The 270284-nt window shown below is 42.2% G+C and overlaps 3 protein-coding genes across 10 annotated transcripts; 2 read left to right on the top strand and 1 right to left on the bottom strand.

Moving 5' to 3' along the window:
- Positions 1–31535: 31535 nt before the first annotated feature.
- On the top strand, positions 31536–130955 carry SRPX (sushi repeat containing protein X-linked; the record flags this gene model as incomplete). Of its 4 annotated transcripts, XM_082864758.1 has the most annotated exons (10): positions 31536–31617; positions 75805–75864; positions 81434–81625; positions 83549–83725; positions 95056–95182; positions 98616–98737; positions 99465–99644; positions 101111–101244; positions 118663–118784; positions 130772–130955. In XM_082864758.1, the coding sequence occupies 10 exons, from the start codon at positions 31536–31538 to the stop codon at positions 130953–130955; spliced, it is 1380 nt and encodes a 459-aa protein (XP_082720884.1). The 4 variants fall into 4 exon arrangements, with proteins under 4 accessions (XP_082720884.1, XP_082720885.1, XP_082720886.1 ...); XM_082864759.1 differs by lacking the exon at positions 75805–75864; XM_082864760.1 differs by lacking the exon at positions 83549–83725.
- A 39496-nt stretch (positions 130956–170451) lies between these two features.
- SYTL5 (synaptotagmin like 5) lies at positions 170452–269813 on the bottom strand (the record flags this gene model as incomplete). 5 transcript variants are annotated; one of them, XM_082864467.1, is made up of 17 exons in its annotated part: positions 170452–170594; positions 171526–171734; positions 174620–174755; positions 176310–176418; positions 184966–185127; positions 186732–186831; positions 188830–189008; positions 192716–192781; positions 193626–193718; positions 195272–195378; positions 197025–197154; positions 203041–203182; positions 214934–215068; positions 218218–218326; positions 219756–219871; positions 239016–239225; positions 269695–269813. In XM_082864467.1, the coding sequence occupies 17 exons, from the start codon at positions 269811–269813 to the stop codon at positions 170452–170454; spliced, it is 2265 nt and encodes a 754-aa protein (XP_082720593.1). The 5 variants fall into 5 exon arrangements, with proteins under 5 accessions (XP_082720593.1, XP_082720595.1, XP_082720594.1 ...); XM_082864469.1 differs by having other exon boundaries at positions 195278–195378; XM_082864468.1 differs by having other exon boundaries at positions 218218–218323.
- On the top strand, positions 257437–258437 carry LOC309978811 (E2F-associated phosphoprotein-like; the record flags this gene model as incomplete). The annotated part of the gene is made up of 2 exons (XM_082865453.1): positions 257437–257508; positions 257649–258437. The coding sequence occupies 2 exons, from the start codon at positions 257437–257439 to the stop codon at positions 258435–258437; spliced, it is 861 nt and encodes a 286-aa protein (XP_082721579.1).
- Positions 269814–270284: the final 471 nt, after the last annotated feature.

Genomic DNA, 270284 nt, shown 5'->3' with positions numbered 1-270284 from the left:
ATATTATGGAGAGGGCCATGTGCCAGGGTGAGAAGCCTCTAGGATCTGAAGGCTTCTACTCTACAACTGCAAGGCACTGAATTCTGCCAACAACCAGTGAGCTTGGAAGAGGAACCCAATCCTCAGATTAGACCATAGACCTGGCTGACACCCTGATTGCAGCTTTGTGAGGCCCTGAGCAAAGGACCTAGCTAAGTAGTACCCAGGCTCCTGACCCATGAAAACTATGAGATAATAACTATATGTTGTTCTAATCCACTAACTTTATGGTAATTTGTTATGCAGCAGTAGAAACTAACATCAGTTTTATTCTGGGAAAGGGCCTCTCTCAAATCAGAAAATTGGAGTCTTCATCTCAGGAATGAGGGGATATTTTATTAAATTTAACAAAAACTACATTTAAACCAGGGATCGCATAACTGAAGTATTTTCAGAGGCTAAACAGATAAGCATAATGGAGCTGCTGCCAATCTGTTCTTCCTGGTAATTGCTGTTTCTCAATACTGGGCCCAGTGTTGCCAGACCCTCAGCCATTTTAAGAGTCTCACGCTCTACTGACTGAGCTAGCCGGGCGGCTTCCCCTCAGCCATTTTAAAAAGAAGGTGGAAATGCAGGTTTTTATATAGACAACTCATTCGTGTACATGTCCATGTGTGCATGCATGTACATAAACAGGGAGAGCCAAACCATAGCTGCAGGCCCAATTTTGCCCACAAAGGGCAAATTGTGACCTCTGTTTTAAACAAAATACATTATTTTGGCAAGAGGAGTTTGTTTACAAGGAAAACATGTTGAAATAATTAATTAGGCCCTGGATTTATCTCAATTGTAATCTTCCCTAGTTTGGCCTCAGATTTTAAGCAGGAAATGAGAGTTAAAGAATTAATTAGAAAAGTGATGATTCTACTAAGAAGGTAATTTTTTTATTGCATACAAATGCATACTAAGCCTTCTTGGGAGTGTGGAGAGTTGGGGGAGGATGATGGAGTGTAACTGTATTGAATACAATAAAGTAAGATGTTTCTGCTGGAAGAAGCTACATTGAAGTTAAGAGACAACAGACAAACGGGCTTAATAGCAGTCCCTCCAACAATTGTGACAGATGACTACTTTGGCATAATGTTAATACACAGTCCTAATCACTGAAACGTCAGGAAATGTTATCCTAACCCTAAAATTATTTACGAAAACTACAGCAGGAAATCTTATCTGACCAGGCCAAGCTGCATTCCCAACTAGTTCCATTTGCTTTCATTTTCATCTGGTATGTATAATATGTGTATTATGATAAATGAGATATCTTAAAGGTAAGGTTAGCAGTGGACTAGAGAGCTATATCTAACTTTAAATGACATTAATATGTTTTTATTTTAAGAAAAATCTTATCTGATTCGTGGTTAACATCTATCCCAAGATGAAAAAAAAATTTTTTTATATTCTAGAAAAGCTTTTGAAGTTTCTCAGAAGTAATCTTTACAAGTACTTTGTTTAGAATTTGTCTAGATAGTAGCACAGTACTTCTAAAAGTTACAGAATTTTCCCTATGAGTGTGTTTATTACAACAGAAGTTTTCTATTATAATATCTCAGTCTATTAATTGCTTAAAATCATTAAAGTTCTATACATAGGAATATTTGATTTTATATTTTTAGGTAACTTATAATTTCCAACTTAGCATCAGATTTATATTAACTCCTTAATTGGTATAATTATGTAATTTACTGCAGAGAGTAATTAAGAATTACAAAAATTATATAAAAGTGTAAACTAATTTGGGAAAACTTTTTAATTAAATTGAAACTTTCATTTTTGAATTGAATACTGATTTACATAGTGTGTTAGTTTCAGGTTTACAGCAAACTGATTCAGATATGTGTGTGTGTGTGTATTTTAGATTATTTTCCATTATAGGTTATTACAAGATATTGAATATAGTTCTCTGTGCTTATAGTAAATCCTCGTTGCTTATCTATTTTATGTATAGTAGTTTGTATCTCTTAATCCCATATTCCTAACTTATCCCTCCCCTTCTCCCTTTCTTCTTAGGTAACTGTAAGTTTGTTTTCTAGGTCTTTGAGTCTGTTTCTCTTTTGTGTATAGGTTCATTTGTATTATTTTTTAGATTCCACATATAAGTGATATATAGTATTTGTCTTTCTCTGTCTGACTTACTTCACTTAGTATGATATTCTTTAGGTTACTCCATGTTGCTGCAATGCCATTTTTTCATTCTTTTTTATGGCTGAGTAATATTTCGTGTGTGTGCGTGTGTGTGTGTGTGTGTGTGTGTGTGTGTGTGTGTGTATAAGAAGATATATATATCTTCTTAAACCAGTCATCTGTTCATGGACACTTGGCTTGTTTCCATGTCTTGGCTATTGTAAATAGTGGTGCTATGAACATTGGGATGCATGTATCTTTTCAAATTAGAGTTTTCATCTTTTCTGGATATGTGTCCAGGAATGGGATTGCTGGATCATATGGTAGTTCTATTTTAACTTTTTAAGGAACCTCCATACTGTTCTCCATAGTGGCTGCACCAATTTATATTCCCACCAACAGTGCAAGAGGGTTCCCTTTTCTCCACACCCTCTCAGCATTTATTTGTAGACTTTTTGTGTGTGATATACTTTTTTTTAATTGAAGTATAGTTGATTTACAATGTTGTGTTAATTTCTTCTGTACAGCAGAGTGATTCAGTTATATATATGTTCTTTTTATGTTCTTTTTTATGTTCTTTTCCATTATGGTTTATCTCAGGATATTGAATATAATTCCCTGTGCTGTACAGTAGGACCTTGTTGTTATTTGTAGACTTTCTGATGATAGCCACTCTGACTGGTGCAAGCTGATACCTCATTGTAGTTTTGATTTGCATTTCTCTAATAATTAGTGATGTTGAGCAGCTTTTCATATGCCTGTTGGCCATATATATGTCTTCTTTGGAGAAATGTCTATTTAGGTCTCCTGCCCATTTCTTTATTGGGTTTGGGTTTTTTTGATACTGAATTGTATGAGCTGTTTGTATATTTTGGATATAAACCTCTTGTCAGTTGCATCGTTTGCAAATATTTTCTTCCATTCCATAGATTGTCATTTCATTTTGTTGATGGTTTCCTTTGCTGTGCAAAAGCTTTTAAGTTTTATTAGGTCCCATTTGCTTATTTTTGCTTTTATTTCTTTTGCCTTGGGAGAGTGATCTAAGAAAATACTGCTATGATTTATGTCCTAGAATGTTTTGCCTATGTTGTCTTCTAGGAGTTTTATGGTGTCATGTCTTATATTTAGGTCTTTAAACCATTTTGAGTTAATGTTTTAATACGGTGTGATGGAGTGTTCTAATTTCATTGATTTACATGTAGCTGTCCAGCTTTCCCAATACCACTTGTTGAAGGGACTGTCTTTTCTCCGTTCTTTATTCTTGCCTCCTTTGTCATACATTAATTGACCATAGGTGTGTGGGTTTATTTCTGGGCTATCTATTCTGTTCCACTGATCTCTGTCTGTTTTTGTGCCAATGCCACGTGTTTTGATTGCTGTAGCTTTGTAGTATTGTCTGAAGTCTGGAAGGGTTATGCCTCCAGTTTTGTTCTTTTTCCTCAGGATTGCTTTGGCAATTCTGGGTCTTTTGTGGTTCCATATAAATTTTAGGATTTTGTGGTTCCATATAAGGATATAAATTTTGTGGTTCCATATAAATTTGTTCTAGTTCTGTCAAAAATGTCATGGGTATTTTTACAGAGATTGCATTAAATCTGTAGACTGTTTTGGGTAGTATGGCCATTTTAGCAATATTAATTATTCCAGTCCAAGAGCATGGGATATTTTTCCATTTCTCTGAATCATCTTCAATTTCCTTTATCAGAGTTTTGTAACTTTCAGCATATAGATCTTTTACCTCCTTGATTAAGTTTATTTCTAGGTATTTTTTTGATGCAGTTTTAAAGAGGATTGTTGTTTTTTTTTAACTTTCTTTTTCTGGTATTTAATTGTTAGTGTAAAGAAATGCAACAGATTTTTGTATATTAATCTTAGATTCTGCTACCTTGCTGAATTCATTTATTAGTTCTGATAGTTTTTGTTTGTTTGTTTTGGCCATGCCACACGGCTTGCAGGATCTTAGTTCCAACCAGGGATTGAACCTGGGACACTGCAGTGAAAGCACCAAGTCCTAACCACTTGACCACCAGGGAATTCCCTAGTTCTAATAGTTTTTGTGTGGAGTCTTTATGGTTCTCTATATAGAGTATCATGTCATCTGCAAATAGTGATAGTTTCACTTTTCCCTTCCAACTTGGATACCTCTTATTTCTTTTTCTTGTCTGATATCTATGGCTAGAACTTCCAATACTATGTTGAATAGAAGTAGTGAGAGTGGGCATCTTTGTCTTGTTCCTGGATTTAGTAGGAAGGCTTTCAGCTTTTCACTGTTGAGTATTATGTTGGCTGTGGGTTTGTTGTAAATGCCTTTTATTATACTGAGATATGTTCCTTCTGCCACTTTGGTGAGAGTTTTTATCATGAATGGACGTTGAATTTTATCAAATGCTTTTTCTGTGTCTATTGAGATGATCATGTGGTTCTTTTCTTTTGTTAATGTAGTGTATCACATTGATTGATTTGCATATGTTGAACCATCCTTGCGACCTTGAAATGAATCCAACTTGGTCATGGTGTATGATCCTTTTAATGTATTGTTGGATTTGGTTTGCTAATATTTTGTTTAGTATTTTTGCATCTGTATTCATCAAAGGGATTGGCCTGTGATTTTCTTTTTTTGTAGTATCTTTGTCTGGTTTTGGAATCAAGGTGATGGTGGCTTCATAGAATGAATTTGGGAGTGTTCCTTCCTCTTCGATCTTTTGGAATAGTTTGAGAAGCATAGGTATAAGTTCTTCTCTGTATGTTTGGTGGAATTCCCCAGTGTAGCCATCTGGTCCTGGACTTTTGTTTGCAGAAAGTTTTTTATTACAAATTCTGTTTCACTTCTAGTGATCAGTCTGTTCAAATCATCTGTTTCTTCTTGACTCAGTTTTGGCAGAAACTTGTTCATTTCTTCTAGATTGTTCAATTTGTTGGCATATAGTATTTGTTGGCATATAGTATATGTTCATAGTATTCTCATGATTCTTTTTATTTCTGCGGTATTGGTTGTTGTTTCTCCTCTTTTTCATTTTTTACTTTATTTGGGTCCTCTCTCTTTTCTTCTTGGTGAGCCTGGCTAGAAGTTTGTCGGTTTTGTTTATCTTTTCAAAGAAAAAAACAGCTCTCGGTTTTATTGATCTTTTCTATTGTTTCTATAGCTCTTATTTTATTTATTTCCTCTGATCTGTATTATTTCCTTCCTTCTGCTGACCTTGGGTGATTGCAGTGGGTTGGGGTAGGAGGAGAGTGTGACTATGAAGTGATAGTAGGAGGCAGTGTTTTTGGAGTGATGGAACTGTTCTGTATCTTGATTTTGGTGGTATTGCCTAAAACTATACATTGTAAAAACTGTACACCCAATAAAGGTCAGTTTTATTACATTAATTTTTACAATACCATTGAATATACTTTTTAAAAAACCCAATTCAGTCAAATAAATTATATGGACCTAAGACAATGAGACTTGAAAATCTAACTTTTGATCTAAAGGTAAAATTTGAGTTATCTTAGAGTAGTAGTTCTTAGCCAAGGGTATATGTAAAACACAGGGAAATTTTTCAAACGTAACTGCCTATGACCTACCTGGTTCTGATTCACTAGGTCAAGGCTAGGGCTGGTCATATCTTTTAAAATAGCTTCCAAGGTAATTGTGATATAACATCAAGTGGAGAATAATTTATTTGAACTGACAAATTACTACAAAACTTCAGAATGTTGTCTCTCACAAGCAAACTACTATAATAATTAGAAGAAATTTCCACATTGTTTTCTCTGAAAGATACTAGTTGTATTAGTCTAGGTAGTTTAACTTCTGTAGCAAAGACTCTCCAAATCTGAGTTAACTGAGTATTTATTTCTTGGACATGTCAAAATACACCAGTGGTATCTACGTACCACTTGTGTGACCTTCCTCCACACAGTAATTCAGGAATCTTGTCTCTTATCATTTGGTGGCTTTAGTATTCCCTTGGAGTCTTGCCATCCTCCAGGCCTGGAAGTTGTATATATCACTTATGCCCACATTCCACTGGCATTCAGTGGCATGGGCCCAACTTACTGTAAGGAAAATTGAAAAATGTAGGCTAATTGTAAGCCTAGGAAAACAAGGGCTCAACACAATTGAATATACTTACTCTGTGTGCCAGTGGAGGGCATATCCATGTACTTTCACAATTAAGAGTGAAGGAGTATGGAATACTTTATACTTTTTATAATTTAAAACTCATTTTAAGACATTGCCAACAGCACAGAAAGCCAAGTTTCCAAAGCATAGTTGTGTGTTACTAAGAATACTGGAAAATATATAAAAGCTTAATTTGGGCTTTGGAGGCCTCCCACCCTATTCTTGCTTTTGATCACAAGGACCTGCTGACATCACCCCTGATTGTTTCCCTTGTCCCCTAGTGAATGGTCTTGTCCTCTAGGTTTTGTTTCTCACCTCTGTTCTTCTCCAGAGTATTCAGTGAAGATCCACACAGGCGTGTTTCCTCCCTTCCTACTTCCCACGCAGATAGTCACATAGACTTGAGAAAAATTCACTCATTACACATTCATTATTACAGTATATAAAAATATTATCCATAGCCACAACATGTGTACCATATGTCTTAGCACATATTATAAATTGGATGTGGTCAGTGGGATGAGCATCACAGAGGTACTCCAAGAAGAATGCACACATGGAATATAACCTCATCCCATTCTTCATTCTCCACTTAAGTGCTAGAAAAGTGATTCTTTGACTTGTGTGGTCGTGATGGCAGCAGCATTTGTACATGTGGGAAGAGGTAGAAAAAGGAGAAACAGAAAAATAGAAAGTGTCAGTGATCTACTGATACAGGAATTTATCCCCTATTTTCGTAGAAGGGCCTAAACATCAAACAAATGAAATAATCAATACATTTTGTCTGTTTCCTGTGTTTGTAACAGACTGCATTTGCATTGATTTGAAAGCAAGTTTTGTTTCCAAGAAGAGATGGCTTACAAGGGATTTTATGCCTCCTCTTTCCTGAAAAGTTGAATAGAGTAACATATTGGATAGTATTTTGGCCATCTTTCACAATCATTAATAAAGGGATTACTCCAGCCACACAGGCATCAAAGTAAGTACTTTCAGGGGTCAGAAGAGAAGGTACTCCAAAAGACCACACCTCTGTCTTCAGCATGAGGTCAGTGTCAGAACTCCATTGTAGGGTTATGACTTCTTAGTAGCAGGATTGTTTTATTTAGGAAACCAGCAAATTCTTTACTTCCATCAAGAATTGAAATATAAGACACAGGGCTCAGACAGTGTGTGGGTGAAGCAATAAGAAAAGGAGTAAGAAGTATGTGTAGACTGATAAAATCAATGTCAATTAGGCAATGGGTGTTTAGTTTCCAAGCCTGTATGTCACTTGTTCCCTAAAATTCCCAATCCTGTAGATTTTGAATCCTCAAAAGGAGGCCTAGAAGCACACTTTCCTCAGGATTGGTATCTAATACTAAGGGGAATGATCATAAAAGAGAAAATTGAGAAGTTGGAAGAAATGTGACATTTCATAAACCATAAGAGACAGTAAAAAGAGGCCTTGAAGGGATTGAAGTAGCCAAGGTTGAAAGAGAAATGGAAACCCAAATAACAGAGAGAAACATGGACCCTCCCTCTGAACTGTTTGGATTTAAGCATAGCTGAAGAAGCTGAAGGAATTTGGTTTTGTAATACAAGCACAGTACATTTTCCTTTGAGCAACTACCTGCCATGTTCAAGTTTCTGAAAATAATGTAAATGATTTTATCAATGATAAAATAGCCTACCAAACCCTCTAAATCTTGGGGCAAAAATCTGACCTCCCAAAAACCACTGCCAGAAAATTTCTTCGTATATTTGTGTAAGGCTCATTGGAAGTTGGCAAATTGTTTTCATATTTCAACAATTTGTTACTAACCACCTCAAAAGTTTCCAGAGAAAAAAGGAAGTAGAAACATAAGCACCATTGGAAAATAATTTTCTCTGCCTTTTAGAAATTGTCTATGTTTTAGTAGGAAAAGACTAATAATTTATCCTCTCTAACTACCAAAAGATAGAACTTAAAGAAATTGACTAAACTGATATTTTAAACAGCTTTGTTAAATTTTTCATTTCAGTTATTGTACTTTTCAACTCTAGAATTTTCATTTGGTCCTTTTTTATGATTTTTATTTCTCTATTGAGATTCTCTATTGACTCATTATTAACATATTTTCTTTTAATTCATTAAACATAATTTCCTTTAATTACTTGAACAAATTTATAACACCTACCTTGAAGGCATTCTCGGCTAAATGCAATATCTGGGTCCACTCACAGTCAGTTTCTATTGACCACATTTTTCCTGAGTCTGGGGTACACTTTACAGTTTCTTTGTATGTCCAGTACTTTTTGGTTTAAAAGTGGACATTTTAGATAATATTTTATATAATCTAATAATTCAAGATTGTTTTATTTTTCTGGAATTGTTTTTTAGAATTTTATTTATTTTTTTATATAGCAGGTTCTTACTAGTTATCCATTTTATACATATTAGTATATGTGTGCCAATCCCAATCTTCCAATTCTGGAAGTTTTTTGTATAGTTGTTTTATTTGTTTGATGTTTAGTTACTTGTCTGAACTTAAACTGCAGAATCTGTCTTCACCCACCTCCAACCCCCATCATCCCACCTCATTCCCAGTATCCAGTTACTGATGTCTCTGTTCAGATTTTTAATTAGTTTTGCATTTTAGCCCAACTTCCTAAAGGTTGCTTCTGTTGCTCAGTTGGTTAGCCAGTTAATTTGGCTGAAGTTGTATTCAAACAGTTGTGCTCATAAGGCTTCCACCCTCTGCTGATTGAACTGTACATAGTTAAGGAATGCATTCAAACTTGCAGCCAGTTCTTATGTTTCCCTTGGCTTTCACTTTTCCCCAGGATCTTTTGGGTCTCCCTCATGTTTTTAGTTTAGCAGTCTATGAGGTTGGTATGGACTTATCTCAGCACTTCTCTGGTTCAGTGGTTTCAGGATCTCCCCATTAAATATTTGGCTATAATCAACCTCAACCTAGGACCTCAGCCTTGGACTAGCAAAGCTGGGAGGGTTTCCCCCTTCTGTTACAAACCAAATCCATCACTTCTGTCTGGCAAATCTGTGGGTTTTCATCCTCTCCCCTTTATCCCTCACAGGCGTTACCCCCCAAAAAATATCCTACACATCTAATTCACATTGGCACCTGCTTTCCAGAGGACCTAAACTGACACAATGGGTGGCATAGTTAAATGGGCCATCAACCTTGCAGTTTTCATTGAGGAGGTGTTTAAACTAGAATTGGATGATCCAGAACCATCCTCATTCATAAAACTGAGACTGCTCTGGAGCAAACAACCGGTCTCTCTCCAGGTCTGCTAGCTGAAATCAAAGATATCGCTCAGTGCTTGAAGGAACCCAGGGGTTAAATTCCTCCTGTATAAAGGAATGAGGCAGTCATATAGGAGAGGATTCAACGGCCATTGGAATTTAGTCAGTTGTCACCAACCTGAGGTGAGAAAGCTAGATTAAGAGCTGAAGGAGGATCCACTGGGGGTACCATCCTGGCAAAGACCTGAGCCAGGAAGTAAATAACCTTCTAAGGTTTCCTAACTATATCAATATTTGCATTCAAGTACTAGTAATAGAGACCTGAATATAGTAGCTAAAAACACAACAGTTTATTCTCTTGCATAGAACAAGTTCACAGGTGGACAGTCTTCAATTGTTATGACAACTCCACAAAATCATCAGGGATCTAGAATCATCTTAACTTTTGCTCAGCCATTCTCACCATGTGGCTTCTTCTGTCCTTAAGGTCACCCCATGTCCCAAGGTAGATGCTGGAATTCCAGCCATTACATATGTAGTCTAGGAAAGAGAATGGAAGAAAAGCAACCCCAACTGAGTTAGCTCTTTTAAACAACTCTTCCCAAAGTTGCTTACACCACTTCCGCTAAATCTCATTGGCTAAAACTTGATCATATTTCCACAACAAGGGGTTCAGAGGCAGAACATAGTTCTTTATTCTGGGAAGCAATGTGCCTAGATAAAAATCAGGCTTCTGTTATTAAACAAGTCTTTGCCACAGTGATCCCTCAGTTTAAAAAAATCCACAATTGATCTAGGTTAAGTTGAACAGTGTGGACAGGAAGAGACAGGAACTTGGGGAAATATTTTTCCTTACGGGCTCCACTAGAGACAAGAGGACAGAGTCAACCCCTTTTGTGAACCGTGGCATGGAATCATCCATAACCACCAGGTACTAGAGGAGAGCCCTGCTCACTACCCTGGAAAAACCCCAGACATGAGATTCATTAGGATGCAAGTCCATGATATTTTATATAGCATTAAAGACTTCTTTGGGCTAACAGAAATTGGAAAGGCTCAGCCATATCTAGGTTACAAAAAGGAGAAGGCTTTATATAAACTTTCTTAACCAGTATGGTCTTGCATAATCATGGCTCCCCAGGCCTTCCTCCCAAAAGGTACTGACTGTTTTAAAATAGTACAATAAAATCAACCAAATTGGCTGTGAAAATCTACTAAATATAAACTCTGATTTGGTAACAGCCTCACACACACACACACACACACACACACACACACACACAGACACCCCACAAGTACACACATTCTAGTGAAAATCATCCCAGGTCCAGAACTGAGTCTGGTAAACTGCAGTTGTACTTGATTGTTACTTTGACTTTACCTGAGAAGTCTTCACTGAACACACAGGGAAGATTTTAGAAGAGTTTTTTTTTTTTTAAAGTAGACAGTTTTTGCCTTCTCTCTGATTATTCATGGAATGAATATATCATTTTCCTATGTCAGAACTCCTCTGTTGATGAGATATATAAATATATAGAAGTGATAATAATTCATGTTAATGAGGTATATAATATAACAGACACTTTCTTGAATGGGAAGCATTCAGCAAGAGAGAACTGCAGAGTTGGTTTTCTCCATTCTGGACACCAGAACCTTGCCTTCAGCTGTCAGGCAGACACTGCCATTCCAAGTATCTACCTTCCATAACACATGGAGGAAGCATTTCATTGAGAACTTCATGAAGACAATGAGAATCATAAATGTATATATTTCATTAGAAAGTTAAAGCATGATTATATACAGTAATTATAACAACGTTTAATAAGCATTGATACACCACACACTGTTCTAAGTGCTTTCTCTTTATTAAGTCACTTAATCTTCACAACAAGCCTATGAGAAGAGTTATTATCCCAATTTTCAAATGTAGAAGTGAGTCACAGAGAAGATAATGAACTTGCATCAGAACACACAGCTTGGGCTTCCCTAGCGGCTCAGTGGTTAGGAATCCGACTGCCAATGCAGGGGACACAGGTTCGAGCCCTGGTCCGGGAAGATCCCACATGCCGTGGAGCAACGAAGCCCGTGCGCCACAACTACTGAGCCCTTGTGCCACAACTACTGAAGCCCATGTGCCTAGAGCCCGTGCTCTGCAACAAGAGAAGCTACCACAATGAGAAGCCCGTGCACCGCAACAAAGAGTAGCCCCCCTCGCCACAACTAGGGAAAGCCCGCACACAGCAATGAAGACCCAACGTAGCCAAAAATAAATAAATAAAATAATAAAAAATTTTTAAATAATAAAAATAAAAGATGATTTTAAAAAAAACACACAGCTTGTAAATGGATTTCTAACTTTACAAAACCCGTGTTCTTAATCACGACACTTTAAATTGTGTATAGTAATTATTTCACTTCCACATTAATTTCCTTTTTTTCTCTCTGAAGAAATGAATATCCTTAGCCAGGGGTAGCTAATAAAATGCTCTTCATTTTGATCCTGTCTTGTTTTACTTTGTTGTGTTACTCAAGTTCTGTTGATAAGTCCTCTTCTCGGTGTCACGTTGCCATATCCGCTGGGGTCTGTGTTGAGTTAGGCTACGTTTATTGGCTTTGTACTGTGTCAGCTTAGCTAACCCCGGAACTGTGTTTCTCAGAATTGCCTTCCTTGTGTGGTTCTGATTTCTGGTTGGCCACAAGAGATTGTAGAAGGTAAAGATTCAGTAGTAATTATTCTCTGAAAGTCAGTGTAAGGTACCAGGCAATACTGCAGAGTGCACACGTTGCCACTGGTATGCTGGCTTACCTTGTTAGCACAGGATAGCAGCTGGGCCCGCAGGTTCTTCAGCTCCTGCCTGACCTTCAACTTCAAGTTCTGGGCCACTTGCATATGCAGCTGCATAACAAAAGATGCCAATTTCTGCAGGTCACCCACATCACTGAAGCTGGAGATGGTAATGACAGATGGTTTCCACTTTGTGAGTTCCAGTTTGTCCTTGCTCTCTCCCACTTCACATTCAGCTTTTCTTGCTGACAGCTAGCCCTGCTACTTGCAGTGACTTCAGGCTCATCACCATAAGCAGAGACAAGTTTTTCATACAGTTCCTCACCAATTCCCACAATTGCCTAAGGTCTAATCCTTATGATAAATTTCAAATTCCATGTGGCTTACAGTGGTTCTGCTTCCCTAATTGAACCCTGATGGACAAACCAATTTATCCTATGATGATGAACTAACTTCAAAGCCAATGGCTTAACAAAGGTTTATTCTGAGCTCAGGTTACAAATCCAGTGTGAATCAACAAAGTGGGTTAGCCAACACTTGGTACATACGGTAAGCTGTTTCAACTGTAGCCGTTCTAAAAGGTATATAGTGTTCTCATTATGGTTTTAATTTGAGTTTCCCTAATGATGTTGAGCATCTTTTCTGTGCTTATTTGCCATCCATATATCTACTTTGGATTATCTTTTCCAAATTGGTGAGGTTGTTTATTTTCTTATTATGGAGTTTTGAGAGTTCTTTATGGATATGTGATTTGCAAATATTTTTTCTCCATCTGTGGCTTGCCTTTTAATTTTCCTAACACTACCTTTTAAAGAGCAGATGTTTTTAATTTTGATGAAGTCCATTTAACATTATTTTTTTACGGATTGTGCTTTTGATGTCATATCTAAGAAATCTTTGCCTACCCCAAGGTCACTAAGATTTTCTCCTATGTTTTCTTCTAGATATTTTATAGTTTTGTTTTACATTCAGGACTGTTATCCTTTTTGAATTAATGTTTGTCTTTAGTGTGAGGTATGGATCAAAGTTTTTTATTTATTGAGATATGAATGTTTAATTGTTAACAGCACTAAAGGAAAAGACTATCCTTTCTGTGCTGCATTGCTTTTGCACCTTTATCAGAAATCAATTGTCCTTATATGTGTGGACCTATTTCTGGACTTTCTGTTCTGTTTCATTGATCTATTTGTCTACCTTTATGCCAACACCACTGCCTTCATTAATGTAGCTTTTTAATAAATCTTCAAGTCAAGGAGTGTTAGTCCTCCAAATTTTTCTTTTCTTCTAGGCCCTTTCATTTTTATATTCATTTTAAAATCAGTCTGTTAATTTCTGTTTAAGAAGCCTACTGAGATTGTGATTTGAATTGAACTGAGTTTAATGTATAGGACAGTTTGGGGAGAATTGACATTTTAACAATATTGAGTCTTCTGATCCATGAACTTTAATTTCACTTAATATTGTTTTGGGTATTCAGATCTTACAAGCTTTTGTCAGATTTATACCTAAATATTTCATATTTTAATGCTATTACAAATGGTACTATATTTAAATTTCAACTTCCAATTGTTTATATAATTTACAGTATAGGGGACTCACTTATCAGTTCTGATTGTTTTTTTGAAGATTCTGATGGATTTTCTACATAGACAATCATTTCATCTTTGAATAGACAGTTTTACTTTTTCTTCCCAATCTGAATACCTTTGTTTTCTTTTTCTTGCCTGATTGCACTGGCTAGAACTTCCAGTACAATAATGAATAGGAGTGGCAAGAGTGGACGTCATGATCTTAAGGGAAAAACATTCAGTCATTCACCATAAAGTAGGATATCAGCTGCAGTTCTTTTGTAAATAAATGCTCTTTATTGGGTTGAAGAAGTTTCCTTCTAGTTTCAGTTTGCTGAAAATTTTTACCAGGAATGGATGTTGAATTTTGTCAAATACTTTTTCTGCATGTATTGAGATTATCTAGTTTTTTTATGGTCTGTTAATGTGGTGAAACATATTGATTGAATTTTGAATGTTAAAACATTTGTATTCCTGTGCTAAACTCTTTTCATGATGCATTATACTTTTTATGTTATATATTGTTTGATTCAATTCGCTAAAGAATTTTTACATCTATGTTCATGAGGGAAATTGATCTGTAGTTTTTTTGGTGTTTTTTGGTAATATCTTTGGTTTTGCTATCAGTGTAATGTTGGCCTCATAGAATGAGTTGGGACGTATTCCTCCTCTTCAGTTTTCTCTAAGAGTTTATGAGAATTGGTATTATTTCTTCCTTAAATGTAGGTAGAGTTCACCAGTGAAGTCAACAGGGCCTGGAATTTTCTTTGTAGGGAGGTTTTTGACTACACATATTGACTCTTAAATGCTAAAGCCTAGGAATGATGCATCACACTTATAGCCAGAACCAGCGGCATGGTTCTGCCTAAGTGCAAGAAGGCTGGGAAATGTAGGGGAGCACATAAATATTTAGTGGTCAGTGAATATCTGTGCCATAGGGTCTTTGGAAATTTTATAGAAAATTAACTCTACTTTGAGTAATTGTTCAAAGTTTACTTTAAAGTTGTGAGATGTAGCAACTATATTACTAGGCAGGTTTGTCCCCTTCAACACTGCAAAAAAAAACACATTGCTTTTATCATACGACTCTGGAAATAAGATCACATTCTCTGTGCTGTGGCTCTGTTCTCTTCAGTGGAAACTCAGTTTTCTCCTCCTATGGCTTCTGGTCCACATTGGTGAGGAGAGGATTTTATCCAAGTTAGGCTTTGGCAGGAAAAATAATTTCTAGATCGGATCCAAGATGAAAATGGTTCCTTGGCCTTATGGAAACACAAATACCATGACTCGTCCTGTCTTAACACTATAAATATTCCAGTGTCTGCAGAAGCTTCTCTTGGCTGCCGAACTGTTTAAATATTTCATGTGCACCAATATTTAGGATACAAAACCCCACAAAAGCTTGAATTTTATTAAAACTTTCATATTCTTAACACTAGATTCTTTGGTGTGTCAGATAAATATATTTGATCATAAATTAAGAATTTATTTGAAGTTATATCACGCAGGGCACATGTCAAGATGCTGCAACAGAGAACTACTATTCAGTGGTTTATTCATTGTATACGTTTCTCTCTCAGATCACAGTCCAGAAATGTGCAGTCCAAGGCTAGTAAAGCTGCTCTGCCATCGTCAATATAGGGCTTCCATTTGTTTCATGGTTCAAGATAGCTTGGGTCCAGTTCGCATCATCTCCCAGCCAAGATTAAAGGGAAAGGCTCAGGAGAGCACGTGAACCTTCCATTGTAGGGGAACAAGTTGAAATAGCATACATTACTTCTGCTTCGCTCCAATGACCAATACTTAGCCTCATGACCACACCAAATTGCAAACAAGGATGAAATGTCATCCTGAGCTGGGAATCCAAGTGCCTAGGTAAAGCTTGGGAATTCTGGGGGTTTTTTTCAGCTTTTTTTTTTAATTGAAGTATAGTCAATTTACAGTGTTTTATTAATTTCTGCTTTGTGTGTGTGTATATATATATATATATATATATATATGTATATATATATCCATTCTTTTTTTAAAATATTCTTTTCCGTTATGGTTGATCACAGGATATTGAATATAATTCCTTGTGCTATACAGTAGGACCTTGTTATGGGAGTTCTGTTGTTAAAGGGAGAGACTGGATATTGGTGGGAAGTGAGTAAGCTTTCAGGAGTGCACAATATGGGCCGGAAGGCAGAAGAAAACAATTTGGAAACAAGCAAAAGGACGCCAGCTTTGAGTGGGGGCAGGGTGCACAGGAAAAGGCACTATAGGAACGGTCAGGGCCCTGCTATTGGGTTAAAGAAAAAAAAACTCCAACCGTTTTGTCATTTTTCTGTCACTTGTTGTAGATTCAAGGTCCAAATGACCAAGAAAAGATACATACCTTACTCTGTATTGGGGAAATAAGGAAGAATCAGATGAACGTGACCTCCTGAAACTCCATGGGTTTCCACAATTGGAGGGGGAGCTATTTGGATTTCTCATAGTACCAAATTTTTTATAATAGGGAGTGGTAGGTCCCCAGAAAGAAATTGGGGTACCATTTGGAAAGGGTGTTGGGCTATCACAAAACGCATATCTACCATATTAATCACTTTAAATATTTGCCAGAATATTGGTACCATCTAATTTATTTGACCATCCCCAAAACAAAGTTGTGATAACTATAAAAAAAGAAGTCACCATCATATCCCATATGCTGCCAGGACCTCGGTTTTACTGGTGCTTTCTTTGTCATGTTTCTTCTACCTATCCCTTCTTTCCCATTCTTTTTGTGTTTTTCCAAACCTTATTATCTGTTGCCTGAACCTGGCACTCCTTGGCTAGGCTGCTTGGGATGCAAGTAAGAGAAAACCCTAACTCAACTGTTACAAACAGTAAGGACATGTCTTACCACTGATATCAAGCAGTCCAGAAATCCAGGTAGGCTACAGGTACCAGAGGTCTGGGCTCTGGTCCTGTTTCTCTTGTAGTTTTCTTCATTTCCAACCCTTCTCCGTTTGTGTTTGCTCCAGTCTCAAGCTGGTTGTGAAATGGGTGATGCATTCGAGGCATCACATCCATATATAACATCAGTAGAAAAGAGGGACTTCTCTTGTCTGTATAATTGTTTTAGGAGTAGAGTGGATGCTGTGATGTACTGCCTATATCCCTCTTCAGGCTTTTTTTTTTTTTTCTTTTTTTTTTTGGCCGCACCGCGCTACATGTGGGATCTTAGTTCCCCGAGCAGGGATCGAAGCCATGCCCCCTGCAGTGGAAACACAGAGTCTTAACCACTGGATCGCCAGGGAAGTCCCCCTCTTCAGGCTTAAAGGGACTTATTTTCCCAGCTGCTGAGGGTGTTTCCTTCAGAGAACCTGCAGCTGTCAGCCCGTTTGGAAATGCTCTTTGCTGACTATAACTGTCTTCCCAAGTCCATGTTCCCTTCCTGGGAGCAGCCCATATCCAATGACTGTTTGTCACAAACATATAAGGGCCCAGCCTCCTCAATCCGACTCAGAACAACTCTGCAAGACCATCTTCAAAGTTCCTTGTTGGGTTGACTGAGACCTTCACTGTGGTTACATCATAGCCCAACTTCTCCCTCTGCCACATCTTGCTGCCTTCTCTTTCATCTCACAGGTGTTGATCTCAGGTATACCTCATGACCCTTCTGTATGTTCATTGCCATCTCAGAGTCTGCTTTTTAGGGAATTTGATCTGCAACAAGAAGTGAATAAATCTTTCTCAGGTATCCCCTCAAATCTCAATGTGCTGCTGTGTCTTATGCACTCCCTTAAAACAGATTCCCGGTAGGGAGAACAGGACTGTCATGATTGGCTTAAACCAAATAGGATTTGCCTCTCGAGCAGGGGAAGGGATCAAACTCCCCTAATTCTTGTGGAGCGTGAATGAGAAATGAACAAAGCTGGGGCTCTACCGGCAGTGAAGATGCAAAGGGTGGATGTTGGGTTGGCAGCCAACAGTGTCTGAGGCATCAACTTCTGCCTCTAGATTTTCCTTCTTACTCATGGTGCCCTCTGCCATAGTCCTCTTCCTCGGAGACTGCTTTATTTCTGTCACTTTCATGCTTTTAAAAAACCCTAAATGTGTATCTACAGATCATATTACAGATACTTTCAATCTTTTCATTTTATTTTTTCTTGCTTCAACCTACCCAGAGAAACAACACATGCCCATCAGCCACAGGGGCTTGTTACTTACTGTTTCACTACAGAAGGGATTCTGGAAAAGAAGGAAAGGAAAAGAAGGGCAACCCTGGCAGGGTGGTGCAAACCAGGCTCTCCAGAAGCAGGTGTTTTTGACAACCCTAAGAGACCATATTGCATATTCCTTGAGAAGCACTTACCTGTAGGTTCTAGAATCAAGTGCATAGCTTTTAGCTGCCCTTCAAGAACCTGCATAACTTGGCTTCAGTTTTCCTTTCCAGCTGCCTCTCCCACTGTCTCCCTACATCAGCCGTCCCCAACTTTTTTGGCACCAGAGACCAGTTTCGTGGAAGACAATTTTTCCACAGACCAGGGGTGGGGGAATGGTTTGGGGATGATTCAAGTACATCACACTCATTGTGCACTTTATTTCTATTATTATTACATTGTAATATATACTGAAATAATTATACAACTCACCATAATGCACAGTCAGTGGGAGCCCTGAGCTTGTTTTTACTTGCCACTCACTGATAGGGTTTTCTTTCTTTCTTTTTTTTTTTTTTTTGCGGTATGCGGGCCTCTCACTGTTGTGGCCTCTCCCGTTGCGGAGCACAGGACGCAGTCATTTCATTCACAGGACGTATCATTTCATTTTTTTAAATTAAATTCCACATATGAGTGATATCATATGATATTGCTGACTTAACTTCACTTAGTATGATAAACTCTAGGTCCATCCATGTTGCTGCAAATGGCATTACTTCATTCTTTTTTATGGCTGAGTAATATTCCATTTTATATATATATATATATATATGTGCCACATCTTCTTTATCCATTCTTTGGTCGATGGACATTTAGGTTGCTTCCATGTCCTGGCTATTGTAAATAGTGCTGCAGTGAACATTGGGGTGCAAGTATCTTTTCGAATTATAGTTTTCTCCAGATATTTGCCCAGGAGTAGGATTGCTGGGTCGTATGGTAGCTCTGTTTTTAGTTTTTAAAAGAACCTTCATACTGTTCTCCATAGTGGTTGTACCAACTTACATTCCCACCAACAGTATAGGAGGGTTCCCTTTTCTCTGCACCCTCTCCAGCATTTATTGTTTGCAGACTTCTTGATGATGGCCATTCTGACTGGTGTGACGTGATATCTCATTGCGATTTGCATTTCTTTGATAATTAGTGATGTTGAGCATCTTTTCATGTGCTTTTTGGCCATCTATATGTCTTCTTTGGAGAAATGTCGTTTAATTTTCTATTAATTTAAAACACTTTTAATAAATGAATGACTTCCTATTGTTTGTACAAGGTTTAATACCTTTCCCACATGAGAGCTTAAATGAACGATTCAATACATCTAATTGTGTAATCTCTTAATGCTTATTTGAGGTGACATTTCTCACTATAGAATTAATTGCTCAAAGTATGATGAATGATGATTCAACACCCATTCATCAAATATTTGACTATGTGCAAAGGCACTTTAGAAATACCAAGAGTTAACACCACGGGGTTTCTGCACTGCAGTTGCTCATACATGAAATGCTTGAAGAATTTACCAGAGACTATTGGCATTCAAGGATTCCACCTTCTTTATGTTTATTTTTGTGAGAAATTACTGAGGCATTTATTTGAATCTCAAAAGTTCTGATGCTCTGCTGGTAAGTAATGGGTCTTGACTCTCCAGCATCAAGATCTTGATAGAATTTTGTTTTCTATCTGGTAACGTTCTTGAAGTGATTGAACCTCTGTGTCTCTGTGGCAGTAAATTAGTGTGTGGTCACATCTAGGAATCACTCGACTCTACTGAAATGTGATCAGAAGTAAAGCTAGGAATGCATATAGAAATATGTGTATTTGACATTTTAGTGGTTTAGAAAGCCTTTGTGAATTCTGAGTGTCTGCTGAGTGTGGTCAATGAGAGGTCACAGTAGACGGGAGGGGTCAGGAAAGCCATTATAGAGGTGAGGCTTAAGGTAGATTTTGAAGAAGAGAGATCAATGTAACCAGAAACACAGAAGTGGGCCTGTGCATTGCAACAAGCCAGGAGCAGAATGGTCATGTAGGACAGGGGTCCCCAACCCCCAGGCCATGGACTGGTAGTGATCTGTGGCCTGTTAGGAACTGGGCTGCACAGTAGGAGGTGAGCAGCGGGCAAGTGAGCGAAGCTTCATCTGTATTTACAGCCGCTCCGCATGGCTCGCATTACCACCTGAGCTCCGCCTCCTGTCAGATCAGTGGCGGCATTAGATTCTCACAGGGGCGTGAACCCTACTGGGAATTGTGCACGCAAGGGATCTAGGTTGCATGCTCCTGCTAGTGCTGTGGGGAGTGGCTGCAAACACAGATTATCATTAGCAGAGAGGTTTGACTGCACATAGACCATAATATATCAATAGCTTGCAGACTCATATCTAAACCCTATCAGTGGGCTTCCCTGGTGGCGCAGTGGTTGAGAGTCCGCCTGCCGATGCAGGGGACACGGGTTCGTGCCCCGGTCCGGGAAGATCCCGCATGCCGCGGAGCAGCTAGGCCCATGAGCCATGGCCGCTGAGCCTGCGTGTCCAGAGCTTGTGCTCCACAACGGGAGAGGCCGCAACAGTGAGAGGCCCGCATACCGCAAAAAAAAAAAAAAAAAAGATCTGAAAATAAGGAGATGTTACCTAGAATAAGCAGTAGAAAAAGTAAGCAGAAGAAAGTATGTGCAAAGACCTTGAGACAGAAAGGAACACAGCACAGACTGAAAGAAAATCAGAGTGACGGCAGTACTAAGAGTGAGGTAAGGGTCTTGAGAGTTGAGGCTGGATGAGCATAGACAGGGTCCAGATGAAAGAGAGCTTTGTATGTTACACTCAGAATCTTGCTCTCTCGTGTGCATGTACCGGTCATCCGGCAAAGGGTTTTAAGCCTGTGAGTGATGGTTTGGTCTGACTGCAGCAAACGGAGAGGATATTGAGGTTGCAGGAGATACAGGAGTGGATGCAAGGGACCACTTAGGAAGTCATTGATAGGGGTCCAGTTGAGAAGTGATGGGATGGAGCATGGGCCAAGTGGGTGGCAATGAAGACAGAGCAACATGGCTGGATTCAAGCATCATAAGGAAGAAAATACAGGACTTAGGGATGGGTTGGCTGGAGGGGAAGGAAGGCGTCAAGGATGAATAGTGGTGCCAGTCACAGACACAGAGAATGCTGGAGGACAACGAGATTTGCAGGTTAGAGGTTCTGAATCTATTCAGTATGTGTGGAGTTGGAGGTGCATTTGAACAACGAAAAGAAGTTATATAGTAAGGTCAGGCACCCATAAGAGAGTCTAAAGGTACATATTTGTGATTTCTTAATGTTTAGCTGGTAAAGCTCTGAGTGTGGATGAGATCACCTAGGGATAGAGTATAGAGATTCCATGGAATTCAACATTTAATGGTTGCCCCGAGACTGGTGGGTGGCCAGAAACACTAAGAAGCATCCAGAGATGTTGGAGGTATGATAGTGTGGTATCCTGGAAGCTAAAGATTGTTCAAGTTACTTGAAGCGATGAGTGGCCATTAGTATTGAATGCTTCTGAGAAGTGTATAGAAATGAGGACTAAAACATATCCATTGATGTGAACAACATGCAGGTCATGACAGCAAGAGTTATTTCAGAGGACCAATGTGTGCATACCCAGATTGGAGTAGGTTGATGGAAGCAGAGAGTTCAGGCAACTTTTTTGAATGGGGAAAGAAAGAGTGGAGGAAACTATATAATATGACCATCATGCAATAGCATCCATTTGAGAATAAGATATACCAACATTGCGTTTCATTGTACCAGATCATACATCCTCCTTTTAAAAAGAACGGAGCAGGGCTTCCCTGGTGGCGCAGTGGTTGGGAGTCCGCCTGCCGATGCAGGGGACACGGGTTCGTGCCCCGGTCCGGGAGGATCCCACGTGCCGCGGGACAGCTGGGCCCGTGAGCCATGGCCGCTGAGCCTGTGCTCCGCAACGGGAGGGGCCAAGGCAGTGAGAGGCCCATGTACCGCAAGAAAAAAAAAAAAAAAGAACAGACCATGAGGCAAGTGGGGAAAGTACCTATATTTTATATGTTCCAGACAAACAGAAATTGGATCCACTCTGGCAGAGGGAGAGAAGGACCAGAGCAATGTGGGAAAGCTTCAAGCAGCCACTTGAAAAATATTACTGTAGAATCCCAATGCTGATAGCTCAGAATCTTTATTTGGTTTGGGTGTGTTAAACTCTTGTGGACCTTTGTGCAAATCTTGTAACTTTCCTTGCGGCAACTTTTCTTTGGCTATTTACCAGGGTCAGAGAAAGGCTGATCCTTGAAAGGCAGATGGAACAACAAAGTCCAACAGGATTTGACTAAATGAAGCCTTTGATTAGTTATCACTAACAGCACGATGCAACCCACGAAGGACTATTAACTCATTGTTTCTAAACTTGACTTGTTTTTGTACTTGGCTGGAGCCCTCATACCTCTGGCCAACAGCAGGGTTTCTGCATGTGCTCCAGCCTCCCTGAAGACCTCACAATGAGCCAGAAACTCTCGAGATCCAAGAAAGGTCTTTAGGAACAGGAGAAAGGGCATGGGTACAGCCAAAGGGGGAGGCAGCCTACACTGTGCACACACATACAGCTAACATGTGTGTTAGCTGTTCCTCTTGCAGCTGGAAGCCCTTCTTTAGCCTCCAGGACTAATTTTCCAGCCCCAATCCTTGCTGTGATGCTGACGTCCGGGTTGATTACAAGAGAGTAAATGAAAGCTTTTCCTCTCCTCCAACACATCCTTCTGTGACTTGAAACATGTGACAAGGCTGTTACCTCCAGCAGATGCTTTCTGGATGAATCAGCATTCTAAAAGGCAGAGGCCCCGGGGATGCGCCAACATCAACAGAATCAGCAAGGATTAAGGGGAGAGTGGGGAGACGGTATGATGGATGCAACCTTCTGCAGGGGGTCAGTTGCGCCATCTCCAAAGTTGGCAGCCCTAGAATCTTGTTCGGAATAAAGGGTGAAAGGGCCCGAACTATCCCCACAGGGCCTTGAGCAGACCCCACTGGGCCAAGGACTGGGGTCTTCTTTGGGCAATCAATATATCACAGTTGGATGCAGGTACATATCTGAGGATAGTCTTTTGGCAAAAACATCCCAGTCTCACACGAGTTACACTCCTTTTCAAATGCATAGCCTCTGGAATACCAATCGATTGTTTCCTGTTGCCACATTAAAGTATTCCTGCTTCAGAAGTGCTCTGGCCCGCTCCTCTGCTCCTCTCTTAGGCTGCCACAAACCGAGTTACGACCCAAGGTGAGGGCTTTGAAATTATGGGACTCGGTCCTAACAGGATTGAGATTTAACTACAGGATCTAACTGATGTTTCCTTACTGGGTTCCATTTTCTGTCAGCCTCTAGAACTGGGTCATGTTCCCTTGTACAAGTTTTATCCTTCCTTTCTACAAGTTTTATCTGGCAAAAAAAAAAAAAAAAGGCCTTTTCCCCCTTGGGACTCAGATGTCCTTTGTCAAGATACGGAAGCTGATGTTTGCTATGGCTTCCTTCACTCTTCCCTGTTTGACTTGTATTCTCCAAGCCTCTTTTTCCTTTTCTTCCTTTTTCTCCAGTGTCCTCAAGGATCTCATCTACTGCAGTGACTTCCGCTTTCACCTCCATGCAGGCGTTTCAAATCTATACCCCTCTCCTCCTCTCTCCTACTGAATTTCAAATTATCTTAGCACTAGACAGTCCCCACGTTGTTGGTTCCCCCCATACTGCAATCTTCACATGTTCTAAACTAAACTTATTTTCACCCCACACTCGCTCCTCACCTGTATCAGTCTGAGTTCAACCAGAGAAGCAGATATAAATTGCGTAAGTCCAATATGAATTTGTTACAGGGAATCGCTCTTCTGCAGTTGTGGGCGCTTACTAAGCAGTCTCTCTATGGCTGTTGTCTCTGAGTCTAATGCTGGAGCTTGAAGTTCATGGAGCAGGCAGTAGGGAAGGAGGATGTAACGTGGAGTGGGGGAGATCAAAGGTAGGTTAGAACCAACAAGCACAAGCTAGAGCCCCATGAGGAAGAACTGGAACTCATGTTCTCATTGCCTCTGACCTTGGCTGTGAGGATCTCCAGCGGGGGCCCTTCATCACACAGCAAAACACATACACCTGGCCTCGGAATTGAAGAAGCCGAAGGAGGATCAGGGGAGGGTAGAGCCGTTGCAAGCCCAGCTGCTGCTTCACACCAACGAGGTAAGTCAGCAAATCGGCAACATGTGTGAGCTACAAAATGGCCACTGCTTCTCTTCCAGCCTCCAAATCTCCTGAGAATCTCCCCTAACTGGAAACAAGAGAGTGAATTCTGGGAAATGTAGCTCAGCCTAGCCACGTTGACGCATCACGAAGCCATTAAAATCCACCCCTAGTCAACTTGGCATCCATACACATCTCCTTAAAGTATACTTAATATCTGAATCAAGACGATGCCAAAGCTCTCCTTCTGCCTAGCGTTATACAACTATTCCACATACAACCAAAAAATGCTAACCCTTTCCCCAGAAGAGAATACAAAGGTCCTTTTTTTGTCCTTGGTGATGTTCATTCTTTTCCTTTGATATCTTTGAGATATAAAATATTATTAATATATGTCCCATTAGATGATAAGGAGATGAGAAAATAAAGAAAACAAAAATATCTAGTTAATATATATATATACAAACGTATCTGTATTAAAATTAGGAAGAAATACAACTATTGCAGTCTCTCTGCGAGGGTCAAATTGTCACAGCTGATACTTATAACTACCTTCCCATAGTCTACCATTTTGTATTCGTTTTTGCTGTCAACAAGCACCTCAGCTGCTGGTCGTGGTTCTTTGTTTGGTGAAGTGTCGCAAACTTTCATTCTTGAGGGTTCTGGGATATTAGCAGCCCTGCCTGAATTGGGTTGTAATTTTCTGTTGATGTCTATCATAGGACATGGGAGTATTAAGAGGGACTCTTAAGGATTTCCTGCTTTCCAGAAAAGCAGGAAATGGGGGTACCCATTGTGTGGCAGTAGCAACACAATTTCTTCCTGATAATCACCTCTCAGGATTCATCACCCTAGTCAGACAGGAACCCCCTTCTTTGCCTGTTCATTCAGTGGCACAAGGCACCCAGAGTGTCTGGGCAGCAATCCTAACTCCCATTTCAGTAGAATCATTGCTGGGTGCCTTGGTGGAAGCATTCCTCTCTTTGGAACTCAGACCTCTAGACCAGCAGAGCCTACGTATCACAGGGATGGGAAATAACATTTTGCTAATAAATCACTAGAGGTAATAGCGAACGGTGCCGCTCCCATTTCCACGGCTATGCTCAGGAATCTATGAATATTGGCTATGGGATCAACAGCATCATGTATTGGATGGCAACTCAAAGCATATACAGCATCCAGGACGACCTTGCCCAGCCCTGCAAGGTGTTGCCACTTAGCTGTGCGTTAACCCTGTCTTCAAAAGGCCTCTCCAATCAAGCTGCTTCAGGATGATAGGGAACGTGGTAAGACCAGTGAATTCCATGAGTCTGAGCCCATTGCCTCACTTCATTTGCTGTGAAGTGAGTTCCTTGATTGGAAGCAGTGCTGTGTGAAATACCATGATGGTGGGTAAGGTATTCCATAAGACCACAGATGAGAATTTGGGCAGAAGCATGTGGACAGAGAAGGAAAATCTGTATCCAATATGTCTATTCAAGTAACCAGGTAGACTACTCATAATCCTGCCTACTGGGAGGATTCCCCCTCACTGCTGGTCTTTAGGGCTGTGAGAGAGTAGGGCGGTAGTGCTGCCACACTCCACTTTAAGGCAGTACCTACATGCCAGGCAGAACTATCTGAGGTTTTTCTTCCTCGGTCAACTGGCCATTGGCAACGCTCCATCAGGCCAGAGATGGGGGCTGGAACACAGAAGGTAATGTAGCAGAAGTAGGGGCCATAAGTATATGGGCCACTTTCTAATGGAACCTATGCCTTCCAGGCCTGCATGAGCCTGATTACATATGTATCACTTCCATTTGATGGTGGAGTGCTGCTATGAATACCCAACTGTATGGCTTGGCTAGTTGGACAACACTAGTTCAAGATGAGTGGCTCAGGCTACATGGTAACTTGGTGGTCCACAGTTAAGCATTTCATCTCTAGGAAGGCCCAGTAACAAAAAGCCAAAAGTTGATTCTGAAAAGGGTCGTAGTTATCCACCAAGGATGGCAGGGATTTGCTGCAAAGTTTTAAGGGTCGGATCTTGCTTCACCTAGAGGGGCTTGCCAAAGACTTCAAACTGCGCACCAGTAGATCTCCTGGGTCACGTGGCCCAAGTGACAGAGCAGCTTACAAAGTGGCCCAGACATATGACAGGGTCTTCTCTTGTTCTGAGCCCCACTCAAAACTAGCATTTCTTAGGTCACATTCATACAATGTCTAACCAAAGAGGAAAATAAGAGGAATTCTTTCAACCGGGCTTTGTTTTAAAAGTCTCTGAGCGAACCTGCTGTATTTAAAAAAAAAAAAATTGTCGCTGAGCGAGCCTCTGATTGGCCAGCCTGAGACCTGTACTTACCCCTCTAATTACAGTGGCCAGGGGCTCAAGTTCTACTGACTCAGCCTGATTGATGGATCCACACCTATGACGGAGATTTGGAGTATCTGTGGTCGGCAGATCCCTCCAAAACCATATGAGCAGTTCCTCAAATGATGTTTTTCTGGAAATTCGTCACCAAGCCCTTCTCAGAGGTGAGATAAGGCTCTGGTGAAGTCGAGTAACCCTTTTCTCTGGAGAAGTCTCTGAGCATATTTCAGGAGGATTCCTCTTCCCCTCTCCCTGCCAGAGCAGGAGGGGGCTTTCTTGGACCTTCACCATGAAAACCTGGTAGGGTTCTTGGAGTTAAAGCCTACAGCAGTGTGGGAGTCTCTGCTATGACTTCAGCCCCCAGGAGTTTCTCACTCTCCCTATTAGTCCGCACTCAGCCCTCAGCAATCTTTCTAAATTGCCATTTCAGTGTTCCTACCAATGTATGGCTCCCGCACGTCTTCTGCTCCAGGTAAGCAGATCTCAGCTGTGACTGTCTGGATATGCCTGTCTTTCCAGATAGTGATGGGTGGTGATTTGCCCTGAAAACTCAGTACCTTGTTGAGTCTGAGAAAAGTCATGGATTTTTCTGTTTGCCCAGCTTTATCTTGTTGTCAGGACAGGAATGATCACTTCCAAGCCTGGCCACTGAAACTGAAAGGCATTAATTTCATTTTTGAATCTCTGCATTCTTACATTTCTCAATTCTCTGTATGACCCCCTATTGCTACTTTATAAAAGCATTCTTCTTGAATCTTTTACTGAATACACCAAAGAGATATTTTCTAAAACTGCTTTCCCTTTTCTGTAGCTGATTATTTTCACAAACAAGGTGTTTTTCCTTTGAATCTTTAGAGTCAAAGCATTCCCTTTCCCTTAATGCTGCAGAATTTTTTCATCCCTTAGAGCTTGTGTTGTTTCATTCTGAATATTTATTCTAGAAAGGGAAGAAATCTCTTTAAGCCAGGGGATTGTAAACAGATACCATTCTTGGACTGCCATTAGCTTTTTTTCATCTTGATCTTGAGCACTCTTACCTTAACCCTCTCGGATCTAGATTTTTAACAGATACCAGAGCAAAAGTACCAGCCCAATTCACCCTACCCTTCTGGCATTCATTTAGCATGATTCCAGTAGACTGAGGTCAGATCTCCTTGTCCTTTGAGTCTTGAGTTCTCGGAAACCTGGAGAGTTTAGTGTGGTCTGTAGTTTGTATAAGTACAGGATGGAAAAGACTAAATCCACTATAACTGTGCTCCTCAAAGTGCAGTCCCTAGACCCGTGCTCCTCTCTGACTTGTTCCCATTTTATTTTTCTAGTGAGTCATGTTTATTGATTTTAGAAAAGCCTTGATCAAAAATGGATTGGGAATTAAAAAAAAATTATTTTATTGAAATATAGCTGATTTACAACGTTGTGTTAATTTCAGTTGTACAACAAAGTGATTCAGTTATACATATATATATATATATATATATACATTCTTTCTCATATTCTTTTCCATCATGGTTTATCACTGGATATTGAATATAGTTCCCTGTGCTATACAGTAGGACCTTGTTGTTTATCCATCCTATATATAATAGTTTGCATCTGCTCATCCCAGGCTCGGACTGGGAAATTTTGAAAAACAGTCCTTCGCCACAGATAGCTTGAGAAGCACTGTCTTAGGTCGCATCACTCCTGAGTGTCTCCTCAACTTTTATTCTACTGCCAACCATTTCCCAAGGTACAGTGAGCCACCAATGTTCCCCTTAAACTTCCGGTCCTTTACTCTGGAGGGATGTGGGAAGAGAAGAACTGGTTTGCGAGGGTGGGGGGATGAAGAGGTGTGGGAAGATGGTAGAGGCACATGGAGGGAAGGGCCTTGACTGACGTGCTCAGGAAATCTCTCGCCTGCAGTAGGTAGGGGGCTGCCAGGTTCTCCTTCAATGGCTTCTTGGAGTCTACAAGTTCAAGGAAGAAAGTGGAGGGGCGGGGAATCCTGGGACTCCTTTTCCTTCCTTCTCCATTCTGCTCTGAGTCAGGGGCAAAGGCTGTGCTGTTTAATCCAGCCTCCTCCACACTGTACACGGTGGAAAGACACATGCCCCACACACACCTGTGCCAGACCTTGGGGGCTGTGTTCCCTTCTCACCTTCGGCGCTTTGCCCAGCGCTTGGAATGCTTCAGAGGACAGAACAGGCACTGTCAGCAGCGCCCTGAGGTGCCTGGGAAGTCTGTCGTAGCCTGTAGGCAACAAGTATGGTAGGTACTACTGAGAAGCCACGTTTCCCATACTCTGCATCTGTGTAGTTGGAGTTTGAGATCTAATGTAGGGCATCGTATTTATCCTTATTACCTTTTAATGTTCAGAGTCAATACAGCATTCCTGTCTATAGAGATGCTTGAAACCTATTTCTTGCCTATCTTTGTGTCTCATGCCAACAGCATCTTTTCCCAATTCATTGGTAGTTAGGACCAGCAGGACAGGAAGAGATCAGAGCTCTGTGGCCCTCCCTGAGTGGCTTCTCTTCCTGTTTCCATCCACTCATTACCCCATCTTCTGGGTTCAGTTGTTTGATAGATTACGAATCTACTTAACCATCCTATTGTCTACCAAGATATTGTGGGATGGATGGATAATCTCTTCTAAGCTTCCCTCTGCCCTCACCCCTTCTACCAGAGAGGCCTGGTAATAATAATTATTATAATAAATAAAAATAATAGTTATTATAACTATTATTATAATTATTATTATAAATCTGATTGGAATTTGCTCTAAAGTAGCAAAGAAAGCAACTCCTAACATCGAATGTGGTGTTGCTTGTAATTCAGCCAGATTCAGGGGCTAGGAGAGAGCCAGGTGTTCCTTGTCAGCCCAATAATAGAATGTGTGCTGCGTTTTGTGAGCAAAGCTTGCTTCAGAGGTGATATAGGAAAGGAAGGCCACTGGACAGACCAACCCGGACCTAGAATTTGGGGTGCCCATTAACTTTTACTCATGGGCCTACAGCAGTGGTCCTCGCCTGGGGCCAATTTTTCTGCCAGAGGACATCCGGCAGCTTCTGGAGACACGTTTTGGTTGTTACAACTGAGTAAAATGAGGGCTCGCCACTTGCTCTCTGGGGCATAGAGGCCAGGAATGCAGCTAAAACATCCTTCAGCGCACAGAGCAGCCACCCTCCCCAAGCACGAATCCAGCCCCAAATGTCAATAGTGCCTGGGTTGAGGAACACTGGCCTAGAATTTATCCCGTTGTAAAACCTGCACCACTGAGCATGGGGGCACAACACTAATCCATCTGTTCAAACGCCAGGCCACATCCCTAAAGATTCTAGTTTCATTGGTCTGGGGTCGAGTCCAGATAGGGTATTTCTCTAAGACTCCCCCAGGATACTCTTGTGTGTGCACAGGATTGAGAACCACTCCCTGGAGAGTCTGGTGTGATGGAGGCCACAGAAGAGCCTGACCTCCCTCATTGTCCTGTGATTAGAGGGTTATTGAGGGGTTGTTGGATCCTTGAAGAGGTAGCAGTAATGGAGAAACCCGCAGGAGATGGAGAGAAGCTCCCCAGGCACTGGAGGGGATAAGGTGGAAGTTCAAGGCAGAGGTTTTTGTGAGAACTGGGAAAAGAGCACACCATCTAGATTTAAAAAAAAAATCGAAAACCTCTGGATGGATGTTCCCAGGGCCCTTAGCCTAGCTAACAGACCAGACTGCTGAGGCGAGGAGAAAGCTGCCCTTCCACAACGAACATGGCCTCTGCCAAGGCACAGGCTTCTTGTGACCCCAGAGGCAGGTGGATTTTGGCACCCACTTGCCCCTTCCTCCGGGGCCATCGTGCAGTGCCCATACTACACGACCAAATGCAGCCGCCCTAGTTGGAATCTGCCTTAGCTAAGATCTCCTTCGGTCAGGAAAGGGGCGAGGTCCTGCCTTAGGGGTTTACAAAAAAAAAATTGAGAAAGCCTCGAAGAAGAAACCTGATCCGTCCTGCAGGCACCTAGAAACCCTATCCTGACGCCAGGCCACAGGGTGGAGGCTCCAGGCTGATCGTGGTGTCCTAGGAGTGATTGCGAACAATCCAGGAAATGGGGAAATCTGGTTGCAGTAAACTACACCAGCTGTATTCCCGAGGCTGTGGGTGAGGCGGGGAACTTTCTGGGCCTTGTGCTCGCCCATCAGCCGACCCTAGAAAGAGTACTTCAAGCCCCATCCCAAACTGCAGTGCAGCCGGCACGAACTCTTGATTCATTCCCTTGCAAAAGAGAAACCAAAAAGCCGTAGCAAGGACGTTGGCGCCGGCAGAGCCACACACCTAAGTTCAAATCCCCGCTCTGCCCGTAACCATGAACCTGGGCAAGTTTCTAAGCGTCGTTCCTTCTTGGATAGGATGGGCATAATGACGCCGAACTTGGGGCGTGGTCCGAAGGGTCAAACCCGCGAACTTGGCGATAATAACCTGCCGCGGTGGGCCATTCTTGGACCCCCTTGGTTATCCCTTCTCTTTCCGTGTGACTCACGTAGCTTTCTGCACAGATGACCTTGTGGTAGGGGCCCCGGATCTGGGAGGTGTTTGGGCCACCAGTGTGTGTATTCGTGGTGAAAGGGCGCGCAATTGGGGAACAAAAAGATATTTTAGAATAATCTGGTTTGCTAGGGCACGCCCCTGGCGCGCTCAGGCCCCCAGAGCGGGTGCGGGAGTGTCAGCCCCGCTTCCAGAAGAAGCGCTGGCACAAAAGGAGGGGGGTGGGTCGGAGCCCCAGCCGCGCCAGCGCTCCGGGGAGGCGGAGGAAGGAGGGCCGGCCCCGGGCGGGCGGGAGGGAGGGAGACAGGCGAGAGGAGGAGTTTTCCAGCTTGGCCTCCGCGAGCCGCGCGCAGCCCCTCGGTCGGGTTGGTCTCCTCCCGCCCCCGGGAAGCGCGCCGCGCAGCCGAGCCGAGCGCAGCGCCGGGCGCGCCATGGGGAGCCCCGCACTCCGGCCCGCGCTCCTGCCGCTGCTGCTGCTGCTGCTTCGAGTCCCGCCGAGCCGCGGCTTCCCAGGTAGGGTCGGCGGGCCAGCCTCCCCAGCTGGGCGCCGGGACCCTCGGCTCGGTCCGGAGGGTGGTGTGGGGGCGCCCTTTGTTTGCGCGGACTTCGTCTTTCGCCGCCCGGGGGAGCGGGGGACGCGGAACGGGGCTCGCGTCCGGGCACCAGGAGGGGAGAGCCGACTGTCATCCCGTCGCCGGGCGCCGTGAGCTGGAGGACCCTCTGCGCCTGGGGTTCCAGGGGGACCAATCAAACCCCCGTTGGCGCTGGAGGCGACCAGGAGAAGTTTGGCCGCGGGTTACTTTCTCACCCCGCCGGAGTTTTGCCTCTCACACAGTTGCCTGCGGCCAGGGACCAGGTGGCTGGCAGCTCATCCTGGAAGGAGCCCCTACCCCCTCCCACTCGAGGCCCCAGGCCACCCCTTGGGGCTGCAGGGCACAAGCCACAGTAAAAGACTCTCGTGGAAGGCCCGGGCGGGGCCTCTCGCGCATCCCCCAACCCCCCCTGCTGGGGATTCCGAGAAAGTCTGCACCTCCGGGAGAGAGGTGCCAGCTGAGAGCGGTGACATGTGGCAGGCGCTTGGTTAGCCCCAGGGAAAGAGGACTACACACGCGGGCTCTGCTAGACAGGGGGTGTGGCTTCTTGTTGCTGGGGGGCGTGGTCTGTAGCATCTAAGGGGACCCTGGTACTTATTAGGACTCTTCTGGTGTGGACAAAACCTTCTTTGGAGATGCCCTTTAAAAAGCTCCAGCTGACTCCCTCATCCAAGAGTCTTAAGATAGCAAAGAGCTTCGGGGGAGCTGGGGAACATGGATGCACCCCTGTCGCCCCAGAGAGGAAATCCATGGACACATTTTAGATTAGTGTTAATGGGGAAGTGGGTGACGTGGCGGGCAAATATCTGGCTTTACTTTCAACACTGTGGGTGGTTTAAGTCTGGGGTCTGAGAAACGAACCTACCGAGTTCTGGGTGAAGGATGGAGGGGGGAGGGTTCCCAGATAGCATGCTTGGGAGATGTAGGGATGGCTGCTGGAAATTCCTTGCACATCCCCTTATGAATGAATGAATCAAACGTGTAAAGTGATACACAGGAACATTTGCGTTTTGAACTGTTGTAAGTGTTAAGCTTTTTGGTAGGAACTGATTCAGGGCAAAGTGGAAAGGAGACTTTATCCTCTGTGCCAGGCAAGGGCCAGCCCCCTGTTCCCCGGGCAGGTTAGTGCCCCCACCCCCAAAGCAGGAGTCGGGTTAATATGAAGGTAGAGGGGAGGGGGAAGCCAGTACTGGACAGGGTGCAGGGGGAGAAGTTGAGAAGCTAGAAGCAGCCTTTCCTGCTGAACTGGGAGGCGTCTCTAAGCCGCCTGTACATCTGTCTGGCAGAGCCTTCCTCAGTCAAGGGGCCTCTTCTCTCTTTCCATTTGACCTTCCTCCCCTCCCTCACCCTGCCCTCTGCTCTCCTTCCCTCAGCTTCTACCCTTATACAGCGTAGCTTGCTGCCAGGACCCAGCCACCCACAGAATCGTGGGTTTCCAGCTTGGGCGCTCACTACTTTTGGGAACTGGCCCTGGCTGGCCCAGCTCCCTCTGGCGCCAGCCTGCAGGCTTCCCCCAAGTTGGCACATCCCAATGAGGTCTTTCAGGAAATGTGCTCTGCTGGGGCTGTTGATTCCAACGGAGGGTATTTCAGTCCAAGCCAGAGGTTTCGGAAGGCTGGGGAGGGGAGACTCTCTAGGCCTGTGGGTCCTGAGGCGAATCATGTCAGCTGAGTTCACCCTAAGTGCTGGGTGACAGAGAGATTTTGAAGATCATTTCAGAGGCAGTCTCTCAGCAAGTGGACATTGTGTCTCTGGTAAGAGGCCTGGAATCGGGAACATCTGAAAGAGGGAGATGGGGATCTAGGGCCCCATCGGCATCTCCCCTCCCCCACTTATATAAACATCTGAGATTTAATAGCAAATCTGTCAGAGAGAGAGAGTAAATCATTCCCATTCCCACTTCTAGAAGGTCTCTGGAGTTCTTCCATCTTTGAATCTGATGCAGCTTTTCTGGCTCTCTGATTTATTCTTTGCGGCCTAGCAAAGACGCAGTGTCTATAAAAACCCACATGAAATGTATGGAAAATTCATAGCAAAGTTGTCTGTGTTGGATTGCGTTTGCATGCCTATAAGATAGTATTCTTACTCTGTTCTTTGGTTTTGCTTTTATTGAGGTATAATTGACATATAACACATTAGTTTCCCGTGTATAACATAGTGATTCGATATTTGTATGCACTGCACAATGGTCACCACAATAAGTCTAGTTACTATCGATCACTGTACGTAGTTACAAAATTCTTTTTTCTTGGGATGACTTTTAAGATCTACTCTCAATACAGTATTATTAACGATAGTTACTATGCTGTACATTACATCCCATGACTTATTTATTTTAAAGCTGGAAGTTTGTACATTTTGATCCCCTTCACCCATTTCGCCCACTCCCCACTCCCCCTCCCCTCTGGCAACCACCAGTCTGTTCTCTGTATCTATGAGCTTAGGTTTTGCTTGTTTGTTTCATTTTTTAGATTCCACAATATATTAAGTGAGATCATACGGTATTTGTCTTTCTCTGACTTATTTCACGTAGCATAATACCCTCTAGGTCCATCCATGTTGTCGCAAATGGCAACGTTCCATTCTTTTTTTTATGGCTGGATAATATTCCATTGTATGTGTATACCACATCTTCTTTATCCATTCATCGGTTCATGGACACTTAGACTGTTTCCATAACTGGGCTCTCGTGAATAATGTTGCAGTAAACATGGGGATGCAGATACCTCTTTGAGATCCTGTTTTCATTTCTTTTGGATAAATACGTAGAGGAGGGATTGCTGGATCATATGGTAGCTGTATTTTTAGTTTTTTGAGGAACCTCCATACTGTTTTCCATAGTGGCTGCACCAATTTACATTCCCACCAACAGTGCACAAGGGTTGCCTTTTTTCCACATTCTTGCCAACACTTGCTGTTTCTTGTCTTTCGGATAATAGCCGTTCTGACAGGTGTGAGGCGCTGCCTCATTGTGGTTTTGCTTTGCATTTCCGTTTTATTATGTTCTTAAATGAACTCTTTTTATTTTATTTATTTTTGGCTGCCTTGCGCGCGGGCTTTCTCTAGCTGCAGCGAGCGGGGGCTACTCTTCGTTGCAGTGTGCGGATTTCTCATTGCAGGGGCTTCTCTTGTTGTGGAGCACAGGCTCTAGGCGTGCAGGCTTCAGTACTTGTGGCACGTGGGCTCAGTAGTTGTGGCTCGCGGGCTGTAGAGTGCAGGCTCAGTAGTTGTGGCACACGGGCTTAGTTGCTCCGCGGCATGTAGGATCTTCCCGGACCAGGACTTGAACCTGTGTCCCCTGCATTGGCAGGCGGATTCTTAACCACTGCACCACCAGGGAAGCCCTGAACTCTTGAAGCCTCATTTACATCTGAGATTTTGGAGGTTCACTGCACCTCCTTCTGCAAGCAAGGCTGAAGATGGAGGATGAGTGCCATGGCCAACTAAGAAAGGCTCCATGAATCTGATGCCTGGAGAAAACTGGTAAAGTAGTGTGGTTTCACCAGCCAGGAAAACCGAGTGGGGTTGGCTAAAAGCCAAACCAGAGCACACCAGCCAAAGCAGTCTTTTAAAATGCCACATTTGGAGATAAGTATTAGGAACTGAACACCTGGCTCAGGATATACAATTAAAGTCACATTAGGAGCAGGTTAGGCTAGATATTTCTATTTGGGTTTAAAACATGTAATCAGCTGACAAAATTCCTCTGCGTTAAAAAGGAAAATGCTGGGGAGAGCAGGGCATTTTCAACTGGCATTTTCTTATTGATAACACTTTCAGTACAGTATCCTGCTATTACTGTTTCTCATTTCCCAGATTTGTGAGCTGAAAGAGACACCAGAAACCATCGCTAAAGCACCGTCTTCAGACCTTCCTCACACCGTAATTGAAATATTGCCCTTTTCTTTTTGGTGATTTCTATAACATTCTCACTTTTAGTCTCTCTTATAGCAACTCATTCTACTTTTTATGGCCAGATACTGCTCTTTTAAGTACAGCTTTACTTCAGTGCTGTTTTTTTTTAACATTTTATTTCTAATTTTTAAAACTGAGGCAACGTTAGTACTGTTTTGATCGCATTGCTCTACTCAAAAACATAGAGCAGGACTTCCCTGGTGGTGCAGTGGTTAAGAATCTGCCTGCCAATGCAGGGGACACGGGGTTCGAGCCCCGGTCTGGGAAGATCCCACATGCCGCGGAGCAGCTAAGCCCGTGCACCACAGCTACTGAGCCTGCGCTCTAGAGCCCACGAGCCACAACTACTGAGCCTGCGTGCCGCAACTACTGAAGCCCGCACACCTAGAGCCCGTGCTCCGCAACAAGAGAAGCCACGGCAGTGAGAAGCCCACACACCACAACGAAGAGTAGCCCCTGCTCGCCGCAACTAGAGAAAGCCCGTGCGCAGCAACGAAGACCCAACACAGCCAAAAATAAAATAAATAAATAAATTTATAAAAAAAAAAACAGGGCAGCTGGCCACAGCCTAATTTTCCAGTCCTTCTCTCCTGGCTTCCTAAAATCTGGCTAAAGTAGACTACCTGTTTTTATGAACCTGGAGTCCCATTTTCCCTCTTTTTGGTGATTACTGCTTTCTGCACCTGGAATGCTTCCCTGCAGCCACATGTGTGTCTAAATTCTGCCCATTGTCCAGCGACACCCCCCAGTTCGATGAAACTTTTACTTGATCCTTTGATTGGGAAGCGTCTGCCTTTCTTTAAACACCCACGGTGTTTCATATCTCTCTTGTGATATTTATCATACATGCCATACCTTACAATGAGCTATGCATTCCTTTACGCTTGTAGATTCTGAGCTCATGAAGGAAGGGCACTGCTCTGTCTTACCCCTCTGTATTTCCCACGGTGCCTAGCCAAGACCCTGGAGCCAAGTGGATATTTGTACTTATCGAGTTAATAGTTCCTGCGATTCGGGTGACAGACCATTGGCCGGAGGAGCTGAGAGAAACACGCGTGCAGGTAAACAGGGCTTGTGCCACCATGAACCTACATACACAGGGACGATGCCTTGCTGGCGGTAGAGGTTTGCTTTTAAATCCGTGAACACCCTCCCTTTGAGCAATAACCTTCTCCGCTGGGGGTTGTAAGATGAGAGGCACTGCAGCCACAAGCCGGAGTTTGCATTTGTTATTTTTGTTGGCCGCTTTGCTAGAGCCCCTTCCAAAGGGGTTGAATGGTTTCCTTAGTCAACGCAAACATGTGTGCTACATCAATTCCCCTTTCAGAGAATGCAACTCAAATGGGTAATTGAAAGTGAAGATTGAGTTTCACGAGAAGAAGGTTGACTTGCCAGGTTGTAACGTAGTCTGAAATTCTAGCAGCCAAATTATGATCAATACCCAGGTTAAGGATTCATTTCCAAATAGCAGTGTGAATAATCGCCTTGCCTGGGTTCCAGTTCATAAGGAATTTCTCAAGCCAGCCCTTCAGTTCTTTTTTTTTTTTTTAACTTTTATCGGAGTATGGTTGATTTACAATGTTATATTAGTCCTCAGTTCTTGATTGTGTGATTTCTTGACTGTCGGCTTTTATTGGCCATTGTTTATGGCGTCTTTTAAGCCTGGATCTTTCTCTTGGATATATGAATTCTGCCTTCTCTCTTGGAACCTTGGCTCTATCCAGAGACTTTCTTTTTAAAGTGGACATGGAAGGATGGAGTGCATGGGATACTAGGATGAAAAAGGTAGGGAATTCCTTCTGTCAATAGCTTTCTGTCTTGTGGGGAAATAGACACCAGGTTATCCATGGGGGTAAATATTATAACACAGATGGGTCCACAAGCCCTGTGAAGCACAGAGAGGAGCCACGCAGGAACCCTGGGCCCGGAGATTGCAGAGTGATGTTGAGCGATGCTGATGCCAGTGGTAGTGACAACTACAGGCCCAAGGAAGGTTAATGCAGGGTGTCTCTGGGCTTCCTTCTCTAAGAACATTTTGAAATTGGAAACAAAAATCTGTGTGGGTGTTGTTTTTCTGGGGAGAAGGCCCTATCCCAATTCAAAATCACTCCTCACCAGATACTTTTGTGAATTCTATGAGAGAATGTGCACTTAATGGGCACAAAAGTCAACATAGAAAGTACGATGAAGTTGCCAGAGTAGGGGAACTTTGAACCAATGATCAGGTGGCCTCCGGAATTATAACCAGCGGTACAATTTCCCATTCTCCTCATTTAAAAATCGACACCAAACAAAACAGTCCTAATCATAGGTGGTAATTACCTGCAGGTCTGGGCTGGCATCTTGGCACAGCACGGCGTCACTTAGCACAGTGTCTGGGACTAGGGGCAGGATCTTTAGTGGATATTTGTGGGTTGATTGAATGATTGAGGTCATTGTGACAGGGAATCAACACATTCTATTTCAATATCCCTGCAGGATTTAACCAGAATTTCCAAGCTGCTAATCCCCAAAGAGAAAGAAAGGCGAGGTGTCAGAGGCAATTGGCAGGACTCTGAACGAAAGATCCATTTGGACAGGCAACAAGTTGGGGCATAGTTAATTGCTGAGGCTCTTGAATTTCAAATCACCCCAGGACAATCTTCTAGGAGACTTAGAAACACCAGGGACTTTGGGGGGAGGGGGCAGGATTTTTCAGATAAAAGATTTAAGGATAAAGCTTCTTTGAGAGAAAAGTCGCTGGTAGCTTTGCTGAGCTCCCAAGTTGCCCAGATGATAATTGGTTGCACGTGGGTCTTCCGGGCACACTCTAGCCTCAGAAACTTCTGGAGTCATCATTCCCGAGCTGAGTGATTCACTGCCCCGTAATCCTTAGCTCATACTGCATGCCTCTTTATACGTTGTTCTCCAGGGAGAAGATAAACGGGTTTGGACATAGTGGCTTGGATTATCCCAGAGGTTTGGTGTTGTAAATTGAGTATATTGGTTTTAAAGCTTTTTTTTTAAATGAGTAATAGATCCAATTATAGAATTTGGGGGTGGACTTTCTGCCTTGGCCTTGGAAGATCGTTGCCCTGTTTCTTCTGCCCTGCTCTTACAGTGACCTGTTGTGTGATGGGTTCCATGCTGTTCCCCCTGTTGTCACTGGCTCTTTGCAGCGTCTGCCCAGTTAGGGCTGATGAACATCTATCTCTTCCATACCGAGCGCAGCCCAGGACCCTCTGCTGAATGCCTCTGGCCTGCCGCTAGCTGTGTGGGTGGCTGAGCTGATGACCCTACCAGTCCCAGGGATTCAAGAATGTTCCAAAACACTGGTTAAATGAGGGCCACGGGGCGAGCGAGAATTGAGCCGAGCTTTGGCAGGCCCCTGGTGGAGGGGTGAGGAAGCGGTGGCCTGGCCACGTCCCCGGCCTTCTGAGACTCTGCCCCCAGTGTGGCCGTTCCCTCTAGGAACTCTGACAGACTTGTTGCCACTGACTCAGCATTTGCCACACAAAGTCTCCGGTTCCTTTAAATATCTGAGGTTGAAATCCTGTTTCCACTTCGATTCGAAGTCCGCTTTTCAAAGAGGAGGGTCATACTATTTCACCGGGAGCTACTCACGGACCCGACGGCCTCAGCCACGTGGGCAGGCACTGGGGTCTTGTTCATTCTGTGCCCTTGTGGCCGAGCAGGGAGCCTGGCCCCCGGGGGACTCTCGGTGGGTCTCCGTGAAATCTGCAAGGGAGCACACCTCTGGCCGGGACTGACCTGCTGATTGGGTGTCTCGGGCTCTATCTAGATGCCCACAGGAGCTTCTCATCCACATCCAGGCTCCCCTGCATGGGCCACCTAATTCATGTGGCATCTCAGCCTGGGAGGGCGCCCGAGACGGAACTCCCCACGTCTCAGTGATGAGTCTCTGAGGTTCAGTGAGTGGAAGGCATTTGTCTGGGGTCACACGGGGAGTTAGAAGCAGAGCTGGCCTTAGAACTCAGTCCCCCGACTCCAGGATTCCCTTTCCTCCACAGGCAGGGACAGAGTTCAGTTTCTGAGCGGCCACTACACATTAGGCATCGGGCCGGGCACCAGGGATAGGCAGGCAAGGATCAGTGGCACCTCGGGCACTCACAGAGCCGCGCCCTGGTGTATTTCCGCGTGGTTGTTCATACCAACACTTGGCTGCAATCTCAGAGTCTCACACCCGGGGCTGCTTGGGTGTTCCTCAGGGTTCTGAGAAGTTGCTGCCCCAGAGCTAGCCCTTGCCCCGTCTTGTCGAGGTCCCAAAGGATCCCTCTCTATGCCACTTGCTTTGAGCACCCCAGCTGATAGGTCATGCTGTTTTTAACAGCATTATTGTGATATTATCCACATACCATTTCCCCATTTAAACCACTTCAGTGACTTGTAGTATATTCAGAGTTGTGTATCCATCACAGGTTTAGAACATTTTCATTACCCGCCAAAGAAACTCCACACCCTTTAGCCATTGCTCCCCACGCCCTCTCCGTAGCCCTAGGCAACTGCGGAAGTACTTTCTGTCTCCAGATTTTCCTATTTTTAACGTTCCATATAAATGGAATCACACAGTATCCTTTCGTGTCTGGCTTCTTTTGCTTAGCATAATGTTTTTAAGATTGATCCATATTGTAGCAGGTATCAGTACTTGACTCCTTTTTTATGGCTGAAATATATTCCATTGTATGGACAGACCACATTTTATCTGTTCATCAGTTGATGGACATTTGAGTTGCTTCCATTTTTGGGTTATTACGAGTAATGCTGCAGTGAATATTCATATACAAGTTTCTGTGTGGACTATGTTTTCATTTCTCTTGGGTAGATCCTTAGGAGTGGAATGGCTGGGTCATATGGTAACTCTGTGTTTAGCCATTTGGGGACCGGCCAGTCTGTTTTCCAAAGTGACTGTACCCTTTTACATTCCCACCAGCAGTGTGTGATGGTTTTGATTTCTCTACATTTTTATCAGCTCTTGAGATTATCTGTCTTTTTGGTTAAGTGATGTCATGAAAGCTCAGTTCATTAACAGCATCCACTCAAGGGTTGAGTGACAAAGCAGTGTCTGTGCTGCCAGCTGTGGCAGGATATTGGCGAGAGTCATCTAAGGATGCCTGCCACCCTCTCACTGCTGGCTGCAGGGCGCGGCTAGTCCATAAGGTGCCTTTGGGTGGATTAGAAAAAGATGCCTTGTCTAGGCACGTGTAATGCGTGGGCACAGGGCTTGGTCAGGGGACAGACTTTGTGCTGAGTAGGAAAAGGATAGAGAGGCAGGCCCAGAACTCAAGACTTAAAGAGTGGAGGGCAGCACGGTGTGAGACCCCGCCTGCTCTTTGGACGGGTGTGATGGTGGGTGCTGTGGTGTAGACAACTCCCTGGACACCCATCTATGCTGCAGTCCTGGGTGTCCGTAGCTCAGCCCCAGGTGGGAAAGAGCTATGGGCGCCATGTGCTTTGACAGTTTGCTTCTATTAAAAAGAAAAACAAAACAAAAAGCTGTGCTTGTGTGTCAGCGGCATCCTCGCGAGCTTGAATCCTTGGGTCACCTGGGAGCCTAGCAAGCAAGTCAGAAGCTCAGGTCCCACCCGAGACCTAGTGAATCAGCGTATGCATTTCAACAAGATGATTCTTATACACAGTGAAATTTGAGAAGGACTGGTCCGCTGGGTGAGTTCAGCCCTTTGCCAAGACGGAGTGGCTGGCCTGTTTATAAGGGCCGCCCAATAGCTGTCCTCCCTCCTCTCTCCCTTCTTCCCTTGGCTTTGCCGTCATCATGGCATCTTCTAGACTTCCTTTCCTAAGTCCCCGACATTCCTGAGATAAGCGTGTACAGACTTTCGTTTTCTGCTCCCTCTTCTAACTCAAAAACAAAGCCAACTCTTTGGGGTGCACTCGACTTCATCTCCTTTGAAGTCCTCCTGCCTGGAGTGCGGCCAGCAGTAGCAAAGCACATCTTCGGTGATGGGTAACAGGGTCCTCACATGCCTTTGCCCAGCAGCTCAGCTGCAGCTTAGAAATAACTGCAGCTCTTTAAGAAAGGCCACACAGGGCTTCCCAGGTGGCGCAGTGGTTGAGAGTCCGCCTGCCGAGGCAGGGGACACGGGTTCGTGCCCCGGTCCGGGAAGATCCCACATGCCGCGGAGTGCCTGCGCCCGTGAGCCATGGCCGCTGAGCCTGCGCGTCCGGAGCCTGTGCTCCGCAACGGGAGAGGCCACAGCAGTGAGAGGCCCGCGTACCGCAAAAAAAAAAAAAAAAAAAAAAACGGCCACACGAGTGTGGTTAGGGCGGTCCCTGCCTCTCTAGCAAAACCCTGTCCTGGGATTGAGAATTTCTGCAACTGACCAACCCTTAAAGACACAGGGGCTACACATCTTTGTGCCAGAGACCGACGCCGCCGGGCTTAGGGAGAAGGCAGCCCCTTGGAGGATGGGTGAGATTGACACCAATGGGGAAGTCAGGACAGCACACCCCACCCCTCATGTGAAGCCCCCCAACCCCCCCCCGAACTGGGCAAGCCAGGAAGGCTGAACTGTTAGCGCTAAAAGGGGGGCCCTCCCACCGTTTCAGGGCTTTGAGTGAATAAGTAGTTCCCAGCCCAGCAGTGGTATTGGCTTGGCCCAAAAGTTTGTTCGGGTTTTTCCATAAGATGGTATGGAATAACCCAAACGAACTTTTGGGCCAACCCAATATCTGGACAGGCTTCATCGGGATTACCCAGGGAGTCTGGTGAGATGAGGTTTCCCTGATCCCCCCTCCTCTGTGTGTCTTGCTTTGGCAGACCTGGGGTGAGGAGAGCAGCAATCTGTGGTAGGGGTCTGCAAACTAAGCCCTGCCAAGCCACAGCACCCCAACTCCCGGTTTTGTATGACCAGTGAGCTAAGAATGGTGTTAAAATTTTCAAGTGGTTGAAAAAAATCAAAAGGAGACTACTTCGTAACACGTGACAGTTATCTGAAATTTAGATATCAGTGCCACTGGAACCCAGCCACACTCATTTGTTTGGGTGTTGTCTGTGGCTACTTGGTGATAAGTGGCTGAGTTGAGTAGTTGTGACAGAGAACATATGGCCTGCAAAGCTGAAAGTATCTACTCTCTGGCTCTTGACAGAAATAGTTTGCCAACCCCTTAATTAGGGCCTTGCTACTCAGAGTATAGACTGAGACCTGCTTGGCCAGGGAGCTCTACAGTCATGTAGAAACCAGACCTATGAAATCAGAGCCTCCCTTTAACAAGATCCCTAAGTGTTTGTGGCTCCTGCGCCTTCACCATGATGCTCAGCTCAGGACTCGTCTCGGCCTTAGTCAGGGGGTCTTTTAAGATGCCTAGGCCCGCATGCTATAACTAGCCCTGTACACATTTATCTGACAGATAACTGGGTGTTTCATTCTCTCTGTTTGAGGCTTGGTAACCTCCTGATAGCCTCTAGAAACTGGGACCCTGTTTATTCTCACCAATTCTTGGCCAAGGCCTAGGGTCCTGCTCCAAAGCTGTAGGCAGACTGGCCTTGGCTACCTCCTGAGACGTCCTGGATGCTGCATGGGTTTCTGGACCGCAGGCTCGGGGCTCTCCAGACCTGCTGCCCTGCCACAGTCCTGCTCTATGGTGTGGCCTGAAGCCCTTCACTGCCCCTTACCCCGATCGCTGCTGAGGCTTTGACTTGGCTATCTGTCTCTTGCTGGTGGCTGTTCCTTCAGGAGCCTGTGATCTTTCTGCTGGTCAGGACCATCCCTAGTAGAACATTTTCCCAAAGTGGCTTCCTTGAAGCGCTGCTTCCCAGAGAGATTCCTAGATGTTCTATGGGCAGCAGAATGCATGGTAAATAAGTTCCGTAGGTTTCTTTACTGCAGGATGGCTCAGGGTCATCGATATGCCAACGTAATTGTTCCCCTCTGGGAGAGAACAAATAACAAGGACCACAGAATCTGAAAGTGTGGTCCTCAGACCACCGGCAACGGCAGTACCTACAAACTTAATAGATGCATAAATTCTCACGCCCCACCCCAGAGCTGTTGAATCAGAAGCTGGGCCTGGGGGAAGGTAGGCCAGCAACCGTGTTGTAACAAACTCTCTAGGTGCTTTTGATGCCCGCTCGAGTGTGAGAACCACTGGTGTGGACATTTCCAAGTTATTTTCTCACAGCATCTGAATAGACTAGTGTTTCTTATTTGTTGTTTTTAAAGGGAACTGTGTTTTGGGTTTCAGCACAGGTCCTTTGGGAAGATGACATTGAATTGCCTGAAGCATTTACTGGTGGCAGTGAGCACTGCAGGCTATAAAGAGGGGAAAGAACGAAAAAAAAAATCTTTGGGTAACACCATCTGTCCCACTTCTGGCCTGCTAGGCAGTTCTGTGCCTACTTGGTTAAAAGAAGTTTCCTCCAGTTGAAAGCTACCAACGTTTGGTTGTTGTAAACATTGTGTTCTTTGCAACGTTTTTGTGTATTAAAATGTGAAGAGAGCTGGGAGCAGCCATTGGGATGTATTTCTCTCCTCCTCTAAACATTGTCTCCTTTCAGAATACTCTTCTTTCCTCTCCTGCAGAATTTCCTCGTGCAAATCCCAAACCCATCTTTCCGGGTCATTGTGGTCCAAGTGGCTTTTGCTGGTGCCCTTGCCCACAGTGAGTGGCCCTCTTTCTGTCCATGGAAAGTCTCAGGAAGCTTTCAGATCTGAGGAGGTGGTTTGTCCCCAGACAGAGCCTCTTAGCCCAGGGTAGCTGTGCGTTCCTTCTCAGAGCTCAGCTCCCTCCCTTTCATTCTAGAACTTTCTCCTTTGCTATCAGGGTCAGTGGTGTCACAGCCTTGGACCTGCAGGTGAACGCTTTTCATTTCTTTGCCGTCAGAGAGTTTGTCAATGCTGTACTGTCACTTAGTTTGAAAATCCCAGTGGCAGTGAGGCTCGAGCTTGAAGGTGAGAGGAATCCCCCGAGTTCTGCTGCCCAGATCTTTTCTGTGTCTTTGTTTAAATGGAGGTGAGGCAGCTTCTCGATGTGGGTTCGCCTTCTGAGCAGAATTGTAAAGAAGCAGAAGCACCACTTTGCCAGGAAACAGAGGTGATGTGATGGCCCCCCAGTGTGAATATGGAGCAAGAGAGAGCTCGAATCCAGCCTCAGAGTCTCCCTCAGCCAGTGCCTCGATCAGGAACCTTCTGCTGAAGGCCTCGCTGCAGCCTCGCTCCCTTCTTGGATTTTGACTGTATCTCAGTTGACCTCTGTGGAGGACAGTTGAGCCTTCGGAAGACCACATACGCTGTTGCTTTTGTTCCGCTGTCTGGTTTTACTTTAAAGGCTAGACCTTTTTTGGTTCTGACTGTGTTGAATGCCAACAGTCAGCCTCCAGGGCTTCGGGAATGCCCTTGGTGGGAACCGGAGTTGGCATTTGCTGAGGGCCTTTGCTTTGTGCTGATCTCCACAGAGTTAGGTGCCTTTTTCCTGTTTTGCCTCTTTTCCAGCTTTAGACAATGAGCCGAAAATTAAATAATAGAAGGAGATTAAACTGGGGAAAAAAAATTTCCCTTGGACAAGGGTAATGCCTTCATTTATAAAAGTTATCCTTTTAACTTTCTTTTTGTTAGCCGTGTAAAATATGACCAAAATTAAAATGGCACAAGCCACATGCTGTCTTAATTGTCTCTGCTAATTCAAGGCGGAGGGCCTGGGGACGGTGGGTACCATCAACTCTGCCTAAAGTTGTCCCTATGGGGTCTTGTGCAAAAGAGCTTGAATGGAGGATGGAGCATCCTCTCAGGTGAAGCAGCTGTGGAAGCAAGGACATCTCTGAGACCTCATGCCTGGCAGGGGTCACTCTCTTACCAGTCCCCCACTTTACCACTATTATTTTCTTTTCCTGGATGAAATAAAGTTAAAAGTGGAGGAGTAGCCTTAATGGGGAAAGAAATTACATAAAGCTGAGGTTTGGATGCAAAAGAGGGAGGAAGAGTCCCCAGTAGGATGCAGCCACGGTTGCCCAGCCAGCGGTTACGTTTATTGAGTTTCCTCCCTTCCCTGCCTCTCTTCCCCAGTCTGTCATTGTGAGTGTGCCTCCCGGGATGCCTCCCAAATGAACCACCCGCACCTTATCTTAGAGTCTTCTGGGGGCATTCACACAAATAATGGCTCAGCTGGAACTTAACCCAAGATTCAAAGTTCTTTCTACTGCTGAATTGATGCCTGCTGAATAGAGCTGTCTAGGTTAGGAAGCGAACTGTAAGGCAGACTTCTACGAGGAAGCTTGAGGAGTGTTTCAGTTAGCTATTGCTGTGTAAGAAACCATCCTAAAACTTAGTGGCTTATAACAGCAACCACCATTTATTTGTCCATGGTTCTGCAGTTTGGGCAAGGCTCAGTGGGGATGGTTCATCTCTGCTTAATGTGATGTTGGCCGGGCCAGCTCATATGGGGCTGGCAAATCCAAGCTGGCTCCCCTCCCGTGTCTGGCACTTCATCTGGGATGACCGGAATGGCTGGGACGGCTGGGCCTCTCTCTCTACCTCTTTACAGTCTCCTATTCTCTATGTTCTCTCTCTCTCTCTCTCTCTCTCTCTCTCTCTCTCTCCCCCCCCTCCACAGTTGCCTTTCTCCCCAGCAGAGTAAATGGACTTTTTAACATGCAGATGGCTTCCCAGGGGATGAAAGCCAAAGCTGCCAGGACACTTAAGGCCTAGGCATGTCACGCCTGTCACATTCTATTCATCAAAGCAAATTGCTAAGCACACCTGCTTTCAGGGTGGTGGTGGTAGTGGATAGATTCCACCTCTTAAGATGGGAAGAGTGGTATACATGTGCAGAGTGGGAGGAATTGTTGGTGGCCAACTTTGCAAGCAATCCACTACAGAGCTGGTTTGGAAGAGTGTATTGGAGATGTGAGCTTAATTTCCCAGGGTGTTTCCTGGGAGCATTCTGATTAATTGCTGGACCCCAGGTTAGCTATCCAAATGTATTAGGCTGTTTAGCTACAGAATGTGGCATGCCCAGATTCATTGCAGGTCCATAGAACGGAATAAATGCGGTGTCCTGGGAATATCCAAGGTTCATTTCCCAATGCTGACTGGTACTGGCATCACCTTTGTTCTTTACTCCCTAGTACTTCTCTCTCTTATTTTCATCAAAGGCACACTTTATTAAAGAAGAGGTAACTCAAAATAGATCATAGATTTAAATATAACACTACAGCTATAAAACTTCTTGATGATAATGTGGGAGAAAATCCTTACAAACTTGAGTTAGACAAGGCTTTCTTAGTTATGACACCGAAAGCATGAGCTATAAAAAGTAAAAAAAAAAAAAAGAAAGAAAAAGGGGGGCTTCCCTGGTGGCGCAGTGGTTGAGGGTCTGCCTGCCGATGCAGGGGATGCGGGTTCGTGCCCCGGTCCGGGAAGATCCCACATGCCGCGGAGCGGCTGGGCCCGTGAGCCATGGCCGCTGAGCCTGCGCGTCCGGAGCCTGTGCTCCGCAACGGGAGAGGCCACAGCAGTGAGAGGCCCGTGTACTGCAAAAAAAAAAAGTACTTCATCCAAATTTAAAACTTCTGTTCTTTGATAGACAAAGTTAAGAGAATGAAAAGACAAGCCACAGACTGGAGAAAATATTTGCAAAGACATATCTGATAAAGAATTTTTATCCAGAATATATAAAGAGCTCTCTAAACTCAATAAGAAAACAGGTAACCCAGTTTAAAGAGTGGGGGAAATATTTTAACAGACACTTCACCAAAGAAGATATATGAAAAGATGCTCAACATCATTATTCACCTACTAGCTGGATAAACTTGACCAACCCCGTTCCTGCTTTTATCTGCCAAATGTGAACAATGCCACCTGCTCTCCTAGGGGAGTGATCTGTAATGCACTGTGCAAATATAAGTTATGGTTAGAACTCCCAAAAAACAACTTGCACACATTTCTGTTCCTTGTAGAGGGCTGACTAGCCATTTTCTCTCTCTCCCTCACTGGACTTTATGTGACAGACACCCACAGATTGCTGACCATGACTGTTAGGTAACCACTGGCCACTAGCAATTTGAGGCAGGTCATTTACTGTAAGCTCAAGTGGACGTGGGTGTCTCCCACCATGCTTTTCCAAGCCAGCCTGGTTTTTAGGTCTCCCTAAAAAATCTCCCACTACCTACTTTTTTCTGCCCTCAAGTGTTCTCATGTCCTTTCATTTCAAGGAACTTGCATCATTTGTGCCCCTTAACAAAGAGCTTTAGTTGTTCCTTGGCACTATTAATATCTAAGAGATTTACTTTGACCTTAATTTTTTCTTTGAATTCATTTGTAATCTGAAATGGATTATTTTACATTTTCATATATTATTTTTTCTCCAGGACCTAATGTTAAATTCAATGCTGAATGCTTAATAAGGACACTGATTACATAAGGAGTAAGTAACAGAATATTTTTCACCTAGTTTCTAAATTTGGATAAAGAAGCTTGGATGAACAGCTGCAGTATCAAAAATAATTTTCCATTTCGATGAATCCCAAAGGCCCCCTTCATGCATTTAACATTCCTGAAATTCCTAAAATGAAAAAAAAAAACAGTGAGAGGAATACACAGGTTTTGTTTTGTTTAAATTTATTTATTTATTTATTTGGCTGCGCCGGGTCTCAGTTGCGGCACGCGGGATCTTCGTTGCCGTGTACAGGATCTTTGTGGCGTGCGGGATCTTTAGTTGCAGCATGCAGGATCTTTAGTTGCGGCATGCAGGACTGGATCTAGTTCCGAGACCAGGGATCGAACCCGGGGCCCCTGCATTGGGAGCGCAGAGTCTTAGCCACTGAACCACCAGAGAAGTCCCTACACAGGTTGTTTTTTTTTGTTTGTTTGTTTTTTAAAGCAGCTTTATTGAGGTATACTTGACATATAATAAATTCCATTGAATTCACTTTGCACATTTTTCAAAAATTAATTGGCAGGTTTTTTGCTGATTGTTCTTTATTCTGGTCCATTGATCTGTGTGCCTATTGCTTCAGCAATACCACGTTATTTTGATTACTGTAGCTTCGTAAATAGTCTGAAAATAGGGCAGTGTGCTTCTTCCAGCTTTATTCTTCTTTTTCAAAATTGTTTTGGTTAAAAATTCCATATAAACTTTAGAATAAGCTTGTCTACATCTACCCAAAAAGCCCACTGGGATTCTGATTGGAATTATGTTAAATCTATTAATCAGTTTGGGGAGATACAACATCCTTACTATTTTGAATCTTCTAATCCACCAACACGGTTATCTCTCCATTTATATAGATCATTTTTTATTTCTTTCATCAGCATTTTGAGGTTTTTTGTACACGGGTCTGGTATATGCTTTTTTAGATTTATATAGTCATCCTTTGGTATCTGCGAGGGATTAGTTTCTAGGACCTGCCGCTGATACCAAAATCTGTGGATGCTCAGGTCCCATAGTAGGCCCTCCATATCCGCAGAATCCGTATCCATGGATTCAACCAACCACAGTTCAGAAACGTAGTACATGATATGGAGTTGGTTGAATCAGCCAATGCGGAACCTACAGATATGGAGGGCTGACCATATATTTATTGAAAACAATCTGCATAAGTGGACCCACACAGTTCAAACCCGTGTTGTTTAAGAGTCAACTCTACTTAAGTATTTTGTTTTCTGGAGCTATTGGAAATGATATTTTTAAAAAATTCATTTTCTAACTATTCTTTGTTAGTATATAGAAATACAAGTGATTTTTGTGTTTTGACTTTGTATACTGCAACCTTGCTAACCTCAGGAGTTATTTCATAGATTCTTTAGGATTTTCTTTATAAATAATCATGCCACCTGTGGATAGGGACAAGTTTACTTCTTCCTTTCCAATCTATGTGCCTTTCTTCCTTCCTTCCTTCCTTCCTTCCTTCCTTCCTTCCTTCCTTCCTCTTGTTGCACTGGCTAGGACAACCAATATAATGTTAGATAAGAGTGGTGAGAGTGGATTATTATTTGCATGTATTTTTGCATTATTCCCAGTCACAGGGGGGAAGCACTCAATCTTTCACCATGAAGTATAATGTTAATTGTAGGCTTTTTGTAGATTTTCTTCATCAGGTTGAGGAAGTTCTCATCTCTTCCTGGTTTGCTGGGAGTTCTTGTCATGATGTTAAAATTTGACAGATGTTTCTTCTGTGTCAATTATATGATCATGTGAATTTTCTTCTTTAGTCTGTTAATGTGGTAGATTACATTGATTGATTTCTTTTATTGTTTGATTTGTTTTTTTTTTTTATTTTGCGGTACGCGGGCCTCTCCTGCTGTGGCCTCTCCCGTTGCGAAGCACAGGCTCCGGACGTGCAGGCTCAGCGGCCATGGCTCACCGGGCCCAGCCGCTCCGCAGCATGTGGGATCTTCCCGGACCAGGGCACGAACCCGCGTCCCCTGCATCGGCAGGCGGACTCAACCACTGCGCCACCAGGGAAGCCCATGATTGATTTTTTTAAACTATTAAGCCAGCCTTACGTTCACAGTGTATATGACACTTGATGTTGGTATATTATTCTTTTTATGTACTGCTGAGTTTTATCTGGTAATATTATATTGGGGACTTTTGTATCTATGTTGATGACAGATATTGTCCTGTAGTTTTATTTTCTTGTAATTTCTTTATCTGGTTTTGGCATCAGAGTAATGCTGGCCTTGTAAAATGAATTTGGACATGTTTTCTCCTGTTCTACTTTCTGGAAGAGATTCTGCAGAATTGGTGTTATTTCTTCTATACATGTTTGGTAGAATTCACCAGTGAAATCACCTGGACCTGGAGACTTCAACTACAAATTTAATTTCTTTAATATTTGGAGACTATTCAGGTTATTGATTTCGTCCTGGGTGATTCGTGGTAGTTGGTGATTTCCGAGGAATTGGTCCACTTCATCTAAGTTGTCAAAGTTATGTGTAGAGTTGTACATAGTATCTGGAGTGATGTCCCCTGCTTTATTCCTGATATTGGTAATTTCTTTCTTTCTTTTTCTTTGTCAGTCTTGCTAGAGTTGTATCAATTATATGAATATTTTCAAAGGACCGACTTCTGGTTTGATTGATTTTTCTCTATTGTGTTCATTGATTTCTGCTTTTACCTTTATTATTTCCTTCTTCCTTTGTATTTATTTTGTTCTTCTTTATCTAATTTGTTAAGGTGGAAGCTGCGATTATTGTTTTGAGACCTTTCCTTTTTTCTAATGAGTGTCTAGTGCTCTAAATTTCCCTCTAAGTACCGCTTTAGCTGCATCCTGCTGCACTCTTTCTTCTCTCCTTCTTGAACTCTGATGCCTTGAATGTTAGACCTTTTGATCTTGTCCTACAGTCCCCTGAACAATAGAGAAAAAAGCTTGAGAAAAATAAACCAAGCAAGGGGAAGTCAGAGAAGGGCAAAAAGCCATGGGTGATCTCCCCACTCTCTTGAGACCACAGCTTCTCCAATAAGAAAAGTTCCCCTTACCCAGAGTCTTAGGTGCCTGCAGGCCTATGTTGCTATTGCTATAGCTGCCCATTGCCACCACAAGATTACCTGGGGACTGGGACACAAGAAAACAAAGACAGCAAACAAGCAAAAACTGGAGAATTTTCCCCACTTTCTCTCAGCATTAGGAATCCTCTTTCCCACTCTTTGAACCAGAGCTAGAGAGATTCTTCTGGAACCCTCTCAGCATCCAGTGTCTACTTCTGTATTTGGGCTGACTTGAGTTCTTCCCAGGGGAACGTCACCACCAATTCAGTGGTACTTCAAATTCTGCCTTCTTCTCCATGTTTACTTTTCAGAGTCCTCAGATAGCTGTTCAATGCACTTTGTTCAGGTTTTTTAGTTGCATTTGGTAGGAAGGACGAGTTGGAGTGTGATTACTCCATCTTACCCGAAATTGGAATCTTGTGACCTGTTTTTCTAAAGTTACATGATCATTTTCATGGTGATCAAATAGATGATTTCCTTCCTTCTTTCTCTCTCTCTTTTGTTTCTTCTTTTCTTTCTTTCCTACATTTTCTTGACTGTGGTACCAAGTAGATTATTAGACCGTGATAAATAACTTTTGATTCGACTTTGTTGCAGATGGTGAAAATTCTTTTGCATGAGGTTTTATAAATATTACGATTTAGAGAAATGATTGGAATGCTTATCACTGGAAAACACTTTCTGCTTTCCAAAGATATATCTACCAGGATGAGAGAATAAAAGAATCATAATTTAAAAAGTGGAGAATACTGCTCTTATGGAGTCACACTGAAAGTGCAAAAGGATCATGTATCTGTATCTGACACAGGTATAAGTTACTTTTTTTCCTTTAAGCAAACCCAGTTCCATCCAAAGCTTTTTTCTCATGAGGTAATGCCAACAAATATATGTTAATAATTAAAGGAACATAACCATGCAGAATGGTTATGCATCCAATGCTATGTGTCCTATAGTAGCGATTGAACAATCCTGCCTTCAGTCTGAGAAATGGAAATTGTGGAACTGGGAGAGAGTCAGTAAAACATAATCTTTCGTGCAGATGAGGCTTTTGGTAAACTTTTCAATTAATTGCTTTTCTTTGGGCACTAGTATTGGTAAGCAGCTTTAAAACACAACTGAAAGTATAGACACTTATCTATAAGAGTGAAGTATGAGGAAGTGTGTGGCTTCTCTGCGCAGGTCATGTACGAGGTGGCCCTAGCACAGTAATTAGCTCAGCTTCCTCCACCACCCAAGCTATTTCTAATCACAGATGCACCAGTCACACATCCTTATTTTGAGCAGATGTCTGAAAATGACTGTAGCATAATTCCTCAGTGATAGCTGAGGTTCAGAAAACAACATTAGTGTTAACATCCAAGTTCTGTTGGAAACATCCACAAAGCCAAATCCCCCAATTTAATAGGCTCTTTTGAAGTCTTGTCTTGTGAACCAACAATGTTGACATGTAATTCATCATTAGCTTAGAAAAACACTTTCGGAATATAAATCAGGCTTGAAGTCTAAGATGGAACGATGCTCCTTTCAACTAGAGCATCCAACTCTGTTATCTGAGACCCTCTCTCCTTTTCTCCAGCAACTGTCATTTATCTGTCCCATCTCCCTCTTCATCTGTATCCTTTTGCTCACACTCTTTTTTTGTTTCCTTTTTAAAAATTTATTTATTTTTGGCTGCATTGGGTCTTCGTTGCTGCGCACGGGCTTTCTCTAGTTGCGGCGAGCGGGGTCTCCTCTTCGTTGCAATGCGCGGCCTTCTCACTGTGGTGGCTTCTCTTGTTGCAGAGCACGGGCTCTAGGCGTGCAGGCTTCAGTAGTTGTGGCACGCGGGCTCAGTAGTTGTGGTACATGGGCTCAGTAGTTGTGGCTCGCGGGCTCTAGAGCGCAGGCTCCGTAGCTGTGGCGCACGGGCTTAGTGGCTCCGTGGCATGTGGGATCTTCCCGGACCAGGACTCAAACCCATGTCCCCTGCATTGGCAGGCGGATTCTTAACCACTGTGCCACCAGGGAAATCATGCCCACACTCTTGAAATCAAGTCTTTCCCTTTGATACAATGCCTGTGTCTTACTTTGAAAATCTTCAATAGAACGCACCGACCCCACGTTTAAACAGGAAGAACCCAAAGCTCTGAGGGGTGGTGGGGCTGGCCACAGGCACACAACTGGGTGGTCGCAGAGGTGGATGAGGCTTCCTAACATCCCACTCCATTGTTTTACTCCAAGTCTTCTAGAAAGGCACTGTGCTGTTCGCAGAACCTCACCTCTCAGGACACCACATTGGATTTTTAATCCACTCACAACCAAAGATACCACACTGAGTTTTTCATCTGCTCTCAACTTTCTTTCCACACTTTTCTTTTTTTTTCTTTTTCTTTGTTGGCCACGCCACATGGCTTGCAGGATCTTTTTTTTTTTTAATTAATTAATTAATTTATATTTGGCTGCGTTGGGTCTTTGTTGCTGCACGCAGGCTTTCTCTAGTTGTGGTGAGTGGGGGCTACTCTTCGTTGCGGTGCATGGGCTTCTCATTGCGGTGGCTTCTCTTGTTGTGGAGCACGGGCTCTAGGGGTGCGGGGTTCAGTAGTTGTGGCTCGCGGGCTCTAGAGCGCAGGCTCAGTAGTTGTGGCGCATGGGCATAGTTGCTCCGCGGCCTGTGGGATCTTCCCGGACCAGGGCTCGAACCTGTGTCCCCTGCATTGGCGGGCGGATTCTTAACCACTGCGCCACCAGGGAAGTCAGGCTTGCAGAATCTTAGTTGCCCAACCAGGGATCGAACCCCTGCCCTCTGCAGTGGAAGTGTGGAGTCCTAACCACTGGACCACCAAGGAAGTCCCTCTTTTCTGCACTTTTTAAGTATATGAAAGGAAGTCACCTTGTAATGGTGTCAGAAGTTAGGACAGTGGCGTGATCCATTCCTTGATCTGAGCGCTTTGACCTGGGTGTGTTCAGTTTGGGACAAGTCATTGAACTATGCACTTTTCTTTGAATAAAACATTTATAAAAAGTCTACAGAATAGGGATGACTGGTGGTGGACAGGTTGGGAAAAGCATAAGAGGAGACCAGTAGCATAGGGCATGAGCCCTGATTTCGTGCCTGGGCTTCCAAACTTAATATTCTACTAATACCCTTTATTGTGCAACAAGTCACCTCTCTCATCCATCTTAAAAATTCATTTCCCTGGGCTTCCCTGGTGGCGCAGTGGTTGAGAGTCCGCCTGTTAATGCAGGGGACATGAGTTCGTGCCCCGGTCCGGGAAGAGCCCACATGCCGCGGAGCAGCTGGGCCCGTGAGCCATGGCCGCTGAGCCTGCGCGTCCGGAGCCTGTGCTCCGCAACGGGAGAGGCCACAACAGTGAGAGGCCCGCGTACCGCAAAAAAAAAAAAAAAAAAAAAAAAAAAAAAAAAAAAAATTCATTTCCCTCTTAAAGCCCTTTTATCCTGTTCTCCAGGGTACTTTTGCTTCCTCGCACCTGCATAATCTTTGTACCATCAGCGCTGCTGAATCCTGCTTAAAAAGAGGCATTTGCTGTAGCCAAAAATCAGACCGATAATCATGCAGGGATCTTAGCCCCACCCTGGGGTTCTTGCTTGTTTAATATTTGCTGTGCACGCTGCTAACAAGCCAGGGCACATCTGGATTTATAGTTTTCCTGCACATCCGTGCTCTGAGGCTCCAACAATATAATATGTGTGAGAGGCTGTAGCTTATTTTTAAAATGGCAGCGCTGACACCTCTTGTTTCTCTGCTTTTACTTTGAATCTGAGGTATAGGAAATGCTTACTTGTTGAGGCTTCTGTCTCCCCCCCTTCCCCACCTTTCTTTTACAGGAGCAGGAGCCCAAGCGTGTAACCAACGGTGGATTGAAAGCCATAGATCTATCCCTCCTCCCCAGAGCTGATGGAATGATCTTTTGTAGGTGTTCAGCACTCTGCCTTTTAGTATTCCTCTCTCTTATGTTTAGAGTCTTTTTTTGTCCCTTCCTCCATCTTTCTGCCCATCCCTCCCTCCCCAAAGGTTGTTCTTTAGTGACATAGGTTGATCCGGGGATCTGTGTGGGAGACATCATTGCTGCGCGTGGGCTTTCTCTAGTTGCGGCGAGCGGGGGCTACTCTTCGTTGCGGTGCTCGGGCTTCTCAATGCGGTGGCTTCTCTTGTTGCAGAGCACAGGCTCTAGGCGCGCGGGCTTCAGTAGTTGTGGCACGTGGGCTCAGTAGTTGTGGCACGTGGGCTCAGTAGTTGTGGCTCATGGGCTCTAGAGCGCAGGCTCAGTAGTTGTGGCGCACGGGCTTAGTTGCTCTGCGGCATGTGCGATCCTCCCGGACCGGGGCTCGAAACCGTGTCCCCTGCATTGGCAGGCGGATTCTTAACCACTGCGCCACCCGGGAAGCCCACAGAACCATAGACTTTAACCTTGGAAAGGGCCTTAGACCTCCAGCCTAATCCCCAGAGTGGGAACCCCCATCTCACTTGCCCCACCAGCATCCTCCAGCCTTGTGGGAACATGTCCAGGCTCAGTGAGCTTTGACGGTGTCCCAAGATGGTCTCGAAGCCTTAGAAAGTCCTGCCTCAAATGGAGGTGAAACCAGCCTCTGGATAACTTCCAGACACTGTCCCTGGTTTTCACTTTTGGAATTATACAGAGTGAGTCTCCTTGTCTCTATTTTTATCCAGGAGAAATCAAATCAAAACACAAGGATTCTATTTCCCTTAAGTCTAATTTTCTTCAGGCTATAAATCTAAAGTTTCCTCACCATTCAACAAACTTTATTCCTTTTTTTTTCTTCTTTTTTTACTTATTTACTTGCTATGAAAGGTAGCCCACCTTGGTCATTTTTTCGGTTCTTCTTTCTAGCATCTTCCAGCACATCTGTGTCATTCTCAAGTGGCCCCAAGAGTGAACCTAATTGGTATTCCCAGTGCAGTTGGTTCAGTGTAGGATAAACTAGTCTTCTGTGGTTTAGTGTCTGTCTTCTTCCTGGTCACTGTTGCTTTCTCTTTTGTTTTAGAAGCGGCTTCACCTGCTAGCTCACAATCTGGGCAACTAGCTGACCATTCTCTCCCAAGTCTGCCAGTTCCCCCCATACTGGGTATGTAGAGCTTAAAGTGGGAAGAGGAATACAAGACTTCATGTTTATAATCTCCTTGTAGGTGTCCAACCGGCTACTGCCTCTGATGATGTCTTCATCTGTCCTTTTTGCCCACCCGTATCCAATGCACTACCACCCCCGCCCCGCTCAGCCCACCTGTCTGTCTTCCTGCAGCCCAGGTGGACGGTTCCCACTCTTGGGGACGGCTCTTCGCCTCAGATGTCCTTGTGTCTGAGAGGCTCTGCCTGCATGCTTTCTCCAGTGTTGTGGGAACTGGCTCAGCAGGAGGTTCTGGAAGAGTAGGAGGTTTAACAGCCCTGGGGCCAGCCCTCAGTCAAGGCAGGGCAGGAGTCAGTGGATAAGTGCCCGAGCTGCCAAGTCCCATTGGTTGCAGTTCCCCAGAGGGTCCCCCATGGGAATGCATCCCGGTTGTCCCCGGAAACAGCCTGCTCTGTAACGCGTCATCATGGACTTTTCTCTTTTTTTCTCCTTTGTCAGTTTCCCTGCTTCTGCATCGGGCTTCCTGGGATCACCTCCCCAGTGACCTACCCACGTCCTTGTCTCAGGGCCTGTTTTGGGGGGAACACAACTAAGATCCTGTCCTCTGCAACTTTGTATCTTCTCCAAACTGTTGACTGAAAAAAAATGCACAACCTAAAAGTTGAGAATTATGTTTTATTTGGCCGATTTTTTTGAGGAGTTAAGCCCCTAAGACAGCCTATTAGATCGCTCTGAGGGACTGTTCCCAAGAGGTAAGGGAGCAACAAGGATATACAGGAGTTTTGCAACAAAAACCAGGTAGTTTGAACATCAACATTAACATTACTGTTAATGAAGGAAAACGAGACATCAAGTTACTGAATTTAGCGCTTTTCTATGTATGGGAAGATGCAAGGGTCTGGGCTCATGGAAATCATTCCTTAGATATACACCTTAACTATCTAGGGCCAGTATCCTGCTTTTCTCCATCCTGAGTACCCTCAGGGTGCACCACTGGGGGCGGCTGCACCATCCTTTGTTTACTAATATGGCAGGTGACATTTTTCATCCACAAAATCTATTCTTCTTAATTCTTCTTTCCCTCGTGGTCTACACAGAGCCCTACAGCACATCTCCTGAGTGTTACGCATTTGTGGCTTATGAAGTCCATTTAGTGGGTCATGCCAGCACTTTTGCAAAACTTAAATGGAATAGAGTAGAAAATACAAGAGGGCATCACACCTTAAGCATTGCTCTGAAGAACTTATTTTTCAGTCATACGAATGTATGTGTGTACTGACATAACATTTATTTCTTACTGTGGGTTGTGGTCAAAAAAGCTGAAAAGTCCCTGCTTTTACAAACACAATTTATAAATCAATATTTCTTTAGGGTATTTACAACCACTGAACATATTACCATCCAGTCACAGGGATGTAAAATGAGGGTGTATGTGTCTTGATGCAAGCGAGATGCCTTGTATCAGAGGAGACATTCTCTTGAGTAAATGAAGGAAATGAGGCTAACCAAACCTGATTCCAAAGTATCACCATTTAAAAGAATTTAAGAAGATACATGCACCCCAGTGTTCATAGCAGCACTATTTACAGTAGCCAAGACATGGAAGCTACGTAAGTGTCCATCAACAGAGGAGTGGTTAAAGAAGATGTGGTATGTATATACAGTGGAATATTACTCAGCCATAAAAAAGAAGGAAATAATGCCATTTGCAGCAAGATGGATGGACCTAGAGATTATCATACTAAGTGAAGTAAGACAGAGAAAGACAAATATCATATGATATCATTTATATGTGGAATCTAAAAGAAAGATACAAATGTACTTACTTACAAAACAGAAATAGACCCACAGGCATAGAAAACAAGCATATGGTTACCAAAGAGGAAAGGGGAGGGGAGGGGTGAATTAGGAGTTTGGGATTAGCAGATACAAACTATTATATATAAAATAGATAAACAACAAGGACCTACTGTATAGCACTCAATCTTTTGTAATAACCTATAAGGGAAAAGAATCAAAAAGAAAAAAAAATGTATGTGTGTGTGTATATATATATATATATATACACACACACATATATATATATTATATAACTGAACCACCGTGCTGTACATCTGAAACTAACACAACGTTGTAAATCAAGTATACTTCAATAAAAAAAACAAAAACAAAAACCCCCAAAAATTCTTCCTATTTTTCTGTTTAGTAATATGTTCTAAAATAAAGCCTAGAGTGGAATTGAAATTTTTCATGCCTATAGTTTCCACACTCCATATTTTTACCTGTTTGAAAATTGCCCATCCTTAGTTTTTGATACTTCTTTGGTTTTCTTTATTATTTCCGTGATTGTGAGGGATAATTCCAGTCTGTCCACTACATTCTTTCAGGCCCTGAGATGTAGTTTCCCTGGATCGGGACATTTGAGTTCAGGTAAAGCACCAGTTGGGGTCTCACTGCTCTTGTTTCAAGACCCTCGTCCTAATGTGTGGCTTTTCCTAGTCTGGTGATGGTTCATCTGCATAGAGGTGACATGCACAGCAGGAGTTGAGAATATCTGGTTTTAGTCTGCTAATCAGTTCATGTTTCCACCGCTTCTCAAGTAGTGTCAAATTCATCTTGATATTCTCATCACTTTAAAACTCCTCATTTGCACGAAAATATATGGAATCTGGGCAGTTTGCGTCCTAACAGGATGAACAAGATACTGCCCTGGTCTCGTGACTCATTCAGCAATTCTGTCACATGGCTGTGGGAATCGCAGGAGAGGTGGGAAGCTGCCAGATTCCTTGGAGGCGTGACTGCGTTTAGGACTGGGGTCCTGAGAGCGCCTCAGCATCAGCAGAGGGTCCGGACCACCCACCTGGGCTCTGGGCTTGCTTGCTCTCTGCCTCACTCCCAAACTAATCCCCTTCCTGCCTTCCATTCTTGATACTCTCTAGTTCTTTTCTCTATTGTTTTTTTTGGAAATAACTTTATGAAATAATTGTAAAAGTAATACTGGGCCATAGAAAAACATCTGAAAAGACTGAAAAGCATAAAATACAAAAAGAAAAGCTGATCGCCTTAATCTACCACGTGAAGATAACCACTTTTGTTTGTTTTGTTTTTGTTTGTTTTTTTGGCCGCCTGGCCTGTGGGATCTTAGCTCCCTGACCAGGGATTGAACCCACACCCCCTGCAGTGGAAGTGGGGAGTCTTAACCCCTGGACCACCAGTGAAGTCCCAGAAGATAACCACTTTGAATATAGTTGTTTATAGGCTCTTCCACATACACGTTCACACAATTAAAATGATGTTATTTATCCATCTATTTTGGAGTCTTTTTGTAAACTTAAAATTCATGGTGGACATCTTTTCATTCCAATTAATAGTGTCAACAAAATTTATTGACAGAAATTTCAAACACACTGAGAAGTTGAAAGCATTTTTATGGTGAACCATCATATGGTATCAACTAGATTCTACAAAGAACATTTTACTGTACATGCTGCGTTGCCTATGTATCTATCCCTCCACCCATCTAGTCTTTTTTTTTTTTTTGCTTTTCTTTTTTTTTTGCTTTTCTTTTTTTTGGCCACACCGCATGGCTTTCAGGATCTTAGTTCCCTGACCAGGGATCGAACCTATACCCCCGGCAGTGAAAGCACCGAGTCCTAACCACTGGACCACCAGGGAATTCCCTCAATACAACTAGTTTTTAAATACACTTCAAACTTATAGACATTAGCACCCCCATGCTTTAGTCTGCAGACCAGTATCATCTCAATTACTATTTGTGTCATTGCTTTTAATAGCTATATCACAATTTATTTAACTAGTCCCCTTTTAATGGACTAGTACAGTATTTTCAACATTTTGTTAGTATTAAACACCATCACAACAAGCATCCTTGTTTATGCACACTCACCTGATTGTTTCCTTAGGATGAATTCTGGAAGTGGCTGCCTTAAGGTACATGTGTATTTTTAAGGATTTTCACGTGTATTGCCAGTTTGCTTTCCGGAAAGACCGTTCCCAATTGTCCATCTGTAAGCAATATATAAGACTATGTCCCCATACTCTAACGGACACTAGATATTACGAATCTTTTAAAGTTTTCCTAATCTCTTTGGGAAAATATAGTTTCTGGATTTAATTTGTTCTTTCCCGGACTTCAAATCCCTTCTCATCCGGCTGTGGCGGTCAGTGCTTTTTGGTCCTCCTCCCTTGGTCAGTCTAGACTCAGAGGCCCGTCTTCCCATTGCAGAGTTGGGAAGTTCCATTGTCTGCTTGGGTGACTTTATGGATTAGGCCCTGCCTCCATCTGACCCAGTTTTGTTGCCTGAGCCCCAAGAGGGCTGTTCTTTCCACTCTGATATAGTGTCATCCCCCCTTTCCCAGGTTTATCTGACCCACACAGAAAGCTTCTCCTGAGCTCTGATCGTGGCAATGGTAGGATATTGGCATACGTAGCAAAGCAAGAAAAATTTTAAGTGGACTTTAAGGAAGAACTTTAGACCATCATAGAGATAAAAGTTGAGAGCTTCTTGATACTAGGCTGGGATGTCTGCGTCTCTAAACTTTGAGTTTTCATTGGGACGCTATCAGTCCTTGAGGCTGCTCTCAGCATCAGATTGTCTTCCGAGGGCATTTCCAGATCTAAGGTTCTCTAATTTTATTGGCAAAGCATGCCTTTTAGTTGAGGCCGAAACAGTCATTCTTAACTTCAAGGACAAACAAGTTCTTATCATTACAAACAAATGAGAAGCCAATGTAATAGAACAAACATTTTACATCATAGACATTATAATTGCTCTGGTTTAAAAAATGTTTTAAAAATTAAACATTGAGTAGAACAAAAGAATATTTATATAATATAGATAAAGTAATAAAAAACCAAATACTTCTGTGCTTACCAGCCAGTTAAATAAGAACATTACCAAAAAAGAATATAAGGGGACTTCCCTGGTGGCCCAGTGGTTAAGACTCTAGGCTCCCAATGCAGGGGGCCCGGGTTCCATCCCTGGTCAGGGAACTAAATCCTGTATGCCGCAACTAAGAGTCCACATGCCGCAACTAAAAGATCCCACATGCGGCAACGAAGATCCCATGTGTTGCAACTAAGACCTGGCACAGCCAAACAAACAAACAAATTAATTAATTATAAAAAACGAAAAAACATAAGTGTTACCTTGAAGTCCTTGTTATGCTACTCCTGGATTCTAACCCTCCTATCTCTTCAAAGTAACCAATATCCTAACTTTGGGTTTATCATTCCTCTGGTGTTCTTTATAGTATTACTGGAACATGTTTATATCTATAAAATATATTATTTACATTTGCATGGTTTTGACCTTTGTACAAATGGACTCATACTGAATGTATTCTTCTGTAACTTGCTTTTTTCACTCAATATTAGATTCTTGAGATTTTTTCATATTGTTGCATGTAGTTATAGTTTGTTTAGTCGCATTACTATATGAAATCCCATTATATAAATATGCCATAGTTTATTGATGCTACTTTTTTTTTTTTTGCGTGCTACGCGGGCCTCTCACTGTTGTGGCCTCTCCCGCCGCGGAGCACAGGCTCTGGACGCACAGGCCCAGCGGCCATGGCCCACGGGCCCAGCCGCTCCGCGGCACGTGGGATCCCCCCGGACCGGGGCACGAACCCACGTCCCCTGCATCGGCAGGCGGACTCTCAACCACTGCGCCACCAGGGAAGCCCTGATGCTACTCTTGATGTGCATTTGGGTTATTGCTAGTTTTATGTTATAAGAAACAGTGCTGTTGGGACGATCCTTGTTCATTTCTCTGGAGCGATGTGCAGGAATTTCTCTAGGATAAATACTTAGGAGTGGAATGGCTGGATCATAGTACATATATAACTTTGACTTTCTTCAGTAATACCAAATGATTTACTAAAGAGATTGTACCCATTTAAAGCACCAATGTGTGTTTCTACTGCTCAACACCCTTGTCAGCACTTGATCTTGTCAGATTTTCAAATGTTTGCCAACTTGGTTTGGTGTGAAATGGTTATCACTGTGGTTTTCACCATTATTATTGAGATTTTAGTAATAATATAATAGTCATAATAATGTGGCTATGAATTCTCATGGGAAAGTTTTTTCTTCCTCCACTCAGTGCCCATGTACAAGACAAGAACTTATCTTTGTAGCCCTGGTACACAGGATGGATTTATTTCTAGTTCATTCTTTACACTGAGTGTGTAGACATTTGGAATATCAGCTTTGTGTAGGGAGATGGTGAGGGGAGTTGGGACATCTTTTTTTTTTTTTTTTAAGAAGACAATCATAGCCGCCATTTATTGAGAACTCTTTAAGAGGAGGTCTTGGCAGTCTCTCTATATAAGTAAGTTTAGTTTTCATAGTTTTTATTTCTTTCAATTTTTTCTTTTATTTATTTCTTTTATACAGCAGGTTCTTATTTGTTATCTATTTTATACATATTAGTGTATACATGTCAATCCCAATCTCCCAATTCATCACACCACCACCCCACCCCCCGACCCCTGCTTTCCCTCCTTGGTGTCCATACGTTTGTTCTCTACATCTGTGTCTCTACTTCTGCCCTGAAAACTGGTTCATCTGTACCATTTGTCTCGGTTCCACATATATGCGTTAATATACGATATTTGTTTGTCTCTTTCTGACTTACTTCACTCTGTATGACAGTCTCTAGGTCTATCCACGTCTCTACAAATGACCCAGTTTCGTTCCTTTTTATGGCTGAGTAATATTCCATTGTATATATGTACCACATCTTCTTTACCCATTCATCTGTCGATGGGCATTTAGGTTGCTTCCATGACCTGGCTATTGTAAATAGTGCTGCAATGAACATTGGGGTGCATGTGTCTTTTTGAATTATGGTTTTCTCTGGGAATATACCCAGGAGTGGGATTGCTGGGTCATATGGTAATTCTATTTTTAGTTTTTTAAGGAACCTCCATACTGTTCTCCACAGTGGCTGTATCAATTTACATTCCCACCAACAGTGCAAGAGGGTTCCCTTTTCTCCACACCCTCTCCAGCATTTATTGTTTGTAGATTTTTTGATGATGGCCATTCTGACCAGTGTGAGGTGATACCTTATTGTAGTTTTGATTTGCATTTCTCTAATTATTAGTGATGTTGAGCTAACGACTCTCTGCGGCCTGGGGGTTGGGGACCCCTGTGTTAAGGCATTATGTAAGTATGAGCGTGGATAAATGCCTTAGTTGATATGTATTACTTTATCAAAGATTCCTTTAGCAAAGATTACTTTATCAATTTTTTAAAAAATTCCTTTATTAAATCAAAGTTGATTATCAATTTGGAATCCCTAGGTAAGTCATGTAATGCACTTATTTTCAAATTCTTTCTATTGCTACCAGCAGTAAGAAATGTATTTTACACCACAGTCCAGAGCACACAGACGCATGCGCACACACACTAACACACACACACAGTATGTCATCACATCTAAGACTCCAGTGGTTGTCAAAGGCATCGTTATTTTAAATACTACTAAGAAAGAAAGAAGTGATGCCAATTAAATTACGCCATTCCATCGATTATAAAGGTCATCGTGAGTTCAGAGAAATTAAAATGTAAAAAAATGGTTTTTTAGAATCAATGAAATATTATACATATAATATACATAATTATATTACTGAGCCAGAAGTTTCATAAACCTTTAGTATATACAGTGACTGTTTTTTCTCATTCTGATCTAATGTATTTTATTAAAAATAAAGCTGATCTCCCATAAAAAGGAATGAAATAATGTCATTTGCAGCAACATGGTTGGATCTAGAGATTGTCATACTGAGTGAAGTAAGTCAGACAGAGAAAGACAAGTATCATATGATGTCACTTATATGTGGAATCTAAAAAAAAAAAGGATACAGGGACTTCCCTGGTGGTCCAGTGGTTAAGAATCCTCCTTCCAATGCAGGGGACACGGGTTTGATCCCTGGTCGGGGAACTAAGATCCCACATGCCGCGGGGCAACTAAGCCTGTGCACCACAGCTACTGAGCCCGTGTGCTGCAAACTACAGAGCCCGTGTGCCACAAAACACAGAGCCCACAGGCTCTGGAGCCCACCCGCAGCAACTAGAGAGAAGCCCGCACGCCGCAACGAAAGAGCCCACATGCTGCAACGAAGATCCCGCAGCTAAGACCTGATGCAGCCAAAAATGAAATGAAAAATTTTTTTTTTAAAAAAGGATACAAATGAACTTATCTACAAAAGAGAAATGAGAGTTACAGATGTAGAAAACAAACTTATGGTTACCAGGGGGTAAGGGGGGGAAGGGATAAATTAGGAGATTGGGAGTGACACATACACACTACTATATATAAAATAGATAATTAGTAAGGACCTACTGTTATAGCACAGGGAACTTTACTCAGTACTCTGTAATGGCCTATGTGGGAAAAGAACCTAAAAAAGAGGGGATATATGTATACGTATAACTGATTCACTTTGCTGTACACCTGAAACTAACACAACATTATAAATCAACTATACGCCAATAAAAATTTAAAAAAAAAGCTGATCCCACTAAATTTGTTGAACAGCACACGAAGCTGTTTTAAATCTGAGCTACACTATTGTTTTGAAATAAGGAATTGGAGGTTATGTTCTGAGACTGATTTCTTATCCCAAATCAGAGGTCATACCATATCCTTTGGTCATTCATTTCATTCAAATGTGAACCGATGGCCTGCTATTTAAGTCAGACCTCTTGACGGTAAGTGACAGAAACCCATCTTGAACCAGCTTTGGCCAAAGGGAGGTTTTGTTTTCTGTAAGGGCAGGGGTATGCTGGTGGGCCCAAGGCATAATGGAACCAAGGGCTCAAATACCGTGAGATCGCTTTCTCTCCCTCTATCTCTGTTTTGTCCCTGCTTTTCTGCGATGATTTCATTCTCTCGGATTCGCATTCTCTACGAGACTTAACCTTTGTCATTGGCATATACAGGGATCATAGCTTCTTTTTACCACCGTATTTTCCTTTTACCATATTTTACGACCAGAGAAAAATCCTCTGAAGGATCTGATCGTTCCAGCTTGATTCCCGTGATTGTCCCTGTGGTCAGGGGTTAGGAAAAAGCCATCTCCGCTAGAAGCGTGTGGGTAGCATGGGGGAATGGTACAGTTCTCGAAAAGGAGGGGTCCTGTTTCCCGCAGAAGAACACAGTGGATGGCCAGCACACCTAGAAAGGGGTAGCACCAGGCATTGTGCATTGGAGTTTAGCCACTCCCACGAGGTAGTACACAAGGCTTGCTGATTAGCATGTTGAAACCCAGAATTGCCATCAGTTCAGGTCCACCTTCTTTTTTCCCCAGAGCTTGACCTCCCAGTGAAGGTAATAATAACTGACAGCAGCCAGTGTGTGACTGTCAGTTCAAGGACACTGGGTGGAAAACCATGCTTTCAAAATCCAAGAGAGAAACTACCCGGAAAAGAAACCATTCTACTTCTCATCACAGCAGAGCACGAAAGGCTTCAAGTGAAGTCCAGGTTTTCATCCTTGGGTGATGGTGTTCCATCCTCTGTCAGGGAGCCAGAGAATGTTCCAGAAGGATGAAGCCTCAGGTTTCAGCTGAACAGGCTGCAGCCTGTCACAGACAATCCTATGATGTTTATTTAAGGGATGTTTTCTGGCAGTGTCTTTCCTCACTTCTCTCTTTCTTTCTCTCTCTCTCCCTACCCCCGTCCAGTCTGTCTGCCTGTCTCTCTCCCTTTAATCTACATTTTATCATTCTACAGCTATGCAGTTAGACGCTTGCCCTACTATCCTCAGTACACACTGCTGCAGTTTTATTTTATTTTCTTAGTATCTCTCTTTCCTGAATCCTGTTCTTCTCAGTTTTGCTACAATGTGCCAGAATTTTGTAAATTATACCACTGGTTTACTGCCAAGAACGATGTGCCAATTGCAGCTTTATTTGGGCAGCTTTTTTGAATCTTAAATACAGTATCTGTTTCTGTAAGTATAGCCTTCACTCAGGGAGATGGTGTCTCGCTTTGATGCTGGTGGAACAGCTCCAGCAGATCAGGGGTATGTAGACGAAAGTCTCGAGGGGAAGAAGCCTTTTGAGGAACTCTGGGTGGAGCGGTGCTTTGTTCACTGAAGCTCTAAGAGAGCAAGGATGTGTCTCCCAGATCCTCTCAATCAAACAACAGACAAGAGTTTATGAGATTTGTGGATGTGGCTTTTGTCTAATGGAGTGAACTCCAAGAGATTCACAGGAGACCCACAAAGTTCTTAATGAGTTATATATTCAGAAATATTATCAACATAACTTCCCTGAGAAGTTTTCTGTCTACCTGGGAAGACAGAACCTACACACATCTGAAACAACTTCTGAAAAATCCAAACCCGTATAAGATCAGTGCTAATCCAAAAATAGGACAGAGCATGTGAATGTGAATAGACTTTAAAGTGAAGATTAGAAAAGACCAACTTAGAGGAGCTAGGCTTTGAAATAGCTTTTAAATCAGGAAAGGGGCTGAGAGGAGGGGAAGGGCTTTTCAGGTGGGTTGTGTAAAGGCAGAGAGACAGAAACAAGAAGTTGTGAAACAGCACAGGATTTATGATCAGAAGAGTTCAATCCTTGTTTGCCTTGTACTTGATATTCATTTCATTCTCTGAGCTGACATCAGAGCATGAACAAGGTTGCAAAGGGTTGCTGCCCTCCCCACCTATACATGCTAGTCCCTGAATGATACCTCCCTCATGGGATTGCCCTAGGACTTACTTAAAGAGGCAATGAAAATGAAGGAATCCGGTGAAGGTGTCATGCACCATGCTCATGGTTTATTACCAGTTGGAGGAGAACTACCATGATCCCAACTAGAGGTTGACTATAGGAATGTTCAGAGGGGACATAATTTGAAAACATGTACTGCACTCTTCTCCCCGTTACTGTCACTCCCTTTTACAGATGAGCAAACTGAGGCTCAGGAAAGGAAAGTGGCTTCCTCAGTCAATACCATAGAATTAGTGGAGGAGCTGGAACTTAATCCCAGGGCTCTTTCAATTGCATCCTACCAGAGAGGATGGCCAAGCGCAATTGAGGAAGCTCAGTCCCTGCTTGGCGTCTCATGGGCTATAGAACATCCAGGTCCTGAACAAATCAGGGCGAAGCAAAGGCTTCCCTTACTGCCCCCAGAAGCCTTTCTCGGATAGTCAGGTATCTTCCTTTGGAGGGAAGAAACAGAATTAACTAGACAAGGCTCTTATTACCTATGGGTGTTTCAAAATATTCTAAATCACTGTTTTTCCAATTATTTTGACTAAGACCCATAAGGAGAAATATATACTGTGACCTATTATTTGGGTTAATATAGTATTTATTGTCCAATCAGAACACTTTTGAGTGTGAGGGAGTGCTAGTGATAATAATGCCGGGACAAAAGACACAAAATCAGACTGTCCCATGCAAACTGGGGACGCTCTACTGCACGTACACCTATATAATTAAAACATAAGTCGCACAAAGTAGTATTTATCTTTAATATGTGCAATGAACCCTGACATTTTCAATTCTGTTCTATTTCACTCTGAAAATACTAGTTATGACATTAAATTGGGTCAGAAGTTTGAAACGCTACTCTAGTTGATTGTTGGTACATGTGAGGGCTTTGGGATGGTGATGGGGAGGGGAAAAGAGGAGGGTGTATAGTGAAGTGAATGTCTGAGATGTACTGTAAACTTGTCCCATCCGAATATTTTCGTGGATGTTCTCCTCCAAGAAAAATACTGGTAATAAACATTGCCTTCAGTCTACTCCCCACGATTAGCAAAAGGTTTATTTAGATCCATCTTTCTGGATCCCCTTGTTCCACTTGGGACGGGCATCGTCTCTGTGTACTTCCGCCATTCCCTTTTCTTACCCTTGGCCTTTTATCTGTTAGTCTGCCCCTGATTTAGAGGTGTAAAGCTTCCAAGGAAGAGGTTCTCATTTACAGTATCTGGCCCTCTGTGTACTCGCTCCTATATCTTGGAGTTGAAGCGGATGCTCTTGAAAAGCTAAATTGTCTTCTCTGCTCCACTCCTTCAAACACACACATTTATACACAACTCCTGGACATCTCTCCTCTGTCTCAAAACTTTGCCAAGACATAACAGAGCAAGTCTTGCCTGCCAGTCGGGCATGTGAGACTCACACCTGGGCTTCTTCAATCAATGGTCCCCCGTATATTAGGACTAGCTAAGAAGCCCTTGCAAATTTACCCACGGAGGAGAGAAGGGTTACCACTCTACCCTCTGTCCACCCTTCCTCAGGCTCTCCCAAAATGTTGGAACACTTGTAAGTGTTAGCAAAAGCCACAGAATGCGAGAGACTGAGGAGTAATGCTTCACAGCAGTAAAATAAGGCTCCCATTTTGTAAAGATCTTTAGGACATGAAGACATATAGAGAAACACAGGGGTTTTCCTGCCTCAAAGGATAAACTATGTAATATCTTGAGACTGAAAGTCACTTATTCCTAAAGCAGATTTTATCACCCAGTCATACGAATTCACGGACTAAACTTGACAACAGTTTATTTTACTAGAGAGGATTGAGTATGTGGCTTTTCCTGGTGGTTATTAAATTGAATGTATATATATATATTTTTTCCTAAATCATAACTCATACAAGATGGTTTAGACAGAGGAATTTAAAAACACACAGAGAAAAATTTGGTGGCACTAAGATTCCTGACTATGCTTAAGGGTTTAAAAGATTCTTGAAAAACATATTAGCCCAGATATAAGTTTGTCTTATTTTAATATTTTTACCAGAAGCTCATTTACATGCATAGCAGGTCAAGGTAGTAGAAGCCTAAAATATATACATACTAAATTAAATAGAAAATGTGATTAGGAACTATCAAATGAGAAGTTTGTAAAACAAACCAAGAATAATAGTAATTATTTTAATATAGTATTTTAGAAACATATACCTATGCCATTTAACCTTTATTTTTTTATTTTTATTTTATTTTATTTTATTTTATTTTATTTTTGTGGTACGCAGGACCCCCACCGCTGCGGCCTCTCCAGCTGCGGAGCACAGGCTCCGGACGCGCAGGCCCAGCGGCCATGGCTCACGGGCCCAGCCGCTCCACGGCACGCGGGATCCTCCCGGACCGGGGCACGAACCCGCGTCCCCTGCATCGGCAGGCGGGCTCCCAACCACTGCGCCACCAGGGAAGCCCTAACCTTTATTTTAATATAGTATTTTAGAAACATACCTATGCCATTTAACCTGTGAGGCATGGCCAATTGGGGTATTTGAGTTTTAGGGAGATTCAGTTGCTGTCTTACCTTGGTTCCCTAGAAGCAGAGTCTGTGACTTGCAGGGGGACTGCTCTCAGGGAAAAGATGTCAGTCTCAGGTAAAATCTAGCACCGTAAGGTCCTCAGCCACATAAATCCTGCAGGCTTGTACTTCCACCCACACCCCCTTTTTTGTTTTTAAAACAAATGCTGCTTCTTATATCAGAATTTGTGTACATTACAATCTGGTCATGGCTTAGCTGGCTCAGGGTTTCTCATGAGGTTGCAATCAAGTTGTTGCCTTGGCCTGAGGTTTAATCTGAAGGCTCGACGTGTGTGTATGTGTGTGTGTGTAGATCTTCTTCCAACCTTATTCACATGATTATTGGCAGGCTTTGGTTCCTCACCACATGCGCTTCTCCATATGGGACTCCATCAAGACTAGGCAGTTGGCATGCCCCAGGATGCGTGATCCAAGAAAGACAGTGTGAGAATGTCCAAGATGGAAACCACAGTCCTTTTATATCTCAGAAGAGATATAACATCCCTTCTGCTATATTCTTTTCATTAGAAGCAAAGTCAATAATCCATCCCAATACGGGAGAGTTATACAAAGGTATGAATTCTGGGAGAAAGGGATCACGGGGGGCTGCATATCACAGTCTACCCTCTGGCACCCAGTGATCCATGTCCTTCCCACATGCAACATACACTCATGCCCTCCCAAGGTCCCTAAAAGTCTTATCCCATTGTAGCATCAGCTGGAAGTCCAGAATCTCATCATCTCAATCAGGGCCAGGTGGGGATGAGGCGCCTTCTATGTACTTCCTTAACTGTAACTGCTTGAATACAGTTCTCCTCTATCTGTAGACCTGTAAAACCAAAGAGGTATCTTCTCCCCACATACCCAACCTACAATGGTTGAATAGCCGTAATATAATTGCTATAGAGGTTCCTGTTAAAAATGGGGTTAAATGGGAGGCATAAAGGAGTCACTGTTCCATAGAAGTCCTGAAATCTAGCTGGCCAAGTTTTGGTAGTTCTTTCTTCAGGCCTCACAGTCTGGAAAGAATTCTTTATGGTTCTCTGCTCTATTCTCTACGCTCTTGATTCCACCCTCTAAGCCATCTTTCCTTTTCCAGGAAGGGTAACACCTATTTACAGCTAAGCAGCTCTATGAGCCTGTTTCCTGACAGTAGAATTCTGGGAGTTCAAAGGGCTCTCCTCACTCTATAATGTCTCTGTCCCCCTCAGTCATGTTGGTAATATTTCTGAATATATACCTCATTAAGCACTTTGTGGGTCTCCTGTCCATTAGACATTCTGTCCATCAGACAGAAGCCACATCCACAAATCTCACAGACATAAACTCTTCTCTGTTGTTTCTTTGAGAGGATCTGGGAGACACACCTTTACTCTCTAAAGGGACTCTTGTATGACTGAAAGTACTCTGAAGCACCACCTTGACTTAACAAAGGATTTGACGGTCATATCCTTGGCTTTATCTGTAGGCTGTGTTTTCCTGGCAGTGCCCTGGATTTGATCTTTGTTCAGAAGCCATTCAAATGTCCTTTTGACTTTACTACAGCTGCAGTGTAGCCCCTTTGGCAAATCATTTGCTAGCACTAAATCATCTGGTTCCTGTAAATGAATACCCTGTGGCTTCCAACAGTGCAAAATTCCTTTTTCTTAAAATTTATTTATTTTAATTTATTTATTTTTGGCTGTGTTGGGTCTTCATTGCTGCGTGCAGGCTTTCTCTAGTTGCGGCCAGCTGAGCTGGGGCTACTCTTCATTGCAGTGCGTGGCCTTCTCATTGCGGTGGCTTCTCTTGTTGCGGAGCACAGGTTCTAGGCACGTGGGCTTCAGTAGTTGTGGCACGCAGGCTCAGTAGTTGTGGCTCGCGGGCTTAGTTGCTCCGCAGCATGTGGGATCTTCCCGGACCAGGGACCGAACCCGTGTCCCCTGCATCGGCAGGCGGATTCTTAACCACTGTGCTGCCAGGGAAGTGCCCAAAATACCTTTTTCTAAACATCCAAATCTCCAGTATTGTCACCGTTCAAATTTATATCCTGAAGCTATACTGCGTGGGATAAAACCATTCCAGACATACGAGCATAATGACACATGATTTATGTGTCATAAGAAACATGAGGCAAATTTTTCTCTTTTCTTCCAACATTTGTCAGCTACCAATTCTGAATCATATGCTAGGTATACAAGGCAAATTAGACATGGTTCTCACCATTGAGCAATTTAGAGACATGATTTATCTCCACAAAATATATATTTTTAAATTAAGTCTAGACCTATGCTGTCTAGTATGGTAACCACTAGCCACATGGCTGTAAAAATTTAAATTAATTAAAGTTCAATGAAATAAAAAATGTATCCCCCCAGTTGTACTAGCCATATTTCAAGTGCTTAATGATCACACGTGGCTAGTGGCTATCCTATTGTACGGCATAGATATAGAGCATGTCCATCATTGCAGAAAGTTCCATTGGATAACAATAATCTAGAGAAGAAAGCAGTAAGATCTAATAAAGATAAGCACTTATCCTTGTTTTAAATATATTTGTCTCTCCTCTCCCATACTAAAAAGTTTCAAATATCAAGGAGATACTGCATACTTCTTTAGTAAATACTCTAACATGCTTCATAATAAAGAATGCTGTAAAACCATGATTCTTAATAATTTTTTGGATCACAGACCCTTATTAAAATCTACTAAAAGTTAGCAAGTTTTTCCCCAGGAAAGTATATTCATGTACCAAAAAGCATGTCCAATTGCAAGGGGTTCAAGGACTCCCCCAAAGTGCTTGCATTGTTCCTCTAGGAGGCCAGGGACTCAAGTTAAGAATCTTTACTGCGAAGCGAGTTTGATTTTCCCATTGACTTTCAGTATAAAATTGATGATGCAGTTTACTATTAAATATGATGACTCCTGATAGTAATAAAATTATTATTAGAATAAGGATGATGAGGGGGAAAAACAAAAATTTCTGACAAAAGTTAAGAATGTATAGCTATCTTCAGAATAATTAAAAAATAAACCCAACCCTTTGAGCTAAAACTTTAACACAGAACCAGCAAATCTGTCAACTTGCATCGTGTATCACAGTCAATACAGGAATGTAGTTTAGCAGATTGGCTACATCTTCCATTAGTTTCAAATGCTCCCTCTACCCACCACCGTCACAATGAAAAAACTTTTAGGGTGATGAAAAGAGCAGTCTAGCCTTCTAAATCTAAATCCCTGGTGTAATTCTAATACATTTAATAGATATTTCTTAAGAGTGTGTTGGTTGCCTCAATGGTGTTAACTACCTGGACATACTGGATGAAAGGGTGGGATTCAGTGGACCAGGAAGACCCTTCTTTGAACTTTGGAAAAAAAGGAGTGACTATTTCTTTGCAAATCTGTTGATTTAGATGAAGTTTCTGCAAGGAGAGCAGAATTATAAATGGAATTGGCTCCAGGTGTGGCTGAGGGACAGAATCCTACATGGCACTGAGTTTCTGATTTCTGAGCCAATGTAGAATTTGTATTTGTGTAGAAGAAGCACTGAAGCATTCTTTCCAAAGAGTGGTAATCTGAACCACATGAGGACTGATTAATGGTTTTCATGATAAAACCTCAATTAACCAGAATTCTAAAGGGACAGCCTTTTGTAAATAAAGAAGAGTTTGTTAGGAAACCTCCCTCTCTCCTTCCCTGCCAACTTCTCTCTCTCTTTTTATTCCTTTCTTTCTATTTTAACCCTGTGGAAAATCTTTCTCTAATATGTGTGAATTTCCTTTGCTGCTGTAGTGAGCTTTAATACGTACAGTCTGCTGAACATAAGTTAGTCAGTGGTCTTTGATCTTATTGTATCCTTCATGATGTCCATTTTGTAGACTAGTCATCATTTTTTATAGAAGTTGATATATGAGTTTAGGCTGAATATAAACTGGGATTCTGGGGGAAGGGGTAGCTAATATCCGTTTATTTTGTATTCTCTTATCTCCTGTCAATAATAGGCAGTAAATTTCCTGTTCATTTGTGAATCAGTTTGAATGCATTAAGCTGCAAGTGACAGTGCTATTCACAATGGCTTAAATTGAAAGGACATTTATTATTGACCTAGCAAGAAGTATGGAGGTAGGATGTCTAGGGTTGATTTAGTAGCCCAATAAAGTCATCACAGACCCCAGGTTCTTTTAATAGTTTCACTCTACCATCCTCAGCCAAAAACCTTTTGTCCTGAGACATCTTACCTCATGGTTGCAAAATGGCTGCTGTAGCTTCAGGCATTTATCCTTACACCATAGCTTCCAAAGCAGGAAGGGAGAAAAGAGGGCAAAAGAGTTTTCTTGTGCACTTTTCTCTTTTATCAGGGGGAAAGTCTTTTCCATAAGCCCTGTTCCCCCAAAGCAGACATATTTTTCCTTGTCACTGGCCAATACTGGGTTTCATGCCTACCCCTGGAACAATCATTGGCAAAGGGGAATTTATGACTTAGAGTCATCACAGTGCAAGATAGGCAGAGAGAGATAATGAGTGGTTGTGATCTAAGTGGAGGTGGATGGACCAATATAAGTGTGCTACTAATCAAGTTGCTAATCAAGGTAACCTCTTGAGATCATCTCAACTGTCTGCCCTGCAGGCTCTAATTTAAGTAAAGGCAGTAGTGAGAATGCCTGGTTTGGGGTTTCAGTGGGCTTTCCAAAGAAACAACTGAGGGCTTCCCTGGTGGCACAGTGGTTGAGAATCCGCCTGCCAATGCAGGGGACACGGGTTCGAGCCCTGGTCCGGGAAGGTCCCACCTGCCGCGGAGCAACTAAGCCCGTGCTCCACAACTACTGAGCCTGTGCTCTAGAGCCCGTGAGCCACAACTACTGAGCCCATGTGCCACAACTACTGAAGCCCGCACGCCTAGAGCCCATGCTCCGCAACAAGAGAAGCCACCGCAGTGAGAAGCCCGCGCACCACAACAAAGAGTAGCTCCCGCTCGCCTCAACTAGAGAAACCCACGCGCAGCAACAAAGACCCAACACAGCCAAAAATAAAAAAAACAAAGAACTGAGCAAGCCAAAACAAGATGGAGCAATAGTTAAAAAAAAAAAAAAAAAAGAAACAAATGAACAGAAGAGCTGCTTTACTCTGCCAGGGACGCTGCTACCTTGGGGGTGGTGATGCGAACCATCTTTATATCTCCTTTTGACTCATTATAAAGACTTGTCTCATGGTGTAACCAGGAGGGTTCCTCTCTTTAGGCAAACATTTACCACTCTTCAAATGACACCAGAGTTGAGCTTGTGGTCTTGAATCTGTGGTTTAACAATGCATGTAGTTTATTCCTGACGTGCCTGGTGAAGGCAAATGGAGAAAACTCAGAACCCAGAGTATAGAAATCCAGTTTCTGACAGTCGGCCCTGAACTTGTTTGTGTAACAATCCTCTTAGATGTGTAACAGGGCTTTGGCATGTGAGGACTTGCAATAACCTCGTAAAAGAGAATGTTCTTATCTGTGATGGTTGCGGTCCCTGCTGGTAAATGTGTGATCAAGATGGTGTTAACTCAACAGTCAGTGATCAGACTAGGAAGGCTAGGAGGAAAGAGCTCTAAATGTAAGATTATCGCTTTGAAGTTTGGGGCCTGGTACTGCTTTAAAGATTTAAGTATCTACCATTTACTGGAATTCAATATTTAACAGGTTAAAAATGAGTCAGTTCCAACTTCCAAATGAGTTTAAATTTTGAAATTAAGCACAGACTTTCTCTATGAGGCTGTTGTTTTCAAGGGTAGCAAGACTCATCACGAAATTTGACTTTAGCCATGCCTCGGTGAGAGGTTTTGAATAAACAGCCACATCACCAGTTTCAACACTCATTTCCTACAGATATACCAAGACAGCTTTATATTTCTTTGTCATTAAGATAAGACATTTGATTTTCCTCCTTATCCTCCACCCAAGTTCATTTCATACCATGGACTGATTCTCAGGTAACATAAACACCCACTTCTACCAGGTTTTCTTTGATTGCTGGAGAAAGTCTGGGCCGTATCTGAGTTATACACATTTTACTGCGTCTCCTCTGGCATGAGATTCATAGCCATCGGCCTCTTCTCAGAGTGAAGTTGACTTTCTTTCAATTCCGAGTCGAGAATTTCAGTTGGCACGTGGTAATTCCAAAACCATTTGAGGCTCATCTTGATTGGCTCTGGTCATCTCAGCCCAGCCAGGTTCACTCTGAGAGGTCCCCTGTCCCTTCACGAATGGCCACAAAAGCTTTTACTCTTGGCTGTGCGTTCTAATAGCCCCTCTTGCATGGACTGTGCCAAAGCAGTGCTTCAAAAATATTCGTCCGTATCATGTGGCTTTTCTTGCTGCAGTTTCTGTTCTTTTTTATTGTAGGATCTGGAGACTCACCACTAGAAGACGATGAAGTCGCGTATTCACACGCTAGATATAAAGGTGAATGCTTTGCTTATGTGCTAATGAAGACCTGCTGATGCCAGGAGGACTTTCCTTTTTGCCCTGCAGAGCAGACTATAATAAAGTGACCAGACAACACATTTTAAGTTCTAATTACCTGTCGAGAAAACAAAATGTTTTAAAATTAATATGCATACGCTCCCATTTGAAAGAAAATACAGAAAAACAAATGAAAGAAAACAAAAAGCATTTGGAAATCTCTGAAGTGCTGTCCTTCAGCACCCCAGTGGTCATTTTATTCTCATCAGTTTCTTTACTGTCCTTACTTCTGCAAAGCCAAGCTCTAGCTGATTAAAGTGAAAATCAAGCCATGAGTTCTACCTGATTCATACATTACAGCCAGAATCGTCCAGAGTAAACCATCCAAGGTCAAATCTGGACCCAGTGCTGCTAATGTACTGAGATGAATGAGGAATGAGAAAACTTGATTTTCATAAGCTCATTTCATTGTGCTCTTTCTGAGTCTGGCTTGGCTCCTGAAATGATGAGTAAAGTGTGTTGCCCAATGAAACTTTAATGATAAAGAACTCCACCTCTACACATTTCCAGCAATCCACCCCCTCCAGCAGGTATAAAAAGCCTAAACAAGAAGCTTCTATGCAGGCTCAGGTAAGTATGTCCATAAATATTTTCTAATGGTGAGTCGTTTCTCTGAAGCTTTGGGAGCCCTGAGAAAAGTGAGGGTAAATTTAGATGATTTCTCTCTGAATTCAGTTCCTTTTACAGTTGAGAAATAATTTGAAGACAATTGATTAATAAAGTTCTATTGTGGCATTTTGCCCAGGAAATGTATCTGCGTTCCGGCAGGAGGACACTCCCCTGCTCTGTCGTGATATGTCTGAGTTATAAGAGAATCAGGGTAGTACTGGTCAGCCTTTGGTTGGAGAGAGTCCTTCAGTTGTTTTCCACACAAGTGAACAACCTTGCTAATATAATGACTGGTGTCTATGTCCAGGTGTTTCCCACCATGTTCCACGCTTGCTTATGACCTGTGAATACAGATACTCATTCCTATCCACAGCTCCTATATTACTGCCTCAGGAATTAACCAATCCAGCAAAGCACAAACTTGTTAATTAGATGTTTTGGGTAAGGTGGTATTTTGATTCCTAACACTTTTTTTTTTAACATCTTTATTGGAGTATAATTGCTTTACAACGGCGTGTTAGTTTCTGCTTTATAACAAAGTGAATCAGCTATACGTATACATACCTAACACTTCTTAATTGAGAGTTTTGAAAAATCTTTTTTTTTCGAGTCCCTTATTGAAAAATCTTCCTAAAACACACGCGTGAACGTGTGACCCTTCACATGTCCAAGAGGGGTTATATAGTGCCCTCAGATTATTGTTCTCAATGTTCATCCTCGCTTCGCAGCACTGCAAGTGTGGAAGGTAAACCAGACGTAGGAAAATATGTGCCTGGCCTAGAGCTTACCCGGAATGTTTAAGAATAAATACTTCTTAGGAAATTGTTTTCATTGTCATTTTTTTTTAGTTTTAAAACTTAGAGGCAAACCATTGTCCGTTGGGAGATTAGTTCTAGATCCTTAGGCCCCTATACAGTGTCTGGCACATACTCAGTAAATGTTTTTTTGAATTAAATTGATAATTTATAAAATTTATCAAAGAAAAAAGAAAGTGAAGTGTAACCAACATTTAATGTGGCAAGCATTGCTTTTGATTCTTTTACTTGGAATGCCATCCTGTCTTCACACTAATTGAGGGAAGGAGGAAGGAGCGTAGAGATATGTTGTTATTATTATTATTTATATGAAGGAACCGCAGAGAAGAGAGGGGAGGTGACCTGCGCAGACTCACACAGCTAGCAAACGTTATGTTTGAGTCTGAAATCCAGATGTTTTAGCTCAACATTCAGAGTTCACTAGTAGCTCCTTGGTCTGCTACGTGACACTGCTTACCCCAGGAGCTCCACAATGGCCCAGGGAGATGAAAAATTTTTCCTGAATAATCGATTTAGATGTCTCCCTAAATAAACCCTGTCTTAATTAAAGCAGCATAAGAGCTTCCTTTCTCTAAACCTCTATGTTAAATGTTTCGCTAATTCACTTTTAACTCATGCTATTTGCATGCACTTCAAATTCAAGTCACTCACTGAATTTTTAATTATTATCACTGCAGGGCTGTTAAAATGTCAAAATATCTTCCAAAGGTTTGTCTTGGAAAGTAATCCAAAAGAAATTCCTTTTGCAAATAAATAAAAACAAGTTTTTTTCCCCCCACATGTTGACAACAGCACAGCTCTTGGATGCGTAGGCAGCTCTGCTGGAAGGATTTGAAGACTCAAAATAGCTGAGTAAAAAAAGTCTGCTAATTGCATGGTTGTACTGAAATATGCGAATTTGTAATATATGTATATGCAGGTCATTCTCTAATGGACCTGCTGCCTTAAATATTTGTCCTGGGCACATTTGTGGAAAAGACAACCATAATGGGTGTGTGCTAAGAATTGCAGGTCTGCCGCCTCATATTAGTTTACTCTAAAATCGTGCCCCTCGGGCTTCCCTGCTGGCACAGTGGTTAAGAATCCGCCTGCCAATGCTGGGGACACAGGTTCGAGCCCTGGTCCAGGAAGATCCCACATGCCGCAGAGCAACTAAGCCCGTGCACCACAACTACTGAGCCTGTGCTCTAGAGCCCGCAAGCCACAACTGCTGAGCCCATGTGCCACAACTACTGAAGCCCGCGCACCTAGAGCCCGTGCTCCGCAACAAGAGAAGCCACCGCACTGAGAAGCCTGCGCACCCCAACGAAGACCCAACGCAGCCAAAAATAAATACATTTAAAAATGAGAAAATAAAATCGTGCCCCTCCTAAACTCACGCCAAAGTCCAGAAGCTGGAGGATGTGTTTTCAACATTTGAGCGAAAAACAAGTAGAGAATTAGACGCTCTTCCAGTTTGTACATCTGTGGAATTGTGATCAGGACCCAGAATGTAAAGAGGATTTGCCTTTAGCTGAAAGGTTTACAAGAGACTATCCAAAGTTATCAGTCAGAAGAAGGATTAAGGAAGTAGGCATGGGTGTGAGAGGGGTAGGAGATCAGAGACGAATAAGAATTTGAATCATACAACTTCAAAGCTAGATGGGACCTTTTTTATTTTGACATTTTAGCACCTATATAAATATAAAATTTAATCAGAATAAAATAACCATTGTAGATGGGACTTTGAAAATAATCTCATCCATTCCTCTCTTGTATACACTATGAATGTGGGTCCCTGAAAATTTTTTTGAATTGTCCAGGTTACTAGGAGATGATAGATAATATCTGCCCAGGCCTCTTGACTCTGCCCAGTATCCACCATACTCCGCTAGCTCACTGTTTTCATTGTCTCCCTCTGGGTCTCCCATATTCATTCTCACCTCATCACCCTTCTGCCCTCTCCAATGGGGATTTCATTTTCTCTCTCTGGAGCCCAGTTCTCAATCAAGGATTTCACAGTTTGGCCTGTGAGATGGTGACAAAAGGGTAATGAAGGGGACCAGTTGGCAAGAGAAGAAGAGGCTAGAGCTGGGGAAGCACAGAAGCCTTGCAGTCCAGCAGGGGAATAGGACAGACAGGGAAACTAAGAGGAAGTGAGGCAGTGGGGAAGTTAGGAGGAAGGGGAGGGGGAGAGGACAAAGACAAAGAGGTCAGGCGACAGATGACTTTTAAGATTTAACACCGTGAGGGCTTCCCTGGTGGCGCAGTGGTTGAGAGTCCGCCTGCCGATGCAGGGGACACAGGTTCGAGCCCTGGTCCGGGAAGATCCCACATGCCCGGAGCAACTAAGCCCGTGCGCCACAACTACTGAGCCTGTGCTCTAGAGCCCACGAGCCACAACTACTGAAACCTGCAAGCCACAACTACTGAAGCCCGTGCGCCTAGAGCCCATGCTCCGCAACAAGAGAAACCACCGCAATGAGAAGCCCGCGCACCGCAACGAAGAGTAGCCCCCGCTTGCCACAACTAGAGAAAGCCCGCGTGTAGCAACGAAGACCCAACGCAGCCAAAAATAAATAAATAAAATTTAAAAAATTCTTTTATACTTAGAGGAAAATAATGGAGAGATGTATGCTGTTTTGTACTTTACTTCAGGGTCCAGATTTTTTCTCATTTAAAAATGTTAGCATATACAGACTAGATGTACAAACCCAAGAGGAAGGAAACTCTGTTCAAGGAAGGCCTGGAGGCCTAGCGTAAGCTCTTGCAAGACTGCATCCAAGAGATCAAACTTAATCAGCTGTAGGCTAAGCGTGGGGCATCACTTCTCCCCAGAAAGTCCAGGAAATACTGCTTGAGTCCCGACGGTAGCACCCACTTGAAGCTGTCTGCAAAACATTATATGATGAAAATATTAGGCAAAGGAGATGTCAAAGCACATAAGTAAAAAAAAAAAACACAAAAAACAGTCCATGCACGAGACCTGGACAGAACTGTTGGTTTTCATGGCTGAGAAGCAGCCAGAAACACATCATCGGAAGAGAATTCCTGGCAAAGTCAAACGGGATTTCCTCCTTCTTGGCCACATGATGGCGCACGAACTTCACTCACTGTCAGCTCAGGTGCTGGGGTGGAGGGAGAAGCTGGCAGCCCTAGGGATGGGGCTCCTGTTCAAGGCGTGGAGAGCCTGACGGGCTTGAGGGAGCCAGTCTCTGGTCCCCATTGACTGTACGGTGGCCACTGTGGGAGCTTTCGAGGAGCTAGTCTTGCCCTACTAATTTTATGGCCCTCAGCGACACCTTCCAAAGGCCCAGGGGAGAGGTTCTGCTTTAATAGTGTCATCCTAAGCTGTGCTCTGGGCAACTAGGAGACCAAAATCAAAACACCCTGGAACTTTGCCATTGGAGAAGGGTGTCATCTCTTACCTAAATGGGGCTTAACTGGGGACATCTGAAAAAGGTCGCTTCCCAATGGGGAGAAATTGTTCTGTGACGTTAAGCCCAAATTATATCCTGTGGCAAAACCCTGGAAATCGTTGCTTCGTTCACGTTGATTAGGATCGTATTAAATGCTTTTACAGTGAATATGATACAGACTTGGAAAAAAATCTAAATTAACCAATTATTGACTCCCCCGCCACTCTGTATGGATGGCTGGGGTTAAGGTTCACAATGGTAGCAGTTGCTCTCAAGGGAATGACGTATTAGTTAAGGGAAATATTCAAAAGAACAAGCATTCATTGAACGTTCACTATGTGCTAGGCACTGTGCTAGACGCTTGATGTGCATTGTTTTTTCAGTCCTTGTAAGAGGACTTGTAAGAGTCCTATGACATAGGTAGAGGTATTGACTCAGAGAGGTTAAGTAACTTGTCCAAGATCACACAGCTACTAATGGAGGAACCTGGACCCATATTCGTATATGTCTGACGCCTACTCCCATGATCATAACCTCCTCACCCAGAGACAACTTAAAAGACATGGGGCACTATTTGGAGGTCCAAAATCTGGAATGCAGCCAGCCAGGGGCTTCGAGAGTGAAGAGACACATTTTCTGAAGATGTCACTTGCTAGTTCTCCTCTCCTTTGTTTCTGCTACCTGTAGATACCCCGTGGTGCTCCCCCATCAAGGTGAAGTACGGGGATGTGTACTGCAGGGCCCCTCAGGGAGGATACTACAAAACAGCCCTGGGAACCAGGTGTGACATTCGCTGCCAGAAGGGCTACGAGCTGCATGGCTCTTCCCAGCTGATCTGCCAGTCAAACAGACGGTGGTCGGACAAGGTCATCTGCAAACGTGAGTAGCCCGGCCCCATGTTGGGGCCTCGGGGCCATTCGGGGCCAAAGTTCTTTTGCTCTGAGATCAGGGATTTTTACTGAATGCTTTGTGGTCTTTGATGAGAAAAACTCCCTTTGTGAGCAGAAGCCATGCGTTAGTTCCTAAGATATGGCGGAAGTAAGATGACACATTTCAGACAGAGGGGTGCGATCAGCTGTTTGGAAAGGGGGAGAGAACAGAGGTCTGTTTAGCAAAGTGCTGGCCCCAGCAAAGGGTTTGGGGATTGAAAAACAAACAAGACACACAGGTAAAGACACACTCTGCCATCAGGGGTCCCACAGAATAGCATTAGAGACAGACGTGTAAAACCGACCATAAGAATGGTGCTCTGCCATGGACTCCTGGTAGTAGACACAAGCGTCCTCCCAAGGAGTGGAACTTAGGGAGGCAAGGAGAGAATTACCGCGGAAGGATGCTGATTCCATGAAAGGCGCTGTGCCTCGGGGGAGAAGGTTGGAAGCACATTTCAGGGGCTGACTTTTAGCTTCCTGGAAAGTCATCTCATTTGGGAAACTGCAAGTGACACAGCATCGTTGAAGTGCATTTTAGAGGCCATTGCCGTTCAAAAAAGCTATCATGATGGAGCGCCTGCTGTGTGCCAAGCATTTCACATATATGCAATTTTTGCAACAATGCTATTGATATGGGTGCCATTACTTTATTGTTGGGAAACTGAAGTTGGGGTCTGCAGCCGTGTGATCCAGTCTAGGCAGACTACGCCTCTGGGTGACTCTAGTGAACACTTTCAGTGCTTCCCCCATATGTCCCTGGATGCCCTGCTGCCAGTTCTGTGTGTCCATCCCCCAGCTTCTGGGCGCTTTGCTCTTAATGACTTGCACCTTCGGTTGATCTCCTACCAAGGAAGAAGAGGCTCTGCGCCTTCAGAGGACTGCTTTCTTCGTTCTGACAGGGAGAGCATTCCCCATGGGCAGCCTGTAGCTGTCCAGTACTGACTGGTAACCGATTAGGAAAGCCCAGCTGCCCTGCCTGGAGGCAGGAAAGACTCAGGCATCACTCACGCTCCAGATCTTCCCTGCGGAATCAGGCTGAGGCTGACTTTGCCTGAGTTGCTACCTTGCCCGGCTACCTCCCCTCCCCCGTCCTGCCTCCCCCACCCTTCACTGGTCTCCCCTGGGAGCACTTTCTTAATCACTTGCACACAAATCCTGGTCTCAGCGTCTCTTTCTGAGGAGCCCAGCATAAGACCGTGGTTTAGCTGGGATGCCAACCCAAGCCAGTCTGGTGTAAAACTTTGTGTCCCTTCTGTGTGACATGCAACCATTGTTACCAAATGCAAGTTCATGTGCCTGTTGCACAGTGAGGCCAAACAAATCGGAACATCGGAGTTTGGAGCAGAGAAAGGTTATTGCAGGACCAAGCAAGGAGAACGAGTGGCTCGAGCCCAAACCCACCGCCCCACCAACTCCTTGAAAGGGTTCAGCACAGCATTTTTAAAGGCCAGGTGAGGGAGGGGTGTTGCAGGGTCCACAATTCAGCTTGTACACAATTCTCTGATTGGCTGACGGTGAGGAAACGGAGGTTAACATTCTAGGCGCCAGAAGGTCTGGGGGCTACGTGCTCGTGATCATCAAGTAGTTAATTTCTTCCATTTGGTGGTGGTTTTAGCATCTGAAAAACTCAGGGAATATGCATCAGATGCTATTATCTGGGTCTTCAGAGAGGAGCTACAGCAGAGGGTATGGGGGAGGGGTCTGCCCCGGGAAGGGCCCATAGGGTCCCGCTCGGTTACACTATCTATCATTTCTCTACTTCTATCAGTTATATTTCAATTAACTTCACCCTATGCTTTCAGAGCTTCCGGACTCTGAAACTCCATGAACAAAATCTAAGTAATACTGAATCTCTGGTTTTCTTTCTCAGAAAAGCGATGTCCTGCCCTTGCCATGCCAGCAAATGGAGGGTTTAAGTGCGTCGACGGTGCCTACTTTAACTCCCGGTGTGAGTACTATTGCTCGCCAGGATACACATTGAAAGGGGAGCAGACAGTCACGTGTATGGACAACAAGGCGTGGAGTGGCCGACCAGCCTCCTGTGTTGGTAAGAGAATATCGCCAGCCCTCAGGAGGCGCCTGCTTTGGGAGGAGCAGGGGGTGTCCGTACAGTGGATTTTTAAGGAAGCGTCCGTGTCCCGAATGTAAAGCATAAGCACCCCATTTTGCTTTCAGTGGTTCTCTTCATCCCTATTTCTCTGGCTCAGCGCAGACCTAGCCTCAGTCTCTACGCTAGAGTTGACTTCACGGCTCATGGCTTTCCTCTGACTTTTGTCTCTCTCTTGGATTGCCATTGAGGCAGCTGGAGGCTGGCAGAGATACGGGGTAATCCCACTGCTTTAGGTCAGGGACCTGCCCTGTAGCACTGAGCAGAGTTTTTGACATTGGCCGGACATTCCTGCAGAGAGCATCTCTGTGTCTTTCAGCGGGCAGACGTAGTTCCATTGTCATCGACTCCGGTAGTCAGCAAACACTCAGTTTGTAAACTGGAAGGGATTTGGCTATTTTACCTTAGTCTGGATTTGTTGGGCAAATAGTAGTTCTTAGTTCTTTTTTTTTAACATCTTTATTGGGGTACAATTGCTTTACAATGGTGTGTCAGTTTCTGCTCTACAACAAAGTGAATCAGTTAAACATATACATATGTTCCCATATCTCTTCCCTCTTGCGTCTCCCTCCCTCCCACCCTCCCTATCCCACCCTCCAGGCGGTCCCAAAGCACCGAGCTGATCTCCCTGTGCTATGCGGCTGCTTCCCACTAGCTATCTACCTTACGTTTCGTAGTGTATATATGTTCTTAGTTCTTAGTTGTGGTTTGGGGAGCTGGAAATCTTTACAAATGCAGATTCATGGCTCCACCCCAGACCTGCTGAATCAGAAACTCTGGGGATGGGCCCCAGCACTTGGTGCTCTCATGAGCCTCGCAGGGCATTTCAAAGTGCTTTAAGAGAGAGCCGCTGGTCTGAGGCAGTGCTTCTCCAACTTGGGAATCACCTGGGAAACTTGGTAAAAATGCAGCTTCTGATTCAGTAGATCTGGGGTGTAGCCTGGGATTCTCTAGGGCAAGGTTTCTGAATCTTGGAACAACGGACATTTGGGGTCAGATAATTATTCGTCCTGGGGTCCCGTCTTTTGTACTCCAGGATGCTTAGCAGAGCCGTGGCTTTTACCCACTAGATGCCAGTAACATCTCCCCCCAACTCCCACTTGTGACAACCAAAAATGTCTTCAGACGTTGTCAAATGTCCCCTGGAGAGAGGAGAGGAAGGAGAAAAATCACTCCCCCCAACTCCTTGAGAATCACCCATCTAGGGGCAGTGGGTTCCTTCTCCCCACCCCCGCCCCTGCTACTTATTAGAATCACCTGAGTATCTTTTCGACCCTAGCCATGCCTTGGTCCAACCCTAGAGATTCTGATTCAATTAGTCTGATGTGGGACAGCTGGAGGAGATGAGTGGCATTCTAAAAGCTTCCCAGGTGGTTTTCATATGCAGCCAGGCTCCAGGACCATTGTCTGAGAGCAGTGGATCTCAGAGTATGGTCCCCTGATCAGAAACATCAACATCAGAAATGCAGATTTCCGGACATGCAGGATTGCTGGATTCTGATGCTCTAAAGGTTGAGAACCTGCCTTAGAAGATCAAATTTGGGAAGAACTTTAGTACCTTTTTACTCAAAATAGTGCCCAGCAGTTTCAGCACCAGCAGGAAGCCTGTTGGAAATGGAGAATCTTGGGACCCATCCGAAGCTGGCAGGTCAAAATCCATATTTTAAGAAGATCCCCAGGGGATTCCTATGTCCTTTAAACGTTGGGGCAGACTGCTCTGCGACAGTGGTTTTCAACTTTGGCTGCCATTTAAATCTGAATACCTGGGGCCCTGGTATTTTTCCAAAACTCCCCCAAGTAGTTGAAAACCGCTGTCCCAGGAGACTGTTTCCTCATAAAGCGTTAGAGCTGCCAGGACCCACCGCAGCAGAACATTCTAGTCCAATCCCCCATCTACGGATGAGGCCTGAGAGGTCACCTGACTGGCTTGATGTTGTGTAGAGCCAGGCCTATGTCTCCAGGCTTTCAGGCTCAAAGTCCCTGGATCCGGAGACGGCTCTGGCACTGAGGTGCCGAGGCAGCTGGCCGCAGGAGCCTGGCTCCTACCCTGCTTGGGTCTGCCCATCCTCCAGAGAGTCCTTCAGCTCAGTCTGCCCGTGTGCTTTACCCCAAGGACTCCTTCCTGACTGCTCAGAGCCTGGAGCAGATACTTCAGGAATGAGACTGAAACTGGATGCTACCCTCTGGGGGCAGTTGTACAACAACTCCTCTGGCCTTGGTCCCCACGGTGTGTTCATGATGGTACCACTGTCCACTGTATCCCCTGGCAGCATCAGCCGTTCTTACTCTGCAGTTATGTGGTTAATGAGCTATAGCCAGGGGACCTGGCCAAGATATTCTTGCAGGAAGGGGGACCCCTTCCAGGGCCCGAGCGTGGGCTCTTGTCTAACACCCGGAAATGAGTTGTCCGAGGAGATACACGTGCTGACAAAGCAAAAGACTTTATTGGGAAGGGGCGCCTGGGAGGAGAGCAGGAGGGTAAAGGAACCCAGGAGAACGGCTCTGCCACGTGGCTCGCAGTCTCAGGTTTCATGGTGGTGATGTTAGCTTTCTGGGTTGTCTCTGGCCAATCATCTTGCTCGTGCCCATATTTGGTCTGACTCAGGGTCCTGCCTGGTGGCGCACGCATCTCTCAGCCAAGATGGATTCCAGCGTGAGGGTTTCTGGGAGGTTAGGGCAGGACATATCGTCTCCTCCCTCCTCCTTTCAGCCCCTCCCGAATTCTTCCAGGTTAGTTTTTTTTTTTTTTTGGCTGCGTTTGGGTCTTTGTTGCTGCGCGTGGGCTTTCTCTAGTTGTGGCAAGCGGGGCTACTCTTCGTTGTGGTGTGCAGGCTTCTCATTGTGGTGGCTTCTCTTGTTGTGGAGCACGGGCTCTAGGCTCGAGGGCTTCAGTAGTTGTGGCACGTGGGCTCAGTAGTTGTGGCTCCTGAGCTCTAGAGCACAGGCTCAGTAGTTGTGGTGCACGGGCTTCATTGCTCGGCGGCATGCGGGATCTTCCCGGACCAGGGCTCGAACCCACGTCCCCTACATTGGCAGATGGATTCCTAACCACTGTGCCACCAGGGAAGTCCCCAGTTTAGTTTTACAAACATACTATGGGCTGGCATGTCTTGTCCTCCCTCCTTTTGGCCCCTCCCGAATTCGCCCGGTTAGTTTTCAGCAGCAGCGCTGCGTTCTTTGTCGGGACCTCCTGCTGTGAGACAACCCAGGCAAGCGGTTGTCATCGTGCCTGGCCAAGGCAGGCAGTTTTGGTCAATGGTTCCCTACCAATGCGAGCAAAAACCTTCTACATCAGAGTCACAGCCTGGACCTTACCTTGTATCCATCTGACAAGAGCACCAGGTCCAAATAATTACTCAGATAACCGACTCAGATTTATTCCGAGCTTCTCTTTTTCTAGGATTTAGGTAGGAGTTTGAATTGATCGGTAACTGGGAAGACAGAAACCATTCTAGGTATTTCCAGCAGAAGAGAATTTAATAAGGGGCATTGGTTACAAAAACATAGGAAGAGCTGGAGGAGCAAAAGAGGAGAAACATTGTTACGAGGGATTAGTTACAGCAGAAACCCATAGCAACCGAGGGCTAGGGGAGCAAAAGTGGCCTGGTAGTGTTACCCCAAATCCAGAAGCTCACGCTGATGTTGACATGTCTGTACCTGACACCATCATGGATGAGAATGAAGCCAGGGGCCCAGGAAGCCCTCACTGAAGCCCCTACCAGAGCATAGTGGCTTCCATCTTCTTCCTGCCTTCTATTCTCATGAAAGTGCCTCCCATTGGCAAACCTAGCTGGTACCCAGCCGGCAGAAGGAGTCCAAGAAATGTCATTTCGTGACTTTTAGCACAGGCAGTAAAAGGGAGATGATAGAAAAACTGAGCACCAACAGAATCTTTGGCACAGCAACCATTTTCTGAGGTCTTAGACGTCTCCCCGTGAATCGCTGTACTTCTGGGCAAGGAGAAGAACGCAGAGCAGCCCCGCTCAGCCAGTGCAGGTAGGATAGCGCCCAGGCTGTGAGCTCTGGACACGCTCCTTCGGAAGGACATGACTTCAGGCTAGATGTTCAGGTCAGAAGAGCCCGTCACAGATGTTGCTTTCACTCTCTCTCCTATGACTTGGTATGTGCAAGCTAGCTCTTCGAAACAAGCCCTCCCCCCCATTTTGGACTCTCTCTTTCCTCACATTGGAAGGGCCAGAGGAGATGGGATGGGAGGAGATACACATCTTCATGCTGAGCAAGCTTTGGCAGAATCTTCTGGGATCACACTGTTCAGATGTCCAGATTGTGTGCAACAGTGGAAGGAAAATGCCGATTATTCGCAAAAAGCAACAAGCATGTCTTAAGCCAGACCAGATGGGCCTGGAACCTTCCCAGAGGGAGAGAGAAAGAACTAAGAAATGAACCCCAGTTTCAGGGCATTTATCTTAGAGCGGGCCAGGGCAAGGTTCAGGCATCTTTGGGGGAAGGGGAATTTGTGCGCGCAGTGAGGGGGGGGCGGGTAATGGTGAAAAGGGGACCCGTGAGCCACAAGAGAGCAATGCGCTCCCAGGAAAAGGAGAGAAACAGACAAAGCAAGCAGGCAATTCTTTCTTCGATTTTGTGACAGATAAGCTGGAGCTTGTCCCCGGTGAATTTTACTGCAGGGCTGTCATGGATACTTTTGGCTTTCAATGTATTATTAAATTCGTTTAATGACTTTGTTTGTGTGTTGGCAAGGCTCAGGGGTCCTTGAGCACAGCTCAGAGCCTCAGCCTAGTTTAGGAGCTGACACATGGTGGCCGAGCATTTCCCAGATTTCCACACAGCCTTGAACAGTGCCTCTGGGCCAGAGCTGTACCGAGTGCTGAGGAAATCGTCTCAGTTCTCCTCCAGATCTGGAGGGAAGAGAGAACACTGGGCTTCCTTTTCACTCTGAGGTGGTGGTCTTTTCACTTTTCACTCTGTGGTCTGGCTAATTTGAAAGGACCGCAAGTTAAAACTCATTCTCTTAGGCAGCGCACACTCTGGCAGTGGGCTCAAATGCATGGTTATTTCAGAAACAGATATAGATAGAAATCAGTCAGTGTGGGAGAAACAACATACTGCAAATTGCAGGAGGGTAAGATATTTAGAGAGCCGCAACTTCCATTGATATAAAAAAAAGTAAACCATAGAATGTAATAACTATTGTTTGGGGGGATTTTTTTTTCTTTTTTCCATTTTTAGTTCATTTCGGTTACATTGGCATTTAGATAGAACAATGGACAGTTAGAATTACAAGGCCCCATCTAGAGACCAGATTTTGAGTAGACACACGATTTCTCCTTTAGACCAACAGTTTTTCCTAGGCCAAAAGAGAAAGAGACCAAAATTCAAGTAAGTTTAAAATCCATGGGCAATGAAAACCGAGCAGGTATCTTTGGACATGCAGGGCGCCCCATTTCGTTTTTTTAACAGAGGTCCACATACAGACCAACTTGGTTTTTGGAATTACTCTTTGCTTGTTTTATATTTCCTACAGAATAGAATAGTTGGAGAGTTAACACAAATGGAAGTCTGGAATAAAAAAGAATCTGTGATTTTAGATATGAAAATTGATGGAATAGGTTTCTGGCCTCCCAATCATCTGACAGCTGGGTTGACCCAATGACCCACAAGGAAGTTTGCTGGGCTGAATGGTATTATTTCCCGAGATTCAGTTGAGGATACAGATATCACGGGGCTAAGAATAAATGTGTCAGTGCGTTGTTGTAGATGCTCTTAACTCATATTGAATTTTTCCTGGGTTGACAGATACACATTTTCTTGCAAACTTTCAGGAAGCTAGTTTCAGCTTTGCAACAAGTTGCAATTTTTAGTTTGGTATCTTGCTTCTGGTGATAGTGACTTCTAATTGTGGAGTCCTTTGCTTCTCTTCTAGACTCTTCTGTCCATTGGGGAAAGTTTTCTAATACCTCATGGTGCCAAAGAAATGGAACCACATTCCAGAGACATCCGCAAGGATTACACTCTAGCTGGGGGAGGCAAGCAATGGGGCAAGTTTTCCGTGTCCAGGTTTCTTCTGCCTCTGCCCTTTCTTCCTGTGCCCCAGGAAATGACCGCCTCCTTCCTCCATCACCAACCTGCCAAAATTCCCCATCCAAACAACCGTGAAGAATACCATGGTTGTTTGAAACCACTAAGTTTTGTGTGGTCAGTTGTTTGGTTGGGGAATTTCGGCAGGGCTCGGCGGCTCACCTCTGTTCCACATAGTAATGGCTGAAGTGCCTGATTGGGGCTGGAGGATCCAAGCTGGCTTCACTCCCATGTCTGGCATCTCACTCAGAGGCGGCTGGACTGGCTGGCATTTGACTGAGTCTCCTTCTCTCTCCCTTCACAATTTCTCAATTTCTCCACATGGCCTCTCCAGTCAGATAGTTGGACTTCCTTAGATGGCAGCTGGCTTCTGAGATAGTGAACAGCCGAAGGTGCCAGACTCTTTAAGGGCCTACACCTGGGACTGGCGTAGGGTCACTTTCCCTGCATTCTGTTAGTCAAAGCAAGTCACAAGCCTGGCACAGATTCAGAGGGAGGGGAAACAGACTCCACCTCTTGCTAGGAGGAGCTGCATGTATATAAGGGGATTATGGGTGGCCATCTTTGCAGGAAATTCACCAGAGTATCCTTTGTTAGAAATCAGAGCTTAGAAATCATTAGTGAAATACATCTTGGAAGATGCCGTACCAAATTTGAAAAAAAAAAGGTGTGATTGCTTATATCCCAGTTCACGTACTGTTAACAAGGCCAAAGTCATAATGCCTTAAACAAGATAGAAGTTCTGTTCTCGTATAAATGTTTGTCCGGGGCAGTGTCCTAGACCCAAACTCCTTCTCATTTGTCCTTCCATCCTCAACTTGCAGCTTTCATCCTACAGTCGAAGATGCTGTTCCGGCTCCCCACCCCATGGACATTCAAACCAGGGTGGAAGCGGGGGTAGCCACACATACTTTTTGAAAAGCACATCACTTCTTCTGACAACCCACTGGTGGAAGCCATCCCATGGCCACACCTAACTTCAGACAAGCCTGGGAAATATAGTCTTTATTCTGGAGGGCCACAGGCCCAGGGAAACTTCTTTTGTGCTAAAAAAAGAAGGGGGATGGGAGAGCAGGTGAACACATCGACTGTACAGATTGAGAAGAAGTTGGTGTAAAAGATCAAGGGAGAAAAGAAGGGAGAAAAAGATTAGTTAAAAAGCCAGTTGGTGTAAATCAACTATACTTCAATAAAATAAAATTTAAAATTCAACAAAAAATCATATTATATACCGTATAGGTAAAAGTATTTATAGAAACAATTTGCATAAAAATTGAGGTTCTCATTGCAATAATCAGTTGTATTTAATAAAGAAAATGTATAAGATAGTTCCCAAACGTAAATCCAGTTGGAATGAGTTATGGAGGACATCAGAGAGGAAAGGAGCATTAAATGGAGTCTGCTTGCTGTGAGCAGCTGTGATGATCCTTTACATTCTTGAGATAAGAATATCACCTTGGGCTTCCCTGGTGGCGCAGTGGTTGAGAGTCCGCCTGCCGATGCAGGGGACACGGGTTCGTGCCCCAGTCCGGGAAGATCCCATGTGCCGCGGAGCGGCTGGGCCCGTGAGCCATGGCCGCTGAGCCTGCGCGTCCGGAGCCTGTGCTCCGCAGTGGGAGAGGCCACAACAGTGAGAAAAAAAAAAAAAAAAAAAGAGTATCACCTTGCCTTAGAATGAGGTGGAGGGAGTGAAGAACGCGCATCCCCACCCCAGGTCAGGCAGTCCCAGACACAAGTTACTGTTATGTTCTGAAGCACCTATTCTTCATACCTCTAACAGTCATGTTCAAACACAGGTCTCCACTGGAAAACATTATTTAAGCAAACATTTTAGGATGCAGTTAATTTATAACCTTAGTTTAAAGGAGTTTTTTCCCTTGTTATCTGTTGGCCAGAACATTGCCCTTTTCACCCTCTTTCTTATTTCCACTACCTACCACCTACCACCTACCTGGTTAGACGTGTTCAATATTCCCAGGTATATAGTTTAGCTTCTCAGATAAACAGTAGTTGATAGAGTGCAGTATATTTGTTTCTGATATTTTTGTACGCAGAGAAGAAACTAGAGCACAGAGGAGGGAGACAGTTTGTCAAATGTCTCCAGTGAGTGGGGCAGAGGCCAGGCTTTTCTGTGCAGAGTTGCACAGTTGCCACACAATAACTGGCTCTGTGGGCATCCTGACTCAACAAGGAATCATGATTATGTTTCTATAGTAACTTCGTTTATTTCATTCATGGAAATTTATAATAACTTAGAAAAAGCAATGATGGCCATGGCTGTATAATAATAGGCTTCAGTCCTGGAGCATCTGGGGAAGGGCAGGCCAGCTGGTCTCTTGAGCTGAAAGAGAGGCCATGACGCTGGAGGATGCAACAGAGTTCAGTCCTGCTGCCGCTCTTAAAGGATGTAAGGGGAAGCTGGAGCCGGCGACCATGGAAGAATGTGTGTGCAGAGGATGGAGGAAACCGCTAGGTCAGCAGCAGGCAGACATACAGAAGTGTTCGGCTGATTAAAATAATTGAAAAAGATGCGATCATGGCTTAGAATCTCAGACCACAAAGAAATTCCAGAAGAGAGGAGATGCTTCCCAGTCTATAAATGGGGATGATAATAACAGTACTTAGTCTAGTAGGTGGTGGTGAGAATTCAATGAAATAATGCAGGGATAGTACTCCGCCTGGGGTGGACAGGTAGGAGGGTTCAGTAAATATTAGCTATTATTTTTAGTGCTTTATTTCTTCTATGTTTCTGGCTTGGAGGAACACCACTTCTGAAAAATTAGGCCAGTTTCAGCAGATCATTGTTAGCTGTCAGAAGCTGGCTTTCAGAAGCTCTGAGACTCTTCACCCAGATAACCTAATTTGGAGTGCTGTTTGCTCAGTGACAATGTCAAGTTCATAGGGAAAACAACCCAGCCTATCCTCCAGCTGTTTAGTTTACATGACACAGAGGGTAAGAGTATCTCTTCACTCTGACAATGTCACTCCAAGAAAATCTGGTAACACTAAGTAATTTTACAGTGAAATCTATCTCCTCTCCTCAGGCCCTCCCTTTCGGCTTTAAATTTTTAAAAAATAAATATGCCTTCTATTATGAGGTTGCCAACTGTATTTGGCCAGCAGGGGGCAGGTATTGTACACTTGTCTTCCTGATTCACCCAAAGCTGTGAAATGTTCATCTGAATTGTAAAGTATGTCTTCTATTACCTATCATAGTAAAACCAGAAAAAGGGGGATTATTTTTAAAAACGTATCAACTGAAAATAGACACCTCTAATGTATTTAAAGCAGCTTCCATTGCACCATCACATTTATAAACTTTATCAATTCTAAGAAGCATATTTCTTTTTCACATTTTACTATCCCTGAAATTAGGATGCATCTCACAATCGATAGTGACTTAGATTCAGTAAAATATGGCAGTTATTCAATTTAGGATTAGTGTATTAGGGCTGTAAATTCACACTCCATTGAAGCATGCCACAGAATGAAAATGAATTTGGATAGCTGAAGACAAAATAGTTTAACAAATTATTCATAATTTCTTACCCTAAATTAAATGAGAAGTTATTGGACAAGACACAGGAGAAAGTATATGAAGACTTTACTTGGTGCATTTAGTCTCTCAAAGATGTTTGTAATTCAGAATCGAATGACATTTCATTTTCATTCAGGCTGTAGTAGCATGTAAATAATTACTAGCTGACATGTAAAGCAATGCAAATCTACATGTCGTTAATTTACTCTGCCCTCTTTAAATACATTCTCTACCTATTCAGAGTCATCCAGTAGAATTTGCCAAAGTTTGAATTCCCCCTTCTTCTGATTTCACTTTAGCTATAATAAGATGAAATCTAAGGGAGTAAGAAATTGACATCTCATTTATTACTAGCCCTCATTATCAACCCAGCCTTGATAGTGAGGGGGCAGAAATTCTATTACCAGGTAGGGAAACTATTTGGGGAACTTTGGGAGGTCTTTGGAGGGTCAGAACCAAGGTAGAACTGCTGTCCCGAAATAGAAAACCATAGGTGGGGTCCAGTGGCCGTTGGAGGGGAGAGTGGAGCCAGACAGATCATTGTTTAAGATATCGAGGAGTATGTTGGGGATAGACATAGCCAGGAGAGAGAGAGCTGGTTCCAGGGGTAAGTGCTCTAATTTGGGCTATAATTCACATTATCATTATTTACATGCCTGGCCTTAAATAATCACTCTGAGCCTCAGTTTCCATATCTGTAAAATGAGAGCATTGGGTAATTCTTTTACGCCTCCATAGCATTTACTTTTTTTAAAATAAGTAAATAAATAAATTTATTTATTTTTTGGCTGCGTTGGGTCTTCGTTGCTGTGCACAGGCTTTCTCTAGTTGCGGTGAGCGGGGGCTACTCTTCATTGTGGTGCGTGGGCTTCTCATTGCGGTGGCTTCTCTTGTTGTGGAGCACGGGCTCTAGGCGCGCGGGCTTCAGTAGTTGTGGCGCATGGGCTTAGTTGCTCTGCAGCATGTGGGATCTTCCCCGACCAGGGCTCGAACCCATGTCTCCTGCATTGGCAGGTGGATTCTTAACCACTGCGCCACCAGGGAAGTCCCTATCGCATTTACTTTTATGTAGCCTGGGGCAGTGTCATTTTATACCTCGTGTCATATTTCACATATGGTAACATAATCCCCCAACAGACTGTAGACTCTGAGAAGTACATGGTTCTCTTGCCTTTGTGCCTGCCCAAACCCAGCAGTTAGAATGATGCCTTGGGGAAGGCAGGTACTCACTAAAGATTTGTTGCCTTGAATTGAATGGAACTAGACGATACCTAAGGCACCTTTCTCTAGTCTCCTATGACGCTGTCTTTAAAGCGGGAGGGACTCACAATGGCTGAATGACTTCTAGTTGAGTAACTGCCATATTGCCAAGTCAGCAGGCAGAGTTTGGAAGTCTGGGGAAGAAGTTGCTGTAGCTAATAAATTACCCCACGAGACACCTAGCAAGGCCAGCTGATTGCAGGTTTAGCAATGCGCAGGTGAGTACTCAATCTTTAAAACTCAGCAGGCAAGAAGGGGCAAGATGAAGGGAGGGAAGAGAAATACAGAGGGGTGAAGAAACCCTTCAAAAGTGGGGAGCACCTAGACCTTTGGGCATGTCAAATGCTGGGTGTTGAACCCCAGGTTGATGAGATATTCCCTGCTGATGGCGAGAATATTCTGGTTCTGTTTGCAGATATAGAACCTCCTAGAATCAAGTGCCCAAGTGTGAAGGAGCGCATTGCGGAACCCAATAAATTGACAGTCCGGGTGTCCTGGGAGACCCCTGAGGGAAGAGACACAGCAGATGGCATTCTCACTGAGTAAGTGCAACTTGGCAGCTGGAATGATGCTGCCTCTTTTATGTGAGACATTCACTACCCAGAGTCAGGAAGTGTATCTATGCTGGTCAATTTATGCTTTCAGACTCAGTACAGCACTCTTTCAGCCATTCCTCATTCATTTCTTTATTTTTCTTCACCGTCCGACATACTATATTTTTCACTTTCGTATTTGTTTATTGCCTGTCTCCACTACAGTATGTTCGCTGCCATATCCCTAATGCCCAGAACCATGCCTAGCACCTAGTTGGTACTCAGTAAATATCTGTTAAAGGAAAGAAAGGAAGTAAGACAACGGGGTGGTGGGAAGAAGGGAGGAGAAGAGACGGAAGGAGGAAGAGGAAGCCAACTGGTAAATTCAGGGATAGACTCACCCCCATTGCCTGCCAGGGGCCCCTCCCCAGACCTTCCTAAGCCACCACCTCGCTGGGAACCTCTGTGTCTCCCAGGTGGAGCCCGATGTTGCCCCCCTTGTGCTCTGTGAGTCTATCCCTTGTGTTTTGGCACCTGCTTCTTTCAAAACATTTGATTTTTATTTTTTAAAACTTGCAACCACATTAAACACTTAAAGAAGCAGCTTAAAAAAAAAGAGAGAGACGGGGGCTTCCCTGGTGGCGCAGTGGTTGAGAGTCCACCTGCCGATGCAGGGGACACGGGTTCGTGTCCCGGTCCGGGAGGATCCCACATGCCGCGGAGCGGCTGGGCCCGTGAGCCATGGCCGCTGAGCCTGCGCGACTGGAGCCTGTGCTCCGCAGCGGGAGAGGCCACAACAGTGAGAGGCCCGCGTACCGCAAAAAAAAAAAAAAAGAAAGAAAGAAAAAAGAGACGGGGTCTTCTGCCTTCTTCCTTTCCCCCATTCTCCAGGACCAACTGCATGAGTAGTTTGAAATACATCCCAAATGTTTTTAAAAATGGGTGGTTCCCTTCGGTGAAGTTCAGCCACATGTTGTTCTAATCTAGCATATGGGCCTGTGCCCCTGCGGCTATTTGCTGGGCCCCCACCTTCCCTGAAGGCCACTACTTCATGTCAGCACGTTCACATCCAGGCCTTAAAGCTCACCGTCCTGCTAGACCTCCTTACCGAGTTTCCATCTGTGGGCAAAGAATACCTCTGACTTACCCCCTGGTGAGCCATCCAGCAGGGAAAGACTTTCTAGAATCCTGTCAACCCAGGCTGGGCAAGAGGAAATGTTTTAAAGCAATTATTAGCCATAATAGAACATCTTCTACTAGCAAGAGCCTGAGTCTCTCACCCGTAGCAGGACATTTTGTTCCTGCAGCCTGATAATGATCTCCCTGTGCACCATCTAGCTTAGATCATAATTGTTATGTTTCCCCTTGTAACTCCTCAAAGATAAACTTTGAGTATTAAGAAAAGTATTTATTTGTTGTTGTATACACATGTCACAAACCCCTAAGGAGAAACTTTAGGCAATTGGGATGAAAAAATAAATCACAGTTGATAGAATCAGGGATTGGGTTTTAACTATCGTTGAATCTTTTGGGACCCAGCACAATGCCTGGCTAACCCCTAGCCCATAATAGTTTCTTACATTTTTTTCACAACTGTGATTGCTATTGAAATCTGGTATAATAAACACACAATATCAGGTCATCAGATGACTATCAAACAAGGATATTCACCTTGGCATGTCTGTGGGTAACCTGTGTGTTATGGTTAGAAATGTGACTTTTTTTTTTTTTTTTTGCGGTACGCGGGCCTCTCACTGTTGTGGCCTCTCCCGTCGCGGAGCACAGGCTCCGGCTGCGCAGGCTCAGCGGCCATGGCTCACGGGCCCAGCCGCTCCGCGGCATGTGGGATCTTCCCGGACCGGGGCACGAACCCGTGTCCCCTGCATCAGCAGGCGGACTCTCAACCACTGCACCACCAGGGAAGCCCAGAAATGTGACATTTTGAAGGCGCATCTTAGTAGCCCCGACGCCTCTGTTCAGAGCAGCTGTCGGCTTCCTGAGCTCTACAGCTCAGAGCCGGCGGAGGCGTGGAGCAGGACGCTTCCTTGGGCAGAAGGAGGGGTTCAGAGAAGGCCGTCTTGTCCCCTTTTCAGCTCTTGCTTGGCCTCCTTGCTTCTCTGACATTCCTCTTCCCCGTGTGTTTTGGAAGCTCCTGTTATATAGTCCCCTTCTAGGAGGGAAGGTTCTAGTGTCAGGCACTGAGACAAGTGCTTCCTATGAGCTCCCTTAGTTACTCCTTATGACTGTTATTTGCATGTCAGATGAAAGAGTGTCTCCAAGAGGTGAGCAGCCGCTCACATTGGAAGTCTGATTCCTTTCAGGTTTATCTGCTTTTAAATTGTGCTTCTTGAGGACCTTAAAGCATCTAAGGTTCAAAGTGACGTGTCTCTAATGGTGGGATTTCTGGCACTTTCCTAACACCCCTCACTTCACCCTTTTACAAGTAAACAGGTACCTTGTCCACCTATGTGGAAGGTTCTCCTCAATGGTGACAGTGATAATTTCACATGCCTGTTATTAGCCAATATTTCTCATTATTTCTAAGAAGTATAGAGAGAAGGGAAATTATCTATTGAAAAACAAACAAAACCTGGCATTTGATCATGTTGTACCTACTGATGTTCTTATCAGACAACCAAGAAGAAAGATGCAGGAGTCACCCATGCTGTGTGACCTTGGGCAAGTTCCTTGATCTTTTGGTGCCTCAATTTCCTCATCTGTGAAATGGGGATAATAATGCCTACCTCATGGGGTTGTTGTGAGGATTAAATAAACTAATATATGTAAAATGCCTAGAACCATGCCTGACATGTATAAGGTTTATGTATGTGCAAAGAACAATAATAATAATAACTTATTATTAATAATAATAACTTAAGTTATTATTATTATTAGGATCACCAAGGAATCACAGTGAACTTGCCTTTTGCTCAGGAAAGGTCTCCACCCAGATAGAAAAAGCAGAGAAAGTTCTAGCGCCCCCTGCAGGCCCAAGTTGCCAATGAGTGCTTGGACTTCCCTCTCAAATGATTTTCCTCACAGGAAATTCCTTCATTCTCCCAACAGGGAGGCAATGCAGGTCCCCCTTGGAACAAAGGAAGGAAGAGTTGGGCCCTGTGTTCTGAGCATCCCCCATCCTCTGTTCTACATTCCAACGAGAAAAATAAATCTGAACTTCCCAGGAATTGGGGACTTCCATTTTTCTGGTCTCAAACCGCTCTTCCAAAACAGCGTAAAGCTCAGGAAATTCTATTCTTTGAGAATTCAAGTAGTAAAACTGGTCTAATGGCTGTCCCTTGGAGTCTCTGTATCTTGGGCAGAATGGGTACTCAACAAATGCCCGTGATGCCCCCTCTTTGATCATTACACCCATCACGGCCCAGTTGTTGCTAGGCCTACAATGATCATCTTTGCTGTTTCTGATTTTTTTTCCCCCTTTAAGTGTTATCCTAAAAGGCCTACCCCCAGGCTCACATTTTCCAGAAGGAGACCACAAGATCCAATACACAGTGTATGACAGAGCTGAGAACAAGGGCATTTGCAAATTTCGAGTTAAAGTAAGAGGTAAGATGACTGGTTCTTGGCTTTTTTCTCTCTTTATAAGAACAAAGGGAAACAGAGCCTTAAGCAAGAACCCTCTGTGAGTGGCCACTGCCAGAGGGAGACTAGCCAGCTCTGGATTCGCCTCTGATCATGAGGCTAGGGGAAGGGTGCTATCTTAATGCCTGAATTTCACAATTCCGATCCGGATGAGGTCCAGTGCTGGCAGATTGAAGGAGTCCGAGAGAGCAGTGAGTTTGTCTCACGTGAGCCCACAGCTGGCTGTCCCAGAAGAGTATTATTCAATAACTTTTCCACCCCTGGGTTTCGGTGACCAGCTAAAGCCTGTAAGTCCTTCTACTGATATGAAGGAGGTTAGGAGAACCCCCCCCCGCCCCAGCTGGGGTCACCAGGAGACCATGTTCTTGGTGTTCTAGAACTCTTGGTCTACCTGAAAAAAAAGGTTTATTTTATGCCTCAATGGGCAGTTACTTAACTAACCATCCTTCCTCCTTATTCTTCTCCTTATTCTTCTCATCTAGAACACAGGGGGCTAAATCAGTTCATCTCAGTGGTCTTGTTAGTATGAACAATGACCATCCCAAGGCCCACCCACTGGCCAGAGAGCTATGCCTGCCCCCATGCCTGCCCCCTCGCTCGTTTTCTGGTGCTTCTGAACCCTCCCCTTCCCTGGTTACTTCGTGGCGGGGAGCTCAGCACTGAGCCCCCTCTGGGCTTGTGTCCCACACAGTCAGACGCTGCGGCAAACTCAACGCCCCAGAGAATGGCTACATGAAGTGCTCCAGCGACGGCGATAATTACGGGGCCACCTGTGAATTCTCCTGCATCGGAGGCTACGAGCTCCAGGGGAGCCCTGCCCGAGTGTGTCAGTCCAACCTGGCCTGGTCTGGCACAGAGCCCACCTGTGCAGGTACGAGGGCAGCCCTCTCTCCAGCCAGCAGCAGACCCTGAAGACCCTTTGGCCCAGATTTCCAGTACAGGGAGGAGGGAGGGCTTCGCTCTGTATACCGTGAAAGGTTCGGTGCCAGCCCTCTTCATCGGATGGGTGAAAACAGTCCTCGGATCCCCGGGCAGCCCACCTCACCTGCCCTCCTCCTGTGCCTCTGCCTATCTTCTGATTTCTCGCTCATGTCCTGTAAGGAGGAAGCTGGAGGTGGGAGCCCAGAGCCCATTATGAATCAGCGGCACTATGAATCAGCACAGTCTGTACCCTTGTTCCTCCCTTCTACAAATGTAAGGATCTTTTTTACAAAGCCAGTACACTGCTGCGCACAGATGATAGAATGCCTGCTTTGCAGCACTGGCTGGAAAGTCCCGCAGACCTTGGGCATTTGGAATCTTTCCTCCTAATGTCAAAGGAGGAGGATAATACTTTGCCCACTCCTGGAGTGGTTGTAAGTATTAAATGAGGTCATCTATTCAACAGTGGAATTGAGCGGGGCCCGGCACAGGGTCAACTCTCAATACCTGTCAGTTATTACTGAGGAACACAGATTGGGCTGGGTAGTGATCATACTGTGAAATTTGGGCTGGCCAGAAAATTCCAGACATGTCTTTTATTTCTATACTTCACTGTTTTCTCGTTTCCTGGTACGTTCTCATCTTTATGCTTTCCCTTTAATCCCAGCCACTCAGAGTTAGCTGAGAGACAGAGACAGAGAGACACAGACACGTCCTCAGCTAAATGCCTGAGGCTCTTCAATTTCATACATCAAAGTACAAAGAACATCCCTCTTTCCTTCCCTGTCTCATTTCCTGAGGCAGGAGAGGAATGCCCACCCCCCAGGCCTAGCAAACATACCCACATCCTCATCCCCAGAACCTGTGAATATATTAGGTTACGTAGCAGAAGGCACTTTGAAGATGTAATTAAGTTAAGGATTTTGAGATGGGGAGAAGAGCGTGGATTATCCAGGTGGGCTCAATGCAATCACAAGCGTCCTTATAAGAGGGAGGCAGACGGGCTCTCAGAGTCAGAGAAAACGACGAGGGGAGCAGAGGTCGGAGAGGAGAGAGGCTGGAAGATGCTGTGCTGCTGGCTTTGAAGGTGGGGGAAAGGCTACGAGCCAACAACCTCGCCTTTACCCCAGTGAAACCCGTCCCAAACTTCGGACCGCCAGGATTGTAAGAGAATGTGTGTTTGTTAAGCCACGGGGTTTGTGGTGACCAGTGATAGCAGCGAGAGGAAACTAACACGCTTCCCCACTCCCCAACCCAGTGCTCCTTGGGGCCACCTCCCGAATAAACTAATATTTCTAGTTGAATCTTTATCTCAGGGTTTACTTCTTACACATATGGTTCTGTGTCTCATCACAGGCCGTGTTGAGCCAGAACCAGTAGAGAGTTTCTGACCTGTCTGGCCATTTCTGATTACAGCCATGAACGTCAATGTCGGCGTCAGAACAGCCGCTGCGCTTCTGGATCAGTTTTATGAGAAAAGAAGACTGCTCATCGTGTCCACGCCCACAGCCCGAAACCTCCTCTACCGGCTGCAGCTGGGAATGCTGCAGGTGAGTCCTTGCAGCAGGGCCAAGGCGGGAGGGAGACCTCTGCACAGGAAGGGCCCAGTCATTTCATTAAAAGCAAAGGCCAGATTCAGTGCCTCATCCATTTCCTGGGAGCTTCAGGAACCGGCACTGCAGAACTCCCCCCCCCCGCCCCCCCCCCCGTTCATTTCTGGCTCTGGGGCATAACCTAATTAACATTGACTCCCCAGAGCTAACTCAATCATTTTCCAACTAATGAGGTTTGGTGGTCTTCACTAATAAGCCTAATTGACATGCTGTCCAGGTTCAGCCAAAGAGCAAATTGTCTTTGCTGAACCCGCCCAGGATATGCCTGCGAGGGAGGCTGAACCCGTCCAGGATATGCCTGCGAGGGAGGCGATCAAGCAGTTGTTGGCCCTAAAGGCTGGCTCCAGGGAGGAGAGGGGGTCTGTCTAGGAGCCCTCAGGCCCCACATCCTGCTGCAGGGAGCTTCCCCAGCTCTCGCAGAGCTCCTCAGAGAGGGGTAACCATCCTTTAGAGAAGCGGTTCTCCAGGTGTGCTCTGTGAACCAGCAGCGTCAGTATGACCTGGGAGCTTGTTAGAAATGCAAATTCTCGATCCCCATCCCAGACCTGCTGGATCAGAAACTACATTTTAACAAGACCTTCAGGTGATTCCTAAGAACTTCAAAGTTTGATGGGGGGCGCTTTGCTAGGGAATGTGCCCTTTTTAGCTGTGTAAGTTTTGTAGCTACAGAATGAGGCAACCAGTGTCTTTTGGGGAAAAAACCAAACAAGCTAGAAACTGAAAGGATTGAATTAGAACTTGTTTGATTTCTGTCCTGAAGCGTGTTGTCAATAAGAGTGGCCAGTCTGATTGAATGCTAAAGAGGTAGGATGTTATGCTGGGTCATGGACACGGTGCTGCACATTTGGGGAGGAATGTTTCATTCATGTATTACAGTGAATAGAACTAGGTTTTTAGAACAATCTTGGTTTAATCAAAGGCTACAATTTAACTTCTCGTTTCAGCATTAAGACAATGCATAATGATAAAACTTTGTTTATTCTCCCCACGTACTTGGACTTCCCATGAACTCTGAAGAGCCATATAAAACATTTTGGGCTCCTTTGATAGGAACCCAATTCATCTCGTCTTTAACCCCAATCCCTGCCACCTGACCTCCACCTTGTGTCGCCTCATCCCGGCTAGGGAGTTGCTCTTTGGTTAGCACAAGCCCGCACCACTCCATTGTGTGGGAAATTGGCCTTGCAGGCTCTATTTCACAACCATACGTTTCCTGACCTTTTCTTTCCCTCTCTCCTTTTTTTTTTTCTTTTGGCTGCATTGGAAATTCGTTGCTGCATGCGGGCTTTTCTCTAGTTGTGGTGAGGAGGGGCTACTCTTTGTTGCAGTGCGCAGGCTTCTCACTGTGGTAGCTTCTCTTCTTGCGGAACACAGGCTTTAGGCACGCAGGCTTCAGTAGTTGCAGCATGCAGGCTCAGTAGTTGCGGCACGCGGGCCCTAGAGCATGTGGGCTTCAGTAGTTGCAGTGCGTGGGCTCAGTAGTTGTGGTGCGTGGGCTCTAGGGCACACGGGCTTCAGCAGTTGTGGCTCGAGGGCTCTAGAGTGCAGGCTTACTAGTTGTGGTGCACAGGCTTAGTTGCTCTGCGGCATGTGGGATCTTCCTGGCCCAGGGATCTAACCTGTGTCGCCTGCAATGGCAGGCGGATTCCCAACCACTCTGCCACCAGGGAAGTCCCCTGACCTCTTCTTAGTTCCATGGAAAAATGAAAAAGCCAGACAACTTGCTTTTCCTCTGTTTGGCAAACTATGGCTTTTGTAAGTAAAATTTTATTGAAGCACAGCCGAGGCTCATGCGTTTATGCATTCTGTATGGCTGCTTTAGCACCACAAAGGCACTGCTGAGTAGTTAGGACAGAGACCATCCAGCCCCATGAAACCTAAAACCTTTACTATCTGGCCCTTTACAGAAAATGTTGGCTTACCCCTGCCCTAGTCTGTCCTATTCCTTCAGGTACTTGCTAAATTACTAATCAACTAGTTGGATAAGATATTTGCTACCAAGGTGTTTATATATGACCCCCTCAACATATTTACATTGGCATTTTAAGCAGAGCCTTCAAGGAAAGGTTTGATTGGCTTATGTGATTCAGTTAGAATAATAAAAATGTATATTTCTACCTTTTCTAACTTGTCTACCAATTCTGTCACCCCAGAGATATTTCAGTGGAACTGTAATAAAAACTTGGTGTTCTAATAATTCAGCAGTTTAAATTTTCTTTTCCCATTTAGTCATATTCATCTTAAATTACTTTTTTGTTCCCTTACTGCCATTGGCATTCCCGATGAGATTTTCTGGCATATGGTTGAGTGGGTCACGTTCCCGAGGCTCTTGCGAAGAGCCAGCTCTGGGGGCTGGAACTTTTTTTTTTTTTTTTTTTTTTTGCGGTACGCGGGCCTATCACTGTTGCGGCCTCTCCCGTTGCGGAGCACAGGCTCCGGACGCACAGGCCCAGCGGCCATGGCTCACGGGCCCAGCCGCTCCGCGGCATGTGGGATCTTCCCGGACCGGGGCACGAACCCATGTCCCCTGCATCGGCAGGCGGACTCTCAACCACTGCACCACCAGGGAAGCCCCATTTTCTTTCTTTTAAAATTGAGGTATGATGGACATATAACATTAGTTTCAGATGTACAACATAACGATTCAATACTTGTATATATTGCAAAACGATCACCACAGTAGTCCATTTAACACCCATCACCATACCTAGTGGCGAAAATTTTTTTTCTCATGATGAGAACTTTCAGGATCCACTCCCCTAGCTACTTTCAAACATACAGTACAGTATTATTAACTAGAGTCACCAAGCTGTATATTGCGTCCCCATAATTTTTTCATTTTATCACTGTAAATTGTACCTTTTGACCCTCTTCACCCATTTTTGCCCAACCCCCAGCCCCCACCTCAGGAGAACACCAATCTGTTCTCTGTATCCATGAGCTCAGTGTTTTTCTTTTTTTATTTTAAGATTCTACACGTAAGAGAGATCATATGATATTTACCTTTTCCTCTTTTACTTCACTTAACATAATGCCCTCAAGGTCCATCCATGTTGCAGATGGCAAGATTTCACTCTTCTGTGGCTAAATAATGTTCCATTCTACCTATCACATGTTCCTCGTCCATTCATCCATCAGTGGACATTGAGGTTGTTTGCATAGCTTGGCTATTGTAAATAATGCTGCAGAGAACATGGGGATGCTCATATCTTTTCAAGTTAGTGTTTTTCTTTGGATAAATACCCAGCAGTGGAATTGCTGGATCATATGGTAGTTGTATTTTTAATTTTCTGAGCACCCTCCATACTGTTCTCCATAGTGTCTGCACCAATTTACATTCCCACCAACAGCACACAAGCTCCATCCATGTAGAGCAGCAGTGCTGTTATGTGTCTTTTTGACGATGGCCATCCTAATAGGCATGAGGTGATAACTCATGATTTTGATTTGCATTTTTCTAATGACTAGTGATATTGAGCATCTTTTCATGTATCTGTTGGCCTTTCATATATCTTCTTTGGAGAAATGTCTATTAAGGTCTTTTGCCCATTTTTAAATTAGAGTATGTATTTATTTGCTATTGAGTTGTATGAGTTCTTTAGATATTTTGGATATTAACCCCTTATCAGATACATGGTTTGCAGGTTTTTTTCCCCATTTTGTAGGTTGTCTTTTCACGTGTTGATAGTTTCTTTTACTGTGCAGAAGCTTCTTAGTTTGATGTAATCCCACTTGTTTTCTTCATTTTGTTGCTAGTGCTTAAGGTGTCATTTCCAAAAATCATTGCCAAGACCTATATCAAGGAGCTCTTTTTCCTGTTTTTTCATCTAGGAATTTCATGGTTTCAGATCTTACATTTAAGTCTCTAATCCACTTCAAGTTCCTTTTTATAAGTAGTATAAGATAGGGGCTTTTTTTCATTTTTTTACATGTAAATATCCAGTTTTTTCAGCACCAATTATTAAAGAGACTGTCTTTTCTCCATTGAATATTCCTGGCTCTTTTGTCAAATATTAGTTGACTGTGTATGCTTGGGTTTATTTCTTGGCTCTCAGTTCTGTTCCATTTGATTTTTTTGTTTGTTTTTAGGCCAGTACCATACTGTTTGAATTACCATAGCTTTATAGTATAGCTTGAAATTAGAAAGTGTGAGGCCTCCTGCTTTGTTCTATTCTCTAAGGATGGCTAGGTTATTTAGGGGTCTTTTGTGGTTCTCTACAAACTTTAGGATTGTTCTTTTTTTCCCTACTTATGTAAAAATGCCATTAGAATCTTTTGGCTTTTCACCACTGAGTATGATGTAAACTGTGGGAGGTACCTTCTTTGTCTACCAGAGTTTTTTTTAGTCATGAACAGAAGTTCTATTTTGTCAAATACTTTTTCTCCATATATTGAGATGATTTTTTTCATTCTATTAATCTGATGTATCACATTGATTTGTGTATGTTGAGCCATCATTGCATCCTAAGTATAATTCCGCTTGGTCATGCTGAATTATCCTTTTAATATGCTGTTGAATTCAGTTTGCTAGTATTTTGAGAGTTTTTGCTTCTATATTAATCAGGGTTATGGATCTGTATTTTTCTGATAGTGTCCTTTTCTGACATTGGTGTCAAGGTAATGCTGACCTCATAAAATGGGTTTGGAAGTGTTTCCTCCTTTTCTATTTTTTTGGCAGAGTTTGAGGATTAGTGTTAATTCTTCTTTAAATGTTTGGCAAAATTCACTAGTGAAGCTATCTGGTCCTGGGCTTTTCTTCACTGGGAGATTTTTGATTACTTATTTAATCACTTTACTAGTAATTGGTCTATTTAGACTTTCTATTCCTTCATGATTCACTCTTGATAGTTTGTATGTTTCTAAGAATTTTTCCACTTCTTCTAGGTTGTCCAGTTTACTGGTGTAGAGCTCTTCACAATAGCTTCTTATAAACTTTGTGTTTCTGTTGTATCAGTTGTAATGTCTTCTTTGTCATGTATAATTTTGTTGATTTGAGTTCTTTTTTCCTTGGTTAGTCTAGCTAAAGGATTGTCAAATTTGTTTATCTTTTCAAAGAACCAACTCTTAGTTTGGTTAACGTTTTCTATTGTTTTTCTGTTCTCAATTTCATTTATTTCTTCTCTAATCATTATTTCCTTCCTCTTGCTAATAACTTTGGGCTCAGTTTCTTTTTCTAGCTCCTTAAGGCATAGTTAGGTTGTTTATTTGGGAAATTTCTTGCTTTTTAATGTTTTTATTGTTGTGCACTTCCCTCTTATAATTACTTTTGCTGCATCCCATAAGTTTTGGTATGTTGTTTCTCCACTTTTTGTCTCAAGATACTTTATTGCCCCTTTAATTTCTTTGATCCATATGTTATTCAGGAGAATGTTGTTTAATTTCCATGTATTCGTGAATTTCCAGTTTCCTCTTGTTACTGATTTCTAGTTTCATACCAATGTGGTCAGAGAAGATACTTGGTATGATTTCAGTCTTCTTGAATTTTCTAAGAATTATTTTGTGACCTAACATATGGTCTATCCTAGAAAATGTTTTGTGTGCACTTGAGAAGAATGTGTTTACTGCTGATGTTGGATAGGATATTCTGTGATTATATTTGGTCTATAGTGTTGTTCAAATTTGCTCTTACCTTATTGATTTCTCTGTCTGGATGATCTATCCATCGTTGAAAGTAGGGTGTTAAAGTCCCCAACTATTACTGTATTGCTGTTTACTTCTCCTTTTATTTAGCTCTGTTAGTTTTTGCTTCATGTATTGATATTTCAGTTTTCCAATGTTGGGCACATCAATAATTATAATCTTTATAACTTCGTGATATATTGATCCCTTTATCATTATAAAATCACCTTCTTTGTCTTCTTTTACCGTTTTAAAAATTAAAGCCTATTTTGTCTGATTTAACTACCCCTGACTTTTTAGTTATTTGCTTAAAATATTTTTCCATCCATTTACTCTGCCTCTGTGTGTCTTGAAGGCTAAAGTCATTCCTGTAGGCAGCATATCATTGAATCTTTTTTTAAAAAAATCCATTTAGCTATTCTGTTTCTCGTTTGGAGAACTGAATCTGTTTACATTTAAAGTAATTATTGGTAAATAAGGATTTAGGCCATTTTGTTAATTGTTTTCTGATTGTTTTCTAGATCCATTTTTCCTTCTTACCCTGCTTTCTTTTATTGTGTTTTGATGTTGTGAGGTACTAGTATGCTTGGCTTTATCATATTCTTTGTAATTCAGATGTATCACTTGTTACCATGAGGCTTACATTCTAGAAAATCTTAAAATTAAAACACACTATTTTAAAGTAATACCACCTTAACTTCAATAAAGTCTTAAGCTTTATACTTTAACTTCTCCTCCCTTCACATTTTAGGTTATTGATGTTACAATTTTTAATATTGTGTACCTAATAAATTACTGTAGTTTTAGTTATTTTTACCATTTTTTTTTTTACTAAGTTACCTTTTAAAAATTTTTTTATTTTATATTGGAATAAAGTTGATTAAAAATGTTGTCCTAGTTTCAGGTGTACAGCAAAGTAATTCAGTTATACATGTTTCTATTCATTTGCAAATTCTTTTCCCATTTATGTTATTATAGAATATTGAGCAGAGTTTCCTGTGCTATACAGTAGGTCCTTGTTGGTTATCTACTTTAAATATATCAGTGTGTACCTGTCAATCCCAAACTTCTACTCTATCCCTCCCCCCTACTGTTCCTCCCTGGTAACCATAAGTTCATTCTCTAAGTCTGTGAGTCTATATCTGTTTGGTAAATAAGTTCATTTGTATCATTTTTTTTTAGATCCCGTATGTTAGCAATATCATATGATATGTCTTTCTCTGACTTACTTTACTTAGTATGATAATCTCCAGGTCCCTCCATGTTAGTGCAAATGGCATTATTTCTTTCTTTTTAATGGCTGAGTAATATTACATTGTATATATGTACCTCATCTTCTTAATCCATTCATCTGTCGATGGACATTTAGGTTCCTTCCATGTCTTGGCTATTGTAAACAGAGCTGCAATGAACATTGGGGTGCATGTATCCTTTTGAACCATGTTTTTCTCCAGTTATATGCCCAGGAGTGGGATTGCGGGATCATATGGTAGCTCTGTTTTTAGGGGTTTTTTGCCTTATAAATTTATTTATTTATTTATTTATTTATGGCTGTGTTGGGTCTTCGTTGCTCTGTGCGGGCTTTCTCTAGTTGTGGTGAGCGGGGGCTATTCTTTGTTGCGGTGCACGGGCTTCTCATTGTTGTGGCTTCTCTTGTTGCAGAGCACAGGCTCTGGGCATGAGGGCTTCAGTAGTTGTGGCATGTAGGCTCACTATTTGTGGCTCGCAGGCTCTAGAGTGCAGGCTCAGTAGTTGTGGTGCACAGGCTTAGTTGCTCCGCAGCATGTGGGATCTTCCTGGGCCAGGGCTCAAACCCGTGTCCCCTGCATTGACAGGCGGATTCTTAACCACTGTGCCACCAGGGAAGCCCCTACTTTTAGTTTTCTAAGGAACCTCCATACTTTAATTTCTCCATAGTGGCTGTACCAATTTTACATTCCCACCCACAGTGTAGGAGGGTTTCCTTTTCTCCACACCCTCTCCAGCATTTATTGTTTGTAAACTTTTTGATAATGGCTATTCTGACTGGTGTGAGGTGATATCTCATTGTAGTTTTGATTTGCATTTCTCTAATAGTTAGTGATGTTGAGCATCTTTTCATATGCTTCTTGGCCATCTGTATGGCTTCTTTGGGGAAATGTCTATTTAGGTCTGTCTTCTGCCCATTTTTTGATTGGGTTGTTTGTTTAATATTGAGCCGCACGAACTGTTCATAAATTTTGGAGATTAATCCCTTGCAGGTTGCATTGCTTGCAAATGTTTTCTCCAATTCTGTGGGTTGTCTTTTTGTTTATTGTTTCCTTTGCTGTGCAAAAGCTTTTGAATTTAACTAGGTTCCATTTGTTTATTTTTATTTCTATTACTGTGGGAGACAGATAGAAAAAAATATTGCTGCAATTTATGTCAGAGTGTTCTTCCTGTTTTCCTGTAAGAGTTTTATGGTATCTGGTCTTACATTTAGGTCTTTAGTCCTTTTTAATTTTATTTTTGTGTATGGTATTAGATAATGTTCTAATTTCATTTTTTTTTACATGTACCTGTCCAGTTTTCCCAGCACCATTTATTGAACAGACTATCTTTTCTCCATTGTATACTCTTGCCTCCTTTGTCATCTATTAATTGACCATAGGTGCATGGGTTTATTTCTGGGCTTTCTATACTGTTCGATTTATCTATATGTCTGTTTTTGTGCCAGTACCATACTATTTTGATGACTGTAGCCTTGTAGTATATAGTCTGAAATTAGGGAGCCTGATTCCTCCAGCTCCATTTTTCTTTCTCAAGATTGCTTTCGCTATTCAGGGTCTTTTGTGTCTCCACACAAATTTTAAGATTTTTTTTGGTTCTAATTCTGTGAAAAATGCCATTGGTAATTTGATAGGGATTGCACTGAATCTGTAGATTGCTTTCGTTAGTATAGTAAAATTTTTTTGAATTATTGCTTTCTTTATTTTTGGCTGCATTGGGCTTTCATTGCTGCCCGCGGGCTTTCTCTAGTTGCGGTGAGCTGAGGCTACTCTTCATTGCGGTGCATGGGCTTCTCATTGCGGTGGCTTCTCTTGTTGCGGAGCACAGGCTCTAGGCACGCGGGCTTCAGTAGTTGTGGCACACAACTCGAACCCATTGTGGTTAGTTGCTCTGTGGCATGTGGGATCTTCCTGGACCAGGGCTCGAACCCGTGTCCCCTGCACTGGCAGGTGGATTCTTAACCAGTGCGCCACCAGGGAAGCCCTAGTATAGTAATTTTGACAATATTATTTTTTCCAATCCAAGTACATGGTACATCTTTCCAACTGTTTGTGTCATCTTTAATTTCTTCCATCAGCATCTTATAGTTTCCAGAGTACAGGTCTTCTGCCTCCTTAGGTAGGTTTATTCCTAGGTATTTTATTCTTCTTGATGTAATGATAAGTGGGATTGTTGCTTTAATTTCTCTTTCTGATATTTCATTGTTAGTGTATAGAAATGCAACAGACTTCTGTGTATTAATTTTGTATCCTGCAACTTTACTGAATTCATTGATGAGCTCTAGTAGTTTTCTGGTAGAATCTTTAGGATTCTCTCTCTATATATATCATGTCATCTACAAACAGTGACAGTCTTCTTTTCCAGTTTGGATTGTTTTTATTTTTCTTCTCTTATTGCTGTGACTAGGACTTCCAAGTCTTTTTTTTCTTTTTTTTTTTTTTTTTTTGCGGTACGTGGGCCTCTCACTGTTGTGGCCTCTCCCGTTGCGGAGCACAGGCTCCGGATGCGCAGGCTCAGTGGCCATGGCTCACAGGCCCAGCAGCTCTGCGGCATGTGGGATCTTCCCGGACCGGGGCACAAACCCTTGTCCCCTGCATCGGCAGGCGGACTCCCAACCACTGCGCCACCAGGGAAGCCCCCAAGTCTATTTCGAATAAAAGTGGCAAGAGTGTGGGCATCCTTGTCTTGTTCCTGATCTTAGAGGAAATGCTTTCAGCTTTTCATCATTGAGTATGATGTTAGCTATAGGTTTGTCATATATGGCCTTTATTATGTTGAGGTAGTTTCCCTCTATGGCCCACTTTCTGGAGAGTTTTTATCATAAATGGTGTTGAATTTTGTCAGAAGCTTTTCCTGCATCTATTGAGATGATCTTATGATTTTTAATTCTTCAAATTGTTGATGTGGTGTATCACACTGATTGATTTGCAGATATTGAAAAATCCTTGCATACCTGGGATAAATCCCACTTGATCATTGTGCATGATCCTTTTAATGTATTGCTGGATTTGGTTTGCTAGTATTTTATTGAGGATTTTTGTGTCTATGTTCATCAGTGATATTGGTCTGTTATTTTGTGTGTGTGTGTGTTATCTTTGTCTATTTTTGTCTAGTTTTGGTATCAGTGTGATGGTGGCCTCATAGAATGAGTTTGGGAGTGTTCCTACTTCTGCAGTTTTTTGGGAATAGTTTCAGAAGGATAGGTGTTAACTCTGCTCTAAATGTTTGATAAATTCTTCTGTGAAGCCAGCTGGTCCTACACTTTGGTTGTTGGGAGTTTTTAAATCACAGTTAAAATTTCATTACTTGTGGTTGGTCTCTTCATATTTTCTGTTTCTTCCTGATTCAGTCTTGGGAGGTTGTACCTTTCTAAATATTTGTCCGTTTCTTCCAGGTTGTCCATTTTATTGGCATATAGTTGCTTGTAGTAGTCTCTTAGGATCCTTTGTATTTCTGTGGGGTCCATTGTAACTTCTTTTTCATTTCTGATTGTATTGATTTGGGCCCTCTCCCTTTTTTACATGATGAGTCTGGCTAAAGGCTTATCAATTTTGTTTGTCTTTTCAAAGAACCAGTTTTTAGTTTCATTGAACTTTTCTTCATCTCTGTTTCATTTATTTCTGCTCTGATTTTTTCTTTCCTTCTGCTAACTTTGGGTTTTGTTTGTTCTTTCTCTGTAGTGGCTTTAGATGTAAGCTTAGGTTGTTTATTTGAGATGTTTCTTCTTTCCTGAGGTAAGATTGTATTGCTATAAACTTCCCTCTTAGAACTGCTTTTGCTGAGTCCTATAGGTTTTGGATCATGGTGCTTTCGTGTGTCTCTAGGTGTTTTTTCATTTCCTCTTTGATTTCTTCAGTGATCCATTGGTTGTTTAGTAGCATATTGTTTAGCCTCCATGTGTTTGTTTTTTTATAGTATTTCCTCACATTGTGGTTAGAAAATATGCTTGTTGTCCATTGTTGTCAGTATGTTGTCAATTTTCTTTAAATTTACCGAGGCTTGCTTTGTGGCCCAGCATGTGATCAATCCTGGAGATTGTTCCATGTGCACTTGAGAAGAACATGTATTCTGCTGCTTTTGTATGGAATGCTCTATAAATATCAATAAAGTCCATCTGGTCTAATATGTCATTTAAGGCCTGTGTACCTTATTGGTTTTCTGTCTGGATGATCTGTCCATTGGTGAAAATGGTATGTTAAAGTCCCCCATGATTATTGTTACTGTCAATTTCTCCTTTTATGACTGTTAGTATTTGCCTTATATATGAGGTGCTCCTATGTTGGGTGCATATATATTTATAATTCTTGTATCTTTTTCTTGGATTGATCCCTTGATCATTATGTAGTGTCCTTCTTTGTCTCTTGTAACAGTCTTTATTTTAAAGTGTATTTTGTTTGATATGAGTATTGCTACTCCAGCTTTCTTTTGATTTGCATTTGCATGGAATACCTTTTTCCATCCTCTCACTTTCAGTCTGTATGTGTCCCTAGATCTGAAGGGGGTCTCTTGTAGACAGCATATATGCGGGTCTTGGTTTTGGATCCATTCAACTAGTCTGTCTTTTGGTTGGAGCATTTAATCTCTTTATGTATAAGGTAATTATTGATATGTATGTTCCTTATTGCCATTTTCTTAATTGTTTTGGATTTGTTTTTGTGGGTCTTTTTTCTTCTCTTCTTCTTTTGTTCTATTCTCTTGTGATCTGTAGATTTTCAGTTTGTGGTTCCCACGAAGTTTTGATACAGCAGTCTATATATAAACAAGGTTGTTTTAAGTTGCTCCTCTTAATTTCAAATGCATTTCCAGTATCCTGCATTTGTGCTCTCCTCTTCTCACAATTGCTGGTTTTGATATATTTGTGTGTATGATTTCCTACCTTTACTGTATGCTTGCCTTTACCAGTGAGCTTTTCCATTTGTAGTTTTCTTGTTTCTAATTGTGGGCTTCTCTTTTCTGCCTAGAGAAGTTCCTTTAGCATTTGTTGCAAACCTGGTCTGGTGGTGCTGAATTCTCGTAGCTTTTGCTTGTTTGTAAAGCTTTTGATTTCTCCAAATCTGAATGAGATCCATGCTGGGTAGAGTAATCTTGGTTGTAGGTTCTTCCCTTTCAGCACTTTAAATATATCACGCCACTCCCTTCTGGCCTGCAGAGTTTCTGTTGAAAAATCAGCTGATAACCTTATGGGGATTCCCTTGTATGTTATTTGTTGCTCTTCCCTTGTTGCTTTTAATGTTCTTTCTTTGTCTTTACTTTTTGTCAATTTGATTACTGTGTGTCTTGGCATGTTCCTCCTTGGGTTTATCCTGCCTGGGACTCTCTTCACTTCCTGGACTTGGGTGACTGTTTCCTTTCCCATGTTAGGGAAGTTTTCAGCTATTATCTCCTTTCTTTTTTTTTTAAGAGGATGTTGGGGGTAGGAGTTTATTAATTAATTTATTTTTGCTGTGTTGGGTCTTCGTTTCTGTGCGAGGGCTTTCTCTAGTTGTGGCAAGCGGGGGCCACTCTTCATCGTGGTGCACAGGCCTCACTATCGCGGCCTCTTGTTGCAGAGCACAGGATCCAGACGCACAGGCTCAGTAGTTGTGGCTCACGGGTCTAGTTGCTCCGCGGCATGTGGGATCCTCCCAGACCAGGGCTTGAACCCGTGTCCCCTGCATTAGCAGGCAGATTGTCAACCACTGCACCACCAGGGAAGCCCCAGCTATTATCTCTTTAAATATTTTTCTCAGGTCCTTTCTCTCTCTCTTCTCCTTCGGGGACTTCAATGATGCTAATGTTGGAGGATTTAATGTTGTTTGGCCTGAGGTGTCCCAGCACTGGAGCCTACAGCCTCTTGTGTGGGGCCAGGTCTTGATGAGAAAATGGCGTCCTCCATGAGGGCTCACGCCAATGAGTACATCCCAGAACTACTGCTACCAGTGTCTTTGTCCTCGCAGTGAGCCACAGCCGCCCCCTCCCGCCCCCGCCTCTGCAGGAGACCCTGCAATACTAGCAGGTACATCTGGCCCAGTCTCTTATGAGGTCACTGCTTTTTCCCCTGTGTCCTGGTGAGCATGAGACCTCATGTGTGCCCTCCAAGAGTGGAGTTTGTTTCCCCCCAGTCCTGTGGAATCCCTGTGATCAAACCCCACTGGCCTTCAAATCTAGATTCTCTGGGGGCTCCTCCTCCCATTGTCAGACCCCCCAGCTGGGAGCCTGACGTGGGACTCAGAACTTTCACTCCTGTGGGAGAACTTCTGTTGTATAATTATTTTCCAGTTTGTGGTTCACCCATCCAGTGGGTATAGGATTTCATTGTGCCCCTCCTACCATCTTGTGGCTTTTTCTTTGTCTTTGGATGTAGGGTATCTTTTTGGGTAGGTTCCAGTGTTTGTTTGTTTTTTTAATTTATTTTTGCTGCGTTTGGTCTTCGTTGCTGCGTGTGGGCTTTCTCTAGTTGCAGGCGGGGGTTACTCTTCCCTGCGGTGCGCAGGCTTCTCATTGTGGTGGCTTCTCGTTGTGGAGCACAGGCTTTAGTAGTTGCGGCATGTGGGCTCAGTAGTTGCAGCTCATGGGCTCTAGAGCACAGGCTCAGTAGTTGTGGCACACGGTCTTAGTTGCTCTGTGGCATGTGGGATCTTCCCGGACCAGGGCTTGAACCCCTGTCCCCTGCATTGGCAGGCAGATTCTTAACCACTGCGCCACCAGCGAAGTCCCTCCAGCATATTTTTTGTTGATGGTTGTTCAGTAGTTAGTTAGTTGAGAATTTGGTGTTTTTGTAAGAAGGGGTGAGCTCATGTTCCCCTACTCTGCCATCTTGTCTCCATTGACCATGTTTGTTTTATAACTTTTAAACTAGAACTGTAAGTGAATTACATACCACTATTACCATATTACAGAATCCGAGTTTCACTATATTTTCCATAGCAGTGAGTTTTACACTGCCTTATGTTTTTATGATGTTAATTATCATCCTTTTATATTTAGCCCTCAGTATCTGCAGGGAACTGGTTGCAAGACTTGCTGGGGACACCAAAATCTGTGGATGCTCATGTCCCATTGTCAGCCCTCTGTATCTGTGGGTTCCACATCCAAGGATCCTCCAGTTGTACACATAGTACATGGTCCACGGTTGGTTGAATTTGTGGATGCAGAACCCGTGGATATGGAGGGCTGACTGTACTTCCACTCCAAGAACTTCCTATAATGTTTCTCGTAAAGCATGTCTAGTGATGATGAATTTTCTCAGCTTTCGTTATTTAGGGAAAGTATTTATCCCTCCTTTATTTCTGAAGGGGAGCTTCACTGGGTGTAGAATTTCTCGGTTGACAGTTTTCCCCCCAATATTTTTTTTTAAGATTTTTTTTTCATGTGCACCATTTTTAAAGTCTTTATTGAATTTGTTACAATATTGCTTCTGTTTTATGTTTTGGTTTTATGGCTGTGAGGTATGCAGAATCTTAGCTCCCCAACCAGGGATCGAACCCACACCCCCTGCATTGGAAGGCAAAGTCTTAACCACTGGACTGCCAGGGAAGTCCCCCTCCCCCCGCCCCGAGTATTTTGAATATGTCCTACCATTCTCCTCTAGTCTGAAAAATTTCCATTACGAAATCCACTGATAGTCTTATGGAGATTCCCTTGTATGTAACTTCTCTCTTTTCTCTTGCTGCTTTTAGAATTCTTTGACTTTGACTTTTGAAAATTTAATTATAATACGTCCTGGTGTAGCCTTATTTGGGTTCACCCTATTTGGGATCCTTTGGGCCTTTTGAATCTGGATGTCTAGTTCTCTCCCCAGGTTTGGGAAGTTTTCAGCCATTATTGACTTAAATACACTTTTTGTCCCTTTTCTCCTTCTGGAATTCCAAAAATTCGAATATTTTTCTTTGTGTACCATAAGTCCCTTAGGCTCCCTTCCATCTTTTTTCATTATTTTTCCTTTTTGTTCCTCTGACTGGATAATTTCAAATGGCCTGTTTTCCAGGATTTGATTCTTCTGCATGGTTGAGTCTGCTTTTGAAGCTCTTTTTTTCTTCTTAATTTATTTCAGGCTGCGTTGGGTCTTTGTTGCTGTGCGCAGACTTTCTCTAGCTGTGGCGAGTGGGGGCTACTCTTTGATGTGGTGCGTGGGCTTCTCATCGCGGTGGCTTCTTTGTTGGGGAGCACGGGCTGTAGGTGCGCGGGCTTCAGTAGTTGTGGCACATGGGCTTCAGTAGTTGTGGCTCGTGGGCTCTAGAGCACAGGCTCAGTAGTTGTGGCTCATGGGCTTAGTTGCTCCATGGCATGTGGGATCTTTCCGGACCAGGGCTCGAACCTGTGTCCTCTGCATTGGCAGGCGGATTCTCAACCACTGCACCACCAGGGAAGTCCGAAGCGCTCTATTGAATTCTTTGGTTCAGTTATTCTATTCTTCAGCTCTATGATTTTTTCATGGTTTATATTTCTTTGTTGAACTCATTTTGTTTACTTCTCTAATTTCATTTAGTTGTCTGTTCTTGTAGCTCACGAAACCTCTTGAAGATGATTATTCTGAATTCTTTGAAACTTCATAGCTCTCCATTTCCTTAGGGTCAGTTATTGGCCCTTTATTACTTACCTTTGGTGGTATCATACATACTTGCTTTTTCACGATCCTTGATTCTTTATACCAGTGTCTGTTCATTTGAATAAGTGATCTCTTTTTCCAGACTTTCAGGTTTACTTTGGCAGAGACAATTCTTCACCAGTCAGCTCTGTTTAGGTTTCTGGACATGTCTGCTGGTAACATCCTTGGGCAGGTGGAGCCCGTTATTAGGGTCAGTTTGGTCAAGGCATCTGTTGGAGCTCTGAGGTTAGCGGTGGGGGCGTGCCACTGGCTGAGAGCAGCTGGATAGGACTGCTATCTTGGTTGCCTGCCCAAATGCAGCTGTAGGATGGGCTTCATGACTGTGTGGATTCTGGTCAGGCTTACTAAATGCTTTGTACTGGGTACTACTATACCCAGCAGTAGGTGGGGCTATGAACTAGCTTCCCTCCCCTGGCAAAGCAGCAGGACAGGACCCAGGGCCTGCGTGGCTCATTGTCTGGGGACTCAAATCAGGCAAGAGTGTGCACTGAATATTTGGTTAGGTGAGGCCACCAGTTTTCCTTTGCAGACAGAGAAAGCCATGGGCTGTACTCTATTCAAGCGCCACCGTAAGCATGGCTGTTAGATGGGCGATGCAGCTTCCTGTGTGTTAGGGTTAGGTTCCTTGGTCAGGTGGTCTGAAGGTATAGTATTCAGTAATAAGTGAGGTTGTGAATCAGTTTCCCTTCCTGGGCACAGCAGGAAAAACACCTCAAATGCCACTAATGCTCTTTGTTGGCGGCCTTGAGTCAAGCCAACTCGTGCCGCAAGTTCCCTGGCCGAACGGGGCCAGTTTGTTTGCCCTGGCAGCCATCAGCTCTGCCCACCCTCCTCTCAGCTTAAGAGTTGCTGGGTTACACAGCTTCCAGGTGTTCTCACAAACCCTTCCTATCAGATGCGGGCCACACTCCACAGTGCCTAGGGCTATAACTGGGGCTCGTGCCTGGGTGGCACTGGGAGGGCCCACTTCAGGTAGCTCTCAAATTTTCCCAAACAGGCTTTCTGGTCTGGAAGGGCCAGGAGCCTCAGTCTGTAGTGGATGGGACCATGTATCACCTCCCCTGCCTGGGTGTAACAGGGAAAATCTCTAGAGGGAGAACACAAAGATGGCATCCCTGGCCTACGTTCCCCGAGGGCCTCTCTATAGGCCTCTAGATGTACGCCAAGCCTGAAGCCTGCCCTTAAGGTTGATGATCCAGGACAAAAAAATGAGGCCTCTTGCACAGACACTGGGGGTGTGTTTCAGTCTGCTGTCTGCAATGCCCCAGGGGTGGTAGCCCACCAAGAACTGTTAGAGTCGCATGGGACCCAGGAATTCCAGCCCCTCTGGTCACCAGAGCCAGACCATCAAGGGCTCTCCCTGGATGGCAACCGCCAAGGCCAGGTCACCAGATGTAAAAATCCAGGGCATCAGATGAGCGTTGGAATCGCTTATCCTTATTTCTTCACCATGCTCATGTTGCGGGGGGCTTCGGGAAGGCAGGTGTGAGGGGTGAAAACAAGGGCAGATAGTGGGACACTGGAAATATTCTTTTGTCCTTGCAAAGACAAATTAGAATCCTCTGGGGGTGGTCTTGGACACTTTTTAGGAAATTTGCCTCATGCAAAGTCTCAGCCCATCTGGAAATACATACATTGCCATTTTGCTTAGGTTTTCAAAATCTCATTGCCAAGCCGTTTCTGAATGATTCCTCTAGGAAGGTATTTAGGTTTTATAGCCGCTAGTTGAACTCGAATTTCTCAGCTATCTTCAGGACAGTTGGGAGTGGGCAAATGAACTTCCCCAAACAGAACAGTGCTGCTCCTGTGGGTCTGTAGTTTGACATGGAATTTTCTTTAGCCATGCTCACACCTCCCTGCTTAGGTTTTTTTTGTTTGTTTATTTTGTTTTTTTTTTCCAGCAAGCACAGTGTGGCCTGGATCTTCGACACATCACCGTAGTGGAGCTGGTAGGCGTGTTCCCGACCCTCATCGGCAGGATAGGAGCAAAGATTATGCCTCCAGCCCTAGCTCTGCAGCTCAGGTAGGGGGAAGTTCTGTTCTTAAGTGTTATTACCTATAAAAGTGCTTTTCTCTGATCAGGTTCCCTGATTTCTCTCTATTCATTCTTGATTCCAGGCAACCTTCAACCTTTAATTACTTTTATTCTGGGAGTATTATAACTATTAATTGGCATGTGGCTCTTTGTCCGAATACATGATGCAGTGGGTAATTACCAGGGTTCCTTCCCCTTCCAGGTGTTTTTGCTTTGTTTTTTTCCCTTGGTGGGAGTGGGACGGGAAGGGGACAGAATGCAAAAAGGACTTAAGCAATCCTTGGTCTTCTTAAGAGGGTAGGCCTCCAATTTCGCCTTTCCAGGCTTGGCCTCTTTTTCCCCCATGCTTCCAGGGCACTGGTACATAGTCCCATTTTAACAACTTTTGGTAACACTTAAAAAGCCAGAATCACGGTGTTCAGACTCTGAGTAATGGTGCATTAAAAAAGCAGAATTCAACAGCCAAAAGGTAATTTCAGAGCAACCCCAATTTTTTTTTTTTTTTTTTGCGCGGTACGCGGGCCTCTCACTGTTGTGGCCTCTCCCGTTGCGGAGCACAGGCTCCGGACGCGCAGGCTCAGTGGCCATGGCTCACGGGCGCAGCTGCTCCGCGGCATGTGGGATCTTCCCAGACTGGGGCACGAACCCGTGTCCCCTGCATCGGCAGGCGGACTCTCAACCACTGCACCACCAGGGAAGCCCATAGTCTTTGTTTTAAAGTCTATTTTGTCTGATATAAGAACAGTGATCCAGCTTACTTTTGGTTTCCATTTGCATAGAATATATTTTTCCATTCCTTCACTTTGTGTGTGTCTTTACATCTGACGTGAGTCCCTTGTAGGCAGCATATAGATAGGTGTTTGTTTTTTTCTTATCCATTCAGCTACTCTTTCTTTTGATTAGAGGATTTTAGTCCACTTAAATTATTGATAGGTAGATACTTACAGCCATCTTGTTAATTGTTTTTTAGCTGTTTTATAGGTCCTCTGTTACATTCTTCTCTATTCTCTTCCTGTGTGATTTGATGAATATAGTGGTATGCTTAGATTCCTTTCTCATTATCTTTTGTGTATCTATTATAGGTTTCTGGTTTGTGGTCACCATGAAGCTTACATTTAACTTATCAACTTAAAATGGACCATTATAAATATAACAACTTAAGTTTGAAGGCATTCTAAAGCTCCACACACGTTTTGTTTTTGATGTCACATTTTATATCTTTTAATCCTGTGTATCCCTTAAGCAGTTATTGTAGTTATCTTACCACTTTTGTCTCTTAACCTTTATATTAGCTTTATAAATCCACTACTTTTACTAATATATCTACCTTTAAAATTAAAAATCTTTTTATTTTAACCATTTTTAAATTGAAGTAGTTAATTGACAATTTTGTTAGTTTGAGGTGTACAACAAAGTCATACAGTTATACACATATATATGTATTCTTTTTCAGATTCTTTTCCATTATAGGTTATTATGAGATATTGAATATGGTACCCTGTGCTGTACAGTAGGTCCTTGTTGTTTCTATCTGTTTTATATATAGTAGTGTGTATGTGTTGATCCAAAACTCCTAATTTTCCCCCCTCCTTTCCACCCCCTACTATCCCCTTTGGTAACCATAAGTTTGTTTTCTATGTCTGTGAGTCTATTTCTGTTTTGTAAAAATAAGTTCATTTATATCATTTTTTAAGATTCTACATATAAGTGATGTCATATGATATTTGTCCACCTTTGTCTTTCTTCACTTAATATGATAATTTCTAAGTCCATCCATGTTGCTGCAAATGGCATTATTTCATTCTTTTTTATGGCTGAGTAATATTTCATTGTATACGTGTACCACATCTTCTTTATCCATTTATCTGTCAATGGACACTTAGGGTGCTTCCATGTCTTGGCTATTGTAAATAGTGCTGCTTTGTACACTGGGATGCATGCATGTTTTCTTTTTTTTTGTTTTATTGGAATATAGTTGATTTACAATGTCATGTTAGTTTCAGGTGTAAAGTAAACTGATTCACTTATACATATCCATATATTCATTCTTTTTAAGATTCTTTTCTCATAGAGGTTATCTCAGAATATTGAGTAGAGTTCCCTGTGTTATACAGTAGGTCCTTGTTGATTATATATCTTATATATAGGAGTGTGTATATATTGATCCCAAGCTCCTGATTTATCCCTCCCCCCACACTTCGCCTTTGGTAACAATAAGTTTGTTTTCAATATCTGTAAGTCTGTTTCACTTGTAAATAAGTTCATTTGTATCATTTTTTAAAAAATTAGATTCCACATGAGTGATATCATATGATATTAGTCTTTCTCTGTCTTACTTCACTTAGTATAATAATCTGTAGGTCCATCCATGTTGCTGCAAATGGCATTATTTCATTCTTTTTTATGGCTGAGTAATATTCCATTGCATATATGTACCGCATCTTCTTTATCCATTCCTCTGTTCACGGACACTTAGGTTGCTTCCATGTCTTGGCTATTGTAAATAGTGCTGCAGTGAACATTGGGGCGCATGTATCTTTTTGAATTATGGTTTCCTCTGGGTATATGCCCAGGAGTGGGATTGCAGGGTCATATGGTAGTTCTATTTTTAGTTTTTTAAGGAACCTCCATACTGTTCTCCATAGCGGCTGTATCAATTTACATTCCCACCAACAGTGCGAGAGGGTTCCCTTTTCTCCACACCCTCTCCAGCGTTTATTGTTTGTAGATTTTTTGATGATGGCCATTCTGACCGGTGTGAGGTGATATCTCATTGTAGTTTTGATTTGCATTTCTCTAATGATTAGTGATGTTGGGCATCCTTTCATGTGTTTGTTGGCCATCTGTATATCTTCTTTGGAGGAATGTCTATTTAGGTCTTCTGCCCATTTTTTGATTGAGCTGTTTGGGTTTTTTTGATATAGAGCTTCATGAGATATTTGTATATTTTGGAAGTTAAGCCCTTGTTGGTCACTTCTTTTGCAAATATTTTCTCCCATTCTGTGGGTTGTCTTTTCATTTTGTTTATGGTTTCCTTTGCTGTGCAGAAACTTTTAAGTTTAATTAGGTCCCATTCGTTTGTTTTTGTTTTTATTCTCATTACTCTAGGAGGTGGATCATAAAAGATATTGCTGTGATTTATGTCAAAGAGTGAGTGTTCTACCTATATGTTAGTCTAAGAGTTTTAAAGTGTCTGGCCTTACATTTAGGTCTTTGATCCATTTTGAGTTTATTTCTGTGTATGGTGTTACACAGTGTTCTAATTCCATTCTCTTGCATGTGGCTGACCAGTTTTCCCACCACCACTGTTGAAGAGACTGTATTTTCTCCATTGTATATTCTTGCCTCCTCTGTCATATATTAACTGACACATAGGTGCATGGGTTTATCTCTGGGCTCTCTATCCTGTTCCATTGATCTATATTTTTGTTTTTGCGCCAGTACCATACTGTTTTGATGACCATAGCTTTATATTGTAGTCTGAAGTCAGGGAGCCTGACTCCTCCAGCTCCGTTTTTCTTTCTCAAGATTGCTTTGGCTATTTGGAGTCTTTTGTGTCTCCATACAAATTTTAAGATTTTTTTTGGTTCTAATTCTGTGAAAAATGCCACTGGTAATTTGATAGGGATTGCATTGAATCTGTAGATTGCCTTGGGTCGTATAGTCATTTTGACAATATCGATTCTTCTAATCCAAGAACATGGTATATCCTTCCATCCATTTGTGTCATCTTCGGTTTCTTTCATCAGCGTCTTAAGTTTTCGGAGTACAGGTCTATTTATTCCTAGGTATTTTATTCTTCTTGATGTGATGGTAAACGGGATTGTTTCCTTAATTTCTCTTTCTGATCTTTCATTGTTAGTGTATAGGGATGTAAGAGATTTCTGTGTATTCAGTATCCTGCAACTTTACTGAATTCATTGATGAGCTGTAGTAGTTTTCTGGTAGAATCTTTAGGATTCTCTCTCTCTATATATATATCATGTCGTCTGCAAACAGTGACAGTTTTACTTCTTCTTTTCCAGTTTGGACTCCTTGTATTTCTTCTCTGATTGCTGTGGCTAGGACCTCCAAAACTGTTGAATAAAAGTGGTGACATTGCACATCCTTGTCTTGTTCCTGATCTTAGAGGAAATGTTTTCAGCTTTTCACTGTTGAGAATGATGTTAACTGTACGTTTATCAAATATGGCCTTTTATAATGTTGAAGTGTGTTTCCTCTGTGCCCCCTTTCTGGAGAGATTTTATCATAAATGGGTGTTGAATTTTGCCAAAAGCTTTTTCTGCATCTATTGAGATGATCATATGGTTTTTATTTTTGAGTTTGTCAGTGTGGTGTATCACACTGATTTGCAGATGTGAAAGAATCCTTGCATCCCTGAGATAAACCCCACTTGGTCATGGTGTATGATCATTTTAATGTATTGTTGGATTCAGTTTGCTAGTATTTTGTTGATGATTTTTCCGTCCATGTTCATCAGTGATACTGGCTTGTAACTTTCTTTTTTTGTGGTATCTTTGTCTAGTTTTAGTATCAGGGTGATGGTGGCCTCATAGAATGGGCTTGGGAGTGTTCCTTCCTCTGCAATCTTTGGAATAGTTTCAGAAGAATAGGTGACAGAATTCGCCTGTGAAGCCATCTGGTCCTGGACTTCTGTTTGGAAGTTTTTAAATCACTGTTTCGATTTCAGTACTTGTGATTGCTCTATTCATATTTTCTATTTCTTCTTGGTTCAGTCTTGGAAGGTTGTACCTTTCTAAGAAATTGTCCGTTTCTTCTAGGTTGTCCATTTTATTGGCATATAGTTGCTTGTAGTAGTCTCCTATGATCCTTTGTATTTCTGTGGTGTCCACTGTAACTTCTCCATTTTCATTTCTAATTTTATTGATTCCAGTCCTCTCGCTTTTGTCCTTCATGAGTTTTGCTAAAGGTTTATCAATTTTGTTTATGTTATCAAAGAGTCAGCTTTTTAGTTTTATCTTTTCTATTGTTTTCTTCATCTCTATTTCATTGATTTCTGCTGATCTTTCTTTCCTTCTACTAATTTTGCGTTTTGTTTGTTCTTCTTCTAGTTGCTTTAGTCTCTTAGACTGTCCTCATTTCTTTTCATTTTTTATTCTGTTCCATGACAGTGATTTCCACCATTCTGTCTTCCATCTCACTTATTCGTTCTTCTGCCTCAATTATTCTGCTGTTGATTTCTTCTAGTATATTTTTCATTCCACTTATTGTATTGTTCATCTGTTTGTTCTTTAAATCTTCTAGTTCTTTGTTAAAACATCTCTTGTATCTTCTTGATCTGTGCCTCCATTCTTTTTCCGAGATCTTGGATCATCTTTACTATCATTTTCTTTTTCAGGTAGGTTGCCAATCTACAGTTATTTACTTGTTCTTGTGGGTTTTTATCTTGTTCCTTCATCTGGAACATTTCTCTGCCATCTCATTTTTTATAACTTTCTGTGTTTGTGGTCTCCTTTCCACTGGCTGCAGGATCGTAGCTCCGTTTTGCTTCTGGTGCCTGCTCCCTTTGCTTCTGGTGGGTGAGTTTGGTCCTGGGGCTTATACAGGCTTCCTGCTGTGAGGGACTGATGCCTGCACACTGGGGGGGGGGGGCGGGGAGCCGGGTCTTGTCCCTCTGGGGGGCAGAGCCATGTCAAGGGGTGTGTTTATTGGTGGCTGTTGGCTGAGGACTTTAGGCAGCCTCTCTGCTGATGGGTAGCACTGTATTCCCCCTCTGCTGGTTTGTTTGGCCTGAGGCGTCCCAGCACTGGAGCCTGAAGGCTGTTGAGAGGGGCCAGGTCCTTATGCCAAAATTGCAACCTCTAGGAGAGCTCATTCTGACAGTATTCTCTGGAGCCTCTGCCACCAGTATCCTTGGTCCCCCCGCCCCCGCAGTGAGCCACAGCCGATTCCTGCCTCCCCAGGAGACCCTCCAAGACTTGCAGGTAGGTACAGCCCAGGCTTATATGGAGTTCCTGCTTTCTGCTGGGTCGCAGTGTACGTGAAACACTGTGTGTGCCCTCCAAGGGTGGAATCTGTTTTCCCCAGTCCTGTGGAGCTACTGCACTCAAGCCCCACTAGCCTTCAAAGCCAAATGCACTGGGGCTTCTTCCTCCTGATGTCAGACCCTCAAGCTGGGGAGCCTGATGTAGGGCTTGGGACTCGCGTTTTTTTGGAGAAACTCTGCAATATAATTATTTTCCAGTTTGTGGGTCACCCACCTGGCGGGTATGGGATTTGATTATGTCGCAAAACCACCCCTGTTACTGTTCAGTTGTCATTTCTTCATTGTCTCTGAATGTAAAATATCTTTTTTGGTAGGTTCCAGTGTTTCTTTGTTGATGGTTGTTCAGCAGTTGTGATTTTGGTGTTTTCATGAGATGAGGTGAGCTTAAAGTTTTCTCCAGAGTTATGCCCAGGAGTGGGATTGTAAGATCATATGGTAACTCTATTTTTAGCTTTTTACGGAACCTCTGTACTCTTTTACATAGTGGCTGCACCAATTTACATTCCCACCAACAGCGTAGCAGGGTTCCTTTTTCTCCATACCCTCTCCAGCATTTATTATTTGTAGACTTTTTTTTGAGAAAATAATATTCATATTTATTTTAGTATAACTGGAGAATACCGGCCATTATCATTTGCATTTCTTCATACTGTTCATCTTCAATACATTTGATATTTTAAGAACTTTGCTAAGTCATGGCCTAAGAGTTTTATAGATCATAAGGTACAATTGACATACAATGAACTGTACATACTTAAAGCATAGTGTGATAAGATTTGACATTTGTAAACACCCACAAAGCCATCGCCACAATTAGAGAATGAATGTGTCTACACTTTCCCCAAAATCTGTAGACTTTTTTTAATATGAATTTATTTATTTATGTATTTATTTTTGGCTGCGTTGGGTCTTCGTTTCTGTGCGAGGGCTTTCTCTAGTTGCGGCGAGCGGGGGCCACTCTTCATCGCGGTGCGCGGGCCTCTCACTATCGCGGCCTCTCTTGTTGCGGAGCACAGGCTCCAGACACACAGGCTCAGTAGTTATGGCTCACGGGCCCAGCTGCTCCGCGGCATGTGGGATCTTCCCGGACCAGGGCTCGAACCCGTGTCCCCTGCATCGGCAGGCGGACTCTCAACCACTGCGCCACCAGGGAAGCCCTGTAGACTTTTCGATGATGGCTATTCTGACTGGTGTGAGAACTCCTTTGTAGATTTGATTTGCATTTCTCTAATAATTAGCTATCCTGATCATCTCTTCATGTGTCTGTTGGCCATCTGTATGTCTTCTTTGGAGAATTGTCTATTTAGGTATCCTGCCCATTGGGTAGGGATATTGGGTTGTCTTTTTTGATAATGTGTTGTATGAGGTGTTTGTATCTTTTGGGTATTAACCTTTCGTCACATTGTTTGTAAATATTTTCTCCCAGTCCATAAGTTGTCTTTTCATTTCGTTTGCAGTTTTCATTGCTGTGCAAAAGGTTTTAAGTTTAATTAGGTCCTATTTGGTTATGTTTATTTCCATTACTCTAGGAGCCAAATCCAAAAATGTATTGCTGTGATTTATGTCACAGTGTTTTCCCTAGGAGTGTTCTCCCTAGTGTTCTCCTCTAGGAGGTTTATAGGATTTGTTCTATACCTTTCAGTCTTTAATCCATTTTATTTTTGTAGATGGTGTTAGAAAATGTTCTAATTTTCCTGTCTTACGTGTAGCAGTACAGTTTTCCCAGCCCCATTTATTGAAGAGCCTGTCTTTGCTCCATTGTATATTCTTGCCTCCTTTATCATAGTATACCTACCTTCTAACAGTGAGATTTATACTGTGATATTTTTTCTTATTACTAATGAGTGCCCTTTTCAGCTTAAAGAAGTCCCTTTAACATTTCTTACAAGGCTGGTTCATTGGTGGCCTTCCCCTTAGCTTTTGCTTCTCTAGAAAACTGTTCATCTCTCCAATTCTGAATGATTTTGTTGGGTAGTATAATATATTCTTGGTTATAAGCTTTTATCTTTCAGGAGAATGAACGGTTTCACTCCCTCTGGCCTGCTACGTTTCTGCTGAAAAATCTGATATTTTTATGGGATTCTCTTGTGTGTTAACATGCTGTTTTTTCTCATTAGATTCTCTCCATGACTTTAAGCTTTTTATATTTTAATTAGAATGGGTCTTGGTATGGGTTTGTTTAGGTTCCTCTTTTTTGGAACTCTCTTGGCTTCCTGGACCTGTGTTTTTCTCCCCAGGTTAGGGAAGGTTTCAGCTGTTCCTTATTAAAATAAGTTTTCTGCTGCTTTGTCTGTTCTCCTGCTAGGATCCCTATACTGTGAATGTTAGTGTGCTTGGTAGTGTCCCATAAATCTCTTAAGTTATCTTAATGAAAACAACAAATTTTTTCTTTTAGTTCTCTGGGTGAGTTCCACTGCCTTGTCTTTGAGTTTGCCAGTACTTTGCACTGCTTCACCTGCCCTTGAACCCCCTCTAGTGTATTTTTCACTATAGTTACTGTGCTCTTCAGCTCTGTGACTTCTCTTTGGTACTTTTTTATATTTTCTATCTTCTGAGTTTGGTGAGCATCTTTATAACCGTTACTTTTAACTCTTTATCAGGTAAATTACCTATCTTTGTTTCGTTAAGTTCTTTTCCTGAGGTTTTTCTGTTCTTTCATCTCCTTTTCCATTATAGGTCACTACAAGATATTCAATATAGTCCCTTGTGCTATACAGTAGGTCCCTTTTTATCTGTTTTACTTGATATGTATTCATTTTGCTGAGAGTGAACTGGTAATAGAAAGACATCTCATAGCATTAGGAATTGTAATTAGCTAGTCCTTGACTGTCATATCCTGGAACTTGAGGTTGGCTTAGCATGGTTGCATTGTTTGGAAAGATTTGGTGGACTTGTAGACCCAGGGCCAGTTTCATGGGTGTGTGACCTGTGCAAGCACACAGGTCCCACACTGAAAAGGGTCTTGTGTCTGGTTTAGTGGTGTGCTGTCACCATCTTGACCTTCTTAATTTTTTTTGGGGGGGGGGGGGCTTGAATTTTGGCCTGAGTTTTTATTTAGCTTAAGTTTTGACAATCGCCTTACCTTTTTACATTTTAATTTTACTGGAGTATAGTTGATTTACAATGTTATGTTTCAGGTGTACAGCAAAGTGATTCAGTTATATATATGTGTGTGTGTGTGTGTGTGTGTGTGTGTGTGTATATATATATATATATATATATACATACACATTCTTTTTTAGATTCTTCTCTCATAGAGGTTATCAGAGAATACTGAGTAGAGTTCCCTGTGCTATATACAATAGGTCCTTGTTGGTTATCTTACCTGTTTATCTGTTTTATATATGGAAGAACATATTCATCTGTTTCTTCATTTTACTTGGCTCTCTGTTGGTTTCTATGCATTAGAATACGCAACAGCCGCTTCTGGTCTTGAAGGAGTGGCCTCAGGTAGGAGATAAAACTTATTATCCAACCCTGCCCCTAACTCTTGTCTCTCAGACCTTTGTGATTGTCTATATAGCTTATTTTATTTGTAATAGCTCCCAGAGTTTCAGGGTGCGCCAAGACCTGTTAGTGCTCCAACGGAGAGGATCAGTCAGCACCTAGATTCAGGCTGATTGGAAGGCAGACCCTCAGGCAGCAGCTTAGCAAGTAGATGCAGTCCTGAGGGTCTGCAAGCATAAGGCCTGTTGGCCACTGGAGCCAGGCAAGAGAGAGAGATGTAAGGTGCTGCTGGATTTAGCAAGGCAGGAGGAATGCAAGAAGATGTCTCTGCTCGATGGAACGTAAAGGTGGCAACCTGCTGGAAAAGAAGAGATTACAGATGGTTTCTGCTGGCTTTCAGCAAGGTGGAGGGAGAGTTTGAAAACTGCTTCCACTGGCACATCCCTGCCCCACTCTGATGCTTTAAGGTTATTAAATGAGCCTGTTCACGTAAAGTGTGGGTACTTTTCAAACAGATACTTCCGCACTGTGTCTTGGGGTGTTTCTGAGTTTGCGACAGCCCAGCAGATCTTGTGGGTGTGAGCCCTGGTGGTTTTCAAAGAGATATTTTGGGGTTTGTCTCTCAGGCGTGGGTCTTAAAAGCTGGAGTGCCTGACGTGGGATTGGAACCCTTTGCTCCTCAGGGAGAAACTCCAGGTTTCCAGTTCCCTCCACATGGGTGGGGGCAGTGACTGGGGCTGGGTGTATTGCTAGGTTTTTGGACAAGATTGTGTCTCAGCCTCTTCTACCCACTTCGGTGTGATTTCTTTCTCACTTGCCTGATATGCAAGAGTCCTAGTTTTTCGCTTTCTGGCAGAGAATATTGTTCCATATGTAGTTGTAGATTTGGTGTGTCCATGGGAGGAGGAGTTTTGTCTAGTTCTCTAGAAGATTCTCCAGGAGTTCATTTCAGTCTGACATTTGTGTAACTCTGAACTGTGGCTGGTACCACCCCTCATCCATCGGGTGTCTATCCATCCTCCGAATTTCTGTGGTCTCTTAGCCATGGTGGATGCATTTCTGTACCTGTTGGTAGCCTGCTGCCCTGACCACTCATCTCCTCTCATGGCAGTTTTCCCTCATAATATTCTGTTAGTCAGGGCACAAAGCTCACAGGAGGAATGCGTGTGGTAGATGGTAGCACCATCGGCGGGGGGGGGGCTGTTTCTATCCTGACTTAAGTACTGGACCACCCCATGCTCCAGGTCCTTTCCCACAGGTTCCAGCCACCACAAAGTTGCGTAGCCTTTTTTTCCCTCCAGACTTTCCTATTTCTCTGTTTTCCTGGGTCACCCCTGCCCTAGGACTTCCCCCTTCTCCCCCTGCCTCCAAACTCTAAATATTCCTCTTCTTAACATTCTCACCTCACTTTCATGCTTTACGTTCACATGTTCAAAAACTCATTAATGCACTTCTTGAGGTCCCCTCTTCTTACCACAAGAAACCAGTGCAGACACTGTAACGCTTTTATCTCTACTCACTAGAAGTGGATTAGCAATTTAGTTTCCCACAGGGATAAGACAGAAAGGATTCCCATCTTCCTTGAAAGTCCCTCATAAAAGGCATAAGAAAGTGTCTTCTCCAGATTTTGTTGTTCAGTTTACTGAGTGTGCTCTTTTTTCTCTTGGGCTCAGCTTATCTGTTTGCTTTCTCTGGCTTTTTTCATCTAAACATGGTACTGAAATACATTCTTTTTCACAGTTTCAATTCTAATGGGGGTAGAATGGAAAAAAACAGGCCATTGAAATCACTTCAAATGCTTTTTGAAATTGAGGTATAAAAAAATTCTAATTAACCAAGTCCTTCAGCCCAGGGTGAAGAGCCAGCTCGATTCCCTCTATGCAGTTGGGAGCTCCATGGGCCAGAGCTACAAGGTCTGGAACGTCATTTCAATCAGCTTCACCTAGGCCAGGGTTTCTCAACCTTGGCACTATTGACATTTGGGGCCCGATCATTCTTTGGTGGGGAGAGGGCTGGTCTGTGCATTGTAGGATGTTAGGCAGCAGCCCTGGCCTCCAACCACTAGAGGGCAGTAGCACGCCCCCCCTGCCATTGTGAACACCAAAACTTGTGTTGATAACCAGTGATAACCAATGGCTCTAGTGGGTATGTGGTTGTGCAAACCTAGTCTGCGAATGGGGGTTGACTCCAGTTTAATACAGAAAAATTCTGTTAGCATTGTCATACATGCCTTGGAGCACCTATTGGTACACAGCACCACTGCAGGGCTGAAGTCTTCCTGGCCACTAGACTCTAAAGCCATGCTACTCAACCTGTCACGTGCACACCAGTCTGCGGTGGATCTTACTCATCCTATAGATTCTAATCCAGTAGGTTTGAGTAGCAAGGGGCTAAAGGGTAACTCAGTCCTTTGTGGTATTAAGCCTTTCTCTGCACACAGTGTCATTCTAGGACTCCAGTGGGTCCACCAGAGCCCTCGGGGAGCCAATTTTGACCTAGGCTTCTCTTTTCTTTGCCCTAGGCTGTTGCTGAGAATCCCACTCTACTCCTTCAGTATGGTGCTAGTGGATAAGCACGGCATGGACAGGGAGCGCTATGTCTCCCTGGTGACGCCTGTGGCCCTCTTCACCTTGATCGACACTTTCCCCTTGAGAAAAGAGGAGATGGTCCTGCAAGCCGAAATGGGCCAGACCTGCAACACCTGATGTGACGACGGGTCCTCTCTCGGCAGTTCCCCTTCTCTTTCTATATCCGTGCTATGCACACAGGAAGGCCTGGAAAATATCCTTGATGTACAGATTTTTATTTGTAATTTTTAAAGTCTATTTTATTATAAACTTTCTTTGCACTTAAAATATTAACACTGCTTTTTGTACTTTGAAGTATTCCAAAAAATATGAATGATACTCATACTCTTAACTCCATCATGGCTGGTTAATTTGGCAGAGAAAATAGAACCTACAACCATACACATGCTTTCAATGCCTTTTCTACAGTGTGACACATCTCTATCTTTTTTATATAAAACTTATTAATAAAATATTTGGGAGCAAATTTACTCAAACTCATTTTCTTTTTCAAGCACTTGCTCACTGTGGTCACAGGTTTTAGGACTGTGATTCTTGGCGTTTGTTTTAGGAATGGAAAAATGAGTCTTGTCAGGAGGAGCTCAGTTGAGCTGGGAGAGCTGAACATGGAAGGGTCAGAGAAGCCAGTTAAAGCAACAAGCCAAAAATGAAAGCGGTAAGAATTTAATCACTTACTGCGATGGTGTAACCAAGAAGCTAAAACTGGAAGTTCCGTTGTATATTCCTCCATCTTCTGTTTTCTCCAGTGGACCAGTGCACCAGTTGAAGGTCACGTGGCTCACCAAAGACATGGGGTTGTTACACTGTTGAGGGAGACCCGGCTGTGGCAGTTTGATGCACCCTGGGGTCATGGAAGGGCGAGGGTCTAGGAGTGGAAAAGTACTGGATACTGAATCAGTGGGGAAAAGTGTCTTCAGATTCCCCTCTTCCTCCTATAAGGTCCCGGCACAGGAGCGTGAAGACCTCTGCCCAAGGCCTCAGAGACCTAAGAATAAACATCACGTGGGCTAGGAATGCAAATATGGGAAAGGACATGAACAGTCCTTGGCTACAGTTGCAGCCACTGACTGTGATTCATGGACTGTATACCAGTCTGTGCTAGGAGAGCAGCTTTTCCTTATGAGACCTTCCAGGCGAAGCCTTTGTAACTGCCTAAGGTTGGGCCTGGAAAATCATAGATTTATAACCAGGAGTTGGACTCTTTCAGCTTTGCCAGCCAAACATGGAGGGGAAATTTCCATCTATTCCTGAACAAATAAAATCAATGATGGAAAGTCCAAACTCCAACAGGAAGGTTTAAAACTAGAAGCCGATTTGATACTTCTGAACCTTAGGCAGTGAATGCTATCCTGTGAATAGGGTTATATTTCATTTACAAATATGTTTTTTCCCCCACGAAGCACACTAGTAGGTGCTTTGACCTCTGTCTCCCTCAGATGTATCAGATAAAAGGTCACTGACATGGTTGGGAGAGGAATGTTAACCAATGACTAGTTTGTTTCAAAAGATCATTTGTCACACAATTAAGTAAACATATCAGCCCACATTAAAGCCTCCTGTCTGTGAAAAGCCAGCTTGTGCCCTTTGGCCCATAACCTGAAAGCTTCAAGCCTTGAGGATGAGCTTATGTTTAAGGACCTGCCCTGATTTCTTCAAACAAGTCTTCCTGATGAGCTTAGAATATTACAGACACTTTGCCTAATGAGATACAGACTATTTGAAGAATAAGTGTACTGTGGTATTTAAAAAAATTACATATCCAGAGTCACGTCAGCATCATGGTAACATGAGCCTTTCCTTTTTTTCCTCCCCTCTAACGTGTTAATTGGACATCTGTAAACAAAAGCGCCCCTGCACAGCACACCAGGACACCCGAGAACTCCATCTATCTGTGCATACGAAAGTGGGTGGATAGGACCTCAGAAGAGGCTACAGAGCTAAGGGAACTGCAGAAGCAGTAGTGGGAGCGCCAGCGGTGACCTCTCTAGCAAACGAGGTGAAAAGTAAAAGGGGGTGAGTGAAAGGCTGTCAGTCCCTGTGGGCTGCAGCTGGAGGGTCCCGTTGCTCTTGAGCAACACCCTGCATATCTGAAGAGAGATATCAATGACTGTGGTGAGGGAAAGGGAACTGAAGGAATATATCTCCTGCTATCTGCCCTGAGATGCCAGCAAGAGGTCTGCCCATGGACCTCTGGGATCCACCCCCCCCCCCTCGAAGAACCCCCTACCAGGCCATGGGCACACCCAAAGCCCCAAATTTTAAGCACACATCCCCTCACACTCTGCTGCCACCTTTTAAAAAAAATCCCCCCCCCCCGTTTTTTTCCCCCATATTGTACACATTCCCAACCTTAGTAGGGAGTCAGCGCCCATTAAGAGAAACCAAAACGTTTGCTATAGTGCCACCTTCTGGAAAACAAAAGGAAGGGTCTTAACTACCAACCTCCTGAATTGAAGTAAACAAAACCTTACCTAAATAAGACAGGTGCTCCCTATTCCAAACGCAGCAGTAGAGGCACATTTTATCAAAAACTATGGAAAAAAACATAGTTAACAGGGTATCACAAAAAGAAAATGACAATTCTTCAAGAACTGAATCCAAAGATACAGAATACTGCAATCGAACTGACAAAGAATTCAAAATAGCTGTTAAGAACAAATTCGGTGAGCTGCAAGAAAACTCAGAAAGGCAATTCAGTGAACTCAGGAATAAAATTAATGAACAGAAGTAGTATTTCACCACAGAGATTGGTTATTTTTTAAAGAATTTCAAACAAAGATTCTGGAGCTGAAGAACTCAATAAATGAGAAAAAGAATGCATTAGAAAGCACTGGAAACAGAGCAGATCAGATGGAAGGGAGAATAAGTGAGCTTGAGGATAGGAATTTAGAAATGATTCAGGTATAAGAGGAGAGAGAATTAAGATGAATGGGTATACCAGAGGGAGAAGAGAGGGAGAAGGGGGCAGAGATCTTATTTAAAGTAATAACAGGTGAGAACTACCCAAATCTGGGGAAGGAACTGGATTTACAAGTCCACGAACCTAACAGAACACCTTATCATCTCAATGCAAAAACACCTTCTCCAAGACATATTATATAATAAAACTGTCAAAAGCCAATGATAAGAATGTTAAAGGCAGCCAGAGGAAACCCCCATTAGGCTATCAGGAGAAACAATGGAGAGACAAAATAACCAGAAGTCAAAAGATAAAACTGGCGGTAGTAAATCCTTACATATCAATCATCACCTTAAATGTAAATGGATTGAACTCACCAATCAAAAGGCACAGAGAGGCTGGATAAATTTAAAAAAATAAGACCTCACTATATGCTGCCTACAGGAGAGTCTTTTTAGCTCTCAAGACACACATAGGCTCCAAGTGAAGGGATGGAAGATGATACTGCAAGCAAGTGGAACCCAAAGGAAAGCAGGCTTAGCCATACTTAGACAAAATAGACTTCAAGCAAAACAAAATGGTAATAAGGGACAAATAAGGTCATTATATGATAACGAGGTCAATACATCAAGAAGATAAAAGAATTGTAAATCTATATACTCCCAACACCTAAGTTCTGAAATATATTAAGCAAATACTATTATGTCTTAAGGGATAAATAAGAGTAAAGTAATAGTGGAGGGCTTCAATACCCTGCAATCAGTAAAGAATAGATCTTCCAGACAGAAAATCAATAAGAAAACATTGGAAATGAACCATAGTTTATAGAACAAATGGACTGAAGAGACATATACAGGATATTCCATCCAAAAAGAGCAGAGTGCTGATTCTTCTCAGGTGCACATGGAACATTCTCCAGAATACATATATGACAGGACACAAATCTTAGCAAATTTAAGAAGACTGAAGTCATACTAAATATTTTTCCTAACCACAACGGTATGAAACTAGAAATCAACAAGAGGAAAGTGAAGAGCTCTACAGATATGTGGAAACTAAACACCCTTGTAAATAACCAATGGGTCAAAGAAATCAAAAGAGGAATAAAATTGTCTCGAAACAAATGAAAATGGAAATACAACATATCAAATCCTGTGAGATGCAGCAAGAGCATTTCTGAGAGGAAATTTTATAGCAACAACTGCATAATGCACTCAATCCCTTGGTATCTGCAGGGGATTGGTTCCTGGACCCCACTTGGATACCAAAATCCAGGGATGCTCAAGTCCGTTACATAAACTGTCATACTATTTGCATATAACCTCTGCATATCCTCCCATATGCTCTGTCATATCTACATTACCTATGATACCTAATACGATGTAAATGGTATGTAAATAGTTGTAAATGCAATGTAAATGCTATATAAATAGTTGCTGGCATGTAGAAAATTCAAGTTTTGCTTTTTAGAACTTCGTGGAATTTTTCAAATAGTTTTGATTTATGGTTGGTTGAATCCCCAGATACAGAACCCATGGATACAGAGAGCTGACTATGTTAAGAAATCAGAAAGATCTCAACCTAACTTTACACCTCAGGGAACTAGAAGAAGAACAAATTAAACCCAAAGTTAGCAGAAGGGAGGAAATAATAAATATCAGAGTGGAAATAAATGAAATAGAGACCAGAAAAACAATAGAAAGGATCAACAAAGCTAATAGCTGTTCTATAAAAAGATAAACAAAATTAACAAAACTTTAGCTAGACTTAACTATGAAAAAAGAGAGTAGACTCAAATTAGAAATGAAAGAGGAGATATTATTGCAAAGGATACCACAGAAATACATACAATCATAAGAGATTACTGTGAACAATTATATGCCCATAAATTACATAAACTAGAAGAAATACATTTTTAGAAATACACAACCTACCAACACTAAATCAGGAAGAAACAGAAAAACTGTGCAGACCAATAACAAGAGATTGATTCAGTAATCCAAAACTCCCGAAACAGAAGACTCCAGGACAAGATAGCTTACCAGTGAATTCAACTAAACATTTAAAGAAGAATTAACACCTTTCCTCCTCAAACTCTTAAATACTGAGGAGAAATGAACACTAACAAAGTTATTCTACAAAGGCAGCATTACCTTGATGTCAAACTAGATAATGATACCACAAGAAAACTACAGACCTGATGAATAGAGATGCAAAAATTCTCAACAAAATATCAAACTGAATTCCAGAACACATTAAAAAGATGATATACCATGATCAAGTGGGATTTATCCCTAGGATTCAAGGATGGTTCAACATATGCAAATCAAACAATGTAATATAGCACATCAATAAAATGAAAGATAGGGGACTTCCCTGGTGGTGCAGTGGTTAAGAATCCACCTGCCAATGCAGGGGACATGGGTTCAAGCCCTGGTCCAGGAAGCAACTAAGCCTGTGCGCCACCAGGGAAGTGGTGCGGAGCAACTAAGCCTGTGTGCCACAACTACCGAGCCTGTGCTCTAGAACCCGTGTGCCACAACTACCGAAGCCCACGTGCCCAGAGCCCATGCTCCGCAGCAAGAGAAGCCATTGCAATGAGAAGCCCACGCACGGCAATGAAGAGTAGCCCCCACTCACCGCAACTAGAGAAAGCCCGCACGCAGCAGTGGAGACCCAACACAGCCAATATAACATTTATTATAAAGAAATAATAAATAAGAAGAATAAATAAAATGAAAGATAAAAATCACATGATCACTTCAACAGATGCAGCAAAAGCATGTGACAAAATATAACATCCTTTCATGATAAAAAACCTTTAACAGACCGGGTATAGAAGGAACATACCTCAACATAATAAAGGCCACATATAACAAACTCACTGTGTGGAAGAGTGAATCTGAAGTGGTTCAGTAAAAACATAAAAAAGATGTTTTTGCTGAAGAAGAAGAAGAAAGGAAAAAGGCCACTCCAAAAGAAAGCTAGTAAAGAAAAAAAAAATCCTGTCCTGATAATGTAGTTTCCCTGGCTTGCTCATAGTGGACTGTGGAGCAGGAATGGCTCTGGAGATGTTTCAATTAAAAAAATATTCATAGCCCCAAAAAAATTATACTCAATGGAGAAAAACTGAAAGCTTTTCCTCTAAGATCGGGAGTAAGACCAAGATGTCAACTCTGAACACTTCTATTCAACATAGTAGTGGAAGTCCTAGCTAGAGCAATTAAGCAAGACAAAGAAATAAAATTCATCCAAATCAGAGAGGAAGAGGTAAGTGTCACTATTTGCTGTTGATATGATCTTATATGGAGAAAATCCCAAGGAGTCAGTTTAAACTGTTGGAACTAATCAACGATTTTAGTACAGTTGCAGGATACAAAATCAACATACAGAAATCAATCACATTCCTTTCCACTAATGAAGCAGCATCTAACAAAGAAATAAAACCATCCCATTCACAATAGCATCAAAAGCAATAAAATACTTAGGAATAAATTTAACCAAGGAAGGGAAAGTTCTATATAATGAAAACTACAAGACTTTGCTGAAAGAAACTGATGAAGACGCCAACAAATGGAAAGACATCCTGTGTTCACGGATTGGAAGAATTAATATTGTTAAAATCCCCACACTACCCTGAGCCATCTACAGATTCAGTACAATCCTCATCAAAATACCAAAGACATTCTTCACAGAAATAGAATAAACAACCCTAAAATTGGTGTGGAACCATGAAGACCCCAAATAGCCAAAGCAATCCTGGAAAAAAGAACGAAGCTGGAGGTATCAGACGTCCTGATTTCAAACTATACTACAAAGCCATATTAGTAAAAACAGTACAGCGTTGGCACAAAAATGGACACATAGACCAACGGAACAGAGAGCCCAGAAATAAATTCCAGCATATACGGTCAACTAATATTCAATAAGGGAGCCAAGAAGACCCAATGGGGAAAGTATAGTCTCTTAAAAAAATGGTGCTGGGAAAATTGGAGAAACACAAGCAGAAAAATGAAACTGGACCCCTGTCTTACACCACTTGCAAAAATTAACTTGAAAAGGATCAAAGACTTAAATATAAGCCCTGATAACATGAAACTCCTAGAAGAAGATGTAGGGAAGAAGCTTCTTGATATTGGACTTGGCAATGATTTTTTTTCAACATGGTGCCAAAAGGACAAACAACGCAAGCAAAAATCATCAAACTCAAAAACTTTTTCACAGCAAACGAAATCATCAGCACATTGAAAAGGCAACCTACTGAATGGGAGAAAATAATTGCAAATCATATAGTTGATACGGGGTTAACATCCAAAATATATAAAGAAGTTACTCAATAGCAAACAAACAATCCAATTAAAAAACGGGCAGAAAATTGGAACAGACAGTTTTCCAAAGAGGACATCAAGATGGCCAACAGGCACACAAAAAGATGCCCAATGTCACTATTCAGCAGGGAAATGCAGGTCAAAACCACAAACAGGTATCTCACACCTGTTAGAATGCCAATCCTCAAGAAGACAGAGACAACAGGTGCTGGTGAGGAGGTGGAGAAAAAGGAACCCTTGTACACTGCTGGTCCGAATGTAAGTTGGTCCAACCCTATGGAAAACAATATGGAGGTTCCTCAAAAAATTAAAAATAGATCTATCATACAATCCAGTAATTCCCCTTCTAGGTATGTACCCAAAGGAAATGAAAATGGGATTTTGAAGAGATATAGGCACTCCTGTGTTGACTGCAGCATTATTAACCATAGCCAAGATATGAAAATAACCCAAATGCCCATCAACAGATGAATGGAAATAAAGATATGGCATATATACATAATGGAACATTATTCAGCCGAGAGAAAGGAAGATACCCTGCTATTTGTGGCAACATGGATAGACCTTGAGCACATTATGCCAAGGAAGATAAGTCAGAAAGACAAGTACTGCATGATATCACTTACATGTGGAAACTTAAAAAGTCAAACCTGTAAAAAACCGAGTGAAATGGCGGTTACCAGCGGGTAGGGGATAAGACTGATGTTGTTCAAGGGTACAAACTTGCAATGAGTAGTAAATAAGCCACAGACATCTAATTCACAGTATAATGAATACAGACAAAAATATATACTAAAATTATGTAAAGTCATAACTACTGCTACAATTGCAATCATGTTGCAATACATATCATAGTAGCACATAATACATCTTAAATCCACAAAATGTTACGTGTCAAATTTATTCAATAAAAAATACATATATACGCATGCATGCATACATACATAACCTACACCAAAATTTGGGGCCTTTTTAAAGATTAATAGGCTCTCTTCTAGAGGACTGGTTTTTCACTGCAAATCTTACAGGACTTTTCTATGTGCCTTTTGGACCCCATAAAAACAAACAATCCTCAGTTCTGCTTGGTCCCGCAGCACTTTTACATGTGCGTGCGTGCGTGCGTGCGTGCGTGCGTGCGTGTGTGTGTGTGTGTGTGTGTGCGTGTAATGAAGCAGCAGGCAATTAAATTGGCGGAACTCAAGCTCTGTTTTGTTAGACAGCAGCTGGAATCTCAGTTCAGTTCTTTTAAACTTCCCTGGGCTACTTGGAACCTGCCCCTTACTCCCGGCCTGCACATGAGTGGTACAGTGACCAGTGAGAAATTTAGGTAGTTTATATGCAGAATCTGGAGCTCCCCTTCTCTGCTGCCCACTTCTGGTTATCTCCTTTCTGGGATTTCCCTTCTGACTTTTCAGTTGCTATGGTTGCTCCTACCCTTTCCTCTGGTTCTTCAAACCACTAAGACTATCTTCATTTAAGCCTCCTCCCCAACCCCAGCATGGTGCATATAGCAACCTGCCCTTACACAAAACCCAGCAAACCCTGATGATTCACCTAGCGTACGTACCCCCTTCCAAGTGATGACCGCCCTCTGGTAGCTGCCTGTTTTTTTGGTCGCTCTTCAGTACCTTCAGGTAGTTGTTTTCTTTTATATTTTGTCCACATACAGTTGTCTGTGGGAGGTTGGTCTAAGAGGAACTGCTTGACCATTATCAGAAGGCTTAGTGAAGGCTAAGCCAGAAGGTGGAAGAGTCCAGGCCATTCCCAGAGAACTGCAGATTTCACCTCTACAAGCCGTCAGCTCTTGGGCTTGAACTTAGATGAATGGGGTGGGGAATAAAAAAAGGCAATGAGATCATCCAAAGCACACTGAAGAAAAGATGAATGTCCAACATGCTGGTAACTATATTATGCATCTACTTATGCATTAAAAATTACCCCAAAGCTTAGTAACAACATAACAATAAACATTTATTATCTCTCACAATGTCTCTGGGTCATGGATTTGGGAGCAGCTTAGCTAAATAATCCTGGCTTGTAGTCTCTCATGGGGTTGCAGTCAGATGTTGTCCAGGGCTGTAGTCATCTGAAGGTTTGATTGGGGCTGGAGGATCCACTTCCATGGCAGCTCACTCACATGACTGGCAAGTTGGCAGTGGTTGTTGGAGGAGATCTCTGTTATTCCCCAAGTGGGCCTCTTCACAGAGTTGCATGAGTGTTCTCATAACAAGGTGGTTGGCTTCTTCCAATGGAAGTGATCCAAGACAGAACAAAGTAGAAATGACAATATCTTTTATGACCTAGCCTCAAAAGAAGGCGGTTACTTCCATAGAATCCTACTCATCACATAGGTCAGCCCTACTCAGTGAGGGAGGGGAGTATACAAGGGTATGGATACCAAGAGGTGAGGATCACTGTGGTGGGGGGCAGTTTGAAGACTACCTTCTACAGCATCTAAAATCTTTTATATTAGAGACTCATTCAGTGATCTTTAGGACAGGGGCAGTATGGTCGATAATGTATATAGGTTTGCTTAATATGTATTCAACCCTTTTTAGCATGTAGATGATGAAAGACATACAAACTATTATATTCCCCAGAGTCCTTTGCAGCTACAGTCTGAGAAGTGATTAAGATTCCATCAGTCAAGGGGAGGTTGGGGGAGGGATGGATTGGGAGTTTGGGGTTAGCAGACGAAAGCTATTATATACAGGATGGATAAACAACAAGGCCCTATTGTATAGTACAGAGAACTATATTCAATATACTGTGATAAACCATAATGGAAAAGAATATGAAAAAGAATGTCTCTAAATATGTATAACTGAATCACTTTGCTGTATAGCAGAAATTAACACAACACTGTAAATCAACTATACTTCAATAAAAAATTTAAAAAGAAACAAAAAAAGATTCCATCAGTCAGAGGCACTCAAGTGTGACTTGGCTGTGAAACTAAATCAATGCGTGGAAAGAGAAGATAAATGCAGAGCATGCACATTATTGGAGGTTGTGCTTTATAATGTTGTGTTAGTTTCTTCTGTATAACAAAATGAATCAGCTATACGTATACATGTATCCCCATATCTCCTACCTCTTGCATCTCCCTCCCACCCTCCCTATCCCACCCCTCTAGGTGGACACAAAGCACCGAGCTGATCTCCCTGTGCTGTGCAGCTGCTTCCCACTAGCTATCTATTTTACATTTGGTAGTGTATATATTGTCAATGCTACTTTCACTTCCTCCCAGCTTACCCTCTCCGCTCCCCTTGGGACCATGGCTTCTTGATGGTAGCAATAATGGAGCAGTTCTACAACAAGCAAATCAAATGGTAGCTTCCCAATTTGGTCGGCAAATTCCTGATCTTATAGCTTCTTGGCAGCTCCCTTGGCAGTCCCAGCTGGTTTAGGGAGGTGTTCTCCGAGTTCAGCATAAAGTATATTTCTTCAGTCTTTCACCTCTAGATAAGGAGGAAATCCTTTCTGTTTAACTCTAGCCGTAGTAGATTCTATTTTCTGAAATTAGATCTTGAGTGATACAGCAAAATAAAAAGTGTAGTTTCCAGGGACTTCGCTGGCAGTCCAGTGGTTAAGACTCCACACTTCCAATGCAGGGGGTGCAGGTGTGATCCCTGGTCAGTGAACTAATATTCCGCATGCTGCTGTGCAGTGTGGCAAATAAAAAAAAAACCTGTAGTCTTCAAACACTAGATTTGTTGGACTTTTCTTCCTTGAAATTCTATAGTTAATGGAGATATTCAAGTACCTCTTGGAGAAATATCACACAAGCCATCATGAAACCAATCAGCACAAATGACCATTTTTCTTCAGCAATGCTAATCATCCAGGTGGAGGAAGACAGAAGGCATGTTGGAGAACTGATCTAGGGATGGAAGGTTGTGCTAAAGGTGGCAGGACAAGGTTGAGGGAGTTGATTGTAGGACTGAGAAAATGTGATGACCCAACGAGGTCCAGGATCAGTCTAAAAAGAAATAAGGACAGTAATGGGACTAACATATTGAAAGAATACAGGGAAGGGCTAGTGATCCCCAGGTGGTGGAACATTGAGTGTAATGGGTATAAAGATAGGAGGCATTTAGAAAATAGGTGGTGACAGCCAAAGAATGGAGGAAAACATCCTTGGAATTGGGATGTTAGAGACTTGGATGGGTTGTCCACAGGGATGATAAGACCTCTTGGCAAGAGTTAAGGCACAGAAGATAAATGAGATTCAAGTTCCAAAGGCTTATATAAGGGTGGAGGAGAGAACAGAATGTAGTTTGGAGGCTGTAAGGGGAGGTTGGTGGAAAGTCATATGCTGGGGGCAGGAATCTCAGACAAAGTCTTTTGCTTAGGTTAGGTTAAAAATGAACAATAATTGGAAAGGGCGGTGGAGAACTGGGAAGATATCGGCAGTACCCTTCAACCAAGAAATATTGGAGTATGAAAGAAAGAACAAAGGAAACCATAAACAAGACCAAAAGACAACCCTCAGAATGGGAGAAAATATTTGCAAATGAAGCAACTGACAAAAGATTAATCTCCAAAATCTACAAGCAGCTCAATATCAAAAAAAACAAACAACCCAGTCCAAAAATGGGCAGAAGACCTAAACAGACATTTCTCCAAAGAAGATATACAGACTGCCAACAAACACATGAAAGGATGCTCAACATCATTAATCATTAGAGAAATGCAAATCAAAACTACAATGAGACATCATCTCACACCGGTCAGAATGGCCATCATCAAAAAATCTAGAAACAGTAAATGCTGCAGAGGGTGTGGAGAAAAGGGAACCCTCTTGCACTGCTGTTGAGAATGTGAACTGGTACAGCCACTATGGAGAACAGTATGGAGGTTCCTTAAAAAACTACAAATAGAACTACCATATGACCCAGCAATCCCACTACTGGGCGTATACCCTGAGAAAACCATAATTCAAAAAGAGTCATGTACCACAATGTTCATTGCAGCTCTATTTACAATAGCCTGGAGATGGAAGCAACCTAAGTGCCCATCATCAGATGAATGGATAAAGAAGATGTGGCACATATATCCAATGGAATATTACTCAGCCATAAAAAGAAACGAAATTGAATTATTTGTAGTGAGGTGGATGGACCTAGAGTCTGTCATACAGAGTGAAGTAAGTCAGAAAGAGAAAGACAAATACCATATGCTAACACATATATGGAATCTAAGAAAAAAAATGTCATGAAGAACCTAGGGGTAAAGCAGGAATAAAGACGCAGACCTACTAGAGAACGGACTTGAGGTTATGGGGAGGGGGAAGGGTGAGCTGTGACAGGGCGAGAGAGAGTCATGGGCATATACACACTAACAAACGTAGTAAGGTAGATAGCTAGTGGGAAGCAGCCGCATGGCACAGGGATATTGACTCGGTGCTTTGTGACAGCCTGGAGGGGTGGGATAGGGAGGGTGGGAGGGAGGGAGACGCAACAGGGAAGACATATGGGAACATATGTTTATGTATGACTGATTCACTTTGTTATAAAGCAGAAACTAACACACCATTGTAAAGCAATTATACCCCAATAAAGATGTTAAAAAAAAAAAAAAACGTCATGAAGAACCTAGGGGTAAGACAGGAGTAAAGACACAGACCTACTAGAGAATGGACTTGAGGATACGGGGAGGGGGAAGGGTAAGCTGTGACAAAGTGAGAGAGAGGCATGGACATATATACACTACCAAACGTAAAATAGATAGCTAGCGGGAAGCAGCCGCATAGCACAGGGAGATTAGCTTGTTTAGATGTTTAAAAAAAATGTCATGAAGAGCCTAAGAATAGGACGGGAATAAAGACACAGACCTACTAGGGCATGGACTTGAGGATATGTGGGGGGGGGGGGGGGGGGAGGGAAAGCTGTGACAAAGAGAGAGTGGCATGGACATATATACACTACCAAATATAAAATAGATAGCTAGTGGGAAGCAGCCGCATAGCACAGGGAGATCAGCTCAGTGCTTTGTGACCACCTAGAGGGGTGGGATAGGGAGTGTGGGAGGGAGGGAGCTGTAAGAGGGAGGAGATATGGGAACATATGTATATGTATAACTGATTCACTTTGTTATAAAGCAGAAACTAACACACCATTGTAAAGCAATTATACCCCAATAAAGATGTAAAAAAAAAAGAAAGAAAGAACAATATCCTCTTTGAAAAGTGATGCAGGAGAAAGTCAGGATTTACTTAGGATTGTTCTGAAAAGATACCAAAGATATAGGAAGGTTAGCTTACTATGAAATGTGTGTGTGTGTGTGTGTGTGTGTGTGTGTGTGTGCGCGCGTGTGCGCGTGTGTGTGTGCGCGTGTGTGCGCGTGTGTGGCAGTGGTGCAGAAGGCATCAATCACAGAAAGGTCCGGGAGAGAGTTCAGCTGGGGCCTACTCAGAGCAGTATGAGAATGACAGGACAACAGAAGACTAGTGAGAGGACCAGCAAGACGTCTCATGCTTATAACTGGAGGATTATAGAAATCAGCATGGATGAACTGGACAGGCTTTGAGGTTCCCATGCTAGGGTACAATGTTTTGGGGCCAGAACTGACTCCCTTGGTGATTTCTAAGTATCCTGTCCTAGACTTCAAGGCAGGAAGATCTAGGTCCAGCCCCCCACCCTGGTCAGAACTGGCTCTATGGTGAGGGCTGGGCCCGGCTCTTCTTGTTTCAGGGTCTAAGAGAGGTTACACAGATTATCATCATGAGTTCCACAAGAAGGTGACAGGATTCCCTAGAGAGTACAGCCGACTCTTGAACAATGTGGGAGTAAGGGGTGCTGAGCCCCCCTCCACAGTTGAAAATCTGCATATAACTTCAAAGTGGGCCCTCTGTATCTGTGGTTCTGCATCCAGGGATTCAACCAACCTCAGATCATGGAGTTCTGTAGTATTTACTATTGAAAAACAATCCGCATATAAGCAGACCCACACAGTTCAAATCTGTGTTGGTCAAGGGTCAACTGTAGTTGGTTCCATGCCTGGGGCAGGAAAACTCAAAAGGGAGCCTGAGACATCTTGTTGTTTTCAGAAGGTCAGAATACTTTCAGAGGTAACTGAGGTAATATTTTTTTAAAGTGAAGATAAGGAGCCCCTGCAAGTGAATAATAAAATACAAGTTAAAAAGTTAGCAAAACAGGGCTTCCCTGGTGACACAGTGGTTGAGAGTCCGCCTGCCAATGCAGGGGACACGGGTTCGTGCCCCGGTCCGGGAAGATCCCACATGCCGCGGAGCGGCTGGGCCCGTGAGCCATGGCCGCTGAGCCTGCGCGTCCGGAGCCTGTGCTCCGCCACGGGAGAGGCCGCAGCAGTGAGAGGCCCGCGTACACCAAAAAAAACGTAGCAAAAGATTTAATCAGACAGTTCAAAAAGAAGACATATGAATGCCCGAAAGCTCATGAAAAGATGTTCAACATCTTTAGTCATCAGGGAAATAAAAAATGAAAACCACAATAAAATACCTTTGGAAAACCCAGTAATTTCTTATAAAGTTAAACATACTTCCCTAAGACCCAACAATTCCACTCCTTGGTATTTACTTAAGAGAACAGAAAATAAAGCTTCAAAAAGGCTTGAAGCTTTATTCATCATAATCCCCACTGGAAACGGCCCAAGAGAATATATAAACTGGCTAGATGGAACACTGCTCAGCCATAAAAATGAACAAACTACTGATATGTGCAACATAGAGATGAAATTCAAAATCATCTTGAGTGAAAGAAGCTTGACCCAAATGAGTACATATTGTATAATTCCCTTTATATGAAACTTGCAAACAGACAAAAGTAGTCTGTAGTGACAGAAATCAGCACAACGGTGGTGTCATCTACCAGGGGAGAAACTGATTGCAACGAAGCATAAGAGAAACATCATGGGGTGTTAGAATTGTTCTATCTTGATAGGGATGCGGGTTGCACGGCTGTATACATTTTTCAAAACACATCCAACTGTACACTTTAAATAGGTACATTTCATTGTAGGTAAATTATACTTCAACAAAAAAGTAAAAAATGAAGGAATAAATAAGTCTGAAGAAAGAGCTAATAAAGGCCAACTGCTTACAGTATGAATACCAAATATATGACAACGATCAATGTCAACTGGAACTATAAGTCCACAATGATGTAAAATGGTCAAAAACCAGAAAGCATGTTTTAAAAAGACATATAATGATGTGAATCAATAACAAAACACAAGTACAAGCAAAGGATGTTAGACAGAACAACACCAGAAGCACATAGATAGGACAATCTAAAATTAGAATCAGTATGTGGATTGTGGGAAAATAGAGTTTCTAGAACACGGCACAGCTGGAGGAGGACATATTTTTCAAGGACATGGTATTGACTGCTCTCTCCCCACAGATGAGGACATGGCCTTGCTGATCTTGGTTCAAATATGAGAAAAGACAGTAATTCCATTTCATTTAACAGCAGTGTAGCTCATACCATACGAACTCTCCTGCTGATAATTATAAATCTGGAAAAACAACAACAACAAAAGAAGTCGCCTGAGTTCACTGGAATTCAACTAAAAGCAGGCAAAGACTACAGAAGATACGACCCTCAAAGAACGGAAGCACACTGGATGAGATCCACATTTAGTGGGCTTTTCCTCAGAAGCCTCCTCCATTTGCTTGGTGAATTGGACATGGAGCTCAAGCAGAAGGATGCAGTCTTACTGAGCTAAGGATTCGCAAGACAGAGATAGAGTGGCTAGAGAGGCTAGAAATTGAGGAGGAGACATGAGAGAGGAGAAAGCCACAGGGAGGGAGGCTCCACATATGCCTATAAATTCAGCTCAAATCCTTAACTGACCCCTGAAGTGTGCATGTGCAGAGCAAAGCTCCAAGGAGTCCAGGGGCAAAACAACAGCTGAAAGAACAGCTGAACAGACATCCCAGTAGCTGGTCAGTGCCGGAGACTGAATCAAGCAAGGTAAAGGGGCTCTTTGAACAAGTTGGGCTTCCACTGAAAACCCAGAAGTAAAGACTAAGCCTCTGGTCTAAGGTAAACTGAAATAGAGCTGCTCAACAAAGCCTAAAACCAAACCTCCACAAGATCAAACTGATGAATTAGTAATTTAACTGTGCAATAACGAAAATGAGGCCAGCCTATGTGTGTAAACATTTCCTTAAACCAGCAGCTCTCAAACCTTTGGAGGACTCCGAAGCACTTTCATTTATGTTAGTTACATCTACCAATATTTACTGTGCTAGAAATTAAAACTGAGAAGAAATCAATCCCATTCACAATTGCACCAAAAAGAATAAAATACCTAGGAATAAATTTTTTTTTCATTCATGTGTCATATTTATTGAGCACGGCACCTTTTTTTTTTTTACTTGTTTAAAATTAATTTTTATTGGAGTATAGTTGCTTTACAATGTTGTGTTGGTTTCTACTGTACAGCAAGCAGACGGAGGGGCAAGGTAAAATCCCCCAAGACCAAATAAATGAAGAGGAAATAGGCAATCTACCTGAAAAAGAATTCAGAGTAATGATAGTGAAGATGATCCAAGATTTTGGAAAGAGAATGGAGGCACGGATCGAGAAGATACAAGAAATACTTAACAAGGACCTAGAAGAACAAACAATCAGTGATGAACAACACAATAACTGAAATGAAGAATACACTAGAAGGAAACAAAAAGATCCTAGGAATAAATTTATCCAAGGAGGTGAAAGACCTGTACACTGAAAACTATAAGATATTGATAAAAGAAACTGAAGGCACAAGTAAACAAAAAGATATTCCATGCCCATTGACTGTAAGAATATTGTTAAAATTTCCATATTACCCAATGAAATATACAGATTCAATGCAATCTCTATCAAAATTTCAATGTAATTTTTCACAGAAACAGAGTAAACAATTCTGAAATTCATATGGAACTACAAAAGACCCTGAATAGCTAGAGCAATCTTGAGAAAAAGGAACAAAGCTGGAGGCATCACACTCCACTCCCTGATTTCAAACTACATTACAAAGCTATAGTAATTGAAACAGTACGGTATTGGCCTAAAAACAGACACACAGACCAATGGAACAGAAAGGGGAGTCCAGAAATAAATCGATGCATGTATGGTCAATTAATTTACTATAAAGGAGCCACAAATATACAATGGGGAAAGGACGGTCTCTTCAATAAATGGTGTTGGGAAAACCGAACAGCCACATGCAAAAGTATGAAACTAGATCACTGTCTTACACTGTACACAAAAATCAACTCAAAATGGATTAAAGACTTGAATGTGAGACCTGAAACCATGAAACTCCTAGAAGAAAACATAGGCAGTAAGCTTCTTGACATCATCTTGGCAATGATTTTTTGGGATCTGACTTCAAAAGTGAAATCAACAAAAGCAAAAAAAGAGTCAAACTAAAAAGCTTCTGTACAGCAAAGGATATCATCAACAAAATGAAAAGGCAACCTATCAAATGGGAGAATATATTTGCAAATCATATATCTGATAAAGGGTTAATATCTAAAATATATTAAATCATACAACTCAATAGCAAAACAACAAGCAATCCAATTAAAAACAGAGAGAAGATCTGAATAGACATTTTTCCAAGGAAGACATACAGACGGCCAATGGTACATGAAAAGATGCTCAACATTACTAATCATCGGGGAAACGCAAAGCAAAAGCACAGAAATATCACCTCACACCTGTTAGAATGGCTATTATCAAAAAGACGAGACAGATAACAAGTGTGAGTGAGGATGTGGAGAAAAGGGAACTCTGTGCACTATTGGTGGGAATGTAAATTGGTGCAGTCACTATGAAAAACAGTATAAAGGTTCCTCAAAAACTTAAAAATAGAACCACCATATGATCCAGCAATTCCCGTTCTGGTTATTTATCTGAAGAAAATGAAAACACTAATTCAAAAAAATATATATTCACCCCCATGTTCATTGCTGCATTATTTACAATAGCCAAGCTATGGAAACAACCTAAGTGTCCACTGATGGATGAATAAAGAAGCTGTGGTATATATAATACAATGGAATATTATTCAACCATAAAAAAGAATAAAATAATGCCATCTGCAGCAACATGGATGGACCTAGAGATTATCATACTAAGGGAATTAAGAAAGCCCGAGAAAGACAAATATTATATGATCCCTCTTATACTTGAAGTCTAAAAAACAAACACACCCCAAGCTCAAGAACAGACTGGTGGTCACCAGAGAGATGGAGGTAGCTGGTGAAATGCGTAAAGGGGGTCAAAAGGCACAAACTTCCAGCTGTAAAGTGAGTAAGTCATGGAAATGTAATAACAGCAAGGTAACTATTGTTAATAACATTGTATTTCACATTTGAAAGTTGCTAAGAGAGTGGATCTTAAAAGTCCTCATTGCAAGAAAAAAAAATTTTGGTAAATACGTATGGTGACAGATGTTAACTACACATATGGTGATCACTTCACAATATATACAAATATTGAATCATGTTTTACACCTGAAACTAATATGTCAGTTGTACCTCAATTAAGACTCAAAAAGTTTTAAATAATTTATATTTCAATTCATTTAGGAAAAAAATAAACTCACGTTAATGTAGATAGCACATTTTTTAGAAAAACTACATACGCTTCTCAAACTTTTTAAAAAAGCGAGATGTGTGGCATCATTTTGCATGATTGCAAGTCTCTTCAAAGTGCGCCATAAAAGCAGACTTCTAGATTTTCATATATGCTTTTCCATTCAGTCTGTTGCAATATCAATGTTGTTTTGATCGAAGTATATGAAGAAAATCTGATTTCACAGAATCATACATTTGGAAAAGAGAAATAGTTTAATAGCCTTATTTAGATAACCATGGATGGTTTTCTCTTACATTTCGCCAGAACTCAGCAAGTGGTAGTTCCTTAAAGATTAATGTCACTCTGGAAAACCTCGTATACTGTGTTGCGTTCAAATCCATTGGTCTACCTTGCACTTTGAATGGATCTGTTACTCATGCACGATTTTGTATTCGATAACTGATGCACTGGTCATTTAGAACATATTGGTTCACTGAGTCAGGCAGATCTTCCAAAGGCCGATAAAATTTGTTATACAGTGTCAAAAATTCACCTTGGTTAATATCATCACCGATCCCCCTACCAGAAATGTCTCTTAAGTATTGGGAAGCTGTTTTGCTTCAAAGCTGAAATTTTATCATTGGCAGCACACACTGTTCCTTGAAGTGACAGGCTCACTTTGTTCGTTTTTGAGAAAATGTGTGCCCAGTCCTCAAGCCTGAATAACTATAGTTTATCTGTCATTCATTCTTTAAAATAAAAATAGTTGCAAAATGCAGCCGGTTCAATATGCAACTCCAATGCACTAGTGCTTTTCCTTGAGACAACCCTCAAACTTGGGCACGCATAAAAAATCTTAAAAATCACATGTACTTAAAGGTCAAGATTTAAAGCCATTAATAATTTTTACTGCTTCATCAGGACTTGTAAAAATGAAAGTGGAGTTTTATTTTCTTACTGTGTGTGTATTTAGGCGAAGAATCTGAAGTGCTTGCGTTTTACTCACGATTGCTTCTGGACCATCGAAGCAAATGTCAACCCGGTGGGAAAAAGTAAATAAGGAAAATACTCTTGCCGACCCCTCGAAAAGATTTTAGGACGCCCAAGGGTCTGCAGACCACACTGTGAACTGCTGCCTTCAACTAAAGTGCACTGAGTGTGAATCTAATTCTGGAATGGTGACGGAGGCTTGAGTGGGAAGGCGTGTAAGAATAACAAAAATTGGGCTTTTTTCTCAACTCTGGCAGGAGTCATGGACAGTGTGCCTTGTAGAGACCCAGAGCGCAAGGGAAAATCCCTTCAAATTTGTTGCATCTGTCCCTGTGGTCTGCAGCTGTCTTTCTTTCTTTCCTTTTTTTTTTTGGCCGCGCCATGTGGCTTGTGGGATCTCAGTTCCCCGACCAGGGATTGAATTTGCACCCTCGGCAGTGAAAGCACAGAGTCCTAACCACTGGACCGCCGGGAAATTCCCTGCAGCTATCTTTCTATCAATAAATTCTATAATCCTTCATTAATTTAATCAGAAATGAATAGCAGGGATGAACGGACTCTTTTGGCCCATCGAGAATCCAAACACTGCATACACATTATCTCATTTAATCTTCACAAGAAATCATGACTATTTCCTCTCCTTCCTGCTTTACTTGCTTTTTAACAATATTAAATTTGGAACCTGGAGTCACAGAAGAGATACTGGAAGGTTCCCCTTACCTTAGTGCCCTAAGGGGTGTGTCTTTTTCAGCAAACATCATACTTAGCCTACCAGTTCTCTCAACACCATTTGTGTCAGTCTTTCTTAACCTCGGATGCACAATGGAATTACTTGGGGAGTTTTAAAAAAGACTGATGCCTTGGTGCCATCCCCAGAGATTACGATTCAAGTTCCCTGGGTGCAGACAGGACCTGGAGAGACTTTACAAGGGGATTCTCATGTGCAGCCAAAAGTGTAAATCACTATTGGGGATGAGGTGTGGAGGATGCCGGTATAACCACTGACATAAACACTTACCAAAGTCATTGCTTCTCTGCCTATGGTCAATGTTTAGAGTTTGCATTACAAAGTTAGAAGCATGCTTATCTCATCTAAAATATAGCACTTGTTTCTCCTTAGGAGAAAGATACAGAAATGATGCAAGGCAACTATCTCTGTTAATCAGAATCAATTTTACTGGTGAATGTGCAGCGTGAAGATGGATTTCTCGTATTTAAAAAAATTTTTTATTGAAGTATATTTGATTTACAATGTTGTATTAGCTTCTAGTGTACAACAAAGTGATCAGATACACACATACACACACACACACACACACGCACATTCTTCATGTTCTTTTCCATTATAGTTTATTACCGGTTATTGAATATAGTTCCCTGTGCTATACAGTAGGACCTTGTTGTTTATCTACTTACATATAATAGTTCATATCTGCTAACCCCAAACTCCTAATTTATCCCTCCCCCACCCCCTCTCCCCTTTGGTAATCATAAATTTATTTTCTATGTCTGTCTTTCTATTTTGTAAATAAGTTCAATTGTATCATATTTTAGGTTCCACATATAAGTGATATCATATGGTATTTGTCTTTCTCTTTCTTAGTACACTTAGTATGATAATCTCTAGGTCCATCCATGTTGCTGTAAATGGCAAGGTTCCATTCTTTTTTTTATGGCTGAGTAGTATTCCATTCCATTCCACAGCAAAGGAAACCACAAACAAAATGAAAAGACAACCCAAGGACTGGGAGAGAATATTTGCAAGTGATGCAACCAACAAGGGCCTAACTTTCAAAATATACAAATAGCTCATACAACTGAATATCAAAAAAACCAAACAACCCAAGCAAAATATGGGCAAGAGATCTAAATAGGCATTTCTCCAAAGAAGACATACAGATGGTCAACAGGCACATGCAAAGATGCTCAACATCACTAACGGTTAGAGAAATGCAAACCAAAACTATAATGAGGTACCACCTCACACCAGTCAGAACAGCCATCATTAAAAAGTCTACAAATCACAAATGTTGGAGAGGGTGTGGAGAAAGGGAACCTTCCTACACTGTTGGTGGGAGTGTAAAGTGGTGCAGCCACTATGGAAAACAGTATGGAGGTTCCTTAGAAAACTAAAAATAGAGTTGCCATGTGATCCAGCAATCCCACTCCTAGGCATATATCCAGAGAAAACCATAATTCGAAAAGATACATGCACCCAATGTTCAGAGCAACCCTATTTACAATAGCCAAGACATGGAAGCAACCTAAATGTCCACTGACCGATGAACAGATAAAGAAGATGTGGTGTACATACATCGACACACACGCGCGCGTGCACACACAATGGAATACACTTCTACTATTATCACGTCATTTCTGAAGATGGTCAGCCTAAGGCTTTGTTTTCCTGTTTGCTCTATGGCTGTGTCGAAGCTCGGGGGAAATTTAATTTCTGTGCACAGAGCTTGGAATTTTGTTTTGTTTGTCCGTCTCTCTCTCCATCAGAAGTGACAAGTTTCCCTGTAGGATGAGGTTGTACTTAGGTAGCAGTACCCTGGGACTAACAAACTGATTTCAAATGGAACTGAAACACTGTCATCTGTCTGACCACAGATCAAATCTGAATCCTTCCCTTTGAGTATCTTTCGATGCGTCTGTGAGTCTCATGGAATTCCATTTGACTCCTGGGCAGGCTATTAAGTGGGTTTCTGATGCCCTCTGAGAGTAAGCATGGATTCAAAGGCTTGGAGAAGAGTCACCTCTTTCTTGGAAAATTGGAATAGGAAGAAACACTCTCATTTCTCAGTAAGTGGCAGCAATTCAGAAGACCATCCTGTGAAGGGACTGATTTCCAAGGCCCTCTAGAGGAATGCTTCTTGGAGTATAGTAATGTCAATACATGCATTATTCAGTTTGATATTTTTTGATAGCAAAGCTTTCTCAGCAAAGGAAGCAGAGCATTGATTTACATTCTGATGTAAGCTCCTTATTTTATCATGGACCAGTGCTCTGAGTTGCTTTGCTCCAGAGGACGGCCAGAGGAGACACACTTGTATCTTTCTCTCTATGGGAACAATGAGGAAATTAAGAATTAGAAAAAGGAAACACAGCAGACTTTTCCAAAGGCACAATAGCTCTTGTACTAGTCTGAGTAGCCTCAATTATTGCTAGATTTCTGTAATCAGATAGCCTATGCAGATCGGGTCACTAGTTTTGCTCAAGAGTTGGTAAGTTCTAGACAGGCAGCCTAGACTAAGTAATGTCTTAGGCCATAAAGAAGGCCCATGGCTGTTAAAATAGGCTTGGCCAGAACATATGTCAGTTGTCACGGAGGGCAGTGAATGTGAGTTAACTGCAACTTGTGAGGACTCCGATGTGTTCCCGGACCATTCTCTTCTGTAGAAAGCTCTGAACTCAGTTCATGAAGAGTCACAGGCAACAGTCAGTTGGCCTGCTTCACCAAAAACCAAATTGTACCCAGGTCGGTAGCTGTTTCTTTGGAGTCATCTCATTTCAAGAGAAATGGAATGACTCAAGAGCATTCTCATGTTTTAGCTCTGGTGTAACAGTTAGAAGCCCCGGGCAAGGACATGACCTTGCCATTGATTACCCGCCTCAAGACTAAGAAAGAACATCTAAGTACTTAGGAAGAATCAATGTTGATTCTGATTTTTGAAGTTCATTCTGAATAACACGCAATCTGTCACAGCACCCCACTGTATCTGTCCTTTGAGGTGAGCTGCACTGTGAATATTAATCATTCATTGATTCATTCATTCACCAGGAGGATGTTACAATTAGCATACTTCATTGATCCTGAGATGCACTTTTTTCCCCCACATTTTAACATCTCTGAAGTGGAGAGTGTCTTACAATCAATGACATTTTTTGAGTCTAAGTCCTGGTGGGAAATGGATGGCAGATTCTAGTGGGAATTGAAGATGACATAATGAGAGGATTACTTATAATGGGTGAGCATGGTAAAAGGAACCATTAAGGGATACTGAAGCACTCCAAAGCTAGTAGCCTCCAAGGACATTTACCACCCTAGGCCAGAAGGGCAAGCGGAGGGAGTGATTACTGGAACTCAGAGAGAACTCTACGTAGAGTTTTAGGACAGACCACCTAAGCAGAGCTGTGACAGAAGAACACAGCCTTTAACAATCCTCAGCTCAGCAGGGAAGGAGCATGGGGAGTAAATACCCCGAACTTTCTCTCCTCCTGTTCCCTGATCTCCCACTATTGGCTCCAGTTGGCCAAACCCAACTGAAAACGAGGGTGAAGGAGCAAAGCACAGTTTCGAAAATTGCAGAGAGGGACCCTGCAGAGAGGGAAAACTGCAGAGAGGGACTCTGGTCGGGCAGACAGAGATCACCCAGCACAGTTCATCCCTTCTACCCTCAGCATCTACTCTTTTGTCTGAATAAAAATCTCATGTCCCCAGCACCTACTGGAGTCAGCAAACTAGAGCCAACAGCCTGGCCGTTTGTTTTTGTCAATAGCCTTATTGGAACACAGGCACACACATTTTTTTTTTGAAAAGGAATTTTGCCTTTTTTAAAAAAAATTATTTATTTATTTATGGCTGTGTTGGCTCTTCACTTCTGTGCGAGGGCTTTCTCTAGTTGCGGCAAGTGGGGGCCACTCCTCAACGCAGTGCGTGGGCCTCTCAGTATCGCGGCCTCTCTTGTTGCGGAGCACAGGCTCCAGACGCGCAGGCTCAGCAGTTGTGGCTCACGGGGCTCGTTGCTCCGCGGCATGTGGGATCTTCCCAGACCAGGGCTCGAACCCGTGTCCGCTGCGTTGGCAGGCGGATTCTCAACCACTGCGCCACCAGGGAAGCCCAGGCACACACATTTTTAACATATTGTTTATGGCTGTTTTTGCTCCACAATGGCAGAGATGAGTAGTCGCAACAAAGACTGGACGGCCCATAAAGCCTGAACTATTTACTATCGGTCAGATACTATCAGAACACTTCCTGACTGTCGACGACTGGATCAGTTCTCTCATACGCCCACCTGAAACTTAAAATCTTAGCTACCACCAGTGCTCTTCCCAGAAGCTAGCTGGAGGAAAAGGGTGGAAGAAACAGTTAATCAAGACCAAACAAAGATGCTTCAATCCCACTTACGTAGCTGGTCATGAGATCTGCGCTAATGATCATTTCAGATTCTCCTGACTCTGCCAGCCCTTCAGCTGAATTGCTTTACCTGGAGGATTGACCCAAACCTTCATTCGGGAAGGATCTGACTCCTCAGTGGCCATGTTTATTGGGTTGCTGCAGTTTTCCCCTGGCCAGGATGACTGAGCAATGGAGTACTGAGAGATGCCTCAATAAATCCCCTGAGCTCTGGCCATAGTTCTCCTTGTAACCATTGTGAATGAGCAACACAATTTCCTCTTGATAATCACCTGAGCTAGTACAGGTAACCTCTTCTCTACCTGTAGGTTTACTGGTGTGAGGAGTGCCATATATTTAAGAGGCATTCTCAGCTTCCAATATAATAGAACCATGACAGCTTCCTATGTAAAAATGCTAGTGCCTTCCTTGGACACCACAGCCCTTAGGCTCACTGAACCCAAGTTCATGCAGACATATAGGAAAAACTACTTAAGTAGGCTATTAGGTATAACAACGATAAGGGCCATCCGCATTTGCACATCTTTGTCCCTTAACCCATGGGTTTTGGCTACAAGAGCTACAGCACCATATTTCGGCTGCTGACTTAAAGCATATACTCTATCACGTAAGATTCTCTCCAGCCTCAGTAAGCATTGTATATCAGCTCATTCTATAACTGAGCTTTGAGTAAACCATTCCATTCTTCTATCAAACCAGCTATTTTCAGGTGCTGAGACACATGGTAAGACCAATGAATTCCATAGCATGAACTCCCAGATGCACTTTCTTCACTGTAAATTGAGTTTCTAGGTCAGAGGAGAGACCATGTAACGTCTTCTGTGAGTCTAAGTATAATGGTGCATTCACATGACAGAGAACAGTTTATCTTTACTTTCTTATCTAAGGAAAGCTCACCATCTCTCTGGCTCTCTGTTATAATGGGCTCCAGAGGAATCCTGATTGTCCTTACATATGGAATAGCACACTCATCCACCATATTGATGACATTCTTGCTATTCCAGATGTGCTGTCTGTACCAGAGCAAAGCAATAAAGTCTCTACTACCTGGTACCCAAATATTGACTGGGAAAATTTCTCTTCTTTCCTATCAGCAAAGATAATCAGAAGCAGGGGTGTCTATTGTAGAGACCAAAGGGAATCTTTTTAAGGGAACATATTTCTTTCAATGACCATCTTTGCACATTCTGAGAAACTTAAAAGACAAATTCCTCTTAATTTCTCGCTACCTGGTTTTTTTCTGGGTATTAGGGGCACAAAGATCGGAAGAGCATTTTTTTCCCATTCATTCCAACAGACTAACTAAGCATCTATTACTTTGCCACATGCCTGTAATGCTCCTCAAACACAGAGCTAAAATTCTATTTTGAGAGCCTACTTCTTAAGAACACCCCAATACCAATTACTATATCAGTTAGGGTCCCAGCCAGAAACAAAGGGAACACTGAAACTGTGACTGTGACACTGAGGAAAAATGAATAGAAAACTATTTATAAAGGTGTGGTCAAGGTTAAGGGAAAGTAATGAGGGATGGTGAAACTGGCCACAGTCGAGGACTTTACCACTCATAGGCCTGAAGGGGTGAAGGGAGGGAGTGGTGACCGTAGGTCCAGCTGGAGGAGAAGGCCACCTGCCAGGAGCTATAATCCTGAGCAGAGGAATGTAACGCCCAGCACTTTGTGACCCAGCAGGAAAGAGCCCAGGGAAGAACTGTATCAATCTCACTTTCTTCCCACCATTCAATCTCCTACTGGTTCCTTCCTTTGGCCAATCCCAACCCAGATCCACAGGGCAAGACAGCCCCAATGAAGCAGTTCATTAAGGTTGGCCTCTTGGGGCATAGAGCAGTGTGAAGAAGGGCAAAGAGAAAAAAAAGCAGAGACAGAGGGAGAACGTCCAGTACAACATCTTACTGTTATAATTGGCTGCATTTTCCCCCTGTTTTAGTGGTATCTGAAGCCCTGCTGCACCTTACAATCAATGGCTTCTTAAAGTCAATGAATTTCAGCATGTACAAGGTATCAGAGAACTTTAGAACTTGAGGGAATGTTGGATTGCACTTAGTCCAAGCCCCACAGTTTATAGATGAGAAAACTGAGGCTCAGGGAGTGGAAACGTCTTACTCAAAATCCACAAGAAGTAGCAGAGCTATTACCCTCTTTCATCCTTCTGCAGGATGGACAAAAATGTATTCCTGACTCAGGCCTCACGTTTTTCACTGGCCTAAGCCCAGCTGGTCTCCAAATGCTTTTCTCCATACCTGATTACCATCAGCCACACAAGTGCTAAATATTGACTGACAGTGGAAGAGACATCATCTAGAAGATGTCTGTCTGACTGGTATTATGGAATAGAGAATTTAGGGGCTCTACTTCCTCAGGCTTAGAGGAGACTGTATCTAGGTTCAGTCGGTCCTCATTGGATTCAGCAGGTTGGAAGACTCATCCATAATTTAAAAAATAGGCAGGTTTTCATTGCACGTACTCTGAAATGAGGTCAGCTACACACTGGGGAATGTCTTCAGGATAGTAACAGGAGAACACAAGAAAAAAAAGGAGGCTAGTAAGCAGCCATGTGTTTATGGGGAGAAATCAAAATTGAGGAAGAGAAAGGACTCAAAGAAAAGACTGACTGCAGATCAAAACTACAATGAGGGAAAAAAAAAAAAACTACAATGAGGTATCACCTCACACCTGTCAGAATGGCCAACATCAATAAGTCTACAAATGATAAATGCTGGAGAGGGTGTGGAGAAAAGGGAACCCTCCTACACTGTTGGTGGGAATGTAAGTTGGTACAACCACAATGGAAAACAGTATGGAGGTTCCTTAAAAAACTAAAAATAGAACTGCCATAGGACCCAGCAATCCCACTACGGGGCATATAGTGCTCAGTGTGCCACACACACACACACACACACACACACACACACAGGAATATTACTCAGCCATAAAAAAGAATGAAATAATGCCATTTGCAGCAACATGGATGGACCTGGAGATCATCATACTAAGGGATGTAAGTCAGACAAAGATGAATATCATATGATATCATTTATATGTGGCATCTAAAAAAATGATACAAATGAACTTATTTACAAAACAGAAATAGACTCACAGACATAGACAACAAACTTATGGTTACCAAAGGGGAAAGCTGGGGGAGGGATGTTAGGAGCTCGAGATTAAAATATACACACTACTATATAAAAATAGATAACCAACAAGGACCTACTGTATAGCACAGGGAACTACACTCAATATCTTATAATAACCTATAATGGCAGAGAATATGAAAAAGAATACACACACACACACACACACACAACTGAATCACTTTGCTGTACACCTGAAACTAACACAACATTGTAAATCAATCGTATTTCAATAAAAATTTTTAAAAAAGACAAGACTGATAAATGGGGCGTGTCTTAGGCCAATGTTCACATCAACTACAACTAACAGTCTTTTAAGTATCAAGTACCTTAAATATCAAGGTCCCGTCTGCCATATTCTCTACACCAGTGCTTCTTAAAGTTTACTGTGCTTGCAGATCAACTAAGGACCTTGTTCTAGTGAATACTGTGATTCATTCTGCCTTGGGACCCAACATTCTTCATTTCCAACAAGCTCCGAGGTAAAGCTAATGCTGCTGGTTCATGAATCACACTTTGAGAAGCAAGTCTCCAGCTCATAACAAGCGCAGAATTTCTCTCTGGGGTACAGTTTGGTGAAGAACAAAGAGCACGGGCTTTGGGATCTGAAATGGGGAGCCTGATGTAGGGTGAGGCTCTATTATACACTAGTTGGGTTATTTAACCTCTCTGAGACTCATGTCTCTTTTTTTTGGTCCTCTGTCTTTTTAAAACACAGATAATAAATTAGGTAACAATTTGTAAAGCCCCTGAAGTACACTAGGTGCTCAATAAATGTCACTTCTGATCCCTTCCCGTGTCACTACCCATGATTCACTGAGGGGAGGGCAAAGGGAGTGAGGGTGTCAGGGTTCAGCTTTACAGGAAAATAAGGGAGTAAGAACCAAAATGAGGGTTAGATTCAACAGCTAAGCACCATGAAGAGCTGTTCGACGTCATCTAGCCTTAGAAACAGACACCAGATAGTCATCCAATCTGTGTGTCTCAATTCAGCAAATGAGCTTCGCTCCAAAGCCAAATAAGTATAAAATCTAGAAACAATAAATGCTGGAGAGGGTGTGGAGAAAAGGGAACCCTCTTGCACTGCTGGTGGGAATGTAAATTGACACAGCCACTGTGGAGAACAGTATGGAGGTTCCTTAAAAAACTACAAATGGAACCACCATATGACCCAGCAATGCCACTACTGGGCATAGACCCTGAGAAAGCCGTAATTCAAAAAGAGTCATGTACCACAATGTTCATTGCAGCTCTATTTACAATAGCCAGGAGATGGAAACAACCTAAGTGTCCATCATCGGATGAATGGATAAAGAAGATGTGGCACATATATGCAATGGAATATTACTCAGCCATAAAAAGAAACGAAATTGAGCTATTTGTAATGAGGTGGATAGACCTAGAGTCTGTCATACAGAGTGAAGTAAGTCAGAAAGAGAAAGACAAATACCATATGCTAACACATATATATGGAATTTAAGAAAAAAAATGTCATGAAGAACCTAGGGGTAAGACGGGAATAAAGACACAGGCCTACTAGAGAATGGACTTGAGGATATGGGGAGGGGGAAGGGTGAGCTGTGACAAAGCGAGAGAGCGGCATGGACATACATACACTACCAAACGTAAGGTAGATAGCTAGCGGGAAGCAGCCGCATGGCACAGGGAGATCAGCTCGGTGCTTTGTGACCGCCTGGACGGGTGGGATAGGGAGGGTGGGAGGGAGGGAGACGCAAGAGGGAAGAGATATGGGAACATATGTATATGTGTAACTGACTCACTCTGTTATAAAGCAGAAACTAACACACCATTGTAAAGCAATTATACTCCAATAAAGACGTAAAAAAAAAAAAGAAAGTACTAGACATAAAAAAAAAAAAAGCAGGAGGAATAGGTGACACACAACGCATCTTCAAGGATATGCATCCTCAGGTACCCAGGAATAACTTGTAATAGAACACAGGAGAGATCTTAGGAAAGTGAATTTAATGAAAAAGACATTACACTTTGCACTAAGTACAGAGTGGCACAAAGCTTTGGTCTGGGGTGCATATTCCATACAGAAGCTTAGAAGTAGGCATGTTAAGTGTTTAAGCATTGCTACTAATTTTGTACTAAATGTGGCAAAACAAGTAAAGAGGAACAGTCATTTGTAGCCAACAACAGAACCAAGAAAACTAGCAAAATGAACGTAGACCTCCCATTATCTCCAGGGAATTTTCTTTTTTTTTTTAATTTTGGCCGTGAGGCTTGTGGGATCTTAGTTCCCTGACCAGGGATCGAACCCGGGACCTTGACAGTGAGAGCACGGAGTCCTAACCACTGGACCGCCAGGGAATTCCCGAGGGAAGTTTTAAAATATTATTGTTTCTTAGATCTTTCAACCTTCTCTCCATCTCCCTCCCTCCCCCTCTCCCTCTCTCTCCCTCTCCCTCTCCCCGACTAAAAACAGTGATACTGTATCGTGCACTTAAAAATTTGTTAAGAGGGTAGATCTCACGTTAAGTGCTCTTACCACAATGAAAAAAAGACATAAATGAGTTACCAAGCCACAAAAAGGCATGGAGGAACCTTAAATGCATATCGGTAAGTGAAAGAAGCAAGTCGGAAGAGGCTATATCCTGTATGATTCCAACTACATGACATCCTGAAAAATATATAGACATAGTAAAAAAAAAAAAAAAAGAGACAGTAAAAAAGACCAGTGGTTGCAAGAGGTTGGAGCACAGGGGATTTTTAGGGCAGCAAAATGATTCTGTATGATAATGTAATTGTGGATACATGATATTAGGCACTTGCTAAAACCCATACAACTGTAAAACACCAAGAATGAACCCTAATATAAACTATGGACTTTAATTAATAATAATGTACCAATATTGGTTAATCAATTATAATAAACATACCGCACCAACGAAAGATGTTAATTACAGGAGACACTTGCAGGGGGAGGGGAGTGGTAGTATATGGGAACTCTTACTTTCTGCCTAATTTTTCTGTAAACCTAACACTGCTCTAACTTCTCAGTCTAAAGTCGATTAATTTAAAAACAAACAAAGAGATCAACTTCGTATCAGAGCAGGAGCTTAGGAGAGTAAATTGGCAGCCAAAGCAGGCGGGTGCCAGTGACAAGGCAGATACAGGTGACCTGGTCACTGGCAGAGTTTGGAAAATTACCGCTCATACTTCTTCCCAAGGAGAGCTGCCATTCCAATGTCCCAGGAACCCAGTGATCCTCATCTGTTCTTAGGGTACTGAAAGTGTGTCTTCCCTCTCCAGTCCACTAAACCCTTGGACTCATCTTCAGGCCCAGAGCAAAACAGCCTGCCTGTGACAGCTACACTCAATCCAGGAACGGGGACCTAGCACATTCAGAGTTGGGCCAGTTCTTGCCCCGATGATGTGGTGCCCATCTCAGCGGTTTATTTACACTGTTTATTTTGAGGAATCCTGCCTGGTGGAAGGGATAAAGGATATCTCCAATGGAGGGGAATCTCCAGTGGAGGCAAACCCCCTTCTCCCTATGTCCTTAGCAATTCATGCCTGGCCCAAGTTATATCCCCCATTCAGCAAAACAGAAACCCTGTCTCTAATCAGACCTGTCTTTCATCAACCATGAATTGCTCTTCAGCTATGGGGTCCCCTCCTCACTTATCTACTCAAGCAGACATTATTTCTTCCTGCTAATACCATACTTTTCTTGAGAGGAGTTCCCTGCCTCATTACCTTTTCAGGGATGTTTAGTACCCCTTAAAATTTGACACCCTGGGAAGCAGCCAGGGCAACCCCCCTCACCCCAACCCGGCTTTGCGAATTCAGATGCTTTGCAAAAAAATGACTCTAACAGAGCTGGGTTCGGAGGTGATAGGAAAGAGCTGAAAATTAATAATAACATTTCCATTAATCCAAGTGGCATAAAGCATTGAGGGCATCTCCTAAGGTTCTGGGCTGCACCCATCCGTCAGAGGCACAATGTAAGACGATATTTAGGAATCAAGAAGGACTAATTAATTGTGGGTAGTGAAGAAGGTCAAAAGCAAGAAGATTCAGGAAAGTCTAGACATTTCTTTCTTCATATCAACTGAAAGCCAATGATCTCTCTTCAAAAATGTCAATTTATGAAAAATGAATATTGGAAAGGATGGAAAAGAAAATATATTCCCAACACTCAATCACTCTAACTACAGTTCAAACATAAAAGATTGACATAAACTGTTTTGTGGTGGAGTGGCTCCCTTCCTTCCTTGTTTCCAAATGTGAAAGATTTAAAAAATTTTTACTGTTAGGACTCATCAATTCCCATGGATCTGCACAAACAAGTTTCAACTTTCTGAAGACAAAATGAACCTCTGGCTAAGTAGAAAAACATGCTTAGAAAGAAGAGTCAGATTCCTTTCCCAAAGTAAGCAGATCTAACAACAAAGGGATAAAAAGAAAATATTTTGATTCAAATCCGTATCTAGTTCTCTGCTCTTCTATGGACTTTTTTCCCTCAGCAAACACCCATGATTTAAACTTTTGCCATAACTATTATAATAAATAAATAATATTTTACTTGTTTTATTAGTGTCTGCCTCAATCAGAGAAAAAGGAAAACGATTAGAGACAATTATCCTCTTGTGCTGAAATACTGGAAAGAAAACTGCGATCTATTTTGTCACTTATAGGCAATACTAACTATATACTCCACCTCCCTTCTCCAAGTATGAAAGGAACCCTCTGCCAGAATAGTTTAATAAATTCTAATGTGGTAAATGAGGTACAATTGCTAATCTGTGAAACACTACGCATTCCTCATAATGACAACAGCAGTTTGTATTTCTATAGAATTTCTTTTGAGAGGATGGTAAATTTCCTTCTGTAGATAAAAAGTGTGATTCTGAACAACATCCCTGTGAAGAAGGTAGGTGTGATCTCCCTGACATAGGGGATAAGCAATGGGCCATAGAAAGAGACGGTCATTACACTGAAAGAACGTTGAGGAAAAGGGTGGAAAGATAGTTGGCTTATGGGTTCCACAACATCTTAACAAAAAACTGACCAGTTTTTCTCTCCCTCAAATTAAACACTTTTGCAAGACTTACTATCTAATCAGATGCAGTAGGAAATTCCACAATGCGTGACATAACAAAGTAAGGGTTTTTTTTTTTTTTTTTTTGTATTGTTGCTGTACACTGGAGACCACTTCACTGTACATAGAATGATTAAGACCTAGCCAAGCACCCAGGAAAAGAAGGGCCTAAGAGATCATGAACTACAGATTGCTATCTCTAGATCACTAATAATGACCTTTTTGTTTTTCACAGTGGGTTAAAATTTACAAAGCATATTCACATATATTACCTCATTTGATATCTTCAATTACTACAAGGCAGCCCAATTATCCCTATTTTACAGGCAACTAGATCAAGGCCTATAATAATTAATTAACTTGACTGAGGTCACATGCCTGGTAAGTAGTCAAGACTTGAGTTTATGTCAATCTGAGTTCACGTTTGGGCTCCTTCCACCTCACCATGGTTGCCTTGCAATTAATAATGTCCAAGTTAGCCAAAGCCAATCTGTCATCATGATGTAGAGTGGGTCCAAATAATACAGTCAAGATAATTTGTCCTCTAATGCGGTCTTTCTCAAACTGTGATCCACTTTATTAGAATCACCTAAGAAGCTTGTTAAAAATGATGAAGTTTTCTGGAGATTTTGTTCAGTACGTTTGGAGCAATGCTCTGGAATCAATGTATTAAATTCATACCCCAGATGATTCAGATAATCTTTTGGAATCCTTGATGTGGCCCAGTTTCCACGGCTCTTTGCTCAAACCTTGCAAGATCTGATTTTTGTTATAGTTTTGCCTATATAAACTTCCTCGTCCTATTTATTTTCTTTAATTTCAGAGGCCATAAATATACCACTGTGGGAGGAAAGCCCTTCTGCCGACTTCTAAAAGCAATGCTCAGTTTAGGGTGAAATATCTACGTGGAAGAAAAAACAAACACTGATCACAGCCCAAAATGCCACAGTATTTCTTTCTGTGATGCTTCTGGGACTTGATATCTTCATCCACTTTGCTTCTAAAAGTGGGTTTGCCCTTATTTTTTCCACAGGTTTCTCCTCCCCCGCACAATACAAACGTTGGGGTAGCAGGTGATGCTGCTGCTGTTATTACTGTGAATCGGGGGGGCTCAATTCACACATGAGTTATGTATCAATACTTAATGATGACTGGTCATATACTTGTTTAAATTGCTTAAGGAAAAGGACGCCAAAATAAAAAGTCCCATCAAAATATCTTTGCTGTTGGTGCTTTTGTGACCTGGAAAATCTACCTCCTGATAATTCCAATGACAGTAACAACATAAGCAAAATGAGAGCCGATTCACTGGATCTTCCACATACCCTGCGGGTGCTATTTACAAACTGCATGGATCAGGTCAGGCCTGTAAGGTTGCCCATGTCCCTTTACAACTTGTCTGATTCAACTGAGGGAAAATTGAGGGCGCTCCAAATAAGGAGTAGGATCCTCCAGGCAAGGCCATGGTCTCTTCTTCTGAGAAGCTGAGATGCTGGGCTGGAGAGCTCACTCTGTGCTTTTATCTATGCCAAGAGAAGCTGGAATGAGCTGTTTAGGGTTGTAACTAAAGTACTTACAGAAACGTTGCTTTTAAAAGATCAATCGGCAATCACAGTCGGAGATTTTTCTTGATCTATGTGGGTCCCAGTTTCCTTATCTGGTCTCACATTCTCTGATGTTACTTTTTTTTTTCATTTTCACTTAATCCACAAATATTTTCAAATTACCTACTCTGAACTAAGCACAGGGGATATAGCTGTGAAACAATTTAAATATAAATATTGTCTCGGCCCTTCTGAATCTTACATTCTAGGGATGTGGTGGGGAGTGAACTGACACAGGCGTTAAGGGACTCATTACGTGAATCATTTATGAAAATGGCGATGTATGTAATGAAGGGGAAAGAGAGGCAGGCTGTTGTGACCTAGTCAGGCAGAAGGGGGTCAGGAGAGGTCTCCCTGAGCAGGTAATGTTCAAGACCTGGATGATGAATGGAAATCAGGCCAATGAGGAGAACAAGCAAGCAGATTCCTTTGCAAAGGCCATGAGATGCAGTAAAGGCTGGCACGACTGAGAAGCAGAAAAATGCATTGCGTGGCTGAAGAGCAGGGGAGAGAGAGAGAGGCATGGCCCGGGGTGAGCTGGAGAGGAGGAAGCAACTCTCTCAGACAGGGCTTGGCAGGCCCCGAGCAAGAATCTGGATTTTATTCTCAGGGCAATGGAAAGCCACGGAGGGTTTTAAGGCATGATCAGATGTGCATTTTTTAAAAGAGCACTTTGAGGATGTACAGATAGACAATGATGAGAAAGTACAGCTAGCGGTAGAAGTCGAATTTAGGTGGTAGGTATAAGGGCTCACTGTAAAATCATTTCAACTTTTCTGCATGTTTGAACATTTAAAAATAACATGCTGGGAAAATCTGGCCACCGTATGGAGAGTGGATTGAGGGAGGGCAAGAGTGGTTGCAAAGATAGCAGCTAGGAGACCCGTCATAATCGTAGAGAGGCATAACGGTGGCTTGTACTCGGGTGGTGGCATGGAGATGGCGAGAACTGGACAGGCTTTTGAGATATTCAGGAGGTAGAATCAATATGATGCCCTGATTGATTTTGCCTCGGGGTAAGGAAGAGGCATAAAGCAAAGATCACTAATTTGAAAAGACATATGCACCCAATGTTCACAGCAGCACTATTCACAATAGCCAAGGTGTGAAAGCAACGTAAGTGCCCATCAACAGATGAATGGATAAAGCAGCTGCGGTAGATATATACAATGGAGAAAGAACAAAATTTTGCCATTTGCAGCAACATGGATGGACTTGGAGGGCATTATGCTTAGTGAAATAAGTCAGAGAAAGACAGATACTGTGTTTTCACTTATATGTAGGATCTGCAAAATAAAACGCATGAACAAATATAACAAAACAGAAACAGGGGACTTTCCTGGTGGTGCAGTGGTTAAGAATCTGAATGCAGGGGACACGGGTTCGAGCCCTGGTCCGGGAAGATCCCACATGCCATGGAGCAACTAAGCCTGTGTGCCACAACTACTGAGCCTGCACTCTAGAGCCCACAAGCCACAACTACTGAGCCCACATGCCACAACTACTGAAGCCCGCGTGCCTAGAGCCCATGCTCTGCAACAAGAGAAGCCACCGCAATGAGAAGCCCACGCACCACAATGAAGAGTAGCCCCCGCTCGCCACAAGTAGAGAAAGCCTGCGCACCGCAACGAAGACCCAACGCAGCCAAAAATAAATAAATAAATAAAATTAAAAAAAAAAAAACCAGAAACAGTTCACAGATACAGAGAACAAAGTAGTGGTTACCAGAGGGGAGAGGGATGGGGGGAGGGGCAAAACAGATGAAGGGAGTTAAGAGGTACAAACCACTAGGTATCAAATAAATAAGTTACAAGGATGTAATGTACAGCACATAGAATATTCTCAACGTTTTAGAATAACTGTAGTATAGAAATATCAAATTACTATGTTGTACAGCTGAAACTAACATAATATTGTTAAGTCAGCTATATGTCAATAAAAAAAAAAAGATCACTACCCAGTGTCTAGTTAGCATAACCTGGTGGATGATGGTACCAGGTACTGAGACAGGATGTACTGGAGTAGAAAGACATGGGTGTAAGAGAGAAGGTAGAATAAAGAGTTCATTTTTGAGTATGTCAAGAGCATGAGCTATCTTGGTGGAGATATCATATAGGCGGTTGGATCCGGGGCTGAGAGGAAGGATCTGGGTTCGGGATGTGAATCTGCAGTTATAAGCATATAAATAATCATAAAACCATGAGCATACAAACATGATAATGCCGGAGAGGATGGATAAAGTGAGGAGAAAAGAAAGAACAAGCATCAAAGAATCCAATGTTAGCAATCTTTAACAGAGAAGGAAAGGGAACAATTAATGAAACAGAAAAATTAGGCATGTATGATATTGCCAGAGGCCTCTATTGAAGGGCTTTTGGGTTGTTTCCAATCTTCTGCAAGCAATGCCCTTGTATGTACTCATTTCTCACATATGTATCTATCTCTGTAAGATAAATACCCAGAAGTAGAATTGCTGTGCAATATACACATCTCATTTTGAATTTCAAAGCATTTAGTTTTGAAAAAAAGATTGCTTAGAAAAGCCACCAAACATAGATAGCTTAGTTAACCATATTTAATGTGGCATTTGATAGGACTGGTTAAATAAATTTAATATATCCCATAATGTAATACCCTGTTGCCATAAAAAAGAATGAAGCTGCCAATATATTCTGATATGGAAGACGAAGGGGTAGGACTTAATTTTCACAATTTTGAACCATTTGAGTTTTATGCCATTCACATGTATCACTTAGATTAAAAATATTTTTTGTACTTCTACACTATACTTAAAAAAGAGTAACCTAAAGATCAATTTGCCTTTTATTTTTAAGAGCCACACCAACAGGTTTCTGATGGACTTAGGCACGCCTGGGTCTTGCATTATGGAAATACCCAGTTAGATGTTGGATTTTATGAAGTCACGACATAGAACTGCTCTGACCGTGGCAAAGGTCTGAATACATAAAGTTCATGCTCATCTTGAGTTCGAGTTATAAATTTTGGAATTGATTAATTTTGCCACTTTTATTATTAGTGAATAAATCTACCTCATTCTGTCTACTTTAGAGATGTCTCCAGGCTTCACCATTGCCACCCTCTCTCACCTCCCCTAAAATGTCTCTGAAGACATACTCAGTCATATCAAGTCTGAAGACAATTTATATTTCCAATATAGGAAGTAGTGATGATCGTACACTTTTTGTTTTCTGTTCTTAAGAAGGGCAACATAGAGATATGGGTGTGAGTTTAAAAAAATGTACCATATGCACTAAGCTACACTAGACTAATAACTTCAATTTTCTAGAATTAGAGAGCCTGTTTTTTTAATAATAATGAATATGGATTGCTTATTCCCCTTTCTAAGAATAATGCTAAATATATTCTCTTTTTTTGCTAAATATATTCTTAAACCTGTTTTCAAAATTCAAGAAGAAATTCAGAATATGGAACAATTAGCTAGAATAAGCCTGAAGACGATTCTAGCTTTCCTACTAGTAAAATTCAGTATCTATCCTTTTAAGGATTTTATCAATACATGAATTCAAGTGAAAAAATGAGCTGAGGGGTTAGAACATGACTCCAGAAGAAGATTGGGTCAGTTACGTTCATACACAAATAATCAGACTCTGCTCCACCTCCCTTGGTCTAGGTCCTCCTGTCCATCACGATAAGCATCGGATCACGCCAAAGACCACAGTGAAAAGAACACTGGCCTAGGGGTCACACCCTGGATTTAAGTCTGGATACACTCACAGCTTCTATAACATCTTGGGCAAGTCATTTCTGCTTTCTGGGCTGCAGATTTGGAATCTTCAAAATGAGGAACCAGGTCTGAGGTCCCTTTCAGCTTTAACTCCCTTCATATCTAAGTTTGGTGGCTAAAGTCTCTGGAATCCCAGGTGACAGAAGGTAAGGTAGATTGAACTCCTGGCCACATTCCTTCATTCCTTCCTGCATCCTCGCTCTTGCCCTGGCTTCAGTGTGAGTAGAGTATATTCCCCTGCCTCTTGATTTGGGGCTTGGCCACATGACTTCCTTTGAGCAATGGGATATCGTAGACATAACACAAGTAGGGGCCGAAAAATGTGCATTGCTTCTTATTCCCTCTTAGTTAATAGCTTAGAACATTTTATACAATAAATGTCTACAATAGCTAGGTCATAATTAGGGTGACTCTACCTCCCAATTTTGCTGGGTCAATCCTGGTTTACATCTGTTGTTCTGGTGTAATGATTTAGCTCTCTTCACTCCCCAAAGTGGGATGATTTACAGTATCAATTACATGGTCACCACAGAAAAACCTCAGTTCACCTTGAAAACCTACCCGGTTAATCCACAAGTTGGCCACAATAAGAGGGCCATGCCCTTGCCCCAGCGTCCATACCCACAATGCCTTCTTTGGATCATGGGGATTCCCACTATCCCCTCTTCTTACTCTTCAAGTGGTCTACATTCCAAGCGGCCCCCTTTTCCCTCAAACCTTGAGAAAACCTAAAGTCACTCACAATTAGAAAAACTCTGGGGACTCCCAATCTCAACTGCAGCTTCAAATAAGCACGTACCATTTCCCCTACGGTATAAAGCCTGCGAATCATTGCACAATTTGCTTGTTGACACGACAGCGTGGTATACTTTCTATCATCCAATCAAAAAAGCCCCGGCCCACGCACATAGAGAGGTACATGCTTTTTCACACACCCGGCAAGACCCTAGGCGTTCATAACACTGATATCTCTCCTCTCATGTCCCAATACCCTCAGGTAAGATATGGCAGGGAAGCAGACTCCAGGTCCCAAGCCTGCTACTGGTAGGAAATAACACCCAGACAGTCCCAAGAGGCCTCATTTTGGAGAACGGGTGCCTTCAGAGCTTACTCTTCCCCATGCTGGCACGGAGCATGAGCACGCCCTCTACCAGAGTCCCAGGATTGTCCACCATCTTCTGCCAGAGGCGTTGCTCTTCCCCCTGAGAGTCCATCCAATCCACGGTCTTCCCATGGCTCACACCTAAAGAAGGGAAAGGGAAGCAGTACACTTTACAAATGAAACGTTTTGATCTTCTGGAAGACACCTATCAACCTCTGAGGCGGACCCGCTGACCAGAGAGCCCTTCAGTGGCTTGTTCTCACCGTATCTAGTGAGTGGAGTTAGCATGGACTACATCCTTTGTAGCCTGCGTTACTCTCCTCTGCCTAGATGATGTGGAACAAACCAGGATGGCCCTAGGGGCTCATGTCTCCCTCACTTTGGTAGTTTAAGTAGAAAGCTGGCTCATCTAGACCGAGTTAACACAACAGAAGAACAGGCTGGCCGGGAGTTTTCGTTTTAGTGGCAGAGCTAGTCCTGGCTCTCCCGAATCTATGCGCGTGCTCTACTGCTGTAATTCCCCCCGCCCTCCCCAATTCGCCCTGTTAAAGCTGTGTCTTGTGGAATCAGTGGTGTGTTTCCATGACCTGTTTGAACAACATGAGACATTATTTTTTTAGGGGAAAAACGGATTGCCTTTCGATTCAAGCAGTGTAATGGCTGCAAGCATGGACAAAACTGAGAAGAGGCTGAAGTCAAGCTCGTCTTGGAAGTCCTTCTCTCCCCGGTCAGAAGCATGTGCTGTCTTAGTGATCCTCTCCCGAGAAAATCCTGAAGTAAGGCTCAGGAAAGTAATTGAAATTCACTTAGACTAAAGTGTAAATGGTATTTTATGAAAGGACTGAATATAAGCATTATACACCCCACACTTCTAGCTGAAGGATACAAAGGTACATAGTAGTAATTTTAACAATGAACCAATCCTTGGCTAAAGTAATAGAGCATCTGTGGAAATTTCGAGAGTCGGCTAAGAGGAAACTACATGTACACTTAGGACACATCAAACCTGCAGGAACCACTCCCCTGCCCCATGCCAAGTCACAGACTATCTCAGGTTTACCAAGTCCCTCACCGCTTCCAGAATTCAAACGAACTCCTCCCAGAAAGATGTTGCTGGAAAAGGCCTCCTTGTCCCAGACGGTAAGTTCTAGGCAAACATTCTTTATATCCCGGGGATGCAGGCCAGTGAACATGAAAGTATGATTCCACTGAGGGTTGACACTCTTTTTTATTACCGGAGTTTTGTGCTTGGTGGCTTTGCTATCATCAGGGAGCAGGTAGCTGCAGGAGAAAACACAATCAAGCCATCAGTGAGACAGTAAAGCAGAAAAAGGCACCCTTGCGTAGTCATGTCAATTTCCCATAATTCCTCGTGTGTGTGTATGCGTGCGTGCGTATGTGTGTGTGTGTGTGTGTTTATCTGTGTGTGTCTATTTGATTTTCTTTCCCAGCATCACATATGCTTAAATCTGGGTTTATTTAGTGGAATGGTTTATTATTTCTTTTAGCATCACATATGCTTAAATCTGGGTTTATTTAGTGGAATGGTTTATTATTTCTTTCAAGTGGGGCAACAGTAAAATGCCCACACTCTTTTTTTTAAAAAATATTTATTTATTTGGTTGCACTGGGTCTTAGTTGCGGCACGTGGGCTCCTTAGTTGTGGCAGGCGGGCTCCAGGCGGCTCCTTAGTTGTGGCAATGTGAACTCTTAGTTGTGGCATGCATGTGGGATCTAGTTCCCTGACTAGGGATGGAACCCGGGCCCCCTGCATTGGGAGCGCAGTCTTATCCACTGTGCCACGAGGGAAGTCCCCCGTCCTCTACTTTCTAATCCTGTATTGGTCCTTCCCTCCTACTGAAACGAAAATACCTCCTGTGGGAGACACTATGTAATAATGTTCTGCCTCCTATTACCTTTGGCCCACCTCTGAGGTGACATGAAGCCACGATGAGCACTTCCTGGCATGTGGACAGCTTCCTACTTCAAGTGCCTGTGTCTCTTTGCTTCTCTAACTAAGGACTTCGGTGCTCTGTGAGCTGACTCAGCTTCTGTGCAGGAAACCCTGGAATTACTGGGAATTTAATGTCCCCAGGAGCAACCCTCAACCAATGAGTTTTAGAAATTGGTGGATGAGTCTCCCAGCTTCCCTGTCCCTTGAAGGGATGATCCTAAGGTACATTCCACAGGGTTCCTTCCTAAGTGGAACTGAGCCCCAGTTGCTCACAGTGGTAACCTGCCTAGTAACATATTTTTATCAGTTTCCCTCCCTTCACTGTCTCATTTTCTCTACTCTGTTTTTGATCACAGTACCTGACGAGTCAGGGAGCAGACTTTAGGGAAGGAGACTTATGGGTATGAAATTAGTACATCAAACCTGAAAAAGACCACAAATGACCTTACAATAAAGAAGATACATTATGACACTTGAGATTTCATTTCATGTACCAAACAGAGACTGCTTACCTCCCAATTCATTCTCTCCCTATTTTTCTAAAGAAAAAAAAACAAAACAAAAACAAAAAAAACACACAAAAATCCTCATTTTTTTAAAGTTAGGCACAAGATTGTCCAGAATAAAGACTACATCCCCCAGCCTCCCTTGTGGCTCGCAGAGCCACGTGACTAAGCTCTGGCCAATGGGATACTTACCTTTAGTCTTTGTTTACATATGAGAGAAAAAACTTTTGTCTTGTTTAAGCCACAGTTATGTTGGCTCACGGACAGACCTAATATTTGCTGATACATAAGATTAAATTTTACACAAAGGTCTATTCTTGCTCTCTCATGCTCTTTTTCAAAAAATCTGAGGTCCCTTTAAAATCAGCTCAATGTTTAAGTGTAACTAGGGAGAGAATTCACTAGAAAGTTACTGGCCTTTAAAAAGGAAAAAAAAAAAAAAAATATATATATATATATATATAAAACAAAGATACTGTCCTTTATTGTCTCTGCTTCATAAATGTTCAACATGATAAAGTAAAAACTATTCCAGAAGATGTTAAGTCATCCGTGCAAGCCCACAGTGAGTTCATGGGCGAGAAGCCATACCCTTATCCCACCAGTGAGCAGGAAGCGGCCAGAGCTAGATGGTAGGGCTGGGGAAGCAAATTTCAACGGCAGAATCCACAGAAAGCATTTCTTCTGTGCTTAAACCTCCTGGGAGAAAGAGTCAAGGACAGATGGACCAGGATTCAGGCACACACGCTCACCAGTGGGGAAGCCCCAGACACCTGCTTCTCCTTATTACCGCCCTTACCAAAGTTAGACTGTGTGAGCATAAAGGCTTGACTCATTTCCTTGTAGGAAAAATTACACTTTTCTAAGAAGGATTGAGGAGAGGAATGACACTGTCATCTGACTCAAAGAATTAACCTCACAGCTGGCATCACGGGACTTTGTTTTACCTTATGCATTTTGTGATGCTCTGTGAGAGCAGGGACCGTGTCTTATTTTTGGAACTGCGGGACTTAGTGCTTGGAACGTGTGCATGTATGTGTTTGTTGCAATGAATGAAAAACATCCCGCTGGTTCTAGTTCTTCTAATTATAGGAGAAAAATCTCAAACAGAAATCAGGAGGGATTTGTTGTTTGGGTTGCCTTGAACGGGTAAGAATGTCCATTAAAAGGGCTGCATTCCCTCAAGAAACTGCCCAGGGCTCCACAAAGTGGGCACAAATGCCCAAGAGGCAGTCTTGGAGTTTCCCCAAGGCACTCTCCAGTGGATATCTCTAGGGATGATGCTCTGACATCTCCACTTTTTACAATTTCCCCCAAGATAGCAAAATACCAAGGATCCAGTATTTTTGTTGACGTTGCATACAGTTAGCACCACATGATAAAAGAGCACAATACAAGTATATTACATGTAGAAAACCATACTTTCTCCTCCTGTGAGTAACTAATCTCACAGGAAAAGTTGCCAGTCTTGAGGGCGAGGGTCACAGGACATCCTGAAATATGCTAGAAGCAGGCTGAGAGCTAGAAGAAGCAGATCTCTCTTGCACTGTTTTCAATGTAAGCGCCAGCAGTGAAGGGGAGTTCTTTCCTAGCACACATTTAGGATAAGAACAACACAGAAGCCCCACAGCCACCACTGTCTCATGGATCACAGACCTTTTCATCTCCCATTAAGTACCATCGAAAATGAGCTCAAACAAAATTACCCCTTCACAAAGCTATCAGAAGTGCCTCCTGATTTCACGGCTGTCAAATTCTTCGCCTCTTTGATGAACACTTCTAGGATTCCTCCAGAGTTGACAGGAGAATCCTTCTTCTTTCCTCGTTTAAAGGGCTTCTTTCCTGCATCAACCATCAGAGAAAAAGAGAGAAAGAGAGCCACAGAGAGAGCCAGAGAGAGAGAGAGAGAGAGAGAGAGAGAGAGAGAGAGAGAGAGAGAGAGAATGAGGGAGGAAGAGAGAGAATGAAAGAGAAAGAGAGAATGAGAATGGGGGGAGGGGAAGAGAAAGAGAAAAGAAGGGAAGAGATAGATCATGGGTTCCATTTCAAAATTTACAAATAAAATCCACAAAGATTTATTTCATTTCCAGAGTGAATGAGATCTTTACATTATTGTGTACTTTTCCATGTAATCACTTAAATGCTTTTACACCACTGCATTCCTTCTGGATATATCTTTCAGTTTCGTTGAAAAAAAATAAGCAAATAAATTAAAAAAAAATTAAATACTCCCCAATAACATATAGAGGGATAAAATAGAAAACACCCCGAGAGCTGCCTGGGCCACATCCCTGCTCTCTGTGAGGAACAGCTACAATGAAAGCCACACACATGTGCCAAGACCCCCAAAGAGAAAATTCCTAACTCCCGTCTTGGACATTTTAGTCACGTACATTTTCAACTCCATGCTGGGCCAGCTCTAAAGGCTATAGCTCAGACACAATTACATTTGGGGGTGAGAGGAAACTCTTCCCGCATCACATTTTTATTCTGATGACATACGCTCAACATGAATAACGACCGCCTCCACCACCACCTTTATTTAACACTGTTCTTAGTGCTTTGTATGAATGAACCTATTTAATTCTTGCAATATCCCTAAGAAGTGAGGCAACTGAGGCTGAGAGAGAGTAATTTAGTTGCACAGGGTCACAATGACAAGGGTGATAGGAAAAGAAAGATAAAGGAAGCTGCCTGTAGGAGTTGAAGAAAGAAGAAGGGCAAAAGGGATTTAAAAGTTGACTCCAGGCTTCCGTGGTGGCGCAGTGGTTGAGAGTCCACCTGCCGATGCAGGGGACACGGGTTCGTGTCCCGGTCCGGGAAGATCCCGCATGCCTCGGAGCGGCTGGGCCCGTGAGCCACGGCCGCTGAGCCTGCGCGTCCGGAGCCTGTGCTCCGCAATGGGAGAGGCCACAACAGTGAGAGGACCGCGTACCGCAAAAAAAAAAAAAAAAAAGTTGACTCCATCTGGATTTTTCCTTTGTATTCTGTGTTCTAGGTTAATTTCTTTCTCAAGATGCCCTGAGCAGCTGTGAATATCATAAATCCAGACAGCATCTTTCTGCACCTCCCCTCTCAGCAGGCCATCCCCCATCTCCCACTACCCCCCCCACTCCACCCGGCAGGGGGGAAGATCCTATATGTCCTGGACTTCCAGGAAACAAATCTCAACATTAAGGTTGGTCTCTAAGTATGAACTCTGTCCTTTCCTTGTAAGAATCTGACACCCTTCCCCATACACAGTGTATACTTTTCGACTCTCCTTAAACGACAGTGACACCTAAACCTTTCCATTTCATCTGTGTAATGTAAAAGTAACACAGTCCCCTGATCCCTATTTCCACACTGCTAGAAATGGAATGTCCCTGATCAAAGTCATTGATTGGTTTTCTCTACCTTGAAGCTGTCCTAGTGGAGGTGTCAGGTTCTCCTCTGGGGGTATGTAACGTAAAATGACTGTCAGCTCTCCTTTGTACTGAAGGCCGATATCCTCAGCAAATTCCACCTGGCCAAGAGGAGACAGGTGAAAAGAAAAAGTGAGAATGCTTGGTTTGTAATTTTGTAGCCCATATTTGAATGTACAATATTTACTTGGTAGCGTAAATGTGACAATTTATTCCCATTCAACTATGTTGGCACTTATTGGTTCAAGAGATGCCTCAGGCATGAGAAAAGAGAGGCTGGAAAACTCTATGAAGCTATTTGAGTATAACATTCAACGCTAAAGGGCTTCCCTGGTGGCGCAGTGGTTGAGAGTCCACCTGCCGATGCAGGGGACGCGGGTTCGTGCCCCCGGTCCGGGAAGATCCCACATGCCGCGGAGCGGCTGGGCCCGTGAGCCATGGCCGCTGAGCCTGCGCGTCCGGAGCCTGTGCTCCGCAACGGGAGAGGCCACAACAGCGAGAGGCCCGCGTACGGCAAACAAACAAACAAACAACCCCCCAAAAAACATTTAACGCTAAAGTAAAAGGAATTTGAGAGGAGATATATAACACACGTTCGGTGAATCAATGGACACTGAGTGCCTGTGATGGATTGAGAACTGGACCCATCATTGAACATACCCAAATAATTTGGGGTATGAGGCAGGAATAAAGATGTCACTGAAAACAGCCCCAGAAGATTCTTCTCTCTGTCTGTCCTTGATGTCTCAAGGCCTTCCTAAGTGTCCAAGAAGGGACAAGTAGGCAGTAATGTCTGGTTCACACTGGGCTGCCAGCCACCAACTATGAAAAGCTATACTGGTAATTCACATCATTAAAACTCAATGAGGAAAAACTGGTTCACTCCAACATTGCTGGTGGGACTGTAAAATGGTTCAGCCACTCTGGAGATCAGTTTGGCATTTTCTTAAAAGACTAAACATACAACTACCATACACCCTAGCAATTCGCACTCTTGGGCGTTTATCCCAGAGAAGTAAAAGACTCTGCACACTGAAAAAAAATCCGTACATACATATTTGTATCATCTTTATTTGTTACAGTACAAAACTGGAAACAACCTAGATGTCCTTCAATAGGTAACTGGTTAAATAAACTGTGGTACAGCCATACCATGGAGTACTACTCAGCAAGAAAAAGGAATGGCTATTGAAACACACAACAACTTGGGTGAATCTCTAGAGAATTATGCTGAGTGAAAAGAGGTCAGCTTAATTGGATACATACTATATGATTCCATTTACATGACATTTTTGAAATGACAAAATAATAGATATGGAGGATAGAGTCATGGTTGCTAGGGGTTAGGAATGCGGGTGGCAGGGGGGAGGTGGGTGTGGTTATATAAGAGCATGAAGGATCCTTGTGGGGATGGACCCATTCTGTATCTTGGCTGTAGTGGTGAATATACAAAGCTACACATGTGACAAAACTGCACAGAAATAAATACACGAACACACAAACGAAAACCGAGGAAATCTGTATAAGATGAGTGGATTGTATCAACGTCACCACCTTGGTTGTGGCACTGCACTATAGCTTTGTAAGATGTGACCATTGGGGGAAACTGGGTAAAGGGTATATAGCATCTCTCTGTATTATTTCTTACAATAGCATGGGGACCTACAGTCTTCTCAAAATCAAACTTAACATTTAAAAATGCAGCGTGAGCACATACCCACAGCCTCTGTTCTATAGGTCTCCCGTTTGCCACTGAGTCAACGGAACTTTGAGTTTTCATAAATAGGGTAAGAAAAGTAGTGTACTTTCCTCAGACTCTTCCTGCAGGAACTTGACTGCTGAGCAATGAGTCAAGGGCTGAGAAGTGCTCTCTTCTGAGAGAATTCAGAAACCCCAAAACCCACAAGAAAGCCCAAGGCTGTTCAAGCCTCAGCGAAAAAGACTGATACCGTTACAAAAGGAATCCTTGCCTTACTTTGCTTCCTCTTGGTGGTGGTAAAACTTATTAGTAAAGGTGGGGAAGTCATTTGGAGTATTCTATTCAGCCATCTTGCCAGGGGCACAAATGATATTAGATGGTGGAATAGACTATCCATCTAATATTTAATTATTTTAAATTGGGTGCCTTGTAAGAGGACTTTTCTAATTGTTTTGATGGTTTCAGTAAATTTTAGTTTATGTGAAAGTCACAAATGGAAAATTAGAATGGATATTATGACAGATAAAAGAGATCAACTGCTTTTTTGGTACCATGGCTAATGAGAGGTGAGGTATTTGTCCTCTCTGGATCTGAGTGGGCTCTGCGATTGCTTTGACTAGTAGAACATGGCAGAAGTGATAACGTACCAGTTTCTGGGCCCTGGCCTTAAAATGAACAGCTTCTACTTCTTCTCTTGGAATGAATATTCTTGGGATTCTCCCTCTGGGAACCCATGATGTGAGGTCCAGGTCACATGGAGAAGCCACACGTCAGTGCTCTAGTCGGCAGGCCTAGCTGAGTTCCTACCTAGCTGGCAGCCAACATCAAGTATGAGACGGCCAGCTGGAGCACCCAGCCCAGTCAAGCCCTCAGATGACTTCAGCCTCAGTCTACCATCTAGCCTCAACCGTATGAGAGACCTTAAATAAGAACCACCTAGCTGAGTCCAGTCACCCCACGGAATCAAGAACAATAGTAATAAATTGTTGTTTTAAGCCACTAAGATTTAAGGTAGCTTTCTATACAACAACAGTTAACCAGTGCAAGCTCTGTTTGCTTTCAGCTGAGATCTTTGGGTAGGAAAATATACTGGCAGAAAAAATTATATGTGCAGGTGTCACATACTAACGTGTATTTGTAGAGGTCAAAACATGCATTATTGGGATTTATTAATGTTGCATTACTTTCTAGCTGAAATTCAAATACACTGGTGACTTGGTATAAACACAGTCCTCAAATCTTGTGGGAGCAGAAAATAATAAAGGTGAAGTCTTATGGCATTATAGTCACACACAAAAGAAATCCAAAGGAGGGAGTCATCTTACAGTCTGCACATAGCTAATATCTTGGGGGTATTTTTGGTACACTTGCAAGGAAATTCCAAGGCGACATCCTGTCCTGGCATACCACCATTTTACATTATTCAACCAACTCCTACTCAGAAAAAGCTTGCAGAATTCAATACAGTTTATCCAATTCTACCAACACATACGGAATGGCTTCTTGTAGTAATGATTTTAAGGCATTTTGCTAAGTGCTACGGGGACACGGAGAGAGACCCGGCTTTCAATGAATTTTCATTCTATCCAGGAGATATATATTCAACGGAAGCTCTGTTCATCTGCCCGAATGCTCTCCATTCCCAGCGAAGAGCAGAATCCTCTACAAAGACCGTGCGTGCCCGCTCCCATCAGCTGAAGTGCATGCTTAAGTCAGCTGCATTAGTCCCCGAAGCTCTATGCCAGGCCTATTTGTGGCTGTAATTATATAACTGAATGTCACAAATTGAAGAGTCCCAAAAGACAGCTGCTACTACAAAAATTAGGTTGACCGACTTATCAGAACACTAAAGATTTGAAAATAAATTTGCTATTGGATTATATTTGGGCTCCAAGCTGTAAAAGATTAGGAACAAGATGGTGAATATGTAGAAAGGTTTTTGCACTTGGTTGACTTTGAAAGTACTCTTAAGTTTTTGTTTCACTTTAGAGAAACGCAAACTAGCAACTGTTGATTAGGATACATTAGGGTCAGAATTTATGCCAGGAGGATGTGACAGAATTGCAATCACTGACACCATACTCAAACAAAACAAAGTGCCCCTATATTAGAAGACCTGAAAATGAATGCACATGTATTTAAGTTAAAATACATGATTAAGAAATGCACTGGGGGAGCGGGTATGTGTTTGACTTCTGTGACTTAGTCTATGAACTGACCTACTATTATTGGTCCTGATTGCTGGGAGAAGAGGGCTTCTACCACACAGCAAGCTCAATGCCAGACAAATGATGACAGTGGCTCGCAATACAAGTACAAAGAAACTACTGTGGGAAGAGAATAATCCAGAATGGGGTGAAGAGGGGGCCCGTGTCTGGTCCTTAAAGGATGGGAGAGATGATGACATACGAAGGGGGGTGGGGGGAGATGATTAGTCTGGGTTAAGAAAGCAGGATGAGCAGAGTACAGTGGGGCTTGTGCAGAATGTGTCTAAGGACTGGTAGGGAGTCAGGTGTGATCAGAACCGTGTGTGCAGGGAAGAAGCAGCAAGGAAGACGTAAACAAGCTGTCTACTCTGGGGTCCTGAGGAGACCTGAAGACACGAGTTCCTGTTATCGTGTTTTATTAGGGTGGGTAGTAGGGTAGTGGGACCACAAAGTGAAGAGAGGTTTACCAAGGTTGTGATATGAGGCAAAGTGTCATGGAGAGTAACTTTTGCTCAGTCCCACAGGGGAGCTCTGAGGATAAGACAGGTCACACCTCAGAGCTGTCTCAATCAGAGGCAAGGGAGTCACCCATCAGTTATTGATCAAGGGCTCTGCCCTCAAGCCCCAGAAGCCTTAAATACCTAGGCTCTTCTGGCTTTCCATGCCCACATTCCAAGCCCACTGCAGCAGCCTGAGGACGCCTCTCCTACACAGATTGGTAGGTGTTGGCTGGCAGGAGGGACAGCCATGGGGAGCCATGTACGCATGAAAATGGGGATATAGGTAAAGCACTGACATCTTCCTCTGCTCCAGAAGGCTTTTTGAAGAGCTAGAGATCCACTTTCCATCAGAGTAGGAAGCAGAGTTTCCACTCAGACACTTACAGGTCTAAGGTGGGGTCATATATCATGGACATAAGTCTGCTCAAACTGCCACATAAAGAGAGAGCCCTTTAGCTAGGCAATCATTTCACGGGAACTTATATTACACTGACTCTGCCTGAAGGTGGGATGGCGAAGATTTCCTTGGAAAACCACTTAAGCTTGCTGTTGACTTTCAAAGGTCCTTTATATAATCACACCTTCTGGGAACACTCGAAAGGCAATTTGTACTGACAAACTCTTCTTATCTAACTACCTAACATGCCTTCCAGTAAGATAGCGAGTTATAGCTAATAAACAGTCCCACGTCATGCAGTAAATGGGAGTTATACTGTGAAACTACTTTATAGTAAGTACATCTGGCATCTTGAGTTCTTTCTCCATCTGCGTTGGCCTCCATATGGGTTGTAAGACCCAGCAAAAACAAAGGAAGGGGCTTCCCTGGTGGCACAGTGGTTGGGAGTCCGCCTGCCGATGCAGGGGACGCGGGTTCGTGCCCCGGTCCGTGAAGATCCCACATGCCGCGGAGCGGCTGCGCCCGTGAGCCATGGCCGCTGAGCCTGCGCGTCTGGAGCCTGTGCTCCGCAACGGCAGAGGCCACAGCAGTGGGAGGCCCGCTTACCGCAAAAACAAAAAACAAAAAAAACCAAAGGGAGGTGTCCAGGGACTTGTCACCAACACAGAGTCGATAAGCAATAAGGCACTGTGTCTTTCCAGCCTTCCCACTGCCAAAGGATGTCAGTATTTCTGAATGTTTAAAGACTATTAATTCCGATCGTCTATTACTAAGGAAATTGGTCCCTGTAGCTCACACTTCAGCTCCTCAGCTGGATAATCTACAAGAAGCATCGAGTCTCCAAGGCTGCCCATGCTCTAGCTGCAGCTGCACTGAAATGACTGAGGGGCAGACGGAGAATGAAATGACAGTTCTCAGAGTCGGCTGGTAATCAACCAGAGGGAGCCCAGCTCAGCCCGAGGACGAGCCACTCACGAAGCACGAGGCGGCGTACAGAGCATGTCTTGGTATCCTGCCTCCCTGGTTTCGGAAGGCATGGTATCTAAGCAAGTCTGAATAATCTGCAGCCTTTCCTCTGTATGTGTCCGAGGGAGCTTGGCGGAAAAAGATGACAGGGATTAGAGACACCAGTTCCGGTTGCGCTCCCCAGAAGCCAACCCTGAGGGGAGGATTCTTATGCAAGTGACTTATTAAGCAAGTGCTCCCAGGACAGGCCAGTGAAGGGGTTGGGGAAATAGGCTGGGGAAGAGGAGGAAGCCAGGCAAAGGTGCAGCTAGATCCAGCAGGAGAGCTCTGGAGTGTAACGCCTCAGAGCTTTTCCCACTCAGTAATGGAACGGAGCTTTCAAACTCCCCCATCTATCAGTTATTGGCTAAGGGTTGCCTTGTGGCAGGGGGTACAGACGCTCCCAGGAATTTCTGGCTCTCTGCCTACGTGGGGAAAATTTACAATAGCCTGAGGACAGACTTGTAAAGAGACCCTCTGGCAGAGGACCAAAGGAGTTCCAGTGCCATTAAACACCATCGGGATGTTTCCACCTTGAGCAGCCTGAGAGAGATGCTTCTCCCTTATGATAGAAAGTCAAACCACTCAGTGTCAATGTGAAGGTGATTACCATGGAAAGCTGTTGACCCCTAAGCACAGAGGATGCCTGGGAGAGGCCTGGGAGAGCTTTGATATCATCTCAGTGCAAATTCTCCAACCATTTCCAAGAAACTGACTGGAAACCCTCCAAGCTGGTTTCCAAAGAGCCCCTCTGTGCTTTCATGTTTTATTTCTGACAGACAAATTAACTTCATGGACTAAGATACATGTTACTTGTCCTTCATCAGTGTCACGCATCATATGATATGTCGGACATTTTCTATGATTCTTTGATGCTCACCCATTACACAAAAGGAAGCACGTGATAGGAGACTGTTAAGTCAGATTAATTGCTATCCTTTACGTTGAGGCTTTTCATTGAATTCCAAGAAACTTAGTACTGTAATGACCAAATATTTCTCATATTTAATGTCAGAGAAATGTTATGCTACCATGGACTTGTTAACACTGCACTTCCTATCTCTACCACATTTACGTTAGTCATGGGAATGAGGTTATTTCCTGTTTGAGGATTTCTATTTCATTGTCCATTTTCCCCACAGCCCAATTAAACCTCCTAAAGATTTTCCATGAGTTATTTACACCAAGTTTAAGGTCAACACTTACAAAATCCACTAGAATATTGTATTTAATTTCTGAGTCTCAGTCTCCTTATATAAAATGGGGATAACTATGCTAACCCCACACTGATGGTTGTAACCATGAGACGTGAACGACGCTGCTACTGATGATGATCAACAAGTGTTACTGACGATGGTCACTTGTTTTCTGCTGTCTAGCATCCACTCACCATTTTTTTTTTTTTTACTACTACTGTGCCAGGATTTCTTTGGGGGCAATACCACCTTCAAGACCAGAGTTATGTCCTGATTGTCTTAAGCCACTCAATGTATCTCACCTCCCTAGCCAGAATGATTGGCTCAGGATGGGCAAATAATGTGATGAGAATTAGGAACCAGAGCCAGGGCATTGGCTGGACTACTGGGAGGAGGAGGAACTCTCTCCTCTCCTGGACAGTGTGAGGCAAGGATGAGAGGTTTGCAGCTGTCGTGGTGTCCAAGAGAAGCAGACCTGGAGCTAGTGAGGGAGGCCCACACTGCATGAAGTCTGCAAGTGAAGCTAACACAGAGAAGAGAGACCAAGAGACTCCAGGGCCTTGCTAAGATCTGAGTGTCTGGATTAAGCCACGCTTGATAATCACTGGCCCATGATTTCCTTTTATTTTTTTGAGTAGCATGAGCTGGGGTTTCTGTTAATTGCAATATAAGGACTCCAATGTAACATAAACACTACCTAGCATTTAGTGAGAAGTTTACAATGTGCCTGACACAATACTGCAAGCATCACATAGCAGGCTTCTTCAAGCCTCACAGCATCCCTATAACTGATGTCCAACTCTTTTATCACCAGTGAGAATACCAAGGCCTGGGAAGTTAAGTAACTTGCCCAAGGTTACACAGAGTCGGCGAAGCCGGGATTGAACCCAGGAAGTCTGAGCTGCATCCACTATCTTTACCATCATGTTCTTTTTGCCCTTCTCTCTATAAAGAACAATCTTTCGTTACGTAAATGTGACCTTTTTTCCACCTCACGTTTGACTTCAAAAATTACTGTAAATGTAGAGATACCAATTGCATAGAGTGAATCTCAGGTACTGTTGGTTTAGTTTAGAACATACTATAGTAGCATTTAATTTCTAGAACCAGCTTTGAGATTTCTTCTTCTGACTATAACTCAAGACCTGGGTTCTGAATCTCAAAAGTAGGAATGTAGGAAACCAGATACTTTAGCTGCTGGTCACTTCCTCATGTGAGCTAAGGCAAGAGCACACCTGCTCATGTCTGAATTGTGGAGAATGAGGAAGAGAGAGAACGTTTTGAGACTGATCGTGCTCTATGGAGCTGTTTTTGTCTATGTGAAAATGAACGCTTTCTCTTTCTAATAGGATCATAGAATGTATTCTTTTGTTTATCTATGGCAACCTTCGAATGATGACTACATTTTTAGTAGATCAAATTAATAAGATATATTATTATGGGGCTTGATTTTACAGACAGTCTGTATCGAAGAAGAAGGATTTCCAAAAGAATGCATTTGCATTTATTATATTATTCCCAAATTAGCTGCACTAACCTTTTCAGTTTATCGCTTGACAACTGGAAGTCTTCAGATTCTTTAGGCCTGTGACATCAGTTTTGCTCATTACTTGTATAACTGACTCATCTGGAAGCATTTCCTACCTTGGGCTGAAGCACAAACCACTCATCACTTGGATTTTCGAAGTTCCATGAGTCAAAAGGAATCTCCACCTCCCCAAGGAAGCTGTTTCGTCCGAATCGATCGTAATGCCAGACTGAGAGCTGCAGAGTTCTCGTTTCCAGCTGGGCATGGCTGATGGTATACTGCAAAATCAGATTTACAACATCACACTCCATAAGGAGGGCTCTGCCCACTTCTAGGACGGGTTGAAATTTACTACCAGCAGCTTTCAGATCAAATACATGAGTAATATGAACAAAACAAACCCAAGAGAAAAAAAAATCTTCATTTTTCTTCGTTTCTGCTACACCCGAGGTTCTATTCCATAAAATCATTTTGTGTGAGCCTTAGCACTGAACCATATACCAACAGACTGTTTCGGGGGGGAGAGTCGATACATTTCAGATATTGTGTAAAAAGTGTCAGGTGATGAAGCTTGTCCCCTTTTCAGTTTTACCTGCTTTTCATTTGCCTAATTATTTTGTCAACAACTACTTTGTAAGCACAATGTTTACTATATCAATTCTCTAATTTATCTGTCTTATTTTATTTATAACAAGAAGCCCCCAGTCCAGGACAGTATTGACAGTGAGAAACTTGCAAATGCCAAACTTCATAAAGTTCAGCCTAAGTGCAGGGATGAATCGATATATACGTAGGTTGAGCAGAAAGGAAATACTGTTGGCGTGGTTTTGCCTTTTCCAGCAGAACATTATCCAGGGCCACAAGCCCATACACCCTCAAAACCTCCTGATTATCCTAAGCAAATGACCACCTGGGACATACTTCAGACTGACTGACTCCTGATCTCGGATTTGTGTCTACACCCATCCCTGCTGTTCCCGGCATGATTAACCTGGGCTCCCTGCTTCCTGGATCTGCCATGTCACTCTGTTTTTCTCTTCTGCTTGGGCTCATCTTTGCTATCTTGTCATGGCTGTTGGATTCACCCTCTGCCTATATTCATTCATTTTCACTTTGATCTGTTTTGATATTGGTTCCTTCTTTCACATATGACCCCGCTGACACATGCCCCAACTTACCAACTTCCTCCTATGGTGGTGGACTCTGACGCCATCATTCTGGGCACAAGATCCATAAATTACTCTGCGACTGGCAATAACGTCTACATCCCCATCTCCCTGGATCTTTCTTACCAGGCTAGATTGGTCCAGGGTGAGAGAAGAGGTTACATGGAAGCCTATAGGGAACAGTCATTTCTCTAGAATCGGGGCCTGGGTCATCTCTTATCTGGGCCACCGTCTCTGAGAGTTCTGGAATCCAGCCCTGCATCTCTACTGTTCACTAACCACATGCTTAAATTTAGCCAAATTCCAAAACCCTTACAAGAAACAGCACATCTTCACGCTGTGTTAGCAGAACGGTGAGTGGGTACAGACCTGCTATGTTACTGTCAAAACTGTGACAAACTTCTTTTAGGCGAAACTAGAAAAAACACAGTTTTCCCAAGGGTGAAACATACTTTTTGACAGGATGTATCAGGTCCGATGTTAATTTTCCTGGATTGTCTCTACTTAAGGTGCAATTTCAGGAGCACCAGAGAAAAACAGATTAAGAGTGGTTTACATTTTTCTTTTCCAGAAACAGAAAGCCGAGGGTATCACACTAATTGATTCAAATTCTACTTTGCTAAAATACATATAAGCCTTGACATGCAAATCCTCTGTAGTTTCAATGAGGCCGTAAACTGTATCACTAAAGTTACTCTGAGAGAATATTTCCTTACCTTTAGTGTTTCATTGAATTCTGGATTGGTGCCTGTTCTGATTCTGGTCTTGCGCTTATTATTTCTAGACTTGTCAGGAAGAAGGTATGACTTGACATAACTGTAGATGGTTAAAAAAAATAAAGAAGTGAAAATAATTCTTGGGAAACATCTACTTTGCAAGAAATGCTCGGGGACATCAGCGAATAGAAGAGGCGAAGGGAATAGGCTAGTGAGTATAAGAGACAGAACCAAAGGGAATGTTGTCTACATAACAGGACACCTTGAAATATAACTCTGGACCTTCAATAAGAGAGAAGCAGTAAAGTCGAGTGGTAAAGGGTGTGGGCTCTGGAGTCAAGCCAGCTGGGTTTGAATCACTCCAGGCCTCACTGGTTTCGGTGAACTCAAGAGCTTACGTATGGCATTGTGAAGATAAAGGTAGCTGAGACATACAAGAAGCTGACATATTATACTACTCAATAAATGCAATCTATTATTATGATCAATGGTCTCACAAAATACGGGGTTATTTTCCTCTCCACTCAGATGTCAGGACTTCTGATGGGTGGAGTCAATGGCCATGGATGGAGGAAGAAAAATGGTGCAAAGAGGAAATGAAAAATAACAACCTGAAATCACAACAGCAATTCTACCCAATACCTTGCCTTGAGCGGTCCCAGGAGTCTCTTGGAGCGAAGCATCATGGCAGACTCAGAAATGTACAAGATTGAAACGGAAAGGATGCTACCAGAGTCCTGAAGCACATCTTCAGGATGGGCTTTAGATGATCCCTTTCCATCTAGTCTAAATGACGGTATTGGTCCTGAAGCTCTCTGAGATTTAGCTGAGGAGGTAAGTGGACCACTCTGTACTCAGAATCCATCTGTTTGTCTAATTTGGAAACAGCTCTGCTGAGTTGTTTACTGAACCTAGGTCATCTTTATGTAGAGAAAAGGTGAACAGCAGGTCTGAGACTGCTCTCCTTAGAAATGCCTGCTTATAAGTTCGGCTCTTGGCTGGCATGTGGGAACCTGGATTTCAGGATTCTCCTCATTCCCAGAACAGCTATAAGTGGCTCACTGTGACTAAAATATTTGTGGAAATAATATGGCTTCTGCTGAACCCCTGCTTTCCTTCTGGGAGACTGGGAATTTGTTGTTATATGCCCAGTTGAGTCTCTCAATGAGCTTCCCTGGTAGACAACACTTCACACGTGTTGGCACAATTCGTTGCTGGAGGACTTAAGCACCTTAAGCACATCCCATGTGACTCCACTGAGAAAGGATACTTGGAAGCTTAAGCCTGGATTCCTTAGAACTTTGCCACATATGCCTTTTCCCTTTGCTGATTATGTGTGGAGACCTGTGAGTCCTCCTAGTGAATCATCAAACCTGGCAGTGGTCCTGGGAAGGCATGGCATATCTCTGTACCTAGCTTCTTTCCAATGTGCTATACTCATCCTTGCCCTCCTGGGCTCGTCCCTGAAATCCTGAGAGCTTCAAAATTGCCCTCTCAAGTTGTTCAATTGGGTGAACAGCTTGGTAATTTTCTCTGGAGTGTTTCCCAGAACAAAAATTAACAGGATGCTCTTATACATCCTGGGGTGTGCCAGTGTGTCAGCCTTCTATCTCAAAGAGCTGCCTCTGTGTGAACTACAAATCTGTCAGTCCTGAGTCACACTGAGTAATAGCTTTTTAAAAATCTGGGAGTTCCCTGGTCATCTAGTGGTTAGGACTTGGTGTTTTTCACTGCCGTGGCCCAGGTTCAATCCCAGGTCGGGGAACTGAGATCCCACAAGCCGTGCAGTGCTGGAATGGAATGGAATGGAATAGAATGGAATGGAATGGAATGGAATAGAATACAATACAATACAATACAATAAAGTAAAATAGAATAGAATAGAAATAAAATAAAATAAAAAAGTAAAAATCAGGTAACCATTATACATGCACATCAAAGAATATTTAGAAGTTTGGCACAGGAAGAAAGTGACGATCAACCTTCTGAATCTAGGGGAATGCTAAGATGCTTCTGAAAAAGAAACACACATGTGACAAACACACATACTCACATATGCAGTGACCGAAATAGTCTGAGGAATATGGTATATGCTTACGCATCTGTCCTCTGTTTCTTTTCGTCTCCTATGGCCAGATTTCTGCAATTCTTGACAAAAATGTAGAGCCCGCCAGTTTTGTAGCAGTAGCTGATGTGGAGAAGGATTTCCCCGCTGACCTTCACGTTGCCATAGTCTCCTGTTTCACTGTAAACACTCATCATGCTGTTCAGGCTGGTCTGAAATCAACAAGATGAAGAGAGGCATCTAGTGTTATGCTAGTGATCTCTTCACAGAGGTTACCTCCCTTCATTCAGTTACAGTTCCCATTGTCTATAACGAGCAGGGAAGTCTAGGGTGAAAGGAAGAAAGCAAAAATCGCTTGTCTTTCTGGTATTGTATAAAATCCAAGCCTGAAAAAGGACAAGAGCTAGGACCATTAGTAAGGAAGTCAGGAAACTTGCTGAGAGGGGAAGCATTATTGTCTTCTCGGGTTAGTGAATACCCTGTGTTTATTCACTGCTTCTAATGAATACAGGGTCACTGAGGCATTTCCCATCATAGCTCTTTTCCTCATCCCTGCAGCATTCTCCTTTTTCACTGGTAGACTCAAGGTCAGTCTACTTCAAGGTCTAGAATGCATTGACCAGGACAAAGAAAAACTCATTTCCTATTTCTGTGCTAGCATAAGCCACAAGCCTCTGTCTCTGACATCTACCTAGAGTACCCCATCAGTCTCCGGGAAGCCAGAACTCTAACGGAGCAAGACCCTATGGGGCCTTCCCAGGACAGACCCGCCCCCATATCCTCTGCTATAGCTCCTCTCCGAAGCACCCAGATAAGAGCATCAGATGCGCACTTCCTGAGTTGTTTTACAGATGCTAAAACTCCCACCAAATTGGAAGACATTAACTACTTGATGACCATGAACACGTAGCCCCCAGCCCTTCTGGAGCCTAAAGACTGCACACCATCAACCAGTCAGAGAACTGTGCACAAGCTGATCACATACCCTGCAACCCCCGTCCCTCACCTGGCCTTAAAAATGCTTTGCTGAAACCCCTTGGGGAGTTCTGGGGTTTACAGAGCACCAACCACCTGCCCTCCTTATATTGGTGCTCTTACAATCTACACTGTACTTTCCTTCACCACAATCTGGTGTCAGCAGATTGCCTTTACCGTGCCCAGGCGAGCAGACCCAAGTGTGGTTCAGTAACAAAACTGCATCTTTAACAAGGGCATGCCAGGAGAACGTCACATGCCCATAGCTGTCAGGCTCCCCCCTGAGCAGCCGTACAGCCACATGGGTAGTAATAAGACCATGGCTTTGTACACATCTATAAAATAGCAACCCACAAAACAGAACACTGAAGAAGAAAATAACACAGCAACCAATAAATAAAATTAAAATGTAAAAAGAAACTCTATCCAAATGTACCAGAATGAATGAAGTTTCTGATGACACACTAATAGCAAGAGACATGTTTTAAATTAAATGTATCAAAATTATCCTGTAGTACCAGCAGCACAAACTCTATGTCTTAGCAACACGACTGTCACAAAAGGCCACCTGGAAGGCTTTCAGGAGTGACCCAGGAGTTTCAAAAGCCTGTCTGTGAACCACTGGGAAGGACTATGGTGAGTGCAAAGAGAGTTTAGACTTCCTACTTTTTATACTTTTTTGTTTATACGTAAAACAAAAGTCATTACCTTCCTCCAATTGCTCAGAGTAGAGACTGATCAAAAAACAGGAAGTGGGTGATGTGGCTAGTATCTATTCCAAGCTTAAGTCAAGGGCAAGGGCAAACCAAGGATTCCATAATTATGTGGAGATTAAAACTTAAAGAAAGCCAGTGAGTGACCTACTTCATCTTTTTTATTCATAAAACAAAACATCAAAATTTTCATGATAGCAAGCGTCTTTGAGCAGTGCTTTGCAAACTTCCATTGCATATAGGTCGGGACTTCCCTGGTGGTCCAGTGGGTAAGACTCCACGCTCCCAATGCAGGGGGCCTGGGTTCGATCCCTAGTCAGGGATCTAGATCCCGCATGCGTGCCGCAACTAAGAGTCCACATGCTGCAGCTAAAGATCCCACTTGCCACAACTAAGACCCGGTGCAGCCAAAATGAATAAATATATATATTTTTAATTGCATACAGGTCACCTGGGGATCTCATTAAAATGACGATTCTGATCTATTCAGCCCCGGGGGGGGTCTGAGATTCTGCTTTTCTAACAAACTCCTAGGTCCACAGTTCCCAAACTGTGTGTCTCGGTATCCCAAAGCAGCAGAGCCAACTCACAGGGGCAAAGCAGGATATTTTAAAATTTCAAGGGAAACACAGCGACAACTACCGGACACCATGCAAACTACGAACAGTGGTTCACAGTATTAACATTAAATTCCACCTTATTCTTTTCAATGAAGTCCTATCTACGTGAAGCTGAGTTTGGGGCAGTTGCTATGACAAAAAGCAAGTATTGCACAAAAATCAACGGGGAACAGGAAATGAAAATGATGCTACCCAATCAGATTCCAAGATCTGACAAGTCATGTAGTGCCCATCAGGCACGCACATCCCATCAGGGGCTATTTAAGACTGGAATAAAAATATTATTTTTCTTTCAAGTTATGTATATTATTTTTTCAAACGGCTACTAAGTTGTTAGGACCCCAGTACTTATTAAATTTGTTTTGCAAGCTAACTACTTAATAAATGGGCTAGTCAGGTATTACTTTGGGCCTAGGAGTGCTAGGAAATTATCACTGAGACACTAGGGGCTCTGTGAGCTGACAGCGTTTTCTAGTCTCTGTCCCAGGTGATACAATACTGCTGGTCCACGGACCATGCATTGAGCTTCAAGGGCTTCAAGAATAAGCCTCAACCCCCTCATGTTACATATAAGTAAAGTCTCGCTCACAGAAATTGTTGGCAGTGCCAAGAGACTGTGACATAAAATTCATATTTTATGGCCAGATAAGAAAAATTTAAACATAAAAAATCTTCTTTACCCTTTGGCCTCCTCTCTCCCCACAGTGCACATTGTGTATCTGTATTATGCATCGACCAGACCTCCCCCACTGGCAGAAATAACTGCTCAACCATAGAAAGCAACGTTCTCCTAGCATCAATAAGAAACTCAGTAAAAGATAACATTCCTTCTTGCTCTTGTAAGGGGGCATGATGACACTTAGATCTGAACTGTATAAACTGTCAATAATACATCATTTAATGTACAGCCCTCTGTCTCAAAAAACTTATGTAACTGTGCCTTGAGTTCACAAGGGTGGAACAGTTTTTGGAGCTTTTGGAGATGCTGTTTCTGGGTTATAATCCCCAATTGGGCTCCAATAAAATTTCCCATTTCTTTCTTAGACAGACTGATTAATTTTTTTGTTGACAACATAAAGCCAAGATTTCGAGATTATTAGTCTGAGGACCTCTCCACCATACCTCACTGCCTCCTTGTATCACTGACTTGTATCTACAGCACATTCCTCTGTCGCCACTTCTTCAAAGAGGGTCCTCTGTAAGCATGACATCCATATATGGAAAAGACAGTTTAAGAACCCACAACTGCTGAAGCTTGGGAGAAACTGAAGAAGTTACAGAAATTTTACTACTAACCAAACTTTACGCTCAACCAAGCCAATGCTGTGCGTTAAACAGAGATGTTTACTCTAAAGGTGGCTTGTTCGTGGTAAATCATTTTAGACCATGTATCTTTTCACTGTTGCTCAGATTCTAATGTTTAACAAATGTTCTTTCTTTGGAATACCTGGATCCTGATCATGTTATTTACCTTTTAAAAGAGAACCTCTGGTTAACTGTATACAAGCCAGAAAGAGATAAATGCTGGAAAAATTGCCTACCTAATTAGAGTCCCTGTACCATGAACTTTGTGAAGTGTGGCTGGAAAAAAGGAAAAGCTTGAACACTCACAGTGTCTGAGTCAGCGTCAGGCACACTTAGGTAGGTCCACTTCCTGTCAGAGCCTGCTTGAGAATTCTTTAAGGAAGCCACCCAAAGGTCAAAAGAAAAAAGGGTATTAGAGCAACAGACAGAAATCAGAGAAGCAAAGACAAGACTTGTAGGCATATAGATGGGTATAAGGCCACGGGAGCTCCTAAAGCTCTCTCAAAGAAGGGTTCAAACACCAAAGTAAGAAGGGATTTTATTCCGCAGGCAGTGGAAAGCTATGGACTTGATGTGTGAGTAGGAGAGAAACCTACTTGGGTACATGTTTTAGGAAAGTGACTGGCGGTAGAGTGGAGGATAGTTGGGGAGTTGAGAGAATGGTGGCAGGGAAATCTAACAGCTGAGAACGGAGATAATTCATAGGCTTCCGCTGATGAGACCCTGAACTAGGGAGTGATAGGTTTTAAAACATGGGTGAGGGGCTTCCCTGGTGGCGCAGTGGTTGAGGGTCCGCCTGCCGATGCAGGGGACGCGGGTTCGTGCCCCGGTCCGGGTAGATCCCACATGCCGCGGAGCGGCTGGGCCCGACAGCCATGGCCGCTGAGCCTGTGCGTCCGGAGCCTGTGCTCTGCAATGGGAGAGGCCACAGCAGTGAGAGGCCCGCGTACGGCAAAAAAAAAAAAAAAAAAAAAAAAAAAAAAAACCTGGGTGAGGAGAGGTTTTTAAAGTAGGAGAGGGAAGGAATCAGAAGCCTTAGGAAAAGCCACCACAAAATTTGAGTGAAAACTACTCTGTGGACAAAGAGCAAGCAGGAGACTATAATGACTTTTAAATCACTATCACGCGCTTTTGAAGAACATTATTCTCTCCTTTGGAAATGCACAGAAAATCACCGGAGGAAGACTCTTCCAGTGCATGCTAGAGAATTGCTTACGGCTGACAGGCCGCTTGCTAGACTGTGGGTGTTTGCAGAAAACCGAGAGGACGCTAAGTCATCAATGCCTTCTTCTGTCTCTTCCAAGTAGTCCTAAGGAAGGATGGGAAAAAATATCAGTGGTTTGGTTTATTTCTTTCCTAGAAAGTCTTTTCACTTAAAAAACCACTTTCTTAAATACTTGAAAAATCAGATACAAATATCTAGAAATCACCCCATTCCTAGGTTTTTCTCTTTTGCCTTCCACTCTGATGGTACCTGAACTGCACCATCAGAGGATTGGGGTCTCCTTCCTAGGGATGCTTGCCTTATGGAAAGGATACGAAATTTGGAATCACACAGACCTCGGCGTTCAATTCCTACCTCCCTGCTCACTAAAATGATTCACTTTGAGCAATGTACTTAAAGTTATTTCTTAATTTAAAAAATTGGGGCACATTTGTGTGTGTGTATATATACCGTCAAAATGGGGAAATGTATCTTGAAAATCTCTCCAATAGAATAAACTATTTTAGATACTAGATTCCTGTCCAATATCCCAGATTCTACTTTTCTTCCCCCACTGTTTTTTTCCTGGTTATTTAAGTAATACATTTTTATAGCAAAAAGTTTAAGCAATGTAGATAAATTTCAAGTAATATAAAAAACTTATATCTCCACTAACATTAATGATCAAACTTCAAAAATTTTTATGGTATGGATAGGATACACACACACACACACACACACACACACACAAATGAATTATATTATGCATACTTTTTTTTTAAAATCATGGACACCTTTCTTTTTTGCTTCTCCTCTCTTCCCTGGCACTCCTCTCACCCCCACATGTGAAACTAATATTTTGCATCCTGTTGGAATTACATTCTCTTTTATTTGATGCTCCATATAAGTGAGGTCACACGGTATTCGTCTTTCTGACTTATTTCACTTAGCATAACGCCCTAGAGGTTCATCCATGTTGTTGCGAATGGCAGGATTTTATTCTTTTTTGTAGCTGAATAGTATTCCACTGTATACATATACCACCACTTCTTTACTCATTCATCTATTTACTGATGGACACTTAGGTTGTTTCCATATTTTGGCTATTGTAAATAATACTGCAATGAACATGGGGGTGCAGATATCTTTACAAGTTAGTGTTTTCATTTTCTTCAGATAAATACTCAGAGGTAGAATTACTGGAGCATACGGTAGTTCAAAATTTTGCAAATGTTTTTGAGGAAACTCCATACTGATTTCCATAGTGGCTGCACCAATTTACATTCCCACCAACAGTGCACAAGGGTTCCCTTTCCTCCACATCCACACTAACACTTGTTATCGCCAATCTTTCTTTTTTGAATTTTATCTTATTTGTATTTTTTATACAGCAGGTTAATAGTTATCTATTTTATACATATTAGTGTATATATGTCAATCTCCATCTCCCAACTCATCCCACCACCACCCCACCCACCTGTTACCTTTTCTAAATTATTCTTTGGCTGTTTTTGTATGTTAGTTGTGAAGACTAATAGGAAGAAATTATTGTATATCCTCACTTCACTCTCAACTCATCCTCACCTCAAAGTGGACAGGTTTGGAACAAGATTGTGCCCTTTCTTCATGATCATTAGACTCTTCCGCACCCAACTTACCAAGTCTTTGTCTGAAGCCCCAGGGACAGACTTGCTTCTTAGGCTTACAGTATCCTCTAAGTCTTCTGTAAATGACCCATTCAAATCTAACTCAGATCGACTCCGGTCTGGAGGAAGGAAAAGGAAAGATGTGAATCATCTTGTTTTGTTAGAAGGGTTCGCTTTTCATTGCGAACGTTTCATCGTTATTCCAATTCTTTCTCGGCATAGGGCATAGACAGTGTCATGAAAGCAACAGAGTCAGTAACTTCGTGCTGTTTATGCTAACATACTTCCATTTTTTTTTTTTCATACTTCCATTTTTTAACAGTATTTTGAAATTTCCTTGGACTGACTTACCAACACTGATGTGTTCATTTCTCCTTTGAGCATAGGAGGGCAAATGCTCTACTATAAAATACTAACGTTTTAAGCTGTTTAAGGTTTCTGCTTTGCTCACACACTTTGGAAAACTCTCACAGGATGGGCCCTTAAGCTTACCAAAAAAATAAAACATTAACCATTCTTTATTTAAGTATTTAGAGAATCTACTGTGTTTTCATATTTGACATAAAATGCAATGAAATGATACAGCAAGTTCCTTTCACACAAAAAGGGAGTGGCTGTAGGGAAACTGAGAGGAAGTTCTATTTCTTTAGGCACCAGAACATTCTTTCATGAGCAGAATTTCTTGCTTTTAAAAATATAAAGAACAATGCAAAACTCAGTAATGCTGTGGATAGCTTACCAAGACACAGTTTATTTCCATAAAACAGTTCTATGTCAAAGCACTGCTGAGATAGAATAGTGGCTTATAAATGAGAAAGACTGAAGACAGCAAGAGAGCAATTAAGTTTGAAATGATAAATGACACAGAACTGCTTAGCGTAGCACCTGACACAGAGTATGTACTCCAAACACAGGAGCTATTGAGTAGAAGTAGTAGAAATGCACTCTATGAGGTTGGCTACTTTAAAATTTTTCATTTAACGGGTGAACCGATTTTCTAGTCCTGAACAAAGTGCAACAATAGGCACGTACATTTAGACAACCCTTCAGAGCTACCTAGCTGGGAGAGGCTCTCCAGCTCAGCACAGAGAATCCAGCCTTGGGCTTTAGGTAAATATCATCAAGTAAGTGGCAATTTCTTTCTGTTGAGGATTTTGTCATGATTTCAAATCTACACGTGGGACACAAACTTCCTAATTATGACATGTTTCTCTAAAGAGTTTCCTTATTCGTAGGTAATAAGATTGCAACATAAATAATCTCTGCTTCACAGGGTTGTTGTGATACTGAAGTGAAATGATACTTTTGAAGGTGTCATACAAATGGAAAGGGTTATTAATAATCCCTTAACGTTGCTTGCAAAGAACTCTTCATTTAAACCATGGAATAATGATTAATCTGTCAAGATACAGGGCACTTCTGACGCCCATATCAATGGAACTATCATTTTCTTGAACTCTGGGCATGTGTCTTTATCTTTTGTATCAAATGGGTCAGCTGTATTTCCTGCACTCCTCTACTGACATTTGGTATAGCTCGGACACCTGGCAGTGATGACCGTATACCGTATACTCCTGCCAAACCCAAGATTCATGGATTTTGCATGGAATGCGAGAGGCTTTTCAGCAGTTCTTATGGAGTGGGCCTCCCTCCATGGATGATTATTTTCTAAGGCATGAAACATCCATTTAATGCCACACAAGGGAGTCAACTCCACCCGATTTATTCATGTTTACGACACAGAAGTCATGTGGCAAATACCCACCTGAGGAGAGGGAGGCCGTGGACACTGCTATGGAAGGTGCGCCGGAAGTTTTTCGGTGATGACTCTTCGTGTGATCTTCAGAGGTGCTTTCAGTGGCAGCCAAATCCATGGAATTTTCAAAACCGTGTTCCTTCTCACAAAGTAGAAATGAAAAAAAAAAAAAAACCCAAACCCGTTAGATTGACTGTAACTGACTTCCAAATCCTTCCATATAAATATATACCAGTATAACCGCATCTATGTCTATTACTCTTCAGGAGGAGCAAGCTGATATCTGGAGTCCATATAACTCTAAAACTTACTAGCAATAATTACTCTCTAAAATATATACTAAGAGGTTTGCTAACTAGCACAAAAGGTGTTTGAAACAATTATTCATTGACAAAATGAGTGAGTGTTCTAACATATGGTTAGCAGGAAAGTTGGTATTAGTACAAGTACCTCCAAACTTAAACGAACTATGTGTAAGAATCTGGCAAGCTTCATAGCCTCAGAGTAGCGCTCGGGGTTAGAACTCTGTTTGGTCCCACATTTGTCCTCACGGTCAACACGTTCTCTCCTCAACCACCCCTTCCTTCCAGCACCCCTCACTTAACAGAAGACCATGCCACCTTTCTCATCTAGTAAGCTGGATGATCAGAACATGGTCGCTTACGTCATTATGGGAATGAAATTTCATGCAAGGCACTTACTAAAGTTCATAAAAGGATAAAGAATGGGGACTTCCCCAGCTTCCAGGACTAGGTGATTTATTTTTTTTTTTTTGGAATCTGCTTGCTAATACACGCTTGTGCACGTGACAGAATTCAGACACTTACTTTCGTTATAAAGGAAAATTCTGTCCCGACTTTGCCTGTGCCCATAGGGGCTTCACCACTGCATCATTCCAAATTTGCTTGAGTTTTGAAAAACTAATTTTGGGCTTCTGAGAACTGGGCTGAGGTTAAGTTTCCATGAAAATGATACCACGGTGTGATAATGATCGAACCTAAGAGAGACTCTTTCGTTCCCCCTTCCGTAAACAATCAAAAAGAGCTTCAAAAGTCCTACAGAAAGGCATTCCCTTCTTGTTGCCCTAACTTTACCCCATACCTTAGACACTGAGGAGATGTTAATGAGCTCATTCGGGAAAGATGGAACTCTCACTTCCTCAGCATGCAAATCAATGCAGCTTCGATAGAGACTGGTTTTGATCTTTGAGTATCCTCCAACACATACTACCTGTAGCAGGAGGAATCTGGCTCCTAACTTTTCTAATTGCTACAGACCACTAAGGTTTATCAAAAGACTGTGATGGAGGTCAAAAGGATAGGTCCGTTTTCAACACCTCTTCAAAAAGTTGGTCACACATGGATTTCTCCAAAGAAGCGAGACCAACTTGCAATTACGTTGACAGCAAATTTTCGAACTGGCACCCTGCAGTATCATTAATATTGAGCACTAACGGGCCAATTAATATTGTACAGTGATGAACATGTAACACATACCCTGAAGAGTCAGGATGTGAAGCCTAAAATTAATAAGTTACATCACAGCAGAGGACAGGTTAGAGACTTTCATGTTCTAAGAGTTTTCCATTTTAAAAAGGTACTTCTCACATACTAAGGCAGACAAGAACACTGAAACAAAGAGATGCTGAGAAATGGGAGAAATTGAGAAGCTGTGACCTCGATCGTCATCTAATTCTACATAGGTCTTCCCTTCATCATGAAAGAGCAAACCTGTTTCATAAAGTACTGTGCTGTATTAAGTCTATTCAACAGAAAATATTTCTCTTTGTGTCTCTTTTTGTCTTAGAAAAGACCACCTGGATCAGCTGGAATGCAAAAGTGAGATCAATATAGACACTGCCTATATATATGTATGTATACACGGTTGTAGGGAATTTCTGTTAGGGAAATCTAGGTGTTGCTTAATAAAGTATTCTTGTATTTGCAGCAACATGGATACAACTAGAGACTATCATACTAAGTGAAGTCAGAAAGATAAATACCATATGATATCACTTACATATGAAATCTAAAATATGACACAAATGAACCTACCTATGAAACAGAAACAGACTTACAGACATAGAGAACAGACTTATAGTTGCCAAGGGGGAGGGGGTTGGGGGAGGGATGGACTAGGAGTTTGGAGTTAGCAGATGTAAGCTCTTACATATAGAATGGATAAACAACAAGGTCCTACTGTACAGCACAGAGAACTATAGTCAGTATCCTACAACAAAGCATAATGGCTATTCGGGGTCTTCTGTGTTTCCATACAAATTGTGAAATTTTTTGTTCTAGTTCTGTGAAAAATGCCATTGGTAGTTTGATAGGGATTGCACTGAATCTGTAGATTGCTTTGGGTAGTGTAGTCATTTTCACAATGTTGATTCTTCCAATCCAAGAACATGGTATATCCGTTTTTCTTTCTCAAGACAGCCAAAGCAATCTTGAGAAAGAAAAACGGAGCTGGAGGAATCAGACTCCATGACTTCAGACTATACTACAAAGCTACAGTCATCAAGACAGTATGGTACTGGCACAAAAACAGAAATATAGATCAATGGAACAGGAAAGAAAGCCCAGAGATAAACCCATGCACATATGGTCACCTTATTTTTGATAAAGGAGGCAAGAATACACAATGGAGAAAAGACAGCCTCTTCAATAAGTGGTGCTGGGAAAACTGGACAGCTACATGTAAAAGAATGAAATTAGAACACTTCCTAACACCATACACAAAAATAAACTCAAAATGGATTAAAGACCTAAATGTAAGGCCAGACACTATCAAACTCTTAGAGGAAAACATAGGCACAACACTCTATGACATAAATCACAGCAAGATCCTTTTTGACCCACCTCCTAGAGAAATGGAAATAAAAATAAACAAATGGGACCTAATGAAACTTCAAAGCTTTTGCACAGCAAAGGAAAGCATAAACAAGAGCAAAAGACAACCCTCAGAATGGGAGAAAATATTTGCAAATGAAGCAACTGACAAAGGATTAATCTCCAAAATTTACAAGCAGCTCACGCAGCTAAGTATCAAAAAAACAAACAACGCAAGCCAAAAATGGGCAGAAGACCTAGACATTTCTCCAAAGAAGATATACAGATTGCCAACAAACACATGAAACGATGCTCAATATCACTAATCATTAGAGAAATGCAAATCAAAACTACAACGAGGTATCACTTCACACCAGTCAGAATGGCCATCATCAAAAAATCTAGAAACAATAAATGCTGGAGAGGGTGTGGAGAAAAGGGAATCCTCTCGCACTGTTGGTGGGAATGTAAATTGATACAGTCGCTATGGAAAACAGTATGGAGGTTCCTTAAAAAACTAAAAATAGAACTACCATACGATCCAGCAATCCCACTACTGGGCATATACCCTGAGAAAACCATAATTCAAAAAGAGTCATGTACCACAATGTTCATAGCAGCTGTATTTACAATAGCCAGGACGTGGAAGCAACCTAAGTGTCCATCAACAGATAAATGGGTAAAGAAGATGTGGCACATATATACAATGGGATATTATTCAGCCATAAAAAGAAACGAAATTGAGTTATTTGTAGTGAGGTGGATGGACCTAGAGTCTGGCATATAGAGCGAAGTAAGTCTGAAAGAGAAAAACAAATACCGTATGCTAACACATATATATGGAATCTAAAAAAAAAAAAAGATTCTGAAGAACGTAGGGGCAGGACAGGAATAGAGACGCAGATGTAGAGAATGGACTTGAGGACACGGGGAGGGGGAAGGGTAAGCTGGGATAAAGTGAGAGAGTGGCACGGGCGTATATACACTACCAAATGTAAAATAGATAGCTAGTGGGAAGCAGCTACATGGCACAGGGAGATCAGCTCGGTGCTTTGTGACCACCTAGAGGGGTGGGATAGGGAGGGTGGGAGGGAGACGCACGAGGGAGGAGATATGGGGATGTATGTATATGTATAGCTGATTCACTTTGTTATACACTAGAAACTAACACACATTGTAAAGCAATTATACTCCAATAAAGATGTTAAAAAAAACGTATAATGGGAAAGAATAAAAAAAAGTATATATGTATAACTAAATCACTGTGCTGTCCAGCAGAAATTAACACAACGTTGTAAATCAACCATACTTCAATAAAATAAAAAAATAAAGAAATATTCATGTAAAGGCTGTTAGTTTTGAGGGTACTAGCACATGACAAGGGTGATTCCCTCCCACCCCCATCCTGCCAATGATGGTACTTAGGAAGGTTAGCCTTGTTTTGAGAATGAACTTGACTAACTTACTAGTTACTGGACTGATAGTCTGCTGCTACCCATGGGTACAGCTGTACCAGCTGTTCAATTTTTTTAAATACTTCTATATTAGTTGGTAAACAGAGCTACTCCCAGTCCATCTCCCCTTCCCTGTGCTCCCCTCCTCCACAACCGTAGTTCTCCCCGCAATCCAGGATACTGCACGGCATGGAAGGGCCCCCAGGATGCTGCCCAACCTTGCGCCAGGGTCTGTTCTGATGGCTCAGTGCCCTCGCCATACCAGCTGCTAAATATTTTGAATACCATTCCTTGTTAGGTTGCCAAAGCAGTGAGTGCAATCACCAACTGTGCGCGCCCTTTTCTGGACAGTGCTGCTTGCTAAGCTTAGTATAAATATTGATAAAAGTTTAAATATGCCTTTTATCTTATCAGCAAATTTGGACTGTAAGTATTTAAAGACACTTATTAATTCTTATTCAATCTGTCTGAATGCCTTTTGGCTCTTCCTTAAAAATATCTGTATTTGGATGCTCACAACCTCCATGTCTATCTCCCTGTTCCAAAGCTCAGTTTCTTGCCTGCGGTAACGCGATGGCCTCCTTCTTAACTGGCCTTCTGGCTTCCACCCTTATTTCCCTACAGCTGCTTCTCAGAAAAGCGCCCAGTTCCTGTATAAACAGAAGCCAGATGATCTCACTGGTCTGCTGAAAACCCTTCAACTGCCCCCGTCTTATCCAGAGTAAATGCCGAAGTGTGTACGGTGGTCTCCAAGACCCTACCTGGCCCTACTACCCCTCTGAACTCATTTCCTAGTACTCCTCCCTTCGTTCACTCACAACAGCCACGCTGGCCTCCTTGTTTGTCCTTGAACACACCAGGTATGCTCTCACCTCAGGATCTTTGCACTGGCTGCTCCTCCAGGGGCATTAGAGATCTTTCAGACACTGATGAAGTAAGGGCACTGACTATGCAAGATGGAGGTCAGCCATAAAGTGACTGGAACAACCTTCCTGTAATGTACTTGCTGAATATCAGTGCTGTCCCAGCATGGATGAAAACCTTGCCCCAGACTCCTGCATGGCTAATTCTTCCACTTCCTTCAAGTCTTTGCTTGACCAGGGCTTGGCATATAGTAGGCCCTCATTAAATACTGGCTGAATCAAAGAATTGTAGTTTGTATATAAAGATTTCTTAAATATAGATGTCAGCTATATATGTGGAGTTTCCTGCTTAATCAAAAAATCTAGATGTTCATTCATTCAAAAGAACAGCTTATACACACACACACACACACACACACACACACACACACACGCACACACACTATGCGATTTAAGTCTCCATTATGTGTTTATTTTAATGGATGTATAGAAAAGAAAACGAAAAAAATATTTCAAGAGTCTAGGTTTCCTAATTTTAATTGGTTTGGAAAATTTTTAGAACAGTCAAGATCTTGACAAGCAACGTGGAAGATCAAAATCAGAGACTGCTGAACATTATTTGTATTTTATTGAAACCACATAGCCGTCGATACCCCCATCAAATTCCACCTTTGAACCTGCTCTTTCCCTTTCCTTCTCACTTGAGGCCTCCTGCCAGGAGCTAAGGATGCAGGAGGTTCAGTCCTGATAAAGAAGCGTCTGTGTTAAACAAGATAAACAACATGGTCTCAGGTACAGAGAGCTGAAGCCCAGCCATGCCATGGTGGTGAGGCTTAGTCCCAGAAGGGGGAGAGTCCCTTCACATCCGTGTACTTACTCGACTGCTGACTGAGGTCACGCTGCGTGTGCTTGGCGCCGGTGACCTCTGAGTGACTGGGGTCACACCACTGCTCCGGATGCTCTTTGGAGTTCCAGGACCAGCTTCCTGCTCGTTGGAACCTGATGAACCAGTGCTTCCCCTAAGTGCGAAAGAATATTCTGACTTTAAAATGGAAGCAGAGCAGCGACGAAAGACACAGTCAGGGAAAAGCTTCCAAGAAAACAACGGCAACATGCGAACACCTTCAGGGGCTCATGTGGTTCAATGTCATTTGTCTGACTCCAAGGTCTTCGTAATTGAACTTACCTCTCCACCCTTTTTTCTTCCCACTGCTCACCAGCACACTCCCAGCCAGCCCAGTTCCCTACAATTTTTTCAGCTTACCATGCTCGTGCTCATGCTTCCACTTCTAAGGCTTTTGCTCACGTTCTCCCCACCTGATACGCCCTATTTGCCATTCTCTGTTTATCCGAATCTTCCCCATCCTTCAAGGGCCAAATGAAGTCCAGCTTCCCCAGTCATGCCTTCCCTGTCTATCACAGGCCTTGTCAACCTCTGCTCTACTCAATTTCTGGTAATTTACAGTCTTTGCCAAACTATGTAGAAGTTGCCTACACAATGTCTTGTTTGGTCTTTAACAGATACGTGGGCGTTGGCGCCTCTTTCAACTGTGACCTCCTTGGGGACAGAGTTGATGATATATTTACCATGGTATCTCTAGCAGCTTCACAATATCTTGGTGCACAGGAAGCACTCGGTACCTATGTAATCAAAGATTGGCAATTATATTTTCTCAGTGTTGTTTTTAGTGACTGACTCATGGCGCACATTTAATGAATGTAGGATAAAAATAATGACATTTTGTAAATGGGTTTGATTCACTTTCATGTTTGCTAAACCTGATTCAATGCCATTCAATAATGATTAATGAAAAAACAGTTCCTGCCTGGAGGTGATCACAATTTTCTTATTAAATGGAGCTTCGTAAGTAAATAAGTTTTGACAAATTAGTTTAAGAGAAGTGTTTGTTCTTCTTTTATTCTTTGTTCTCAGTGAGTACAAAATATGCTAAATGGGAAAATATAAGCCCTTATGAATTTCACTCTTTCAGTTACTATTTTAATAAGTTATAAGTGCACCTATAATAATAAACATCTTCTTGTTAAAGCACAATAGTGATTAGCGCTCACAGTTGAGCCCGTAAGAGGAGAGACTTATAGGAATAAAGGAAGGGGACTTTTTAAAAAGAATGATGGCGCGCGGGTCATTACTAGAAGATAAATCTGGCAGAAGAAAGAATCAGCAATGACCAGCGGAGCTGTCAACCACAGCTTGTAAGTGTTTTCAAGGCTCTGCACCAGAGAAGCCACCAAAACCAAATATGTCCCAATTGATACGAGCAGCCACCAACACTCTCGATAATTATGCAAATAGCAGCTGCATTTACTGAGTATTTTCTAGGTGGTTGACACTCCCCATTCCGCAACATCCGTGTTAAAAAAACAAAAAGGGATTAACATCCCTATTTTGAAGATAAAGAAACTGAGTCTTGGAGAGGTTAAGCAATTACTCCATACATGCATGCGCGTGTGTGTGCATACACGACAGAGTTAGTATATGACAAAGTCAGGATAAAAACAGAACTGTCTGCTTATCCAAAGCCTACACTCATGCTCATGCTAGTTTCTCACATTGCTTATTCATCATTTCACCAAGATCAAACTGTCACAACCAGGCAGGTTCTACATGGACGGAATGTAGAAGGAGGATGCTATCAAGAAGAAGATAACGAAAGGATCAGAGACCTGAGAGTTTGTTTCTTACAATTCGATTAAGAGAGCAAGGAAAGTTTTCTGGGTAGGAGTCCTTCGATACCACACAGAAACAGAGCCTGCTGCTTCTTTCTAGAAGCAGTACTTTGAATAAATTATAGCACTGCGGACTCTGCTCAGGAGGGGTCTATGACTGTGTCTTTTGAGTCTAACAACAAGAAAATAAAATTTTGTGATTAAGTACATTGATACAATTTGAAATTCTCAGTTCCTTGGTGATTTACCTGAGTCCTCCTATCTCGGGTGCTACAGTTCTACATTTGACAACAGTTAAATATATTCATACCTTTCCCAAGTGATGCTACCTATTCTCAGAAGTCCAACTTCGAAGGGTCTTGAGACCTACGCAGTGATCCTGCCCTGTGTCCATATGTTCTCTACTCTTATAACAATACTACCACAAAAATGTCTCTCCCTCCTGTTTTAGGTAAAATCTCCTTAAAAAATAAAGGCTAGGACTGAATCTTGCAGAAAGGAGCCCAGACGTTATGATCCAAGGGGATTTATGTGGGTGTTTCTGCTTGTGTCTGTGCTGAAGGTCCTCTCAGACCCAGGTAGTTTTGGAAAAGTCCCCATCATGCATTAGCCCTGCTAGGACCCAAAGTCCTACTTATGTGGAAGCTCTGGCAGAAGTTGATTAATTGTGGTGATGACATTCAAGAGGCTATCCTGTAATAAGGAAAAAAGTCTTGGGATCATAAGCCAGCTACTGGAAATTACTGTTGCCAGAAGCATTATCTCAAAAATGGCATATACTTTCACATTTAACCCTGACATTCACTGTGAGCTTCTTAAAAATATTTTCTTCTCAGTTGAATGTTTCAGTTGATTGAACTAGAAAAGACTTAGCCTAATGAGGCGGAATATCATAAATATTTGGGTGCCAACTCTTTTAGACATTATGTAAAATCTGACATAAAATACATGAATCTTCACCCCTTAAATAGAAAGAGGATAAAAGCTTCCTCAAGCCTAAATTAGAGAAATTTAAAGTTCAATTAAGAAAGAGCTATTTCTGATCCCGATATCTTGTTACTGATATTTAAATTAGAAGTATTAGAAATCAGTGCTACCAAACCTTGAAGCTGAACTCGGCTTAGGGGGAAACCGACAAGAAAAAGATACATTTATCTCGTTCTAATAGGGCCCGAAGTATGGGGAATATGACACTGTCTGGGGAGCTTGGAAATTCTGAGTTACTTGAAAAACACATTCCCTGGGGTAAAAAAGAGTGTCATTTACTTTAGCTTATGAGATGCTTTTTAAAAGCCTTCTGTTTTGTTATCTCTAATTTCATGCTGGCCCCAAACCTGGAAAATGGCTTCCTGGATATATCCATTTCTAGATAAAGAATCCAAGGATAGGGGACAGAGACTCTAATTTAACGAGTCGCCTTTCTGGTTTACAGAGAAGTCTCCCAGGAGTTGGAGCCTGGAAAGAATTTCCCAGGATTCAACCTTCCCAGAGCAGGCTGACAAGGTTGAGCCTGTGCCTACCTGGGTAAATGAATGCTCCCCTAACGACCAGCCGAAGGCAGCATTAACCTGAGAGATACGACACTCGCTGGGACAATGAGGCTAGGGCGTAACATGACACAGAGGTGGCATGACATTCGTTCTGCAGTTTACGCGCTGTCCTAACTTCTTTTGGCTATTTCAGATCTGAAATAAATATGGAAGGGACAGGCAAGGGAGGTTGTACTTAGAAAGTGACGCGAGCCTGTTAAATGGGAAAGAGGTGTTAAAAAGGAGAAACAAAAGGGAAAAAAGCTGTACGTGGCTCGACCTTCCAGTTTTTGGTGATCCCCAAATGCAATGTCTTTGTCAACACCGTCTTATGTGAGCTGGGTGGCCCTCACCCTTGGTTGCACATCGCAAACATCCGGGGAGGTTTGAAACATCCCGATGCCCAGGCCACACCCAAGACTAACCACATCAGAGCCTCTGGGCACGGGATCTAGGCATCCACGTGCTTTACTGCGGCTCCCGCATCCCCTACCACCAGCCAAAGCTGACAAACACTGGCCTAAACTGTGGATGAGTTTAAATTCATTGATCTCAGGCATCTCTCCAACCGCCTTGTCGTTTCCTCTCATAGCACGACTTTCTTTATTCAGCACGGTGCTCGCATCAAGAGAGCGGAGCTGTCCTCACAGCTTAGATTGTGAGCAAGGGAAGGACGCTTTCTGTGTCAGTGAGTGAATGTACGGCATCAGGGGTCAGCAAGCTATGGCCCCTGTATCGAATTGGCCCACCACCTGTTCTTGTAGAGCCCACGAGCTAAGAGTGGTTTTATATTTTCAAGTGGTTGGGGGGAAAAAAAAACCCCAAAACTCAAAAGAAGAATATTTTGTTATGTGAAAATTACGTGAAGCTCACGTTTCAGTGCCCATAAATAAACTTTTATTGTAATGCAGGCATGCACAGTCACTTTTTGTTTTGTGTTCAGCTGCTTTCACGCGCCTGCCAACTACAAATTGGCGCTTGCCATCTGCCTCTACAAGGATGACGTCACTAACCACTGCAGGCACTGATCTCCAACACCCCCTGAAAGGAATTCAAGGTGGAGATCAGGAATGAGGCCCTCCGTGCTCTGGGAAAAACTGGCAGAACAGCTCTTCAGAGAGTTAGATATTTTCAGGAGATTTGATAAGCCCAATTCTTGCATCTCTTTGTATCTAGGAAAGCACTAGAATCCTTCATGGTGACGTCTGCTCCTCGTGACTAGCAGCCAGCCTCTGCCAACATGTGTGCTTCACTGCACGTCCCCCTTCCCTAAAGTCACATAGTGCCCTGACCTTCCGCCTGCCTCTCTGGAGCACTTCCTCAGAGCTCTCTGAAATGCCGTCTCCAAGACGACTAGACCTCATTTTGCCCCCAGTAAAACTTAACTCACAACTCTCAGGTTGTGCACTTTTTTTCAGTCGACACTACAACAGCACAGTGAGTAGTTGAGACAGAGACCATCTGGCTCACAAAGCCAAAAAATATTAACTATCTGTACCTTTACAGAAAAGTTTGTCGGCCCCTGTGTGTGTGTGTGCCTGACTACACAGGCACACACACACACAGGTGTGTGTGTCTCCATTTAAAAACCAAACTCTTTGGAGAGGTCAACACACCCCAAAGGAATGAATTTCTGGTACTGTGTGTGTGTGTGTGTGTGTGTGTGTGTGTGTGTGTGTGTGTGTGTGTGTGTGATACTTAGGCACAAATGAACCATCCTAAGAGCTCTTGAACTCTGAATTAGAGAAGCAGATGAAAATGGAAGAAGTGGAAATTCATTAAGCAGTTTCTCTAGCTGCAGTTTCCTCTGAAGCCACTAGCTTTCTGTGGCTGAATTACACGTATTTTCCTTCCTTTTCCTTCTTGGAGAAAGGACACTTATAATACAATGTGGTAGGTGCTCAGGGAAATCCCGTTCGATGAATCTTAGTGTTAAGTATATAAAGAGGCTTTATCGTTTGATTTACTAGAACAAAAGCTGATTTGTTTGATGGTTTTTAAATGTTTACGGTTTCCTCAATGAATCTGTTTCCTTTAAAAAGACTCTCTAAAATGGAGCAGACAGTCATCATGAGGGAAGGACTCTGGGTATGAGGGAAAAGAAAATTAAGAACAGGTAGAACTCTCAGTCTGATAACATTTTGGTCGTTTACAATCACAACAAAATTCTGTTCCCACGTCTAGTTGCTAAAGAATGGCTGGGGCTTCCCTGGTGGCACAGTGGTTGAGAGTCCGCCTACCGATGCAGGGGACACGGGTTCGTGTCCCGGTCCGGGAAGATCCCACATGCTGCGGAGCGGCTGGGCCCGTGAGCCATGGTCGCTGAGCCTGCGCGCCCGGAGCCTGTGCTCCGCAATGGGAGAGGCCATGACAGTGAGAGGCCCGCGTACCGAAACAAAAAAAAAAAAAACAAAAAAAAAAAAAACGCAGAACAAGGTCATCATTAATAATTAGAAGCTTCCTATCAGTCCTCTTTCTTCTTTAAATCATATTTCCAGTCCACTTCCCCAAAGAGCTGTATCCTAATGTAATACATATTTATGCTATAAAATCTTTTATTAATCATTCTGTCATACTTCTATATGACAAATACACCCATATGGTTTTAAATTCAATTTTTAAAACAATTTTCTGTGACTATAAGGTTGTCAGTATTTTCTTAAATCCTTTAGATTGAGTTATAGCTACAATCATTAATAATAAAGATACCTAGTAATAACCAAATTGCTTAAATATATGTAACTTTTGGTAAATAATTATTAAACATACCCAGTAGATTTTTGGAAATGAATCTATGAATGAGATGGCTGAGTAAGTGTATGATGGTACCTTGACTAAAGGAGGATTTCAGTCATTAATATTTTGAATTCTGTTTCGATTTGGCATAAATGTGTCTTAGAGGAAAACAGAGGCAGAACACTCTATGACATAAATCACAGCAAGATCCTTTTTGACCCACCTCCTAGAGAAATGGAACGAGAAACAAAAATAAACAAATGGGACCTAATGAAACTTCAAAGCTTTTGCACAGCAAAGGAAACCATAAACAAGACCAAAAGACAACCCTCAGAATGGGAGCAAATATTTGCAAATGAAGCAACTGACAAAGGATTAATCTCCAAAATTTACAAGGAGCTCATGCAGCTCAATATCAAAAAAACAAACAACCCAATCCAAAAATGGGCAGAAGACCTAAACAGACATTTCTCCAAAGAAGCTATACAGATTGCCAACAAACACATGAAAGAATGCTCAACATCATTAATCATTAGAGAAATGCAAATCAAAACTACAATGAGATATCATCTCACACTGGTCAGAACGGCCATCATCAAAAAATCTAGAAACAATAAATGCTGGAGAGGGTGTGGAGAAAAGGGAACCCTCTTGCACTGCTGGTGGGAATGTGAGTTGGTACAGCCACTATGGAGAACAGTATGGAGGTTCCTTAAAAAACTACAAATAGAACTACCATACGACCCAGCAATCCCACTACGGGGCATATACCCTGAGAACACCATACTTCAAAAAGAGTCATGTACCACAATGTTCATTGCAGCTCTATTTACAATATCCAGGAGATGGAAACAACCTAAGTGTCCATCATCGGATGAATGGATAAAGAAGATGTGGCACATATATCCAATGGAATATTACTCAGCCATAAAAAGAAACGAAATTGAGTTATTTGTACTGAGGTGGATGGATCTAGAGTCTGTCATACAGAGTGAAGTAAGTCAGAAAGAGAAATACAAATACCGTATGCTAACACATATATATGGAATCTAAGAAAAAAAATGTCATGAAGGACCTAGGGGTAAGACAGGAATAAAGACACAAACCTACTAGAAAATGGACTTGAGGATATGGGGAGGGGAACAGTAAGCTGTGACAAAGTGAGAGAGTGCCATGGACACATATACACTACCAAACGTAAGGTAGATAGCTAGTGGGAAGCAGCCGCATAGCACAGGGATATCAGCCTGGTGCTTTGTGACCACCTAGAGGGGTGGGACAGGGAGGGTGGGAGGGAGACGCAAGAGAGAGAAGATATGGGGATGTGTGTATATGTATAGCTGATTCACTTTGTTATAAAGCAGAAAGTAACACACCATTGTAAAGCAATTATACTCCAATGAAGATGTAAAAAAAAAAAAAGAACACGTGGAGAAAACTGGAATGTGCTTGGGCAGGGGGTGCTGGGGGGGATGTGAGAAATTGGTTGGTTATCAGAAGGTACAGGTTCCCATGGTTAAATGCTTGCCATATCCCCCAGTGTCACGATAGAAATGCTGCTGAGAAGCACAGCAGCATCCTTTATCCATTTGTTACTGAACAGAATAAATGTTCACTTCCAAGTTCCACTTTTCCTTTCTGTCTTTTAGGGGACACTACTGATGTCGCACCCAGATCCCCTCAGATCCGTTGTACCAGGCTCCACACACGCATCCCTAGCTTCTGGGTGCTTTTCTGCTAATGGCTTGCACCTATGACCTTCAGAGATTTGCCTTTAGCACTGGAGGCCAAGACATGCCGTAAGGTGTGCCTCGCCTGACCCTCAGTTAAATCTGAATTTCAGATAAACAATCAAGAAGTTTTTAGTATAAAAATATACTACTATTTACGTAGTATATGAAAATAAGATTTCACGAAACATGCTTTTTAAAGAGTTCTTTATCTGGAACTAAAACTTACCTGGGCATCCTGTGTCCTTATTTGCTAAATATGGAAACCCTGTCTAAGGGAACCTACAGACAATGACTGATTGGGACAGAAGTGCAATGGTTCAGCTGCTCAGAATGGGAAAACCTGGAGACACTTTATGTTCCAGAATCCCTTGCAGGATCAGGCTGAGTTCTCAAACTCAGACCTCACCTGAGATAGCGCATTGCTTATCTTCCTCCGCTTCTTTATTCTGTCTTTCTTATTCCCTTACTCGTTCCTCCTGGAATCATTTCAATTAACAAATTCCTCACTTAGGAATCCTTGCCTGAGGGTTCGTTTCTAGGAGAGCAAGATTTAAGACAGATATCTCACAAATCACACCATATCGACAAGTCATCACAGCGTGAAAGGAATTAGGAATCACTGCCCTGAAGAGCATTCTGTTTATTAATTATAGTTCACATTTACATTCTTTTTAAAAAATCTCATCTGCCTCATGTGTCAAGTCCCTAGCAACCAGTGAAGAGCCATTTGCCATGTTCCTCTGAGAGGCTGCTGAGGCTTGACTAAGCCATTCACACATTTCCCTGCTTTGAAACTACTGAAAAGAAATAAACTCTAACCAGGCATCTACTAAAACATCATTTCTACTCTGATATGTTATGAGTTTTAAAAAAGGATGCCCGAGCCCAACTGCTTCAGGAAAAGAGCAACAAACTATGAAGAAACATGCACTGAGGAAGAGAAAGGGGAATTAATTGCTAAGCTAGGTCAGGTAATAGACCAAAGAGACCAGAATCTTGCAGTTCTCTTTTGGGGAACGTACTGTTCCATATTAAAAAGGATTTACAGGGAGGCTGCAATTCTGCTTGCAGAACCTAAGGAGAAACGAGTCTGCCAGCTTTACCACTTGGCTTTGCAGAATTATTGCAGCTCCAAGCAAACAAAAAGAAGCTAACATCTTTACGTGACGGGAGTGAAGAAAAGATGGGCCACCTCCTGCCCCAACTTTTCTAAGGAATAATTTGGGGACAAGGTAATTCATCTTGCTATGGCAGTCCATTAATGAGTCATCACTGTGATAAATACATGTTCTAGGAAAAGGACATGTTGTTCTACTGATCTCCCAAACATCCTCACTCTCTTCCTTCATGCAAAAACGTTGTTCTTGGCATGCTTCAGCCAAAGCATCCTGACTGCTATATTCTATCTATAAACCATCTCGGGTATTTACAATTTAAAATATAAAATCTACTTAGGGACGACCTTCCAGTTTACAACAAGAAAACCCCTGGGTCAATGCACCAGTCCTTGGTGAAACAAGTCCATATGGCTTTATAGCTTTAACTGCATGGGTCCGTTTATACACGGACTTTTCTCCCACAGTAAATACTGTAGTACTACACGATACACAGTTGGGTGAAGCCTTGGATACAGAGGAACCGTGGATAGAGAGGGCTGACTGTCAAGTTATACTCGGAGTTTTTACTGGGCAAAGTGTGTGTGTTGGGGGGTGGTCGGCCCCCTAACCCCTGTGTTATTCCAGAGTCAACTGTATTTATACCCAGCAGTAGTTAAGACACAAGGAATAAACCTAGGCAGGTAGATTCTGAAAGAATGGCATAAGCAATGTGATACTGGAGAGCATGCCCCTTGTTGAGTAACTGTAAGACAAATTAATTTAAAATGCAATAATTTAATGTTTGTTGGGCCAGGAGGCTTTAAGTGTTTTTAAGGGGGGACTCCATCTTTCCTCGTTATGTATATATATTTTCCCTTTTGAATGCCAGCCTGAAATATGAACCAAGAGGGCTCCTCCACTGAGTCCCCACGAGGCTGAACAAAAATAGCAACACTGGGCTTCCCTGGTGGCGCAGTGGTTGAGAGTCCGCCTGCCGATGCAGGGGACGCGGGTTCGTGCCCCGGTCCGGGAAGATCCCACATGCCGCGGAGCGGCTGGGCCCGTGAGCCATGGCCGCTGAGCCTGCGCGTCCGGAGCCTGTTGCTCCGCAACGGGAGAGGCCACAACAGTGAGAGGCCCGCGTACCGCAAAAAAAAAAAAAAAAAAAAAAAAAAAAAAAAAAAATAGCAACACTAAGCGAGATGCTTATCATCTCTAAATAATCTTGATCACTGTCTGAGAGTCAGGAATTCAGCAATCAAAACCCAAAATGAGCTTTTTTCTTTATATAAAGTTTTCGTGGGACACGACAGGGGTCTACCCCAAGGGAAGTCAAAGGAAATGACTTCAAGGACAAACGCAACCAGGGTTTAAAGTATTTTTTTTTATCATAAAGGAAATAAATCTACATTCTTAAAAATCTGGAAAAGAGTGAATACAGTGATAATCTTTTGATAGTGGATGAGAAGTGATTTATTTTATGCTTATTTTTTTCTGTGCAGTTTTCCATAAAGTGACACTAGTTTAGAGGAATGCTACAGGGCAGGGGTCCCGTAGCGGTCCGCAGCCTGTTAGGAACCGGGCCACACAGCAGGGCGTGAGCAGCCGGCAAGCGACTGAAGCTTCATCTGCCGCTCCCCATCGCCTGCGTTGCTGTCGGAACCCCCGGGGAAAAACTGTCTTCCACAAAGCCGGCCCCTCGTGCCAAAAAGGCTGGGGACCGCTGCTATAGGGAGAAAGGTATCAGTATAAGAGTACCTGTGCTCTTAATGAAACGTGAGGGTAGATCTTTTTTCTCATCGTTGCCTTTGATAATACACCGGTCGTGAAAATAAGCCTTGACTTATGCCCCAACAGGATAAAGAACATCAAGCCTGATATGAAATGACTACGCTCTTGGCTATCCTTTCTCTCTTTACTTTTCTTGACAAGGTGGTAGCTCTATGCATAGGAGATTTGAGGAGCTGGCCCACTGACAACAAGTTAGAGGTGGTGGAACTAGAAAGAAGTGGAATTTATGGAAATTCTCTGAGGCAATTCAAATGAAATTATTTTTAATTTTTTAAAAGCTGCAGGAGGGAACTTCCCTGGTGGCGCAGTGGCTGAGAGTCCGCCTGCCGACGCAGGGGACACGGGTTCGTGCCCCGGTCCCGGAAGATCCCACATGCCGCAGAGCGGCTGGGCCCATGAGCCATGGCCGCTGAGCCTGCGCATCCGGAGCCTGTGCTCCGCAACTGGAGAGGCCACAGCAGTGACAGGCCCGCGTACCACAAAAGAAAAAAAAAAAAAAAAAGCTGCAGGGGACTTCCCTGGTGGCGCAGTGGTTAAGAATCCACCTGCCAATGCAGAGGACAGGGGTTCGAGCCTTGGTCTGGGAAGATCCCACATGCTGCAGAGCAACTAAGCCCGTGTGCCACAACTAATGAGCCTGCGCTCTACAGCCCGCGAGCCACAACTACTGAAGCCCGCGTGCCTAGAGCCTGTGCTCCATAACAAGAGAAGCCACTGCAATGAGAAGCCCGCGCACCGCAACGAAGGGTAGCCCCTGCTTGCCACAACTAGAGAAAGCCCGCGTGCAGCATCGATGACCCAACACAGCCATAAATTAATTAATTAATTAATTTTTTTAAAAAAGCTGCAAGGAATGTATGACACTTAGAGGTTTCTTTTTCAGAAGCTTAAACAGAAAAATATCAAGAAATCAATGAAAATAATTTATTTTCCTGGATCTCTCCATCTGAACTGCAGCCCTGAGTCCCAAAACATCAAGTCTCAGCCGTGCAGGTAACACAGATGATTTCAATAGCTGTAATTCCAGAAGTGTAGGTGCTTTCCATTTCAACTAAAATATATCCTCCTGGCTTTTCACATTATGCGTTAGATCTCCGAGAGGGAATACTTTACAGGTGTCCAGAAGCACTGTTTGGATGGAAATTCATCAACCTTATCCTCAGGCTATCCCATTGGCCAATCTGTATGTGTCTTACCTGTCTGAACCAGGGGCTGACTTTAAACTCCGAAAATTTTGGCTGTCTAAGTCCAAGCTGTAGCTCCGCCCACTTTCAGTTTTTGAAGTTACAATTTCTCCTCTGGTTGCTGATCTGAACTTGCTAAGAAGAAATCTGAAATTATACATATATATATATATATATATATATATATATATATATATATATATATATATATATATATTTAAAAGCAAGACAAGAAAGCATTTAAACATATCATTTCAAAAATACCATTTCTTGTACTTTCAACAGTAAATAATTCTTCTTTCAAGCAGACTTGGGGCTGAGAAATTCTGGACAGTCCCCAGGGCTTCTGTAGTAGAGTGTCAAAGGTTCTGGTAGGCTCCCAAGGCTATACCAGTTGCTGGTAAGCCAGGCCTCTGTCCCTCCTAAGAGGAAGACCATTGACTTTGGGGACTCGCCACTGTCACCTGAGAATGGAGAAGCAACGAACGCCTGGGCAGAGCCTGTTTATAGGATACTGAGAAAAGGGAGCTTGAACTCACCTTGCTCAGAGAGGAGAGCTAGGGTGATCCTCTGAGACCAACTGAGGTAGCAACTTATTAGACTGCAGCTCCCTGAGAGCAGCAACTCTGTTCTTCTTGTTCCCTGCTAGGTCCCCTGAGTTTAGAGAGATGCCTGGCACGTACTAGAACCCAGACAATTCTTGTGGAATAAGTGACGGCACCCATGTCCCTGGGGTAGTAAGTTTGAACAACGGAATGGCTCATACCAGATGAAATTTGATCGCATGCCCACTGCACTAAATTACTAGGAACTTAAAAAGAGCTTTTCAGAAAACAAGATTCAAGTCACAATCCAGGCTACCAAAGGCCTCAAACATGGATCTTTCCAAATGCACTTGGATTAAAAAACCAAAGCTATATTCTTTTTGTGATGGTATCTGGAGAGACCAGTTCGTTGACTTTACAGGCTCCAGTTTTCTCAGGGGGAAAAAGTATTCCAGAGGTACTGGGACAATCTTAATAGAATCTGCCGAGTTGTTTCTGTTTCAAAGACCACTAGAAGAACGTCTTGTCAAAGTGTCAGAAGCTTTCATCTAACTGGAGAATTACATTTTTGGTGAGAACAGCAGTTAATATAATGTCAATTTATGCTGCTCTGAGAACCACCTTGTGCATGTCCTTACCTCTGCAGTGCTGCTTATGGTGTCTCCTCCACCTGGAATCACTGTTCCTCCTCTTTTGTTATCCTGGCCCCATCCATCTTTCAAAGTCCTCATCAAGTCCCACTTAGAATTTCATGTCTTTCCCAATGGCCCCTGTGCCCTCCCGACACCAATGATCTAAGCCACTTATTTAATATTTAATTAATTTATTGGGACTTCCCTGGTAGTCCAGTGGTTAAGAATCTGCCTTCCAATGCAGGGGACGTGGGTTCAATCCCTAGTTAGGGAACTAAGATCCCACATGCTGTGGGGCAACTAAGCCCGCATGCTGCAACTACTGAACATGTGAGCCACAACTAGAGAGCTCGTGTGCCACAACTACAGAGCCCACGCGTGCTGGAGCCCATATGCCACCACTAGAGAGACGCCCGGAAGAGCCCGCATGCCGCAACTAAGACCCAGACCCGATGCAGCCAAAAAATAAATTAATTAATTAATTAATTTAAAATTTAAATTATTTATTTCCGTATTCTACCTCTTGTAGTTAACTCCTTGTCTTGTTTTAGAAAGGCTTTCAGGCAGCTCATACTGTCATCTTATGTTTTTCTAAAATCCTTCTGTACAAATTAACTTTTCAGGTGTGGACCTTTGAACCTTTTCTTCCCGACTAGGTGTTCTATTCCTTGAAGACAGAAGCATCAGATGCCAGTTTTGAGTTCTAGCAGGGCTCACTGTTGTCTCCTAGCTCCAAGCCCACCATTCTGTAACCCACACAGTGAGGCCTGGCCTGGGGTCTGTGCACTACAGCTCCTAGAAGCACTTGTGGGCTCTGAGTTTAATTCAATCAGACCACTGATTCTTTTCAATGGGCCAGGCACCATGCTGGATACTGTAGCACAAAAGCAAAAAAGACACTGGGCCAGCACTAAAGGAGCTTACGATTAAACGGGGGTGGTATTGAGCGAGACCAGTTCATTTACTTTACATTCTTGTGCAGGGAGGGGCTTTGTGTCAGAGCGCACCAAGTAACGAGTGACGAGTGACGCACGGGCACAAGGCACCGAGTGACGAGTGACGCATGGGCACAAGGCACCGTGGGAGCCTCGAGGAGTGACAAATGGGTTTAACGTGGTAGGAAGACTCAACACATAGGATGTATGGTCCCTCTAGGCTATCTTTCCCGTTCATCTCTGCTAATTAACAAAGACATGGTTAGTCATGAGTCTTTGAGTCAAATGACATTTAGGTTTCATGTCTACTCACAGTTCCAGATTCTTTAAAAAACAAAACAGAACAGAACAAAATGGACTTTCTGTAGCGACAGATGAAGGCTCAGGCACTGGCAGCCCCTCACATTGGCTTCTGCTGAGAACGAAGCCACACTACCCAGAAAGAACCATAAAGCCACTTGGTGTAGATTAGGATTCTCACTCCCTCGGCCACAAAACTGGCCACCAGTTGCCTGAGAAATGGAGACTACAACAGGCAGGGCTGTAAGGCAACAGTTTGCTTTTTGGGTCCTTATGACCTGCATTTCGGGGGCCACTTGACTCTCCCTGATGGAACCTTCTCACTCCGAGTTTCCCAGCGCCTCCCTGAATCCTGTGTCCCTGTGTGCCTCCCATTCCTATTCTCAGCACTTGACACATATTTGCTTTCTGAATGAAGTCAGTGAGGTGGGCAAATGATTTCTTCCTTACGGAGGCCCGCATTTCGAAGAGGGGAGACAATGTTTTAAGCCCTATTCATAAATCTCTGATTTGGAGGTTTCAGTTTGCGTCAGCACTCAGGTTGGGTGCGGGGGAGGTATGTTGACCCTACAACAAAGGCAGCTGTCACCTCCTTACAGACAAGACTGGCCCTAGCATGAAACCTTCTACCCAGAAGTAAAGGACCAGATATGTCAAGTGAAAGAAAAACTCTTACAGGTTCAGGTCAGAAGGGACCTTTATCTAAAACTGAAAGTAATTAAAACTGCATTTCCTGAGGAGAATGATAGGAGAAGGTTACCTCGGATGAGTCTGTGACCTTCTCTGGGTCACTTAGGTGACATTAGACTTGAGAAACTAAGGCATCTATTTCACAAGTGACTGGAACAAAGGTCAAAGATTCCCTTGAAGAGGCTGGGTCTTACCCCTTTTTCCTGGGCCCATCGTGGCTGGCCTTCCGCCCAGCAGAAAGCGAAGCGTCTGACTTTTCTGCGTTCTGGTGGGTTTGTTCTTGGCTTTGTATTTCTTCAGCTCCTCAGGAAAGACAACCAGAAGACAAATTTACATATGAAGTGGCCAGAAATGAGAGCAATTTTCTATTCTTCATTCACTTTCCTACATTAGCACAGGACACAGAAGTCTAAAAAATTGGCAGTGATGTGCCCATCCATGTTTCCCGGTCACGCACTTATTTCTAATCTGTTGAGTGTTCCACAGTTAAGTGAGGACTAAGATTGGGGCTCATCTGTGGGAGTTTTGCTGAGATACGCTTTCTAGGGGTGACTGCAATGGAGCAACTATACATGATCCCTCTGCAAATATTTTTAGGGAAGGGGAGCCTGGTTCATGAGAACTCCAAATCCCTAGAGACTGAATTCTAGCATGGGATACTAGAAACGATACCCTGATTTTTGAGCACATAAGCCAGACTTCCCGGGAGGGCCAAGCCCTGTGGACACACCTCGTGACTTGAGAAGACAGTCTACACTCCGGAAGGTGCTGAGGTTTGAGCGGAGGAAGCAGCCAGAGCTAACTGCTTACTTCTAACTCCACTCTGTCCCACTGTGGCATCAGACCTGACGTTACCCACCTGGGAAAGCCCTTCCTTGCTACTGTGACACCCAGGAGTGGCACTGGAATCAGGTCCAAGCCTCCCAGCCCTACCCGCCAGACTTAAAAATAAGGGCATTTGTCTCCAGTGTCTGAAAGGGGAGATACCCTAGAAACAGACCAAAAGACACCTGCTCCACCTTTACTACAGCATACCTGAGAAACATGATCCTAAACACAGGTTCACTCAATATTTAACCAATTAAATTGTAGTCTCAATGCACAGAGTAATGTTCTCAAGGTGGGGTGTTATTTGCATTTGGTGACAGTATAATTCCTCATTGAGTGAAACCGTCTTGCGCAATTTCAGGCCATTTAGCATCTCTAAATGCCATTAATTCCCCCATAGTCACTGGGACAATCAAAAATGCCCCCTTGCATATCTCAACACTCGCCTAGCTTGATGGAGGGGGGCACAGTACAAAATATCAGCCCCTGGTTGAGAATCACTGGATGAGAAAAAACAACATTTAAATGAAATCTGAAACACATCCCTGTTGAAAAACCAAGGATTGCTTTCACAATGTGAATCATGTAATTCACCTGTTTTATGTTACTTTCTTAAATGTTTAGTAAAATATTGGAAGTGCATTCAGGAAAAGACCCGGCTGTGATGAAGATAAATGCCTCCCCTGAAAATCTCAGTGTGTCACATATATGAAAAATCACTGTGGGTTTTATTTTCTACCGACTTCCTCTTCCCTTGTATGAACTGCAGATTTAGATTTCATGCCACTGAGTTTTGAAATGACCCAAGGGATTCAGGAAATTCAACTGTTCTCATTTGCTACATAATATAGGGAAGGTATTTAGCCTGCCAAAATGAAGGTTAAAACAGTTTTGCTTTAGTTACCTGGACTTCTTCTTAAGATGGACTGTCGGACAACATCAGTGCCCAGAACACTGACGTGCTTGAAACGCTTTGCCTTTTCTTCAAAAAACCATTCACCAGTTACAATCCTTAGCTGCCTACTCAAAAGAAAAGAGGACAGCATTGAAATTCAATTCTTTAGCCAAATAAACTCTCAAAAATCCTTAATTAAGTAAAAAATAGCCTATAGTTATTTATAGCCTATAGGCTAAAAAATAGCCTATAGTTATTTATAGAGTCCATCTCAATCTTTGGAGTATATTATGGTGATTTTAATGGCCACTATTAGTTGCATACGTACTATGTACCAGGTATCTGCTAATTGCTCTTCATACTAAGTATACTTTTATCCACATAACAACCCTCTGTAAACATTATTATCCCCATTTTATAGAGGAGGAAACTGAGACTTAGAGCAACAAAATGATGTGTCTCACACGTAAAGCCAGGATCCCATCCCAAGCAGTCTGGCCTATAACTCAAGTTCTTTTTTTTACATTTATTTTATCCAAGTATAGTTGATTTAAAATGTTGTATTAATTTCTGCTATACAGTAAAGTGATTCAGTTATACATATATATATATATATATATATATACATTCTTTCTCATATTCTTTTCCACTGTGGCTTATCACAGGGTATTGAATATAGTTCCCTGTCCTACACAGTAGGACCTTGTTGTTTATCCATTCTATTTATAACAGTTTGCATCTGCTAATCCCAAACTCCCAACCCATCCCTCCCCCCTCCCTTGGCAACCACAAGTCTGTTCTCTATGTCTGTGAGTCTGTTTCTGTTTTGTAAATAAGTTCATCTGTGCCATATTTTAGATTCCACATATAAGTGATATCATATGATATTTGTCTTTCTCTGTCTGGCTTACTTCACTTAGTATGATAATCTCTAGATCCATCCATGTTGCTGCAAATGGCACTATTTCATTTTTTTATGCTATAGCTCAAATTCTTAACCACTGCATCAGTGGGTAAATAATCTTTAATGACAACAGTGGGCAACAAATGAAGGTTTTGAATTATAAAGGGGCCATGATCAGACTCTGTTTTCTTTCTTTCTTTCTTTCTTTCTTTCTTTTTTTTTTTTTTGGCCATGATGCACGGCATGCAGGATCTTAGTTCCCTGGCCAGGGATAGAACCTGTGCCCCCTTAGTGGAAGCACGGAGTCTTAACCACTGGACCACCAAGGGTGTCCCAATCAGACTCTGTTTTAGCACGATACCTTGATGTAATATAATGACTGAGTTAGAGTAAAGAGAGAATGGGACAAAGAGACAGGTTGGCCATGGCAACAGTCCAGGAGAGAGATGGCAAAACCCGAGCTAGGGCAATGGCAAGACTAATAGAGGAGGAGACAAATTAAAAATGTAGGTGGCAGAAGGACCTGTCTGGGTTTCACAATCAATTGAACGTTGAATGTGGAAAAGAAGGACCTTTGAATAATCACACTCATCTGCAACGGTTACACAAACCCTTTACCCCAGTTACACAGACCTATTTACCATTCTCAGAACATGGCCCATGTTCACTTACTACTTGTCCCAACACCTCTATGGAGGACTGTAATGGAAAATGATGAGGTTGAAAGGTAGGATTGGGTCACATAATGGGAATCTCTGAATGTCAAGTGAAGGAGTTGGAATGCCGTTTTGGAGATGCTAGGGAACTCCGGCAGTTTTTCTAAATTTCAGATTGAATCACAGCATCTCTGGAGCATTGTAAGGGGGAGAAACAAGAAGCAGGAAGGCCAATGAAGAAGTTATTGCAACAGATAGGATAGGAAATGATGAAGATGTGAACCAGGGTACCATGGGGGCAAGAAGTGAAAAGAAAGATAAAGATACTTGGGCCACTATGAAGCAGATAGGTTAGGGGGTCCCTGGAGAAAGGGAAGCAGGAATGGCTTTCTTGACGTAGAACCCATTTTGGCCTAAGCCATTTTGTGATCTGGCTAAAATACTTGCCCTGGAACAGGTCTCAGTAATTAATGATCTTAAGGGAGGGAATGCAGAAACTGGGGAGGAGCAGTCAAGAAACAAAAGTGCAGCCTTGGGGCAGGGTCCTGGTTCCTTAAGAGATAAACATAATATCTTTGAGTTCTGCAGGAACTAAGGCCCCCACCCAGGTGGAGGATGGAATGATAATGTCGCCCCTCCTGACTTCAATCAACTGAAGCTTGGACTCTGTCGACTTGCTCCAATTCTGTGCTGAAGCTCCCTCGTGAGTATGCATGTACTCTTAGCTTAAAGCTTCCCCAGTTTTGCTGTTGGGGAGACACTCTTTTGAGAACGATCCCTGGTGTCCTCCTTACTTGCTTCAAGTAATAATAAATACTTCCTTCTTCTCCCCATCTTTGGCTTGGCTGTGTCTATTGGCTCAACACCCACCAAGAGGCAAACCCAGTTTTCAGGTAACAACTGAGGATGAAAATCAGCAAGATCGGTGACAAGTCTGACATGGTGGCTGAAGCAAAGCAGCTAGGAGTCAAAGAGAGATTTCTAGCCCTAGAGTATTATATCCATGAGATTCAGTACCTGGTTGGACTTAGAAATTGACAATTGGATCTTAAATATTAAAAAAAAAAAATCACTCCAGAAAAATATGTCAATTTGTTCTCCACAGCAATTATCCTGAACTAGTACTGAATGTAGGAAACAAAGGTAAGTTATCTATGAAACCCAGTTCTACTACTGGGAAAAAAGTGAAAATGTCATCCTTGGAGCAAATTATTCATTGAATGACCATAGCATGTACATCTCAAATTTCCTCTCAAGTGGCTAGATCATCTACTGAGAAGCAAGGGTTATTGGATTAGCTCCAAAACTGTATAAAATACACCCAAACTGAATACTTGAATGGGTTAAATTATTTCTGGATACATCTTAAGTGATCTAGACTTATACATCAGTACTTATGTTGGAAATCTACGTGGTAATTGTTCAATTCTAAATTCTAAAGATGTTGCCTCTAGATTCCTGTCCCTTAATTATTCAATCAAATGCTAATCTAGGTACTGCTGTGATTGAACTTTGCAGAGGGAACTGAAGTTACCTATCAGCTGACCTTAAAATAGGGAGCTTGTCCTGGATTATCTAGGCGGGCCCACTGTAATCACTGAGCCCTTAAAAACAGAGGAAGAAGAGGAGGAAGTTGGATACTGAGATGCTGCCGAATGGGAAGTCAGACAGATTGCAAACGTGAGAAGAGGGCTCTGAGATGTAGAGGTCCATATGCAAGGATCAGAGAGACAGGCCTCTCGGAGCAAAGGCTGGCTCTTAGCTAACAGCCAGTGGGGAAACAGAAGCCTCGTTCCTACAGCCACAAGGAATCAGAATCTGCCCATGAAAATGAGCTTGGAAGTGGAATCTTCCCAGAGCCTCCTGATAGGAGCTCAGCCAGCGGACACCTTGATTTCAGCCTAGTGAACCGAGAGTAGAGAAACAGGCCAAGCCAAACTAGACTCCTGAGCTACGGAACTGTGAGACTGAAACCGAGCAGGAACCTGTGGGGCTCCTGGGCGCGGAAGCCTTTCTGTTGTTTCTTGTTTGTAGGGAACAGACTACAGCCTCTGTGACCTTCTCTGTGTTCCAAAGGGCAGATTCGAACAGTTGCTAATCAGCGGAGGGAGGAGATGCAGAGACAAGGGAGGAGCAGTCAAGAAACAACAGTGCAGCCTTGGGGCAGGGTCCTGGTGCCCCCTCAAGGGATACACATAACAGTATCTTTGAGCTCTTTACAGAACTAAAACCCCCAACAAATGGAAGATGTCAGCATTGTTCATTCCAGAGAAGACCACCTGAGGCCAGATTAAAGGAGTGCAGGCCCTGCACACACCCTAATCCTAACAGCAACCCCCTCCTTGAACCACTGCTATAAAACTCCTCACCAAATCCTCTCAGGTTGGGACAACAGTTCTTCAGGGGCACGAGCCTGCCGTGTCCCCCTTTTCCTGGTAAAGCAGTAAAGCTATCCTTTTCTACTTCACCCAAAACTCTGTCTCCAAGATTCAATTCGGCACTGGTGCACAGAGGCCGAGTTTTCGGCATCGAGATCACATATTTACATTGTTCTAAGCTGCTAAATTGTGGCAATTTGTGATGGTGGCCACAGAAAACTAACAGAATCATTAAACATAAAAACCTATTTAAGTATTCAACTCAGGAAATGATTTGCATGGGTTCTAAGAAGATACCTATGAAAAATTCAGAGGAAGAATAGGGCAGACAGAGGTAGGCAAACTATGGCTTGTGGGCCAAATTCACTTCACTACCTGTTTTGTACAGCCTACGAGCTAGAGATGGTTTTTACAATTTAAATGGTTGGGGAAAATCAAAAGCAGAAGATTTCATGACATGTGAAAATTAATATGAATTATACTCAAAAGGCAGTGTCTATTAATAAAGTTTTATTGGAACACAGCCATGCTCATTTGTTTATGTGTTGTCTCTGGCTGCTTTTCTGCTACAACTGCAAACTTGAGTAGTTACAGCAGAGACCACAGTGGCCACAAAGTCTAAAATACTTACTGTCTGGCATCTTATTTTTTAAAAAGTTTGCCAACCTCTGCAATAGAACAAAGAATTGACACAAAAAGAAACAAGAGCAAGGGGAATAATACAGATCAGTGATAGAGAACCACCTAAGAGAGGCATGCCAAAGCCTCAGCTTGTATTTTTTGTTTGTTTGAGTTGGTTTTTTTGTCTTTGTTTTTTGGTATGTTCTTGAGATATAGGGTGAAATGGCCACATCGATGGCCATTTCATGTGTGACAGGGGAAAGAGGGCCACACCAGGTCTACATGCCCCAGGAAATGGGCCTCCATATCATCTTTACCATATATGCCTAGAGCTGCCAACACCTAACACAAATAAGATCTTCCCGGAATTGTCAGTCATTACTTCTTGCTATCCTTATAAGAACAATAACTATAATCCTTATATTTGCTCGACTCAGATATGGACTTGAGTCATTTGTCGTTTCAGAACTCTGCAACATCAGAACAATCTCTTGGGATCATGCCTTTGCCACCTTCTCAAGTCCTGGAGGTAGATGGAAGGCTTAGCAGAAGAACAGGGAGCTAATGCTGAGTCAGTGTCTACCACGCACCAAGTCATGCATTAGCCACTTTACACATGACACCTAGAACCCTCACTATAAGCCATAAAGTAGCTATGTTATTCTCAATTTGCAGATGAGGAAATCAAAGCTCACAGAGGTTAAATAACTTGTCCAAAGTTAGATAGTATTATGACAAAAACAGGATTTATACCGAAAGCCCTTTATATTTGGCAAAATTGTCAGTAAAGAACTTGTAGCTGTCAGGTATGACAAGGCTTTGAGCAAGGGTGAAAACGTACAGAAGCCAAGGAATAACATGTAGCATTTCATATGATGGGCTATGATTGTGTGCGTGTGCATGTACACGTGCCTGCAAGTGTGCCTCTGTGTTGGGGGCAGAGTGACAGGAATAAAGGAGGGGTAAAAGAGGAAAGAAAATAAACATGACACCCACTATAAAAGTTATATTCTTCTCTGCCACATCAACCTAATATTTCAGAAATACAAGGCTCAGAATAGACGACGTGTTTCCTATAGGTCATACTCTAAAGAGTGAGTTTGACTGAAATTGAGTTACTCATTACTTCTGATTAATGATTACTGAGTATTCAGAATTTGCTAGGCCCTAATTTTAACATTAAACTCATGGGAGTTCAAACTTTCACTTGGAAGCTTATTTAAATGTAAAGTCAAGTTGTCCTTAGATTTACAGGGGAAAGATAGGTCATCTTATCCTAAAAAAGAACAGTGACCAAAAGATTCATTTTCTTCCTTTATCTCCTACTAGTGACCAGAGACATCTGAGATAAGACACGCTTATTAGATATGCTGAAATAAGATGAGTTTCTTTCTTACTATTCATAAGGAAACTAGAATTATTTATAAATTTATGCATTACACATCAAATATTTATTGCATTCCTACATGTGTTAAGCCCTGTGCTAAGGCTAAGAGTACAGATGTGAAAAAGACAAACAAGGACCCTGGCCTCATGGAGGTGATGGTATATATTTATTCCTTTCTTCCCTTCCAACAGGAAAAGTAAAAAGAAACCCCTAGGCATATTATGGTGAAACTGTAGAACACTACAGATAAAGAGAACATCTTAAACGTAGCTAGAGAGGGGGAAAAAAACAGATTACATACAGAGGAATGATGATTAGGATGACAGTTGACTTTCAGTAGAAATAATGAAATCCAGAAGCCAGTGAAATGATATCTGCAAAGCTCTGAGAGAAAATAACTATCAATCTAGAACTGTATATCCAGAGAAAACACTGTTTACGAATAAGAGTAAAACAAAAAAATTTTCAGTAAAATAAAAAGTGAGACAATTTACCATCAATGGAGTTTCACTAAAGGAACTTCTAGAGACTTTACTTCAAGAAGAGTTAATTAAAGCAGATCTGAGATATAAAAAGGAATGGTGAAAAGTGAAATTGGTAAAACACGTGGATAAATCTAAACAAATGTTGATGTGAAACAAAAATGATAATATCTAAATTGTTGAATTGAAAATAAGGTAGGTCTAAAACATAGGACAAAAAGTATATACAAGCCAGGCTGATGATATTTGGAGTTTAAGAATACCAAGTTCCTTTTACTGATTAGAAGAAGGCTATAACTAATGATTTATAAAATTAAATATGAATGTTGTGATTTCCAGGGTAACCACTAAAAATAAAAATTCATATAATATCTACACTAGTAGAGAGGATAAAATGGAATGAGAAAAATATAGTACTTCAATCAATCTACAAATATAAATAAAAGCAAATATTACAGTAATTGCAATAGAAACAAATGCAAATATTGCAATTACAATGAATATAAGTAGACTAAACTCTATAGTTTAAGAAAAAATATTGTCAAATTAAACTTTAACAATTATATATCATATATGCATAGCAGGTATATGTAGCACATTATACCTACAGCATATATGTATAGCAAATAGTTAAATACATATAACATATAATTTAAAATAGCAGATATGCTATATAGTCTCATCTTAAGCATATGGACACAGGAAGGTTGAAAGGCAAATGGTAAAAAAAAATATACCATGTAAGTATTAATCAAAAGAAACTTGATATCGTTGTATGAATAGCAGACAAAATAGACCTTAAGGCAAAAGCATTTCTAGAGATGAAGGGGGTCATAAAAAAACACTTTCAAATCAGTAAAGACTAACAGCCTAATAGAAAATTTGGCAACATATAAATAGTCATATCACAGAAGAGGAACCCAAGACAGCCAATAAACCTATGAAAAGATGATCAACCTCATTAGTAATCAGAAAAATTCAAATTAAAATCATAATAAGATATCCATTTATATCTACCAGTTGGACAACAATTAAAATTCTTCATGATGCCAAGTGTTGGTAAGATTGTAAAGGAAACTTTTATACAATGTTTGTGGAGTTTAAATTGGTACAACAATTATAAAAAACAACTTATCATCTTATAAGGCTGAAAATGCTCATACCATTTGCTGTTCAGTTTCATTCCTAGGTGCACACCTTACCGGAGCCTTCTCAAACATTTTTGGCAGAGGTCACAGTAAGAAACACAGCTGGTTGCCAGAGGGGAGGGGGGCGAGGGGATGAGTGAATTAGGTGAGGGAGATTTAGAGGGTACAAACTTCCAACTACAAAATAAATGACTCAAGGGATGAAATGTACAGCATGGGGAATATAGTCAATAATAATGTAATATCTTCATATGGTGACAGATGTAAACTAGACTTATGCTGTGCACCAGGAACTAACATAGTGTTGGAGGTCAATTATACTTCAAAATAAACCCCAAACACATAGAAAAAGAGAACAGAATTATGGCTATCGGAGGCAGGGGATGGGGGAAAGGGGAATTGGAAAGAAAAAAGTATGTTTTATACCACAATCCAGAAAAAAACTACACACACACACACACACACACACGTATATATATACTTACATACATATAATTTTATATATGCTGACATTTTCTCTTTCCTTTTTTCCTTAAATGCTGGTCATGACCCGCCAATAGGTCATAACTCACAGTTTAAAAACCTTCCCCAAGGAAACTCTTGTACATGTTTGTTAGGCCATATGTACAAGAATGTCATAGCAGCATTTTTTGTAACATTATTAACTAAAACAACAAAAATCTGCATCAACAAGAAAACAGGTACATTATAGAATGATACAACAGTGAAGATGAACGGAATGGTATTCACATAAACATGGATAGATTTCACAAAAACACGTTGAGCCAAGAGTCACAAAGCTTTTACACAGCAAAGGAAACCATAAACAAGACCAAAAGACAACCCTCAGAATGGGAGAAAATATTTGCAAATGAAGCAACTGACAAAGGATTAATCTCCAAAATTTACAAGCAGCTCATACAGCTCAATAACAAAAAAACAAACAACCCAATCCAAAAATGGGCAGAAGACCTAAACAGACATTTCTCCAAAGAAGACATACAAATGGCCAACAAACACATGAAAGAATGCTCAACATCATTAATCATTAGAGAAATGCAAATCAAAGCTACAATGAGATATCATCTCACACTGGTCAGAATGGCCATCATCAAAAAATCTAGAAACAATAAATGCTGGAGAGGGTGTGGAGAAAAGGGAACCCTCTTGCACTGCTGGTGGAAATGTAAATTGATACAGCCACTATGGAGAACAGTATGGAGGTTCCTTAAAAAACTACAAATGGAACCACCATACGACCCAGCAATGCCACTACTGGGCATAGACCCTGAGAAAGCCGTAATTCAAAAAGAGTCATGTACCACAATGTTCATTGCAGCTCTATTTACAATAGCCCAGAGATGGAAACAACCTAAGTGTCCATCAACAGATGAATGGATAAAGAAGGTGTGGCACATATATAAAATGGAATATTACTCAGCCATAAAAAGAAACGAAATTGAGTTATTTGTAGTGAGGTGGATGGACCTAGAGTCTGTCATACAGAGTGAAGTAAGTCAGAAAGAGAAAAACAAATACTGTATGCTAACACATATATATGGAATCTAAAAAAAAAAAAATGGTCATGCAGAACCTAGGGGCAAGATAGCAGTAAAGATGCAAACCTACTAGAGAATGGACTTGAGGATATGGGGAGGGGGAAGGGTAAGCTGTGACAAAGCGAGAGAGTGGCATGGACATATACACACTACCAAACGTAAAATAGATAGCTAGGGGGAAGCAGCCACATAGCACAGGGAGATCAGCTCGGTGCTTTGTGACCACCTAGAAGGGTGGGATAGGGAGGGTGGGAGGGAGGGAGATGCAAGAGGGAAGAGATATGGTAACATATGTATAACTGATTCACTTTGTTATAAAGCAGAAACTAACACACCATTGTAAAGCAATTATACTCCAATAAGGATGTTAAAAAAAAAAAAAGAATACACACAGTATGATTTCCATTTCTGTAGAATTCAAAAATGAAAAATGAGAAAATATATTACTAGGGATATATCCAAGTAGACAGTAAAACCATAAAGTAAAGCAAGGGAATAAAAAATGCAAAACAAGAATGCTCTCATTCTTAAACTGGGTACTGAATACAGACACTCTTTTATTATTGTCTAAACAGTACAGGCAGAGTGTCTTGATATGTATGACACTTCCATATTAAAAAAAAGTCCCTCTAGTTTATGTAGGTATTAAGATACTAAACCACAGTGAACAGAGCATTCTAAAAACAGGGGAGGGCTCTTGTATATGATTAATAAGTGACTGAAAATAGCATGTCAAGGCACTCAAAACAGCTTCTTACCACCCCCAAAATCTGTGGGTCAGTGTGGGGTTACTCTGATGTGAATCTTTCCCTTGTAACTAGATTATAGAAATTTGTTAAACTAGGATTGATTTTGAAATGACTATGTGGCAACTGCCAATACCCATGAGACCAAAAGATCGCCAAGAACAAGTTGAGGTTTTTGTTCATTGCAATGAAGGAAAACACATGCCATGAAGAACCACAGGAAGTCTCAGTAAGAGGGCGTTTGAAAGGATTTAATATAGAATTTTGGGTTATGTTAGGTAATTTTGGGGAGATTTCAAGGCAACAGGGATTTGCTCTAGATTAGGTGATGTCAGGAAGTGGGGACAACGCTATGACTGGTATCTTAAGTTTTATCAAGAAGATGGGCCAACTAAAAGGCTAAAGCTGTAATTGGTAAGGAGGTAGCAGGAGATTCACACTGGCCAAGAGAGGGGGATGTCTGATACTTTGTGGCTTGACCAGTCACCTTGTTTTGGTCTATGCTTAGACAAGATCATGAAGTATTCTTATTTTCTCTCACTTCATCCTGGTTGCAGAGTGATCGTGTGGGAGGCTGGTGCTCTGAGGTCGTTTATGTCCACCAGGAGAGCCACAGCCTGCCTGTGAGCGCCAGATCAGCTCCCAACAACATCAAGGCCCACATGTAAATGTCACATCAGTTTCCGGATGTCAGGAGCTGTATTTCTCTTCCTCATAACAAAGCACTATATACTTCCTCCTGCACTCTCTGTGTGTATCTTCCAACCATTGGTACTATCCTCTTTTAAGTTACTGAGACTAATATTTTGTCTATTTCAGTTATATTTCATCTGTTTGCAGTAATCACTACAAATTCATCAAAACCACAACCACCAGGTTCCTCCTTTAAAATTACAAAGACTTTCACAAGGACACACAGCAGCATGAAATGTCACCACATGGCACGAATATATATAAGATCAGCTCATCAATATCATATTAGAACTATTTCATTTGGGGGATCTCGGTCATGTCACTTTTATCTTAGGTGTCTTTCTGAGTTCAACTGAGGTGCTAATTAGGAAAAATGATGATTATGACGGTCTTTGTGTTGCATGGCAACTGCCTCAGCTAACATAATCATGTGGAATTTTGTAGGTCTCGTTAAGATAGCAACATGAACTAACTGGCTGTGTCGGGGATCCCTTTCATTCTATTTCTATAGAGTTACTTTTAAAACTAGACCAACAGCAACCAACTTGTTAAAACCAGAAGGGGTTGGAGAAAATGTCAAGGGTTGCTCAGCCCACTGTAAGAGGGAGCCTCCCTCTATCCGTCCTTGCTGTAATCGTTTTCAGTGCTACAGCAATAAAATCTCTTTACTTTTATCCAATCCAAGGTAAATGACAATAAAGGTTGTGTTTCCAACTGATTAGAGAATGAGTCACTTTCTGACTCATTTCATCTCTTAGAGGTCACGGTGGGAATTTCAATTTTATGGTCTATTGAACATGGAGACAGCCCACTGGCACTGCAGCATTCTCTCACAACAAATAAAGGACAGTCACTGCCAATAAAATATCATTCACACTTCCTTTTTGAAAACCACTCCATGAACAGCAAATAAGATACTTCCAGCACTGACAGATACTCTCTGAGACCTCGTAGACTCATAGCTGGAATATTGAAGAAATAATGGTCTCTGTTTTCAGCTTTAAAAAATGAGGAGGGATTTTGTTTATATCAAGTTAAACACTCATCATGTAAATTTCCAGCTGTCACAGATGCTAACAACTATTAATTGTTGTTGTCAATGAGGTGTAAGAACCAATGAGAGCTCTGTTTCTTCCTCTACTTTGAGACAATAATGTAATAAACTCATCTTCCTCCTTAGACTCTGAAACCACTGAGTGTAGTCCATGTTTTATTCATCTTTGTCTCCTTATCCCCTAGTATACCAATAGGTTATCAATAAATGTTGTAGGACGGATGGATGGATGGGTCAAAGGATAGATCAATTGGATAAGTGGATAGTTGGGTTTATTAAGTTATTGTTATACCAATAAAAGAAGTACAAGTGATTCAGAAGTTCTGTATTGATGCATTAACATCTCCTAAGGAGGACATAGAACCTTCCATTTGTTATTATTTATTCTTACACCCTTCTGACAACAACTTGTCTTATACCTTTCAGTGACAGCTGGAAATTTGCTCTGTTCAGAAGGCAAATGTATTTGGCATGTCTCGTGTGTGTGTGTGTGTGTGTGTGTGTGTGTGTGTGTGTGTGTACGTGTATTTTAATTCCATTCTCCTGACAGAAGAAAACCACATTTGTTCCATAACTTGCTTAAGCCTGACATGCTTTAAGTGGGACCCTGCCATTTATTCATTCATTCATTTATCCATTCATTTGCTTATTCATCCATCCATCTAATCATTTAACAAATATTCATTGAGTACCTGCTATAGGGATTCTTTTAGGCACTAGAACTACTTCATTGAACATTATAGATAAAAAACCCGGCCCTCATGGTTATGAAGCTTATATTCTAGTGGAGGAAGAAAGATAATAAATAAGATAAGTAAAGTATATAGCATATAAATATTAAGAGGAAAAAACACAGGAAGGGGTTATGTTAGTTTGGGTAGGCTAACTTCCATAATGAACAACTTGCAAATTCCACTGACTTAACACATTAAAAGTTTCTCTCTATATATATAACCTAATGTTGATCTGACAAGATTTAGGGGAAATTTTGTGTGAATTAGACCCGCAGTTACCATCCATACTGACTAGCAGATGAGTTGATGGCAAAACTTTCCATTAGCAATGCACGAATACACAAGCCCCTTGGGTCTTGTACTGAAAAGAATGTTTCAGTAATTACAACTGGCATTTAGAAATTAAAGACAAAATTACTCTCCCCATACAGAAGCTTGAGGCAACTCCTGATTGATTGAAAGACCCATGAGTCACAGTCCCTAGTTACTGTTGTCTGAGCAAATGAGGGTCCAGGGTGTAGGGAAGAGGTAAACAGTAAGAGAATAAAAAATGGAAATGATTAAATACTAGGGATCAAATAAAAGAATACTGTATAAGAATTGAAGAAATAGTTATTGAGAAATTCCTTAAGTCCTTAGACCCTGCAACTGGAAGGTCAGTCATTTGTTAAAATCCCATTTCCTTTCTTCACTGCCCTGAAATGGCAAACCACACCTTGGCAGAGTCTGGTGGGAAAAGAGCTGGGTGGAAAAAACAAACAGACAAACTTTGATACTTATTCAATCCAACTCTACTAACACACATTCTATCCTCTTAGTGTTCTTATTTCCACTATTCATAATATATAAAATCAATCACCTCTCTTATCTAATAGGTATATTTTGAGACCTTGTAGGACTCTTCCCTAGGAATAAATGTGATCTGAAAACAGATCCGCTTTCTCAGGGACTAAGCCTCCAAGATGGATAAATACAAAGAAAATCACACCTAGGTGTGGTATTAACTGTTAAAAATCCAATGGAAAAGGGGAAAATATTAAAAGTAATTGAAGAAAAATATCATTACCTTCAAAGGAGCAACAGTATATTGACATCTGATTTTTTTAACAGAAACACTGGAAACCAGAAGCCAACGGAATAATATCTTCAAATTACTGAAAGTTAACAACTTCTAACCAAGAATTGAATAAGCTGGCAAAAACATGTTTGGAACTGAGTGAAATAAAGCCATGCTAAGAAAAACAAAACTTGAGAGTATTTATCACTAGGAGAACTTACACTAAAGGAAATGCTAAAGGCTACCCTTTAGGCAGAGGGAAAATTATTCCAGATAGAAATACAGAGATGTAGTAATAAAGAATATAGAGCAACAAGAAGGGTAACTATGTAGTAAATTTAAGTGAATATTGACTACAAAATAATAAGACCTTCTGGGATTAAGTATGTTATAGACTGAATGTAACCCCCCCACAATTCAAATGTTGAAACATAACTCCCAATGTGATGGTATTTGGAGGTGGAGCCTTTGGGAGGTGATTGATCCCCTTATAAAAGAGACCCCAGAGAGCTCCCTTGCCCTTTCTGCCATGTGAGGACACAGTAAGACTATAGCTATGAACCAGAAAGCAGACCCTCACCACACAACAAATCTTCAAGAACCCTGATCTTAGACTTCCCAGTCTCCAGGACTATGAAAAATAAATGGCTGCTGTTTAAAAGCCACCCAGTCTATGGCGTTCTGTTACAGCTGCCTGAATGGACTAGGACAAGCTATATATATCTGTAAGTATAAATACATATGTGTGTATATGTGTGTGCACAGATATAGATAGACATACAGCTATTTAAAATATACAATAGCACTAGGAGGGGAGTAAAGGGAATTAAAGAGTCTCAAGGTCCTGCTATTGTCTTGGAAGTACCAAAAGTACTAATTAATATTAGATTTTAACAAGTCAAGAATGTATGTTGTAATCTCTAGAGTAATCTTTAGATGAGTGATAAAAAATGTATAGATATTAGAGGAGATAAATAGAAAAATACTTAGACAACCTAAATGAAGGCAAATAAGTAGAGATAAAAGAACAGAATAGATGGGACAAAGAGAGAATGAGTAAATGAGAGGCAGATTTTAAGTAAAATATGTGAGTTATTTCATTACTACAAATGGAACATATATACTAATTAAATGACAATTGTCAGACTAGATTTAAAACATGTGCATGCAATTATATGCTGCTTACAAGAGACACACGTTAAACATAAGGAAACAGAGAGGTTGAAAGTAAAGAATAAGGAGGATTTACCAAACATACACTAACCAAAGAAAGCTATTGCAGTCATACTAATTGCAAAGTAAACAAGGAAAAAATCATAACTAGAGATAAGGAAAGATTTTTCATAATTATAAAGGTTTCTGTACATGTGTAAAATCTCATAGTTCTAAATATTTAAGCACTCAAGACTCTAACTTGAACATATATAAAGCAAATAGTATCAAACTAAAAGGAAAAATAGAAAATCCACAATCATTATTGAGAGAGGTTAGTATATATTTCTCTCAATATCAGACAGAATATGTAGATTAAAAAATCAGTAGGGATATGGAAGATTTGGACAAGACAATTAACAAACATCATTAAAACACATAACTAGGATACTCAAATCAATCCTGCAGAATTCATTTTCTTTCAAGGAAACAGGAAATATTTAACAAAACTGACCCTATTCTGGGCCAAATTTCAAATACTGAAACCACACAGAGTATGTTCTCTGACCACAGTGGAATTAAGCTAGAATTCAGTATCAAAAAGGGATATAGAAAATCTCTAGGAAATTATAAATTAAGAAAGACAATCATAAATAATTCATAGTTAAAGAAAAAGATGATGATGGAAATTAGCAAATAGAAAGAATGAAATGAATATCATAAAAATAATTGATATGTGTGGGATGCAGCTAAAGCAGTGAAAACAGGGAAATTCATATCCTTAGATGTATATGTCATAAAAGAACAAAGGCTGGAAAATCAAGTATCTAAATACCTGAATCAAAAAATTGTTAATCAAAAATAAATTCAAAGAAAGTAAAAGAAAAGAAAGAGCAAGGAAGAAACCAATAAAATTGAAAATATACAATATGGCAAGAAAAAAAGATATAAGTATTAGAAAAGATAGTATAATTGTGCAGAAATAAAATCTGAAAGGCACCACAGAAACTGTTATAATTAAGAAGTGATTTAACAAGATTTCTGGATACAGATTAGACTACCCAAATCAATTCGTATTTCTACATGTCAACAACAATTAGAAAACAAAAATTTTAAAAGCATACTATTTATAATAACATAAAAATCAAATACTTGGAATAAATATAATAATGTATAAGACCAGGAAAACTATAAAATATTACTGAGAGAAATTAAAGGCAAATAAATGAAGGGGCACATAGTGTTTGTCGACTGAGAGACTAAATACTGAAAGATATCAAATCTGTCCAAAAGTATCTACTGATGTAATGCAGCCCCTATAAAAATGCCAGTAGGACTTGTTTTCTGGAAAGCTGATTCTAAAACATAGTTGAAAATACCAGAGGCCAATAATACTCAGGGCGTTTTGAACAAAAACAAAAAAGTAGGAAGTCTAGTGGATATAAAATTTTATTATAAAGCTACAATAATGAAAATAATGTGTCATTGGCACAATGTTAGGCATAATAGAGTGTTCAGAAATGATACTTGATTTGCGAAGGTTAACACTGTACAGCAGTGAAAAAATAATCTTCAGTGAATGGTGCTGGTCAAGTAGATACCCATATTAAAATATGAAAATGAAGCCCTAACTAACAGCATCTACAATCTAGTTGGAACTCATTTTTGTAAGTGTAAAGATAAAAGCTAAAATAATAACAATTACAGAAGATCACATGGGAGAATATTTTCATCATTTGGGAGTTAGAAAAAGTTTTGTTTTGTTTTTTTAAACAGAACACAGAAAAAAAAATCCCACTTATCTCATATAGGAAAAGATGAACAAATTGAGTTATGAAAACTTAGAGATTTCTATTAATCAATGGCACCAGTAAGAGAAGAAAAAGGCAAATCAGAAGTTGGGGAAAAATATCTCCAACACAAGGAACCAACACTGTTTGTATGCAGGATATATAAAGAACTCCTTCACACTAGTCAATAAAAGACTGACAATCTAATAGAAAAAAGAGATCTGAACTAGTACTTCACAAAAAAGGATGTTCAGATGGTCAATAAACATATGAAAATACCTTCATTCTCAATAGTAATAAAGAAAAATGCAAAGTAATCTACTGCACACCCAACAAAATTATGAAAATAGAAAAACAAAAAACAGGGTAGGTAAAAATATAAAGTAATCAACTTCCAGGCATTGCTAGTGAGAGGATAACCTGGAACAACCTATAAGTTATAAAACAGTGAAAATAAGTAGACAAGTGCAACAAAAATGGATGTCTCACAAACATACTGTTGACCAAAAGTACTTAGAAACAAACAAACACACCCTGTATGAGTCAATTTATATAAAATATAAAAAAGTCAAAGTTAATCTATGGTGTTAGCAGGAGAGTATTTATACCTGGGGAATAAGAAGGGACTAGTGTTTGCGAGGAGGAAGAAGAAAGGTTTCTGGGGTGTTACTAATGTTCTATTTCTTCATCTGAATGATAGTTACACAGAAATTGTGATGATTTGCAAAGCTGCACGCCACTGCTTCTCAACCCCAAGTGACTTTTGCTCTTCAGGGGACATTTGGCAATGTCTGGGGGAACTTTTCATTGTTACCACTAGAAAAGGGCGGAGTGCTACTGGCGTCTAACGGGTAGAGGCCAGGGATGCTGCTAAACATCTTATAGTCCACAGGACAGCCCCTCCCCCTCCCTCCTCCACAAAGAATCATATTGTCCACAATATCAGTGACGTTGAAACTGAGAAATCCTGTTGTACACTTGTCATTTGTGCCCTTTTGTGTAAGTTAACTCTAGTTTTTAAAGAAAAGCCATGTGCATGTTTTTTATTCATAAACAGAAAGGATGCTAGCCTCTTTCCAAGTTTTCCTCTTTCTATTCATTTGCTTCTTGTTAATTTGATTTGTTGTCCTCTAGTGGTCACTAAGGGTGGAGAGGGACAAATGCTCCCGCAAAATTGTATACAAGCAAAACTATAATTGAGGAAATTCTGTCCATTAATTGTTTCCTCTATAACTCATTATTTGACTATACTGGAAGAACCTTTATATCCAACTCTGAAATGCCAAGTAAACGAAAGCAGAATTGGAGAAAGCATTATCCCACACAGAAACAAATTTTCTAGGAAGAGTCCAGGGTCTAAAAGAGCAACTTCTGCATTACTTACATGAGTCACAGATGTATCATGTTTCTTTTAAGTAGAAAGCAAAGTGCATCATTGATGCTGTTCTGTATATGTATATGGAGAAATATCCAAAGTAAATACTTTGATTTCATGGGAAAAACAGGAAAGTACCCAGGATTATTTCTGCGTCTTGATTTGCAGATGACTAAACTCAGTTTAGAAAAAGAACACCAATATCAACAAAAGCTACGTTGCAACACATTATGTCAATGATTCCATCAGTGCTCATTCCCCCAGATCTGGTAAATGATGTTTGCCAATGACTAAGAGGCAAGTATGAAGAGGAATTTATGCGAGACAAAGAACTGAAGATGGTTGCTTAGGTAAATCAAAGTAATGTATCCAAAGAAAGAAACGAGATAACTTAAATGGTTCATTTCTTTAGAGCTGCTTATCTCAATGTAGTGTGGAAACATAGTATGAACTGCTCAATTTATGATCAATTTTATGAAAAAGTACAGGAGAAATAACATTGGTTAGATAATGCAATCAGTGAACACAGGAGACCTCAACAGAACACAGTCGTCCTCATTCAGAGAAGTTGGAAATGAAGGTCACTCACTCTTACTACTAAACTATTCACTTTTCCTCCCAAGATAGCCTCTTAACTCCTATAAGAGAATGAGTTAGTGAGGATAAAAGATAAACCAAACCCAACCAAACCAGGTAAACCTGATGTGATGCCAGCATCCCCGACCTCAACCACAGGAAAGAGAGGTCAACATGGAGTTGCCTGGAGATGAGATTATTACGTGCCATCCAGAGCAGAAGAGATGAAGGGACCTTGGGAGGGAGAAAACGTACCAGTTGATCCAGGGTCAGATTTCTTAAAAGGATGGAGCTTGGCATGCCCAAGGAGTAGTAGAGACCTTATCGTGCTTGGACTCCAGTTCAACTGAACTTAGAAAACAATGACTCTTGATGTGCACCCTGGCTGGCAGACTGAAACCCACAGCCATGACATTCCCGCAGGCTAAACACGGAGGCGAATGATAAAGCTGTCTCCCTTCACCCTTTCTCAACAACTAGGTTGGGAGGAAATTCAGGGGCTACTTCAGCTGATGTGAAGAGCAGGCTGGATATTTGATACTCATCTTGCCAGTCACCCCAAATGTCTAAGAATGTCTCAAGGGCAACTGTCTGTGCCTTCTGAGAAGCCACGTGGAGCCAGGTATGGCTCTAAGAAAGCCAGAGGGTGGTTTTCAGATGCAGCAAGAGACCATGTTCTGTGAGGCTTCCAGTTGTACTGTGTTTTATAGTTTAAAAAAATAAGCATATTGTTCCGTTTTTGTCTGTCTGTCCCTTCCTCTCTCTCTCTCTGTCTCTCTCTCTCTCTCACACACACACCACACCCTGCCAAGGCAGTGCTGAGCCTGTGGCTGGGCTACACTTTTAGTTCTACTCTCTATCCCTAGCTTTTAAATACTCTTCTTCCTTCTTGCTTTCCCCCACTCCAAACCCTTCAGTCATCAAAACTGACTTTCCACACAAAGGCAAGAAACTCACGCGACTTTGGCACAGACGGTGCAGCGCCAGCTTCCATCAAGGCCTGAGACCCGGCACTGGCTGCACACTCTGAGTGAGCAGGCCTGGCACGGGTCTCCGCGGTCGAATATCAAGCCCAGGTTTCTCTGACAGTGAGCACAGACCCTGCTGGTCTCTTGCTGAGTCTTCCCACTTCTACGTTTTGCTTCCAAAAGTTCACTTTTCAGCTTCCTGGAGGAAGAGAAAAAAAATCACTTACAAAATTCCCCGAAAACAAACCAGAGGAGCAGAGCTATCTTCATTTAAGGGGTGCTTTCATTTGCAAGAATATTTGAAAGAATCAAGGAGTTAGAGTCAAATGACTCAAAAAACACAATTTCTCCCTCCAGGATCAATAATCCTTTGATCTCAGTAGTGGAAAAACATAATGTTTCTGTTTTAATTTGACATCTTCCACTAGCACTACTATTTTGCTATTAGTATTTATTTACATTCTACTCTATCTTCTCCAGGGTATCCTTGATACCATAACATGGGAATACAACCCCAGTCTACAGGCATGCACAATACCATGTTCTCTCCTTGCCTAGATATATTACGTGAGGCGAGAGTGTGAAATCAAGCTTGGCAACATGGGTACTTTCCTTAAGAGAGCCAATGAAGAGTTTGCTGCAAAGACACTGTCCATCATTTCAGGTCAAAATGCTTCCGCTTAACATATGAGGGTTTCCAACAACTTCCACTGACCTGGGGGCTCTGCTATTAGATATGCCTTTCTTTGAATAGAGGTTCCATCATGAATTAGTTGTTCAACCTTAAACAATGATTTACCCACTCAACTTCAGTCTCTTCAGTTCTAAACTGGGAGTATTAACATTCTACTGGGACTGTTTTTTTTATGTTTTGTTTTTTGTTTTTTTGCAGTACGCAGGCCTCTCACTGCTGCGGCCTCTCCCGTTGCGGAGCACAGGCTCCAGACGCGCAGGCTCAGCGGCCATGGCTCACGGGCCCAGCCGCTCCGCGGCATGTGGGATCTTCCCGGACCGGGGCACGAACCCGTGTCCCCTGCATCTGCAGGCGGACTCTCAACCACTGCGCCACCAGGGAAGCCCAACATTCTACTGGGACTGTTTTTAAGATTAAATGAGAAGATGCTGGACTAGGAGGATGCGGAATTCACATCTCCGCACAACTAGGGCACCTCACAGGCACCAGTTGGGGACCACGGACACCTAAGGGGACAGGAGGAACCCCCTAGCAACCAGGTAGGACGTGGGGAGTGGGGGGTAGTGAGGGGGAGTGAAGGGGGAGGAGAAGTGGAGGCAGGACAAGACCAGCGCCCCTGAGGGGTGGCTGTGGGAGGGGAAGGGATCCCACACCCGAAGGGGGAAATTGGGGGACCACTGGAAGGGCAGAGGATCAAAAGGGGGCGTGGCCAGGTTTCCACTGCCCACTTGGGCCCCCGGGAGCCTGCTGAGATCCTCTGCCCACCAAGGCCGCCTCTAGCCACGCAGGTCCTGAGGGAGTGGGAGGGAGGGAAGGGGGAGCAAAAGTAAAGGCCGGACCAACAGGACCAACACACCGGAGGGGCGGCTGGGGGAGGGGAGGAGTTCCTACACCCAGCGGGATCCACTCACAGGTTAGGGGTCCAGCGGGGAAGGAGGAGAACAGAAGGGTGCGTGGGGGGGGGGGGGTAGTGGAGGAACGGAAGGGAATGCAGCCAGCGCTTTCCCTATCCACTTAGGCACCAGGGAGCCTGTTGGGCTCCGGGGCCTAATCCTCTGCCCTCTGGAGCCTCCCCCGTGCCGTGCAGAGCCCAAGCCCACCCCTACACGCCCACCCAGGGCCCTACTGCTGCACTCAGAGACCCCATCCAACACTATGCCTAAACCCCACCCACACACCCTCACTCAGGGCCCTACCTCCCAACTCCGGAACTCCACACTCCAGAAGCCCTCCTCTCCACGTGCTGCCTCTCCCCTTCCCTGCAGGTCCTAAGCAGAGGCCCCGCCCCACGCTTGAACTTTGCCCTGCCTAGGCTCCGCCCCCAAGGCCTTTTCCGGCTGTGGTCCTGAGCCTGGGCCCTGACCCAGGCTCAAACGTCACCCCAGCCACCCCCATGCAGGTCCCGCCCCACCCTAGACCCCACCCCTGCCTAAGTTCCACCTCCCACCTAAACTCCTCCCGCCACAGCCAAGGCTTCCCCCCCGCCCCCCCCCCCCCCCCCCGTTTTTCCTCTTTTAGATTAGGGCTCTGTTTTACCTTGCTGATTTCTTTATATTTTTACTTTTTCTAATAAATCTTTTATTTTTCTAATTTTATTTTATTCTTTATACTTTGTTATTGTTCTGCTCCTTTTGGCTTGTTCGCCTTTGTTTTTTCCTCTTTCTGTTGTGGTTTTATTTTACCTTGTTGCAGTTGTTTCAATTATATTTTAATTTTTCCTGATATATGTTTTATCTTTCTAATTTTATTTTATTTTTTATTCTTTGTTATTGTATTGCTCCTTTTTTCTTTTTATTTTTTTGGCATGCCACATGACTTGCAGGATCTTGGTTCCCAGGCCGGAGGTCGGGCCTGAGCTCCTGTGGTAGGAGCTCCGAGTCCAAACCACTGGACTAACAGAGAACCTCAGACCCCAGGGAATATTAATCGGAGTGAGGTCTCCCAGAGGTCCTCATCTCAGCACCAAGACCAGGCTCTATCCAACTGCCTGCAAACGCCAGTGCTGGACGCCTCAGGCCAAACAACCACTAAGACAGGAGAACAGCCCCACCCATTAAGAAACAAAAAAGAAACGACAAAAAAATACGTTACAGATGAAGGAGCAAGGTAAAAACCTACAAGACCAGATAAATGAAGATGAAATAGGCAACCCACTTGAAAAAGAATTCAGAGTAATGAGAATAAAGATGATCCAAAATCTCAGAAACAGAATGGAGAAAATACAAGAAATGTTTAACAAGGATCTACAAGAACTAAAGAGCAAACAAACAGTGACGAACAACACAATAATTGAAATTAAAAATACTCTAGGAGGAAACAATCGCAGAATAACTGAGGCAGAAGAATGGATAAGTGAACTGGGAGAAAAAATGGTAGAAATAACTGCCGGGAGCAGAATAAATAAGAAAGAATGAAAAGAATTGAGGACAGTCTCAGAGATCACTGGGACAACATTAAACCCACCAACATGCAAATTACAGGGTTCCTAGAAGAAGAAGAGAAAAAGACAGAGTCTGACAAAATATTTGAAGAGATTATAGTTGAAAACGTCCCTAACATGGGAAAGGAAATAGTCAATCAAGTCCAGGAAGCACAGAGAGTCCCATAAAGGTTAATCCAAAGAGAAACACGCCAAGACACACTTTAAACAAGCTATCAAAAATTAAATACAAAGAAAAAATATTAAAAGCAGCAAGGGAAAAGTAACAAATAACATACAAGGGAATCCCCATTAGCTTAACAGCTGATCTTTCAGCAGAAACTCTGCAAGCCAGAAGGGAGTGGCAGGACATATTTAAAGTGATGAAAGGGAAAAACCTACAACCAAGATTACTCTACCCAGCAAGGATCTCATTCAGATTCGATGGAGAAATCAAAAGCTTTACAGACAAGTAAAAGCTACAATAATTCGGCACCACCAAACCAGCTTTACAACAAATGCTAAAGGAACTTCTCTAAGCGGGATACACAAGAGAAGAAAAAACCAACAAAAACAAAAGCAAATCAATTAAGAAAATGATAATAGGAACATACATATTGATAATCACCTTGAATGTAAATGGATTAAATGCTCCAACCAAAGGACACAGGTTGAATGGATACAAAAACAAGACCCTTATATATGCTGTCTACAAGAAACCCACTTCAGACCTAGGGACACATACAGACTGAAAGTGAGGGGATGGGAAAAGGTATTCCATGCAAATGGAAATAACAAGAAAGCTGGAGTAGCAATACTTACATCACATAAAATAGACTTTAAAATAAAGATAGTTACAAGAGATAAGGAAGGACACTAGGACACTACATAATGATCAAGGGATCAACCCAAGAAGAAAACATAACGATTATAAATATTTATGCACCCAACATAGGAGCACCACAATACATAAGGCAAATGCTAACAGCCATAAAAGGAGAAATCGACAGTAACACAATAGAGGGGTACTTTAACACCCCACTTACACCAACAGACAGATCATCCAGACAGAAAATAAATCAGGAAACACAAGTTTTAAATGACACAACAGACCAGATAGACTTAACTGATATTTTTAGGACATTCCCCCCTGAAAGCAGAAGAATATACTTTCTTCTCAAGTGCACACAGAACATTCCCCAGAATAGATCACATCTTGGGTCACAAATCAAGCCTTGGAAAATTTAAGAAAATTGAAATAGTATTGAGCATCTTTTCCGACCACAACGCTATGAGATTAGAAATCAATTACAGGGGAGAAAAACAGAAAAAAAACACAAATACATGGAGAGAAACAGTGCCCTGCTAAATAACCAAGAGATCACTGAAGAAATCAGAGATAATCAAAAAATACCTAGAAACAGGGCTTCCCTGGTGGCGCAGTGGTTGAGAGTCCGCCTGCCGATGCAGGGGGTGTCCCGGTCTGGGAAGATCCCACATGCCGCGGAGCGGCTAGGCCCGTGAGCCATGGCCGCTGAGCCTGCGCGTCTGGAGCCTGTGCTCCGCAACGGGAGAGGCCGCAGCAGTGAGAGGCCTGCGTACCACAAAAAAAGAAAAACAAAAAAGAAACCGAGAAACAAATGACAACAAAAACACGACAATCCAAAACCTATGGGACGGAGCAAAAGAAGTTCTAAGAGGGAAGTTCATAGCAATTCAAGTTCTCCTCAAGAAACAACAAAAATCTCAAATAAACAATCTAATCTTATACCTAAAGGAACTAGAGAAAGAAGAACAAACAAAACCCAAAGTTAGTTGAAGAAAAGATATCATAAAGATCAGAGCAGAAATAAATGAATTAAAAACAAAGAAACAACAGCAAGATCAATAAAACTAAAAGCGGGTTCTTTGAGAAGATAAACAAAATTGGTAAACCGTTAGCCAGACTTATCAAGAAAAAAAAGGAGAGGACTCAAATCAATAAAATTAGAAATGAAAAAGAAGAGATTACAACTGACACTGGAGAAATACAAAAGATCGTAAGAGACTACTACAAGCAACTGTATGCCAATAAAATGGACAACCTGGAAGAAATGGACAAATTCTTGGAAAAGTACAACCTTCCAAGACTGAACCAGGAAGAATTCGAAAATATAAACAGACCAACCACAGGTAATGAAATTGAAACTGTAATTAAAAATCTTCCAACAAACAGAAGTCCAGGACCAGATGGCTTCACAGGCAAATTCTATCAAACATTTAGAGAAAAGGTAACACCTATCCTTCCCAAACTCCTGCAAAAAATTGCAGAGGGAGGAACACTCCCAAACTCATTCTACAAGGCCACCACCACCTGGATACCAAAACCAGACAAAGGTATTAAAAACAAAGAAAATTATAGACCAATATCATTGAAGAACATAGGCACAAAATTCCTCAACAAAGTACTAAGAAACAGAATCCAACAATACATTAAAAGGATCATACACCATGATCAAGTGGGATTTATCCCAGGGATGCAAGGATTCTTCATTATACACAGAACAATCAATGTGATACACCATATTAACAAATTAAAGAATAAAAACCATGTGATCATCTCAATAGATACAGAAAAAGCTTTTGACAAAATTCAACACCCATTTATAATAAAAACTCTCCAGAAAGGAGGTGTAGAGGGAACCTACCTCAACATAATGAAAGCCATATATGACAAATCCACAGAAAACATCATTCTCAATGGTAAAAAACTGAAAGCATTGCTTCTAAGATCAGGAACAAGACAAGGATGTCCACTCTCACCAGTATTATTCAACATAGTATTGGAAGTCCTAGCCACAGCAATCAGAGAAGAAAAAGAAATAAAAGGAAAACAAATTGGAAAAGAAGAAGTAAAACTGTCACTGTTTGCCGATGACATGACACTATACACAGAAAATCCTAAAGATGCCACCAGAAAACTACTAGAACTAATCAATGAATTTGGTAAGGGTGCAGGATACAAAATTAATACACAGAAATCTCTTGCATTCCGATACACTAACAATGCAAGATCAAAATGAGAAATCAAGGAAACAATCCCATTTACCATCACAACAAAAAGATTAAAACACCTAGGAATAGACCTACCTAAAGAGGCAAAAGACCTGTACTCAGAAAACTATAAAACACTGATGAAAGAAATCAAAGATAACATAAACAGATGGAGAGATATACAGTGCTCCTGGATTAGAAGAATCAATATTGTGAAAATGACTGTACTACCCAAAGCAATCTACAGGTTCAGTGCAATCCATATCAATTACCAATGGCATATTTCACAGAAGAAGAAATTTTACACTTTGTATACAAACACAAAAGACCCTGAATAGCCAAAGCAATCTTGAGAAAGAAAAATGGAGCTGGAGGAATCAGGCTCCATGACTTCAGACTATACTACAAATCTACAGTAATCAAGACAGTATGGTACTGGCGCAAAAACAGAAATATAGATCAATGGAACAGGATAGAAAGCCCAGAGATAAACCCACACACATATGGTCACCTTATCTTTGATAAAGGAGGCAGGAATGTACAGTGGAGAAAGGACAGCCTCTTCAATAAGTGGTGCTGGGAAAACTGGACAGGTACATGTAAAAGTATGAGATTAGATCACTCCCTAACACCATATACAAAAATAAGCTCAAAATGGATTAAAGACCTAAATGTAAGGCCAGAAACTATCAAACTCTTAGAGGAAAACAGAGGCAGAACACTCTATGACATAAATCACAACAAGATCCTTTTTGACCCACCTCCTAGAGTAAGGGAAATAAAAACAAAAATAAACAAATGGGACCTAATGAAAGATAAAAGCTTTTGCACAGCAAAGGAAACCATAAACAAGAGCAAAAGACAACCCTCAGAATGGGAGAAAATATTTGCAAACGAAGCAACTGACAAAGGATTAATCTCCAAAATCTATAAGCAGCTCATGCGGCTCAATATCACAAAAACAAACCACCCAATCCAAAAATGGGCAGAAGACCTAAATAGACATTTCTCCAAAGAAGATATACAGCTGGCCAACAAATACATGAAAAGATGTTCAACACCACTAATCATTAGAAAAATGCAAATCAAAACTACAATGAGGTATCACCTCACACCAGAGAATGGCCATCACCAAAAAATCTAGAAACAATAAATGCTGGAAAGGGTGTGGAGAAAAGGGAACCTCCTGCACTGCTGGTGGAAATGTGAATTGGTACAGCCACTATGGAGAACAGTATGGAGGTTCCATAAGCAACTAACAATAGAACTACCAAATGACCAAGCAATCCCACTACTGGGCATATACCCTTAGAAAACCATAATTCAAAAAGAGTCATGTACCACAATGTTCATTGCAGCTCTATTTACAATAGCCAGGACATGGAAGCAACCTAAGTGTCCCTTGACATATGAATGGATAAAGAAGATGTGGCACATATATACAATGGAATATTACTCAGCCATAAAAAGGAACAAAATTGAGTTATTTGTAGTGAGGTAGATGGACCTAGAATCTGTCATACAGACTGAAGTAAGTCAGAAGGAGAAAAACAAATACCGTATGCTAAAACATATAAAAAGCGGTACTGATGAACCTAGTGGCAGGGCAGGAATAAAGACGCAGATGTAGAGAATGGACTTGAGGGCAAGGGGAAGCTGGGATGAAGTGAGAGAGTGGCATGGACATGTATACACTACCAAATGTAAAATAGATAGCTAGTGGGAAGCAGCCGCATAGCACAGGGAGATCAGCTCGGTGCTCTGTGTCCACCTAGAGGGGTGGCACAGGGAGGGTGGGAGGGAGATTCAAGAGGGAGGGGACATGGAGATATATGTATACATATAGCTGATTCACTCTGTTATACAGCAGAAACGAACACAACAATGTAAAGCAAATATACTCCAGTAAAGATGTATTTTTAAAAAAAAGTACTGTTTCCCAACTCTCATCCCCACAGATTCTGGTATAATCGGTTTGAGATGTGGCCCATGCAATGATTTTTTTTAAAGCTTCCCTATGTATTCTAATGCACTGCCAGATTTGGAAAACACTCCTCTAGGAGAAAGGTTCACTCCCACTTAAATGCTTCACAGACATGCCATTCTTTTGTTATCCAGCTCCATTCCCTCCTTCAATACATTTCCAGAACAAACCAAAAACAGACAAACAAAAATACCCCCAGACATCCCAGGATCATCACACACATCTCATATCACCTCCTTCTACACTTGTGGTTCTCTGCTTTGTTATACCCAACTAGATTAGCATCTCCCCAAAGGCGGGAGCGATGGCTTTAGTTTCTTATATATACTGCTCAGGACTCAATTGTGCGGTAGATCATAAGATCCTTAAATGTTTAAAACTATTACCTCTTTTGGGCCTTCAAAGTAGTTTATGAGATGTTATAAGCCTCATGTTAAAGATAGTAAGCAGTAGAGATAAAATCAGAAAGCAAGTCTTTGAACTCCTAGCCTAATGAGAGATTCATAAATGGAGAATTTTAAAAGTGAGGTTTCCAAAAACCTATGGTTCTTTGTCTCACTCATTCATCCAGTGAGCATTTATTGAGTGCCTGTTGTGTGCTAGGCATTCTGTACTTCACATACGAAAATGAGTCAAAACAGGACACCTACTAAGGACTCCCAGTATCCTTGATGTCAGTCAAGAAGAGGACAAATGATGCAAGATGATTCATCTGCTGCAACAGGCAGCCATACAGGGCACTCTTAAGTCCTCACTCTAGGATAAACAACAAGGTCCTACTGTACAGCACAGGGAACTATATTCCACATCCTGTGATAAACCATAATGGAAAAGACTATAAAAAAGAATATATATATATATATATATATATATGTATATATGTATAACTTAATCACTTTGCTGTACAGTAGAAACTAACACAACATTGTAAATCAGCTGTACTTCAATTTTTAAAAGAAACTAAAAATATAGTGGCCATATGATCCGGCGTTCCCATTCCTGGGCATATATCTGGAAAAGATGAAAACTCTAATTTGAAAAGACACATGCACCCCAGTGTCTACAGCAGCACTATTTACAATACACAAGACATGGAAGCAACCTAAATATCCCTTGACAGATTAATGGATAAAGAAGATGTGATACACACACACACACACACACACACACACACACACACACACACACACACAATGGAATACTACTCAGCCATAAAAAAGAATAATGCCATTGGCAGCACCTAGAGATTACCATACTGAGTGAAGTAAGTCAGAAAGACAAATACCATTTGATATCACTTATACATGGAATCTAAAATATGACACAAATGAACTTATTTATGAAACAGAAACAGACTCACAAACATAGAAAACAAACTTATGGTCACCAGAAGGAAAAGAGCCTGGGGGAGGGATAAATTAGGAGTTTGATGTTAGCATATAGAAACTATGGTACTATATATAAAATAGATAAACAATAAGGTCCTACTGTATAGCACAGGGAACTATATTCAATATCCTGTAATAAACCATAATAGAAAAGAAAAAAAGAGTCCTCACTCTCTTGTCCAACTGAACACAAATGACCAGAACCCACAACACATGCTTTTCTAATCCCTTATTTAGAGCTTACAAAGCATCTTTATGTCCTTTTTTCATGAGCAGCTGGCTCCTGAAATTGAGTGTAAGAAAAGTTCCACACAATTTACTTTTGAAAACCTGTAAAGGCTACAAGTTTTAAAATAACAGGATGAGTTCTCATTTGAAGATTGCAGTTGTATTATTTGGAAGAGCATAACAGACCTTTAAACACCTCAGGGCACAGGAGAAATAAAACACTGCCTGTAACAATTCCTGCAACAATGATAACGAAACACCTGATCAAAATGAGGAAAACAAAGAACGCTCCTAGACTGAGTCCTATCCCAGTAGGCTGGTGGGCCAAAGAATAAGGAACTGAGAACAGGAGGTATTGCAGGGCACTCCAAGAGGCTAATTCTCTTCCGGAAATAAATTCTACGATCAGGTGCCTGAAGTTTAACCACTTAGCAGCTCCTTACCTACAGTGGGCGAGACCACTTGGAGAAATTATGGCCATAAAGTCAAACATTTATATTGCATCTTTCTTTGTGTTCTATTCACAGGACTTTATTTAGCAATTGGGTTTCACCGAGCTCCCAGTTCTAGAGTCTGAAAAGACTTGGGACTCTGTATAAATCAGGCCACAGGGAAGCAAGAACTTCAAGGTCCAAACACACCAACTGGGAATTCCTAAGGCAATTGGTGTTAATTGTCCCACATATCCTGAGAGCTAACTCTGAGACTATGGAAAAAGCTGGGGAGAATTCCATAGGCCGGCATCAAATATTAAGCACATCGACTCAAGAAAATGCATAACCTAAAAGTTGAGAATTGTTTTATTTGGCAGATTTTCTGAGGATTTAAGCCCAGGAGGCAGCCTCTCAGATAGCTCTGAGGGGCTGCTCAGAAGAGGGAAAGGAGGACTCAGGAAATATAGAAGTTTTGCAAAACACAAAAAAACAAACACACAAACAAAAAACAGGTAGTCGGAACATCAAAAGATTACCGTTAAGTAAAGTAAACCAACCACACATCTCAAGTTAATGAATTTAGCGGTGTTCTATGTATGGGAAGATGCAAGAGTCCGGGCTCCTTGAAATCATTCCTTTGATATGCACCTTAGCTACGTAGGGCCAGTATCCAGTTCCTTCCCATCCTGAGTCCCAGCTTACTGGTTTTTCAAATCTCTGAGAAATTGACCTAATTCAATCATATCTAGGATAATTTCACCTTAAATGGACACAACGATTTTCAGACGCTCAAGAAGAAGAGGAAGGATAATGGGAGGGTAACGCAGCCAGGAAAAGAAAGTGTGCAATTGGAGAATAAGTACCAAGGAGAAAGGGAAGTACAGGGAGCTAGGAGAGAGGAACAGGATGGAAGATGTCTCTTTCCTCTGCTTTACTAGCCCCCACTCACAAAGCAAGGTGGACCTCATTTGGTTCCTGCATTGCTGGTCCAGTCTCAGGAAGGTATCTGAGAAAGGTGAGTTTCTGGGCTGTAAGTATTAGGGGAAACACTGACTGAAACTGCCCACCCTGGCCAGGCACCACAGTAACCATCTGCATGAGTTATTTTACAACAGGAGATCCTGGTAAGGAATACAGAACAAGCCACCACCAACCGGAAGAATTCGGGAAAGGTCAAAAGGAGATGAAAGGAGACACCAGTCCATATGTCCTACCAACCTCCCAGAATCCTCCTTGCTGGAATTCATCTTGGCTGAGGGATGTGTGCACCACCAGCAAGGACCCTGAGTCCGAATGACTGGCCAAAGACAACCCGGAAACTAACCCCATCACCATAAAACCCGAGACTGTGAGCCACGTGGCAGAGCAGTTCTCCTGGGTTCCCTTACCCTGCTGCTCTCCGCCCAGGCGCCCCTTCCCAATAAAGTCTCTTGCTTTGTCAGCACGTGTGTCTCCTCGGACAATTCTTTTCCAAATGTTAGACAAGAGCCTACTCTCGGGCCCTGGAAGGGGTCCCCCTTCCTGCAACATAAGCACAGTATCTGTTCATCTCTCTCATCCACATAAGCTAGAAATGCTTCTGGTTCCAAGTAACAGGCTTAAAAAATTGGTTTCATTTCTTCCCCCCACATACGAGAAATCCAGAATTAGGTAGTTGCTTGTATTAGCTCAGCTGCAAAATCAGGTCATTAAGAATTCATTTCATTCTGATGGTCCCCTATCTTCAAGGTATGGCTCATCATTCTTATGTAAAATGGCCAGGCATCTTCAGCAGAGCATCCAACTTTAAGGCAGGAAGAATAGGGAGGGCGTGTCAGTTACACCTGTATCTTAATAGAAAAGGAAAAATCGATTCAGAATTCCTTCCATCAAGAAGGACTTCCCTAATGAAGTCCTCCTTAGGTTCCCTTGACCAGACACTGTCACAGCATCACCATTAGCATGGTTTATCACAAACCCTCTTCTTTGCATGAAGAATGGCAATGTCCCAAATAGTGTGTACTCTGTAAGTTTGAGTCCTGGTCTGAGGATGCCATGAAATAGAGTCCCTAGCCATCTTGTTATGGACATGTAGCATGAGATACAAATAAAGCTTCATTGTTATAAGGCGCTAAGAATTTGGGGCTGTTCTTACAGCATCATTTCGCGTGCCCTGACTCATCAATGTATAGCCTAGTTCTTCATCTAGCTGGCTTCGATGTATTCTTTTCTTTCAGCTTTACTGCTGTTCCCCCAGAGTGGCTTTCTCTGGTTACCAAATCTACCACAGATTCCCATCTTATTCTAACTCAGAGAACTGTGCTCTTTTTCTTTACAGCACTTACCATAATTTTTAATTGTACATTTATTTGGCTGTTTTTACTGGTTTAATGTCTTGCCAACTCCTCTGTAATCTCCACAAGGGTAAGACTGTATCTGTTTTGTTCAGCTTTGCATTTTATAGCACATAAGCAGTGCTGGGAACATAACAGCTATCATTTAATTGAATGAGTAAAAGAGAGCATAAGCAAAAGCTGGTGAGTGACAGAGAAGGAGAAAGGAGGAGGGAAGAAGGGAGAAAGAAAGGGAGTGGGTGGGGGGAGAAAATCTCAGCCATACTAGGTATCACTGGGCATTCCAGTTAATCTCTCTGGGTCTCAGTACTTCAACTTCAAAATGAAGATGGTAATTCCTTTCCTATCTTCCTCCGAGGGTGTTTGTGAGAGCCAGAGGCAATTAAGCATGGTGGTGTGCTTCATGAATTATAGAGTCCTTTACAATATGATGCCATTATTATTAAAAAAGAGAATGAGAAGAGAAAAATGTACAATGCTAGATCGGCTAAGAATTCAAATTAAAATTTGCTAAAACTGAAATCAAACACATTTCGAAAAAGTAATATGAGCCTGAGAAAACTACAGAATGTTCTTAATTACTTGGTAAGGATTTTTAGAACTTTTCCCATCTTCCTCAACCTCATTCCTACACTTTTGTTGACAAAGCAAAACTATTGTGATTCTTGAAAACGTTTAAAGTCTAACCATTTCCTCTCTTTGTTCTTACCTGAAAAGAAACAAAGAATACTGGAGATGGATGAAAACGTGTAGTAGAGGTAAATATGGCCCCAAATCAACTGTTAAAAAGTAATGAAGAATACAAAGAGAAAGAATATTATGAAAAAGATATTACTCAGCCATAAAAAAGAATGAAATAATGCCATCTGCAGCAACATGGATGGACCTAGAGATGATCATACTAAGTGAAGTAAGTCAGACAGAGAAAGACAAATGCAATATATCACTTAGATGTGAAATCTTAAAAAATGATACCAATCAACTTATTTACAAAACAGAAATAAACTGACCGACACAGAAAACAAACTTATGGCTACCAAAGGGTAAAGGGGGGTAGGGATAAATTAGGAGTTTGGGATTAACAGATACACACTATTATATATAAAATAAACAACAAGGATGTACTGTATAGCATAGGAAACTATATTCATATCTTGTAATAACCTATACTGGAAAAGAATCTGAAAAAGAATAGATACACATATACATGTATAACTGAAGCACTCTGCTGTTAATAAATGGAATACTGCCTGCCGTATCAGTAAACAAAGGATGTCACAGTCATCAGCAATTGCAGCCATCAGCCAACGGTGAGCTGTACACTGTGCACCCAAAACTAACACATTAAAAATCAACTATACTTCAATTTTAAAAAATACAAAGAAAAAGAAAAAGGAAAAAAGTTGTTGAAGACATTTACTTCCAGCTAACACCAATTCTTTATTTGAGATAAACTCAGGATGCCCTTGTATTTTAAAATATCAGTTTATTCTTTATGTTTCCTTGTTGCTACACAGATACATGTGTATTAACATGCGAACTGATGACCGATATAGAGTTGAAATCCTAAAGACTGAAGAGATGAACGATCTCAACTGTAGTTGAGTGATAGAATATTTTCATTTCTATATTCCAGTGATATACTGAGATCATTTTCTTTCTATCCCATCATCAAAAATGTTCAATGCATTACAAAGACTGCTTGCTTTATCACTGCACAGACACATTCCTTTCAAATCAGGAATTGCTTTCATTAAAATTCCCGTCACTTGTGTGTGGCGTTACTTTTCTTCTATTACCCTGTCTAGACCTAATCATCCTGAACACTATTTTGCATCAAATACGCTAGGAATTTTAGAAGAGAAGCAATTAGCTGCCTGGAAGAGGAAGCCACAGAAGCTTCACGAAGCTTCTTTGATTCCTTGACATCTTTACACAATCCTCAATCTCATCTAGCAGAGCACAGCAAGGCTCAGGAGCGGACTGTACAGCGGCCCAGAGCACAAGGCTCTGAAGTCAGACTCCCTGGGTTCAAATCCTGGCCTTGCCCCTTACTTCCTTGGAGACTTTAAGAAAATTACTTAGCCTCTCTGTCTCAAGACTTAAAGAGACTTAACCTATGTCTCGAAATATTCCCTGCGTAAAAAAAAAAATCATAGTAGTTACAACCTCACAGGTTTCTTGGGACCATTAAGTAAGCTGATGCTGTCGTGAGCATAAGTAAAGTGTGAAGCACAGCTTGGCACACAGTAGTTGTGGAATAGACCATTCTAGCATGCGTCTCCAAATCTGTCTCCTCCATTTCTCTATTAGTGGAATGTTTAGCTAGGCTCATGGCCACTCAGAGTAAAGACTATATTTCCCAGCATGACCTGCAGTTAGTTTTGCCATGAGACTAAATGTTGGCCAATGTGACGTGATCAGAAATGATACAGGCAACCTCTAGGTCATGGCCCTAATGGAAAAGCGGTATCCCTGTCCCTTGAACCCTTCTTCCTTCCCAGAGGCTGGGATGAGAACATAGGGGTGAGCCACCTTGGATGAAGCGCCAAACTCTCAAGATGGTAGAACTACAGAAGACAAGGCACCCAGACCCATGTTATAATGGAGCCACCATTAACAACGTCACAAATCCGCCAAACAGCCCAGACTTTTCCATTAGAGAGCAATGTATTACGTTTCCATCTTGTTTAAGCCGTAATTAAAACGTGTCTCTGTCACCCACAGCCAAACTTATTTCCCAAACAAATACAATAAGAACTCTGTAAATATTAGCTCTTTTTATTATTGTACACTTGCAAAGATGCTGCTATCAGGTTTTGCTTCAGCCTCTGCTGCAGTGCCTGCCGGCTAAATCCCTGTCTAAAGCTAGAGTTTCATATTCCTTTAAGAGAGCAAAACCATGGTGACTAACGAAAAGTATTGCCCGAACCAGAAACAATGAGACAAAAATCACTTGAAATAACATATGCGGGCAGAATAATGTCACAGCAGCCTGATGCCAACGGTTGCATGCCTCCTACCACTCCTGTCTTTTGTTCACATCCAGAGGCAATGCCGTCAACACTGGGGCTATTTCATATTTGCCTAAGGAAAATCCAGATGTGACCAGACCTCCTATCGTACTCCGAATACAAAAATGTGACTTTTTCATTTTGATTGTAGATTGTGTGTGTAGAACCTATTATTAAAAGCTAACCATCACAAGGCTTAGCCACAATAATGACGGGCACCCTGTTTTAAGTATCATGCTCTTAAATGTTGACAGTAACCCATGAGAAAGACATTATGATTCTGATTTTATAGATAAGAAAGTCGAATCTCAGAAAGGAAACTTCACAGGGCTATTAAGTGGTGCAGTCGATTCAGATCCAGAGTTTTATTTTCCCAAATCTGTTCTTTTTCCTACACCAGGCTCCCCTCATTGCCTCTCAATGTATTAAAATATTGTTGCTCAGAAAGAACACTGTATTTATATTAAGGACTGCTAGTGCTTTCCTAGTCGTGCAAAGCCAGGCTGAACACAAAGTTCAGCCTCAGTAAACATGAAGGGCTTCTTCTGCCTGCCCTGCTTCTCCCACTAAACGCCACGTGCCCAAGTCGCCTCTTATCACAAAGTCTTTCATGACAAATAATCCCCAACAGAACTGTTCCTCAACAAACACCACTATAAACTTTATAAAGCTTTTGATTAGTTTTCAAGTCAAAGGCTATTAAAAACAATCAAGACCATCCAAGAATTGGGGAAAAATTTCACTCAGATAGAAAGCTACTTCACAGAACGTAAATAAGGAACAGAATTGAAAGAACGCTTGACTAAATAAAGAAATCTTTGGACTTCCCTGGTGGTACACTGGTAAAGAATCCGCCCTACAGTGTAGGGGATGCAGGCTCGATCCCTGGTTGGGGAACTAAGATCCCACATGCCTCGGGGCAACTAAGCCCGCACACCACAACTACTAAGCTCATGTGCCTCAACTAGAGAGCTGCGTGCTGCAAACTCAGAGCCCACGTGCCCTGGAGCCTGCGCGCCGCAACTAGAGAACAGAAAACCTGCACGCCACAACTGGAGTAGCCTGCGTGCCGCAACAAAGAGCCTGCATGCTGCAATGAAAGATCCCACATGCCTCGATGAAGATCCTGCATGCCACAACTAAGACCCGACACAGCCAAAAACTAAAAAATAGAAATAAATAATAAATCTTTTTTAAAAAGAAAGAAAGAAAACTTGTGATTTGTGTCGATTTAATTGTGTTTAGAAATCGTCTTGGGAATTCCCTGGTGGTCCAGTGGTTAGGACTCTGCGCTTTCACTGTCCTGGGCCCGGGTTGAATCCCTGGCCAAGGAACTAAGTTCCTGCAAGCTGCACAGTGCGGCCAAAGAAAGAAAAAAGAAAAGAAAGTGTCTCAAGGAGAGGGGGCACTGTGAAATAGTCATGTCTGCAGATGATACCAAGCACTTTCCGGTAGTAAAACACTTGGCTCATAGGAACATACCAGGAGATCTCTCAAAGCCATGTGAACAGACAGGCAACTGTTTATTATCTATAGTCTTAAAATCATAGCAGAAATTGATCTCATATGTAACTATCAAACCAAGTCTTCCACCTGGGAACACCTTGCAATAAATATCATCTCAATTTCCTGGCCTGACAAGGAACAAGGACGTATTCTACTAATCTGAAACCCAAAGGATACCTTTCTTGAGTATCAAGAACAGTAGAAAGATGCTCATCATGGCTAATTATTAGAGAAATGCAAATCCAAACTGCAGTGAGGCACTAGCTCACACCAGTCAGAAGGACCATCATTAAAAAGTCTACAAATAATAAATGCTGGAGAGGGTGTGGAGAAAGGGGACCCTCTTACAGTGTTGGTGGGAATGTAAGTTGGTGCAGCCACTGTGGAAAACTGTATGGAGGTTCCTCAAGAAACTAAAAATAGAGTTGCCATATGATCCAGCAATCCCACTCCTGGGCATATACCCAGACAAAACTCTAATTCAAAAAGATACATGCACCCCTATGTTCATAGCAGCACTGTTTACAATAGCCAAGACATGGAAACGACCTAAATGTCCATCGACAGACGAATGGATAAAGATGTGGTACATATATACAATGGAATACTACACAGCCATAAAAAAGAATGAAATGATGCCATTTGCAGCAACATGGATGGACCTAGAGACTATCATACTGATCAAAGTAAGCCAGAAAGAGAAAGACAAATATCATTCGACATCACTTATATGTGGAATCTAAAATATGACACAAATGGACATATCTATGAAACAAAAACAGACTCACAAATGTAGAGAGCAGACTTGTGGTTGCCAAGGGGGAGGAGGATGGGAGAGGGAAGTATGGGGAGTTTGGGGTTAGCAGATGCAAACTATTATATATAGATGGATAAATAACAAGGTCCTACTGTATAGCACAGGGAAGCATATCCTGTGATAAACCATAATGGAAAATACGAAAAAGAATATATATACATGTAGAACTGAGTCACTGTGCTATACGGTGGAAATTAAACACAACACTGTAAATCAACTATACTCCAATAAATTTTTAAAAACCAGGAGAGGGCTTCCCTGGTGGCGCAGTGGTTGAGAGTCCACCTGCCGATGCGGGGGCCGTGGGTTCCTTCCCCGGTCCGGGAGGATCCCACGTGCCGCGGAGCGGCTGGGCCCGTGAGCCACGGCCGCTGAGCCTGCGCGTCCGGAGCCTGTGCTCCGTAACGGGAGAGGCCACAACAGTGAGAGGCCCGCGTACCGCAAAAAAAAAAAAAAAAAACCAGGAGAGAGTAGTGCTGGAGCGCTTTAGGAAAGGGACTTGCGGAGAAAGCAGGTACTCTGCCGACGCCTGTGGACGGTATCGGAGGGGGCAGACCGCCATGAACCGCCTCCAAGATGACTATGACCCCTACGCAGTGGAAGAGCCTAGTGACGAGGAGCCGGCTTTGAGCAGGATCTTAGTTCCCCGACCAGGGATCAAACCCGGGCCCCCCGCAGTGGAAGCACGGAGTCCTAACTACTGGACCACCAGGGAATTCCCATGTAGTTAAATGTCTTTAAAGAGGCTTTCTATTCCTGTGACAGTTGCCACTGTTCTGAAGATGAGGTGGATGTGCTTCTACATGGAACTCCTGACCAGAAACGAAAACTTCTTAGAGAATGTCTTACTGGAGAAAGTGAATCCTCTAGTGAAGATGAATTTGAAAAAGAAATGGAAGCTGAATTAAATTCCACCATAAAAACAATGGAGGACAAGTTATCCTCTCTAGAAACAGGGTCTTCCTCAGGAAATGGGAAAGTTGGAACAGCTCCGACAAAGTACTATGACGATATATATTTTGATTCTGATTCTGAGGATGAAGACAAAGCAGCACAGGTGACCGAGAAAAAGAAGAAGAAACAACACAGAATTCCAACAAATGATGAACTGCTATATGATCCTGAAAAAGATGACAGAGATCAGGCCTGGGTTGATACACAGAGAAGCGGCTACCATGGTTTTGGAATACAGCGGCCACGTCAACAACAACAGCCTTTTCCAAATAGTGATGCTGTCTTGAATTGCCCGGCCTGCATGACCACCCTGTGTCTTGATTGCCAAAGGCATGAATCATACAAAACACAGTATAGAGCAATGTTTGTAATGAATTGTTCTATCAACAAAGAAGAGATTCTAAGATACAAAACCCCAGAGAACAGGAAGAAAAGGCGAGGCCATAAGAAGATGAGGTCTAACCAAGAAGACGCTGTGGAGCAGGCAGAGACAGATGTGGAAGAAATCTATCACCCAGCCATGTGCACTGAATGTTCCACCGAAGTGGCGGTCTATGACAAGGATGAAGTCTTTCATTTTTTCAACATTTTAGCAAGCCATTCCTAAATAGCTAAGTTGGCATTTAGTTGCCCAGTACTGTATACAAGGCAAATACGGACAGTTATATTCCTCCTGCCTACTCATCTCAAGTGACATTCTCAGTGGTTATTTGAGGAAGCAGTGTTTTATCTTTATCTTTTTGAAAAAAAAATGGTTATCTACCTTCATCCCTCCCCTTCCTTTTTAAAAAACATTTTTTCCCCAGCTCTGATGGGAGTCGTTATTCATTCTCTTTTTGATAGATATTTGGAAACTGGGGCTTTTTATTTATTAAAGCTCTTTAGAATTAAAATGTTCTGGAGTTACAGGTAAAAAAAAAAAAAAAAACCAGGAGAAAGTCCTGTTATCCACATGGTAAATTACTCAGAGAGAGAGGATGTGGAGACAGAATCAGTACAATAAGAAGTAGGAAACCTGCATTTGTTTTAAAAAACAAAAAAAAAGGATAAAATACTGGGCTTTTAAAGATTATTGCTATGACAATGAAAGGACAGAATTGACTTGATGGGAGGAAATTGGGCATTCATACACAAAAAAGATAATTTAAAGAGAATACGTTGCCCTTGAAAAATTCTTTAAAACTACTTCTGCTGCTGAATACAGGTACATGCTAGTTTTAACTTTTATAAAGAGATAGCTGAAGTTTACTTCTCAACTGTCTCTAAATTGAATTTGTATAAACTAAATAATTTTAAACGCAGCAAAAAAGGAGTTACATGCACAGCAAAGGCAGTTATCAGTACTTAATTTTTCCCATTTACCTCTTTAGGTGATGCTTATGGGGACTTATATTTCCATAGATAAAGATTATTTCAAAAAACACTTAAGCAGTTTTCCTAGTTATCAGTACATGGTACAAGAAATGTCAAATCACCGTTTCTTTGAAATTCATTGAGGATGAATATAAATGTTGTTTTACGTGCTATGATTTTTTTGTTAAATGCTTCACTGAAAATCACCACTGACATTTAATTGCTCTCAGAGTCCATAAAGAGGAAGATGAGATTTGTGCTGAGGAGTAAACCAATCTGATCCGTAAGACGCATGATCTTGATTGCACCCATTTTCTCAAACTGCTGGTTGTCTCTCAACATTCCTTTTACCCTTTTAGAGCCATAAAACTTCCAAAGGTGAGTTGTTCCCATGGCCACGCAGAGTAAAAACTCCATTTAAATATGCAAGCTCCCTTGCTGCTAAGTATGGCCATGTGACTACACTCTGGCCAACAGGATGTAAGCAAGGGCATCGTGAAACTTCTCAGAAATGGCCTTAAGGAAAGGGAAACTGTCTTTTTCTCTGCCCTTGTCCCTTCTCCCTGCTGCCTGGAATTAGGGCATATGATGGGAGCTGGAGCAGCCATCTTGGACCATGAAGTGTGACTCAGACTCTTCCCTTGACCAAACTTTAGACAGGCTCCTCTGAGGTCTCTTTTCGACTAGACCTCGTCCTGGGGCCCTGTCTTCAACCTGCAGAGCCCAGATTCAGTAAGAGTCCTACTAAATCAGTTTAGCGAGAATCCCGTGCCCCCCTACCCCTTGATATCTGACATCACTCTGGCCTGCCTTCAGTAAGAATTCTGTTAAGTCAATTTAGTAAGAATTCCCTTACCATCAATGTCTCCGCTTAAGTAATTTTCCATTAATTGACCCCCTCACCCTACTTACTGGCTATATGTCCGCATCTGCTTTTGCTGTATTTGGAGTTGAACCTGATCTCCCTCTCCTACTACCACAGTCTTTGTTTTTACTTTTATTTTGTCATGATAGTCTTGAAATCTATGGCAATAGTCCTGAATAGAGTCTTCCTTACCATTTTAATAAGTGTCAGAATAATTTTTTACTTTAACAGGTGTGTTAGCCCATGTTGAAGAGGGCAGAACAGCCAATTAGAAGGACCCTGGGCCTCGGATGAGCATGAAGCCACCACTACCAGCCCTGGGTTGCTTTCCTCATGACTTCATCAAGGTAAAAAAAGAGAAAAAATCTTCTCTCTCACTTAAGCCACTGTTGTTTTGATTTTCTGACGCTCAGAGCTGAACTTACCCTAATTTCCATACCAATAAATAGCATGTATACTGTTACAGAAGTAGAGAAGAATGCAAATCCTGCCTTTAAAATACGAACTGTAGAGAGTCTGGCAAAGATGTAAGTTATTTGTATTTTAAATCAAATTGACATATTCTTTGTGTAAGTTATTGTGAAAGTGGAGACTTTGAAAAATCCAATAAAATATAACTTTGCTTCTGTTAAACTAGAAATTACTTCATCTCCGTCTCCTATGCCTTGCACATAATAAGTACTCAATGAATTTTTGCTGAATCTTGGAAATTATTTCCCAAATGTAAATTCATACAAATAAATGTTAAAACAACACTAACATCCAATAATAATAGACAATGCGAATAAAAAAATCCACTTAAGAGGGAATACAAATGGCTAACAATCATGTAAAAACACTAATAATCACATAAATGCAAATTAACATAGGACACTATCAAATTAGTAAAGATTTATAACAATAATTCTGATGTTGGCAGTGATATAATGTAACGGTCTGGTGAAGAGGAAATGGACGCATTTCTGGAAAACAATTTTTCAATTTAAAGGAAGTATTAAGTCAAAATATGAATCATAATATAATAAAAAATTAAGACAGAAGATTTAAGAATAAGGATGTCCATGGAAATTAGAAGTTAAAATATTGCACATCTGTGTTATGAAATCTTATCCAGCTAATAAAAATGATGCTTCAAAAGAATTTTGAATGACATCAAAAATGTTCATTAAATAACGTTAAGCAAAGATAGAGGATCCAAACTTACATATATAATGTGGTTCCAATTATGTGAAAATTACATGTACACAAAGAAAAGCAACAGAAAGCAAATTCAACAAAAGTGGAAAATATCTCTGGGAAGAGGGATCTCATGTGAGTTTATAAAGTTCATATTATATGTATTTTCTAATTTTCTATAATAATCATAACTACTTCCATAATGAAAAATGTATCAGAAGATATTAAATATTTCTTTAATTGTGAATTAAGAACTTATAATACAAAAATATTGTAGATATTGATGCCCTTTATAGATCCTAGTGCATTATTGAGTTTAAAAACTTAAAAAATCTCTTGCCATTAGAAGTTTTATCAATTTTAGATATGTGCATGAAATCTTTACCAGTTATGCTTAATTACTCTGCAATGAAATAATGATTAGAAAAATTATTAAATGCATGTCAGCCTAATCTTATTACACAGTTAAATCAATTAAACCTAACTCCTATTACTATAGGAACCTTCAGATAAACTGTTGATATACAACGGTCATATTCCTGAAATCTAAAATGTTAGAGGTGGGCTTCCCTGGTGGTGCAGCGGTTGAGAGTCCGCCTGCCGATGCAGAGGACACGGGATCGTGCCCCGGTCGGGGAGAATCCCACATGCCACGGAGCGGCTGGGCCCGTGAGCCGTGGCCGCTGAGCCTCCGCGTCCGGAGCCTGCGCTCCGCAACGGTAGAGGCCGCGACAGTGAGAGGCCCGTGTACCGCAAAAAAGTAATAACAAGAAGAAATTACCAAACTAGAAGTTCACTCTAATAGTTCTCCTGGTGTTTTATGGGGACAGTGAGTCTACGCTCTTGAGAAGGTCAAACCAATTCTGTTCTTGGTGGTAGTGATAAGATTTGAAAAACCAGCCCCACAGATCAAACAACTGTAGGGTATTAAGATATTGTTTTTGGCACTTGTTGGTCGCCCTTATTTGCCGGGTGAATGGATGATTCTTGAAATCGCTTCAAATCCATTTGAACCAAATACTTAGCTTATCTGCAGGATTCCAAAGAGCCAATTTAAATGCACTTCCCCCTTTTGTTTCTCCCTCCTCCTCTTTCTTCCCCCATCCTGCTGTAAAATGATGGAATCGAACCCAAAGACAAAGCCATAAGGTGGATGGCAGTTCCCAGGCTGATCTCTGTGGTCTCTTGATGATACTAACCTCTGGTTTGCTTGGTGGCCCGTCTCAGCTGGGCTAGCTGTGTGGAACGAATCATTATACGCTTGCACTTTGGTTCTCAGTCAGCATAAAGGGTAGAACAACATAAGGAACTCTTGTCAGTTTTTATTGTGTGAGAGTAACGCTTCAGTAAAAGTCGTAATAACTTTGGATAGCGTTATACAGCTTACAGGTCAGAGCTTTCAGTAAATACCAGGCTAAAGAAATGCTTTCTCTTTTGTTCCATTTCTCTGACAGCTATTAGTAAAGCTGTGGGCTTTCAACAGGGTCGGAATGGGTGCAGTTACCGCAGAAGCATCCCAGCACAGAGGAAAAGGAAGCAAAATGGAATGACAGAATCTCGGCTCTCATCTTTACCAGTTGGGCAGATTATTTAATCTAAGGTTCAGTTGCCACAGCTATACTACATTATAATAGTACATACACCTCAGGGATGACATGAGGATTAAATGAGTATCCATTTGTGAATTGAGTAATCCATTCTCCGGCGTGAGGAAGGCACTGGAGAGTTTGACAGCTCTTTTATTCTAGCCCCCCTGAGAGATCAGATATATCACTCAGAAGTTAAAAGTGACCTAAGAGTGGAGTGTGAGCTCTAGAGCCAGACTGTGGGGAATGCAAACCACAGTTCTGCTACTTACTTACTGGCTGTGCGATCTCGGATGAGTTATTTAACTTTGCACTTCAGTTCCCCCACCTATAAATAGGGAAATTAATACTTCTTACATCATTGGGAAAATGGAGTTGTAATCTGTCCCTTGCAATTGTGCAGAGCCTCCTGCTATTTCTTGCTATTTTCTATACCTCCAGATCATTTTGTTGTTCTTCTACAGAGGCAATGAAATACATTGAAGCTGTCCCGCACGTGAGCCGCTACAAATTGGGTGAGAGGCATCGAAATCTCCTAGAGGTGGAAGGACCCTGTGAAATCATCTAACCTCCCAGACAGAAGCCCATGTTCTACCTCTATTAGCTGACGGCTTCTAGTCCAACTCCATCTTCTCTCTTAGGCTATAAATGTCCTGCTTATCAAGCTTTCAGGTGTATGCAGCTATTCCCAAGGCTAGAACTTACCAAGGTGTTGTTTTCAACACCAAAGGTCAGCAAACCACAGCCCTTGGGCCAAATCCACCCACTGCCTGTTTTTATAAATAAAGCTTTATTGGAACACAGCCACATCCACTGGTTTACATATTGCTTCTTTCACCCTGCAAAGGCCGAGTGAAATAGTCACACCAGAGAGCATATGCCCTGTAGAGCCTGAAACATTCTCTATCTGGCCCCTTACAGAAAGTTTGCTGACCCTTGGTTTATACCATAGATAAAGCCTGATCCATGACTGCGAACTGTTTTATGTTTATGGACCCAACAAGCATTAAGATTGTGTCTCTGCTCACCTCCATTATTCTAACAATGAATACAGAGTGCTTGGCTCATAGAACACGCTCAACAAATGTTGATTACTCCTGAGTTCTGGGGACTGTAGGATGCTTTTGGCTGCACGTAACAGAAAATCTGATCCAAACTGCTATAAATAACACTGAAATATATTATATTGCTTAAAGAATAAGGCCAGAAGTGTGGCAGGTTCTAGCATATCAGGATGCTGACAATAATTTTCTGCCAACCTATTGGCTCCGCTTCATCATTGTGCTGGCTTTTATACTCAGCAGCAACCAGGATGACATGGTTCATTGAACCCATCCAGTGAGAAAGAGAACCTTCCATAAATTCAGGCCATATATGTCTGAGTGGGTCATCTTCGGTCTCATGTCCACCACCAGACCAATAATAATTGGCAGAGGAATCCCAGTCAAGGGACTGTCCTAAAAAAGTCAAGGGACTGTCCTAAAAAATCCATTGCTGGAGCTGAGCAAAACTGAGTTTTGGGTAGGGATGAAGAAAAGAGAAATGTACGCAGTAAGACAACCAACAGAGTTCACCACTGACACAAGCCCAAGAAGAGGTGCCAAACAGAACATAAGGCCAGATACGTTTTCCTGCATTGCGGCTAAATGGAAATGACAGCCTCTAAGTGACAATACAGCCCACAGATGAACTGCTGAAATGAACAGCTGTAACAGGGAAGAACAAAATCTGACTCCGGGCTGGATCTGTTTCTTCTACTTTAACCTTTGCTCTCTGCTGCTTTTTGTTACTATAATCACCAAAAGGACGTTGTCTATAGCTATTAGCATACATAATGGCCTCCCTTGGGGAACCGTGCCCCTCTGCCTGAATGTTAAACTAAAGTAAAGTGCCTTTGTTCAGCTCACAGGGAAACATTCTGACCCTGCCCACCTGTGAATGGCTCCAAGAAAGAAGAAATAAACACATCCCCTCTCTGAGGCTGGCCAAATCAGGAGATGTTTTGCAAGACTTATGGCCTTTTTACGTTACTTCCTCACCTCCTCCCCCTCTCTGTTCTATAAAAGAAACTGGCATCCAGACCCCGATAAGATGGTACTCTGGGACATTAGGCCACCATCTTCTCAGATGCCCAGCTTTCCAAATAAAGTCGTCTTCCTTGCCTCAACACCTCGTCTCCCGATTTATTGGCCTGTTGTGCGGCGAGCAGAGTGAGCTTGGACTCGGTAACATAGTCACTTATAAGTTGAAGATTTCTTATATATAGGCCAATACCACAAAGTAGACATTGAACAGTATTTGTTTTTAGGTGTGAAAAATCAAGTAGGGTAAGAATTTTTTAATGAGATACTATGTGGCATAGATACTATGTGGCATGTATTCATATTTGTTAGGCCGAGTTCTTCCAAAGTTAGAAAAACCTAAGGAACAAAATGATCAATAAAGATTTTAATTTTGTGGTTCCAAATGGTCGGTATTTTTTTCCATTTGCAATTACTGTTGATAGCTCAATTTTCTTTGCATCAGCTCCTCCCTCTTTCTTGATTGTATTAAAGCCATCATCAATACATCTAAGTGATTTGTTCTTCACAGAGAATATCTTAAAAACTTACTTTCTAATAGTTGAAACCTGTGTCTAGATATCTCCTACCTCTTTTTCCTTCTTAGTCGGAAGGAGAAGAATAAATATATCTGAGCCTCTTGGATCAACCTAGAATGCTCTGGTAGTTGGCAAATGTCTCTTCCCAGCCTACAATTCATGCCTGGAGGTAATTATCAGACTTTTCATGTGCCTTTGGGTGCGGTGCAGAGCACCTTCAGAAGCACCTAGAGGTCAGTCCCACTGAAACCGAGCAGGACTCTGTGGGGCTCCTGGGCACGGAAAGCCTTTCAAACGGTTGCTAATCAGGGAAGGGAGGGGATGCAGAGACAGTTCAAAGACACAATAGTGCAGCCTTGGGGCAGGGTCCTGGTTCCCCCTAAAGGGATACACATAACAATATCTTTGAGCTCTTCTGCAGAACTAAAACCCCCACCAAATGGAAGATGTTAACTACTTGATGAAGCACTCTTCGTTCCAGAGAAGGTCACAGTTCACCCATCATCACCTGACTCCAGATAATCTCTGGATTGAAGGAATGCAGGCCTTGCACGCACCCTGCTCCTCATCAGCAACCCAGCCCCCCTGATTATAAAACTCCTCACAAACCCCCTACCCTCACCCCCTGCATCGGGACACACAGTTCTGAGGGCGTTAGCCCGTTGTGCCCCCCTTTGCAATAAAGCTATTCTTTTCTACCTCACCCAAAACTCTGTCTCCGCGATTTAATTAGGTGTCGGAGTACAGAGGCCAGATTCGGCTTCACCACCTTAATTAATGCCACACACTTCAGTGGCTCTACGGACTGTGGAGCACAGTTGGGCAACAGGCCTAAAATGTTGATTCGATACCATTTTTACACTCTTTCACTGTTCTAGTTTCCTTATCTCTAAGGACAACCTACTCAAGCAAATAAATATACATACAAACAAGAAATCCACTGCTTCCCAAACTCCAATGTACTAACTTTCCAGGTCAGTTTCTTCTTAGTAATCATCATAATTCTTAAAAATTTTCTTTGGCTTCCACTTCCTTCTGAAACTTACTAGCGGAATCTGAAGGCAAATTTGTGGGTCATGGTAAACAGCTGAAACACAGTTGATCTATACTTGCCAAAGTCAACATCCTCTTTCCATTTCAAGGCTGAGCTCAAATGTTAGCTCTTCTGTGAAACCATTCCTTCAATTTCTACCTTATCCATAATAGCTTACTTATTCCTCCAGACTCCCACAAAATGTCAACCTACACCACTGTAGCATAGTGAAAACAATGGTTGTAATAGCAAGCACGGATGTTTACAGTTGCATTAAACCTGCTACACCATAAATTCTTTGTGTTGATGATTTTGGAGGATATCAAGGAAAATGGACTAAGTTCACGGACTGGTCTGCCAAATCTCCTGCTTGGGCTTTTGAGAAGCTAACTCAGAGATGTAGATACCTGTGCAAGTGATTTCTGAAATGCTCTCAGGAGGAATCTATAAGGGAGTAGGGGAGGCAGGAAAGGGAAGAGAAGGGGGACTAAGGAAGACTGTGATTTTTACCTGAAGGCCAGTCTCAGCGTGATCCCATGGGGAGCTCTGAAGCAGAAGTTGCACTGTAGAGTCGCTCTTGCGTTCAGGCGAGGGTTTCTGTACCCATCAGCCATTGGCCCGGGGCGGCCCAGTAGGGACAGAAACTCAAGTTTATCTGGCATTTGTGGCTCTCTACTCCTATGGGCAACTCCAGCCACCCAAAGGTAGTCCTCTAAAGAAGGTAGTAGGTGCCAGTGTTTAGAAGTAAAGCACGTGGAAACTGGGAGATGAGAGCACAGATCCAAGAAAGGGGCTCAAAAGGATCGGAGTGGAGCACTGATGGTATTCACAACAACTCATAAATCAAGAGCAACACAAACCAACAATAAGCCTAATGATGTTAGCCAGCGATTATTAAGTGCTTACTGTAGGCCAGCCTTGTTCTAAGCTCTTGGTAATATGAGCTTATTTAATCCTTACAACAGCCTAACGAGGTAGCTAATGTTATTATTTCTGTTTTGCCAAATGAGGAACCTAGATCTATGGAGGCAACTAGTCTAAAGTGACACGAAGACTTCATGGTGTAACTAAGATTTGAATCAACGAACGTAGATGGGTGATTCAACAGCAACGCACTCTAAACCCATGCCACCCACTTTGGCGTGGCTTCTCAATACAGGAAGCTGTGAAGAGTGGCAGAGCCTTGAGTCATTTGGCCTGGGATCCTGTCTTGGTAGCTCAGAACAAAATGAGACAATGCAGGAAAAAAATGCACGAACTAAATATTAGTCAGTGTTGTTATGAAAGAAGGGAACAAGACATTGCCACTTTCAAAAAGAATCTATTTTCTATAAAAGTATCTCTTAGATCTGTAAAAAGCCTTTCTTCTGCTGTCCTCTAAATGTTTAAAAGAGCCAAGAAATCAACAGCTTTATTCTTGCTAGCTCTATTGTATATGACACAATTGTTACAGAGAATAAGGAAAGAAGGCAAGGGAAGATAGAGAAAAAGGAAGAAAGAGTGTAATAGATTATTACTAATAGTTATTGAGAATGACAGGAACAAATATTCTGAACAAAGTCCTGTTCATTGTACTTCAGTCTTTCCTGGGATCTGGTTATTAAATTGTTTTTTCCTAAACAGGGTGATTTTGAATTCACCTGAGAATGTTATCAATAATTGCTTTGTACCTTGCCCCCCATAAACAATATAACTTTTTGCAGCCCATTAGAAAATTCAGTCACTTTTCATGACTGGACTGCCAATGCCAAAAATATTACTGATTTCTTGAAAATCATTAACTGCATTTCATTGCCACCTGAATTCTAAGCACAGAAAAAGTGCAATAATTTTAATCAAAGCCTTTAAGATTGGCGGAATACCTTGAAATGATGGAAATAAAAATTCTGAGCTCTTCCCTATGAAATAAGAATCAATCGAGAATATTTCAATATCTTTCCAATTCTAAGGATCCTAGTTCCTTTAGGCACGTTGAATATTTTTGCAACATGTGAAGATAATCTTATGATGAGTTTTCTCCTCAAGTAAAACAAACATAAGCTTCTGATTGCAGTTTTGGTAGACACGCGATATACAAAAGCTACACGTTGCACAGTAGTAGGCAGTGACTGAGGAGGGAACTCTGTTTATCTTTGCTCCTCTACTCAGAGTTGAGACGTAATAACCAAATATATATATACATATATATGTGTGTGTGTATATATATATATATATATATATATATATATTTTTTTTTTTTTTTTTTTTTTTTTTTTGCAGTACGTGGGCCTCTCACTGTTGTGGCCCCTCCCGCTGCGGAGCACAGGCTCAGGACGCGCAGGCTCAGCGGCCATGGCTCACGGGCCCAGCCGTTCCGCGGCATGTGGGATCTTCCCGGACCGGGGCACGAACCCGTGTCCCCTGCATCGGCAGGCGGACTCTCAACCACTGCGCCACCAGGGAAGCCCTAACCAAATATAGTTAACAAGCAGGACAGGACAGGCAGCAACCAAACAGAATGAATGTGGCAACCAATCAGAATGATGCTCTGATCATTCAGAACAGACGACGTAACCAATCAGAATGGATACTGGCTGAAAGACAGATGAGGTCACACCTGGGGATTCAGCTAAACATCAACCCTGCCTACAACTGATGTGAAACTCAACTCTGTCCACATTACTCAACTTTCCTCACACAGGAACTTATTTCAAGAAATTCAGATGATTTCTGGGATACAATGGGAACTTTTCACTTTCCAGATCCCCTTCCTCTCCCAGCTCTGGTCAGAGCAAATTCCCACTAAGACTGACCTGAGAAAGGCATTATAAATAAATAATAGTTAACATTTATTGTGCACTTAAGTACCAGGCACTACACATTATCTTCCTTAATCTTTGCGACAACCCTATAAGATGAGTGCTACTATTATCCCTGTTTTATTGATGAGGAAACCAAGGCATGGAAAAGTTGAGTCACTGGTTCAAGGTCACACAACTAGTACATCCCAGAGCTGGTTCTCAAACCTGAGCAGTCCTTCCACTTACCTATGAGTTATGATGTCATTGGCAAACTGACATTCTCATCAACCCCATCCTTCCTTCTAGATAAATGATAAAGTGCCAAAGATGTTTTCTAATATTTGTGCTACTGCTTGCAATCTACGAAGTCACTGACTAACACGTGTCACCAATGTGGTTGCAGTTGCCCCATTTCTGATCTAAATTGCTTCAAACAGAAAACAGTCAAGGAAGGCAGACAAAAGAACATTACCTTATTCTCTTGTCCTCTACTTTTTTCAAATATTCATCTCTCTTTAGGACTCCCAGGATCATCTCCTTCTCATGATCTAATAGAAATGACAGGTTGATGAACTCCGAGTTCTTAGACATGGTATTTCAGCAGTAGCTCTGAGTAGCAGTGGTTGAATCTTCCAGGTGAACTGATATCCACAATTCTTAAGGTCTCCCCGAACAACCCAGAGTCACTCAGTTGCTTGATGTAGAGAGGCTTTTACAAGGTCTCTGAAGAACTGCTGATGGTAGGTAGGGATTCTTCCAGGCAACACAGAAAACAAGCTCCACTGGGATTACATTTCAAGAAAGTCATTCTTCTTTTAACTGAAAAGATCTCCAAAGCCTTCGTGGTGGTGTACAGTCCAGTGGCAGCTGACTTTCCCTAATGATGCTCAGCGTTAACCCAGAAAGTTACAGAGCAGGAAACAGATCCGCTGGGACAGAATCCAGAAAACACTGCAAAGGTGGAAAAAACAAAGGAGAGGAAAATTAGGCCATTTTCCTCAGAGCACTTGTAAGAGTGTCTAATTTTTGAAACAGTGATGTGCCTAACTCAAAAGACACTTT

The sequence above is a fragment of the Leucopleurus acutus genome (assembly GCF_964270905.1).
Source record: "Leucopleurus acutus genome assembly, chromosome: X".
Taxonomy (NCBI): domain Eukaryota; kingdom Metazoa; phylum Chordata; class Mammalia; order Artiodactyla; family Delphinidae; genus Leucopleurus; species Leucopleurus acutus.
This window is presented reverse-complemented; position numbering and strand designations above follow the sequence as displayed.